The sequence below is a fragment of the Panthera leo genome, chromosome B1 (genome assembly GCF_018350215.1).
Source record: "Panthera leo isolate Ple1 chromosome B1, P.leo_Ple1_pat1.1, whole genome shotgun sequence".
Lineage (NCBI taxonomy): Eukaryota > Metazoa > Chordata > Mammalia > Carnivora > Felidae > Panthera > Panthera leo.
The window spans coordinates 164,263,993-164,552,350 of NC_056682.1; the positions used below are offsets into that span (position 1 = coordinate 164,263,993).

General features: G+C 40.4%; 4 protein-coding genes, 1 long non-coding RNA gene and 3 pseudogenes across 9 annotated transcripts; 5 read left to right on the forward strand and 3 right to left on the reverse strand.

Annotated features, from left to right (window-relative positions):
• Positions 1-21,051: 21,051 nt before the first annotated feature.
• On the reverse strand, positions 21,052-36,900 carry LOC122217166. Its single transcript, XR_006201329.1, has 4 exons — positions 36,795-36,900; positions 32,649-32,708; positions 32,026-32,167; positions 21,052-21,339 (listed from the first exon to the last, which is right to left on the reverse strand). It is a non-coding gene; the product is annotated as an uncharacterized LOC122217166 (long non-coding RNA).
• Positions 36,901-36,960: 60 nt separating this feature from the next.
• On the forward strand, positions 36,961-162,792 carry TEC (tec protein tyrosine kinase). Of its 4 annotated transcripts, XM_042936438.1 has the most exons (19): positions 66,446-66,616; positions 66,993-67,182; positions 72,531-72,716; positions 126,505-126,609; positions 128,223-128,304; positions 128,919-129,047; positions 131,709-131,749; positions 132,777-132,952; positions 137,137-137,202; positions 142,329-142,383; positions 145,286-145,365; positions 146,560-146,693; positions 149,672-149,746; positions 150,522-150,693; positions 150,802-151,018; positions 157,058-157,122; positions 160,665-160,783; positions 160,870-161,027; positions 162,182-162,792. In XM_042936438.1, the coding sequence occupies exons 3-19, from the start codon at positions 72,579-72,581 to the stop codon at positions 162,263-162,265; spliced, it is 1,896 nt and encodes a 631-aa protein (XP_042792372.1). In that variant the 5' UTR covers positions 66,446-66,616; positions 66,993-67,182; positions 72,531-72,578; the 3' UTR covers positions 162,266-162,792. The 4 variants fall into 4 exon arrangements, with proteins under 4 accessions (XP_042792374.1, XP_042792372.1, XP_042792373.1 ...); XM_042936440.1 differs by lacking the exons at positions 66,446-66,616; positions 66,993-67,182 and adding an exon at positions 36,961-37,029; XM_042936439.1 differs by lacking the exon at positions 66,446-66,616 and having other exon boundaries at positions 66,925-67,182.
• On the forward strand, positions 90,818-91,378 carry LOC122218254 (eukaryotic translation initiation factor 1-like). Its single transcript, XM_042936444.1, has one exon. It carries the CDS (start codon positions 90,961-90,963, stop codon positions 91,324-91,326), a length of 366 nt encoding a protein of 121 aa, XP_042792378.1. The 5' UTR covers positions 90,818-90,960; the 3' UTR covers positions 91,327-91,378.
• LOC122218875 lies at positions 126,349-126,479 on the forward strand (annotated as a pseudogene).
• Positions 162,793-174,440: 11,648 nt separating the features above from the next.
• LOC122218515 lies at positions 174,441-175,645 on the reverse strand (annotated as a pseudogene).
• Positions 175,646-183,607: 7,962 nt separating this feature from the next.
• On the forward strand, positions 183,608-227,344 carry TXK (TXK tyrosine kinase). 2 transcript variants are annotated; one of them, XM_042936445.1, is made up of 14 exons: positions 183,608-184,114; positions 185,129-185,231; positions 186,029-186,234; positions 188,607-188,672; positions 194,749-194,803; positions 204,087-204,166; positions 205,336-205,463; positions 210,436-210,510; positions 213,401-213,572; positions 216,358-216,574; positions 219,394-219,458; positions 221,963-222,081; positions 223,598-223,755; positions 226,511-227,344. In XM_042936445.1, exons 1-14 carry the CDS (start codon positions 184,044-184,046, stop codon positions 226,577-226,579), a joined length of 1,584 nt encoding a protein of 527 aa, XP_042792379.1. In that variant the 5' UTR covers positions 183,608-184,043; the 3' UTR covers positions 226,580-227,344. The 2 variants fall into 2 exon arrangements, with proteins under 2 accessions (XP_042792379.1, XP_042792380.1); XM_042936446.1 differs by having other exon boundaries at positions 184,057-184,114; positions 185,129-185,220.
• Positions 227,345-245,607: 18,263 nt separating this feature from the next.
• Positions 245,608-271,765, reverse strand: NIPAL1 (NIPA like domain containing 1). The gene is made up of 6 exons (XM_042936447.1): positions 271,704-271,765; positions 259,908-260,195; positions 256,771-256,827; positions 248,562-248,652; positions 246,896-247,056; positions 245,608-246,374 (listed from the first exon to the last, which is right to left on the reverse strand). Exons 1-6 carry the CDS (start codon positions 271,747-271,749, stop codon positions 245,755-245,757), a joined length of 1,263 nt encoding a protein of 420 aa, XP_042792381.1. The 5' UTR covers positions 271,750-271,765; the 3' UTR covers positions 245,608-245,754.
• Positions 271,766-279,618: 7,853 nt separating this feature from the next.
• Positions 279,619-280,961, forward strand: LOC122217167 (annotated as a pseudogene).
• The last annotated feature ends 7,397 nt before the right edge of the window (positions 280,962-288,358 follow it).

Below are 288,358 nucleotides of genomic sequence, written 5' to 3' on the forward strand. Positions count from 1 at the left end.
ATGAATAAGTAAAGTTATTATTACTTCCAGAACTTTCCAGTTGGCAGAACAAGGAAATAACCATTTTTTTAGAAAGAGAAAAGTAAATAATGAGTTCATACTGATATTTTCTATTTAAAGATAGAAATTTCACCTAATTTTTAATTTTATATTTTATCTCTGTTCTCTTAAGCTAACAATTCTGGTTTCATAACATTAGCATAAATATTTGTTTTCCTGGAGGATCGAAATACGTGATTAAAACATACACGGTAGGAAAATGCAAATACACGGTTAATTAATATTTGCAATAGGATATATGTATATATGTTCTTTTTTTAATGTTTTATCTATTTTTGAGACAGAGAGAGAGAGAGAGAGAGAGAGAGAGAAAGCAGGGGAGGGGCAGAAAGAGAGGGAGACACAGAATCCGAAGCAGGAACCAGGCTCTGAGCTGTCAGCATAAAGCCCGACGCAGAGCTCGAACTCATGAACCACAATCATGACCTGAACCGAAGTTGGACGCTTAACCGACTGAGCCACCCAGGCACCCCTGTGCATATGTATTTTAAAATAACAGTTTCAAAGAGCAATCATAGTATTTTAATTAACAATAAAATGACTAAATACAGGTTAAGATTTCTTTGTCATTCTTTTAGTCCTTAGAATACATCCCACAAAAAAATGTAGTCGAAATATCGCTTTCACAGTCACCTAAAATAGCTCTTCTCTGGTAGTGCCATCAACTTGATGTAGAACTGAGTTCAATTGTTTCAATCTGATTTGGAGTTTTAGGGATTGCTTTGTTCCTTTATTTTTTTTAAGTTAATTTTATGTTTTTAAGTCATTTTATAACCACATCTGCATGGTTCCAGATCAAAACCATCCTGACAAATTTCATTCCGAAAGGTTTATTTCCATCTCTTATTTAATAGATTTTATCTTTTGAAGGCAATTTTAGGTTTACAGAAAAATGGACAGAAAGAACAGAGTTCCCATATACTCCCCCAACCACCCCCCCACGCTTTCCCCTTTATTAATGTCTTTTAAAAAAAAAAAAAAAACAAATGTGTTTAAGTTTATTTATTTATTTTGAGAGAGACAGAGACAGCATGAACAGGGCAGGGGCAGAGAGAAGGGAGAGAGAGAATCCCGAGCAGGCTCCACACTGTCAGCACAGAGCCAGACATGGGGCTCAAACACATGAAATCATGAGATCATGATCTGAGCCAAAAACAAAGAGTCAGACATTTATCTAACTGAACCACCCAGGTTCCCCTCTGCTTTATTAACATCTTGCATTAGTGTGGCATGTTTGTTACAATTGATGAGCCAATATTGATACATTATTATTAACTAAAGACTGTGTTTTATGTTAAGGTTCATTCTTTGTGTTGTACATTCTATAGGGTTTGATACATATGATAACATGTATCCCCCATTACAATAGGATACAGAATAGTTTCACAACCCTAAAAATCCCCTATGCTCCATTTATTCATCCCTCCCTTCTTTCATCCCTCCTCCCTCAGAACTCCTGGAGATCACTGGTCTCTTTACTGTCTCCATAGTGTTTTTCCCCCCTTTTCCAGAATGCCATATAGTTGGAATCATACAGTATATAGCCTTTCCATATTTGCTTCTTTCACTTAGCCATATGCATTTAAGATTCCTCTGTGTCTTTTTGCCCTCTGATAGCTCACTTCTTTTTATGGAACTGAATAATACTCCACTGTCTGGATGGACCACAGCTGTTTATTCGTTCACCTACTGAAGGACATCTTGTTGCTTCAAAGTTTTAACAATTATGAATAAAGCTGCTATAGATGTCCATGTGCAGGTGTTTGGGCAGATACGTTTTAAACTCATCTGGGTAAGTACCAAGGGGTGTGATTCCTGGATCATATGGTAAAAAAATACATTTAGTTTTGTAAGAAACTGCCAAACCGTTTTCCAAAGTGGCTTGCACCATTTTGTATTTCTATGAGAAATGAAGGAGAGTTCCTGTTATACCACATCCTTGCCAATATTGGGTACTATCAGCGTTTTGGATGTTAGCCATTCTAATGTGTATGTAGTGGCAATTGATTGTTTTTAATTTGCAATTCTCTTATGACATATAATGTTGAGCACCTTTTCATAAGTTTATTTGACATCTCCTGCTTCCTATTTTTTTCCTTCTACTATCGGTAACCATTTTATATTGGCTTTTGGTTTATCTTTCTATTGTTACTTTAAAAAATAACACACACACATTCATAGTCCCTCTTTCTTACACAGAGGCTAGCATACTGTACATATTCCATAGCATTTTATAGAGTTTTTTTTTTTTTTTTAACCTGGGTATAGGATCTCATTATATGGATGTACCATTATTTTTTTTTTAATTTTTAATGTTTATTTCTGAAAGAGAGAGAAACAGAGAGCAAGCAGGGGAGGTGCAGAGAGAGAGGGAGACACAGAATCCGAAGCAGGCTCCAGGCTGTGAGCTGTCAGCACAGAGCCCGACACGGGGCTCAAACCCACAGACCGTGAGATCATGACCCGAACTGAAATCAGACGCTTAACCAACTGAGCCACCAGGTGCCTCTGGATGTACCATTATTTCTTAAACCAATCCCTTATTAATGGACATTAGATGGTTTAGAAACTTTGGCTATGATAAAAATACTACTATAATGAATAACCTTATGCATACATCATTTCATATTTCTGCCTATATATCTTTGAGATACAGTTATAGTTATATGCTGTTTAATGTTAAATGCATATGTAATTTTGCTAGATATTGTTAAATTCTCATACCATTTCTGCACTCCCACCAGCAATGTATGAAAATGCCTATTTCCCTGCAGACTTGCCAATAAGATTTTGTCGAACTTAAGGATTTTGCCAACAGGATAGATGAAAAACTGTAATGTTCTAAATTTCAGTTGGATGATGGGTACATGGAATTTTGTTCTATTCTTAATTATACGTTTCACACATCTAACATATTTCATAAAATAAGCTACCACATAAATTTCTTTTAAAGAAAATATGTTTTTGGGGCACCTGGGTGGTTCAGTTGGTTAAGCATCCAACTTCGGCTCAGGTCATGATCTCATGGTTTGTGGATCTGAGCCGCCCCCCACCCCATCAGGCTCACAGTCCAGGAGTTCCAGCCCCGTGTTGGGCTCTGTGCTGACAGTTCAGAGCCTGGACCCTGCTTCTGATTCTCTGTCTTCCTCTCTCTTTGCCCATCCCCTGATCGCACTCTGTTTCTCTCTCTCAAAAGTAAATAAACATTAAAAAAAATAAAGAAAATAGGTTTTCTATTTTGATCTTAGAAGAAATACACCGCTTAAAAATTTTTTAATGTTTGTTTGTCTTTGAGAGAGAGAGAGAGAGACAAAGTGTGAGTGGGCAAGGGGTAAAGGGAAAGGGAGATACAGAATCTGAAGCAGACTCCAGGCTCTGAGCTGTCAGCACAGAGCCCAACATGGGTCTCGAACTCATGAACTGTGGGATCATGACCTGAGCCGGAGTTGGACACTTAACCAACTGAGCCACCCAGGCACCCCAGAAATATACCACTTTAACTAAAGAATTGGAATAATCCACAACCATAACTGGAAAGAATCTCAGAGGCAAGAAATTTCTGATGGGATCATTTAGCAAATGAAAGCTCTTAAATCAAGTAATTAACTTCAAGTCACATGATGGATGAAAAATCAGCTCACTTTTTCGTTGTTATTTATTTTTGAGAGACAGAGCCCAAGTGGGGGAGGGGCTGAGAGAGAGAGGGAGAGACAGAATCTGAAGCAGGCTCCAGGCTCTGAGCTGTCAGCACAGAGCCCGACGTGGGGCTCCAACTCATGAACTGTGGGATCAAGACCTGAACGGAGGTCGGATGCTTAATTCACTGAGCCACCCAGGTGCCCCTGCTTGATTTCTTTTTTTTTTTTTTTTTAACTTAAATAGGCTCCATGCCCAATGTGGGGCTTGAACTCAGAAGGGTTTGAACTCATGACCCTGAGATCAAGAGTTGGCTCTCCCAACTGAGCCAGCCAGACACCCCTAAGCTCACTTTTAACTAAAGCTAAAAATCCACTTCATACATTACAATCAATATATAAAAACTATGAAGAACACTATCCAAGAAACTGGGATGCATAGCACACGTCTTCATAACAATTCCACCATGTTTAAACGATACAGGAAGTGGAAATCACTGCATCAAAGCCAAGGCACTGGACTGACTGCTGCTGTGTTTCTATGTGCAGCTGAAAGCAGCTGTGAAATCCAATGTCATTTGGTTCTGACAGCCTCATTCATTATCTTTCTCTGTTTTCAGCTTCACAGAATGGATCAACTAGTGGGCTTCCTGCCAGTAGCCCCCAAATTTATGATTTGGAAACTGTAGATAAGCCCTATAAATATTAGAAATTTTCTGTCAATCTTACTTTGACGGATTTGTTTGTAATTCTTTTTTTTATATGTTTATTTATTTTGAGAGAGAGGGAGAGCACATGTGCACATGTGCACATATATATATATACATATATATGTGTGTATATATATATATATATATATATATATATATATATATATATATATATATATGAGTGAGCGGGGGAGGGGCAGTGCGTGAGAAGAGAGAATCCCAAGCAGGATCCTCCTTGTCATCAAGGAGCCCAATATGGGTCTCGATCTCATGAACCTTGAGATCATGACCTGAGCCGAATTCAAGAGTCGGATGCTTAACTGACTGAGCCACCCAGGCGTAAGAACTACTTTAAAACAAAAATTTTTAATGTTTATTTATTTTTGAGAGACAAAGCATGAGTGGGGGAGGGGCAGAGGAAGAGGGAGACACAGAGTCAGAAGGGAGCTCCAGGCTCTGAGCTGTCAGCACAGAGCCTGACGGGGGGCTCGAACTCACAAACCGTGAGATCATGACCTGAGCCAAAGTTGGATGCTCAACTGACTGAGCCACCCAGGAGCCCCTGGAGAACTATCTTTTTGAGTTGGATCATTCTTATGGAGTGGCAAGATGTGACTGCAATGGTTTTACAGTTCTATTCTTATTATATGGTGCGGATAATTAAAGTATTTTATATTAAATTTGCATCCTGAGGCTTCTTAACAAAAGCAACAAGATGGAACAAATTATTCAAAATCACCAACTCTCCAACAATATCATTCAGAGCAAAAGAAAAATAATTTTTTGGTCCAGGATCCTGTGCAATCTGGGATTTCATACTGCATTGAGTTGCCACATTACTTGGTTCTTCTTTCATCTGAATAATTCCTCAGGCTTGTGTGTGTGTGTGTGTGTGTGTGTGTGTGTGTGTGTGTGTGTGTGTGTGTGTATGTGTATGTGTGAGACTTTGACATTTTTGGAGCACCAGGCTGGTTGCTTTACAGAATGTCCCTCAATTTGTATTTGTCTGATGGTCCCTCATGCTTAGACTCAGGTCATGTGTTTGGAGCAGGAAAAAAACAGAAGTGATGTGTTCTCAATGCATCCTGTCACATATGTTGATGTGTCCCAGTAGTCATTATGTTAACTGCAGCTCTTGTGTTGAGGAAATGTCTGTATGGTTTCTCCACTGTAAAGTTACTGTATTTTTTCTTTGTAATTAAAAAGTAATTTGTGGGGAGATATTTTGAGATTGTATCTTGTTTCTCATCAAACTTTCATTTACCCAGTCATCCATTGATGATTATTTTTTTTTATAATTTTTTTGTTTTATTTACTTTTGAGAGAGAGACAGAATGCGAGTGTGGGAGGAGCAAAGAGAGAGGGAGACACAGAATCTGAAGCAGGCTCCAGGCTCTGAGCTGTCAGCACAGAGCCCGACGCGGGGCTTGAACTCATGAGCTGTGAGATCATGACCTGAGCCAAAGTCGGACGCTCAACCAACTGAGCCACCCAGGCACCCCATCCATTCATGATTCTTGACTGAACCAATATTACTGTGATGGTTACAAACGGTGGCATAAAGATATTTTTTAGTTTGAATTTCTTTAAAATATATTTGTTTACGTGCTTATAAAATGTATACAATGCCAGAGAAAATCACACAGCTCAAATCAGCAATCCAAAGAGGCTGTGAAGTGGCAAAGACAAATAAAAATTTGTACAAATAACAAACACTGATGAGAGGTAAGAATAAGCAAGTCTCGCATTGCCTAAACCTGTCTTTTGATCAGTAACCGTAAGGTGAAAGAACTTGAGAAACCCTTTAAATTTTGTCAGACATGTCTTGGGACATAATGATAAGGGTCTCCCCACCCAATGTAAACTTGAAAAAGGATGTTTGTGGGCTTAACTGGAACTTACTGTCGCATCAAGAACTTATCACAGGGATGAAATTAACTCTACTTATGAATTCAAGCCTTGTAAGACTGCTTCCATATGGCTTGCTTTTGTATTTGTCCAAATAAATTTGAGTGTTTTCCTTATTGATAACTTAAGCAAAATTATTTAATTACTGAATATTTAAAACATACAGGAAATAATATTACAAACAACCATTTAGTCATCACTCTCAATTTAAATATTTATATTTTACCATCTTTGCTTAAGAATGCTTTTTCTTTAAATAAAAAAAGTCAAATTATAATAAATATACACACCTAATATTGTTTTCTGCATGTTACATTATATGCAAGTTGTATCATATTAAATATATCCTATCACTATTTACTTTCATTTTTACTTAAAATAATATTTTTGAAATTTATCTACCTTAATACATGTAGATATGATTTACTTATTTTAACTACTTATGGAAATCTACTGTGTGAATAATAACATTTTTTATTAATTTCCCAGCTGATAACTAGACTGTTTTTATTTTTTTACTTCTTGCTGTTTCAAAAGGTGTAATAAATATCCTGATATGTTCTTTGTGTATATGTTGGGCAAGTTTCTCTGTAGTAAACAAACAAACAAAAAAATAGCCCTGAGTCATGGTGCAACCACATCTTGAGTTTTACTAGATATTGCCAAATGGGTTTCCAAATGGCTGTACCAATTTAAACTCTTATCAGCAACTCACATCCTTTCCTACACTTGTGTTGTCAGATTTTATACTTTGTTTCCAACTGGAAGGATAAGAATGATCACTTTATAACTTAAATTTGCATTCCCTTTTTTAATTGAAGTATAGTTGACATATAATGTTTTATTAGTTCCAGGTCTACAACATAGTGATTTGACAATTCTATACATTATTCTAGCTCACTGTAAGTACAGTTACCACCTGTCACCATACAATGTTATGACAATATTGATAACATTCTGTATGTTGTACTTTTCATCCCAGTGACTTATTTATTGTACCTCTTAATCTCTGCCACCTATTCCAGCCATCCTCCTAACCCCTTCCCCTCTGACAACCACCAATTTGCTCTCTGCATTTATGATTCTATGTTTTTTAATTGTTTGTTTTTTAGATTTCACATATAAGAGAAAGCATATGATATCCATCTTTCTTTGTCTGACTTATTTCACTTAGCATAATATCCTCTAGATCCATCCATTTTGTTGCAAATGTCAAGATCTTATTCTTTTCTATGGCTGAGTAACATTCCATCTTCTTTATCCATTCACCAGCCAGTGGACACTTGGGTTACTTCCATACGTTGGCTATTGTAAATAATGCTACAAAACACAGAGGTGCATATATCTTTTCAAATTAATGTTTTCATTTTCCTTGGGTAAAAACGTAGTATTGGAATTACTGGATCGTGTAGTATTGGAATTACTGGATCGTATAGTATTTCTATTTCCAATTTTTGGAAGGGACTCCATACTGTTTTCCACAGTGGTTGCACCATTTGCATCTCTTAATTTGTGGTGGAAGAGCTTCTTTTCATGTTTTTTGCTATTGGGTCTTCTTTCTCTGTAATATACCTGTTTATATCTTTGCTCATTTTCGTTTGGGTTGTCATATTCTTTGTAAGAGTTCTTTATTTATTATGGAGTTTAATCTTTGTTCTATGCCTTGCAAACACTTTCTCCCTCCTTTAAAATTGGTCACTTTGTTCATAAGGTTCTAGATAAATAGAGATTTTAAGTTTAATGTGGCTAAAATTATTAATCATATAATTTCTTTTGTTTTGTGTCTTAAAAACCAGACAATTGCCGGTGCCTGGGTGGCTCAGTCGGTTAAGCGTCCGACTTTGGCTCAGGTCATGATCTCGCAGTCCATGGGTTCGAGCCCTGCATCAGGCTCTGCACTGAGAGCTCAGAGCCTGGAGCCTGCTTCGGACTGTGTCTCCCTCTCTCTCTGCATCTCCCTCGCTCACACTGTCTCTCTCTCTCAAAAATAAACAAACATTAAAAAAACAACAACAGACAATTAGCATAGTACTTACAGAATTTACCTGGATGAGACCTGTTTGTTTTATACATTCCCTGGTTCTATATCCCTTAAATGTCTATGGAAATAGAAGAAACTGAGAAAAATTCTTAGAATTTGAAGATAGTAATCTTTATTTTTTTTAATGTTTATTTATTTTTGAGAAAGCTCAAGTAGGGGAGGGGCAGAGGGGGACAGAGGATCCAAAGTGGGCTCTGCCCTGACAGCAGCTAGCCTAATGTGGGGCTTGAACTCACGAACCACGAGATCATGACCTTAGCTGAAGGTGGATGCTCAACCAACTAAACCACCTAGGTGCCCCAGAGCTAGTTGATAATCTTAAGACTGGCCATGAGAAGCTGCACTTTAGGCAAATGTCTTCCCTGGGCTAAATGAAGTTGGTTCTCACCAACTCACAGTTTTAGTACACATCGTAACTGAACTGATGAGAGTTTTCTCCTTGGTGAGTCACAGATAGAAACTAAACCAGGTGGAGATGTCAAAGGAAATTTATTTGCAGCAAATTAAGGAGATCACGGGGAGTAACTTCCAAAGCTGTGACTCCCAAGCAAGGGTGAATGGGTTATTTTTATTTATGGTTAGGATAAATATTTAGAATGGAGAGTCTTGTCATTGCATGTAGAGGCGGGCATAAGGTTGCACATACGCCTTCAGGAAACATGCCTATACATACATTGTATGTTATGTAAATGAGGCCTGTGCTTCTCCTTGGGTGGAGATTTTAGTATTATAATGAGGTAAAGGTGGGGCACCTGAGTGGCTCAGCCGGTTAAGCATCTGATTTTGGTTCAGGTCATGATCTCGCAGCTTGCTGAGTTTGAGCCCTGCATTGGGCTCTGTGCTGACAGTGTGGAGCCTGGAGTCTGCTTTGAGTTCTGTGTCTCCCTTCCTCTCTGCCTCTCTCTCTATCTCTCTAAAAAATAGACAAACAGTTAAAAAAAAATCTGTAAAAAATTATGACGCAAAGGTACTGTTCGTCATTTCATGGGTAACTCCATGGTCCATCTGTGCAGGTGTGAGTCAGGAGTTAAGCTCAAACTGGTCCGGGTGGTCTGGGCTGCTGGAGCTCTTCATCTGGGCCGTTATTATTGTTTGAGGAGTATTTTTGGTTTCCACCATGGGAAGCCAGTCGGGTCTTTTGCCTGAGTAAGAGATAAAGCTGGAAAAAAGAGCTTAAGGAAAAATGTGGGACAAAGGTCAGTGGGTTTAAGCAAGTGAGTAGTAACGGTCAGGTCTTGGGGTCTCCTTGGTAACAGTACCAGCTTTTGTTTTGTTTTGGGGAGGGCAGGAGCTGAACCAGATAGATGGGCTTTTGTTCTCTAACAATGATTATCATTCACATTATTCCTAAAAAAATATTTTTTGATGCAAATGGGGAGTATTAATAATCTGGAATATGATACTCCTTGTTTTCTTTATTAAAAAACACTTTTTAAGTGTTTATTTATTTTTTGAGAGATAGATAGAGCATGAGCAGGGAAGAGGCAGAGAGAGAGACACAGAATTGAAGGCAGGCTCCAGGCTGTCAGCACAGAGCCTGAGGTGGGGCTCGAACTCACGAACTGCAAGATCATGCCCTGAGTCGAAGTTGGATGCTTAACCCACTGAGCCACCCAGGCACCCTGGAATATGCTACTCCTTAAAAAAGAAAAACTTGGGGTGTCTGGGTGGCTCAGTCGGTTAAGCGGCCGACTTCAGCTCAGGTCATGATCTCGCAGTCCGTGAGTTCGAGCCCTGCGTCGGGCTCTGTGCTGACAGCTCAGAGCCTGGAGCCTGTTTCAGATTCTGTGTCTCCCTCTCTCTGACCCTCCCCTGTTCATGCTCTGTCTCTCCCTGTCTCAAAAATAAATAAAACGTTAAAAAAAAAAAATTAAAAAAAAAAAAAGAAAAATTTACCAAAGAAATATGAGGTCGTTGGTCGCATTACTGCATGGGAGTTGCCAAGATCTCTCTCATAGTGAGGTACTAGTTCTGTGGATGACAGCTGGGATTTTGTAACACCTGATGTCTAATGCTATGCCATTTGTTAAGAATATCTCTTTCCTGGAAGGATTAGATGAGTAGCTACTTTTCCTATCCATAATGAAACTCCACTCATCCCCAACTCTGCCTTGCCGAATGCTTGAATAGTAGGATGTATATACAAAGATGATACACTGCCTATCTTTTTTCTACCAGGGAGAAAAACGTAGCATAGCTTCCTTTTTACTGACTGTGAGAACTAGAAAAGTTACTTTCTCCCCAAGACTAGTTGTGTGAATCAAACCAAGTTTTAAAAGCTTCAGTGAATTTTCCTCATTATATAAACTGTTTTAAAGCAAAATTAAAGAACAACCTATTAATCATCACCAATACTAAAAATTATACCCTTACTTCACTGATTCTCCACAGATATTTAACCCCCAGAAAGGCGGGGCTGAGAGGATCACTGCTTTACAATGCTTTCTTTCACGTTTGTAAGTGATGCTTTCCTCATTTTTTACAATAATCTGTCTAGCCTGTACTAAGGACTGTTTTTATTCTTAAACGATTGAGTTTTTATTTTATTTTTTGTAAAATCATTACTTTAAATTCAGTAAAAGAGTTAACAAGGATAGTTTTTAAAAAAATAACTTTGAAAAGCGGATCATAGAAAGGATACATACTAATCATAGAACATGGAAAAAATACCAAAAAGGAATATAAAAATCTACAAGCATACCAGCCAGAGATAACAACTATTAATATTTTATATCATAATTTCAGTCTTTTTTCTATGCATATATCTGTATATTTTAACCAAAGATGAGATCATCAAGTCCATTTGTTTTATCGATTTATTTTTCCCTATTCTTTTTTGGTTTAACATTTTACTATATTACTAAATATTCTTCTAAAATATTATCATATTTAAGACATTCTTATATTTATATGCATATAAAATATGAATAATATTCTATCATAGGGTTGGGTCATAATATATGTAAATATACCCAATCATTTATTTTTATGTTATGGGTTTTAAGAATGATGATGCAGCTCATTTTTTTTTATAAATTTTTCTAATGTTTATTTATTATTGAGAGACAGAGAGACACAGAGTGTGAGCAGGGGAGGGGGCAGAGAGAGGGGGGGAGACACAGAATCCGAAGCAGGCTCCAGGCTCTGAGCTGTCAGCACAGAGCCCGACGCAGGGTTCGAACTCACAAACGGCAAGATCATGACCTGAGCCGAAGTCAGTCACCTAACCAACTGAGCCACGCAGGTGCCTCTGATGCAGCTCATTTTTAATAACTGTTTTTAAAGTTTATTTACTTTGAGAAAGAGATAGAGCATGTGAGTGGGGGAGGAGCAGAGAGAGAGGGAGAGAGAGAATCCCATGCGGGCTGATGGGGGAGCATAAGGCAAACTAATTAATACCCTGCAAACAGCGCACCCCCTCTCCCACACCCTCTCCTCCTCGCCCCCCGCCGCCCCAGGTGGGATATGTATGATATTCCTCAGGCACTTCTAGCTGCCCAAGAACAAAGGAAAGGAAAGAAAATAAGTGGTTAACTGATAGAGATCACAGTCGTGCAGGACATGAGTCTCCATCAGTTCACATAGATCTTGGTAAATCACAAGAAAAAGGCAATCTTATCAATAGCCAAATCTCCAGAAATGTATAGACTCAGTTTCCTGGAGCCCCAACATCACCTTCCCTGCATAGTGATGTGAGGGACAAAGGCAAGAAGGAAATGGCAGGTAAAATTAAATTTACAACCTGCAGCCCACTGATAAATACTTGAAGCAAATACAGAACACAACATTTCTCCAGGAACCCCATACTGTCATAATGTTAATGCCTTACTTGAGGGAAAATAACCTTAGGGAGGCCTCTGACATCCTTTGAGTCTTCTTTAGCATATCAAAGTCCTTCTGGAGACCTCCCTTCTGCCTTTACCTCCCCCAACTCCATAGTATATAACCAGTCACTCCTCACAACCCCAGTGCAGCTCTTACTGCCCACAGGTCCTTTCCCTGTGCCTTAATAAAATCACCTTTTTTTGCACCAAAGATGGCTCAAGGATTCTTTCTTGGCCATCAGCTCCGAACCTCTATCACTACAAAACCCCATCACAGAGCCTGATGGAAGTCTTGAACCCACGAAACGTGAGATCATGACCTGAACCGAAATGAAGAGTTGGAGGCTTAACTGACTGAACCACCCAGGCGCCCCACATTCTTAATAACTTTCAACGCACGTCCATGAATATTTCTTTAAGTTAGTCCCACAATGGAATTGCTCAAATGGTACACAAATTTTTAGGGCTTTTCATATTCACTCTCAAATTTCCCCTGTTAAAACTTACGTAATTTATGCATTTCAAAGTATTTTAACCCTTATTTTTTACTTTCTTACAGGTAAGTTTTTTTGTTTTTTTTTTTAATGTTTGTTTATTTTTGAGAGAGAGAGAGAGAGAAACAGAGTGCGAGCAGGGGAGGAGCAGAAAGAGGGGGACTCAGAATCCAAAGCAGGTTCCAGGCCCTGAGCTGTCAGCACAGAGCCCCATGTGGGCTCGAACTCACAAACCACGAGATCATGACCTGAGCTGAAGTCAGATGCTTAACTGGCTGAGCCCCCCAGGAGCCCCATAGGTCTGTCTCTTTTTAAATGTTTATTTTGAGCGAGAGAGAGCGAGAGTGAGCGTGAGCTCGAGGGAGCAAGCCTGCCTGTGGGGGAAGGGCAGAGAGAGGGAGAGACAGAAGAATCCCAAGCAGGCCCTATGTTCTCAGTGCAGAGAGGGCCCCAACCCAGAGCCACAAGGTCATGACCTGAGCTAAAATCAAGGGTTGGAGGCTTAACCGACTGGGCCACCCAGGCGCCCCGGGCATGTCTCTTTTTAGAATGCGTCAGGAAGGTTGACCCATCTACCTGCTGACCCTTCTACCTGGAATGCCTGCTTGCACCAGGTGATACCACTGATGCTTCTCAGGGCCTTTTGCCCGGAAATATTTAAGTAAACATTTTCAAGGCCTGTGAAAATCTTGGATCCAACAGGTTTGCCTCATCCCCTCCCTTAAACTCTCAAAATTAAACTCCTTCTCTTAAGTTTCTCATAAATTCCTCCGTGTCTGGGTGGAACTAGCAGAATTCCAGGCAGGATCTTTAAGTCTCCTTGTACGTTACTCTAGGTCTTAAATTTCCCTGGGAGGGAGCTCCATTGCCAATATTTGTTCCCTACATGCAACACACACAGGAGCTGGAATATGAGTGAGGGAGGTTGACCAACTTCTGAGCTCCATGGATTCTTTCTGCACCCTCTCTAGGTTTGATGAGTGTTTCTATGTTGGATTTTGGTGATGGGGAAGGAACTGGCTTCTCTGAATGCATTTGCTTTCTAATTCACTTTTTGGGTGGGGTAGTGGGGAGCTCACATCTGGACATTCCTTTTAAACGTAGAAAGCTATAATTTAGCATCTTTATTCTCCCATCCAGAACTGACCACTGCTTTGACACTTTCCAGAAGGTGGCTCTTGTCTTGCAGCCCTTGGAAGAGAGAGATCGTAGGTAATGGTGTGGGGAATAAAATACATAGACTAACACCTCACAGAATCATCCCACCACAGAGCTCATGAATATTACGTTTTGCAAGATGAAATGGTTATGTTGTAATAAGTGAAAATAATAGGAAAATGTATTTTCCCCATGACTACAGCTATATGAAATTACAATGTCTGTATAGGAAATAAGACAAGATGAGGAATACTAAATTGCTAATCTTGGTTACCTCTAGAACTCTGGGATTACGCATGAGATTTTATCTCTATATTAGCCAAAATGCTTGTAATCACTTTGATAAATAGGAAAAAATAAATTTACCAAAACAAATAGAGAAATGTCTTTCATTTCTTGCTGGTACATTTCCTTGAATGGACCTTGCATGATCAAGAAATTACCTACATTTATACATAAAGATCCCATCCTCCTGTGGTAAGCTACTGTAGTGTTTTAATAATCTTCTTGGTTAGAAGTCTTCCTTCTATCTGTCATTGAATGTCTTCTGGTACATTATTATAATTATTATTATAGTGTCTCTGGCTAAAATAAAGTTGGAGTTTGTTGTTTAGCTAATGTTACCACCATGGTTAACCACAAAAGAAAAGTATCTTTATGTATTATATATAACAATACGTTGGTTAAACTATTCGTTGTTTATTGAAAGCATTACAAACTGTGTAAACTTCTGTCATAATGTATCATAATATAGTGGAATAAATGTGAGCAGGAATGAAATCACTTATCTGTGTGTTCTCAGCATCTACCAGACTTACAGCACATAAGAGGGACTCCCAACAAAGGATTGTTAAATCAACGGATTAAATTTAAAAAAATTTAAATTATGATCATTTCCTCAGAATATAAATGATTGGGGGTGGGGGCACCTGGGTGGTTCAGTCGGTTAGGCATCCGACTTCAGCTCAGGTCATAATCTCACAGTTGGTGGGTTCCAGCCCCGCCTCGGGCTCTGTGCTGACAGCTCAGAGCCTGGAGCCTGCTTCGGATTCTGTGTCTCCTCCTCTCTCTGCCCCTCCCATGTTCATGCTCTGTCTCTCTCTGTCTCTCAATAATAAATAAACATTAAAAAAAAATATATATATAAATGATCAGAAATACCTTGATTTTTGAAAAATCTCTGGAAAAATCCAGATCAAGACTTTCATTAGATTATTTTTGAAGAAAATTATCCTCAACTACAATAGAAGGGGTTTTGCCTGGACGGCCTCTAAGTCTTTCACCGTCTATTAAAGTGTATAATTCTCCAATTTTATGACTCATTGCACTATAAATGCCAAAATATTCAAAACTAGTTATTTTTCATTTTTAAATATTGTTTCCTTTATTTTAAGAAAAACATATTAAAAAATAAAAAAGAATTGGCATAGTTAGGCCAGACCTATATTTTCAATGGAAACAGAGCTGAGCAGATTCAGACAGCAGAGCTCTGTGACCAAACAATCCTCGCTCAACATGACAGAATGGAGTCTATTTTTACATGTAGAAAGGATAATTTTTAAAAAAAAACAGCTCTATGCTTTAAACAGTCTTTTCACACTCCATATTGACTGTGCACATGGCTTAAAATAAAATAGAATTAGAGTATGGTAGAAATACTACAGGGCAGCTCATTGACAATCAACAACTTTGAAATCTTGGATTGTAAAATCACAGAATTTACCTGGAGAAGGAGGAAAAAATAAAATCCATTATCAGGCAAAGTGCTTTTCAGCCTCTAGTCCAGAATTTTGTGTAGTTTCAGCAATGGCCCAAAGAAGAAGCAATTCAGACCAAAGTGAATCCCACCAGGTCTGTTCCAATTTGAAGTCTCCGTTTTAAAGTGGGGGTAATCAACCCCTAGTCTGGAGTTCCTGAAATATCCCTGAGCAGGTTGTGGGTAATTTTAGGGTCAACTACGGAATCTCATTCAGTCTAAGATGACTAAAGTTCCCTTAATATTATGAGCTCAGGTTGTGGAAAATTCAATGGCAGTATTTCCCAAAGTGTAATGGCTAGTGTATTTAAAGTAATGCCATTTTCCCTGCCAACTTCTCTGTGAACGTACTACCGTGGTATGCTCTGGTCCCATGCTGTCCAATATGTGGCCATTAAGTACATATGGCTACTGATTACCTGTAACTGGCTAATCCAAACTGGATGTTCTGTAAGTGTAAAATAAACACCGAATTTTGAAAGCTTAGCACAAAAAATAATGTGTCTGGAAACCAATTTGACAATAAATTTCATATTTAAAAAAACCAAAAAATAATGTAAAATATCTCACTAATACTTTTTTGTATAATTATATGTATAAATGACCATATTTTGGATAAACTCAGTTAAATAAGACACACATACACACAGGAATGTTACTCAGCCATAAAAAAAGAATGAGATATTGTCCTTTGTGACAACATGGGTGGACCTGGTATTATGCTAAGTGAAATAAGTCAGGCACAGAAAGAAGACACCACATGATTTCACTTATATGTAGAATCTAAAAAAAACAGAACCAATGAATAAACAAGCAAGAAACAGACCCTTAGAAACAAATCAAGCTGGTGGTTGTCAAAGAGGAGATGGGGGGATGGGGAAAATAGAAGAAGGGCACTAAGAGGTACACATTTCCAGTTATAAAATAAATAAGTCTCAGAGATGAAAAGTACAGCACAAGAAATATAATCAGGAATACTGTAAAAATGTCACATAGTGACAGATGGTGTCTACACTTATGGTGGGTGAGCACTGAGTAATGTATAGACATGTTGAATCATTATGTTGTACACCTGAAACTTATATAACATTGTATATTAATTATACTTCAGTAAAGAAATGAGATATATTATTAACCTCAACTTTGCCTATTTCTTTTCACCGTCTTTCAAAGAGGCTATTAAAACATTTTCCTTTATGTGTGGTCTACATTTGTGGTGTACATTATATTTCCACCTGACCGTGCTGCTCTGGACAGACAGCACCTGCAAAAGCTCCTGTCCATCCCAACTTTCCACTCCCACAGCATGCTGGGAGTTGTACGTGGGACCACTAGAGAAGGCTCTGGCTCAGGTAGAATGAAGAGAATTTATCTGATGGCCAACAGCAGGGGGAAAGCCCAGTGCTGGGTGCTCCGGTTGAGTCTGGGGCTGAGAGCAGAGGAAATAGAGGGAGAAAATAACACATCTTTGCACCTTGTTTCCTTAAGTAGATTTATCTCAGCGAGTAAATTAAAAAAAAAAAAAACAAAATATGTCAGTACAATTAGGTCTGTGGATGTGTGTATATGGCCACTGAAGTTTGTTTTTTACATCAAGGTGACTGTTTACTTAAGATTCTTTGAATAAAACCGTTGATATATATATATATATATATATATATATATATATATATATATATATATATATAATATTATTTGCTGGTTTTTATTGTGAATTCTTAACTTTTCTATGTCATACAGCATGGGGTTCATTATCTCCATCACATCAGGAGAAGCTAGCTTTGGGCCATTCAAGGAAGGAGAGGAGCTAGTTAACTAGGCTGTCCCACACTGTTTTTCTCTAACATTATCTACACAGCAGTCACATTCTCCAGTTGCATTCCTTAGACTCGTAGTCAAAGTGCCTGCACTTAGGACCTGTGTGAGGAGTTGGTAATATGTATGCCAAGCTATACTTTTCAATGTTTTTATAAGCCCCTGAGGACTCCAGTTGCATTATTATGAAAGGTGTTTAAGAACTTCCCGTAGGGTACAAGAGGGGCACCGGGGTGGCTCAGTCAGTTAAGCGCCCAACTTCGACTCAGGTTATGATCTCACTGGTCGTGCGTTCAAGTCCTGCATCAGGCTCTGTGCTGACAGCTCAGCGCCTGGAACCTGCTTCGGATTCTGTGTCTTCCTCTCTCTGCCCCTCCCCCACTCACACTGTCTCTCTCTCTCTCTCTCTCTCTCAAGAATAACAAAACATTTAAAAAAATTAAAAAGGGTACAAGAATTCTACTAAAGATTTTTTTTTTCTGTTAAAGTTCACAATGCAGGAAATTATAAAGGGCAGAAAAACAGCCTGAGAATGAAGGCAGTTTTGAAAACAGAGCTGAGTTCATTAACCATCTTCTTCCACCAAGAGAAGTTTTTTATTCACTTGCTTGGTCATTTGCACCCAGCTAGGTGCAAATTGAAGGTATACAGTAGGTGCTAATCTTGCAAGCAGTTAAGAAGAAACCTTGATATAATGTTATATGTTCATTATAACAATAAATAAGAAGAGGAAACAGGGGACAGCTTCTAGTATGTATCTGAAAATTTCAAAATGAAGAACCTCAAAATTAGCAAAGAAGGAAAGAAATTTCTCTTAAAGGAGAAAGATGTTTGCTTTTACCTCTTAGAAAAGATCAAGAGGTCTGCTATCAATTCGAGCAGACTCCCTAATAAGTAACAACAATGTGCCTGCCTGGCCAAATTTTCCTATGGGCTTTGTTCCCGCTATTGTTTAGAAGCCAAGAATTAAGTTGAACTGAAAAAGCCTAGCTTGTTTTCGATCATCATATTGTGTTATCAATGTTATGAAATAACACACAATGTTAGAAAAACAAGTACAGCAAAAGGGAGTTCTTTATAACTGCTTTATTTCTGTATTTAAACCAGTTCTTGGGGAAAAGGGAACAGACAAGGCAAAAATGTTTCTTCTATTTTATTAATACGTGTAGTACAAAATCCTTTTAGTGTGGAACTCATTTGGCTGAGCACCTCTGAGAGGAAACCTCTGGGAGATGGTGTAGGACATGCCTTGATCTCAGTTTCTTATATAACCAGTTGCAGCTGTTAGGGACCCCATGACACCAGGGCATAAGACATCATAGTCCTTATTTTTCTAAACCAAATGTCATCAGCTTTGAGCTCTCATCCATGTACCTAGTAGGATATCAAATCTCAGCTACTGTTCAAGCCCTTGTCCTCCCTTCCACAGAATCATACAAGAATCACAGGCTAACACTGCCCCACTTTGAGAGGAGGCCTATACTTAACTCCTTGGATATTGACTTCATTCCCACTGTCCATTCAAAGGATTGGAGGTTGAAAAATTCACATAGACATCAGATATTGTCCCCCATTTGTTGAGAGTTGCTTTATTAGTCACTTGGGCTGACAAAAAATACTACAGACTGGGTGGCTTAAACAACAGAAATATTTATTTTATTTTATTTTTTTTTTTACAATTGCACACAAATTTTTATTTTTTTATTTTTTTTTATTTATTTTTATTTTTTTTTATTTTTTAATATATGAAATTTACTGTCAAATTGGTTTCCATACAACACCCAGTGCTCATCCCAAAAGGTGCCCTCCTCAATACCCATCACCCACCCTGCCCTCCCTCTCACCCTGCCCTCCCTCCCACCCCCCATCAACCCTCAGTTTGTTCTCAGTTTTTAACAGTCTCTTATGCTTTGGCTCTCTCCCACTCTAACCTCTTTTTTTTTTTTTTTTTTTTTTCCTTCCCCTCCCCCATGGGTTTCTGTTATGTTTCTCAGGATCCACATAAGAGTGAAACCATATGGTATTTGTCTTTCTCTGTATGGCTTATTTCACTTAGCATCACACTCTCCAGTTCCATCCATGTTGCTACAAAAGGCCATATTTCATTTTTTCTCATTGCCACATAGTATTCCATTGTGTATATAAACCACAATTTCTTTATCCATTCATCAGTTGATGGACATTTAGGCTCTTTCCATAATTTGGCTATTGTTGAGAGTGCCGCTATAAACATTGGGGTACAGGTGCCCCTATGCATCAGTACTCCTGTATCCCTTGGATAAATTCCTAGCAGTGCTATTGCTGGGTCATAGGGTAGGTCTATTTTTAATTTTCTGAGGAACCTCCACACTGCTTTCCAGAGCGGCTGCACCAATTTGCATTCCCACCAACAGTGCAAGAGGGTTCCTGTTTCTCCACATCCTCTCCAGCATCTATAGTCTCCTGATTTCTTCATTTTGGCCACTCTGACTGGCGTGAGGTGGTATCTGAGTGTGGTTTTGATTTGTATTTCCCTGATAAGGAGCGACGTTGAACATCTTTTCATGTGCCTGTTGGCCATCCGGATGTCTTCTTTAGAGAAGTGTCTATTCATGTTTTCTGCCCATTTCTTCACTGGGTTATTTGTTTTTCGGGAAACAACAGAAATATATCTTCTCACAGTTCTGGAGGCTGGACGTCTAACATCAAGGTGAGAGTTAGCATGGTTTCTCCTGAGGCCTCTCTCCTTGGCTTATCCACAAGCACCTTCTCACTGTGTGTTCATCTGGTCTACTCTGTGCACACATGCTCCTGGTTTCTTCCTCTTCTTACAAGGACACCAGTCCCACTGGATTAAGACTATGTTTATGGGGCGCCTGGGTGGCTCAGTCGGTTGAGCGTCCGACTTCAGCTCAGGTCATAATCTCGCCATCCCTTCATCTCAGGTCATAATCTCGCCATCCGTGAGTTCAATCCCTGCGTCAGGCTCTGGGCTGACAGCTCAGAGCCTGGAGCCTGCTTCGGATTCTGTGTCTCCCACTCTCTCTGCCCCTCCCCCACTCACACTCTGTCTCTCAGTCTCAAAAGTGAATAAATGTTAAAAAAAAAAAAAAAGACATTTATGACCAAAACTTATTACTTTCTTATAGGCCCTAATTCCAAATATAGTCACATTGGGGGTTAGGACTCCAACCTATGAATTTTGGGGAGGAGGAAAAGACACAATTTAGTCCATAACAGTTGCCCTTGAAGGAGTTAACTGGAGCCCCAGGGGTTAGTGTAAAGGGATTGGGAATTCAGACTTGGATGAATTCAGAGGTGAGGAGGAAAGGGTGTGAACTGAGATCTGAGAGGTTTCTGCTTTCACCTTCTTCCTTCTTAACTCAAAGCTGGATCATATCTCTCCATCTAAAGCCAGCCAGGTGAATCCTTTTCAACTGGCCAGAAACACAGCCAATCTTCACTTTTCTCCCGAGTGATTCTGTGTTTTCTGTGTTTTTAAAGACCTTTTCCTTTCCCTTCTTTTCCCTTCTCACCCCCTCCCCTCCCTTCCTCCCTTCCTCCTATCTTCCTTCTTTCCTTCCTCCCTCCCTTCCTCCCTTCCTTCCTTCCTTCCTTCCTTCCTTCCTTCCTGGGATGGGTGTCGTAGGATAGGGTGGATATTCATCAGACTGAAGACAAAGATTTTAGTGCCAATGGTTTATTTGGGAGGGGATTCCAGAAAGCACTCATAAAGAAAGAGGCATGAAAGTTTGCATGACTAAAGAGTTATTAGTGAGCAGATTATCACTGAGGGTAACTGGGCCTCAATCCTGTTGGGATCCATGGTGAACATGACCCAGAGTTGTCCCATCCAAGGGCAGGGGAACTGGGGTATTTTTTCCTCCACTTCTCATTCATCACTGGCTGGTGGCAGCTCCCTGGGGATGGTAACTGACCTGGCATTTCTGGCCTGCTCCCTATAGAAGATCCAAGAAAAAGCTCTTAGGCTGAAGGTGCCTGACAGTGACCTTGTTCTTCTAGAGGAAAGGTCAGGGGATATATGAGGGACACTGACAGCTACTACAGTGGGGTGAGGCAGGGAAAGTAGAGTGACAGCAGGTAGTTTGTAAGAGGGGTGAACTAAGTAATTCAGCGGAACTGGCCCAGAGAAAGATTTTCTTTTTTAAAAAATCAATAAATATGCTGCAATATTAGCAGTACCTATCTCTATTTGCTTTGTTATAGTTACTTTAAAAATATTCTACAATTCAGGGGCACCTGGGTGGCTCAGTGGGTTAAGCATCTAACTTTGGCTCAGGTCACGATTTCACAGTTTTGAGTTTGAGCCCCACATCAGGCTCTCTGCTGTCAGCACAGAGCCTGCTTTGGATCCTTTCTCTGCACCTCCCCTGCTCGTGCGCTCTCTCTTTCAAAAATAAATAAACATTAAAAAAAAAAAAGAAAACAATATTCTACAATTCAAACGTAATGTTAATTCTAATGGTTCTTCTTTGTTAGGTTTAAATCAATGTAATTTTACTATATTTTCCCTCTTTCCATGGCTTTTTCATTTTGCAGGCACAGAATAATGCTGTATGCCAGCCTCTAAAACTTAAATGTCTACAGGACCTGGTGGTAACATCCATGGGTGAAGTGAGCTGAGAGTAATAAAATGGAGTCTATTGAAAAGAGAGTAGGGGGTATTGTGATAAATGCACAACAATGATCTGCCTGAAGGGGGCAGCAGCTACTGATCCTCAGGCAACTGTTGCAGAGTAGGAATGAGGATGTGATTTCAAGGAAAGCTGAGAAGCCGGAATATGCCAAGTTGCCTGATTATTAGCGTGGTGGTTAAGATCATAGACTCTGAAGTTGAATCACAGTCCTACCAGTTATTAACTACGTAACTTTGGGCAAGTTATTCAACTATTCTTGAACCCTCAGTTTTTTCATCTCTTGAATGGGACTAAAGATTGAACTAAAACCAGAAATAGACAAGATTGCTTAACTCACACTCTAATTGAAACCCATTGTTCTAAATTCTCATCACACTTTCTTGAGGCATTGAAGAGGTTTGGCAATGATTGGATCTTTCCAACCTCCAGGCCAAAAAAGTCCTGACACCAACGGAATGTTTTAGAAGACCACGCCCCCTTCCCTGTCCATGATCACTGCTGAACACATACCACCCCCCACCCATGATCACCTGTCTCTGTGTGTTCTTTTGCACGTACCCCTTCAACTTCTCCCTATAAAACTCTAGGTGTCCATCTTGCAGGCCGAGAGGTCAGTTGCTAAGGCTTGAATCTGCGACCTCCCTTGGCTGCTGGCACCCTAAATAAATTTCTCCCTTTCTCTTTTCCAAACCCTCATCTTTTGATTTATCTCTTGTGATGAGTTTATCCAAGTTTGTTCAGCAATAGTGTTGGCAAATCTAGCCAGGAGCTGTTTTCACCTTGTCTGGCTCCCTAGGGATTTCAGCAGGAGGTGGCATCAGTGGTCAGCGTGTCAGGGTTTACCTCTCTCTTGAGATCAGTAATGTTTACAACACAGGGTTGTTGGCAGGATTAAATGGATCGAGTGCTTAGAACCATACTTAGCATTAAATGCTCAATAATTGTTGGCTACTGTCATTATCAGCTGTTAATTAAGATTTTAATTCAACTTTTAATTTTGAGTTAATTATAGATTCACATGTAGTTATGGGACAAAACTATAAAGAGATTTCATATTTCCCAGTTTCCTCCATTGGTAACATCTTGCAAAACTATATAGTAAAATATCACAAGCAGGATTCTGATGTTGATACAATCAATACAGTATTTCCATCTCCATGAGGATCCCTAGTATTGTCCCTTTATAGCCATATCTATGGTGTTCTGCCCATCTCCCTTATTAATACCTAGTAACCACTAATCTGCTCTCCATTTCTACAATTTTGTTATTTCTAGAATGTTATATAAATGGAATTATATACTATGTAATCATTTTTATTGGCTCTTTTCACTCTGCATAATTTTCTGGAGATTTATCCAGATTGTTGGGTGTATCAGTTGAGTGTATAATTGGTTTCTTTTTGTTGCTGTTAGTATGATGAACTACAGTTTAACTATTTTTACCCGCTGAAGGACATAGGGTTTTCCCAGGTTTTGACTATTATAAAGAAAGCTACTATAAACTTTGAGTATAGGTTTTTGTGTGAACTTAAGTTCTCATTTCTCTAGGACAAATGCCTAAGAACAATTGTTGGGTCATAGGATAGTTGAAGGTTTGATTTTTAAAGAAGCTGCCAGACCATTTTCCTGAATAGCTCTAACATTTTACATTCCCAATCACAGTGTATGAGTGATCAAATTTCTCTCCATCGTTACTTGCATTTGATGTTGTCTTATGTTTTATTTCAGCCATTCTGATAGTTGTTTAGTGATATCTCATTGTAATTTTTATTTGTATTTACCAAGCATTGAATCATGTTGAAGATCTTTTCATGTGTTTATTTGCTATCTGTATATGCTGTTCAGTGAAATATCTCTTCATGTCTTTTGCTCATTTTTTCTTTTTTAAGGAGAGACAGAGTACGAGCAGGAGAGGGGATCAGAGAAAGGGAGACACAGAATCTGAAGCAGGCTCCAGACTCTGAGCTGTTAGCATAGAGCCTGATGCAGGGCTTAAACTCGTGAGCCATGACATCATGACCTGAGTAGAAGTTGGACGCTGAACCCACTGTGCCACCCAGGCGCCCCTCCATTTTTCTAATTGGATTGTTTATTTTGTTGTGCTGTTGAGTTTTGAGAGCTCTTTATATAGCCTAGATACTAGATACTAGTCTTTATCAGATACATAGTTTGTACATAATTTCTCTCAGTCTGCAGCCTGTCTTTTTATCCTCTTAACAGGGACTTTCACAAAGCAGAAGTTTTATTTAATTGAGACATAATTCACATAACTTAAAATTCACCATTTTAGGGGCGCCTGGGTGGCTCAGTCGGTTGAGCATCCGACTTCGGCTCAGGTCATGATCTCGCGGTCCGTGAGTTTGAGCCCCGCATCGGATTCTGTGCTGACAGCTCGGAGCCTGGAGCCTGTTTCAGATTCTGTGTCTCCCTCTCTCTCTGACCCTTCCCCATTCACGCTGTCTCTCCCTGTCTCAAAAATAAATAAACGTTAAAAAAAATAAAATCACCATTTTAAACTGTAGACTTCAGGGTTCTTTAAAATTGTATACACTATTGTTGTATAACCATTACGACCATCTAATTCCCCAACATTTCCATCACCCCAAAAAGAAACCCCATTCCTATTAGCAGTTAGCCCTAAATTCCCTCCCTCCCTCTACCCCCTGGCAAGCACTAATCTCTTTTCTGTCTCTATGGGTTTCCCTATGCTGGACATTTCATATAAATGAAATGAGTACAGCATGTGGCCTTCTGTGCCTGGCTTCTTTCACTTAGCATCATGTTTTCAAGGTTCATCCATGTTGTAGTGTATATCAGTACTTCATTTCTTTTAATGGTAGAATAATAATCCACTGTGTGTGTGTGTGTGTGTGTGTGTGTGTGTGTATATATGATATTTTGTTTATCTGTTTATCAGCTGATGGACATTTTGGTGGTGTTCATTTTTTGGCTATTTGAATAATACTGCAATGAGCATTTGTAGACATGTATTTGTTTGAGTACTTGTTCTCAATTCTTTGGGGTATACACCTAGGAATGGAACTGCTGGCTCATATCTCAATTATATGTTCAACTTTTTAACTTTAAAATGTTTTGCACAGTACAACATTTTTTCTTTGTTTTTCAAATACTGAAGCAGTCTTACAGTTCTGGAACAAACCCCACTTGGTCATAGTGTATAATTCTTTTTAACTGAGTTCTATTTAATATTATTTTGCTAAAAATTTTAATGTCAGGGGCACCTGGTGGCTCAGTTGGTTGAGCATCCAACTCTTGGTTTTGGCTCAGGTCATGGTCTCATCGTTCATGGGTTCAAGCCCCACGATGGGCTCTGTGCTGCAGTGTAGAGCCTGCTTGGGATTCTCTCTTCCTCTCTCTCTGTCCCTCCACCCCGTGTCTCTCTCATTCTCAAAATAAATTTTAAAAAAAATTAAAAAAAATTTTATGTCTATATTCATGAAGAATATTGGTCTGCAGTTTTCCTTTCTGGTACTGTTGTTCTCTGGTTTTGGCATTAGGGTAATACTAGCTTTATAAAATGAATTGGGAAGGGTCCTTTCTTCTTCTATTTTCTGGTGGACATTGTGAAGAATTAAATGTTAATTCTTTAAACATTTGTTAGAATTTTCCAGCAAAACCATTTGGTCTGAAGATTTCATTTGGGGGAGTTTTATTTTTAATTAATTAACTTATTTTTGAGGGGGGGGGTGCAATAAGTGAGGGTGAAGAGAGAAAGGGAGAGAGAGAGAGAATTCCCTGAGGGAGAGGGAGAGGGAGAGGGAGAGGGAGAGGGAGAGGGAGAGGGAGAGGGAGAGGGAGAGAAAAGTGGGGCTCATCCAAAGTGGGGCTGGTGCTCAGGAACCTGAGATCATGACCTCAGCCAAAGTCAGATGTTTAAATGACTGAGGCACCCAGGTGCCCTGGGGAGTTCTAAAATTACGTCTTCAGTCCTTAACAGTTACAGGTTTTCCCACTTATTTCATACTGGGTGAGTTGTAGTCATTTGTACTTTTTAAGGATTAGTCTATTTCAAATAAATTGTCAAATTTATGTGCATTGAAAAAAAATTTGTAATTATGTAATGGTGATGGATGTTAATTAGACTTTTTGTGGTGATACTTTTACAATATATACAAATACTGAGTCATTCTGTTGTGTACCTGAAACTAATATTCAATTATTTTTCAACTAAAAATTATACGTATAGATTTGTTTGTAATGTTCATTTATCATCATTTTTTAATTTTTAATTTTTTTGAAAATTTTGTGTTGAGAGAGAGAGACAGGGGAGAGAAGGGGAGAGGGGCAGAAGGAGAAGGAGAGGGAGAGAGGCACAGAGAGAGAGAGAGAGAGAGAGAGAGAGAGAGAGAGAATCCCAAGCAGGCTCCACACAGCATGGTGCCTGACGTGGGGTACCATCTTTTTGATGTTGGAATGGTGTGTAATGATTCTGCCCTGTTTCATTCCTGATACTGGTAACTTCCATCTTTTCTATTTATCTTTGAGTTTTCCCAGGTGTTTGTCAATTTTATTAATCTTTCTAAAGAACCAGCTCTTTCATTGATTTTCTCCATTGGTTTTTGGTTTTCAATTGCATTGATTTCTACTTTTATTTTGATTATTTGCTTCCGTTTGCTTTGGATTTATATTGCTCTTCTTTTTCTAGGTTCTTAAAATGGGAGCTTAGATTATTGATTTGAGAATTTTCCTATTTTCTAATGGATGCATTTACTGCTATAAATTTCTCTGTCTGCACTGTTTAGCTGTGTCCCACAAATTTTGAAATGTTGTTCCACAAATTTTGATATGTTGTTTACTTTTATTCCACTTAGATCATTTTTTGTTTTCCCTATGATTTCCTCTTTGATACATGAATTATTCACAAATGCATTGTTTAGTTTCCTGTTTGTTTGGAGATTTGCCTGGTATCTTTCTGATACTGATTTCTGATTTAATTTTATAGTGATCAGAACATATTCTGTATGAATTCAATTATTTTGAATTTGTTGTAGTTTGTTTTATGGCCCAGGATATGATCTACTTTGGTACATGTTCCATGGACACTTGAAAAGGATGTGTATTCCACTATAGGGTGGAGAATCCTGCCAAGTGTCAATTAGATCCTGTAGGTTGATGGTGTTGTTGGGAATTTTTCTATATCCTTGCTGGTTTTCTGTCTGCTTGTTCTATCAATTGTTGAGAAAGAGGTGTCTTTACAATTCCAATTTAAATACAGTAATTTTGAGGGGCACCTAGCTGGCTCAGTTGGAGGAGCGTGTAACTCTTGATCTCAGGGTTCTGAGTTTGAGCCCCATGTTGGGTATAAAGACTACTTAAATAAATAAAACTTGAAAAAAAACACCTATCATAAAAAATTTTTTAAAATGTAGTAATTTTGAGTATAAATTTCTTTGTATAGCTTTTTTTTTAGTGGGTGCTCTAGGTTTTACATTATATATATATATATATATATACACACATATATATACATTATATATACATTATGTGTATATGTGTGTATATATATACACACACACATATATATATATATATATACACACACACATATGTTTATATATATACACATACCAGCTTCTACTGGTATCATTATGTTATCAGTTTGAAGAAAATATAGAAACTTTATCTCCCTGGGATGCTGTTCAATTGGTTAAGCATCTGATTCTTTATTTTGGCTCAGGTCATGATCTCAGTTTGTGAGTTCGAGCCCCATACCAGGCTCCATGCTGACAGCGCAGAGCCTGCTTGGGATTCTCTCTCCCTTTCTCTCTTCCCTACCCCCTCTCTCACACGCATTCTCTCTCAAAATAAATAAACAGAAAAAAAATAAACTTTAGCTCCCTTTACATACATTTACCCTCTTTTATTTAAAATTGTCCTAAATATTTCTTTCATATACTTTTAGAACCATTTGGACAATGTTACAATTTTTGCTTCAACTATCCATTGTAATTTAGAAAAAGGAAGAGGAGAGGGAAAATCTATTGTCTTTACCAATATTTTTACTTACTGTGTTCTCTCTTCCTCACTGATATTACAAGATGTCTTCTTTTTCTGATTCCTTTTTGTTTGGAGAACTTCCATTAGCCATTCTTTTAGGGTAAGTTGGCTGATGACAAGTTATCTTAATTTTCCACTATCTGAGAATGACTTGATTCACTTTTTTTAAAGTTTGTTTATTTATTTTTTAGTAATCTCTACACCCAACATGGGTTTCGATCTCACAACCCTGAGATCAAGAGTTGTATGCTCTCCCAACTGAGCCAGCCAGGCACCCCTCTCCTTCATTTTTGAAGGATATTTTTGGTGGGTATAGGATTGTAGGCTGGCTGGCCATTATTTTACTTTAACACTGAAAACTGTTGTGCTACTTCCTTCTGCACGGTTTCTGTTAAGAAATCAGCTGCCATTCGAATTGTTTTCCTTCCATAGGTAAGATGTTATGACTCACTGGTTTTAAGATTTTTTTTTTTTTGTCTTTAGTTTTAAGAAGTTTGACTATGATGTGTCTTAGCATGGATTTCTTTGCCTTTATCCTGTGTGAAGTTTGCTTAACTTCTTGATCTGTAGGTTTACAGATTTTGTAAAATATGGAAAGTTTTCAGCTATTATTTTTTCAGTGCTTTTTCAGCCCTGCTCTCTTTCTCCTCTACTAATACTCTGAAGACGCAAGTGGAAGATCTTTTGTTATGGTCCCAGAGGATTGTTCATGGATTTGCTTTGTTTTGTTTTTGTTTGTTCAGACTGAGTAACTTCTATTGCTCTCTCCAGTTCACTGAAGTCCTATATTTCATGCATCCTGCTGAAGTCTATCCATGGAGTTTTAAAACTTTAGGTTTTGTATTTTCAGTTCTAAAATTTCCATTTGGTGAATTTTTAGGTCTTCTACTTCTTTGCTGAGATTTTCTATATAAAAAAAATATTTGTTTCAAGTGTGTGTGTAACTGCTCATTGAATCAGTTTTATGATGGTTGCTTTAAAATCTTTTTCACAAAATTCTAACCTCTCTGTAATCTTAGTGTTGGTGTCTATTAATTACCTTTTTTTAAAATTCAGTTTGAGATCTTGTTTCTTGATATAGTAAGTTATTTCAATTGAAACCAGGACATTTGGGGAATTATGTTATGAGATTCTGGATTGTATTTAAGCCTTTGTTTTATCTGGCTTCTTCTGACACTACTTTGGCAGAGGAAGGTGGAGGGGCACTGTCTCTACCAGCTACCAGTTGGAATTAGAAGTTCGGGTTTCCCACTCTTCCTCCATTGACAGTCAAGGGAGGTGCTTCCCATTACTGCTAGGTGGGGTTGGAAATTCCAGTTCTCTCCTGGTTTTCAGTGACACCTCCCTGGCTGAGAGGGATAGGAATTTCCTGTTACTGCTCCCCACGTGACTTCCAGTGACACTACAGTGTGGGGATGTATGTGGTCCCAATAATTGGTTTTGTATTCTTGTTTGAATTTATTGTGTAAACCCATTTTGGTTTTAAATATGTATAAAATACTATATACATGAATAATGTATAACAAGTTTTATATTTACATATAGTTAAGTAAATTAGGATGAAAATGTTTTGTTTATAGTGACAAAGTGGGCAAAGACATGAACAGACACGTTTCTTTTTCTTTTTAAATGTTTTTATTTATTTTTGAGACACAGAGAGACAGAGCATGAATGGGGGAGGGGCAGATAGAGAGGGAGACACAGAATCGGAAGCAGGCTCCAGGCTCTGAGCTGTCAGCACAGAGCCTGACATGGGGCTCAAACCCACGAACTGTGAGATCATGACCTGAGCTTTAACCAACTGAGCCACCCAGGTGCCCCAACAGACACTTTTCCATAGAAGACATCCAGATGGCTAACATTAAAGACTCTCAACATGAACAGATGCTCAACATCACTCATCATCAGGGAAATACAAATCAAAACCAAAATGAGACGTCACCTCATACCAGTCAGAATGGCTAAAATTAACAGCTCAGGAAAAAATAATGTTGGCAAGGATATGGAGAAAGGGGAACACTTTTGAACTGCTGGTGGGAATGCAAACTGGTGCAGTCACTCTGGAAAACAGTATGGAGATTCCTCAAAAAATTAAAAATAGAGGACCCTACAACCCAGCAATTGCACTACTAGGTATTTATCCAAGGATGCAAAAATGCTGATTCGAAGTGGCCCAGGCACCCCAATGTTTATAGCAGCACTATCAACAATAGGCAAATTATGGACAGAGCCCAAATGTCCATCAACTGATGAATAGATAAAGAAGATGTGGTATATATATATATACAATGAAATATTACTCAGAGATGAAAAAGAATGAAATCTTGCCCTTTGCAACAACATAGATGGAACTAGAGTATATTATGCTAAGCTAAATAAGTCAGTCAGAGAAAGATAAATACCACATAATTTCACTCATATGTGGAATTTAAGAAACAAAACAGATGAACATAGGGGAAGGGAAGGAAAAATAAGATAAAAAAAACAGAGAGGGAGGCAACCATAAGAGACTTCTGAATGCAGAGAACAAACTGAGGGTTTTTGGAGGGGCGGTGGGTGGGGGATGGGCAAAACGGGTGATGGGTACTAAGGAGGGCACTTGTGATGAGCACTGGATGTTATATGTAAGTGATGAGTCACTAAATTCTACTCACGAAACCATTATTACCCTATATGTTAACTAACTTAGATTTATTTATTTATTAACGTTTATTCATTTTTGAGAGACAGAGCGCGAATGGTGGAGGGGGCAGAGAGGGAGACACAGAATCCAAAGCAGGCTGCAGGCTCTGAGCTGTCTGCACAGAGTCTGATGTGGGGGCTTGAACTCACGAACTGTGAGATCATGACCCGAGCCCAAGTCAGACGCTTAACTGACTGAGCCACCCAGGTGCCCCAACTAACTTGGACTTAAATAAAGTTAAAAAAAAAATGTTTTGTTTATAAGGGCTTTCTACTCTACTCCAGTTTGAGAAACACTGACGTGGGTGATGACATGGCCTGATGCCCAAATCAGGAGTCTCTGGAGATATTCCTATTTCTGCCCAGGTTGTTTCACCTACATGAAAAGACAGAAGGAGCTGGGGCCCGGACGCTATGGACATCATGCCAGTGTGACACTGACTTTTTATAGACAAGGGAAAAGTAAACTCCTACTAAGGGCTCTATTAGTTTCCTACTGCTGCTGGAACATATCATCACAAACTTACCGCTTTACAACAACACAAATGTGTTCTTGTACAGCTCTAGAGGTCAGCAGTCCGAAAGCAGTTTCACTGGGCTAACATCAAGCTGTCAGCAGGGCCGGTTCCCTGTGGAGGCTCTAGGGCAGAATCTGTTTCCTTGCCTTTGTCAGCTTCTCGAAGCTGCCTGCCATCCTTGGCTTGCAGTCCCTGCATCTTCAAAGCAAGCCGTGTAGCATCTTCCAACCTCTCCCTTGCTCTCTGTCCTCTGTTTCTCTCATCACGTCCCCTTTTCTGACTCTGAAGCTCCTGCTTCCCTCTTGTAGGACTCTTGTGAGTCCTACACTGGGCTCATCTGGATAGTCCACAATAATCTACTTATTTTAAGATCCTTCACTTACTCACATCTACAAAGTTCCTTTTATCATATAGGTTAACAGATTCCTGGGTTCTGGGGATTTAAGATGTGGACATCTTTGGGGGTCGTTATTCACCTACCAAGAGGGGATGCTGTTAATTTGCAGTTAAAATTTTAAAATTAAAAAAAAAATTTTTTTTTAACGTTTATTTATTTTTGGGACAGAGAGAGACAGAGCATGAACGGGGGAGGGGCAGAGAGAGAGGGAGACACAGAATCGGAAGCAGGCTCCAGGCTCTGAGCCGTCAGCCCAGAGCCCGACGCGGGGCTCGAACTCACGAACCGCGAGATCGTGACCTGAGCTGAAGTCGGACGCTCAACCGACTGAGCCACCCAGGCACCCCAAAACTAAAATTTTAAATGACTGACCTTTTCACCAGAATGTAAGCTCCACCATAACAGGGAGTTTGTCAGGACGGTTCACCAATGGTTTCTCGGCTTTCTGCTAACGCAGTGATGGTCACATTTTCCTGACTGTCACTGTTGAGGAGGCAGCTAGGTAGAGAGCATTCTAGGCAGAAGAAACAGCAAGTGCAAGACATCAGGGCATAGTATACTTTTTATTCATACTTATAATAACATAACATTTGATATGACATAGCTCATTTTATCTCAATTCTCATGAACTATCAAGTCGTGGATACACTGTACCCATTTTTTAATTAAAAATTTTTAAAAATGTTTATTTATTTTTAATTATTTTATGTTTATTTTTGAGAGACAGAGAGAGAGAGAGAGACAGAGTGAGCAGGGGAGGGGCAGAGAGAGAGGGAGACACAGAATCTGAAGCAGGCCCCAGGCTCTGAGGTGTCAGCACAGAGCCCCACGCGGGGCTCAAACTCACGAACCGTGAACTGAAGTTGGAGGCTTAACCGACTGAGCCACCCAGGAGCTCCCATACTGTACCCATTTGAAATACTATTTAGATCCTAATCCCAAACACAAACTGGTCAAACCCTGAGGGTTTCACTCTGTATGTTTCTCATCTTTACCTTTGATTCTGTTTCTTCTGAATGTAAACTGGTTTTACATCTGTGCCTTCTTTTCTGACTCTGCAATTTAAAAAGTTTTTGCTTACCATTAAGTCAACATAAAAACATTATACAAGGAATTGTTTTTTGTTTTTAAACCCATGATCCATGATTAAACCTTTATTTTCTCTGGCACACTTGCATGGTTTAAGCGTGCAAAATCCAGACTCCTACGGCTTTATATTCACTTCTTAGCTTTGCCACTCACTAGCTGTGTGACTTTGGGCAAATTACTTAGATCGTCTCTGCTTCAGTCTCCTCATCCGTAAAGCAGAAATAACAACTGTGCCTACCTCACACAGCTGTTGTGAAAATTCGATGAATTAATCTAATGTACTGAAAACGGAGCCTGGCACACAGGAACTCCTCAAAAACTATTAGTCACTTTTCTTATTTTCAACCCAACAATTTTCTATGCACATAATTTTTATTTAATTGCAATAATAAAACATAAAACAATCATAAGATACATAAAGCACTGTATTCTACTTTTTTCATTTAATGTTCATAAGTTTTCCTCTACATTCCTATATTAATTTAGATACTTAAAAAAATTTTTTTTTATCCATTTATTTATTTTGAGAGAGAAAGAGACAGCACAAGTGAGGGAGGGGTGGAGAGAGAGGGAGAGAGAGAATCCCAAGCAGGCTCTGCACTACTAGCACAGAGTCCGATGTGGGGCTTGATCCCACGAAGCCATGAGATCATGATGTGAGCCGAAACCAAGAGTTGGACACTTAACAGAGTGAGCCACCCAGGTGCCCCTAACCTAGATACTATTTTTAGTGACAGCCTGACATTCCATACTGTCGATAGTTTTGGCTTAAACATTTCCTTGTTATTGGGCATTTAGTTATTGTATTATTTTTAGTTACGATCTCAAAATCATGCTTTGTATATGATGCTTTTTCTTTCTTTTGAATGATTCATTTAGCAATTGTTCCTAGGAGTATAATTCTTGATTTTGTGTCCAACATTTAAAACTCCATGGGGCGCCTGAGTGGCTCAGTTGGTTAAGTGTTCAACTCTTGATTTCAGCTCAGGTCATGATCTCATGGTTCGGCAGATGGAGCCCCATGTTGGGCTCTGCACTGACAGCATGGAGCCTGCTTGGGATTCTCTCTCTCTCTCTCTCTCTCTCTCTCTCTCTCTCTGTCTGCTCCTACACCCCTCCCCCCCCAAATTAATAAATAAACTTAAAACTCCTTCTTACAGGAGGTGCCTCAATGGCTCAGTAGCTAGAGCGTGCAACTCTTGATCTCAGGGTTGTGAGTTCAAGCTCCATGTTGGGTGTGGAGCATACTTAAATACAAAATACAAACAAAAACCCCACAAAACTCTTTCTTTCCTTCTACATCATTCCAAAGAAGCAACTACTTTCAGTACATGATGGAAAGAGAAGCAGACATATCATATTACCACAGTGAAGTCATTTTCATGTAGGAACAGACTCCTGATAAAGAACTGATAAGGTCTATAGTATTATCATCATTGTTTTCATCATTCATTCATTCAACAAACATGTGTTATTCATGTAGGGTGGGTCAGGTCCCTTGTGGGTAGGAAGAAAGTTACAAAAGAAAGCCAGAGACTTAAAAAAAAGTGTGATGAGCTCCAAATACGAACATTTTATTTATAAACCTTCCAATTCAGTGTCTTTTAATGCACAATGTGGAATCTTTGTGCAAGTTAAAAAGAGGTATTTTCTTCTCTCAAGGAACTAAAATTATGTCAACCTGATACTGGTCATCCAAACATACAAATTTTATAGAAGTCATGGGGATATCTTGTAAGAAGGAAGTCCTTGTCTGTAAGAAGTCTACGTAAATGCCTTTGTTTTTTCTGTACCTCAGCATTATTTTAAAATAAAGAAGACAGTAATGATGCGGTTGGAATCTTCTGTTTGGAAACAGAAGGAGGAAGTCTGAGTTATATAGGCTTCAACTTTGTTTTCTGTTTTCTATTAAAACTACTGAACTTTTCACATAAGAAATAATAGAGATTAAACTTTTTTTTTTTTAGCCCACCACATCCTGAGTTCAGTTTTACACCTTTTCATCAGTATAGCTAAAGTTCTATAAAAGCCTCTCTTGCTGTCTTTATCTCTGTTTCTTTTTTTTATCAACACTCCACTGAAAACAACTGCCAGTACTCTATACTACATGCTTTGGGTATGATATACCTGTGGCAGTCACCTACCTAAATTGAGAACGTAATGAGTGTCTTCTTTTAGGCAACAGCAAAACATTATGGAAACTACCCCAACTATCACTGATAATGAATTCTGTTACTGGGATATTCTGTTCACAGATCAGTTGTCCCTGGTTTTGAGAATTAAGACAGGTAATATAGACATTTTACTGTCTTTTTTATTTTTAAACTTTATGAAGGGGTAATAAGGGTCTGGGTTTGTTGCCCTTTCAGTCAGACTTCATCAACTTTGAAAATCTCATTTCCATTAAGTCAGAAATAGGAGCCACCAGAGTCACCTGGTGAGCACAGGCAAAGTGATTTGGAAATCAGTTTGTTTGGTTACCACGACATCAGTTAACCCCTTAAGACAGTGGCTCTCCTACCTTTGGGCGTCAGTCCATTTGATGGAAGTGTTAAGTGTGTGTGTGTGTGTGTGTGTGTGTGTGTGTGTGTGTATGAGTTTTTATTGGAGAAAACCAACCTTATTACTATAACAAATAATTATAACTCTCTTTCCACACACACACACACACACACACACACACACAATTTTTTTGTTCTGTTTTGTTTTGCATACAATTTCAGAAGGTTCCTTACGTCTGCTCCCTCAAAGAACACCTGCTCTGGAGGAAATTATGTTGACTAGTCAACAGTAGTTTCTGAATGGGTAAGAGGCAGGAGAGATGGGGGCTGGGACGAAACAGTGGATCACAAAAGAGAAATTTTACTAGATTCATTCTGAGTGCAGGTCATTATGCTCAAGGCCCCCACAAGAGGGAGGGAGGATTGGAACCAGAAGGCCTTGTGCTCTCTTCCCATCCCTCCCCTTTCCTAACTAATGACTTAGCCAAGTTATTAAACTTCCCAACCTTTAGTTTTTTTTGTATTTTTTTTCCCCCTGTAAAATGAAATCTTGTCAGACTTCTTAGGGTTTATTGTATGCTTGCAGGAGAGTCCCAGATAAGCATGAGCTTGTAACTATTAATGTACTTGCCTTCCCTTAGCTTCATCTTCAGGGTTGACTGCCTGTCCCCTTGTTCAGCACCCAGCTCCACTGTCACCTTCCCAGAGGACTCTCCAGGACGACCAGGTGGAAAGTAGCCTCCCTCTCCCCATCACTCTCAATGCCACCACCCTGCTGTATGACTACAGTCAACACATCTCATATGTGCATTGGTTTCATTTTGAACTTGCTTCTTGTCTTTTCTCCCCCAAACTAGAATACAAGCTCCTTTGAGGGCAGAGCCCTCCTCTTGTTTTCCCCGGGCCTGTAACAGTTCCCTGCACACGGTGGACACTCAGATTCTGGTGTCAGGACGGCAGTGGTTTAGAGGGCAGACTCCAGAGGAGGACGATCTGGATTTAGATCCCAGCTTTTCAGCTTACTATGCTGAGCGACATGAGGTTGGTTATGTAACTTCTCTGTGCCTCACTTTCACCACATGTAAAATGGGGGATTCTGATATAGCATATACTTTATAGAAATGTTAATACATGTAAAGTACCAAAACAGAGCCTGGCACACCGTCAGTCTTACACAGGTGCTGTTTTCTACTTTTCAGTGAGTGAGGCAAGTGTTAATACATTAACAGTCAATGCACGTGACCTTGTAAGTGTATCAGATGTGCTCCGATGCCTCAGGTTTGACAGAAAAAGACTTACTCTTTTCATAAAACTCTTGCTTCGCTCCACTGCACCGTGCCATCCACCTGGCCCGCCACCGCTTAGCGGAAGGGGAGGTGCGGTTCCTAGTTCCGACAGAGTCCCCAGTCACCCACAGGTGGCACTGCTCGGGGTTCTCCCGGGGCCGGGGATGTCCCAAACCTCGCGGGGCGTTTCTCCCGGGGTAGGAAGTCTGGGCCTAGGGAAGCCCAGCGCCGCGCTGGGGACACAAGGGACGCTCCTCCGACTTACCTGAAACTCCAGCTGGGTCTCAGGAGCCGGGACGCGCGTCCAACCCACTCCCGCCTCCAGTCTCAAAACCGCCCCAGGGCTCGTGGGAACCGGTTGCTGCGGGCAGAAGCGAGCGGGGGCGGAGCGAGCGGGGCGGGGCGGGGGTGGGGCCTGCGGGCTCCGGGCTCCGAACTCCGCGGCGCCCGCGGGACTTCACACTGTCGGCGGCTCCGCGCACCCCGCGGGCTCCAGCCAGGTAAGGACGCCGCGCGTGCGGGTTGGCCGGGCCGGCCCCGGGACTGCGGGGATCCGGGCAGGAAAGGGTCGGGACCGGCGCGAGGCGAGAGGTGGCTTCCACGAGCCCAAAGACTGGCCTTCCTGGGATGAGGAAGATTTTATCCCTAACGCGGCGTGGTGAGCGCGGGCCCGCCACGCCAGGTGAGGGACCCGGTCCCCTTGGGTCCGGGAAGAAGGGACAGGTGCGCGCTTCCGCGGAGTCGCACCTTCCCGGCGGCCCGCGCCTCCCGGCCTCTCGAGTTCAGGCGCTGGCCTCTCCGGAGGAGCCCCCGCCCCCTTTCTTTTCGGGTCCCAGGGCTCAGGCCGCCCTGCGGCAAGTTCAGCGTTGGGTTCGCTTCCCAGCTGCGCAGCCAGGTTGGTTCGTCCTCTCTGGGTGGCAGCACAGCCTCGATTGAAAGTTGGCACCATCGACGGAGACATTCCACAGTTGTACGTGTCCGAGTGCCTCACCCCACCAAATTCACTTTTTTTTTTTTTTTTTTTTTTAAATCTGGGAAATTGTTTGAATCTTGAAAACAGGGGTTCGGTGACTACAAGTATTGGAAAAAACTAGGATCTTGACCTGGGAGTGTGCGCTTTTCTTGGATCCTAAATTTCCTTTTGATCTGAAATTTTTTTTCAAGGAAGAATAATAATGTGTTTCTGTGTACCAGGTTCAGAAACACTCATCTGTTGCCATTCTTTGGAAACTGGAATATTTGATTAGAAGAGTTGACCTCAGTGTCAACTGGGAACAGGATGGGCTGGTGGCTAAGTGAGTTTGAAGGTTAAAATAGTTGAGCGTTTTGAGCATATACCCTGTATTTTTCCAGTGAGTGCCCATTTTCCTTTTAGGAAATTCTGAGAATTTAATCTCTTTGAGATGAGTCTCCCCTAAAGAGCTGAGGAGGAAAAAACAACCTCAACAAACCAGTGGGTTTCCCAATTAAGTTTAGGATGTAACAGGTTGGTTTGTGACCCTGGTAGTTCCTTAGTCGGCAAGAATCACATGGGGGATGGAATATCATGATTTATAGGGAGAAAAGAAAGTATGTTGTAATTTTCTCATCATGTACGGGAAAGTATTTTTTAGTTCAGTTACATTTTCAGGGTTTAGGAAAGACCTATACTTTCCCCATGCCTCAATTAATCTGATCAATATATCACTATTCTTGGCAATTCATGATGCTTACTGCAGTGTATTTATGTTAGTGAGTTTGATTCTTCCCATAAGGGTGTGTATGTTTGCTTTTTGGAACTGTCTAGGGCAAGTGTTGGAAACACATGCAAATCAGTGCTGTGCTCTAGTTGGCAAAACCTTTGCTCCACATAGGTCTTTGAACTAAAATTTTCACAACTCCCCAAATAGAAACGAATATAGAATACTCATGTATGCTGTAGAACGTTTAACCTGTTTACTTATTCTGTACTAAGCCAGTTATCATGTTATTTCAGCAGATGGTTACTCAAGGGCAGGAGCTATGTTTTATCAAATCATGGTCAAGCTCAGAGAATGGTAACCTTTGCTCTGTAAAGTTGACCCTTGACAGGGTGGTTGGAAGGGTTATGTTTGGGGAAGAATTGTTGGTCTCCCTGCCTTGCTCTGCATATCCAGAGTGCTAGGAACTGAACCTTGGGTCTCTAAGTACACCTCTGCTTACAGGTTCCTCCAGGTTGGCTGGGTTGGTGCCTCCTCTCCCTGCCTGGCTCTTCTGGTTTTATGCTTCCACCCCACTCCACCCCTCCCTGGATTCCTACCCTTAGGGAGAATTACCTTATTGTTCAGGGCAGAGAGACTAGGTCCACATAGTTTGCACAGGGGTGTTGACCCTCAGCCTAGTGCTGGGTCCCCCGAGGATGTTTAGTAAATATCTGTTGAGGACAACGTCACTTGTTTTAGAGTCCTTATTCTCTCTTGTTATTTAGTCTACAGAGGTGAAAAGGAGTGAGGTTGAACGCAGATCAATCATTTTAGGGGCCAGTTGCCTTGGTCAGATTAGTGTAGTAAAGGGGACATCGGAGTCTCTTAGTGAAATTAGCTCATGGTTGTTGGCAATTGTAAGATTATCCTGTACTATGTGATTATGCCATGAGAATAGCTTTGTTGAAAAGAATCCCAGAAGAGGGGGGCTTATTAGTTATCTCCACCTGGACTTGCCTTTTTGTCTCTGCCCTAGATCAACCACTCCTTCCGTGGTTGGATTATAACTATTACCTTTCCCACCGCATTTGGTTGCTCAGAGCTCAGATGACCACAGCTATTGTGGCCTAGATGTAGAAAATTACATTTTCTATTGTTTGGGAAAAACAAGGATGGCATTTTGCCAAATTCCATGTATATATATGGAATATATATGGAATATATATATGTGTATATGTATGTATATATACATACATATACATATATACATATACATATATACATATACATACATATATATACACACACATATATATACGTATATATATGTATATATATATACGTATATATGTATATACATTTAAGCTTTTTAAAAATGTTTATTAGTTTTGAGAAAGAGAGACAGAGAGAGTGAGCCAGCATGAGTGGGGGAGGGGCAGAGAGAATCCCAAGCAGGTGCCATGCTGTCAATGCAGAGCCTGATGCAGGCTCGAACCACGAAGTGAGATCATGAGCTGAGCTGAAATCAAGAGTCGGATGCTTAACCGGACTGAGTCACCCAGGCACCCCAGTTTTAAACTTTTAATCTAAATTAGATTTCTCTCTTTCTAGAAACAACCACATGTAATTCTTTGAGCTGGTTATTTTGGTATTTGTTGCTTATAGTTGCTACTTCTTGAGTTTTGCAGTTTGAGGCTTTATCTGTTGACTTCCCACTATGGAAGAGGATGACGTGGCTCCCTTTTTTCCTCTCACCCCCGCACGCCCACCCAACCACAGCTTCCCTAATTTTCCATCCTTGCAGTGGTTAAACAGTAATTTTGGTTAGATCAATATACATAGCTAAGCAGAGCACAGCTTTTTGTTTTCTTGGGAGTTCATCATTGCTTTGTTTGTTCATTTACTTAGTTTCTTACGTCTTCATCGTTAATTCTCTGGCCAAGAAATCTCTTGGCCAGATTTCTGAAACTTGCCTCAGATGTATCAGGTATTCTGCCAATTTCATTTTCCTGAAGTTGTCCCTGAGCCTCCTGGCTTGCCCTAATATGGACCAGTTCACCTCTACACATGGGACACAGTTGTCACCCTGAGGACTTCCTTTCGTCATCATCCTGGGGACCCCCATCATTTCTCTCCTCTTAACCTGTAGCGCATGTCCTCTCTGTCTTGGTAGAGTCCTTTGTTTTGATAGAGTACATCCTCAAGGAGCTTCTTGGAAAAGATGGATGGATATGTATTTTTTTCTTGATGGCGAATGCCTCTAAATAGCTGTTTTCTACTGACAATTGATAGTTTAGAATTTTAGGATGGAAATTTTGAAAGCATTGTTTCATTGCCTTCTAGGTTGTGGTGTTGCTATTGAGAAATTCGGAACTGTTTTGATTCCTTAATTTTTGCTGTAATTTGCTGTACAGTTTACAAACCTACTGAGTCCTTCATGGAAGTTCATAGAATTTTCTCTTGGCCTCCATAATCCTGAAATTTCATGATGCTCCTTCTTAGTATGGGTCTGCTTTCATCCATTGTGCTGGGCTCTTTGAATCCTGAAACTTATACCCTTCAATTTGGGAAGTTTTCTTGAATTAACGCATTGATAATTTCCTCCTCTCCATTTTCTGTGATGTGTCTTTCAAAAACTCTTATTGTTTATATATTAGATATTTTGGACTAGGCCTCTAATTTTCTTTTCTAATATGTATCTTTTAATTTCTTGGTTCTACTTTTGGGGTGATTTTTTTTTCAATTTTATCATCTCGTCCTTCCACTGAGTTTTTAATAAGTATAATCATATTTTTAATATTTTAAATTAAAAGCTCTTTGTTTTCTGAGGGTGTGTGTGTGTGTGTGTGTGTGTGTGTGGTACATTGAAAGGAAGGAAAAATTCTTCTCTACCCTCAAGATCTTCTAGCTGGACTAAGAATTAAATTTAAATCAGACAGATTAATGAGAGAAAAAAAAACAGTTTTATTCCATATGCACAGAGGCCCAATTATGAAATTGAGACCTAAAGAGATGATGAGGCAGGCAGGCAGGTTTTTTATATTTTTTAGACATAGAGACAATAAATCTGTGAGGAATTAACAGGACAAAGAAAATTTGGGAACTCCAATTAGTAAAGAATTCTAAACAGAATTTGGGCTGTGGTAGTAAATGAGTAAAAAGTTACCAGAGTTGTTTATAGAACCTTCTGGGCTCTACATTTCCCATCTCTGGAATTAAGGTAGTCTTTTTACCTCCTGATGCAGGGAGGGTACCTTTCACTTGGGAGATTTATTTTCCGCTTTCAAGGGACAGAGGAGGGTCTGGTGTTCTTGCTGCATAGGCTGTCTCCTAAGTAACTTTTATTTAAAATAATCAACATGCCAAAGTGGCATATTTGGAGGTGGCCTGCCCTTGGCCCCTTCCATATCTATTTCTTGCTTTTATTTTATGGTTTCAGTGTCTTATCTGTCTTATCTCTCTGCAAAGTTTAATTTTTTTGAAAGTTTTTTCCTTCCTTCACAGACTCAGTTTCCCCATGTTGCCTTTGTCTGTTGATTTAAGTCTCTGTCTTTCCTGTTAGAGACTTTCCTCATATTCCTCATACCCTTTTATTGTCTGCTCACATTTGAGTCGGGGATTAGGGGCTGAAGTTGTGTGTGGGCTTGTTGACCGGGAATTTCACTGTCAGGTGATCTGGCTGGGGTTTTATTTGGAGAAACTGATGTCATTACCTCTTGGGCCACTGAGAGTCCTCAGAAAAGGGTCTTCCACTCTTTTCCTGGACAGTGATGGAGAGCTTGGCTGCCAGTGATCTGGGAACTAGGTGGAGAAGAAGGCTGGAAGTCTCAGCATCCACATATTTATATAACCCCTCCTTGGTGTTTCTAGAACATCTGAGCCATGCCTGATGCACCCCATTCCAGAGACCCTCTCTTTTACCCTCTCTGGGAGAGGAGGTGGGGAAGACACTCCAGGTGTTTTTGCAAGGGTGGGTAGGCAGGCGGAGATCACCTAACTGCTCAGAAAGGCTGAAGGGATATGGGACATCCAACTGCTTTTTAAAGTTCAGTTGTCTTTATTTTAGCCCACCTCTCTCCCCGCAGAGGGTCTAACTGCCTTGCATTATGTAGCATTTTAAAGATTCTGTCGTACATTCGGGTTGTTTCTTGACTTCCCTTCACCACACCAAAATGTTTTATTATTTTCTCTTCTGTTCCCTCCATCTTTGTGGGTTTATGCATTAAAGAAAAAAAAATCATTTTTTTTTGGTCATTTTATTGAGTTTTCAGGAGGGAGAGAAGGTGGAAGGTCTTGTTCAATCTGCCATTGGTGCCTTCACCAATCTCCACTGAGAGACTAGTGTGGTTCAGCCATGACGTTATGCTGCTGTTTTCCTGCCTTTACCAACAGTAGACGTTCCTTGACCAGTCCAGTTATATTCTTTCACTGAACCCCGTTTAGACCTCAGATTTCTTCTTCTGCCACTCTAAGCATCCACCACCAACTAATCACAGTTGTCATGGGAGGCAAAATCTCCCTCTAGACCTAGCTTGGGTGATATATAGTGTACTGGTCATAAAGCCCTTGTTTCCATTTCTCCAATTCACTTTGTTGAGGACTCATTCTATCCCCTTGGCCTCTGATTACCTTTCAGTGAAACTCCTCTTCAGATGTTTTAATCTGAAAGGCAGGCCTGGTGTCATTGGTGGCCATGTGGCCTCGATGGAAGTTATCATCATTTCCTTCTGGAGGCCAATTTATCACACAGTTGCCTTACTAGCAGAAGCATCCTCACTTCCTCTTTCAAAGCTCATGTCTTTCTTGGAATGTACACCCAGTTCCTGTTTCTGGCTGGGCTGATCAGAGATGACTGATCTGTCCAGTGCCTCATGGATGGTCACAACTTCCCTAACCCCCTTTTACCAACTGAGTCATTCCTTAGGCTTTAATTCAGTGTGCAGCCTTCTGTCCCAGTAGCTTGACAGCATCAGCATGACTTTATGCTTAACACAGAGGAACGATGACGAGTCAACTTCCACTAAAGGAGGAAGAGCATCATTCCCAGATCATCTTATCTGTGCAGAAAAAGCAAAGCTCTGTACTCCCAAGATGGCGTCTCTGCACTGGGAATACAGAAAACACCAGTGCTTGGAACTGCTAATTGGAGTGGGTACAGGAGTGATTTTGCTCTCTGGGGGATGACAGTAAAGGATAAGATGGTTAGAAAACACCATTCACCTGGAGCCCACCAGGTACCACTGTGAATGAAAACTTGGCCAGTGGGAATAGCTACAGTGCTCATTCTTCCATCTGTGCTTCCACAGCCATCCTTCCCTTTTCTAAGTAGAACCTTGGAAGCCATTGCAACCTCTCTTCCCGCGCAGTAGAGTTTTTCTCTAATGTGTTAAGTGCTTCTCTGAACTTCTTTTCGTCTTCTTAGCTAGTTTGTAAACTCTCCTAGGGAAGAGTGCAATGCCTAATAAATACTTGATGAATGTACCAAATGAATTTTTTTTTTTCCAGATAATTGTGGACACTTGGCAGTTAGGGGAGAAAAAAAGATGTTTGGTCATAATTATCCAAGTTGGACCCAATAACGTAAATTCATTAACTTAAAAACAATTTTTTTAAAAATATTTATTTATTTTTGAGAGACAGAGCATGAGTAGGGGAGGGGCAGAGAGGGAGACACAGAATCCAAAGCAGAATCCAAGCTCCTAGCTGTCAGCATAGAGCCCAGTGTGGGGCTGGAACCCATGAACTGTGAGATCATGACCTGGGCTGAAGTCAGACACTTAACCGACTGAGCCACTCAGACGCCCCATTAAATTCTTGATTAGACTCTCCCTTCACTCTGTCTGTCTAGACTGAAACAGAGCATTCCATTTAAGTTTCCCCAAGTGTATTGTTTTTTGTATTATTTAGAAATAGTTCTCATTGGAAACATTTTTTAAAAATTTAAATGTTTATTTAATTTTGAGAGACACGTAACTACATGGCATTTGTTTTTGAAAGTTAAAGCTTTTTTTTTTTTTTTAAGTTTATTTATTTGTTTTGAGGGGGAGAGCAAGGGAGGGACAGAGAGAGAGAGAGAGAGAGAGAGAGAGAAAGAGAGAGAATCCCAAGAAGGCTCCACACTTGTCAGTGCAGAACCTGACATGGAGCTCGAACTCACAGACCATGAGACCATGACCTGAGCCGAAATCAAGAGTCAGATGCTTAACTAACCGAACCACCCAGGTGCCCCTTGAAGGTTAAAAGCTTTTGAAATGATTAGCTCTAGATTATCAAAGTGACAGACTTTAAATTGTCTTCTACTGTATGAGATACTTCTAACGAACTGTCAAATATCCTACTCCCTTTATCTTTAATTTTTGTGAAACCCTAGCCTGATTGCATAGGATAAGATTTTAGCTTCTTCTCTTTATCCTGAATAGAGTTCCAACAATGTCTTCCTGTTACTATTTCCTTGGAAACTCTATGTCCTCATGTATCCCCCAATATTATGTTTCAACCACAACATGTGGAATCTTCACATGACTGCCCCCAAAATGAAATTGTGGCTTTTCTTTTCCCTACAAAGGAGTGATTTAAACGTTTATTTTTCTGCAGATATAATTTAAGTGTGCAGTAAAGTTAGTTTTGACCATTGGGGTTATTTTGGGTCCAAAGAAGGCAGTTGGCTTTCTTTTTATTTTCCTGCCTTGACTGATAAAAATGCCTGATCCTTTAACCATGCAGATAAACAGAAATGCAATTTAACTGAGTTATGAATGTAGTTAGGCATATAAATTTAAGTATGAATGCTTTTTAATTTTTTTAAAAGATTGTCAACTTATTTGTCACATATTTAGATCAGTTATAGGAGTCTTGCATTAAAGAATTCTTATTCATAGGGTCTGGGGTTGTAGCTGAAAGAGCTTTTTGAGCTCAGCTGGTGATGCATCCTCCTGCCTCACGTAGACTAAGGATAAATCTCTGGATGCCACAGGGATTCCTCAACTCCCAGTATGCTCTTTGGATTCTCCCTGCCATCATTAAACATTTTTTTTTTTTATAGAGTTTCATATATTCATTGTTTAAAAATATAAACAATGCTGAAGCTTATAAAGAAATTAAAAATGACCCCGAACCATTCCAGACAGAACCTTGGTGAACACCCCTTCGTCATCTCTATCATCATTTGACTTTTTAAAGATCTTCAGCAACTTTCTAGAAAATAATTAACTTAAGGAGCATTGTGTGCAACTGTTTATGTAACTCTAAATTCTATAATTTTTATATATGTGTGTGTATGTATATCCATATATACATATGCATACATACATGTATATACACACATGTATATACATACACACACATACATACAATTATTTATGAGGTTATAATTAGTTCAGGCATAAAGTTCTTTGGGTAACATTATTTCATATAGGTATTTTTGTAGGAATAATTATCATTTTTAATAAGTAGGTGATAGTCTGTCCTATGAATATACAACAGTATTTTGAAGCACTTCCCAATTGTACAATTGGGGTTGTTTTCTTTTTTTTTTTTTTCTAAGTAGTGTTGCTATACTATCCCCTTTTGGGGATTATTTTCTTGGGGAGTATTTCTCGAAATTTCACTCTGGGATTGAGGATTTCTAGCTTCTGTTAATCATTGTCAGAAGGACACAAAATAATAATGTGAAAAAGTTCACTAGCTGTATCAAGTTATCTAAAGTTTCCGTTATCCTCTATTTTGAACTTTTAGATCAACAGTATCTACTTTGTGTGAAGACACAAGGTTTAGCTGGAGTTATTGAGGCCATGTTATGTACTAGGTTGTAGGTCAGATAACAAAGCCAGAGTAACCCAACGGGTCCATTTGCAGAGGCTGTGTTCTGGGTGGTAATGTCTATGGCCTCCTTTGATCTTGTTGGACGTGGTAGGAAAAGTGTCTAGGGATCAGTAACAAAAGGTGGAGAGGTTGTTATGGTATCTGTGAAACAAGATTTGTCCTCAGTACCTGGTCTAGGGTTCATGAACCTTTCTGTAAGCAGGGGAAGGCATTACACACCTATAAGGAGCTCCAACCCTCCCACCCATTTCCCCATTCTTGGACTGCAAGAGGAAGTAGGAGGGGCAGGGCAATGAGCAACATTAGGGAATTTTGCATTAATATCTTTTCTGGGTAAAGAACTCGGGGTAGAGGACAATCCTATTCAGATTTTTCCCTTGACATCTTCCTGTCTAATGTCTAAAGCCTGGGCTAGATTTGTAAGTCAGCTATTAACTGGCATTATGTTCCCAGGCCTCAGGTTTTCCACCTATTGAGCAAAGCATAATGACACATAATTAACAGTCTACTTCAGAAAGATTCATGGCCTAATGCTTATAAAGGACTTTGAGCTTTTCAGAGTGTTTTATACACATTCGTGTATGATGAGGTGGCTTGCTCTGTTTAGCAAAGGGCATCTATATTTATGCCTGTTTTAAAGATGAGAAAAGTGAGCCTCGTAGAGGATAATAGCTTGCTGAGAATCGGAGGGTAAATTTAATGTACCTTCTACAGAATTTTTCTTGGACTTTGTGGAACTAGTGGAGTCTAAAATAAATTCTACATGAGCATGTATGTGTTGGAAAAGTGGGTATTACAATTTTTAAGCAAATACAACCTTTGTGGGGGTAGGCATAGGCTACTCCTTTGTAAGGGGGAATTGTGTTTGACATTCAGTGGAGTTCTTGAAGAGCATGAAATAATTATGGAAGCTAGGAATAAACTGTGATTTTCAAAGTAATGTGGAAAAGACTCCACACACAGTCTGTTAAATAAATTGAGTCAGGGGGAGTTTGGGAGAAAGGTTTTGTCCCCAAAACAGGTGGGGTCGGTAAAGACAGAATAAAGGCTTGGCGTAGATGAACATTTCCTAGAACGCAAATGTGAGTAAACTAGTCTAATTATTATTTTTTTTTAAAAAATAAATGATGTAGAAGAGGGAGGACACAGTGTAAACTCCAAATTTACAGTCAACATGAACATATTGGGACATTAAAAGGCCAAGCTGCTGGTCTCAGGTCTATGCAGTGGTGATGAGTGCATTTAGGTAAAACGAGTCCATGTGTATATGCAGATGGACATTCCAGTTTTTTTACTCAAGAGAGATTCAGAACTCAGGACCCCTGAGATCAGGAGTTGCATGCTGTTCCGACAGAGCCAGCCAGGTGCCCCTGTAAACTCTTAACTCACTAAGTGTACAACTTGGAACAAAAAAGCTCACTAAATCTTAGGTGTTGTTACAGATAATTCAGAAATGTCATTTTACCCATTTTCCTGTTTTCAGCATCTAAGATAGTTTCATCAGCGTACCTTAAAGACATAACACCTAGAGAAAAGCAAATGTATCTATCGGTGGCACGGACTATTGAGTAAAATATCCCCATTGATTTCTTCGGTCGAGAAAGATAAAAGCTGAGGAGATGTATGGACAAGGGTATGCCCTCTTATAGCTCGATGATACAGGGAGGCCATTCATTTGCACCTTCTTTATTCCCAAATAATACCCCACCTGCCCCCAATAGTTAATGTTTTTGATCACAGATGATGTGCCAGGCTCCATGTGGAGGTCTTTACATGTCTTAGCTCATTTAACCCAGCCTACAACCCATTGGGCAAGGTCATTCCCAACATTCTTCAGATGAAGAGCCTGGAGCTCAGAGGTTCGGGGAGATGTGGTTTTAGCGGTGGAACCGGACATGAGAACAATGCAGTCTGACTCCAGAGGGTACTTTTATAGCTCTACTGAGTATACACGCTGAGCTACGCTCCTCTCCTCTTGTTACTTTCTGTCCTGGTAAAGAGAAATGGACAACCTAGAAGAAACCATGAAGGCCTGCTTCAAACGAAATGAAAGCAACCAGTTCTTCTGGGTATCACTCCAAGCCCCTGAATCCTGAATATCCTAAGATGTCTTTATAGCAGCGCCATTGGATGGAAATATTCTGTGAGCCAGATAATTTGAAAGTTCCTGTTGGCTACATTAAACAAGCAAAACACACTAGGTGAAATTTATTTTAATAGTATATTTTATGTGGCCCAATCTATAAGAAACATTATAATTTCACCATGTAATCACATAATGATTGTTAATTATTAATTAGGTACCAGAAATAACTCAGGAGCTTGATTAAGAGCAATAACGTGCAGGATGCTGCAATGCAATACGGTGTCTTTTTTTTTTTTAATTAAAAAAAATATTTATTGGGGCGCCTGGGTGGCGCAGTCGGTTAAGCGTCCGACTTCAGCCAGGTCACGATCTCGCGGTCTGTGAGTTCGAGCCCCGCGTCAGGCTCTGGGCTGATGGCTCGGAGCCTGGAGCCTGTTTCCGATTCTGTGTCTCCCTCTCTCTCTGCCCCTCCCCCGTTCATGCTCTGTCTCTCTCTGTCCCAAAAATAAATAAAAAATGTTGAAAAAAAAAAAATTAAAAAAAAAAATATTTATTTATTTTTGAGAGAGACAGAGACAGAATGCAAGTGGGTTAGGGGCAGAGAGAGAAGATACAGAATCCAAAGCAGGCTCCGGGCTCCGAGCTGTGAGCACAGAGCCCGACACGTGGCTTGAACTCATGGGCCGTGAGATCATGACCTGAGCCAAAGTCGGACCCTCAACCGACTGAGCCACGGGTGCCCCAGTGCAATACCATATCTTATGTAGTGCAATAGATAAAGTAAAATGTTCTACCAAACAATCAAGTTTTGGCTAATGGAGAAACATTTTATACTGCTTCCGTTTTAAATTTTGAATTAAAATTAAATACAATTAAAGAGTTAGTTCCTCACTTGCAGTAGCCACATTTCAAGGGCTCAACGGCTATTTGTGGCAAATGGCTACCATACTGAGTGGTGCAGCAAAAGTTATTCTCTGTCTCCAAAGGCCCAGGGACTCCGGGATCCTCCATCTCCACCCCTAGATCCTGACCCCAGTTCAGCTTCCTTGCCTCTGCCCAGGGCCGTCATGTACAGTTGTGCAGTTATGCACTGTACAATCTGAGATGGCATTCACATTGTAGATATAGTGGGCTTCTTTTATTTACTGTAACAGGGTTTTGGAAGGTGGAAGTAAAGTTAAAAAAAATTTTTTTAATGTTTATTTTTGAGAAAGAGAGAGAGAGAGAGTGCCAGCAGGGGAGTGGCAGAGAGAGAGGGAGACACAGAATCTGAAGCAGGCTCCAGGCTCCGAGCTGTCAGCACAGAACCTGACGTGGGGCTTGAACTCCTGAACCTGCGAGATCATGACCTGAGCCGAAGTCGGATGCTTAGCTGACTGAACCACCCAGGTGCCCCTGGGTGGAAGTAAAGTTTTTAAAGGAAGAGACACTTTGTCTTTTCATGCAAAGGCATTTTCGGGGCGGTGATTATAGTTCTGTTCCTTCCTAGCATTCTAACAGCTGGGCCCAGGCGTCGTTCTCTTGTATGCTCAGCGCCTTCCCAGTGCCCACACCCTGTGGCTGAAAGTAATGAAGCGGCTTCAGTCAACCTCTCCAGCCCCCAAATAATGCCACAAAGCTATCGTCACTCTTCATGGTAGTTTACCTTGGAGCTATATGTGCCTCATTCATGATTGTATCTGCCGTGCCTCGCTGCATGCAGCAGGTGCCCAAGACATGTATTGATTTTAACTGTTTTCTCAGTGTTCACTTAGGCCCCTGTGTTGTGTCCTGAGTTGCCCTTAATGAACCTTGACCCAGGGCTGCTTTATCCAAGTGCTGACATGGCTCTCTCTTTCACCGAGTCCCAGCTCACCATTCATGTGGTCATGTTCTGAATAATAATAATTCTCATCATTGTTATTATTACTAATAAGCTACCATTTATTGATCACTTTGTGTCAAGCTTTGTGTCTAGCCATTTATGTGCCTTGTTTCATTTACCCTTTCCACACATCTCTAGGAGGTGGGTACTATCATTATCTCCATTTTATAAGGAGGAACTGAGGCACTGAGAAGTTAAGTAATTTACCTGAGGTCACACAGCTAGTCAGTGTCCAAGCTGAAATTTAAAACCAGTTCTGTCTGACTTCAAAGCCCTTCTATGCTGTAAGCATAGGGCTTCTCTTTTGGTACCTGGGGCCTGACAAGTGGCTACATTATAGTGGACTTACCACTTATTTGCCCAAATTTCCTTCCTTTGGGGAAGGAAGCTCGTGTGGTTTGGGTGGGATGGACACTAACCCCAGGGACGGTCATGTGACTTAGCTTTGGCCAATCTGAGAAGTGTCTCCACCTGACCAAGTGATTGGTTCAGAGCTTAACGCAGTTTGCCCTGACAGGCTCCTTTTCTGCTCCGGTTAGGAAAGGAGGCATTCTTGTCCCCTGGGACTTGTTTGTTTGTTTGTTTTTCCTCTGCTAGTGTAATGTAACCCGGAACTCCTGATGACCATCTTTTCCTGCTATATGGAGGAAGCTGTTTGAAGTAGGAGAGAATGAACGAGGCCAGCATGCTGAGACATAGCACTGAGCGGTGGTGGGAGCGCAGACAGCACCATTTAACCCCCAGGATTCAGATGTGCCTGAAGCAGCCCAAGACTGTTTGGTTTTATGAGCCAGTCCATTCCTTTCATTGTTGTTGTCAGCTTAAATCAAGTTATTTGCAGTTGAAAGAGCCCTGCCTGATATCCAGACTTTCCAGAAAGGGAATATTTTTGTTTTGGATTCCTCATTACCATTCTGTATCTACCCTTTGGATGAGCCCACTACTTCTTGGGCCTTGGTGCCTACTGTTGCCTGCATCTTGCCTGGAAACCTTTGCTCCCTGGAGACTCTGTACATGTTCAGCTTGCTTGTTCTCTTTTAGGTCTCTGAGCCCTGCCCTTAGGAAGGGAGATGCCACACCCAACCCCTCCTCACCACTCGCCCCATCTCTTCCCCCATGGCAGAGCCCACACACAGGGATAAGTATTATGCTATGAGTACAGAATTGGAGAAATCTGTTCTTCGTAGACATTACAAAGTTACTCATCAACCTACTTTTGAATGCTGATCAAAGATTGTTGAATGCTTAACTCATCTGGCCTCTGACACTATCTGGGATCTCAGCCAGCTTAGGCTTAGGCTTTGCCTGTTATCCCCAGTTTCTTGGCTCCTAGCCTTTCTGATCAGCTCTCTCCTAAATACTCTCAACTCCCCTATGATTCTGAACTTCCATTCTTCTGCTGGCTTCCTTCCCAATCTTTCCGGCGGTCCTCTGAGGGCATTGTTCCATTGTGAATCAACACTCCCACACCCCAGCCTCCTCACATGATGAGAACATTCCCTTCTCTGTAGCTCTCTCGGCTGTAGCCTTCTGGCTTCCCTTTGCTGTTTCCTCCTCTGGAGGTAAAGCCCTCCATGCAAATACCCTGCTGGTCTCTCCTTTTGCCACCAACCTCTTGGTCATTCCCCCTGATGGATTCAGCTGGTTCCCCGTCTTCTCTCCAGACTTGCCACGTCTGCATTCGTATACACAACTAACTTGATACATCTGCGATGAGTTATCCAATTGCCTTGGGCTGGTTAAAGGGAGTAGTTAATTGTGGCAGGAGTAGAAAATAAGGGAGGCTTCATGAAAGACATGACCTGTGATCGGGACCTTAAAAAAGTTAATAGCGTTTCAACAGGTGCTCTTTTAGGCAGAGAGAACAACTCAAGCCAAGGCGTGGAGGTATGAAAAGGTGTATTTACTTTCTTAAGCACTTGGAAATAAGTGGTAGGAAGGGAAGGGGGAACCCAGATTGGATCTCCCAGATTGGATGATTATATTTACTTGAGATTAGGGAATGGCTTTAAAGAGAGTCCAGTGTAGAGAGCATAAGAGAAGGAACAGCCTTGATTATAAAAGGAAGAAGAAGTATTTTGAAAAGTTGCAGGAGTGGTATGATACTGTAAATTACCAGGCTGAGATGTTGGGCTGGTTGGAGAAAGGGAAGAGGAGTAATTAAAGCAGTTGAAGAAAGTTCATGAGAAGACTAGGGATGTAGAGAGAAGAGATAGTAGAAGAAAAACTGGAAGGATGTGCAGAGCAGACTGGTAATGAGGAGACAGGGAGCAGGGCAGAGAAACCACGCAAGACGTGTGCTGCATGACAGGACAGCGGAGGCCCTGCCTGGTGGTGCGAGATTTGAGGGTGGAGGAAACAGCTCAGACCAGATATGAATCAAATTAGTTGGCCTTTCATTACATTAATGTGTAAAGAGTAAGAGAACTTGTCTCTTTTATGATGGTGAAAATGACTGAAATTATCTAAGCTTAACATGTTTCGCAAACTGTTTTATAGACTACTCCAGCTCTGGGAGATGTTAAGCTTTAAGGGGCATAGAGTGAGGTCTATGATCAAATAAGGCTGGGAAGGCCAGCGTTCTGTATGATTCACAGAGCCTGTTCGTGTAGAAAGGGCTCTGAAGAACGCACATAAGAAACCAGTTTGATATTGTGTAATACAGTCTTCCCCAAATATATTTGTTCATTCATTCATTCATTCATTCAACAAGCCTGTGGTAAGCACGTCTTAAGATAGTACGTTCTGTTTTGTTTTTGGTTTAAATACATGTATTTGTATGTTTTGTTTAACTAAAGTGTAGGTGACACACAGTGTTACATTAATTTCAGGGGTACAATGTAGTGATTTGACAACTCTATATGTTATGCTCTGCTCACTACAGGTATAGCTATCATCTGTTACCATATGACACTATTACCATTGACTATGTCCCCTGTGCTGTACCTTTCATCCCCGTAACTTATTCGTTCCATACCTGGAAGCCTGTACCTCCCACTCCCCTTCACCCATTTTGCCCATTTTCCCACCCCTGTCCTACCTGACAACCACTAGTTCTCTGTATTTATGGATCTGTTTCTTTTTTTTTTTAATTTTTTAAATGTTTTATTTATTTTTGAGAGAGAGACCTGACAGAGAAAGAGAGAGACACAGAATCTGAAGCAGACTCAGATGTGGGGTTTGAACCCACAAACTGTGAGATCATGACCTGAGCCAAAGTCAGATGCTTAACCGACTGAGCCACCCAGTGCCCTATCTTCTCCTGTGTAAAAACATGATCTCAGAAAGGATCTGATCATTCATTTTTTTCTGTAAGTCAGATAGCATTCATCACATATTTAATGAGTACCTACTATGTGAAGGAATTGTCTTAGATGCTGAGGGTCCAGTAGTGAATACACAGACTAGGTTCCTGCTTGTATGGAACTTATAATCAGTGGGGAGAGCACACAATTTTAAAAAATCAAGAAAAAAATGTCATGTGGTGATGTTTTATTTATTTTTTCACTCATTCGTTCATTTGAGCACAGTCAACATGGTAAGAATCATTTAAATCATTAAAATAGAGACCTGAGAGTGACTGGTTATCTACTTTAGATTGAGTGGTCAAGGGAAGGCCTTTCTGCAAAAAGTGACATACAGGCTGAAATTGGAGTTATAAGACGTCGTTGATTAGGGAGAGAGTAACAGAGAACAGGTGGAATGATTTTCTAGGTAGAGGGAACATCATGTGCAAAGACCCTACCACACCATGATTTTGCTGTGTTTGAGGAACAGGAACAAGGCTCGTGTGGTTGAATAATAGTGGGTCAGGGGGAAGTGGTACCAGTGCAGTTGGACAAGTAGGTGGTAAGCTAGGTTAAAGAGATGGGTTTTTCGTTTAAGGGTGGGGAAGCCATTGGAGCGTTTTAAGTAGGACTGAGGACATGAACTGATTTATGTCTTTATTTTTTAATTTAATTTTTTATTATTTTTTAAAAGTTCGTGTGGATTGGTAAATGGAGAAAGGATTATAAGAAGATATGGAAGGAAGTAGGAGGATATTGCAGCACCCTTGACAAGGGGTGGTGGTGGCTGTGTCGGTTATTGCCACAGTAATGCCATGTAACAAACATCCCATACATTCAGTGGCATACAGGAATACGGTTTTATTTTTGCTCATGAGGTGATTTGGATAGCTGGGTAGTTCTGATGTGGGTCAGGCTCAGCTGATCTGTGATCAGCTGAGTCAGCTAGGCAACTCTGCAGTGTGACCTTGGTTCTCTGATGTGTTTGGAAGGGCCTGCTGACTGTCGACGGTCTGGGATGGCCTCAGCAGAGATGGCTGGAACAACTCTGCTCTCCCCTGTGTTCATATTACGTCCCTCTAGTTGGCTCGCCTGGGCTTATTCTCAGGCTGGCCCTGTCATAATCTCATAGTGGTTGCAAAGAAACGGAAGGGAGTAGAAACAAGCAAGCAGATTTTTATGCTTTAGCTTGTGCCAAGTTTGCTACTGTCCCACTGGTCAAGGCAACTTCCACGGGTACACCCACAGTTAGTCTGGGAGGACATTGCCAAAGGGCAGGGATACAGAGGGGTGTGAAAAGGTACAGAGAGGGATGAAAAATAGGGGCCATTAGTACAATAGATTGCGCCAATGAGAGAAGGGTAAAGACTTGAATATTCAGATTTAGGGTATTTTGGAGGTACAGTCCAAAGAACATGGTTCTGGATTAATTTTGACGTATGAGACAGAGGAATGAATCAAAGATAACTCTTAGATTTTTGACTGAGCATCTGGGGAGATGGTGAAGCCATTTTCTTAGATAGTAAAGACTATCTTGCTATATTACTATTTTAGGTGGTAAAGACTAGGTAAAGAGTAAGTTTTAGGGGAGTATCTAGAGTTCTGTTTTAGTTATGTTTGAGATACCCGTTAGATATTCAAATAAGGACGTCAGGTTTGCAGTTGGCTAAGTAAGTCTGAGATCCCTGGGGATAGGCTTGAAGATGTAGATTCTGGAGTTAGCAACATGTAGACGATCTTTCAGGTACGCAGCTGGATGAGGCCACCTCTGTTGAGAACATATGGAGGGAGAAGGAAAGCAAGCTCTGGTATATACCAGTGTCTAGAAGTAAAATGGAAAAATAGAAGCCAGTAAAGGATACTGAGAAGGTACAGCCTCTAAGATTGAGAAAAAAGTCCAGGAAACTTTGGTGTTACAGAGAACCAAGGGAAACTAAGCATTTCAAGGAGAGAATGGTCAGCTGTGTTGCACACTGCTGGGAGGTAAGATAAGAAGTGAGATGTGACCACTGGGTGTGGTAACAAGGAGGTCCTTGGTGATCTTGACAAATGCAGTCTTAGTGGAATGATGGAGACAGAAGCCCAACTACAGTGGTTTGAGGTAAGTGCACGATGTGAGAGCAATCCTAATACCACCTTTCAAGAACTTCTGCTGTAAAGGGACTTAGAAGTGATGCGGTGGTTGGAGGTGAATGTGGGTCTTGGGAATGGCTTCTGTTTGGGAACATAAATGATGCCACAGGGCCGAAGGGGGTGATCCACAGAGGGGATCAGGTTCACTGCAGAGACGGGTAACTGCAGCCCAGAAATATTGAAGATGACAAGAGAAGATGCGATTAAGAATTATAATAAACTTTAGTCCATGTGTTAAGCTTCTTCAGGGGTATTTGGGTTCTATATTTTATTTCTGATTTGGAATGGAAAGGTATATCTACTATTGGAAAAGTTTCAGCTCTCAGCCAGGGTAGGGAAGTATGAGTTGTGTTGTTACCCCGGGCGGATCAAATGCTTCTGTATTAGGCTCACTCAGCTACCATTGTAGAGGAGAGACCTCTTTGGAATTATTCTGTCTCTGTAGGTGGTGCTCAGTGTTTCTTATAATGATGGTGAAGCTGATCAATTTACTTCCTTAGATTTTGAGATGGGTAGCAAGTTAAGCAGGTCCTGGGCAGAGCTAAGAAGGGAATGTGACTTAATGTGTCACTTCCTCGTCCAGGTTCTTCTACCAGTATGACTTGATGTTCTGATCAATATAAAGAACCCTTTACACCCAGCAATATAGGTCTTACCATTTTTGCATAAACCAGCAGACTTTAGGGCGATTGGCTAATGCGGTTCAGTTGATCATAGACAAGGCATGCATCCTGGAATCTAGCTGAATGATAGAAATTTTGCTTTTTGTGCTTTTTAAGCCAGTGTAGTTTCAACTTTAAAGTGTAATGTAAAGCAAATGTATTAAGTAAATGGCAATTTGGAATGTATTTTGTGTAAGTTCAAGACTACGTTTGGTGGTGTTTAAGCAACTATTTTCAGCAGCAACAGAGTATGTGCTCTGTGTGTAGAGGGTGAGGATGGTGGTGTGAAAAAGAGCACTGCCCTGTCTTAGAGTGCTTTAACAGCTTTGGAAGATTTTTGTTCAGTTGCTTGAAATCTGCTTTGCTATTTCACTCATTTAAAATATTAGTATCAACTTGTGAAATTCATATCGTGAACTGCAAACCACATCTGTTGCCTCTCTGCCTTTTAGAGCTTTCTGACTTGGCAGAAATACTGAAAAGGACACCTGCCAGGGTCTTAATAATTCTTATATATAGCAATCTGAGGAATGTTAGCGTTCACAGAAATATCCTGGAATCAAGAAGGAGCGCTTAAATCAGATACAGTTGGAATCTCAAAATGTAAATGAGCCCAGTGTGAAGCTATGTCTTTGGGACCGTTGGTATTTTCTGTTATAGTGAGTCATTCGGGACGGTACATCTGAAAATACTTGGCCTATCAGCAAGATATATATTAATCTTAAAAACATTTTACAACAAATATATTGTTTCTATTCTATTCTATTCTTGACATAATACTTGGATTCCTATCAGATAATAGAGAATAGATTTTAAACTGAACTTCATTCAACTTTTGCTAAAAATGAGCTGAAGATAATATTTAACAGATACGGACCAAGGGTCATATTACTTATTTACCTGTTTCTATACTTTATTTTTATTTCTTGAGTTAACAAGGAAGTAACCTTGTTAGCTCACCCCACAAAGAAATGCTTTTACAAGGATTTATTTACTAAGCTATTGTCAAGTGTTAATATTAGAAATGGTCAGGTGAGGAATGTTTTATAATTTCTGTCCAAACTTCTATTGAAGATATGTCATCTTTCATTATCCTTTATGATGTCATAAACTAGTGTCTTTTCGGAATTGAATGACAGGAAAAGTTTTTCTTTTAGTAGATTGGTGTATCTCTTATAAAAAACTACTCTTCCACGAGGCATTATGTTATTCTTTGCATCCTAGATTTTGAAAAGCTCCTAATTTAATGCACAATTGCATAAATGTCTCAGGGTTCTGGTTACCAGTGGTAGAAGTGTAGCATATGTGCATTTGACTTAGGAGAATTCAACTTTCTGTGAGCCAACAAAGGAAAGAGAAAAGAAGCAATTTGAAGAAGGTGGATGATTCTATTCTCTTCAGTGAGCATTGCAAGATGTGTGCACTAATGGTTCTCTCCTCTGTCTTAGTTTGCAAAGGTTTTTCCATGAGTAATTTGTGGTGCTGAAGGTGATTTCAGTAATTAGAGATAAGTACTTTTTCACCCAACCTGTCCCCTTTTTCACACAAACTGTCACACACAAACCAGCTAATTTATCCAATGCTAAACTCCAAGCCCCCAAATCTATTTTTCTTTGTGCTAGATTGTTTGCAAAAAGGCCTCTATAACTCCCCTTCTCGTGTGTACTCCATCTTGTGTAGTCACCTGTAACACTGACTCTGGACTTGGCCATGTGACTTGCTTTGGCTGATGAGACAATAGCAAAGGCAAAGCATTCAGAGACATGAAATGTGTTGTGTACCGGGGCTTGCTTTCTCTTACTGCTCACGGAATCCTGAGAACTGTGCAAATAACCCACGTTGTCTCGTCGAAAAGCCATATGAATGGGAAGTGAGGTGCCCTGGCTGATAGCCTGTAAGTGCCAGAAATGTGCCATCCTAGGGGCCATCCTAGGCACCTGGGTTAGAATTGCCCACCCAGCCTACAGAATCATGAGAAATAATACATTTTTATTGTTTTGGTGCTACTAGTTATGGAGTTGGGTTTTTGGGCTGTTGTTGTTTTTCTATAAAAAAGCAACTGATATAACTTCCAGGGCTGGTAGACATTTCTACTGATGCTGTAGGACATCTCCAGAGACAGTGGGTCAGTCTCCAGTGTGGCTATGTCTTCCGTGGAATAGTCAAGGCCAATTTTGACAATATTCAGTTATTGCCATATGTGCTTATGTGAGAATCAACACCTACATAAGCTTTGCTTCTACTCTGGTTTTTTCCTGCCTTTTGTTTTTTTTTTTGTTTTTAAAGTTTTTAATGTTCATTTATTTTTGAGAGAGAGAGAGAGAGAGAGAGAGCAGGGGAGGGGCAGAGAGAGAGGGAGACACAGAATCCGAAATAGGCTCCAGGCTCTGAGCTGTTAGCACAGAGCCCGATGTAGGGCTTGAACTCTTGAACTGTGAGATTATGACCTGAGCTGAAGTGGGACGCTTAACCCACTGAGCCACCCAGGCACCCCTTTTCCTGCTTTTTTGTTTCTGATTTCTCCTTTTACTTTTAATTCTTATCTGTATATCATTTGCATGTTGTACATGTGTTTCTTCTTAAATTTCTTTTGTTAAGAATAAAATTCACCACATAAACCAGTTTTAAAGAGTACAGCACAGCGGTTTTTAGTATATTTACAATGTTGTGCAACCATCACCGCAAATTCCAGAAGATTTCTGTCACTCTTAAAAGAAACTCCATATACCCAGTTGTCCCCTCATCCCATCCAAACAGTTCTCTACTTTGTGTCTGTATGGATTTGCCTATTCTGCACATTTTAGGTATATGGAATTAACACTACATGTGGCCTTTTGTATCTGGCCTCTTTTACTTAGTATAAAGTTTTCAAAGTTCATCCACAGTGTAGCATGTATCAGTACCTCATTCCCTTTTATGGTGGAATAAGATTCCATTGTATGGATATATGTATCCATTCATCAGTTGGTGGACATCTTGGTTATTTTCACTTTTTGGCTATAATGAGTAATACCACTGTGAGCATTCATGTGTGAGTTTTTGTGTGACTATGTGTTTTCAGGTGTCTTGGATATATACTCAGGAGTGGAAATGCTGGGTCATATGTCAACTTTTGAGTACCTGCCAAACCATTCTTCACAGTGGCTATACCATTTTATTTTATTTTAATTTTTTTTTAACATTTACTCATTTTTGAAAGAGAGAGAGAGACAGAGCGTGAATGGGGGAGGGGCAGAGAGAGAGGGAGACACAGAATCTGAAGCAGGCTCCAGGGTCCAAGCTGTCAGCACAGAGCCGGAGGCGGAGCTTGAACTCACAGACCGCAAGATCATGACCCCAGCTGAAGTCGGCCGCCCAACTGACGGAGCCACCCACGCGCCCCTGGCTATACCATTTTACATTCCCTCCAGCAATATATGAGGGTTATGATTTCTCCACATTCTTGCCAATACTTATTTTCCTTTTAAAAAAAAAATTCTAGCCATTCTAGTATGTGTGAAGTGGTATCTCATGTGGTTTTGATTTACATTTTCCTAATGACTAATGATATTAAGCGTCTTTTCATGTGTTTATCGGCCATTTGTATATCTTCTTTGGAGAAATGTCTATTTAAGTTCTTTCCCATTTTTAAATTGGATCATTTTTTGTTGTTCAGTTGTAAATGTTCTTTATGTATTCTGGATATTAGACCCTTACAAATATATCATTTGCAAATATTTTCTCCCATTCTGTGGGTTATCTGTTCACTTCTTTGATAGTGTCCTTTAACATACAAAGGTTTTTAAGTTGATGGAGTCCAACTTATCTGTTTTCTTTTGTTGTTTATGCTCTTGATGCCATATGTAAGAAACCATTCTCTAATCTAAGGTCACGAAAATTTACAGCTATGTTTCCTTCTAAGGGTTTTATAATTTTAGTTCTTACATTAGGTCTTTGATCCATTTTGAGATCATTTTTGTGTATGGTGTGAGGTAGGGGTCCAAAATCATTCATATCCAATTGTCCCAGCACCATTTGTTGAAAGGCTATTCTTTCCTCATTGAATGGTCTTGGCACCATTATCAAAAATCAACTGAGCATAGACATATGGGTTTATTCCTGGACTCTCAATTCTGTATTCTTGGTCTATACGTCCACCCTTATGCAGCATCATGTTGGACTTACTGTAATATTGTAGTAAGTTTTGAAATTGGGAGTGTGAGTCCTCCAATTTTGTTCTTTTTTTTTTTTTTTCAAGATTGATTTGGCTATTTATCATTACTGTATGAATTTTGGGATCAGCTTGTCCATTTCTACAGAAAAAAGTCAGTTGGGATTTTGATAGAGATTGTGTTGAATCTGTAGATCCATTTGGAAAAGATTGACATTTTAGCAATGCTAAATCTTTCAATCCATGAACATGGATATCTTTCTATCTGTTTAGGTCTTTAATTTCTTTCAACAATGTTTTGTAGTTTTCAATGCACAAATCTTACACTTCCTTGGGTAAATTTTGTTCATGTATTTTTTTATTGTAATATGTTTCAGTTTCTCTTTGGATGTATACAAAGTACAATTATATATTGATAAAAAATAATTAAAACAATTTTTAATGTTTATTTATTTATTTTGAGAGAGAGAGAGAGAGAGAGAGAGAGAGAGCAAGCAGAGGAGGGGCAAAGAGAGGGAGAGAGAGAATCCCAAGCAGGGTCTGCACTGTCAGCATGAAGCCTGAGGCAGGGCTTGAACTTATGAACTGTGAGATCATAACCTGAGCTGAAATCAGGAGTCATATGCTTAACCAACTGAGATACCTAGGCACCCCCCAAAAAATGTTTTTAATGTAATTCTTTAGGTATTTAATGTAGCCTTACTTTTATTCCAGAAGTCTGGGAGTAAGGATATTAGATTTCTAGTCTCAAATGTATTATTATCGTTATTTTGGTTACATTCTCTTTGCTTTATTTATTCATTTCTAAAATGGTACCTACCAAGGGACCATATGCTCCTTCACATTTTAATTCCTTAGTGATTCATAGAGACACTCTGGAAATTAAAGTAATAAGGCTAATAGCAAATACTTACATGCACTTGTGTACCAGGTACTGTTCTGTGTGTTTTATGTTTATTAACTCATTTAGTAAAATTAAATACTGAGTGGGGCATAGTTTTAAAAGTTAAAGGATTGTGCGATTGTGTGTGTATGTGAAATCTTACCTTTTGAGTGACATTTGGGAGAAAAAACATAATTTTCTTTTCTTTTATTATTTTATTCATTTATTAAAGATTTTTTTAATGTTTATTTATTTTTGAGAGAGAGACAGAGTGTGAGCAGGGGAGGGGCAGAGAGAGAGGGAGACACAGAATCCAAAGCAGGTTCCAGGCTGTCATCACAGAGCCCAATGTGGGGCTTGAACCCACAAACCATGAGATCATGACCTGAGCTGAAGTCTGCCACATAACCAACTGAGCCATCCAGGCACCCCCCAAAAAAACATAATTTTAACCTATAGTTCTCAAAAAATAGCTACAGTGAACAGTTAATTTTTTAAAAGTAAGATATTGATAATAGTATTAATGAACAAAGAGAGGGAGGTAATATTTGTCAAGTCAGTTTTTTGGGGCTTTAATTTTTCCATCTCTCAACTGAGAGGTTTGGAGCCAGTGATCTCTAATTGCTAGAGTGCCCAGCCCTCATTTTCTGTAATCACATTACCCGGATTCGATACATTCCCCTGTCCTCTGTGTGGTGGTTGGGAAGAAGCATGTTGCAGGGGAAGGTTCTTCAAGGCATCAGGTCGAAACCCCACTGGAATGTACGCGTCATGAAGGCAGAGCCTGTGTTTTCCGTTGCACTGTTGTATCTCTGTCACAGTGCCTGGTATCGAGTAGATTATAAATAAACGACTGAAAAATGAAAGAATGAGTAAACACAAGGCTGGAACTGAAGAATTTTGGTGTCTTAATTCTTTTTAATAGTGAAAATAGCATTCTCTCTTTTCAGACTATGTGTGTGGATTTGGGTGGGTGTGGGAAAGAGGATGGATTATTGAAGTCACGTACACTTAAATTAATAGAAGCTGTTTTTACTGTTTGTCTTCAAATTCACCTTGCATTTTGTGAATGAGCCATTGGTCTGTGATGTGCCCTTGCCCCACCATCTTCCATGGGTGACAACTACCTCAGCCTTTTAGCCCAACTCAGAGATCATCTTCTGATTACTTTTCCATCTTCTGTCTCCAGGCAGAGTTGAAGCTTTATCCATATACAGTATAGGATTTATCACATGGTAATGAAATTGTTAGCTTCTGTCATATCTGCCCCTTCTCCTAGACTGAGAGCACCTTACTGGCTGCGTCTTATGCTTTATTCAGTGTCCCAGAGCCTGATTGCATATCTAGCACTTAGCAGATTCTCAGTTAACAGTTCTTGAATGCATAAATGTGTGTCAGCTCAGAACAAAGGTAGGGAACAACCAACTGACCAGCTGTTTCCTGAGTGTTTTCTATGTGTAGGAAATTTTATGTGCATTTTCTGATTTATGCCTCATGATACTCCTTTAAGGTTTCTATTATTGTCTTTATTTTACAGATAAAGAAGTAGTCTCAAGGAGTTAAGCACTTTGCATAACGTTAAACAGCTAATAAATGGCAAAGCTACAGTTTAGAGCCAGGCCAGTCAGACTGTAGGTTCAGGTTCCTTCTATTAAATCATGCTGCTTAACCAGGAGTTCCAATGTTAAGTAATTGGTGAAATAAGATCGTGGAGGTTGACATAGGGAAAGAAATCTTTAGGTTAATGTTGAAAGAACCGTTATTTATGTCTTTTGAAGCTCTGTCAGGAGACAAATTACAGTTTTTGTAGTTTAATGTATCAAAAGGTATGGGCCTGCTTTCTAAATGGTTGAATTTTCTGTTTTTCAGACAGTAATATGGGGAACAAGTGGGTTTCTAGAATGTGAAGCTACTAGAATTTTAGGGTTACAGTTTACGTTACAGATATCAGCTTCAGTGAATTAATCTTACAGATGACGTTGCAGGGCCCTCAGTGTGTGAGGTTGATCACAGTTCCGTTTTTGGTTAGGGCAGAGAAACTTCCTCTATGCTATGAGGCTCACTCGTGTATTTTAACGGGATTCAGGATAGGGATGGACAAAGACCTGTCACATTAAAGAGACAAGAGCAGGAGAGCTTTCTGGAAACACTGTTACTTCACACATGACAGATGGATGAGACTCTGGCCCGGGCCTCCGTGATGTGTGAGCTCTAAGCTGTCAGCCCCTGCAGAAAAAAAAAAAGAACCTCTTGCATTGGGACAGAATTAATCCTCACGAGCATCTCAGAGCAAAAAAGGATCCTGTTGGTTGTATGATGATTTGTGATTCTAAGACCCTGCTGATTTAAAATGCAGATGAATGTACTTTTGATACAAGAGGTTTTTCTTTCAAGTCTATCCAGTGACAGTAAGGGCGACTAAAAACAGGGAAGGTCTGAAGTAGATCCTTTCATTGCCTTTGAGGTTTGCCTTCTGAAGTCAATACCATTAAGGCTTAAATTAAGTGAAATCATTAAGTCCTCTAATACATGTTGAATACGATACAATACGTGGTTGCTAGATCTTGCCAAATATTGTATTTTCTTGTGCTTGACTTGTGTAAGAGTATTCAGAGGGGAAAAACCTTGGGAATAGGTTTTTGAGAAATTTCTGTTAAACACAATGATACATATGTATATACACCTTGTGTGTACATACTTGTATGTACATACTTACACCTGCATGTTAGCTAATTGTGTTTTGGGGCTATCTAAATGTCTGTATTGCTTATTGAAGAAAACTGGATTTGCAGAGTTTCATATAGCCCTGGAAAAAAATCAGGCATTGATTTTTTTTATATATAGGTTTGATCTCCCAAGTAATGGAATTTCCAGGCTCACTGAAATATACGATCATCTGTTGACAAAACATGATATTGAGATTAATTGCTAAGTATCGCTCCTAAAGAAGTATCTAGCTTGAAAAACGTTGTGTGGTTAGGGGATGTTTATGAGTGAGAAACATTTCTTTGTTCTGGAGAATGTGATGGACAGTGTAGGATCATAGTGAAGTGAAATTTCTATAAAATACTAAATTTCAGTTTAAACCTCTGACAAATACTACTGGAGGTTCTCTGAAACCATTCCTCAATTCTCTAACACTTAGCATGGCCTGAATTCCAACATCATTTACTCTTTTCTTTCCAAGGGTTTGTACCATGTGTACTGAATAAATATTTTTTTTCCCCATGGAAATGCTCTTTAATTTCGAATACAAATAGAAAAATAATTCTAGTTAAACTTTATTTTAATCTTTAAGCCATATATTTGGAATGCATCTGGTCTGTGAAATGAAGAATATGTGTAATTAAAAGAGTCATTCCTTATTCATCCATTAAAAAGGATGAGATCCTGCCATTTGAATTAACATGGATGGGCCTAGACGGTATTATACTAAGTGAAATAAGTCAGGCTGAGAAAGACAAATACCCTACGATTTCACTCATAAGTGGAGCCTAAAACAAAACAAAACAAAACAAAACAAAACAACCCCCAAAAAACCAATGTGGTAGCCTGGCTGGCTCAGTTGGTGGAACATATGACTTTTGATCTCAGGTTTGTGAGTTCGAGCCCCACACTGGATATTGAAATTAGTTTAAAAAAATAAAGCAAAATCCCTAAAAAATCATGGAAAGAGCCTAAATGTCCATCTGTTGACGAATGGATAAAGAAATTGTGGTTTATATACACAATGGAATACTATGTGGCAATGAGAAAGAATGAAATATGGCCCTTTGTAGCAACGTGGATGGAACTGGAGAGTGTTATGCTAAGTGAAATAAGTCATACAGAGAAAGACAGATACCATATGTTTTCACTCTTATGTGGATCCTGAGAAACTTAACAGAAGACCGTGGGGGAGGGGAAGGAAAAAAAAAAAAGTTGGAGAGAGCCAAAGCATAAGAGACTCTTAAAAGCTGAGAACAAACTGAGGGTTGATGGGGGTTGGGAGGGAGTGGAGGTGGTGATGGGCATTGAGGAGGGCACCTGTTGGGATGAGCACCGGGTGTTGTATGGAAACCAATTTGACAATAAATTTCATATTAAAAAAATAAAAAAATAAAAAGCAGTGATAAATGTAAAAAAAAAAAGCAAAATCCCTAAAAAATTAAAAAATTGAATAAACAAGCAAAAAACAAATCAGACTTGTAAATACAGAGAACAATCTGATGGTTGCCAGAGGGGAGAGAAGTAGGGGGTTGGGCATACTGGGTGAAAGGGGGTGGGAGATACAGGCTTCTACTTATGGAGTGAATTAGTCACAGGAATAAAAGGCTCAGTGTAAGGAATATAATCAGTGATATTGTCATAGTGATGTATGGTGACAGATGGTAGCTATACTTATGGTGAATTTAGCATAATGTAGAAACTTGTCAAATCACTATGTTGTATACCTAAAACTAATGTAACATTGTGTTCCAGTTATACCTAGAAAGAAAGTCATTCTTCCATAACTAAGGCTATTTTCTGGTCTAACTTCTTTTTTACACTAATGAAATACTCAAAATTAAAACTCATGGGGGAGAGCCACTATAAAACTTGAAAATGACATATTGAACACATGCCATTTTTAACTTTTATTTTCTGTTTACAATTCTGATTAAAATCAAACAACTTAAAAAAAATTTTTTTTAAGTAATCTCTACACCCAATATGGGGCTTGAACCTACATTCCCAAGATCGAGTCACCATGCTTTACTGACCGAGCAAGCCAGGTGCCCTTAATGTCAAGCAACTTTTAAGAAAGAATTTTCATATGCTTTACATGTGGAAGTCATTATAAATTTTAAATTTTTTTTTAGTGTTTATTTTTGAGAAAGAGAGAGACAGAGCATGAGTGTGTGTGTGGGGGGGGGGGGGGGGGGGCGGGGCAGGGCAGAGAGAGAGGGAGACACAGAATCCGAAGTAGGCTCCAGGCTCTGAGCCGTCAGCACAGAGCCCGACGCGGGGCTCGAACTCACAGACCGTGAGATCATGATCTGAGCCAAAGTCGGACACTTAACCAACTGAGCCACCCAGGTGCCCCTATGTGGAAGTCATTATAAAGGCCAGAACATTAATACCAACTTTTATAAATATGTTGGTATATCTCTAAGCCATCTGTCAAATTCCATTCATATGTCATTTCTTCACTGAAGTAGTCCACAACACTTTGAAGAGAGGTAATTATTTCCTCTTTAGTGGTCACATATTAGCAGTTTCTAGAGGCTACTAGTGTTCCAAAACACTTTGCCCATACCACTTTTATAGCCTCTTAATAGATTATATTGTGGCTCTTTGTTTTTAAGTTACTTGTTGCCATGCCTCCCTAGAGCAAAGATCATATCCTGTTCATCTTTGTGATACATAGTTCCTCATGCGTTATGGCTATGTAATAAATGTCAGAGCGCATTGTTACGTGAATGTCTGAAGCTGTTCCTGTGGACAAATTAGCTCATGAACTGAAAATGGTGAAAAGATGGATGAGTGCAGAAGAGGAAACATTGAAGGGAAGGAAAAAGGTTGGCACAGATTACAGATGAATGAAAAAAGGGTGGTCAAGAATGATATAGTATATTATATGTTACAGTTACTATTGGTATGTAACAAACCACCTTAAATGTACAGACAGTGGGTCCTCCTTAATCTCTCTGTTTTTGTTCTTGAAGCTTTTTTTGAAGAAACTTTCTCAGTCTGTAAAAAAAAAAGAAATGCAATGATGAATTGGATTCTTTATTCCTATTTTAAAACAATAAAAAAAGAATATGTGGACCTAGATGAAGGCTTCATATTAAAAACAATTTAGAATATTGTAGCCTAGGAACACATATTGGCATTTGATTATTTTATATATAATTTCCAAATTACTTTTTAAAAAATTCTCGTGTTTTCTCCTAGCAAAAGATGAGAAATCATTTACCCACTTGAGAAGCTTGTTATTCACGTCTTGTTTTCGCCAGTTATTATTTCCCTCTGAAGGAGCAAGAAGCAGAAAGGGAAATACTTGCTGGATATCAGCACATCCCTCATGGGAGGAGAATTACTGCCAGAATATTATCGCTTAAAGTGAATCTACTTACATTTCATAGTAAGTAGTGAAAGGAAAAAAAAAAAAACCTGATTCAGACATTTTCCTGAAAAATAAAGTGAAAACATGTTTATTCTATCTCATATATAGCACCATTTAGATTATAATTGCTAACTCTTAAAGTATGAACCAAATATTAGTTGTTTCCTTGAGATAAGTTTTCTGATGAAAATGCATGGCAAAAAAATTGACTGCCTTTACTCTATATTTGAATTTGTAAGCACAGTTCTAAAGAGGGTCTCCCCCCCCCACCAAAAGCATTAGAAAGCTTTTATCAGTTTCTACAAAGGTGTATCTGTTTGGTAGGACAAAGGCTAAACCACTACAACACAGAAACCATTATATGAAGTTTCTAAAATAAAACAGAAGTATATTTCTCTCTCATCAAGTAGGTTAGTGAGTCTAGGTTGGTGGGGTAGCTCTGTTCCATGAAGTCTTTCAGGGGCCATGGTGATACGTTGAATGCATAAGGAAAGTTGAGTCTGTTTTGTGTACTTTCCAGCTGGTAGTAAGGTGGAAAATGCCCCAAATCCAGGGAAAGTAGCTTGTCTTTAAATTGAAGATGGTCCACATATCACTTCTTCACACATCCCTTTGGCTTTAACTTAGATGGCTGTGCCTAACTACAGGGAAGGCTGGGAAATATCTCTAGCTCACATGTCCAGGAAGAAGGATAGCATGATGGGGCAGGTCAGGGGGCCGGGAGGAAGCAAAAAAACAGTCAGCCACAGTGTATCTTACCATCTTAGTTGTAAATCGTGTTTTGATACTTCTGTTGGGTTATTTTATTGTTTTTACAAACTGCAAGGTCCTCATTTACCAGTGGCACTGAGTATGACTGAAGCAATTCTCCAACATTACTCTCATTCCTGACTTCCTGAAGACCCTCATCTCTTGAACGTTTCATATTATTGACTGTTGCATCGCCTCTTTCAGCAATAGGGAATGACCAGCAAAGAAGCAGAACCCAGTAATGTGGAAGGAATATTTGATTGAGGCCTATGTGATCAGTGATTAATGAATATTTTCATGTTCCAACAACTTTTGCTTCTCTCTAGAACCACTGAACTATGAATGTCCTTATGAATCTCCCGGATAGTAATTATATTTGTCAGTGCTTAGAGGTATTGCATATGGTTGGTTGCTTTTCTCAAAACTTTTCTCCATTCATTTCTCTCTCTCTCTCTCTCTCTCTCTCTCTCTCTCTCTCTCTTTAACCAGTGGGGAGACCCCACCCTCAATCACAGCCAAAGACCGCAGGGGGTCCTGCAGTGTGACACCGAAACCTGTCTTAAAGAGTACATGTTAAATCAATGCATATACCTGTGTTCCATGGACAAACAGAAACAAGTGTCCTTAGTGCAGCCCTGCTCAGTCTATTTCTAGGTTCCCTTGCCCCCAGTCCAGTGCCTTAATCATCCACCATATGGCAGTGGGCTCGGACAGGGCGTACATGACCAGGAGAGATGAGGCAAGTCAGCTGGCCTCTGTAACTTTTGCCCTTTGACCCAGGAAGTCTTCTCTTCTTCCCTCCCCTCCCCTCCCCTCCCCTCCCTTCCCCTCCCCTCCCCTCCCCTCCCCTCCTCTCCCCTCCCTTCCCCTTCCCTTCTCTTTCGATATTATTAGTAGTAGGTGATTATGGCTTTACTAGATATCTTGATGGTTGGATTCCTCATTGGTCCAGCTTCAATAGGTCAGCAGGAAAGTACTCAAAACTTAGAGTACCATTAGTCTGGTACTCAGATTTGCAACACTGGACAGAGAATGTAGCTTCTTAGTGGTTTGGGTTTCTCATCTGTGAAACAGTGACAGTTTCCATTACCTACTTCAGAATATTGGTGTTCAAAGACTAATGTGTTAAGTTTTCCAAACTATTTATTTATTTAAGTTTTATTTATTTTGAGATAGAGAACACAAGTGGGAGAGAGGCAGAGAGAGCATCCCAAGCAGGCTCTGCACTGCCAGCGTGGAGCCTGATGTGTGGCTCGAACCCATGAACCGTGAGATCATTGAGTTACATTCTATCCTCAGCTGGAAGTCTACATGAGGAGAATTTTCCTTCGTTTGTATCTCTGTGGAACTTTAGTAGTTTTCTTTGGCCAAGCTTTCCCATTAACCAAGAAGTATTGAAACAACAGAGAACTTTTAATTGTATGGTGTGGAATGGTGGAGGGAGCCCTTCACTTGGAGTCAGGATACTTCTTCTAGTCTTGGCTTGTGTGCCTTCGGGCAAGTCATTAAACTTTTCTGAACCTCAGCTTCTTAATTTGTAAAATGAGTGAGATAGATGATGGCTAGCATTTCTTTCTTTCTCTTTCTTTCTTTCTTTCTTTTCTTTCTTTCTTTCTTTCTTTCTTTCTTTCTTTCTTTTAATATGAAATGTCAGATTGGTTTCCATACAACACCCAGTGCTCATCCCAACAGGTGCCCTCCTCAATGCCCATCACCCACTTTCCCTTCCCTCCCACCCCCCGGCTAGCATTTATTTCAACTCAAATGGTATGTTTCTGTGTAAGGCTATTAATACCTCCCATAAATCATATAAATCTATAAAACATCTCCCTTATAAATCCTATAAAATGCATTTAACATAGTATATTTTCTACTGCCCCCCATGTTGAGACCTTTTGTGTCTAGAACTACAGGTGAGCCACACCCCATTCATCCTTCTGGGCCTTCCAAAAATCTACCTTCCAGTCGGTAACTATGTTATTACTCACTAGCCTGGGAACTATACGTTTGCATATGGCCTGTTTTCCAGGGCATAGCCTGCTTTTCCCTTACAATCCATTGTTTAAGTTGTCATTTTCTTTTCTTTCTTTCACGTTTATTTATTTATTTTGAGAGAGCGCACGCGCATGTACGCTCATGACTGGGGGAAGGGCAGAGAGAGAGAGAATCTCAAGCAGGGTCCATGCTGTCAGTGCAGAACCCAACTTGGGGCTCAGTCTCACAAACTGTGAGGTCATGACCAGAGCTGAAATCAAGAGTTGGACACTTAACTGACTGAACCACCCAGGCACCCCTAAGTTGTCATTTTTACCCTGTATTGAAAATGTGTTGCCCAACGATGAAGAGATGATTTCTGAAGAAGTGCTGTTGACATGTCAACAGTTTCTAAGGGAAAAAAAAACAAGAGTACTAAAATTTTACTTTAGAAGAAGGAGGACCAACTGAGATGCAAAAGGAGCAAGAGCTTTTTCTTTGACTTCTTAACTTAGAATAACTAATGGGTTAGTTGGATCCATCACCCAGCTGTTTATTGAGAGGCTGCCATAAACACCAAGAGTGCTGTAGTTAGTGTAAGAGCCCAATCTCTTCCTTTAGGCTAGTGACTCTCAAATCTACCTGCATGTTAAATCATGATGCCCTGGGCCCTACCTCAGACCAACTGAATAAAAATATTTGGGTGTAGGGCCCGGACATTTAAAAACATCTTCCTAGGCATTAAAAAAAAAATGTTTATTATTTATTTTGAGGAGGGAGGAGGGGCAGAGAGAGAGGGAAAGAGAGAATCCCAGGCAGGTTCCATGCTGTCAGCGCAGAGCCTGACAAACCATGAGATCATGACCTGAGCCGAAATCAAGAGTTGGACGCTTAACCAAATGAACCATCCAGGCACCCCCCTCCCCCCAGGTGATTTTAATGTGTGCTTAAGGTTGAGAACTATTTCCTTAGGAGCTTGAAATCTAGGCGAAAGTTAAAAACTATACATTAATTGCTACAGAACACGGAAGTCTATGATGAGTGATATAGAGATCATGGGTGCATGAATTGGAAGGCATTTAATTAACTGGAGTCATCAGGAAAGCATTGAAGAGCTGAGTTTTGAGCCAGTGGGGTTTTCATACCAACTACTTTGGGTGTGGACTATTTGAAGAGCAGTGGGAAGGACAGATTGGATGTTAGGTTGTAGCCAGGTTGTGATTGTCTGGTGTCCCTATGGGGATTTTGACTTTATCCTGCAGGTGGTAGGAAGGCTTTTGAGGAGTCACTGAGGACTTCTGGTGGATAAAAAGGCATGAGAACTTGGTGTCTTTGAAGATGGATCCGATGGGAGTGAGGGGTATGTCATTTGAACAAAGTGAGGCAAGAGCCCGTGGAAAGAAAGACCAGTTGGAAAGCTGCTATCATGGTCCAGATTATAATGCTCTGAGCTAGGAAAAAGGCAGTGGAATTTAAAAAATAATGATAATAAACGTTTGTATGGAGTTTTCATAATCAGCAAGTTTGTTCTCACGTCTCATTAAAATTCACAATAACCTTAGTGTATTTTGTAAATATTATGTAAATGAAGGAACTGGTACACAGAAGTTAAATTGCGGTAAAGTAACCTTATTGAAATGCGGGTCCTAACTGGATGACGACAGAGAAGTAATAGGGGGTTGCAAGGGCTCTTCTGAGGCATCATGTTGGATGTGGACGTAGTAGAATTCCTAGTGGCTAACTCAGTGTCAAGGCTCTGGCTGTGCTCTCAAGTACCTCCTTATGTTCTTCACATTGACTTCTGTTGCCTCTGTGGTTTGATGTGCAATGACTTTTTATAAATGTGTGGTGAAGGGAAGGGAATAAAAGGCTGTTGTCAATTCAACTTCTATCAAATAAGAATTTTAATGTATTTTCTGAGTATTTTTGGTTTTCAGATAGTTAAATTTTATTGAATTTTAGAAGGCTTAGTCTAGGTGTGGGGGATCCACATACAGGGCTGACCTTATCCAGATGTAGGTTAGCTGTGACCAGGTAGATTTCCTTTTCTCTTGTGGTTGAGACAGGAGCCATAGGGAAGAGAACTATGGGTCCTGGTGTAAACATTGGAGAACATCCTCACGGCTGGGGTAACTAGGATGTTTAATCAGGATTACCTCCTTATCAGAGCTGGAGATTGACTCCTGTCCATCACTGTGGCAATTCATTTTGTTCGCAAATCCACCAGAGCTGTGTACTCATCTGTTTTGTACACCAGGATCCTGAGGCAACTTAAATACCAGCCTAAATCATCCGTGCATGTGATGAAATGTACTTTTTCCTCTGAGATATTTGTTTCTCTGCAATCGGATAGCAGAAGAATGTGCCAGAAACCTATGGGATGCTGGGGAGGTACAAAAGGAATGAATCATCATCATGGCAAATCTTGATTAGATTTTCTTATGAAATGCTGGGAGGAGGCAGGGGAAGAAGAGGAGGTTGAGCTTTTGTGCCCTGGGTAGTTTCAGTCCAGGTGCATAGACTAACGTTCACCGGCTGCAGCCATGGTGAGGGTAAGTGCTATTTTGGTAATTTGGAATGAGAACATCTTTGGAAAATTAAGATGTCCCCTTTTATTTCAACTGTTTATCTTCTCATTTTAGAATCCTGGGATCTTCAATGGCAGGAGACAGAGTGATTAGAAGCCCGAGATGAATTTTAACACTATTCTAGAAGAGATTCTTATTAAAAGGTCACAGCAGAAAAAGAAGACATCGCCCTTAAACTACAAAGAGAGACTTTTTGTGCTAACGAAGTCCATGTTAACCTACTATGAGGGTCGAGCAGAGGTAGGAGACAATAAAAATTCATTCTGCTTTCTGCATTGATAATGTTTTATAATATTATTTCCCCCCACCCCAAAATCGTATGGAATACATTTTAGGTTAGTGAAGTTTAAGTAATAATTTTTTATCATTTGGATCTGAATATAAAGTTTAGAATATGGTGAGAAAGTCTCCTAATTATGGTTTCGTGTATATGGATATACTTTTCATATCAGCCTACTGTATTAATCCTTTCAAGAAAACATTTCTAAATGGTTTTATATATATATTTTTAAGTTTATTTATTTATTTTGAGACAGAGAGAAAATGCATGCAAGCACATGTGCAGGGGAAGGGCAGGGAGAGAGGAAGAGAGAGAATCCCAAGCAGGCTCTGTGCTGTCAGTGTGGAGCCTGATGGGGAGCTTGATCCCACGTACTGTGAGATTGTGACCTGGAAATCAAGAGTCGGACGCTCAACCCACTCAAGCCACTCAGGCGCCCCACCACATTATTCCTTATGAAATCCATTAAATATATTGTATTCATGGATCCATCCTATAACCTACTGTATGTGTATCAAAATCTGCTTTAGCTCGTATACACCGTGTCTTTGCCCCTTGCTTTATATGACTAGTTCTTCGTTATTAAGTGGAAATTATTTAAAACTCGTTAGTGATTTCGTGGATCCAGCATATTGCTGAAGTTGACCTAAAGCAGAACTGCTCAACTTTTTTTTTTTTTTTGTGATAAGCAGCTACTGCAAAGTGCCTTTTATGAGAGGAAGGAGAAGTGGCTTGCTAAAAACCTAGTCAGTGAGCATGTGGCATAGTGAGGTCTTATCAGTTGCTTTAGCCTCTGGGTTTACCACCAGATGAGGCATGTGAATGTATAGTTGCCTCTGGCCGACCATTTTTCTCCTGGCATCTTGGGAATGCGTTATCTAGTACTGCCAGTCCAGCCATGCTCCTCTAGTAGAAGCACTCTTGGATTCCAGGAAATGGATGGAGACCGTATTGCCCTTGTTGACCACATCTGTTATCTAGTTGGTTATAGTAGTTTGCTGGTGATCTTGTTGTTTGGTTTTATTTTATTTTATTCTTCTTTTTCACCTAGAGTGCCTCTCTTAGATTGATTGATTTACTGTTTTTGGTTGTTTGTCTTGTGTGTTTTTGTTTGTTTGTTTGTTTGTTTACTCCCACTGATGTCTCTGTTTTTGTTCCCCTAATTCAGAGAGAATGGCATTGTTTCTTACTGGTTGTCCTTAACTCTGTTAATTTCTGTTGTGGCTTGTCATGGCGACTTGTGGAATTCTGCAGGTTCATGTAATACAGGACTAAAGTCCTTTATCCACCTTCTTAAATCCCTGAAATGCTCAAGACCCAAACTTGAAAAACTCTTTTAGTGGTAAAACGTGGCCTGAGATGAAGTTATTTTTAGTCTTTGTTTGTCCTAGTTAGTCAGTGTGATTTTTTTTTTTTTTTTGCGTGTGTGTGTGCAGAAATATTAATGTTTTTATTTCTGTATGGTATATGTGCTATATTTCATTTATTAAATCTGAAAAATTTACAATTCCAAAGGGTTTCAAGTAAGACCAGAAATAAGAATTTTTATTTTATTTTATTTATTTTATTTTATTTTATTTTTATATTTAAAGCTTATTTATTTATCTTGAGACAAAGAAAGTATGCACACATGCCCAAGCACAAGTGGGAGAGGGGCAGAGAGAGAGGAAGGAAGAATCCCAAGCAGCCTCTGTGCTGTCAGAGCAGAGCCTGATGCAGGCTCAAACTCATGAACAGTGAGATCATGACCTGAGCTGAAATCAAGAATCAGTCACTTTAACTGAGCCACCCAGGTGCCCTGAAAAAAAAAAAAAAAATTAAAATCTACAATAGATTTTTTAAATATACCTTTTTTATTTTATTTTATTTTTTTTATTTAAAAAAATTTTTTAACGTTTATTTATTTTTGAGACAGAGAGAGACAGAGCATGAATGGGGGAGGGGCAGAGAGAGAGGGAGACACAGAATCTGAAACAGGCTCCGGGCTCTGAGCTGTCAGCCCAAATCCCGACGAGAGGCTGAGACTCACGGACCACGAGATCGTGACCTGAGCTGAAGTCGGACGCTTAACCGACTGAGCCACCCAGGCGCCCCTAAATATACCTTTTTTTAAAAGTTTATTTACACTGGGTGTTGTATGGAAACCAATTTGACAATAAACTTCATATATTGAAAAAAAAAGTTTATTTATTTATATTGAGAGAGAGAGTGAGCAGAGGAGGGGCAGAGAGAGAGGGAGAGAGAGAAATCTAAGCAGGCCCTGCACTCTCAGTGCAGAGCCTGACACGGGGCTGGAACCCACGAACTGTGAGATCATGACCTGAGCTGAAATCGAGAGTCCCACCGCTTAACTGACTGAGCCACCCAGGTGCCCCTAAAATAGATTTTAAGGGAAAACAACAAATTTTTGCTGTATAGTAATTACTTGTTATAATTTGAACATAATGTAATAAGTCTACAAAAAGAACAGAAATAGAACTGTGAAAGTGGTAAAACAGGGTAGTTTCTTAAACCAAAAAAAAAAAGCCTCAGAGCCAGTATTATCTGCTTAGAAATATGGACTGATACAATTGAAACATGTTGCAATTATTAAGTCACTTTGAAGATGATAAATATACAAGGTTAAAAGTGCCCTAATTATTTTAGATTAAGTGGAGTAAAGAGAAGAGTGGAACCCTTTTTATTTCAGAACCTGGCCCATGTCTTGTCTGGGAGCAGCCTCAGCCACTGTGAGAACCAGAAAGGACAGAATGAGGAGGTTGTCACAACACTTAAATACTCAGCTTTGGGCATTCAACATCAGGGTCTACCTCCTTTCTGGCTGCTAACTGGTCCAGGGAGCCTAGTCCTGCTTTAACCTCCACTCTGATGAGCTGGGCATGTTAATCCCTCCTGGATTCTTTTTCTCAGGGACAGACGTTCACTAGCATATGTAGGACTTTCAGCTTGAAACATGGTTGCAGATTTGTTTGCCTCTCACAGTTAAAAATAAATCATTGTCCATATTAAAAAGCTGGGAATTTTAAGAGAAGAATCTGAATTTTTGTAAAAATAAAAGTCTGACAATACTGGGCTGAGTTTCTGCATGACAACTCTCTGCCTGGTTTCTAGGTAAGCCCAAGAGTGCCCCACTTTTGTGTTTCTTCCCTGTTTCAGTTAATGTGCTCAGTTCTCTGTTTTCTATGGATAAATATTCCAGTTTCCATCTCCCCAGTCCTAGAAGCTCTGATCCAAAAATGTCTGTGACTTGGGTAACTCATAAGAATCAATAGGTATCAATATTATATATTTAAATATATATATATTTAATACCTATTGATTATATCGATATAATTATAATATACATTATTATATAATAATTATATATTATATATATTATATTGATTATATATATATATATATATATAGTCAAAATCTAAGACTAGAGGTGAATTAGAAAAACCATGGGGACCATTCAGGGGTTAGGATAAATAGCCCTAGAGATATTTATTTTAGTGGTTCATAATTCTGTTTTTAAAAGAAAAACAGTGGGTAGGCTTTTGATTGACCTAGTCACTATGATTCCTAGTGTCTTCATGTCAGTTAAAGGCCATTAATGTTTTATTAAAATCCTCAGTTAATCATAATGTGACTCAGATGTCCATCTTCCCCTGGGTCTGTGAACCCCAGCTCCTCCAACATGAAGGCAACAAGCTTTTCTTCCTATTAAATACAGTTTATTGTGCTTTTTGAAGTATGCTAAGAAATTCTGTTCTAGAATGATGAGAAATTCAGTCCTGCTGTTTCTTCCAAGTCTGATATTGGCAGAGTTGGATTTCAGTTTCTACTGTGGGCTATTCCTTGGTTTGTCCTCCCTTGTTCTCATTGCCCTCAGTTAGCTCGTGTTTCTGTGCATTCTAGTGAACTGAGAAGAGATCTTCTTGGCAATTTATATTCTTTGCTCTTATTCATAATGACATAAAACATAGGTCCTTGGGGTTTTCATAAGTGATCTTGTTCTCTGGTCACGGAACCAAATGACACATGGGTTAGACCCCCTGACATGCCAGGGGAGCCTTCATGTGGAATTGAGATGGGATTCAAGGAAGAGCAGGGCTGGAGCTTAGACAGGAAAAAGGTCTCTGGTGAGAAGAGGGGAGGAGAGATCTCTAGATGTTGAGATTTGGAATAACAAGAAAAATTGAAGTAGTGTCTAAATCTACAGTTATCATTAGCTAAGACATCAGGAACTTGTTACAATTGGACCTTGGTACCAAGGTACTAATTTGGCTGGTTTGTTGTCTGTAATACTGTTCTACTATGGAAACTGGCAAATAGTTTATAAAGTCAAAGAGTAGGGTCACTGGTTGTGTCAGGGATCCCCAAGGCTGTCCCCAGGTTTGGTGATTCACTAAGAGAACACACAGTACTTGGCACATAGTTGTCCTTATGGCTATGATTTAAAAAAAATTTTTTTTTAATGTATGTATTTGAGAGATAGAGAGAGACAGGGTGTGAGTGGGGGAGGGGCAGAGAGAGACCTACACAGAACGTGGCGCAGGCTCCAGGCTCTGAGGTGTCAGCACAGAGCCCGAGGTGGGGCTCGAACTCATGAGCTGTGAGATCATGATCTGAGTCAAAGTTGACACTTAATTCGCTGAGCCACCCAGGCACCGCTTTATGGCTATGATTTTTGACCGTGGAAGGAGACAGAGCTAAATTATCAAAGGGAAAAGACACTTGGGGCAAATCTATAGGAAACCAGGCACAAGTCTGCAAGAGTCTTTTCTCAGTGGAGTCTTCAAAGTGTGTGCATAATTCTTCTAGCACTCACTTGTGGCAATAATGAAATGTTGTCTACCAGGGAAGCGCATTGCAGACTTAGCACCTTTTCATTGGAAGCTGGTTACATAGGCACCCTTTGTCTAGCATGTGCCGAAATTCCAGACTCCGCAAGGAAAGTAGGTGCTCAGCATTAAACCATGTTGTTTGTTCAAACAGTTTAGGCACAATGAGCTATTTTTATCAGTGCTGGGAATGGTAGGACCCTCTCAGAGTCCAGGTTCCCAGATGCCAACCAAGGGCCAACCTGGTAAAGAGGCCTTTCTCTAAGCTGCTAGGTCTCTAGGACTATTGTGTTAACTCTTTTCTGTACATTAGTAGTAATAGTGACACAAATTATTGAGTACCACATACAGACGAGGCATGGTGCTGGGTACTTTACATACATTATTTCCTTTATTCCTCAAAATAGATGTTTTATTAGTTCCCCCTACTTAAAAAATGAGTGAGGCTTAGAAAGCTTAAAAACTTGTACGAGGTCATACACTAATGAGTTGCAGGGCTGTTTCTTTAAAGCCTATTTTTGAAAGAACCTTGATAGTCTGGGGAAAGTTAGAAAAAAAAATCTATTAAATCTCTCTGTAACACAGATGAAATTTTATGTTAAAGCTTTTTTTTTTTAATTTTTTTTTAATGTTTATTTATTTTTGAGACAGAGAGAGACAGAGCATGAATGGGGGAGGTGCAGAGAGAGAGGGAGACACAGAATCTGAAGCAGGCTCCAGGCTCTGAGCCGTCAGCACAGAGCCTGACACGGGGCTCGAACTCACAGACCGTGAGATCATGACCTGAGCCGAAGTCGGACGCTTAACCGACTGAGCCACCCAGGCGCCCCTATGTTAAAGCTTTTTGACACTGTTTTTGTTTACTACTTTCAGTTATGATTTTTTTTAAAAAATCATCTTTTTGGTAGAAGGAAGTCAGCACTAGTCAGGGTTTTTGTCCTGGCTCTGCCACTATCTAATTGGACTTCATGAAACAATATTCTTCAACCCATATATCTCTTTACTCTCTCAACTCCTCTTTTGTCATCTCTATTTCAACCCAACACGCATTTGATCTTTTACCAAATGCTATGAATTCTCCTTGCCTTCATCACAACCTTATTGCAGTTCCTAACTCCATTCTCTTGGTGGATTTACTGCCCTATTTGATTCTATTCTTGGTCCTTAATCTTTTATTTATGTGGCCATCATAGGGATATTTAAAACCTGTAGCTTTGTATCTTCTTTAGGATCAAGTAAAAACTGAGCTTGGAATGCAAGGTCCTTGATGCCATTTTTCCTTGTCTTCCCTCTTTCCTCCTTCCACCTCCTGCTGCGTCTTCTACCTGCTCTTTCACATTATGCCTTTCTTAATTTTTTTCAGTCTACTTGGCGTGATACGTTCCTCTGTCAGCCTGTGAGGATCCATCTGTCCATCCCGCCTTCTATATTATCCATCAAAAATGTGTTGAGTGCCTAGCAAATGCTCATCTTTTCTGACTCACCCCAATGCCTACCTTCTCTGAAGCCTTCCCTGTATCCCTCCCACCAAAGGTAGAATCCCCCCCCACCCACCCCAGCCCTCTGTGCTCTGTGCATGTCTTTGTTGGTGGCACCTTGGTTACCCAGCTTTAACTGCATAAATGTGTCCCCCAGTGGACTTTAAGCTCTTTGAGGGCAGGGCTCATAGCTTTTCCATCTTGTATTTCCAAAAGTCTAGTGCAGAGTTGAAGATTCAGTACATGTTGGATGGCTGCATGGATCAAAGGAGAGATGGGCAGACCTCAAACTTCAGAAGCAGGCAGGACAGGTTTATCTTAAACATACATCGTAAACAACCAGAAAGGTTGAAAGGCTCATATGTAGAAGAGCCAGGATTTGAGTCCCTCCTATAATGCCACAGGTGCTTTCCTTATTTTATTCCAACATTCTTTGTAATGAGATGCTTGATATTATAATCTTTTACCCAGGTTAATTGTCAGGATGGTGAAGCAATCAGTTCTTAAGTATAATGGCGCATGTTTCTTGAATACTCTGGGTAGCCTCCCATATTTCTCTAGGGTCTTCTGGGTCTTATAGGGTTGTTCTCTTGACCACCCCTGGGAACCTGGAGACTCTTAGTGATATAGACATAAGAGCCTATTAAGGTTCTGAGATGATGTGATGTTTGTCTTTTAGTTGTATCTTTAGACTAGGTAGACCTCCCAGTGGGAAGCATAGGTTCACAAGGCCCTGCTAATCACTACCTGAACACGTATAATTTTCAGCACTTGTTAGGATTCTGGGTAATGGATGTGGACTGGAAAAAACTGTTGCTTTTACAAGTCAATTGGAAGCATTTATATCAGACTCTAGAGGTTACCGTGTAGTTCACCAGCTTGTAAAAAGTAAGATAGTGAGACAGCTGTAAATACTCCACAGATAGAACAGTGGTTAGTGTCCTAGGGGTTTTATTTGTTTGTTTTGCTCTGAGAGGTCTCAACTATGTTAACCCATGAAAACTCATTTTCTAGTTGGCAGTTGAGTTTCCTTGTTTTGGAAATTAGATTGTATCAGTTTCATGTCTTGTGTCTCAGTTTCCTTTCTTGTGTCTCTTCTCCCACTTTTCATTCATATCTGTTTTCTTATTCTACTGTCCTGGATCTGACTTTCCTCATCATTAGTCACTTTAAAGGGCCAAGATCCGGGTCTGAAGTCCTACGATCTGATTTATTCCCTTAATTTGCCAAGTTAATCTATTTTCATTTAATGATATTCATTTTTTTTTTCTCTAGGAAGCAGAAACCTATTTAAGACAGAAGAGGGGGAGAATACCATTCCTAAAATTTGGGGGGGTAACTTTTTATTTTGCTGTAGTTTCAACTTACAGAAAAGTTGGAAGAATAGTACAAGGGATTCTCAAGTAACCTTTATTCAGATTCACAAATTGTCTCTAGTTGCCCCATTTGCTCTATAATTCTCTTGGTCGCTGTCTTTCTCTTTATTTTTTAATTTAATTTAATTTTTAATGTTTATTTATTTTTAAGGGGGAGGCAGAGAGAGAGGGAGACATAATATCCAAAACAGGCTCCAGGCTCTGAGCTGTCAGTAGCCCAACGAGAGGCTTGAGCTCATGGACCATGAGATCATGGCCTGAGCCAAAGTTTGACGTTTAACTGACTGAGCCACCCTGGTGTCCCTCTGTCTGTCTCTTTAAATGCATGTCGTTCTCTGAACCATTTGAGAGAAAGTTGTAGACATTGCCCCTTTTACTACTTAAAAGGTCTTTGTGTATTGTCTAGGAACTAGGTCCATTCTGTTTTATAACCACAGCATAATGATCAAAGTCCGGACATTTAACACTGATACAATACTATCATCAAATCCAGAGTCCGTGCTCAAATTCATTCATCATGCCACGGATGACTTCATTGCTACTTCTCCACTTCCTCCTCTTGCCAAGTCCTGGATAGAATCCTGGGTTACATGTTGCATTTTGTTGGTCAAGATGTCAAATTTTTAAATGTCCATGGTGAGAGGGGGAGAAATGTATAGAAGAGATGCTGTTTTTTGTCACAGCCTATAACATGCCAGCTATCCTATGAATGCTCAGCGATTGTGTGTGAATGCCTACAAACGTGAAATCAGATTTAAAAACCTTTGCAGTCTATTCCCTTTCTCTCATTCTCATGGTCATCATTAGGAGTGGGGAGATCTCCCTCCTCCCAAAGAAATTATTGTAGCCTGGTCCACTAGGATGAGTAAAAATCACTTATTCCAGTTTCCATGTCCTCCCACCTTCAGTTTTAACTTTTATTCTCCCATGTTAAACAGTTGCTAAGGATCTGGCTATGATAGCTGTGGTTCATTCCCTTGAGTATTTGTATTACAATGAGACAAGAAGTATAAGGAAAATCAATATTTTTGTTCAGAAATGGTTACCCAGTTTATCTTATTTGTAAGACTTAGCTCTCAGCAATTTTTAGTGATATCAAAAAGTCAAATTTCCCTCAAAGTTTTATTTAACAGTTTTTCCACTGAATATATTCAAAAGACTGTGCCATAGGCACTGAAAGCAATTATGAAAGGAACAATCCCCACAATGTTTGGAAATGGCATTATAGTTGAAATAAATATAGTGTTTCTCCCCACCTCTCTTTTCCCACCTGCTTATCTTGAAAGAAATTTCTCTTAATTGGAAATGTGTGTAACTTGTTGCATTTTTTTTTTTTAAAGAACTATGTTTGACATCATGATTTTTGTAACATGAGTTTTATTTTTCCCTGTTGCATCATGACCTACTGGGTTGGGGATTCTTAGAAATCTTTGAAGCTACTTTTGTAATTAGTAATTTCTAGTAAGTGTTTGTTGATGAAGATAGGTATGATAGCACTTATCCTGAGGGACCGTTAAAGAAGAGATCAAATTACATGAGCAGAGGAAGGTTTGGTGGCAAAAGTATAGCTTCTGTGGATTTTGGGGGGTGGTGGAGGTTGGAGGGGTTGGAGACATCCACTTGGCCAAGGGTTGGAGTAGGAGCAACGTGGGTCAGGGAGTACCCCTTCCGTACAGAGGGGGCAGCACGTGCAGATACCATGGGCATGGAAGGGGGTTTGCTATATTTGTGGAACCGTTCTGTTCTAGACCTATATAGGCTTTAAAAAAAAAAATGTTTTAAATTTTGAGATGGGGGAGGGGCAGAGAGAGAAGAAGAGAGAGAGAAACCCACTCTCAGAGTGAAGCCCAACTCAGGGCTTGATCTCATGACCCTGAGATCGTGACCTGAACCAGAATCAAGAGTTGGATGCTTAACCAACTAGACCTGTATAGATTTATATAACTGATAATTACCGGTACACGTGGATAATTGATTTGTTAGTAAGAAAGAATAATTATACAATTTTAGAGCTGAGAGGCATTTTTAAATTATTTATTTATTTATTTATTTATTTATGTTTATTTATTTATTTGTTTGTTTATTTATTTATGAGAGCATGGGTTTGTGAGGGTGAGGTGGGCAGAGACAGAGAGGGAGAGAGAATCCCACCATGTGCAGAGAGGGAGAGAGAGAGTGCGGAGCCCAGAGTGGGGCTTGAGCTCACCTGAAGCAGGTCTGGAACTCATGAACCATGAGATCATGACCTGAGCCAAAGTTGGATGCTCAGCTGACTGGGCCACCCATGTGCCCCTAGAGGTGTTTTAAAGAATGACCCCCCAATTTTTCACTTGTGGGAACTGAGGGTAAGGAAATGATCTGCTTGAGTTCACCTAGTAAGCTAGTTGCTAAGCCTGGACCAAAACTCAGACCTGAATGTTCCTGTGTTAGCCTCTGATTGTATAATCTTAGTTCTGGGAAGGATGTAGTATTTGGGGTGCTCAGGTAGGTTGCTTGAGAGTACTTACGAGCTTGTACACAGAATGGGCACTATCTAGTGACTCTTAGGATACCTTTGCTTAAAAATACTAATCACTTCTCTGCCTTTCAAGTTTTGCTCTTTTTGCACCTAATAGTTCCTTTCCTTTATCTCTAGTCCTCCCCTGCCCTCAAAGGTTATAAATGCCTTGCCCTTTTAAAATTACTGTTATTATAATAATAATCAGTAGTAGTATTATAGCCTTTTCCCTCACAAACTACATAATAATCTCCTTGAGGGCAAAGAAGAAACCTATCACACAATGCCTTGCACCCATTAGGATCTCAAAAAAGGTTTTGTTGACAAAAATTACGATGGTGATAGTGTTTTGGGGGGAGCAAAAAGGTCTTTAGAGACATTGTGGTAATTATTTCTCTTGCAATTTTGTTTCATTTTATTTTTTTAGGAGATACATTATTTAATTTAGAAACAAAGCTGCATTTCTCCAAACTAAAATGTGGACGTTATTTTCAACTATGGGAGTCTGAACTGTCAGAAGTCATACAGCAGTTTGAGAAAGTGAAACTCCATTTTGAGTTGTTTCTAGGTTGTTTAGGACATGCTGCATCTTAGCATGGTTGAAACTGGTCAGGCACACACAGGGAATTATCTATAAAAGGGAGCTTAGAAACACCTGTCTTGTTCAGCAATTCATTCTGTGACTCTTAGAACTCCTGCCATTAATGGCCTTTGAATTTTGTGAATATACTGTACTTCTGAGATAAAATATTAAAGTTTGACGATTACTACTTCAGATAATTGAAAACGGTGTAGTCTTATTACTAAAGCTCATTTACCTTTTTAAGTTTTGAAAAAAAAAATTTTATGTTTATTTTGGAGAGAGAGAGAGAGAGAACCAGCGTGCGACCAAGGGAGGGACAGAGAAGGGGAGACACAGGATCTGAAGCAGGCTCCAGGCTCTGAGCTGTCAGCACAGAGTCCAACGTGGGGCTCAAACCCACAAACCGCGAGATCATGACCTGAGCCGAAGTCGGACGCTTAACCTACTGAGCCACCCAGGTGCCTTTAAAATTTTTAATCATGGAGAATTATCTATAATACTTGCACCCTTCCACATTACTGAACACCTAAAATGAAAAATTGCACCCAAAATAGTTGTTTGTTGAATAAAACTAAATGAATAAGAGACTTAAATGAAATCTCTCAGTGATTTTTAATAGATTTTGGGAAGGGAATTCCCCCTTCCGCCCAATTATCCTAGTCGTATGAGAAAACTTTCTTCCATTTTATCTTTATTCCACATAATCACATAGGTATAGCTGTTCCTTAATTTTATTTGCCACAGCAAAAAGGAACATGAAAGTTACAATTCCCTGCTCGTGAGATTGTAACGTGAATTTTTTTTCATTTTAGAGGAACACATATATTATATATAATTGTTTATTTATAAATGATATATATAAAATTGTATATTTATAAGTTATAGAATGTATAAATCTTAAAGTATTATATATACTTATTAAATCTATATTAATATGTTAATTAATTTCCTGGCAGAAGAGAGATCATAAGCCCGTACACTTTAAAAAAAATTTTTTTAGTGTTTATTTATTTTTGAGAGAGAGAGAGATAGAACACAAGCAGGGGAGGGGCAGAGAGAGAGGGAAACACAGAATCTGAAGCAGGCTCCAGGCTCCCAGCTGTCAGCACAGAGCCCGACGCAGGGCTAGAACCCACGGACCTCGAGGTCATGACCTGAGCCGAAGTTGGACACTCAGCCGACTGAGCCACCCAGGCGCCCCAGTCCATACACTTTTATTTGTTACACGGGCCTCACGTCATTTGTCTTACTCACTATTTGAAGGATTTCGAGTACATACAGTGTGCTAGGGATGGAGGAATTAAAGGGTGCAGGACTCTGGCTCCGTTAAGCTTACAGGCTGCTTAAGTTGTAGTTCTGCTTTCGCGGGCTCGTAATGACAGACTTTATTCCACTGCATCCACTGGGCTGTGAAGCTGGAGTTCCCATCCTCACACCCCACTGTTTGCCCTCGCCTGTGTATTTCTGGAGTATCTGGGACTCTTACACTTCACTTGCCCTTGGGTTTCCAGGGGTGATAGGGGGTGGTTGCACAGACAGGATTTCAAGGTTTCCTTCTGTTGTTAAATTTTAGTTGGCTTAGATTTCACAAAAGCGCAAGTGTTTTGCATACATATTGCGATACTGTGTACTCGCTAGCATCTCCGTGAAGCGTACCTGCAGATAACCAACAAACTTTTGCACTATTTACTTTGCAAGTGAAGAAACTAGGGGACAAAGCCAGGTCACCTTCTCTGAATTGACATCCCATCTGACTAGATGAACCAAGATGTCTTATCTTTCTGGCTAATGTGCTGTCTGTTAAACCACATTGTGCTAATGACCGCAAAGGGGGACTGACTTCCTTAAACATAACTTCACTGACCACCTGTATACATGGTTTCCTTCCTCCTTCCCTGCTTTGGCTCTGTGTATCAGACCTTCAAAAGGCATTTCTTTCAACCTTGATGGTTTGTGTTTCTTTTTTTCCTCACTGCCCCCCTGTGAGGTGGGAGTCCTATGCATACAAGTAAATTAGAGTTTGTGGAAGAGAGACCTACAGAGAGAAAAGATTTCTGTGAATGGTTGTGTGAAAGAGGTTGAAAAGGGTTATGCTTAGACGGTAACCCTTAAGAACTTTAAGGTGGGTTTGGTTAAACAGTTCATTTCATAAATACTTGATTCTTCACAGAAAAAACTCACAAGTAACTCAATTAAATGTGAATTTAATCACTCATAGTCAATCCCAACAGGAGAGAACAGTGTCACAGCTGGAAAGGACCCCCTATAAATCTACCATAGTATATTAAGTTTGTTTAACATTTTTTATGAGTTAAGCAAATGGAGTTTTAGGTCGATTCAGTCCCGACTAGGATTGACTATAGTACAACATCAAAATAAATGGTACAGATTTGAATTGTCCTGGAAAAAGGTGAGTAGCTTCATGCTAAAGATCAAATATGTAATTCAGAATTTTTCTTTTTTTAAAGAAAATGTTTATTTCTGAGAGAGAGAGGGTCCCAAGCAGGCACCACACTGTCAGCACAGAGCCCAATGCGGGGCTTGATCTCGTGAACCGTGTGATCGTGATCTGAGCTGCAATCAAGAGTCAGACACTTAACCGACTGAGCCACCCAGGCACCCCAGAATTTTATTTTTAAGTTTTATTTATTTAAGTAATCTCTACACCCAACATGGGGCTTGAACTCATGACCCGAGATCGAGAGGCGCATGCTCTTCTGACTGAGCCAGCCAGGTGCCCCGTTTTATTTTTATTTTTTTTTACTGGGTCATTTCTTTATTTTCAGATGTCCCATTTGATCACTTTTTAAGGACGGATGTGATGACAAACATCTGTAGGAAACAAAACCCAAATCCACTGGATGAGATAGTGTATTCCATGAGGTTCTCGAATCAATTTATCAGCAGTTGTCTGCTCTCACTTAATTATAGGGAACTGCAGTTGTGGTCTAAGGCTCATTTCCAAATTAATAGGGTTTCTGTGCATTAGAGAGTGAGAGATTAACACTGTGGACTCTGGAGCCAGATTACCTGGGTTCAAATCCTAAATTTGTTACTTTTTGCCGTGTGACCTTGGACAAGTTACTTAATCTCTACACCTCATTTTTTCATCTTCAAACTGGGGAGAAAGTGGGACTACCCTCCTAGGTTTTGGTAAGGAGTAAATGGGTCGCTGTATGTGAAGTGACCAGGGCAGTTCCTGGCATAGAGCAGGTACCATATAAGCACCGGCAGTTTCTGTTCTGGCTCTACACATGAGATACGTTGCACTCTCACCCACTTTTGTCTTTGTTATATATGTATTTCAAGGTTTTTGCTCTTGAGTCTGGCTTTTCTCAGATCTAGACGTTTTTGCGCTAAGCATAACTGGGTCATTCTCCTAGGATCGCAGGGGATCCACTCTTTGAATTGATCTCTGTTGCTTGAAGTCAGCTGCATTTGGGGATTCTGGTAACCGGTGGAAATGAATGCCTCAGAGTAAGGCTAGTTCACATCCCGGCATCTCTGAGCCTGTGTTGGTAGAGCTCTCACGGGGACTGTCTGCTCTGAAGGTTTTCCTCTGGATGTTTGTGAGTGGAGAGCGTGATGGGATCCTGGCTGTGATAAATGTGCTCCTTCAGTGTGACATTTTCATACACCAGAGGTGGGTCTGCCATGAAGTTAAAGAAAAAGCAAGCATTAGAGACTTTTCATTCCAGAGCCCTTTCTGAGGTTCCGGGAGGCCCCCTAGCAGTTTTGTATTCATAATTTTGCACTTAAAAAAAAAAAAGTCTTCTTCTTAAAGCGTATAAGCTTCAGGCCACTCAAAACCTTGATCTGTTTCTACAGAGCGTAAAGACTTTATTTGTCCTAATACCTGACGCCATCTATCAATTCTGCCAGTGAAATACTCCCAAGCACCTCCATTGTAAACCATCGCCTCTATAATTGGTTTCTGTTCTTAGAAGTCTTCCTTTCAAGAACAAAGTGTTATATATCTACTTTAATCTGTTAAATTTATCTTTAATACTTTCAGAGTTGTTTTTTAAAGTACCATACATTCTTTTTAAGTTTGTTTATTTATCTTGAGAGAGAGAGAGAGAAAATGTGCTAGTGGGGGAGGGGCAGAGGGAGAGAGAGAATCCCAAGTAGGCTCCTAGCTGTCAGTACAGAGCCTGACACGGGGCTCAAACTCACGAACCGTGGGATCATCACCTGAGCCAAAATCAAGAGTCAGATGCTTAACTGACTGAGCCATCCAGGTGCCCCGAAGTACCATACTTTTCTTGTTAAATGAATTCCTGAATGTGTTATGGTTATAGTTACTCTTGTGAATAAGTTATTTTTCATTGTATGTTTGTTGTAATTAGGTGCTGTTAATATATAACCAAGCTCTTGATCATTATGAATCTATTTTGTAACTTACCAGTATACCATGCTGTTTCTAAATATTTCATAGAGGCACAATTTTCCATACCAACTTTGCTATAAAAAGGATTATTTTCTATTAAATTTAATCCAAATAATGGATAAATTTGCTAATTTTTTAAAAGTTAGCAAAAATAAAAGCATTTTCAGTTCTAAGTAGGAATACTCAAAAGGGTAGGATTAAATATTTCTTTGCTGAGCAAATTTTAAACTGTGTGCCTCAGGGAAGTATTGATGGTGGAGGAATGTACATAACTAATAACAGCAAACTTTCTGAATTGACTGAAATATAAAATTTAAAAGCAGAGAAGTCTGAGTTTGTAACTCATAATCACTACCAATTGGTGGAGTAAGAAGATTCAAACGTAGGCCATTTGACTTAGAAGTTCCCCAGACGTCTCTACCTTAATTTTCTAGCCAAATAAGCAAACAAACAAACAAAAACAAACAAACAAACAAAAAACATGCCTCTTTTTACTTGAATCAATTAAAAAATTACTACAGTCAATTATTTTGGTGGATAATGTTCCAAGCTCTGAGGACACAAAAACATATACAAAGCAAATGTCCTGCTGTCATGGAACTTACATTCTAGAGGAGAAAGGCAGCATACAGATAAACCAATAAATATCTCCCACCTTGAAAAAAAGCAAAGCAGGATGGGAGGGGTGGGGACTTGCATGCTTGTGGGTTTTCTTTCTTTTCTTTTCTTTCTTTCTGTTCTTTCTTTCTTTGGTCAGTGGTCAGGGAATAGAGATCTTAAGAAAAGACAGGCAGGGGGGAGGGGAAGTCCTTGGGGAGGGGAACCGGGACTGCAAGGCGTCAGGAAAGGCAGGTGGTGCTTCCGTGCTCAGGGAACAGCAGAGAGGCTAAGGGGCTGAAATGGAATGGAGTGGGGTGTAGTGGTGGAGGAGGCCAGAGATCTTTGGGGGCCATGGAGAAGACTTTGGATTTTTTGTTTTTTAATGTGATGGGAGATTTTGGAGGGTTATGAGTGGGGAGTGACAAAGTTTGGCCCTTCTGTTCATGTACTTCAAGACACTGGGGCACAGTGGAACATGAATTGGCAGAGAGAATTGGCTGTGCCAGCCAGTTTGACCCTGGGGAGGTCATTTACCCAGTCAGTGCCCCAGTTTCTACTCTAAAATGAAGAAATTGGATTATGTGAGTAATTCACTAGAATCGTTTTCATGGCCAATTATGATTCTCAGATCTTAAAATAGTTATTAAACATCCACATGTATTGGCAGCCGTTGTTGACTATGGGGAAGAGGAGACCCTCCCCTTCCCACTTTCTGCTCAGACTTTGGAACTTCCCTGTCTCCGCCCTGAGCCTTTCCCCTGAGCCTCACCCCTGCCTCTGAGTAGGTGTGTGTATAGTGGTGTTTCACTGTCTTTTCAACCTGCATTTCTTGGGTTACTACAGTAGATGAGCAAGTCTGTGTATTTACATTGTCCATTGGCATTTACTCTCTGTTGAAGTGCCTGTTTGGATATTTTTCCTTCTTTCCCCAATTAGAAAAATTTCTTACTTATTTTTAAAAAAAATTTTTTTTTTAAATGTTTATTTATTTTTCAGACAGAGAGAGACACAGCATGAACGGGGGAGGGGCAGAGAGAGAGGGAAACACAGAATCGGAAGCAGGCTCCAGGCTCTGAGCCATCAGCCCAGAGCCCGACGCGGGGCTCGAACCCGCGGACCGCGAGATCGTGACCTGAGCCGAAGTCGGACGCTTAACCGACTGAGCCACCCAGGCGCCCTTTTCTTACTTATTTTTAAAAGATACATATATTCTGAATCAAACTCATTGTCCCTATATGCTTTGCAGATACTTGTTTGTACTTGGTGGCTTGTCTTTTTTTTTTTTTTTTTTTTTTTTTTTAATTGTGGTAAAATGCACATAAAATTTACCATTGTAACCATGGTAAATTGTATGGATCAGTGGCAGTAAGTACATTCGTCATGTTGTGCAACAATTACCACTGTCTGGTTCCAAAGCTTTTCATCACCCCTAACAGGAACCTTGAGAAAGTTCTGTGTGCACTTAAGAAGAATGTGTATTCTGGTGCTTTTGGATGGAATGTTCTGTAAATATCTGTTAAGTTTATTTGGTCTATTTAAGGCTGATGTTCTCTTATTGATTTTCTGTTCGGATGCAAGTAGGGTATTAAAGACCCCTATTATTATTGTATTTCTGTATATTTCTACCTTTAGGTCTGTTAATGTTTGCTTTCTATATTTAGGTGCCGCTATGTTGGGGGCATGAATATTTACAAATGTTATATCCTTTTGTTGGAATGACCCCTTTATCATGATGTAATGCCCTTTTTTGATTCTTATTACAGTCTTTGTTTTAAACTCTGTTTTTTCTGGGGCACCTGGGTGGCTCCATCCATTGAACGACTGACTTTGGCTCAGGTCATGATCTCACAGTTCTCGATTTCAGGCCCCACATCGGGCTCACTGCTATCAACACAGAGCCTGCTTTGGATCCTCTGTCCCCATCTCTCTGCCCTGCCCTGCTTGCACTCTCTCTCTCAAAAATAAATAAACATTTTAAAAAAGTCTATTTTTTCTGATGTGTGTATAGCTACCCCAACATTCTTTTGGTTTCCATTTGCATGGAAGATCTTTTTCTATTCCTTCACTTTTAGTCTGTTTGTGCCTTTTACATCTAAAGGAGTCTCAGGGCACCTGTGTAGTTAAGCATCTGACTCTTGATTTCTGTTCAGGTCATGATCTCATGGTTTGTGGGATCGAGCCTTGCACTGGGCTCTGCACTGACAGCAAGGAGCCTGCTTGGGATTCTCTCTCTCCCTCTCTCTCTGCCCCTCCCCTGTTCTCTCTTTCTCTCAAAATAAATAAATAAACAACAAAAAAATGAATCTTTTGGCCCTAGTCACTGACCCACCCCTGAGGACTCAGTGGCACCACCCTTGAGCCCCCTTGCTTCCCAGTGCTCTGTCCCGCGTGCCAACCTTCTCTCACCACCACCTTCCGTGGGCCGTTTCCACCAAGGAAAAGGGATTGTATCTTATGTCTGTTATCTGGAATCTCCACTCTTTTGGCCCCTTTGCTGATGCAAGTAAGGGTGATAATCTGTTTCCTGCTAAAGATTATATCCATAAGCATTCATCGGAGAATAGCAGCAGAAAAATCCAGGGGATTGCTGATGCTTATGATAAAAAGAAACTAGTGAAGGTCTTTAAGAAGAAATTTGCCTGTAATAGTACTATAATTGAGCATCCAGAACATGGAGAAGTAACTCAGCTACAGGGTGACCAGCACAAGGACGTATGTCAATTCATAGAGATTGGACTGGCTGAGGACGACCAGCTGAAGGTTCATGGCTGTAAGTGCTTTTGGCTCACTGAAGCTTTAGTGAGGATTTCCTCACAATGAGTAGAATTTCCCTTCTGTCCCTTGTCACCAGTTTAAAAATCTCACAGCTTATGTAATGTAACCATTTTGGATCCACTTTTAACTTGGACTAGTGTTACTCCTTCATGCAATGAACTGAAAAGAGCTAAAAAGAAAAAAAAAAAAAAGACTGAATCTCTTATAGGCAGCATATAAATGGGTCTTTTTTTTTTTTTTTTTTTTCCTTATCCATATAGCCACTCTGGGTCTTTTGATTGGAGAGTTTAGTTCATTTATACGTAAAGTAATCATTGATAGATACATACTTATTGCCATTTTGTTAATTGTTTTCTGGCTGTTTTTGTAGTTCCTTTCTGTTCCTTTTTTCTTCTCTTGCTCTTTGTGATTTGATGACTTTAATGGCATATTTACATTCTTTTCTCTTTATCTTTTATGTATTTACTATAGGTTTTTGCATTGTGATTATCATGAAGCTTACATGTTACAGCTTATAACAGCCTGTTTGAAGTTGATAACAACTTAAGTTTGATCACATTCTAAAACTCTACATTTTTCCTCTCCCCCCATGCTTTATGTTTTTGATGTCACATTTTACTCTTAATCTTGTATATCCTTTACTAATAATTGTAATCATAGTCACTTTCACTACTCTTGTCTTTTAATCTATACACCACCTTTGTTAAGTGATAAACCCACTACCTTTACTATATATTTTCCTTTCCAGTGAGATTTATTCTTTCATATGTTTTCTTGTTCCTAATTAGTGTCCTTTCTTTTCAGCTTAAAGAAGATCCTTTAACATTTCTAGGGCCAGTTAGTGGTGGTGAAATCCTTTGGCTTTTGTTTATCTGGAAAACTCTCTCTCTCCTTTAATTGTAAATGATAACTTTGTTGGCTAGAATATTCTTGGTTGGAATTTTTTTTTTTTCTTTCAGCTCTTTGATTTTATTGTGCCACTTCCTTATGGCCTGTAAAGTTTCTGCTGAAACAAAAAAATTTTTTTTGCTGCTTTTAAGATTCTTTCCCTGTCTTTAACTTTTGATATTTTAATTATAATATGTCTTGGTGTTAGTCTCTTTGGATTCATCTTATTAAACTCTGGTCTTCCTGGCTCTGGATTTCTGTTTCACTTCCCATATTAGGGGAGTTTTCAGTCATTATTTCTTTAAATAAGATTTCTGCCCCTTTTTCCCTTTCTTTTCCTTCTGGGATTCCTATAATGTGAATGATAGTCCGTTTGATGTTGTCCCATAAGTCCCTTGAGCTATCTTCACTTTTTTAAGATTCTTTTTTCTTTTAGCTGCTCTGATAGGGTGACTTCCACTTTTTTGTCTTTGAATTCACTGATCTTTTCTTCTGCTTCATCTAGTCTGCTGTTGAACCCCTCCAGTGTATTTCTCAGTTCAGTTATTGTATTCTTCAACTCTGTGACTTCCAGCTTCCTATTTCTTTGTTGAGGTTCTCACTGGGTTCATCCATTCTGTTCCCAGTTCAATGAACATCTTTATGACCATTACTCTGAACTCTTTATCAGGTAAATTACTTATCTCCATTTCATTAAGGCTTTTTTCTTAGGTTTTATCTTGTTCTTCAATTGGGAACAAATTCCTCTGTTTCTTCATTTTTTGGGGGTCTCTGTTTTGGTTTCTATACAGTAGGTGAACCCCTCTGCCCCCAATTCTGAAGGAGTGGCCTCACATAGGACATGAACCTTGTCATTCAACCCTGCCCCAAATCTTGTTTGTGCTTCTCCAAGCAACCTATTATATTTTTCATAGCTCCCAGTAGTTGAGATTATGCCAAGACCTGTCAGTATCTCAAAGGGGGAGAAGATCTTAGCACCTAGATTCAGGCTGGTTGGAAGCCAGACCCATAGACAACAACTTTTAAAAGTATGCAAATATATACAGTTCTTTTGGACCACAAGCATAAACCCCACTGGCCACCAGAGCCAGGCTATCTGGAGGCTTCCTTTGGGCAGAAGTTGCAAAAATTGGGGCTCCAGATGAGTGTATAAGCTATTTTCTTGGAGAAGTTTTCTTCTGGGATGGATCATATGGTAGAAACAAGTCTGAATAAATTTAAGAGAATTAAAATTTTATCAAGCACCTTTTCTGACCACAGTGGTATGAACGTAGTAATCAGTTATGTGAAGAAAATGGGAAAATTCACAAACATAAGGAGATTAAAACAACATGCTACTGAACATCCAATGGGTCAAAAGAGAAATTAAAAAACACCTTCAGACAAGTGAAAATAAAAATACAACAAATTCCAAAATCTGTGGAATGCAGCAAAAACAGTTCTGAGAGGGAATACATAGTGATAAATGCATACTTCAAGAAACAAGAAAGGTCTGAAATAAACAACCTAACTTTATACCTCAAAGAACTAGAAAAAGAAGAACAAATGAAGCCCAAAGTTAGAAGAAGGAAGGAAGTAGCAAAGATTAAACCAGAAGTAAAAGAAATAGAAACTAAAAAAGCAATAGAAAAGATAATGAAGTTAAGAGCTGTTTCTTTGAAACATAAATGAAATCAACAAAGCTTTAACTAAACTCATTAAGAAAAAAGAAGACTCAAATAAAATCAGAAATAAAAGGGCTGTTAAAACTGATATCACAGAAATACAGGGGGTCATAAGAAATTACTACGAACAATTATACACTAACAAATTGAGCAACTTAGAAGAAATTAATAAATTCTTAAAAACATACAACCTACCAGGACTGAATCATGATGAAATAAAAAATCTGAACAGACCAATTACTAGCAAGAAGATTGAATTGGAACCAAAAACCTGCCAACAGGGGTGCCTGGGTGGCTCAGTCGGTCGAGTGTCCAACTTCATTTCAGGTCATGGTCTCACAGTTTGTGAGTTCGAGCCCCACATCGGGCTCTGTGCTAAAAAACAGCTCAGAGCCTGGAGCCTGCTTTGGATTCTGTGTCTCCCTCTCTCTCTCTCTGTCTCTCTCTCCCCTTCCCCTGCTCATGCTCTGTCTCTCTCTGTCTCTCAAAAATAAATAAATGTTAAAAAAAAAATTAAAAACAAAAACAAACCCCTGCCAACAAACAAAAACCCAGGACCAGATGCCTTTAATGGTGAATTCTACCAGATGCTCAAAGAAGAATTAATACCAATCCTTCTCAAACTCTTACAAATATAGAAGAGGAAGGAATTCTTCCAAACTCATTTTGTGAGACCAGCATTACCCTGATACCAAAACCAGACAAGAATGTCACAAGAGAAGAAAATTACAGGGCAATATCCCTATGAAAATAGATGCAAAAATCCTAAACAAAATACCAGTACACTGAATTTAATAATACATTAAATTTTTATACACCATGATCAAGTGGAATGTATTCTAGGGATTCAAAGATGGCTCAACATTTGAGAAGCAGTTGATGTGATATACTACATTAACAAAATGATGGATAAAAATTATATGATCATCTCAATATATACAGAAAAAGCATTTGAAAGAATTCAACATCGATTTATGATAAAATCTTCTCAACAAAGCAAATATATGGGGAATGTACCTAACATAATAAAAGCTATATATGACAAGCCCACAGCTAACATCATACTCAATAGTGAAAAGCTGAAAGCTTTCCATCTAAGATCAGGAACAAGGGAAGGATGTCCACTCTCACCACTATTACATGGTATTGGAATTCCTAGCCCGATCAGTTAAGCAAGAAAAAGAAATAAAAGGCATGCAAATTGGAAAGGAAGAAATAAAACTCACTATTTGCAGATGACATACATTATATGTTAAAAACTCTAAAGAGACCATGAAAAAACTGTTAGAACTAATAAATGAATTCAGTAAAATTGTAGGACACAAAATCACACACACACACACACACACACACACACATACACACACACAATCTGTTCTATTTCTACAGACCAGTAGCAAACTGTCAGAGACATTAAGAAAACAATCTCATTTAAATTACATCAAAAAGAATAAAATTCCTAGGAATCAATGTCACCAAGGAGGTAAAGGATCTGTAAAAGGTAAAGACCTTTGCTAAAAACTACAAGACATTAATAAAAGAAATTGAGGAAGACACAAATGGAAAGATATCCCATGCTCATGAATTGGAGGAATTAATATTGTTAAAATGCCTATTCTACCCAAAATGATCTACAGATTCAGTGCAATTCCTATCAAAATTCTGATGGCATTCTTCACAGAAATGGAACAATCCTAAAATTTGTGTGGAAACCCAAAAGACTCCAAATAGCGAAAGCAATCTTGAGAAAGAACAAAGTTGGAGATGTCACACTCCCTGATTCCAAACTGTATTACAAAGCTATAGTAATCAAAACAGTATGGTATTAGTATAAAAACAGACATATAGATTGATAGAGCAGAATAGGAGCCCCAAAATAAACCTATGCTTCTATGGCCAATTAATTTATGAAAAGGAACCAAGAATGCACAATGGGGAAAGGACAGTCTCTTTAATGGTGTTTGGAAAACTGGACAGCCACATGCAAAAGAATGAAATTGGACCACTATCTTACACCATACACAAAAATTAACTCAAAATGGACGAAAGACTTGAACATAAGACCTGAAACTATAAAAATCCTAGAAGAAAACGTAGGCAGCAATCTCCTTGATATAGGCTTGGTGATGATTTTTTGGATATGACACCACGAGTAAATGCAACAAAACCAAAAATAAAGGAGACTACATCAAACTAAAGAACTTTTGCTCATCAAAGGGAGCCATCAACAAAATGAAAAGGCAACCTACTGAATGGGAGAAAATGTTTGCAAATCATATATTTAATGAGGGGTTAATATCCAAAAATATATAAATAATTCATACAAGTCAATAGCAAAAAAACAATCTGATTAAAAAAAGGGCAGGATACAAATTATGGAAAGAGTCCAAATGTCCACTGACTGGTGAATGGATAAAGAAGATGTCATATATATATATATACACAATTGAATACTACTTGGTGATCAAAAAAGAATGGAATCTTGCCATTTACACCAATGTAGATGTAACTAGAGTGTATTATGCTAAGTGAAATAAGTCAGTTGGAGAAAGACAAATATATGATTTCACTCATATGTGGAATTTAAGAAACACAGCAGATGAACATAGAGGAAGGGAAGGAAAAAGAAGATAAAAACAGAGAGGGAGGCAAACCATAAGAGACTCTTAAATGCAGAGACCAAGCTGAGGGTTGCTGGAAGGGAGTTGGTTAGGGGTTGGGCTAAATCGGTGATGGGCATTAAGATAGGCACTTGTTGGGATGAGCACTGGGTGTTATATGTAAGTGATGAATCACTGGGTTTTACTCCTGAAACCAATGTTACACTGTATGTTAACTAACTTGGATTTAAATAAATAAATTTAAAAAAAAGGACAGAATATCTGAATAGATATTTTTCCAAAGAAGACATACAGATGGCCAACAGGTAAATGAAAAGATGCTCAACATCATTAATATTCAGGGAGATGCAAACCAAAATCACAATGAGATACTGCTTCACACCTGTTAGAATGGTTGTTATCAAAGAGACAAGAAGAACAGGCATTGCTGAGGATGTGGGGTGCTTTGTTGGTGGGAATGCCAATTGGTACAGACACTACGGAAAATAATATGGAGGTTCCTTACAACATTAAAAATAGAACTACCATATGATCCAGCAATTCCAGGGTATTTATCTCAAGGAAACAAAAACACTAACTCAAAGAGGTATATGCGTCCCTATGTTTATTGCAGCATTATTAACAATAGTTAAGATAAGGAAACAACCTAAGTATTCATCAATGGATGAATGAATAAAGAGGATTGTATGTATGTACAGTGGAATATTTTTGAGCCATAAAAAAAGAATGAAATCTTGCCATTTGTGACAGCATGGATGGACCTCAAGGGCATTATGCTAAGTGAAATAAATCAGTCACAGCAAGACAAATACTGCTTGAGCTCTCTTCTATGTGGAATGTAAAGAGCAAACAAAAACAACAGAAACAAAACAACCCCCCGCCCCCCACCAACAACAGTACAAGAACACCAAGCTTATGGATATAGAGAACAGAGTAGTGGTTGCCAGAATTGGGGTGGGAGAAAAGGTGAAGGGAGGCAGAGGCTAAAATATTTAAAATAGTTTAAAACTAAAGTAATCAGCAAAAGAAAAAAAAATCACAACAAAACTTAGACTTCATAGTTTCCCGTATTTTACATAAAAAAACTCTTTAAAGCATCTTGTGAAAGTAAAAATGAGCTGCTTCCTATACATTCTGAGATAATCCATTGGTTCCTAAATTGCAATCACATTTTCTCAGCATTAAGGTTCAAAACATTACATGCAAGTAAATGAGGCTTCCTTAGCATGTCAACATGTAGTTTTCATGGACACCTAAACATCGCTAGAAATATTTTTGTTTTGTTTTTATTTAGAAAGAAGTTCAATTAGATTCTTTGTTAATAGTTTCTAGTCCATAAATTTAAATTACTAAACTCTACACATTAGCATTCTGCACTTCTGTCTTTAGCTTTTGATGGTCTCTATTGATGTGGGAAACAAAGGCAAAAGAAAAAATTAAATTTCCTTACAACTTAACAGCCCATAGATAAGTCCAGAGGGACCTTCCCCTAGGAGCTCGGCTGCCTCTGTGATGACACTTTGCTAAGGGCAAAAGACATTCTTAGCCCAAACCCTCCAGGCTACCAAAAATTCCTTTGGAAACTTCCTTTATCTCTACTCCCCCAAGATATATGTTGGCAATCATACTCCAAGCATATGGCCCACTGATATACATCTGAAGGGTCTCATGACTGAGTCTTTACTAAACAGTAATAAATGACCTTTTCCTGACAGCAGCTAGCCCCCTCAAGGTCTTGGAAACCTTGCTTCCAAAATTCCTTAGAGACTTACATGGCTTTAAGCTATCCCTAACCCCCTCCCAACGTGAAGGTATTTTAATCAGTCACTTGTCACAACCTCAGTGCAGATTTTTCTGCCCTTAGGCCCTGTCCCAAGGTTTTAATACCACCTTTTTGCACCAAAGATGTTACAGGAATTCTTTCTTGGCTATTGGCTGTGAACCCCAACATTTTCTACACCATCTATGACTATCGAATGTAGGAATAAGGAGTTGGCAAACCTAGGGTCTAGTGCTGGTTTGGTCTTTGGGACCAGGGAGTCATGTAATTACTCTGAACCTTACTAATCTTGTTCCTAAAGGGCAGGGGCAGGGGGTGGGTGGGGGTGGGGAGTAGTATCTGCCTTACCTATTTCATACAGTTGTGAAAATCTGATTAAAAAATGGTAGTGAAAACATTCTGCATCTTTTTTTTTTTTTTTAATTTTTTTTAACGTTTATTTATTTTTGAGACAGAGAGAGACAGAGCATGAACGGGGGAGGGTCAGAGAGAGAGGGAGACACAGAATCTGAAACAGGCTCCAGGCTCTGAGAGGTCAGCACAGAGCCCGACGCGGGGCTCGAACTCACGGAGTGTGAGATCGTGACCTGAGCCGAAGTTGGCCGCTCAACCGACTGAGCCACCCAGGCGCCCCGAAAACATTCTGCATCTTAAAAAAAATAGTTATTGTTATTACTTAATGCTCATTTGATTGCCTTTATCTATCGATCATCTGAAAAGTCAGAAAGTATTAGATCATATAAATCCAGATGGCACTGAAGCACCTGGGTGGCTCAGTCGGTTAAGCATCTGGCTCTTGGTTTTGGCTCAGGTCATGATCTCACGGTTCTTGAGTTCAAGCCCCGCATCAGGTTCTGTGCCGACAGCTTGGAGCCTGCTTGGCATTCTATCTCCCTCTCTCTCTGCCCCTCCCCTGCTGGTTGTCTATCTCTCTCTCCAAATAAATAAAAACAAACTTAAAAAAAATAAATCCAGATGGCACAAAACTACATAATTAACACTTGAAAAACTGTATATAGCTTTGATCATTCCTCAAAACAAAAAGAAGGGGGGAAAAAAGCAGCTGGAAGGTATCAAAAGGGTCACTAAAATATTCAAAGGGAAGGGCTGTCAGTGTAAACAACTAGACTAAACATAGAACCCTAAAGACTGATACAAGGAAGGCCATGAGAGGAAAGCAATGGATCTAAAGAAAGAAAGAAAGAAAGAAAGAAAGAAAGAAAGAAAGAAAGAAAGAAGAAAGAAAGAAAAGAGAGAAAAGAGAGAAAGAAAGAAAGAAAGAAAGAAAAGAGAGAAAGAAAGGAAGGAAGGAAGGAAGGAAGGAAGGAAGGAAGGAAGATCATACCCATTAAGCAGTCAATCCCGATTCCTCCCTCCCAGCCCCACCTCCCCACCCCCACCCCTAGCCCCTGGCAACCAGTAACCTGCCTTCTGTCTCTATGGATTTACCTATTCTGGGTATTTCTATTTTTTTTTTTTTAACGTTTATTTATTTTTGAGACAGAGAGAGACAGAGCATGAACGGGGGAGGTTCAGAGAGAGGGAGACACAGAATCTGAAACAGGCTCCAGGCTCTGAGCTGTCAGCACAGAGCCCGACTCGGGGCTCGAACTCACAGACCGCGAGATCATGACCTGAGCCGAAGTCGGACGCCCAACCGACTGAGCCACCCAGGCGCCCCTATTCTGGGTATTTCATATAAATGGAATCATATGTTACTTTTTGTGTCTGGCTTCTTTCACTTAGCATAATGTTTTCTAGGTTCATTCATATTGCAGCATGTATCAGTACCTCATTCGTTTTTATATCTAAATAATATTCTATTATATGGATATACCACATTTTGTTTATTCATTCATCTGTTCATGGATATTTAGGTTGTTTTCACCTTTTGGCTACTGTGAATAGAGCTGCTCTGCATATTCACTTACAAGTTTTTGTGTAGACCTACATTTTCATTTCTCTTGCTGGGTCATTGGGTAACTCTGTTTAACATTTTTAGGAACTGCTAGCCAATTTTCCAAAGGGGCTGCAATTTTTTTTATATCACCACCCCCCCACCCCAGGCATGTATGGGGGTTCTAATTTCTCTACATCCTCACTAAGCCACTTGTTATTATCTGTGTTGTTGATTCTAGCCATCCTACTTAGTGTGAAGAGGTAACTCGTTGTGGTTTTGATTTGCATTTCCTTTATGGCTAATAGTGTTGAACATCTTTTCATGCAGCCTATTTCTTTTTAAAATGCAGATGTGCTTGCTGTTTTTGGTTAGGCAGAAAAACCTGTTTGACAGGAACTCCATCTTTTTTTGTCTTTTTTTTTTTTTTTGTCTTTTTTTTTTTTTTTTAATGAAGTAGACACTGGAGAGAGTGGGCAAAGGGAGCCTCATTTAGGGCTGCCTGGCATTGTGCAACGTGGCTGCTGTACGGCTGGAGGGCTGCCGTTCACCTGTTAGCCTGAAGAGGAAAGAATATCATGTTATTGAGGGTCTAGCACCTATTGAATGTTCACCACAGTCTTCTGAGGCAGGTGTTACTCTCTTATTTTCAGAGAAATCCAAGGTTTAGAGAACACATTAAGGAACTCAGTGATTCACAGCTAATAAATGTCAAAGTGTTGACATTTGAGTACAAAGCATATTATTGTACTCATTACTATCATTTGTCACAGCAAAAGGGTACAAAGCAAAATCAGCAGAAGAAAAAGGCACATGGGGTAAAGTCCAGAGGAGACCAGGCACAAGCTTGCAGGACCCCTTTTCTCAGTGGAGTCCCATAGTACCTGCTTAAAAACTCCCTCAGTGAGTTGTCTACCAGGAAGCTCATTAGAGACCCAGTGCCCAAGCTTTTTTTGTTTTTTTGTTTTTGTTTTTTTTGTTGGGGACTGGTTGGGGATATAGGCACCCTCTGTCTAGCATGCACCACATTGCAGACTCCAGAAGGCAAAGCAGGTGCTCAGCATAAACCATATTGTTTGTACCAATAGTTTAGGCACAAAGAGCTATTCTTACCAGTGCTGGGCATGGTGGGATCTTCCCAAAGTCCAGGTTCCCAGAAGCCAGCCAGTGGCCGGCTGTAGAAAGGCAAGTAGACCTTTCTAAGAATAGCAGTCTCGAGCCTGCTCTGTTAACTCTTTTCTGCACACTAACTAAATGCAAAAATAGGAGAGAAAATTGAGAAAGTCCAGAGACTATGCCTGCTTGTATCTTATTATATCTGCCTTTGCCTCCTAGCGCTTGTATAGAATTGATATATGGTAGGTTTCTAATAATGGCTCACTGAGTTGTGCGCAGCCTCGTTTTGATACGCGGCTTCTGTGTGTGTGTGTGTGTGCGTGTGTGCTGTCTGTAAAGCCTCGGTGCTTAAAAGGTTCTGTGTTGACCTAAATCATGATTAATTATGACTGCTTAGCCCAGACATCTCACTGTAGCTCATCACCCTACTCTGAATTCTCGGTGGCTTTTCTCTCCTGAAAGACCTTCGTTTGAAATACTGAGGTTTGCCATTCGTGTCTCCAGTGGAAATATTGTTTCTTTTGTTCCAGTGGCCCCAGACTTCAGACTCACTTTTACATCAGTGAACTTTGACTAAAAATGGAACAGTTTCCTCCACCTGATCTCCTCTGTGTCTGGGTCCTGTGTTGGGGTCACACCTTGCTTTGTTCTCACGAGCAGGGGCTGACTGAATTTTCTGCGTGCTATCCAGTTGTCTCAAGCACATTCAAAGGGGCTTTGCCGAAGAGGAACAGTTCTGGGAAAGAGCTGGGCAGGGTACCATGAGCTGACTAAAACCCAGGTTCCTTTTTTTCTGGGTTACCAGACAGACCAGTTAAAGAAAAGAAAGCTTACCTTCTCTTTGGCCTGCTCTCTCAGTTTTCAAGTGAAGTAGAAATGATTTTCCTGCCCATGGTTTTGCATAATTATTTTTCCACTAATTATGTTAAAGTCATGACTGGAAATGTTCTTTATTTAGAGTTAAGAAAAGCAAATTTTCTGAATAAAACAAGAAGCATTGGTTATGATGTTAGACGGCTAGTGTCCAAATCCCAGATTCTGTTACCCACCAGTTTATATGATGCTAGATTAAAGTGAACCTAGCCACTTTGCACCTCAGTTTTGTCATCTGTAGAACAGGGACTATAGTAGTTACTACCTCATAGGGTTGTAGTGAGACTCAATTGAGATATGCATCTAAAACTTGCACTAAACGAATTTAAAGCAAAGTCTGCCATATAGTGAGTCTTGAAGAAAAGTTCGTAATATCGCCCTTACTGTTAAACCCTCAGTCTATGTAAAACTCTGTTCTCTCTTTTTGACTGTTTATGCTGCTTTGAGTAAATTAAATTCCTTACCCTCTACCCCGTACTCCTTTAAAACTTTATTTAATTAACAATGGAAATTTTAAGATAACTGTTTGAAGCAAGTTCCAGTATGGAGAATAAAAGCCTGTTCACCATAAGACAAGCCTGGAATATGCTGGAATCAGATAGCCCAGGAATGCGCCTGTAACTCTTACTTTGAGAGCTGACCAACCACTGACTGGGCTCTTGGTTTTTCTGGGGGGAAAGGAGACTACTTCTCTTCTTCCCTTGGAATGTAGCCCTGTCCAAGTCTCGAGTCTCACAGCCTCCTTCTGCCAGGCTGGACTCTGAGAACATTCTGGTTTCCCTGTTCCTTTCTCTTCTTTCCTTTTCCTTCTTGTGGCCTGCTTGTGTCTCTTAGATCCTGCTGACTTGTTCTTACATCACCAGCTAGAAGTGACCTCCCTGCCCATGTGATAGCCTCCAAGCCCTTCTTGTTCATGCAGTGAATAATTGGCATTTATTTCCTCATGCGAACTTCCTTTCTGGCTGCTCGTTCTTGTCCGCTTCAAGAGTTGGTATTCCTTGAGGTTCTATTCTAGGGCCTTTTTTCCCATTCTGTACTTGCCCTAAAAGGCATTGTCCATTCCAGTGGCTTCGGTTAGCATCTGTGTGCTTACTGATGACTTCTCCAATCTATATTTCCCAGCCTGATGTCTATCCTGTGGTCTAAGAGTTTCCTCAGGCATCTCAACTCCAAAATGTATGAAAAGATGTTCAGGATGTCCCCATCATGCTGGCTCAGTAATTGCACCATGCTCTACCCAGTTGCTGGTGCCAGAAACCTGGGAGTTGGTCTGAAGTTACCCCTCTCCCTTACCCTCTCTCATGTCTGGACTCCCAACAGGGTTTGCTGATTCTGCCTTCTAAATACATCTCAGTCTTGCCCTTCTCCCTCTCTCTATACCACCAGGATCCAAGCTGTCACTGCCTCTTCTTGGATAAATACAGTAGCCCTTGTATCAGTTAGAATTAACTTAGGCCATATATCACATAGGACACCTAAGTAATAGTAGCTTAAACAAAACAGAACTTTTTTTTTTCAATGTGGGGGTGGAAAAAGACCGGAAGCAGGCTGTCCTGAATGGGTGTGGTGGATCCAACCCAGGCACCTTGGATCCTGGCTTTCCCTTCCATTGTCTTAGCTTATATCTTTCATTTTGGCCCAAGATGACTGCTGGAGTTCCAGCCATCTTGACTGCATTGCAGGCTGGAAGAAGGAAGAAAGACAGAAAAGCAAGAAAGGACTTTTCCTATCCGAGTTAAGTCCCTTTAACAGTTTTCCCTTATGCTCCACATAGGATTTCCACCTAGATCTCATTGACTAGAATGTAGCCGCATGGCCATACCTGGCTGCAGAGGGTGCTGAGAAATAGTCTTTTAGACTCAGTATCAATGTACCCAAGTAAAAGTCAGGGTTCTGTTACTGATGAGAAATGGATACGGTGGGCAGACAACTAGGGATCTCTGCCATGTTCTACTATACTCCTCTTTTCATGTTGTGCCCTCTCCAGTCTGTTGTACCTGAAGGCCATAGTGATCTTTAAAAACACAAATATAGCCATGTCCCTCTCCTGCTTCAAGCCCTTCAGGAGCTTCTTGTTTCCCCAGTTCAAATCTTAAAAATCCTCAGTATGGCCTATGGTCCAGCAGCCTGCCTGCCTGTCTACATTAATCTGCAATTCCTTCTGTTCCTCACTCTAGCGTTCCAGCTCACCAGTCTTTCTGTTCCCTGAAAGCACCCAGCTCCTTTCCACCTTTACAGCTTATACGTTTGCTGTGTCCTCTGTCTAGAATCCATATTTTCCCTCCCTTAACTGGCTAACATCTCCTTTAGCTTTCAGCTTAAATATCACTTACTCAGTACAAACTCTCTGATCCCCCAGGTTAGATTAATTTTCCCTGTATAATATCATCTTTCACTTTTACCTTTTTTTAAGTTTATTTATTTATTTTGAGTCAGAGAGAGAGAGAGAGAGGAAGAGGAGGGGCAGAGAGAGAGGGAGAGAGAATCCCAAACAGGCCTACACTATTAGCACGAAGCCAGACTTGGGACTCAAACCCATGAACTTCAAGATCGTGACCTGAACCTAAACCAAGAGTCAGATGCTTAACGGACTGAGCCACCCATGTGCCCCTTTCACTTTTACTTTGTATCTCCTATCTCTATGTAATAAATTATTGGTGCAATTATTTTTTCAGTCTTTCCCTAATCTCTAAACTTCACAAGGCAGGTGAGGGCATTGCTTAGCGACCTGTGGCAAATAATAAATGATTAGTAAATGAGTGAATGGGATCCAGGTTCAAGGATGTATATGATGGATTTATTCCAAATCATGTTAAAGAGAGATATAAAAGAAAGACATAAAGACAGGTATCTCGCTATGTAGTCAGATACTCAGGATCAGGTGTGAGTAAGAAGTTGGGATTAGTAAGAAGTAAATCTGAAATCATCAGATCTAGTCCAGTGAAGACTGTTTATCTTCTAGGGAGGCGGCTTCCTAAGGGACCGTGTAGTGGGCTTTGAAGCCAGATAGATCTGCTCTGAATCCTGATCTGTCATTTACCAGCTGTGACATCAGGCAGTTAATAAAACTCTGAGTCACATTTTCTTTCTCTGGAAATGGAGGAAATACCTACCCTGCAAGGCTATTTGTTTATGAGTATCTGGCAAATGGAATATTACAAATTATTGTATCTGATGGGCCAGAAAACACCTTAAGAAGCTAATTTCTACTTTAAAAGCAGAGACAGTGGAGAACATTCTTTCTGTCACTTCCAGGTCATTCTGGGTACACATCTTTTTGCATAATGAAAATAAAGATTGCTTTTTGGTCTCGGGAACAGAAGGGCTTTGGAACCTTTTGTAAGCCTCCCCCCCCCGATTATTTATTTAAAATGTTTATTTTTGAGAGAGACAGAGCATGTGTGGGCGAGGGACAGAGAGGGGGACACAGAATCTGAAGCAGGCTCCAGGCTCCAAGCTGTCAGCACAGAGCTTGACGTGGGGCTTGAACCCACAAACCGCATGATTATGACCTGAGCTGAAGTAGGATGCTTAACTGACTGAACCACTCAGGTGCCCCCCCGCCCTTTTTTAAATTTACTAAACTTCCATAGTGCTTACCTTATATTATGCAAGGTCTTACATGCTTCATAATCATTAACTTTAATCCTCTTAACTTTGTAAGGAAGATACCGTTTTCATTCCCGTTTTACAGCTTGCTCAAGGTTACAGAGCCAGCCACGGCAAAGCCAGGATCCCAGCCCAGACTGTCTGATTCTCAAGCTCTGAACCATTACGCTGCACTGCTTCTGGGTAATTTTGTGAGACTTTCTGGCTGGCTAAATGGTGTGTTAACCTAAGGATCAGACCCGTATTTGATCTTTGTATTAACCAGACCATGAATTAGCCTTTAAGGAAGCCCGACAGACTGGTAAAAGTGTGTTCTTTGTAACATTACTCTTCTGCCCTGAAAGAAGAGAGACTTTGACCAAATTTTGACCAAGTGTGCTCTCTGCTACTGTGTGTGAAGGCTGTGAGTTGCCAGAGATTAACTGTTTCTAACGTAAAAAGGAAGTGCTAATCTAGTTGCTTGCTGATTCAGTATTGGTTTCATACTATAAGACAGAACTAAAATAACAGCCTCAAAGAATAAAAATAGTACAGTCACATGAAGCATCAACCGTCCTTTTTCAAAACAGGATTTAAAAACATGGGTTGTAAAACCCATGAAGTAAAAGGTTAATCTCTTTTTTTCTGGTTGGAGAGAGTAGATATGGGTAGACACTCGTCTGTTCTATTGTGTCCCTCTGTAATTTTAGGGTATTGATGCTGTTAAGACCCAAGGAAGAATCTCATTCATGCCAGTTTATTTTATAAGTCAAATTTGGCATCGTTCTCTGGAGTCTAGAAGGTAGGTAGGAGGGACTTTTCTTAAATAGAACTAGTGGCTTTTGCTTTTATTTTCCCTAAGGGTTAATATGGTTTTGAAAAAGAACATTAATAGCTAAACTTATTGAGCACTTACCACTTGTCAGTTTTATTCCAAGAGCTTCATATGACTTGACTTTTTTTTTTTTTTTAACGTTTATTTATTATTGAGAGACAGAGAGAGACAGAGCATGGGCATTGGAGGGGCAGAGAGAGAGGGAGACGCAGAACCCGAAGCAGGCTCCAGGCTCCAAGCTGCCAGCACAGAGCCCGACGTGGGGCTCAAACTCACGAACTGTGAGCCGAAGTTGGAGGCTTAACCGACCGAGCCACCCAGGCGCCCCAATATGACTTGACTTTTTAAGTTTACAGCAACCGTATGAAGTTGTTTGCTAGTACTCATCCCGTTGTATAGCTAGAGAAACTGAAGCCCAGAGAAGTTAAGTGACTTGTTCAAGGGGATACAGCAAGTAAGTGGCAGAGCCGGGATCCAAACTCAGGCAGTCTGGCTGCAGCGTCTTTGCTCTTGAGCAATAAGAACTTTGTTGTGGAATCCTGCTGGCTCTTAGTCTAAGGGGATAAAGCAAAGGATAGTGGTTCATCCTTTTATTTGTCAAAAAGCTACCCACTTTTTCTTTCCCCGAAGAACAGTCCCACCAAGTGACAGAACCAGGCTCAGCTTTCTGTCTTCAGCAGCGGGAACCCATGCATATTAAAATATAATCCCTTGAGGCCACAGTTCCTCATTGCCTGGAAGATTAATGACGCAACTCCTCAGCACTCCATGCAGAGCCATTCATAACCTGATCGTGACTCACCTTCCCAGTCTCGTCTCCTGCCTCTTCCGTCCGCCCCTCCGTTCGTTGGAAAACACTACACACCACCAGGCTTGCCCTGCCATGTTCTTTTGTAGTGACCGACCTTCGCTTGTGAGGTTTCCTATGTAAAATCATCTCTCCTTTCTTTGCTGGGAAAACTCTCATTTGCGATTCAAGGCTCTGCTCGAAGAGGCAGCTCATCTGTGCAGCCTTCTCAGACTCTTTTTCTGGAAGAATTAACCTCTTCTTCCTTTATGTCCCACTGCGTTTTGCTCAGTGAAGAACTTTCCATATTGCCTTATGAGTAATCATTTCTTGCCACTCAGGTGGAAATTCCTGGGGAGGAGAGCAGACGCTGCAGAAATATTGACTAAAAGAGTGAAGGGCTGAGGTGGCGTGAGAGAGACGATAGAAAGGCGTGAGGAGATTTCAGTTAATTCCTAGCCTTGTCTGTTATCTTGTCTATGGACTATATAAGACTTTTTGATTTGGGGACATAAACTATTCAGTGTGACCTGCTTTCTTTCATAACCAGGAATGAAAAATTTCCAAATTGTGAAGTTCACAAGGAAACCTCTGTCAACAGGAAAACAGCTATCAAGTTAGCGATCAAAATAGTGTATGATTTAAAAGAGCTGCTATTATTCTAGATTAACTGTCTGATTTTTTTTTTTTTTTTTGAGAGAGAGAGAGAGTGCAAGCAGGGGAGGGGCAAAGGGAGATAGAGAGAGAATCCCATGCAGGCTCCATGCTTTGCATGGGGCTCGATCTCGATCTCACAACTATGAGATCATGACCTGAGCTGAAATGAAGAGTCAGACAGTTAACCAACTGAGCCACCCATGCGTCCCAACTGTCAGATTTTTAAAATTTGGTTAAGTTAAATCTAATACAAATTCCAACAGTTTCCTGGGTCGTCAATACCAATCGTTGACTGGGTTCTGACCATGCTGGGTGCTGTTGGTAATCACACCAGAGAATGGGCACCGTTCCCATTCTCACGCAATGTTCAGTCTGTTTCAGGCATTGGCTATGTAACAAGAGCCTCACAAATCATAACTGTGGTTATAATTAAGCAGAAGTTAGGAAAAGTACAAATGGTTTGTATTTCAGAGTATGAAGTGTGTGAGTAGGATGAAAGTGTGCTAAATATACAAAATGTATTAAGTTGATCAGAAATCACCAATATTTGATCATTTTGGACTTACAGTTTCTTATGGTTTGACATGATATTACCTTAGTGAATTGATGAAAAAAGCCACCTCTCTTTCTGAATCCACTTTAAAGCCTGTGCATGGTAATACGGAGGTTTCAGATGTACTCACTGTACTTACTACAATAACTCCTACATGTTCCTCGAAAGCCTTCCAAGGCTGGTTGCTGTCTAGGTGGAGTGAAGCATCACACCCTCCAGAAGGGAGGTGAGGGAATGAGGAAGAGAAAACCAGACAGACCTTGTCCCCATTGCAAGTGCTGGTGGGCTCACAGGGAGTGGCCTTGCTCTCTGGGCCATGGGGATTTTGTATTTGGCATTGGGGGCATCTCTTAGAATGTATTCTGCAACACGGATTAACTTTTGCCAGAGTATTAAAAAGTTAATTGCATTAGTGATCGTAAACTGAGAGGGGATGAATAGTTTCACTATGGCCCTCAGCTGTGATAGCCAATAAAGAGCATAGCAGTACAGCCTGGACTTCTGTATCTTCGTTTGCCCTTGGTCAGTTGTTTGACCTCAGTGCTCCATTTACTCAATTATAAAATGCAGATGCTAAATAACTCATTACTTCAACAGGGTCAGCGGTTCTGTAATTAATTACTGAGCACTTTGAGATTGATGGATGCAAGAAGCTGTGTGAATGTGACCACTAAGAGCAGTTGTGTTAACATCTGGGATCGTTTCTTCTTCTGAATCTGGTGGAGACATTACCACAAGTATAGCCAAAGCTTTCTTAGTGGCAATTAAATAAAGTGATCAAATCTACTTTTTTTCCAATTTGTAATGGACACTTCTTATATTCTCACAAAAATTTTTTTATAGGTAGATCCTATAACTTTGATCAAGATTTTGAAAAATGTGATGGAGAGGGGCACCTGGTTGGCTCATTCAGTTAAGCATCTGACTTCAGCTCAGATCATGATCTCATGGTTTGTGAGTTCGAGCTCCACATTGGGCTCTCTGCTGTCAGTGTGGAGCCTGCTTCAGATCCTCTGTCCCTGTCTCTCTCTCTGCCCCTCCCCCGTAGTTCGTTCTCTCTCTCTCTCTCTCTCTCTCTCCCACACACACACCCCCTCTCAAAAATATATAGACATTAGGGGCACCTGGGTGGCTCAGTTAGTTCAACATTCGACTCTTGGTGTTGGCTCAGGTCATGATCTCAGGGTTTCGTGAGTTCGAGCCCCGTGTGGGGCTCTGCACTGGTAACGTGGAGCCTGCTTAGGACTCTCTCCCTCTGCCCCTTCCCCACTTGGCTGTCTCTGTCTCTCTCAAAATAAATAAACTTAAAAAAAAAATAAACATTAAACAAGTGTGATGGAGAGAAGTATTTTTTAGCCTTTTATTACAGAAAGTTTCAAACATACTCAAGAGTAGACAGGGTAGTCAGGTGGCCTCCATGTACCCAGCACCCAGCTACCTAACCCTGACTCACGCTTCCCTCCACCTCCGTGGTCATGTAGCAAATCCCTCCCACTCTCGTTACCCAGTAGAAGTCCTGTCCTTTCCTCTACAGTTGCTTTAGCGTCCATCTGCAGAAGACAGGGAGTACTCATCTTACGTAGAACCTTAATGCTCTCACCCCTAAACATATCAAGAGAGCTTCCATAATGTCATCAAGCATCCAGTCAATAGAAGAAATTGTTTTGTTTCGTTGTAATATTTATTTATTTATTTTGAGAAAGAAAGAACAAACAGGAGAGAGGCAGAGAGAGAGAGAGAGAGAGAGAGAGAGAGAGAGAGAGAATTCCAAGCAGGTTCCATGCTCTGCACAGAGCCCGATGCGGGGCTTGATCTCACAAACCATGAGGTCATGACCTGAGCTGAAATCAAGAGTCAGAGGCTTAACCGACTGAGCCACCCAGGCACACTTGGAAGAAATTGTTTTGTTTTTTAAAAAAAATTAAAAAAATATATATTTATTTATTTTTGAGAGAGACAGAAAGAGAGGGAGACAAGAATCTGAAGCAGGCTCCAGGCTCTGAGCTATCAGCACAGAGCCCGACGCGGGGCTCGAACCCATGAACCGTGAGATCGTGACCTGAGCCAAAGTCGGACCTTAACCAACTGAGCTGCCCAGGCGCCCCAGAAGAAATTGTTTTTAAAATCATTTTATCTATAGAAGTTTCCCAGTTGACAGGTTTTATTACAAAAGTTTTCTGTTGATTATTTGCAACACAAAGTGGCTATGCCTATAGAAACCATAGTAAAGGAATGATTAGTACCCATCAGACCCACAGAAACCCATGGAACACATATGAGGCCATCTGTGTGTTTTTGTTTGAATATCTTTCTGAGGGGAGAGTTCCTCTTCTGAAGGGTGATTCCTCTTCTCTTACTAGACACCTTGCGTTAAGACTCACATTTTGTCTTTCTTGCCAGTGTTCTCGTGGTGATTCCTTCTCCCTCCCCCTTCCCCATCTTCCTTGATCTCTTCACCCTCTCTCACTCCCCTTCCCACCCCCAGGCTTGAACAGAAGCAAAAGGAAGGCATTGTTCCCAGCACTGCTGGCTGATTGTCTTCACTGGGGAAGAAAAAAAAGGAGGGGATGTTGCTTCCTTAGAGGCAGCATGCTGGTCTGGAGAAGCTGCCATTATTTGCAGCTTAATATTTTGGAGGTATTGAGAAAACAGACTGCAGTGTGATCCTCTTAACACTAGAGAGAACTGGAGAAATATATAGGGGTCCTGCAGACAGTTATGTAAAGACCAAGTGAATGTTCCGCTTTTGCAGTATCCTAGCGAAGCTCCATTCATTTTTAGAAAATACAAATTTACAGTTTATACTTGCACGCATGCATCTTTGCCCTCCAATCACGTCAGATAAGCAGAGAGAGGGGTTTTTCTTAGCGGAGGAACTGGTCAGGTGTGGGCAAGGTGGAGGTAAGGTTCTTGAGGGCCCGTGAGCCCCGCAACTTCTCGCCTGTCCAGAAACTCAGTCCTGCCTCCAGGTCACAGGCTGGCCTCCTGGGGGAGCCTGTGGGGTGGTGGCCACAGGGGCTTCCCTCTCCCAGGGCTGCTGTTTTTCTGCAATACCATTTCATCAGTCCATTTGGCCATGGTGGCGTTCCTGGGGGTGGGGTGGGAATTGTACTGCCAGTGCTGAAGTTGTAGGTCCCTTGCGCATGCAAAAGCCACAGAGCAGGCCACTGTGTGCTCACCGGGTGACCCTACCCCCCACCACCCATCCTGGAAATTGCAATTTCTGTCCTGCTCTGTTAGCTGTCTATAACTCTCACCCACCCCGAAACTCACAAAGTTTATGTCTCCCAAGTTCCTCTTGTTTGTGTGATTCTAAGTATTTCGGCTTTCTTGAAGATAAAGTGGCACTAAAAAACCCCTGCACACATGACGTGTCCACTGGAGAGCCTCGGACATACATGCACGCACACACACGTACACGTGGCTCTCAGAATTCCTGGTACTGTAACAGAGCGCTACTAGTCGGTGTTAACCATAGATATGCAAGAACTGAAACCTTGGTTAGAGGGCCTTCCTTCTCTTTGGCTGCTTAAAAAAACCAGAAGGCAAACAGATTTGCAGGGTCAGACCCAATGATTCCCATCTGTGGTTGAGGAGGGATCCCCTGGCAATAGTTCAGAGTATCTCGGAGGCTCGTAACATGACCATTACTCTGTAAGTTGGGTGTTCACATGTGGCAGGACACTTCAGTTGAACAGGGGACCGAGGAAGCAGGGCCTTTTGGATCCTGAGAGTTCCTCTTGGATCCTGGCAGTTCTTGGCATGCCTGGACCCACCGTTGTGGCAGGTGTCTGAGAGAGCAATGGCAAAAATAAAAGCAGCCAACTTCTTCTCCGAAATAGTCACATGGTGGCTCTGACTGGATAATGTGAAATTAAACCTAAGGAAGGCCTCCTGTCCACTTAGCCGAAGCCCCTCCTATTCACTCATGTCCTCGTCCATTCATTGACTTATTCAACCAAGTCATTGAGCACCTGCCCTGTGCCAGGCTATGACATGCCAGCACTGTTGTAGGTGCTGGAGAGGCAGTACGTCTGTCCTCACTGAGCTTCCAGTAGGTGGCCTTCATCATGCTTGCCTTGAGAAAGGGAGTAATGAGACTGGAAGAAAGAAGAGGGTAGGAGCAGGTACCAACTTTAGGGGAAGGTGTAAAATTAATTTTATTTCTCTACCAGAAATTAATTTAATGCTGGATGAATTGGATGGATGGATGAGTTGTTTCTAAATTGGGACAAATACTAAGGTATAACCTTCACTGAAATGAGAGCTGATTGATTACCTACTTCCGGCCCTTTGTAAAGTGAAGTTGTTTTGCTTAATTTAAATATCTATCTATCTATCTATCTATCTATCTATCAGACAGGGCATAAGAGCGCATGTGTATGCCAGCATGGGAAAGGGGCAGAGAGAGAGGGAGACAGAATCCCAAGGAGGCTCCGTGCTGTCAGCGCAGAGCCAGATGCAGGACTCAGACTCACAAACCGTGAGATCATGACCTGAACCAAAATCAAGAGTCAGATGCTTAACCAACTGAACCACTCAGGTGCCATTTTGCTTAATCTTTACACCTATTTTTCTCTTTTGTTGGATTTGTTGGTTTTTCTTTTTTAAGTCTATGATTTAGAACACAAAATTATTAGCAAAGAATTTCATAGTTTCCAAGTCTAATCAATTTCAAGTTCCATGAGGGCAGGGGCCATATTTTCTTTAGTTTTATTGAGGTATAATCAATACACAATAAACTGCATACATTGAAATTGTATTATTTGATGAGTTTTGATATGTGTACACACCAGTGAAACCATCAGTACGATAAAATGAACACATCCATCACCCCCAAAATCTTCCTCGTGCCCTTTTGTAATTCATACCTCCCTTTTCATTCCCACCATCCCTAGTTATCACTGATCTGATTTTTGGCACTATAGATTAGTTTGCATGTTTACTAGTATTCTAGAATAAACTCATATAGCATGTATTTTTTTTAAACTAGCTTCTTTCACTTAGCATATTATTTTTATTTTTTTTTTTCAACGTTTTTTTTTTTTTTTTATTTATTTTTGGGACAGAGAGAGACAGAGCATGAACGGGGGAGGGGCAGAGAGAGAGGGAGACACAGAATCGGAAACAGGCTCCAGGCTCCGAGCCATCAGCCCAGAGCCTGACGCGGGGCTCGAACTCACGGACCGCGAGATCGTGACCTGGCTGAAGTCGGACGCTTAACCGACTGCGCCACCCAGGCGCCCCTAGCATATTATTTTTAAATACATCTATTTGGTTGTATCAATATTGTATTTTTTTTATTACTGAATAGTATACCACTGTATGGATATATCACTATTTGTGTATCCATTCACCTGTTGATGTACATTTGGGTTGTTTCCAGTTTTCAGCTATTAGAAAGAAGCTGCTATGAATATTCTTATACATGTCTCTGTATGGTCAGATACCTTTCATTTATCTTGGGTAAATACAATGGCGTATTTTTAAATCTCCGTATCTCTTGTGCTTCACACATTATCTAGCATGTAGTAAGTAAATGCTCAGCAAATATTATCCTAAGTAGTTGCTGGACTTTTTCTACATTTTTATAGTAATTGATATGTAAGACTAACTTAATTTTTTTGAATATTTACTTTTTAATTTCGAGAAAATGCAAGTGGAGGAGGGCCAGGGAGGGGGGATAGAGGATCTCAGCAGGCTCTGCACTGACAGGCTGACAGCAGTGAGCCCGATGTGGGGCTCAAACTCATGAACCGTGAGATCATGACCCGAGCTGAGAAGTCAAAACAGTCAACCTACTGAGCCACCCAGGTGCCCCCAAGACTAACTTACTTTTAAAATTACTTAAAATATGATTTTGCTTAAGGCAAAAAAGTATTTCTGCTATTATCCTCTTTTCCTAGTGTGCTTTGTGATATTTTATGCACTGTGGTCAAGCTTAATTGCATACTCCTCTATTTTTTGAGTTCTTGGAATATTTATGGATTCCTCAACGGAGAAAGTGAAGAAATACTGGTATGTTACCTAAAGAAATAATATAAAATATTCAAAAGATTTCTGTTAAGTCTTTTTTCTTATTGAATTCTATAACAAAATTAGAGACTATATGTGGGGGAGAAAAGTTTAAATGTTGAAAAATTGTAGAAATCTTATTCTTAATGGCAAAAAGAATTATGCTAAAATAACATATTGGTGATGGCGATGGGCCAGATATTATGCTGAGTGCTTTATGAGCATATCAAAATTAATCCTCATGATAATCTAGGTTAGGTTATTTTAATATCCCCATTTTACAGATGAGGAAATGGAGACTAAAAAGAGGTCAGTTAACTTGCATAGAACCACGGATCTGGCATTTAAACACAGGCCTGCCTGACACTGAAACTGTCTGTGCTCTCCACTGTTATGATGCATCGACTGTGCTATGTTAAAACATTAAAACAGCACCTTTTGGGATGAGCACTGGGTGTTGTATGGAAACCAATTTGACAGTAAATTTCATATATTAAAAAATAAAAAATAATAATAATAATAATAATAAAAACAAACATTAAAACAGGACTCAAAATATTGTGGCATGTTCAGTAAGTTAATAAAGAGATTCTAGCAATATTGTTAATTGTTGCACGCATAATTCACACAAATTTTTCTGGAAGTTGATCAACTTGCAGGTTTCTTCCCTAAAAATTTCTGACTTTATATTTAAAGTCACTTTAAAAAAGTGTTTATTTTTGAGAGAGAGAGAGAGAGAGAGAGAGAGAGGGAGGGAGAGAGATCGCAAACGGGGGAGGGGCAGAGAGCAGGGGATTCAGAGGATCCGAAGTGGGCTCCTTGCCGACCGCAGACAGCCCAATGGAGGGCTCGAACTCACAAACCACGAGATCATTACCTGACCTGAAGTCAGATGCTTAACCAGTTGAGCCACCCACACACCCCTATATTTAAAGCCAGTTTTTAGCCTCTTCTCATCACTGTCATTGGTCAGTCTATTTCTGATCTCACCTTCTTTTAGGCAGAGTTCTTAGGTAGACAGAAATATTCAGCCCTTTTCTCTAGCAGTGGATCCACCACATTGTCTCTGGACTTGTGACTGCCTGGCACCCTGGAGACCCAGCAGACCCAAGATAATGCTTTCTCTGTGATTACTCTTCTATTTCTTGCCCCAAATTTAAAATAAGTATTGGCTGGGAACCCTCGTTAGTCCTGTTAGGCAACAAAGGGTGTGTGTGTGTGTGTGTGTGTGTGTGTGTGTGTGTGTGTGTGTGTCTTCTTTACTCCCTAGATTATAGGTCTCAGCAGGTAGGAAGTGTAGCCCATATTTCTGAACTCTTGCTAAAGAGGCATCTGACATCACTCTAGGTGGAAATCCTAGAGTTACAGAGAAATTTGTCTCCCAGTAAGATTTCACGTGAACCTGGGAAGCTTGTAGTAAATGTGTGAGGATTAAGATAGCTTTGTTAAACCTGGGATTGGGGTGCCTGAGTGGCTCAGTCAGTTGGGTGTCCAACTTCAGCTCAGGTCATGATCTTGCAGTTTGTGAGTTCAAGCCCCACATGGGGCCCTGTGCTGATAGCTCAGAGCCTGGAGCCTGCTTTGGATTCTATGTCTCCCTCTCTCTCTGTCCCCCCGCCTCCCCATGCTCTGTCTTTCTCTCTCTCTATCAAATAAATAAATATAAAAAAATTATAAAAACCTGGGGTGATAAAGTTACAAAGTTAATCAGAATCTAGTGTAGAAGGTGATCCTGTGGGCTTCTGTCTCTTTCAAAGGAGGTTCCATGAAAGATGAATGTTTAGGTGTAGCAATTAATAGAATTCATTTATGTTTTAAGAACTCTATAATCCATGCTTATAATCTGATAAACACCTGTTGTTTTAGATGATACGAACCAAGCGCCAGGTATCAACATACATACTCAAATTATAATAGTCAAGAGAAATGAAGTATTTCCACGATATTGTGCTTATAAACATAAATATTAAGGTAGGTAGTGATTGTGACCACCCAGAAACCGATGATATCTAACTCAGCATGCTGAGCATGTGGCATTACCTATACTACATCCTGGCCATGGGCTGTCCTCCCTGACAGATCTGCCACGTGAGGGCCCTTTCTGCCACTGAGACCCAGTTGCAGATTTTCCAGTGTTTTTGCTTTTGACATTTTTGGAGAGATGGAGTCATATAATGATTATTAGAAGGCTTAAGTGAGTCAGTTTATGTAAACTCATGGGATAGTACCCGGCACATGGTGCTGTGTAAGTGTTAACCTATTATTGTGTTTATTATTCAAATATGGACTAAATCAGATGCTCTCATTTAGTATATTTAAATTCACCCAGGGAGTCTCATCATTTTGTACCTACGCTGCCAGATTCAGAGCCCAAATCCTAACACCAAGTTTCATATAACTACTTATTTTTCAGTAAAACATTTACCTATACGGCGCCTTCGGCAGGAAATGTGTCCAAGTGAAAGTCTGGACCAGAATTCAAATGTTGCTTTAAAAACCCATTCTCTATTTGTGCATCTTCTGTAGCTTATCAGTAAGGAATATTGAAACGTGGTGAACCAGGAACAAGTAGGCATTTGGGAATAGTGCAGGAATGCATGTCTCTGAGGAGAGAGGTAGCCGAGAATTATGATGTGTCACATTCATGGTGTTTTAGCCGAACGTACACCTATGGATTGAATCTTGTCACACGCATGTCAGTAACCCCAGTGTACTCTTAACTCATGGAATGGGAGGTATACTGGGCAGGCCAGGTATTGGAGGAATACAGTGACAAGTACAAAATAACAAAAATCGAGGAACGTTAACATTGGACGTGAAGAGGTCATTTAACCCAGTGTTGCCCAAACTTCAGCCATTGTGCCTACTACTTACATGATTTTGGCATATAGATGTGCCATCTGTATAGTGCTGTTATTGACTTAATGTTTCCTCTAAATACTTCCGTGTTCTTTTTCCTTAAATACACTTAATTTTGAAAGGCAGCTGTATCACTCAGTAAATGGAAAACCATTAATAAATGGTAACCATGAAACTAAAAACAATAAGAACAAATGTTTGTCCAAGTTCCACCTAAAACCAACTCAGTTACCACCATGCCATACTTTGGGAAACACTGACTTAGTTCACTTGTTTCCTTTATGGATGCGGAATCTGAAGTATTAAGTAGCTGAGATGTGAGATCTTCTTATTCTAGAAAGTACTGTAAAAGGCAGCTAACTGCTATAACACGCAGTCCCCCAAAACCCAATGCCTAGGCACAACAGAAATTTTATTTCTTGCTTACATTATAACAACTACCCTCCACTTGGTGATTCAGGGATCCATGTGTCTTCCATGTAGTGACTCCATTGTGTCTTTTTTGTTCATTTTGGAGAACAGCTTTATTGAGATATAATTCACATACCATATAGTTCACCCACTTAAATTGTCTAATTCAGTGATTTTTAATATGTTCACAGAGTGGTGCAACTGTCACTGCAATCAATTATAGAACATATTCATCACCCCACAAAAGAAACCTTATACCCATTAGACTCCATTGTCTTGTGGTCCTTAGAATCTTCCACTGGATTTTCTCATCTTACGGGGGCACAAAGGAGGAGACGGAACATGGAGGATGGTATGAAAGGTTTTAGAGGACAGGAAGTGGTCTTACATCGCTGCTGCCTACACTGTCTTGGCCAGAGCTCAGTCCTATGCCCTCATCTAAATGCATGAAGATGAGACAATGCAGTTTAGTTGGGCACCCAGGAAGAAGAAGAAAATGTGGCAATCTGAGATCATTGGCATCTTCTCTGCTCCAGGGGATTTTCAACGTTTGGATTGAATTTATTAGGTCTGGAATTGCTTGAATTTGGAAGTCTGTTTACATGAAATTTATGAAGTAAAGGGTCCGTATACATTTATCTCTACCTCACTCATTCTAATTTTTACCAATTTTAAGAATTAAACTAAGTAAATCACTTTTAGACTTACTTGAAAACACATGTTAGTAAGTTTCGCTTTCAACTATAATAAAAATACTTGGTCACAGTTTTTAGAAGTGCTCTTGGACCACAAAGAGGATTTGGGGAGAAAATTGCCAGAAGTATAGAAAAGTCCTAAGAGGGAATGACTACTCAAGAAAAAAACCTTTTTAAATACAGTGAAAAAGTACCTCTAGAAACCTTATAATTGCCTATATCGGCATTATCTTATATGAAGATTATTCTGTGTATTCAGAAATGGAACTTTCTGCCTTCAAATTCCTTTTAATTTATAGCAGTCTTTCACCATCCTGTTTTTATGCTGGATGTTATGTTCAAAACCATAATTAAACCATGCGTATGTATGTAATGACTGGCTGCTTTAGGTAAAAGTGCTGGGGTGTTGGTGTTGGTGTTGTTGATGATGATGGCTCTTTTTGTGTGTAAAATCACTCTATAAAATGTAAAGCACCTACGTCAGTTATTACTATAAGTTGGTTAAAAGGGAGGAAAGAATGTTAAGATGCCAATTTTTTGTTTTTACTTCCTTTCATTTTTCACTAGAATTCAGTCTGTGGTAAAGAGGGGACATTTTATCATAGGATTATAAAATGGGAAATGACTTTAAATTCTATTTGTTCTACTTCTGATGCCAGAATGGTCTACATCAAAATTGCTCTCGGTATCCACACACACACACACACACACACACAAAGTGCCAAATCCATCCTGAGGTTTTTCTTGTTTCTTGTGAATAACGTGGCTTGCTGCACTTAGGCCCATTCTTTGAACTCTGTCCTGAGCGGAAAGGGGGAAGAACTATCCTTGTGAATAGAATAGGCCTTTTGACTCATTGGAGATTTTTAGTAGAATGCGTCATTTTCTTTCTTTCCTTTTCAGGAGTTGACTGCAACTCTTTAGCAATGTCTGGTTGTAAACTGCTTAAGACTAAGAAATTTCGTACTTGCTTATCTCCATCATGGTGTTTCTTTGGTATCTGTGTCTTGCCGGTGGTAGGAGGAAGCTGGAGTCCATCTTTAATGACTGTGGCTGAATGAAGGAATCATCCTGACGGAATGCAGTGAATATGAACAGTAAATTTTGATGTGACCCATCTGCCGAGGACTGTGTGTTCTAGTGATTTTAAATGTGTTCTTAATTCCATGGCAATATTTTATACAGCTCTCCCAGCAATATACCATGTGTGCACATACATATATATGATATTACACGCATACATATATGTATATAAAATATACTTTTTGTCTGTATGTTTTGGGTGGTTCCCTTGTCGATTGAACGTGCCTTGCCAGCAGCCCATCTTTGAGTTTATATCTATGATGATGTTTTAATTGTTGTGGCCTATTGAGAAAGAACAGTGGCTGATCAAACACTAAGCAATTTAGTAGTGCCCAGTGGAGGCCTAATGCTAGGAAGGCAGCGAGTGTACATGCAGAGGTTCCCTCTAGTTGGAATTGAGAGAAAAGCTGGAACTGGTTGTCATAAGGCCCAAAGGAATGCAAGCCTGTGATGCTGAAAGAACTGGTTTTGGGAGAGACATCCAGCTCCAGTGAACACCTATCCATCACATTCAAGTAGTATTAATTTAAATTGTATTTTTGGTATAGTTTTGTTTCTATTTAATTTGTGAACTAGCTTTGGTCTCGGAGGGGTTATGAGCTATAAGCATAAGAAATTTCCACTTATTTCATGTTTGGGCTTAGTCAAACGATATCAAGTTAGTCAGGTATGTGTAGCACTTAAGAAGTCAAGATTGGAATTAGACAAGGGTTCAGATCCTGGTTTATTGTGTGACGTGTGGCAATTAATTATACCCTCTAAGCCTTGATTTCTTCATCTGTTATATGGGATGACAACAGTTCTCATATAATGCTGTGAAGAGTCATTGAGTCATCCATGTGAAGAGGTTAACACGGTTCCTGATTCATAGTGAGTGCTCTACAGTTGTTCGATTTTGATAATTTTATTTTTTATAATAAGACTGTAAAAATATCCAGTTTGAGAGACCTGGAGTCAGGTAAACGCTTTAGTGTTTTTGACAACTCTGGGTTCAATTGTGGCTCAGCCTCTTAGCCAATCTTGTAACCGCTCAGATGCTCAGTTTCATAACAACTTCCCAGCGTTGTTGTGAAAACTAATTGATGGGAAATGCTGTGTTTAGGGAGTGACTTTGTATGCCAGACCCTGTGCCAGGCCCCTATGTGCATTCTCTTTATTCCTGCTAAAAGCTTATTCCTATAGATAAGGGAACTGAGAGGGGGCAGAGCTAACCCTAGGCCATACGACTTCTAAGTGGCAAAGCAGAGGGGTGACTCAGGGTCTCCCAGTCTCCACAGCTCATACCCTCTACCTGAGATCGTATTGCAATGCAAGGGTGATTCATCCAGCAAATTTCTTCTGCGGCATGCTGCTGGGAATAGCCACATTAGGAATAAAAGCCGTGATGGGGGAAAAGGAAGGGATCATTTGTGATATTGGAGGAAAATTCTGCTAGATCTTTCACAGTGCTTAATGGGGACTCAGGATGCCTGTGAAGTAGGGTCAGAAGGAGGAGATAGTCTCCTGAAGATAAATGGCTGACTTTCCAAATTTACCTGTGGCCGGCCTGGATGCTTGTATACGTTAAAAATTTTTTTATTTCATTAATTTAGGATTGATACTGATATTTTTAAAATACTGAGTATTCTGGAAATTAAAGGAAAACAGGATACCTTGTAAGACTTGCTGGGGGACAGGATCTCTTGCGTCTACCTCCCAGTTCTGCCATTCAGTTGATGTGTGGTTTTAAGCAAGTATCATTCACCTCTAGGTCTAGTTTCCCCATTTATGCTGGTTTGAAAATGTATAAAATGGCTTTTGCATAACTCATTTTCAAGTTCAGTAAAATATATAGACGATGTGCAAGAGAAGAGATATATATATCCTGTGTATACATACACACACACACACACACACACACACACACACACACACACCGTGTCATGCATACTTCTTTACAGACTGGCTCAGCACACTGTTTAATAAACATCTGCTAAGTGCCAGGCAGATTTTTCAGCTTGGATGATTCAAAATTCTCTTAGCTTTTTCGTGATTTTCAGTCTGGTGGGCAGGGTGAAGGCCATATAAATAAAAGGGCAACTTCACATGAGAAATGGAATGACCTTGGATATTTCTTCTTGGGCCACAATAGTAACAATAATGGATAACATACTTCAGTAGTCATGAAGTAATTTTTTTTATTGAAGAAATGATAAATAGTCTGAATGGAGAAAAAAACTGTGTATGTGCCTTCTCTGTGTTGACTCTGTTCACCAGAGTGCAAAGACCAGGTGTTAAGAGGGCACATGGCTCTTTCAGTAACTCTTAGGGATCCCTATAGCAAGTCTCTTAATCCTTCCAAACCTTTTCTTCCTCAACCTTGCCTAATCTCCTAGGGTTCCCTGAGGTGTGTTTAGAATAAGGTTCTACTATATATCCCATATACGTGTTGAGAAAAGCAGAATTCTCTTTACTATAAAGAAAGCGATAAGCATTGATGAGTATGAGCCTCATATTTTCTTTTTTGAAATGTTTATTTATTTTTGAGAGAGAGAGAGAGAGAGAGGCAGAATGAGAGCAGGGGAGGGCAGAGAGAGGAAGACGCAAAATCTGAAGCAGGCTCTAGGCTCCCAGCTGATGGCACAGAGCCCAACGCAGGGCTTGAACTCACAAACTGCGAGATCATGACCTGAGCCGAAGTCGGACGCTTAACCGACTGAGCCACCCAGGTGCTGCTGAGCCTCATATTTTCAATTCCCTCTAAACATTTCCAGTGGGTTGTCCAATAGTCAACTCAAGCAACATTTCCCAACATTGCCTTTTCAACCCTGATTCTCCTGTGTTCCTTATGGCAGTTCATGGTATTGGTGTCTGCTCATCACTCAGACTCAAAATTGCTGAGGCTTCCTAACTCCTTCCTCTCTTAATCCCCACATCTAATTGATGCCAGTGTTACGTGGACTTTATCTTCTAATGCTCCAGTGTCCCTGCTTTCCTCACATGACGTACTGCCATTGACTGGTTCATGACCTTGCCATCCCTCACCTGAACTACCGTAACAGGCTCCTGGCTAGCCTCCCTGTTGTCTATCCATTTGTCACCCTGCCGTTAATAATCAGTATTTCAAAAACAAACCTCAACATAGCACTCTTCATTCCAAACTCTTAAGCCTGGCGTGTAGGCATCTTCCTAATTTGGTCCCAAATAACCTTTTTGATGTCATTTCCTGTACTTCCCCTGAACCACTCTGAGCCACAGTGAATTTCTTTCTGTTCCCTAAATGAGTCCTTTGCTGCTTCTGCTGCTTGGAACTTTTTTCTCTACTTTCTCTATAGGAAAACTCCTACTTATCCTTTAGAAACCAAATCAAAGCCGTACTTCCTCCCTGAAACTTCCTCACTCCTCCTGGCCCAATCACTGCCCCATTCCATAACACACCATGCGTTCACTTGACTTCTTCATTATTTGATTATGAATCACCCCCCTCTTCTCCTTTCACCCAAGATAGTATTGTGAACTCCTCTCGGGGAGACCCTTACCCCCCTCCGTAGCTTTGCAGCTGCAGCACACGATGTGTGCTTGGTGTCTGATCCGTGTTTTCTGGTGGGATAGATAAAATCATGCATGAGCAACTTAAATTCGAACCTTTATCTGCAAACCCAAATACTAATATGGTACGTGAGTAGATTGTAGATCGCAAATATATATAATCTGTATAATCTATATATTATTATATATCACAGAGTATGAGTTGAGGGGGCACAAGTCAACCCAGTATACAAGCCATCCTAAATTTTCCTGCATAGATTGACCTGCATTTAACAGCTGTATTTAGTAGCAGGGGCAGGTGGTGGGTGGAGTTGGGTGTCTTGGAAACAGACCATATATAGCCTATCGCTCAAGGGCTGAGAGAGCTGGCAGGTGATAAATGACCCCTGTGAGCAATGTCAGTGATTTTTCTCCAGCGTTGGGAGATTAAGGGTCATTTGACTCTCTCTGTGCTGTTAGCATTTACTACAGTTTCTACATTGAGCATGTGTGACTTATTAAAAGGAGGCTGGTACTGTGGCAATTTCTTCCTCCCATCGACTGGCCCAGGCCCCAGGAGGGTGGCCGTGTCTGACCAGACCTCTTGACACTTGTGCACTGGGTTCTATATACAAGCTGGCCCCCGCTCACCTTTCTGTCCTGTCTCACGCACCCTGTGCTTCTGCCACATTGATCTTTTTTTGTGACTTATTTATTTTATGTAGCAGACACTTCCAGATATCATATCATAGGCCAGACACTATGCTAAGCACTTTGAAATACCTACTTCTTTGATTCTCACAGCTGTTATTATTCCCATTTCACATGTGAAACGACTGAGCCCATTCTGGATTATGTTTTTCTTTGTGGGTGCTGTTTACTCCTTCCCTATCATGTATCAGAATTTCTCTTCCAGAATTGTCATTGAATTTAAGCCTCAGCTCCTCTGTGCCCCTGAGCATCTTTTTTATTACAGAAGATAATCTTTTGTAATAATTATTATAGCATTGTATAATAAATACTGTGTCTGTCTCTCCTACAGGCAAACTTGGGCAAGTCACGTAATTTTAGTTTCCTCCCTCCGTAAAATGAGTCTAGTAAGATTTACCACACAGAGTAGCTGTGAGGATTAAATGGCACAGGGTTTGAGCTCTCTGCTCAGGGAGTGAGCTTCACTGATCTTGACTGTGTACTTCTTGACACAGTTGCTGACACAGGACAGGTGTTGTTTTGGAGGATGCTGAAGGGCAGGGAGAGAAGGAAAAACCCAGGACAGCCCAAAGTCAAGGCTGCTCAGAGAGAAGAGAGTGTTGGCACTTGCAAATGCCTTACAAAGGGCCGAGTGGATGGCAGTTGAGCACGGACTGTTGGGTTTGGTGATGTTTTTGAGACTGGCTGAGCAGGCTGTGGTGAGGTGAGAGGTAGACTGCAAGTGGCTAAGCAGGAGGAGTGGGTGGGAAGGAAATGGGGGCCGAGGGTGTAGTAGTCATCATCTCTTTCAGGAAGGGAAAAGTGAGGTCAGTAGCAGGGGCCAGAAGAAGGGTTCTTGGTGTGGATGGGAGAGGTCCGAATGTGTCTATCGGTAGAAGTAAGACCCTCAGAAAAGCACGACCGGGGAGAATGTCCTCTCTCTACCCTGGCGAAAGCTCAGTCCATGCTCAGAATCCTTGTTGCCCCCCCTGGGGACTTGGCTTCATTAACGCTGTTACTTGTTTGCAACTGTGGGGTATCCCAGGGTCTAGTGGGCTTTGGGGTCTTTGGGTAATTGATATATTTAACTTGTCTGAGCTGTACTTTCCTCATCGTCTCCGAGAGACGGAAGAAAAGAGAAGAAAAAAAGGACAAATCTTAGAGTGCCTTTGATCTACAAAGGGAGGAAGTTGGAAGGTATACTCATGGGATAGCTGCTGTCTTCTCCATAAAGCAGTCTCCCAGGACCAAGGGAGTGGGAAGGGTTTGTAGTTCTGATAAGACCGGTGGTCGTCATGGAGCCCACCAGGTTCTCGCCATTAGAGACACACAGAGGAACGAAGGAGCAGCAGTGAAGGCCTGGGCAGGCATGGAGAGGAAAATTAGGATTATTGTTGACCTTCTGCAGCCAGGTAGAAAGGAATAGGGAGGGTGTGGATAGAACTGGGGGCTGATAAAAATGCCAAAGGATATATGGCATGTGTGCAGGGGTTGGGGGAGAGAGGAAAGAGAGAAAGAGGCTACTATGATGAAATGACCTCCAGAAGAGTCTAGTCATCTATCAGATGGGAGCTGGTGGTCTGGGACAGTGGGTAGGTCTTAAAAGTCTTATGGTGACAGTAAAAATGCAGAGCAGATTCCTTGGAGGAGGATAGAGGGCCCAAAGGTTGTGACCAGAGGGCAATTCCAGAATATTTAATGAAGCAGTTTAGAATGACCAGTGCCAGGGAGTGGTGAGGTCACCCCAAATATTACAGTGTTCTTCATTTCTCTACTTTTTCTTCTATTCCTCATCATATGAATATCTACCCTCCTCTTCCCAAAGGTAACTTTTAGTCTTAATACAGCTTTTTCTGTGGAGTGTATCATTTATTAATATCATTCAGGAAACATTTTTTATTTCTACATTGAGTTTGTAGTGGTTTTTAATGGGTGTATTATATCAACTTATGTTTGCATACATTACTTTGTACTCTTTTTTTTTTCCCCTTTGACAAATTCTCAGGTGTGAGGTTACTAAACATAAGGGTGGAGGGAGGTCTCGAAATGTCCTTACTTAATTGCTGCAGCCAGAATTGCAGTGAGCAGAGAGAGGGCAGTAGAGAAGCCAAGTAGCCCATCCAACAATAGAATGAGAATGGAAGCTTTATGGGAATACCTTAAATCCACCTCCCACCCTCCTGGTTCTGTGTGCTGCAGGGGAAAATGGAACTGGCTGGAGTTTTGCATCTGTGATCAGCTCCCTGGAGTTTTGCTTGATTTGGTCTTTGATGCTATTCTGGCAGGGTGAGGGTGTGGGGGTGGAGTGCTGACCTCAAGATGCTGAAGAAATTGAAAAGATCTAAGTCTGAGAGGGGAGGGTGACAAAAAAAAGAGGCAGGGGGAGTCCATTTATGTGTTCTAGAGTGTTGGGGGCAAGGATAAGAAAACTTCATCTTTAGAAATAAATGGAAATAATTACTTTTATTACAATTCTCACAGTGTTAGTATTTTGAAATGTTTTGACAATAAATGGAACCCTGATTTAGGTAATTATTAAGGAAATAGTATCGCTTCTCGGCCTTTTGGCTAAGATCAAGTGTAGCAAAAATAGTAATATTTTGAATCAGTGATTTCATTAACAGATATTACTATTAACCTATTGTCTTGTATCTTATAATTGTAATGGTTCTCCCTCCCCACCCTCCTTTTTATCTTTCAACAGAAAAAATACAGAAAGGGATTTATTGATGTTTCAAAAATCAAGTGTGTGGAAATAGTGAAGAATGATGATGATGTTGTTCCCTGCCAAAACAAATATCCATTTCAGGTGAGTTGCCATGTGTTTGCCAAAGTGTAATTCTGGGTTTTTAGTCATGCTTACTACTACAGTTTCCTGGCATTGCTGTGGTCGTTGATTAAAAAAAATTTTTTTCAGCTTTTTTAAGGGACAATTGACACATAGGAGTTGTGTATATTTAAGGGGTACGACTTGATGTTTTGGTGTCTGTGTACATTGTGAAATGATCACAGTCAAACTAATTAACATCCATCATTTGACATAGTTACCATTTTCTTCCTTTCCTTTCCTTTCCTTTCCTTTCCTTTCCTTTCCTTTCCTTTCCTTTCCTTTCACTTCCCTCCCCTCCCCTCCACTTCCCTTCTCTCCCCTTTGTTTCCCTCCATTTCCCTTCCTTTCTTTACCTTCCCTTCTCTTCCCTTCCCTCTCTTTTCTCTTTTCTTTTCTTTTCTTTTTTCTTTTCTTTTGTATGTGAGCACTTAAGACCTGCCCCCTTAGCAAACTTCAGGTAAACCATCCAGTAGTATTAACTGTAATTACCATGCTGTACATTAGATTTCCAGAACATTCATCTTGCTTAACTGAAACTTTGTACCCTTTGACCAACATCTCCCCATGTCCCCCTCCTCCCTGTCCCTGACAACTACTCCTCTACTCTGCTTCTATGAATTTGACTATTTTAGATTTTGCATAGAGTGAGATCATGTGGCATTTGTTTTTCTGTGTCGGAAGGGAGATTTCTAGCCTTGTATTTATTTGTAGCCCATCAAGATGTTTTTCCCTTGTGACTGTGATCAAGGGTAAAGTGACAACAGACCAAAGACAAAATTCTTGGGTTAGTTTCCCAGGCTGAATTTTATTACTATATTAAAAATATTAAGAATAAGACTTTTAATTGCTCACCAGGAGTTACCTGTAAAAGAGGCACTGTGGTTCAAGGTTTGGACTCTGAAGTCAGATCCTGATTTTCTGGATGATTAGCCAAATGGCAATGGGTAGGTTAAGGAGCACAACACTGGGGGGACACCATGTGCAACATGTTCTATATGAATATTGCTTCCTGGAGTTACATAGGAGTGGAGGGTCTGGAGATCAGCCCTTTAGTCTCCTCCTCTATAAAATGTAAATACTGATGTCTTGATGGTCGGATTAATTGAGTTAATAATGTCTGTAAAGCACATAGTATAGAGTTGGGGTAGTATTTAATAAAGTTAGCTACTGCTGTTATTCATAGTGGCAAAAAGAAGGTATAGGAGTGAAACTGAGAGAGTAGTCCATTCATGTAAAATATTATTCAGAAAAATACTAGATTAGAATAATCCCCGAGACACCAAATTTACTTCAGGATCTTCAGTTAATTAGATTGTAAGAAATAAGATTAGTGAAGCATCTTGGCCTCCGTATATTTTTTCTTCGTGAAAACATAGTCCTTTGCAAAATATGTGTCCCACTTGATGTCGGCATGAAGAAATAGGTATGCTTTTGTAAGAAAGGAATGTGGGTTCTTTGGATCCGAAGTGATTGACTTTTATTTGATCATTTCAGAATCATTTATTGGCGCCTGTGGTACCAAAGGCTCTGTGCTAGGCAGAAGTGCTGTGCCTAAGTATTTCTCACCTCATCCACATTTTGTTTTATTTTAGGTTGTTCATGATGCTAACACACTTTACGTTTTTGCACCTAGTGCACAAAGCAGGGACCGGTGGGTGAAGAAGTTAAAAGAAGGTAAAACTCATGTCATATTAGCTATAAATAATTTTAGGATGTTATCACTAAAAAAGAAATACAGCTAATGTATCTTGCATTTATAGTCTTTTAATCTACAGTAAGTGTTTCTCCAAGGACATTCTGTTACTGTGATTCATGTTGAAGAGAGCTTCCTTTTTTATAATCTGATTCCATCCACACTTTCATTTAATGCCTAATGCATTTAAAGATGATAAAGCATCTGGGCTTTTAGGATAACAGGATTTGATTTGCTAAGAAATTGCCTATTTAGTCAACATTTGGTATGGATGAATTGACTTGTGAATACAGTGTTTAAATGGGTGATTTACACTGGACAGTCCTCATCCCTTCTTTTGGTTGTGGGCTGACTTTTGTGTTGATCCATCATGGTATAGCAGAGGTCACTTCTGCTAACAAGGGTGCTTCACCAAAAAAAAAGGTGAAGAGAACCAAATGGATTTTCTGAATGCTGGGTTGTATGATGTTGTGAAGGTGTTTTTATAATAAACATAGTATTTGAGAAATAAAGAATGATCAACAGTGTTATTTACAAAACATTCTATCATCTCTTCTTTGTTTCACTGATCATTTAATGTGTCTATGAATTACAGAAATAAAGAGCAACAATAATATTATGATTAAATATCATCCTAAATTTTGGGCAGATGGAAGTTACCAGTGTTGTAGACAAACTGAAAAACTAGCACCCGGATGTGAAAAATACAATCTTTTTGAGAGTAGTAAGTATTTATTTTATTTTATAATTATATTGTATGTAGGATGTACATGCTATTGGGATAGTGAAACAGTGACTTGATTTTGATTTTTGATTTTGATTTTGGAAAGGCCATCTTGAATGGCCTTTACATTTTCTAGCACAGTGTATTTTGTAAGAATAATTATATTTAGTTAGCAGGGAGGCCATGTCATGGAATCAAAAGGTCTATTTTTGAGAACTTTTATCATAATAAGGAAGCCTACTTAAAATGACTATTAAAAGCATAAGCCTAAAAAAAAAAAAAAAAAAAAAGCATAAGCCTAATGTGGCACCATCAGCAGCTTTTCTTTTTTTTTTTTTTTTTTAATGTTTATTTATTTTTGAGAGAGACAGGGACCGAATGCGAGTGGGTTAGGGGCAGAGAGAGAGGGAGACATAGAATCCGAAGCAGGCTCCAGGCTTCGAGCTGTCAGCACAGAGCCCGATGTGGGGCTCAAACTCATGAGCTATGAGATCATGACTTGAGCCAAAGTCGGTCGCTCAACCGACTGAGCCACCCAGGCGCCCCTCTTGTTTCTTTTTCCTTTCCTTTCCTTTCCTTTCCTTTCCTTTCCTTTCCTTTCCTTTCCTTTCCTTTCCTTTCCTTTCCTTTCCTTTCCTTTCCTTTTGAGAGAGAAAGAGAACATGATCAGGGGAGGGGCAGAGGGAGAAGGAGAGAGAGAATCTTAAGCAGGCTCCACACCCAGCATGGAGTTTGTCCAGGGGCTGTGGTCTGAGCTGAAATCAAGGGTCAGAAGCTTAACTGACTGAACCACCCAGGTGCCCCAGGTTTTTTTCCTTCAACTTTATTGAGGTATAATTGGCAAATAAAATTGTAAGATATTTAAAGCATACAGTGTGATGATCTGATGTACTTCTGCATTATGAATAGATCCTTCCCATCGAGTTAATTAAGACATTTATTACCTTACATGTATACCTTTTTATGTGTATGTGTGAGAGTATTTAAGTTGCACATACTCTCTTAGTACATTTCAGTTCTACATTACGGTGTTATCAAGTGTAGTCCCTATGTTATATATTAGACACTCAGACCTTATTTATCTTCTAAGTGAAAATATGTGCCCTCTACCAATATCTTATCTCCTTCCCCCCAACCCTCATCCCCTGGCAACCACTTTTTCTACTCTCTGTTACCATGAGTTTGACTTTTTTTAAAAAAAATTCCGCGGGGCGCCTGGGTGGCTCAATCGGTTAAGCGTCCGACTTCAACTCAGGTCATGATCTCGCGGTCTGTGAGTTCAAGCCCTGCGTCGGGCTCTGGGCTGACGGCTCAGAGCCTGGAGCTTCTTCGGATTCTGTGTCTCCCTCTCTCTGACCCTCCCCCGTTCATGCTCTGTCTCTCTCTGTCTCAAAAATAAATAAGCGTTAAAAACATTTGAAAAAAAAAAATTCCGCATATAAGTGATACCACATGATATTTGTCTTTTTTTCCTGTCTGGACTTACTTCACTTAGTATAACGCCCTCCAGGTTCATCTATGTTGTCGCAAAAGGCAAGATTCCCTTCTTTGTAAAAGCTGAATAAGGTTCCATTGTGTACGTACAAACATACACAGCACATTTTTTTTTTTAAATCCGTTCATCTGTTGCTGGACATTTAGGTTGTTTTCATACCTTGGCTACTGTGAATAACACTGCTATGAATATGGGAATGCAGCTATCTCTTCAAGGTACTGATTTCCTTCCCTTTGTGTATGTACCCAGAAGTGGGATTGCTGGGTCATATGCTAGTTCTGTTTTTAATTTCTTGAGGAACCTCCATGCTGTTTTCCAGAGTGGCTGTGCCAGTTTGCGTTCCCACCGACAGTGCACGAGGGTTTCCTTTTCTCTACACCCTCACCAGCATTTGTTCTCTCTTGTGTTTTTGATAATAGTCATTCTAACAGATGTGAGATGTACCTGTTGGCCTGTATGTCTTCTGTATGTCTTCTTTATTTAAAAATTTTTTTTTAATGTTTATTTATTTTTGAGACAGAGAGAGACAGAGCATGAATGGGGGAGGGGCAGAGAGAGAGGGAGACACAGAATCGGAAGCAGCCTCCAGGCTCTGAGCCATCAGCCCAGAGCCTGACGCGAGGCTCGAACTCACGAACCGTGAGATCGTGACCTGAGCTGAAGTCGGACGCTCAACTGACTGAGCCACCCAGGCACCCCTGTATGTCTTCTTTAGACAAATGTTTATTCAGGTCCTTTGTAGCGTCTTTAATTGAATTTTTTCGCTATGGAGTTCTAGGAGCTCCTTGTATATTGTAGATATTAACCCTTTATCTGATATGTGGTTTGCAAACATTGTCTCCCCTTGTGTAGGCCGCCTTTCATTCTGTTGATGGTCTCCCTTGCTGAGCAGAAGCTTCTTAACTTGTCATATTCTTACTTGTTTACAAAGAATAAGTCATGGCCCCGATCCCTACGGCATGTATGTAGTCTGTTCAGGAAGGCAAAAAAACAAACCAGCTCTGATAACATTTTAAGGTCTTTTTGGAAATAGTGATACAAGCCGCATGCACCAGAGTGAGAGAGTCCAGGTAGATTTCTGGTCTCTGTTCATCTTCACTTTTTGTTAAAACTATCAATCGTTGGTAAATGGCATTTGGACCTATTTTTGTTGTTGTCATTTGCAGGTATAAAAAAAGCACTACCTCCAGCACCAGAAACAAAGAAGGTAGGTGGACTTTGCCTTTTGGAAGCATTTGCAGTTTGTTAAGTAACTTTATATTCATTCACGTGATTCTGCCCCTCTGCCCCCCCTCCCCCGCCACCCAGTATCATATCACAAACAGATATACTATGGATTTTTGAATTTTTTTGGTGTCAAATAACATTAATTTAATTATATCAGATATTATCATCGGGGACCCTTCCTCATGTGGCATTTTGCTTTTATTTTGGCCTCAAGATTTGTATAAGGGCTGTGGGACGTTAAAGGACTATTTCAGTCTTAAGACCACAGTACTATGCCGAGGAAGTGACTTCAGTGATTTAATGATATGCTTTTGAAGAGTGGGTGAGGTGATTTAATGATATGCTTTTGAAGAGTGGGTGAGGTGATTTAATGATATGCTTTTGAAGAGTGGGTGAGGTGGAAAACCCCATACGGGGTACTTTGGACCCAGATGGTACCTGATCCAATGTGAATCTGGTATGAGTGACTTTGGGTGGATTCCTTAAACCAAGTTCCCTCAGTTGTAAAATGGGAATTTTATACTCTTATTTCATGGGATCAGTATTAAGAATAAAGGAGAAAAAGTGTGTTAGGTACTAAGTGCGTGCCTTGCACATAGTAGGGACGAAGAAGTGCAAATTCCTCTGAGAGGATACCTGGTAAAAGACTCGCTCCCTAGTGTGCCTTTTCCCCATTGCAGGCCATTTGAATGGTGGGTCCACCGTTAGTCCTTTGGTTTCTACTCCCATGTTATCCTTAGCTCTCCCTGGAAGGCCAGCCTTGACACCGAGCAGAGGCTGTTTGATGTTTACAGAGGGGTTTTGCTCGTGTCCTATATTCTGAAACTCATGAGAGAGGTCCAGTAGCATCAACATCATTAAACTCACGGGAAGGTTCCCGGGTTGTATTATGTAGACTTGAGGTTTCTGCTTTATCCTCTGGTGCTGTGTGGATCACTTAGTGTTTGATTTCGTACCCAGTTTCAAGCAGAATGACTAAATTTTCAGATGTTGTCTCCTCTTCTTAGCGAAGGCCTCCCCCACCAATTCCACCTGAGGAAGAAGATAATAGTGAAGAAATCGTTGTAGCCATGTATGATTTCCAAGCGACAGAAGCACATGATCTCAGATTAGAGAGAGGCCAAGAGTATATTATATTAGAAAAGAATGATGTTCATTGGTGGAGAGCAAGAGATAAATACGGGTAAGTGCTTCCTCTCTGTGTATGACACACAAAGCGGGGGGTCGGGGTGGGGGTGAAGTGCTGAGCAAGAAGAGAGTTGTCTGTAACAATCACGTAATGAGACTGGTTCAGCCAGCAAGTAATGGAAGTACACATCGTTACTTTGCAGTAACAAAATGTAGTCTCAGTAATGACTCAATAAATGTAAATGGATCAACCACTTCTTTCCAGAAATTAGAATGTATCACATTGGTCTCTTTCTCATTCATTATGTGTTTAATTAGATAACTTTGATCTTGGGGGAATGATATTTTACGCTTTTCTCCCCTGAGGTAAGTAATCTTAATTTATCTAAGAGGGAGAATGTGTGTATGTGCTTGTGCGTGCATGCATGTGTGTATGTATAAAATACATGTATACACATATATGCAAGAAATTTAAAAACAAGCATTATTTATACAAGATAATTTTGGATTTAAAGGAACCGTCCTTTCAACTTTATTATTGGTAAGTAATGAATAGATCTGGATAAATGTAGAGGATGAGCATCCTTTAGGCTTCATTAAGGAAACTCTATCCTTTGCTTGCCTCTGAAATATAATCCTGTTTATATTCTGAGTCCTTGTGGATAAAAAGAGGAGGACTTTTTGCTCTGGACAGAGCATACCCTCCCTCCAAATCTACTTTCTCACCTCCTTGCCCCATTCTCAATTCCAGTTCTCTATTCCTCACTTCACCTGTGGACTGATTTACCAATCTTACCGGTTGTTTTTTTCTAGAGTATTTAAAAGTAAATTCAAATCATTTTGTCAATTTCACCCCTAAGTCTAACTGCTAAAGATGTTTTTGAACAACTACCATGTTGTTATCATACTTAATGATAATTTAAAAAAATACCATCTGTAGGGGCGCCTGGGTGGCTCAGTCAGTTGAGCATCCGACTTCAGCTCAGGTCATGATCTCGCGGTCCGTGAGTTCGAGCCCCGCGTCGGGCTCTGGGCTGATGGCTCAGAGCCTGGAGCCTGCTTCCGGTTCTGTGTCTCCCTCTCTCTCTGCCCCTCCCCCGTTCATGCTCTGTCTCTCTCAGTCTCAAAAATAAATAAACGTTAAAAAAAATTAAATAAATAAATAAATAAATAAATAAAAAATACCATCTGTAGACTTTCCCTTAGCATTTTCAGGACTGAAAGAAGAGTACAAATGAAAGCCCACATATCATGTATCTAAGTATTTTGAAGTTATAAGTCAAGCCGACAGACTGGTCAATAAAATATCATTTATCCTCTAACCTGACAAATGTACCTTCAAAATGACAAGGAGGCAAGGTTTGAATTAAGAGTCCCATGCCAGAAGGTGACAGTGCATGGAGGGCTGACTCCCTGGGGTACCTTCCTTTCCTCTTCCCTTCTACCTCGGTTCTGTCTCACGTGTACCATATGGATCTCCCAGCCATACGTCTAAGCTCTGTCCACATAGTTTATAAGAGCCACTCCCCAACTTGGCCACCCTTGGACCTGGGCTGAAGGAGTTGCACATAACTAGCATAATTTATTTTTCAGAGTCTGCAAGGTGAAAGGTCTGTGTTGGCCTTAGCAATGGACAGAGAGTTTGGGGGTCCTAGTTACCCAGATGATGGTCTAGAAGAGGACTGAGGGAGCATGGACTTTAGCATGCTCTTAGAAGTGTGAGACCACGACAGGGACCTCTTTGATCAAGGTCTAAGGATAGTACCAATTATGTAATTCCATTTTTCCCTGAGTAGCTCTAATATGTATTTATACAGTTTAAGTAAGACTAAAACAAGGTCCACATACTGCATTTGAGCTGATAGGTCTCTCTTTTGTTCTACAACAGCCCCCATCCTTTTTTTTTTTTTTTTTTTGATTTATTGATGAAACCAGGTCATTTACCCTATGAAATGAGCCACAATCTGGATTAAACTAAATGCTTTCACATGGCGTCATCTAATATGTCTCTGTGTCCTGTATTTCCTGCAAATTGTAATCTAGAGGCTTGATCACATTAGAAGTTGATATCTGGTTGTCCCACTTCTAATGATGTGAAGATTACTCAGTGGTTCAGGTGATGAAAAAACTCATCACGATTGCACCTAATGATTTTGGCATTCATTAGTGATTACTGCTTAGATCCATTATTTCATTAGGGATTGTAAAATGATAATTTTCTGACTCTTCATTCCGTCTACATTTATTAATTCTCTAAAGAAGAACTGCCTCATCAGCCAGTTCATTTAGTTTGTGCAGCAAAGGCAAGAGAAATGTTTGATTCTTTCCTTTTACCAATTTTAGTGCGTTGATAACTGAGCTTCCTCTAGTGATAACAATGGTACCCAATTATTTTTTTTAAGTATTATTATGGACGCATATTGCAACCATTGCAGTCATTATTCTTTTTGCTTGAATTGTCCCATCATAGGTGAGTGGTAGCTGTTTTTGGTTGGGAGCACTTAAAACAATTTTTTTAATGTTTTATTTTATATTTGAGAGAGAGAGAGAGAGAGAGAGAGAGAGAGAGAGAGAGAGAGCAGGGGAGGGGCAGAGAGAGAGGGAGACACAGAATCCTAAGCAGGCTCCAGACTCTGAGCTGTCAGCACAGAGCCTGACATGGGGCTCAAACTACTGAACTGTGAGATCATGACCTGAGCCGAAGTCAGACGCTCAACCAACTGAGTCACCCAGGTGCTCCTGGTTGGGATCACTTTAATCTTTCTTAGAGTCCTTGCTTTCTGGGTAAAATAAAACAGCTCAAGTTCATCTTGTATTTTTCCTGGCCAAACCTGCAATTTGCCATTTTCCTGAGGAATGCTGCCTCTTAGTGAGTTAATCTTTGGACAATAATCAGAGTGCTAGGATTCTAATTACTACTTGATTGTCATTGTTTCTAGGCCTTTTCAGTGCAACAGAGCTACGTGTGTGTATTATGAGTTCTTACTAATAGTTCAAATTCAAATTAAAAAAAATTTTTTTTTTTTTTAACGTTTATTTATTTTGAGACAGAGAGAGACAGAGAGAGACAGAGCATGAACAGGGGAGGGGCAGAGAGAGAGGGAGACATAGAATCTGAAACAGGCTCCGGGCTCTGAGCTGTCAGCACAGAGTCCGTTGCAGGACTCGAACTCACGGACCGTGAGATCATGACCTGAGCCGAAGTCAGACGCTTAACCGACCGAGCCACCCAGGCGCCCCCGAATTCAAATTTAAGATTACTAGGGTTTTACTCAATTTTTAAAATTGTATACATGTATGCCTTTTATCTTACACTGATAATCTGGGCTCCTACCAAGAGTGTACCTATTATGAGTGGGTTTTTTTGGCTAAAAATTTTTTTAATTAAATTTTTTAAATTAAAAAAATTTCCCAGTTTTATTGAAGTATGATTGATAAGTGAAAATTACATATATTTAAGGTGTACAACACAATGTTGTAATATATGTATGCATTGTGAAGTGATTTCCACAATCAAATTAGAAGACCCATCATCTCACATAGTTACCTCTTCGTGAGCATTTGAGATTTTCTCTAACAGATTTCAGGTATGAGGTCTTCTTCAGCTGTAATGTGTAAGAATTATGAGGGGTAAAACTGAAATTTCCTCGGCCTCACATAGGCCTTCTCATTCAGTTCCCTTGGGGTATGACCCAAGAATTTGCCTTTGTAACAAGTGGCCCAGGTGATGTTGATATAGAGGTCAGGGACTACTGTGAAACAATGCTCTCCACAGATGTTTGGGACTATTGACAAGATGGGTGTTTTTATCCAACATTTTAACTTTTCTCAAATAGAGATTTCTTTAAAACATCCCAAGAATTCAAGGGAAGCATCGTGAAATGTTAGGAAGGGCTCTGAACCTAGTCACAAGTTCAGATTTTAAGTTCTGACCCTGTTACTGACTAGCTTTGGGACCTGAAGAAAATCCCTTAATCTTTCTAAGCTTCATTTTCCCCACCAGGAAGTGGGTACAGTAGTGCCTGCCTACCTCACAATTTTAGGGAAGGCCAAACGAGGAAGTACTTTGTAAAGCATCAAATGCTATAGGTATATTGAATTATTGGGGGTTAGCTAGTTTTTCTTGAAGCTTTAGGCAATATAATGCTTTCATGATTTCATAAAGGCAATAATCTTTCTTTTAATAACTTCTCAGTAAAATAATTTCAGTTTACTTAAAAGTATTTTCCTTCCTTCCAGGAGTGAAGGATACATCCCAAGTAATTATGTAACGGGAAAGAAATCGAACAACTTAGACCAATATGAGTAAGTAAATGGTTTTTTTGTGAATGTGGAGAACCAGAAAATGTTTTCATTTTCCTAGTTATGTAAGGCATTTTGGAGATGAATAGATATCTTTCCTGAAGTCAGTTGTACAGAGTGGATGTTGTGAGAATTAGTTTCTCTAAATAGGCTTTACCTGAAGGTACTATGTATGAATGCAGTTACACGGGCAAATATAATTGAATTTATTTTAAACAAATCACAGCTTAGCTGACTTTGAAATACAGATCATTGTTCATTCATTCAGGAAATCAGAATACAGTTTCCAAGAGTGGCCTTAAAAAAAAAAAAAACATGTTTGTTTCTTTTCTCTTGCTATGATAGCAATATGATCATAGCAATATGAGAGCAATATGTTTAAAATACGAAAAATGTTAATAAAAATTACTCATAAATCAACTAGAGTTGGCCCGTGTTAACATTAGCATATTTCTGTTCAGTTTTTTTTTTTTTTTTAACTATTATTTAAGGAGCAGAATCATGCTGTGTATGTTTTGTATCCTTTTTGTTCCACTTCACAGTATATTATGAATTGAATTTTCCTCATGCCATTAGGTATTCTTCAAAAACATTTTCATAACTGCATTATGTTTCATTCAGTCACAAATTCATCAGATATTTACTGAGATCCTAGCATGTATGAGGCACTGTGCTAGGCCTTAGCGCATACAACGAGGCACATGCCACATAGATGTGTGATATTTTATATAACCATTGCCTTATTTGTAAGGCACTGTGCTGTGTAGCATCTTTGCTCTGTAACATTAACTGGGATATCCTCTTTTTGCTTATTGTCTTCAGCGAGGTCTCTAAAAATTTACGTACTGGTCTAAAGGGTAGTGATAAACTTGTTAGGACTCCTAATGCATGCTGTCAAATTGCTTTCCAGAGAAGGCAATGGGCACACTATTTATAAGCCCACTAGCAGTGCGTGGCCAGGTTTTAATGAGAAGCTCATATATACCAGATACTCTTCTGTGGTCATTCTGAGGGGGTCATTCTGATGCTTCATTCACTTATTTAAAAACACCACCATCACCACCACCAACAAAAAGCTGTCTCCTCTGTCCGTATCAGTGCCCGTAAGGTGGATGTACCTTAAAATCTAGAAAAAGATTAATAGCCCTCCGTGGTGTGATCCCCCAAAGTTGTTTTAGAAGTAGATAAGGTATAAAAAATATGTAAAATAGTGTTTCTGTTCTTAAATAAATTCTAGGAAAAAATACCAAAATCTTTAGAATTAGGGAAGGTACTAAACAGTGAAAACTTGGGCCTTATTTTCTTTTTCTTTTTTTTAAAGTTTATTTATTTATTTTGATAGAGCATGTGCACAAGTGGGGGAGGGGCAGAGAGAGAGGGAGAATCCTAGAGAATCCCAAGCAGGCTCTGCGCTAACAGTGCAGAGCCCAATGCAGGACCTCATCCCACCAATCGTGAGATCATGACTTGAGCCGAAATCAATAGTTGGCTGCTTAATCGACTGAGCCACCCAGGCACCCTTGGACCCTACTGTAAAGTGATCTGACAGTCAGCGAAAGACAGATATCATATGTTTTCCCTCATATGTGGAACTCGAGAAACTTAACAGAAGACCAAGGGGGAAGGGAAAGGGAAAAAATAGTTACAAGCAGAGAGGGAGGGAGGCAAACCAAAAGAGACTCTTAAATACAGAGAACAAACTGAGGGTTGATGGGGAGGGCAGGGGAGAGGGGAAAGTGGGTGATGGGCATTGAGGAGGGCACTGGGTGTGATATGTAAGCGATGGATCACAGGAATCTACCCCCAAAACCAAGAGCACACTGTATATAGTTGACAATAAATTATACTTAGAAAAATGAATAAAGTGATCTGACTGAGACATAACTGATGATTTGAAGAGGGTTATGCTTGGAAGCCAGATAGTCCTTGTCTAATTGTGAGAACTCCCCTGATTCTTGGGATTACAAATCAGGATTTTATGAAGGTTGTGATTCATTGCCATGAATTTTTTGGATTTATCTTAGTTTGGAAATGCCCTCTCTTCTAAGGGACTCTCCTCCTACTCTGTGTGACTAAATGAATTTGCCATGTACGGTCTCTGGTATGGGAATCCCCTCAGCCCTCTGCCCAGGGTCAAGGATTCCAGATGGCATGTGCCTTGCCTCGCTCAACAAGAACAAAACCTGTTTTCAGTGTAGATAATCAGAGATCCCCCCTCTTCTCCCTCTGTTTTCCCATGCCAAGATTTGTGTTGTTCTCTGCTACAGCCCATGCTGTAACACATCTCAAATGTTCCCAGGGTTTAAAAAAGCCTTTTGCCAGCTCTTGAATCAAGAGTTCTCCTGCTGTTTTTTGGGGCCCAGGAGTCCCAGGCAACAGACAGTCCATGGGGCTGGACTCAGGATTGCCAGGCCCGAGGCTCCCAGGGCCACCAGAACCTAGTTCTGACCTCCACATCCAGGTAACAGTTTGAAGAGGAGAGAGTCAAAGGAGCTGCTGCAGGAAAGAAAGTGGGTTCATGGTGATGGTCATGACAAGTTCTTGGTGGAAGGATGTTAAAGGAAGAAGGTGATAGAAATGAAAGGGCCCTTAGAATAGGGCAAAGTCTAGGATAAAAGGCTTTGAGTGGGTGGCTCAGGGGAAAAGGGTCAAATTACAGAACCAGCAAAGAATCATAGCTGGTTGGTTTGTTTCTGGTTTTCCATCATTTACACTGGTTGTCTTTTTTTTTTTTTTTTTGTTAAGTTTGTTTATTTACTTTTTGAGAGAGAGAGGGAGAGAGAGAGAAACCACAAGTGGGAGAGCAGCAGAGAGAGACGGAGAGAGAGAAGCCCGAGCAGGCTCCATGCTGACACGGGGCTCCATCTCACAAACCGTTGAGATCTTGACCTGAGCTGAAATCGAGAGTTGGATGCTTAACCAGCGGAGCCAACCAGGCGCCTCCCTTTCACAGAGACATTTGTGTGACCGGCTAGGACAGATGTACGTGGGCCAGCACCAGCCCTTTTGCTCCTTCATGTTTACCCATGTGCAGAGTTCCTCTTGCCAGGATGAGTTCAGCAGAGCCATCCGTGGCCTTCCTGTCTCGCCTGGTGATAAGCATCATAGAAGAGAGAGAGAAGCTACAATGGGCCATTGGGAAATACCACTAATTAATTCATCAGTTTGTTCCTCACTCCTTCCTCCTTTCCTTCCTTCAACATATTCTTAAAGGTCTGAGTTTACATCCTAGGGAGGAGAAATGTCCTTTCTGGGGAATCCGCAAATGCCAGAAAAAGCACTGCTTAGGGCAGGATTTCAAAAAGCCTGCCTGCCCTTTGTACCATGGATTCCTTTTCTTTCTTATTTCCTTTTTCCCTTCCCGGGAGTTGAATGTACTAGATGAAGAAAGGACTCTTTCTTTCTCTGTTTCCTCCTGAGAGCCACAAGTTAGCCTTAACTGTTTTCTTGCATCTGAATGTGAGACTAACTCTCCATTGCTTACTCCTGCTGTGAAGATGTGGGTTTGAATCTTTGTTATTTACAAAGAAAATTTTTTCCAATCTTTCAGGTTCTGCTCGTTTATAATATATGCCATGAGAACTCCAGTTGCCTTTCCTTAATTAATTTTTGGCTTTTTTGGCATTCTGATGAATGTTTCTTATATCAGTGGAAAAGCTCAGGGACAGAATCCATTATGTTCTCCTCATTTATTGTATCTCTCTATTGCTTTACGGAAGTTGATTGATTACAACTGCAATTTCGTTAAACTTGGTCTCAGTTCATAAAATGGGGTCCACGGCAATGAGATCTTAATGCCCATAATTCTGGTTAATCACCCCAGGCTCCAAATAAAATAAGAGCCATCAGCTTGTACAGAGATTGTAGTTAGGCTGCTACGAGTGCATAAAAGCATCCAGACCAAAAAAAGGATCTTGTATTATATTTTGGTCTCTGTATTTTTCCCTTTATGTTCACTTGTCTCAGGGTACTTCCTGCGTCAAAAGCAGGTGCTGGTTCTTTTATAATCAAGCTGAACCAGTGGTAGAAATCCAGATGTCCAGAGGGGCCTGTCTGGTTTCATAACATTAGAAGCCTCAGGAAATAAGACTGTGGTGGAGGGTTCTCTGCTCACCGAAGGGCATCTAAAACAAACAGATCAAAACAAACAACAAAAGTTTAAAAACAAACGCCAAAGGAAATGGCCTGAGTTCATGTTCTTTGGCCTCTCTCATGGAGAGATTGGGCTGGGGGGAAGCAGGGAGAGGAGAGAGTATCTCAGAGGATGAGGTGGGAGATGGCAGTTTCCATCTTTCCTTGGGAAAGATTTCCCAGGGGTTAAGAAGGGGCACTGATCTGCAGGGGTTTGGGGTCGTTGCACAGAGTGGTGACAGAACCTGGTGGGAGGGCTGGCGACGCTGCTTGTCAATAGCAGTATTCCTACGGCAGAGACTCAGGTGACCGCCAGGGTGTGGGGCTGTGCTACAACTAGTAAGTCTAGAAAACTCAGGAGGCCTATTCTTCTGTTTTGCTGTCTTTCTTTTGACACTTGGGGCCTTTGTGAAATTCAGTGGGAGAGCCTCCATTATGACTTGCAATGAAATCTACTGCCTATTGGTGGGATAGGGGCTTGGGGTAAGTTTTAATTTGAATTAAATACAGTAGTGAAAGTAGGATGATGTTTCCTGCATGTTTGAATCTGTGGAGTAAAATTCATTCTTGTTATTATTACAGAAAAATTGGAAATGATTTTTATGTTAAATAACCAAGAATGGTTTAAATAAATTACGGCATAGCCATACCACGATGCCTAGAACTATATTGCTTTGCAAAGATGTCTGTCCATACACTATTATATAAAAAGTTCTGGTTATGATATAGCAAGTATAGCTTGATCCCACTTTAATAACAAAATATGAGTGTTGGTATATGTACATATCGTCATAATAACATGAGTAGGGAAAGTCTGAAGGTATATATACCCAAATGTTATTAGTGATTGTCTATATCATTGAGATTATGAGTAATGTCTTGTTGTCACTTATTGTATTTATTATTGATGAGCAGTGTTACCTGGTTAAGCCTAGAGAGAATAATCGTAGAGAATTGTAAAAACCTGAGGCCTTAAATGTACTTTCTTTTCTGTTCAGATGGTATTGCAGAAACACGAATAGAAGCAAAGCAGAGCAACTCCTTAGAAGTGAAGTAAGTTTTTGTACTTGTTTTGTGAGTTCGGTTTCAGTGCAAATTAATTGTAACAAATCTCTGAGAAGTGATTTCACGTATCTGTTTCTAAAGACTAAAAAATACTGTGATATAAGTGGTCCTTTTTAATCATTTAAAATTGAGTATTTGTGTACTGTTAGTTTCTTGGGGCCACCAAAACAAGGTACCACAGACTGAGTGGTTTAAACAACAGAAATGCATTGTTGCATGGTTCTAGAGGTTAGATGGAAGTCTGGAATCCAGAGGCCAGCAGGGTTGGCTCCTTCTGAGGGCTGTGAGGGAGGGATCTGTTTCAGGCCTTCCACCTTTTTTTCCCTCTGTTCCATCCTTCACGCATATCTGTCTCTGTGTCCAAATTTCCCCCCTTTTTTTTTTTTTAATATTTATCTATTTTTGACAGAGAGAGAGAGTGAGTGGGAGAGAGGCAGAGAGAGAGGAAGACACAGAATTCGAAGCAGGCTCCAGGCTCTGAGCTGTCAGCACAGAGCCTGATGTGGGGCTCAAACTCATAAGCCATGAGATCATGACCTGAGCCAAAGTCAGACACATAACCAACTAAGCCACCCAGGTGCCCCCCAAATTTCCCTTTCATATAAGGACTCCATCATATTGGATTAGGGCCCAGTCTATTGATCTCATTTCAATTCAGTTCCCTCTGTAAATCTCTAAATATGGTTAGGACTCCAACGTATCTTTTTTGAGTGGGAGACAATTAAATCCATACCAATAGGTAACAACTAGTACATGGGTAACATTTTCTTTACTTCCTTTCTCACTAATTTATTATTTGCTACCTTGATTTTAGTACTTAAATGTGTTTTTCCTTTTTGCTTGAAGTTATTTGTTTTAAAATAATTTATATCAGTATTACATGATATCTATTATAAATGAAGTTTTTATTTATTTATTTTTATTTTTTTTAATGTTTATTTTTGAGAGAGAGAGAGGTGGGGGGAGGGCAGAGAGAGAGGGAGACACAGAATCTGAAGCAGGCTCCAGGCTCTGAGCTGTCAGCACAGAGCCTGATGCGGGGCTGGAACCCCTGAACCACGAGATCATGACCTGAGCTGAAGTCGGATGCTTAACTGACTGAGCCACCCAGGCACCCCATAAATGAAGTTTGATTAAGTATTTAGTTGCCTTTAGAAATAAATAAGCCAAATAATAGTAAGTAATAAGTGTGCTAAAATTCTTACACTTTAAAAAGCAATAAAACAAAAGGGTAAAATGTAGTATGGAGAGAACTGCAGTAGACCAAGTAAGGAGACCTGAGTCTAGCTGTAACTTCTCTAGTCTGTTTTGCATCTCTGTAAGATAAGAAGGTTGGATTAGAAGGCAATCTGTACAATTCTCCACATTTATGATCCAGTTATTCTATTTTGTAATGGTTCTCCATTTTTTTAAAGTTTTACTTATTTTTGAAAGAAAGAGACAATGTGTGTGCATGCGGGGGTAGGGGCAGAGAGAAAAGAGAGAGAGAATCCCAAGCAGGCTCTGTGCTAATATCACAGAGCCTGCTGCGTGGGTCAAACTCACTAACCGTGAGATCATGACCTGAGTGGAGATGAAGAGTCAGAGACTTAACCAACTGAGCCACCCAGGAGCCGCAATAGTTCTCAATTCTTTTAAACCCATGCTTTCTCGCTTTATCTCCTGTTTATTCCCACCAGTAGGGTTTGTTTTTTTTTTTTTTTTTTTGGACACTTGTTTCTGTAGTTTATATTAAAGAGCAATAGCAAGTGATTCTGCTTAATTCAAACGATATATTACCGCACCTACCCCTCCAAGAGGATTCTTACACGCCTCCCTGGTGACCCCACAATGAGGGGCAGCTGTAGGGGAGTGGGTAGCTAGAAAGCCTACGGCCCAAATTTTGGCTCTGCTACTCACGAGCTGCGTGATCTGGGGCAATTTATCCATCCTGTCTGTGCCCCATTTCCTCGCCTGTGAAGTAAAGCAGGGTTAACAGGAGTACCTACCTCAAAGGACTGTTTTGAGATTTAAGCACATCCATATATTAGAACATATTAAAACAGAGTATGTTTTCTCAATAACTATATGGTAGTTATTATACTTTTTACTGGTCAGTGAACTATTATGATCATTGATTGTCTTTCTTATGAGTAAGAATAAAATGTATTTTGTTTTTTGACTATTAAACACACTCTCATCTTAAAGCTAGAGACTGGGGGGGTTATCGGCGGAGAGGTATTTGACATTCCTAGCTTCTGTTTCTTGCTGTTTTGCTGAAAACTTGAGAACTTATTTTTTAGTCATTCTGTATTGTTTTGCTTTTTGGTTTTCTCTGCCTGATTTACTTGTGCTTGCAGCTCTCCTTTTGTGAACAGTGATATTTAACAGCAATTTCCTGGGGAATTAGGGATCTTAAAGAATGTTCTTATAAAGAGCACTGAGATATTTACAGGAAAAATGCTGTGTGGATAGAAGATGATATTGAGTCAGGATTCAAAGCTTCTAGCAAATATGAGAAGTGTATGCTATGAAACCCAATTATTAAGAAACACGTTTTTCAGTAACTGTTTCCCCATATGTCCAGCACTTCTAGGAATTGCAAAACCTTGTGTATCGGTTCTGAAAGGACACTTTGAGATATCTTGTTGAAATATCTCATGCTGTTGTGTGTGGTGATTTGTGATTGGGGGAATTGTGAGTGTACTTTCTTCAACTAATCTCATAGCCCAGTAATGTGAAGGGGAAAGTCATGTAGTTACACCCTGTTTTTTTAAGTTGTGCTTCTCCAAAGCAGATTTTCTAAGCAAAGGATAATAAACATGAAATTACAAGATTGGTGTATTGAATCTTCTCTATGGCATTGATACTTGCTATTAGAGTGGAAACATTTTCTTAACTTGGATTTTAGGATAAAGAAGGTGGTTTTATGGTAAGAGATTCCAGTCAGCCAGGCATGTACACGGTCTCCCTTTATACAAAGTTTGGAGGGTAAGTAATCAACCAATCAAGCTCTCTCTCTCTCTCTCTTTAAGAGTTTTTATATGAAGTTCCCGTGTAGTTTTTATGGGTTCCTAATGTTCAAACAATATGCTGCGTTTCAGCATGAAACAAGAAAATCTGCACTTGATTTCTAAAATCTATCCTATCTTTTGTGTTCATATTTCTTTATATCCATATTTCCTGTACTTGGTAATTTTCCTTATGGTTTTCCATATTTATCCATTGAGAATGTCTATGGAAACGTTAGCAACGTTCAAGAAGTAAGTACCAGGCACTGCACTAAGCACTAAGGATGACACAGTGAACAAAGTAGACACAGACCCTGCCTTCCTATAGCTTAGTGGGGGATTCAGACAAGCAACCAGGCAGTTGTGGTAGCATGTGAGTAAGTATTATGCTCGGAGAGCAATGTGTGTATGTGTGGGGGTGGGGGGGTAGTACATGGCCCAGACACATCCAAGTTAGTCACCAGTGTTTTCTAGGGACATCTAGACAGACCTGGTGGGTAATGCAGGCAGAAGGTGGGGGGAAGGGAAAGAGTGTTTGTGACTTAGGAAACTGGACCCAGAATTGAGGGAGGATATGATGAGTTCCAGGAACTGACAAAAGAGTATTTTAGCCAGAATGGAAGGGGCGGTGAAGGGAGGAAAGAGAACCCTAAGAGATAAAAGTAGAGGTCAGGTCACGTCAGTGTCAAGGAGCTTTATTTTAAGAGCAGAGGGAATTCTCTTGAAAGAATTTTTAGCAAGACATGACTCGAGAAGATCTGTGTTCTAGAAAGATATCTAAAATAGAATTTATACATTTTTTAGAAGTGGGTTGGTTCACTTTCAGAAGTATAAGTCTTGTAGACATTTGCACATTTACATTAATAGCAGGGACAAAAAACAGTAGCCAGCTAAGAGGTATTCTAAGACTTTTACGTGTTGGTAAATGGAGTTGGTAAATTTTCTCTTTCACAATCTCATGCAAGGGCCAAGTACATTACCAGTGACCACTTTAAAAACTTCCACCTGTTAATGTGACAGGTGAAGCTAAGAAGAACGTGGGGAAAAAATAAAAGTTGTGCAGAGACTAGAAGGGGCCATATGTAGGGACCTGTGGTTTCTTGGTAGAAAACATCTTAAGAGTGATGTTACGTTATTTCAATTTGGTGCTAACACAATTTGATTTTTGTTTCAGAGAAGGCTCGTCGGGTTTCAGGCATTATCATATAAAGGAAACAACAACATCCCCAAAGAAGTATTATCTCGCAGAAAAACATGCATTTGGTTCAATTCCTGAGATTATTGAATATCATAAGCACAATGCAGCAGGTAAATGATCTGTTAAAACATTTTCAAATATAGGGTAGGGATTACGATGGTCAGACATTGTAATGAATTCTTCCTTGAACAGTTTCAGTTTGTAGTTAATTGTAGAGTGTGATTGATTTAAAATTATTGCATATTAAGGATGTGATATATACAAAGAAAAATGGGAAATAATATTAAGTCTCGTAAAAGGCTGTCTTGGGGCGTCTGGGTGGCTCAGTCGGTTAAGTATCTGACTCTTGGTTCCGCTCAGGTCATGATCTCACAGTTCATGGGATCGAGCCCCATGTTGGGCTCTGCACTGAAAGCCTGGAGCCTGCTTGGGATTCTCTCTCTCCTCTCTCTGCCCCTCCCCTGCTCTCCCACTCTCTCTCTCTTAGAATAAATAAACCTTAAATTTTTTTTAAAAACAGCTGATTTGACCTCAGCTCATGAGTTACTCTTATTGTATATGATGAATGTTCACATTTCTGTCGCTTATACCCTTGGTATTAACAAAGACTCCTTGCTTGACTAAGCATTAGTCAGGCTCCTAAACCATCTTTTAGACCCATTTATTTATGCACTTTCTTGTAAGATCCAGTTTTAGCAAGAACCCTGCTAAGTCAGTTTCACCAGAACTCCCACCCTTGATATCCACTCGCACTCAGTATCTGATCAGGTTCCTTATTTCCCACTGGGTGATGTTCGGTCACCCTGGCTTATATTCAGCAAGATCCTGTTAGATTGGCGTATCCCAACCCCCTCGCTGCCTAGAGTTCCTCTTAGTAATTTTCCATCCACTGACTGCCCCCCTGCTCCTTGGCTGTAAATTCCCGCTTGTCCATGCTATATTTGGAGTTGAACCCAGTCTCTGTCGAACTCTAAAATCATGTTGCAGTGGTTCCTATACCAATCACAATGGTCCTGAATAAAGTCTACCTTACCACCTTTAGAAGTGTCATTGGATAGTTTCTTTTTTTTAACAGTATTAAACTAAAACCTAAGATATGTCTACGTCAGGGCTGTCACAGAAGCCGTCAGACAAGCCCAGGGTTTAGGGCTATGCTAGGGGCTTCTAAAGACTAGAGTAGTTGTGTCCTGAATGAGTTTTCCATCTTGCTGAATCTCTGCTATACTTACCACCGGAGTGGGAACAAACCAAACACCAGAACCAGAAACTACATTGATGCCCGTTTTCTCAGATAATGATAGGAACAGTTATTGAGAGATAATTTAAATATCATAAAATTAGCCCATTTAAGTATACAGTTGAGTGGTCATTAGTGTGTTTAGAGCAGTGCCAACTATCACCATAATCTAACAACATTTCATCATCCTCAGAAGAGATATTGTGCCCATCACCTGTCTCTCCCCCCAATTCCCCTGCCCCCCTTTTACCAGTCCAGCCCTTGGCAACCACTAATCTACTTTCTGTCTCCACAGATTTGCCTATTCTGGATATTTCATATAAATGAAATCATACAATAGGTGGTCTGTTATGACTGGCTTCTTTGACTTAGCATAATGTGTTTGACATTTGTCCATGTTGTAGCCTGTATAAGTGTCCCATTCCTTTTTATTGACAAATAATAATCCACTGTGTTAATTTGGTTTATCCATTTTGTTGTCATTCATCAGGGGTGGACATCTGGCTTGTTTCCACATTTTGGCTTTTACGAATAATGCTGCTATGAACATTTGTATACAAGTTTTTGCACGGAAATAGGTTTCATTTCTCTCGGTTACTTACCTAGGAGTGAATTTGCTGGGTTATATGTTAAGTCTGTGTCTAACACGTGAGGAGCTATTTTCATTATCGATTTATCCCCCAAGAACTTTTTCTTATCTCTTATTCTGTTACTTTCTTTTTCAGGGATCACATTCCCTATTTCTTTCATCTCCTTGTATAACAACTGTTACCTCAATTCAGTCATTTAGCAAACATGTATTAAGTGTCTGTTACGTGCCAGGCATTGTGCCTGGTTCTAGGGAGTCTGTGGTGGACTAGAGATAGTCATTGACCCTGTGTCTCTCCGAACTTACTGTCTGGTGGGGGAGACAGAGAAGTATGTAACACTTTAAAGTTACTATGAGATATGCTGTAACTGAAGAAATACAGAGGAAAATGGGTGTTTATAGGAGAGATACCTGTGCCATTTCTTCTTATTTAGTGCTGGAAGCAACTTACGTTAAAGGGTTTACCCCACCTCACTGACTTCCAGTAGTTTCTATTCCAGTTGTTGATATTTTAGAGCTTCTATTTATGCTAAGATTACTTGTATTGAGTTAGCAAGGTGAATCACTTTAATTTTTAATAGACTACCTTAAATCCCTTTCATAGTTCAGATCTCATTGGAAAGCAACATGAAATAATAATCGATAGTAACTGTTAGAAACCTTTTAACATTTTCAAAAATGTTTGAGAAGCGAATATGCTAGCAGAGAACTTGACAAACCCTGTAATATTTATTTATTTATTTATTTATTTATTTATTTATTTATTTATTTATTTAATTCTGAGAGAAAGTAAGGCAGGGAGGGGCAGAGAGAGAGGAAGAGAGATAGAATCCCAAGCAGGCTCCATACTGTCAGCACAGAGCCCAACCCGGTACTCGAACTCATGAACCGCGAGATCATGACCTGAGCCCAAATCAAGAGTTGGACACTTAACCAACTGAGCCACCCAGGTGCCCCAGAACACGGTAATATTTAAAAGGCAGTGTTTGTTGAGTGAATAAAAGCATTTCTATCTTTAAAAGTTTTTTATGTTCTGTAAAAATATGAAATGGTCAACTCAAAGTATAGGATTATCTTCTTCCTTCCTGCCTTCCTCTGGTTTTATTTTTCTCTAGCATATAGCAGAGTGCTGTATGTACCCACAGAGGATGAGCACTTAGTGGAAAATGAATAGACTTTGTACAGGAGTTTCTAAGGTTTGTGCTTTACCATGATGAGTGATTAAGAATGAATTCAACTGCACTGCTCTCTCTGACCTCCAGGACTCGTCACAAGGCTGCGGTACCCAGTTAGCGTGAGGGAGAAGAATGCACCAACCACTGCAGGATTCAGCTATGGTAACTCATTTCATAGTTGCACTGGCTAACTTTCCTTGAAAAAATTCCGTCACCGCAAGACCAGTTTAGATGTTTAGGATTCCACATAGTAGAACTGTTTTTATAGTTTTATAGTATGGGTTTTTAGATGATTGTACTCATAGCTATGGTAACCCTCGATTTTCTGTTTTCATCATTATTCATAATTCAGAAAACTTCCTGTTGGTGAAAAATAAGCACTGCCATGTTATTTCTAAAATAAACCAAATCCTTTCCTGGTTCTCACTAGCCTTGTTGGTTACTCACAGGAAGTTAAGGATGGGGGTAATAAAGAAGGCATCCACTTGAGGTCTTTGTTGCTTCCAACAAAAGCCTTTTAAACAGAAGATTAAATTCTTTCCCACCTGATGTAATTGGGGGAAAAAAACCAAAAAACGAAACTGAGGGGGAAGAATGCTAAAGGAGGAAGGATTTGATTTTGTTTTTTGTTTTGTTTTTTTTTTCCTAAGCACCTTTAAGCTCTATTATTATTAGCATATTGTTCATCATCTTCTTGCTTTCTGCAGTTCACGTTGCTTGTATTGTGACGGGCTCGGAAGGCAGTCCATCATCCCCAGAGGGTGGAAAGCCACCTTTTGTAGTTTAGATGCACATTGCAAGTCTGCTGTATGTTTTACTGGCAGTTGTACGAGCCTGTAACTTTGACATTGACCTTGGTTGTAGCTTCTTTGTTTCCCGCGGATTCATGCTGTGTTCTCCTTATTAAATGTTATCACTTTCTCCCTCTGTCTCACAGAAAAATGGGAGATCAACCCTTCAGAGCTGACCTTTATGAGGGAACTGGGGAGCGGACTGTTTGGAGTCGTGAGGCTTGGCAAGTGGAGAGCTCAATACAAAGTTGCAATCAAAGCTATTAGGGAAGGTGCCATGTGTGAGGAAGACTTTATAGAAGAAGCTAAAGTGATGATGTAAGTTACTCTGTTCTTTCCCGTTGCTCTTTTAGCCTGGCTCCAGCTAATAGCCCTGCTGGTTTCTTTTCCTATAGTAACCATATGTATGCATGACTTCCCTCCCAGGAAGCTCACACACCCGAAACTGGTACAGCTTTATGGCGTATGCACCCAGCAGAAACCAATTTACATTGTTACGGAGTTCATGGAAAGGGGCTGTCTTCTGAATTTCCTCCGGCAGAGACAAGGTCATTTTAGTAGAGACATGCTGCTGAGCATGTGTCAAGATGTGTGTGAAGGGATGGAGTACCTGGAGAGAAACAGCTTCATCCACAGAGATCTGGTAATCAGAAACCACCTGTGTTCCCATTCGGTGGCCCAGTTCCTTTATGACACTGGGGCAGCACATGAGCAATGATGTATTAATACCCACTTTCTGTTCTCAACAGTGTCCCATCATTATCTTTAAACTTAGTCAGTTTGACTTGCCTCATAATTTTAACAGAAAGATCTTTACTAAATCTAATACATCTAATACATAATTACGTAGACAATTGTATAAATAATATGTAATTACATAGGTAATTATTTCTAAGCAACTTACCATGTATTAAGTACTTGAGCCCTGTAAGAATCTCAGGTGACAGCTAGTCTTTCTGATCATCATTGATACATAAGAAAATTAGTTTGAGAGACAGGAAATGACTTGCATAAGGTGATAACGTGGGGAAGTTAAGGGCTGACTGTCACTAAATCCCCAGCTCTTTCCCACCGCATACACTGTAAGCTAGAACAGAAGCTACAACAGAAATCCTTGGCTTATTTTCCTTATTTCTCAAATCACTGGGAAAAGATGGAGGCCCATGTTAACTCCTCAAAATACTAGAAAAAGGAATCTATTAGTGGTTCTAAATTATTGTGATGGAGATACTTCTTAATTTCTCCTCTCTCTCTCTCCTTACCTCCTCCATTTCTTCTTTCGTTTTTTCTTGTCTGCCTATTCTTCTCAAATGTATCTATTTTCAGCTTGTTGATGGACCTATCAGTTCCTGTTAAACCTTAAAGGTGATTCTTTCACCAAAAAGAATGTGATTTTTCCACCTGGGACTTTTTTCCATATTTTAGTTGTTGTTTTTAAGTAGTGCTGGCTTCATGCCCAGCACAGAGCCCAATGTGGGGTTTGAACTCAATACCCTGAGATCAAGACTTGAACTGAGATCAGGAGTTGGAAACTTAACCAACTGAGCCAGTAAAGGGCCCCTTCACATTTTAGTTTTAACTTTTTTGTCATAAAGCATGGATGCATTTCTTCCAGAGTAACAGTAAAGCGTTTACAAAAATTTAACAATCACCTTAAACAGGCATTGCTTTAATAGGTATTTAACACATGTTGACTCATTTAATCATTATAACAACTCTAAGAAGTAGGTACTATTATTATTCTCACTTTACAGGTGAGGAAACTGAGGTGCAAATAGGATAAAATAACTTACCAATGATCAAGGAAACTGTGGAGTTGGGATTTGAACCCGGGGAGTTTGGCTCTAGAGTCCACACTGTGGCCACTGTGCAATGGCATCTGTAGTCTTATAAGGGTTATAATAAAGAGCTGAAGATTTGTATATGGAAGACTTAGATTCTGTTTCTACATCTGTAAATTGTGGGTGGGTTAGCATGCTGGTTTGCTCACAAGACTGCTTCCATCCCCACCCCCAGCTTTACTGAAGTATAATTGACAAAATTGTATAAATTTAAAGTATAGAGCATAATGACTTGATATGTGTACACCTTGTGAAATGATTATCACAGTCAAGTTAATTATATCCATATCTCACATGTGGTTAAGAATGCTTAATATTTATTCTTTTTGTAAATTGCAATTAAATAATACAGTGTTATTAATTATAGTTATCGTGCTATACATGAGATCCTCAGAACATAATGAGTTTCACATTTTTTCTTAAGATTCCTTATATAAATAATGTCATACAGTATTTGTCTTTCTGTCTGGCTCATTTCACTTCAGATAATGCCCTCTATGTTCATCTCTGTTGCCACAATAACAAGATCTTTTTTTATGGCATATTCCTCTGTGTGTGTGTGTGTGTGTGTGTGTGTGTGTGTGTGTGTATGTGTGTGCATACACCCCACATCAACTTTATTCACTCATCCATTGATGAACAGTTAGATTGTTTCATATCTTAGCTATTGTAATGCTCCTGTGCATATGGGGGTACAGACATCTCTTTGAAGTACTGATTCCATTTCCTTTTGTATATATTTAGAAATGGAATTCCTGGATCATATGGTAGTTCTACTTATAATTTTTTGAGTAGACTCCAATACTGTTTTCCATAATGGCCGTACCAATTTACATTCCCACGAATCATATACAAGGGTTCCACTTTCTCCTCTGTTTCCTCCTTGCCAACTTTTGTTATCTCTCATGTTTTTGATACTAGCCATCCTGATAGATGTGGAATGATATCTTACTATGCTTTTGATTTGCATTTCCCTGATGAATGATGATGTTGAGCCCCCTTTCATATACCTGTTGGCCATTTGTATGGGTTTTTTTTTTTTTTTAAATGTGTATTCAGGTTCTTTGCCCCTTTAAAAAATTGTATTATTTCCTTTTATTTGGTACTGAGTTGTATGATTTCTTTATATATTTTATATAAACATCTATTGGTTATCTGGTTTTGCAAATACTTTCTCCCAGTCTGTAGTTTTCCTTTTTATTTTGTTGACTATTTCCCTTGCTATGCAAAGGTTTTTAGTTTGATGTAGCCTAGTTATTTATTTCTGCTTTTGTTGCTTGTGCTTTTGGTGCCATATCCAAAAATTCATTGCCAAGATCATGTCAAGGGGCTTTCCCCTGTTTTCTTCTAGACCTGGATTCAGGACTTACATTTAAGTCTTTAATCCATTTCAGGTCAGTTTTTGTGTATGGTGTAAGATAGAGGTCCAATTTCATTATTTTGCATATAGATACCCAATTTTGCCAGCACCATTTATTAAAGAGACTGTGTTTTCCCCACAGTGTGTTCTTGGCCCCTTTGCCAAAGATTAGTTGACCATATATGTATGGATTTATTTCTGGACTCTATATCCTTTTCCGCTGGTCTGTATATTTGTTTTTGTGCTAGTATCATACTGTTTTGATTACTATAGCTTTGTAATATAGCTTTAAATCAGAACATGTGGTGTCTCTAGTTTTGTTCTTCTTTCTCAAGGTTGTTTTGGCTACTTTAAGTCTTTTGTAGTTACGTATGAATTTTAGGATTGTTTTTCTATTTCTGTGAATTGTACCAACGGAATTTTGAAAGGGATTACATCAAATGTAGATTGCTTTGGGTGGTATGGACTTTTAAACAATATTAATTCTTGCAACCCATGGACGGGGAGAGCATTCCATTTGTTTGTATTGTTTTTTTTTTTTTTTTTCATCAAAAGTTTATGAGTTTTTGGATTTTTGCCTTTTTGGTTAAATTTATTTATTTATTCCTAACATGTTATTGTATTTGGTGTTATTATAAATGCATTTGTTTTCTTAATTTCTTTCAGATGTTTCATTGTCAGTGTATAGAAATGCAACTGATTTTTGTGTATTGATTTTGTATGATACAACTTTATTGAAATTATTTAGTAGTGCTAATATGTTTTTGTTTTTTAGAATTTTCTACATATAAGATCATGTCAACCGCAAACAAAGACAATTTTAATTTTGCTTTCCAATTTGAATGCCTTTTCTTTTTCTTGCTTAATTGCCCTGGCTAGGTTTTTTAGTATTATGTTCAATAGATGTGGTGAGTGGACATCATTGTCTGTTCCTGATCTTAGAGGAGAAGCTTTTAGCTTTTCATTGTTGAGTATGATATTAGCTGTGGGTTGGTCATATATGACCTTTATTATGTTGAGGTATATTCCTTTTATACTAGTTGAGAGTTTTTATCATAAAACTCTTTATGATAAATGGATATTAACTTTTGACAAATGCTTTTTCTGCATCTGTTGAGATAGTCATATGATTTTTATCCTTCATTCTGATGTGATATATACATATACATATACCACATTTATTGATTTGCATATGTTGAACCATCCTTGCATCCTGGGGATGAATCCCTTTTGATCATGGTTATGATCCTTTTAATGTACTGTTGAGTTCTGTTTGCTAATATTTTGTTGATGATCTTTTAAATATCTGTGTTCATCAGGGATATTGACCTATTATTTTCTCTTCTTATAGTGTCCTTGTCTGGCTTTGGTGTCAGGGAAATGCTTACGTCATAAAATGAGTTTGGAAGTATTCTCTCCTCTTCAATATTTTGGAAGAGTTTGAGAAGGATATGTGTTAGTTTTTCTTCACATGTTTTGTAAAATTCGGGGTGCCTGGGTGCCTCAGTCGGCTGAGCGTCCGACTTCAGCTCAGGTCATGATCTCGCGGTCTGTGAGTTCGAGCCCTGTGTCGGGCTCTGTGCTGACAGCTCAGAGACTGGAGCCTGCTTTGGATTCTGTGTCTCCCTCTCTCTCTCTGCCCCTCTCCCGCTCATGCTCTGTCTCCCTCTCCCTCTCAAAAAGAAATAAACATTAAAAAAAAAATGTTTTGTAAAATTCACCAGTGAAGCCTTCTGGTCCTGGGCTTTTCTTTTACAAGACTGTTTTCAAGATTACAACATATGATTGGGGCAAAGGACTCCGTAAAATAGAAGATGTGATATGTAGATATAGATATAGATATAGATATCATATATATCTATATATATAAAACATTCCTTGTTCTTATTATGCTTAGCAATGATAAAGAACTTCTCTTTGTCATATTGAAAGTTGTGAATTAAGCACCTTCCTCTTTTTTTGTACTTTCAAAACTGATGAAAATTGAATGCCTACAGGAGTATGGCAGACTACATCTGTCCACACAGACCATATCTTGGTGAAAGCAATTTTGATAATTTTGTGCTTATGATATTGACATCACTGTGGTCATTTTGTGTCACCCCTGAAGGGAAGATTCTGATGCTCCTGTCTTTGAGCAAAGAATGCTGTTGACCATGAAGTGAAGGCATTAGAAGGTATCTCCATAGGAAGATTGGGCAAATCTGGGGAACTTTAGAAGAGACTCTTAAAATGCATTCAGCAGGAATAATTTCATATAAGTGGCTGCCACATACAGAGAATAAAATGCTAGAAGTATCAGGAATAAAAATGCACCTGGGCGCACCTGGGTGGCTCAATCAGTTAAGCATTGGACTTTGGCTCAGGTCATGATTTCATGGTTTGCTCACCATCAGGTGAGCTCAAGCCCCACATAGGTGACCTTGAGCCCCGTGTCTCTCTCTCTCCCTCTCTCTGTCTCTGCTCTCATGGGATTCTGTCTCTCTCCCTCTCTCTCTGCCCCTCGCTCACTTGTGCCCTTTCTCTCAAAAAAGAAAATGCATCTTAGCCCACAGGTTATGGCATTAAAAATATTGTTACCATGTTTTCCTTCGGAGAAGTACTATCTTTTTACAAAACCGTTTTCTTAAAATTTAAAGAATGGGCAAGAGAATACAAATTAAATAATCCAGAATTGTTTTTGACCAATTTCATGTATCATACTACAATATACTGGAAACATTATGAATGACAAGGCAAACTATGTTGCACATGGCTGGTTTTTTTTTTTTTTTTTTTTTTGACTGAGAACAGGACAACCAGTCATTGAGTAAAACTATTGGGTAAAAGATTAATTACCTATCAGTTACCTTTGTTGTTTGTCATTAAACTCACCTAGTGAGAACCTAGATTAAGGACTTCGAGAGATGTCATTATCAGGGCACCTGGGTGGCTCAGTCGGTTAGGTGTCTGACTCTTAGTTTCGGCTCAGGTCATGATCTCACAGTTCATGAGATGGAGCCCCACCTCGGGTGCTGACAGTGCAGAGCCTGCTTGGGTTTCTCACTCTCTGTCCCTCCCCCATTCATGTGCCTCCCCCGCATGCATGCTTGCGCTCTCTCAATGTCTCTCTCTCTCTCTCAAAATAAATAAACTTAAAAAAAGAGAGATGTTATCAGTAAGAAAATCTCACAGTTTAATAAAAATAGGAATGGGAGGGGGGAAGTAGGTTGATCTGGTTAGTCCTCATTTGGGTCTGACAATTGGTGACGTCATGTAATAATGCCCTATTGCACATACGACCTGCTGACCTGTCTTTCTACCCATTTTTTCAAATATATGTTGGAGACAATTCCATGGGGATAAAAACAATTTATAAAGAGACATTTCCACCTTCTGTAAATGTTGACTGGGCTATATTAAGTTTAATATAAACAAAATTTATATTTTTTTACTTTGTAGAACTTTGTAACTATTATACCATTGAAATGTTATTTTCCAGGCTGCCAGAAATTGTCTAGTAAATGAGGCGGGAGTTGTGAAAGTATCGGATTTTGGAATGGCCAGGTAAGGCTGAGTCTATGTGAACGTTTTCTATCAGTTTTGGATTAAATTAATATGAGACGGTGACCTTTGAAGGTACAGAAAGCCTGGCTTTTTCTTTGCAGTTTGACTGTGTCAGCTTCTTTCTCTGAGGCCTATTTAAGAGCTGTTTTTAAACCACATCTTTTGTTCTATTAGCAAAATCTCTGTAGTACTCATCATTTTCATAGGCAGACTAATTGTTTTTTCTGCTTTTTAGTGTGTTTTGATATAAGGAAATAAAATAAATTAGATTATCTGTATTTTGAAAAATTTATTTGCTGAATGTATCCATTTTACTGCTACCTTGGGCTTTTTCTCAGGTCAACAAATTGTTGAGAAATTATGACTTCTTCTTGCTTTATTATGTGGCTTCAGGTGATAGTCACATTAGCTTGTAGAATTAATAAGCATGGGAATAATCTGCACTGACAAAGGAGAAAGGAAATCTTGTTCACTGTTCTGTGATAAATGAATTCATTAAAAAAGTGTATATTGCAATGTTAATAATTCTCTCCACTAGGTGGTAGTATAGCATGTTAAATATGTTACTTTCATTTTTTCCTTGGTTTGGGTTAGATTTCTAGAATCTTTTGTTTTCACAGAAAATGTATTTAGGGGTAAAATTCTTAGAATACCCAAATCTGTTGTGTTTTTATTCTCATAATTTTTGTAATTTTAATGGTGTGTTAGAAAAGACCTTGAAAACATACTGTTTGTTCTTTTCCTCCTCTCTGTCCATTCACTCATCCGTACATCCATCCGTAAAGAAATTAGGTGCCTACTGTGTACCAGGGTGTTAGGCTGAACCAGAGCAGAGAATAAGGCATATGTGTCCTTGCCCGCATTCAGCTTATATTCAGGAGGAGAGAGAGACATAGACCTGAGACAATCATGAAGAAGGGAAAACACAGTGGTGTGACAGAGCAGGGATCAGCACACCATGGCCTCTGGCCCAGATGTGACCCAACACCTCTTTATTCAGCTTGTGAGCCAACAGTGGTTTTCCAAATTTTAAATGATTGGCAAAACTTAAAAGAAGTTCGTGACACGTGAAAATTATCTGAAATTCAAATGTCAGTGTACGTAAATACTCATGTGTTGTCTGTGGCTGCTTTCACACTACAAAGGCAGAGTTGGATAGTGGTGGCAGAGGCTGTATCACCTGAAAAATCTGAAATATTTATCACGTGACCCATTACAGAAGAAGTTTGCTCATCCCTAAGATAGAGGTCACTTGGGGCTAGTGGGGGGAGTGATGGGGTGGGGCGGGGTCATAGTAGCTGTGGTGCTTTGGAAGACAACCTCTTTGTGTTTTTTTCTTTTTGTTTTTTGTTTTCTTCTCACATTTGTATTTCCATTCTGGTTAACATACAGCACAATATTGGTTTCAGGAACAGAATTCAGTGATTCATCATTTACATACAATACCCAGTGCTCATCACAAGTATCCTCCTTAATCCCCATCACCTATGTAGCCCATCTCCCACCCACCTCCCTCTATCAACCCTGTTTGTTCTCTGTCATTAAGAGTGTCTTATGGTTTGTTTCCCTGTCTCCACCTCCCCCATATGTTCATCTGTTTTGTTTCTTAAGCCGTATGAGTGAGATCATATGGTGTTTGTCTTTTTCTGACTGACTTACTTTGCTTAGCATAATATACTCCAGCTCCATCCACATCATTGCAAATGGCAAGATTTCATTCTTTTTGATGCCAGAGTAATGTTCCATTGTATATATATATACCACGTCTTCTTTATCCATTTATCAGTCAATGGACGCTTGGGCTGTCTCTTTAGTTGGGCTATTGTTGATAGTTTTGCTATGCTGGGGTGCACGTACCCCTTTGAATCTGTATTTTTGTATCCTTTAGGTAAATACCTAGTAGTGCGACTGCTGGATCATAGGGTAGCTCTATTTTCAGTTTTTTGAGGAACCTCCACCCTGTTTCCCAGAGCAGCTACACCAGTTTGCATTCCCACCAACAGTGCAAGAGGGTTGCCCTTTCTCTGCATCCTCGCCAACACCTGTTGTTTCTTGTGTTGTTGCTTCTTGTGTTGTTAATTTCAGCCATTCTGATGTGAGGTGTGAGGTGGTATCTCAGTGTGGTCTCGATTTGCATTTCCCTGATGAGGAGTGATGTTGAGCATCTTTTCATGTGTCTGTTAGCCATCTGAATGTCTTCTTTGGAAAATGCCTACTCATGTCGCAAGACCTCTTTGAGACCAGGATATTTGAACTGAGACCAAAAAGGCAGAAATAGCCAATTAGGTGGAAATCTGAGGACAAAATATTCCAGGTGGAAGAAACAGCAAATATAAAAGCTTGAAATCTGAGGACAAGCTTGGCCTGCTGAAGGAATCAAAAGAGGGCCAGGGTGGTTAGCCCAGGGCCAGCACAAGGAGCAGGTATGAAGCCACAGAAGGAACAGGTCATACAGGCCATGTTTAGTTCCTAATGAGAACAGGACTGCTGCCTGCCAGGGCAGTACTTACCCCTGCACTTTATATGCTTTCTATGAAGATTTTCTCTGAGGGGCAGTCCTCCAGTTTCACATGTTTGATTTTCACAGGTTTGGCTTTCAGAAAATGTGTGCTTTCGCATCAGCCCCTCTAAAATCCTCATTAAAACTGAATTCAGACTCCCCTGATTGACAACTTGATCCAGCCCATGGGGGCATTGTTACCATCTCTGTCCATGCAGCAAAGGAATTTTGTGCAATTATGTGAATGTTTTCTCATGGAGCTTTTGGAAATTAACTTGATATGTTCATGTGATACATAAATGCATTCCTTTTGTAAATACATACAGAACACACAACAGAAAGGGCTGAAGTCCCCATATTCACCGCCCCGATCACAGGTCCTCCCCCCAGGTAGCCAGAGTTACCAGTTTGTGTGTGTCTATCCAGAAGAACATAAGTAAGCTTGCATAGCAAAAATTACATAGTATTGTTTTCAGTGTGTAATTGTGTGTGTGGGGGGGGACAGATGTCATGGCATATAAATATATACTCCACCATTTACATATGTCATTTTGCAATTTGCTGTTTTCATTTGCTGTAGGTTTAAGTTGCACTCTGTGGAATTGTGGGGGCTAAAAGCACATGCGTCTCCAAATGCTCTGCACCACTTCCTTTAGAGCAGCTCTGCTTTAGATGTTTTACATGTGGGCCCTTCGGGTTAAATTTTGTTTAAAGAACAAAGTTGCTAACCCCCCCAAAAAAGTTTGCTAACTCTTTTATTGTGTTCTGCCTCTATTATAAAAAACAAACACAACACAGAAACACAAAAGGGCAGGTACTAATGTTACAACGTGCCCATCTCAAGCACATAAATGAAGCTCAGAGGAAGATGGAAATCACCAGGCGTGGCCACTGAGGCAAACATTTAGCTTCAACCGGATGCTTGTTGGACTTCAGTCAACTGTGTTTTTGATTCTAAGAGGAAAGAAAAAAAAATTGAAGAGCATGTACAAAATGTAGATCATAGCTCAGAGGCATAAACCTATGGCGTGTCTTACTTTAGGTATGTTTTGGATGATCAGTACACAAGTTCTTCTGGTGCAAAATTTCCAGTGAAGTGGTGTCCACCGGAGGTGTTTAATTACAGCCGCTTTAGCAGCAAATCAGACGTCTGGTCATTTGGTAAGAACATGGTCTGTTTTTCCTTGGCTCTGCTCTGAAGAGGAAGTGGGTGCATCCGTGGGTGATCCTTCTCTTTCTTTTTCCAGGTGTTTTAATGTGGGAAATATTCACCGAAGGCAGAATGCCATTTGAGAAAAACACCAACTATGAAGTGGTAACCATGGTTACTCGTGGCCACCGACTCTACAGGCCGAAGTTGGCATCCAAATACATGTACGAGATGATGCTGAGGTGTTGGCAGGAGGTAATGATTTTTTGTGTGCTTTCTTCCTGAATCCTGAAAACATGTAGGGATCTGGGCTTGGTAGATTAGTAACGTATAGTCTTCACAGCCTAGTGAGTCAGTGCACGTTTTGTATGATTCCAAACTCTAGGTGGAAAGCCAGCCCTCTCAAATCAGGTCTGAGTAATGGGAAGAAGAATGTGAAGACATGGAAGATGAAAATAAGATAATAAATGCAGGCTGCCACCCCACTCCCAAGTAGAAATCCTGTCCCAGTTGCCTGAGTTAGGGACTCAGGGAATAATCCTGGAGAAGTAGCTCTTCTTTCCGCGGACTTCTTGTACTGTTGAACTATTACTCTTTCACGAGAGAGGGTTTCTTTCTCCAAACCTCGACTTCCCCAGATCTCTTTACTCATAGTCTTTGGAAGTGTTCCTTCCCCATGTATTAAAATGTCACCTCATAGAAGAGATTAGGCACTAAAATGACTTTTGAAAGATGATATTAACTCACATATATTGTGTGCTAGGCACGATACCAAGTGTTTTAGATTTAGTTCTCAAAATAACCTTTTGAGGTACAGAGACTTTTACTGTGACCACTTTGTGGATGAGAAGACCAGGGCCCATGAAGTTGACACTTGTCCAAGGCCACTTTGCTACAGAGAGGCGGAGCCTATGCTCGTGGCCACTTACTATGATGCCTCCAAAGAGCACTGATTGGCATGGGAGTGGCCTGGGCAGGAAGGGCTGTTGGGGGTGGGAGAGGACAGCATGAGCAAAGGTAAGGTGGTGGTAATGTGTGGTGTGTGTACCTGAGGATAGAGATTGGTCTGATAGAGTAGAAAGCCCATGTGAGAGTTTTTGTGGGAAATGAAACTGGGTAGCAAGAGGGTGGGAGAGGAGAGGGTATAGAGGGCACTGCGAATTAGCAGGACTTGATTTTGCAGGCAATAAAGAGCTCTCTTAGCTTCTTGAGTGGGAACACAAAAGCAGTGTAGGAGAAAGGTTTGTCTAGCAATAGTATATGTAGAATAGAGAAGTCCCATTTGGAGATGCCTGCATGTTCTAGTACCAGACGATCAGTATCTTGCAGTTATGTGAGTTTGAGCAGTGAGAAATTAGTTTTGGAATGGATTCTGGAACCCACAGCTTCTCTTTGATTTTTCATTGTAGAAACCGGAGGGAAGGCCTTCCTTTGAAGATTTGCTGCGTACAATAGATGAACTAGTCGAATGTGAAGAAACTTTTGGAAGATAAGTGATGGTGTGATCTGTGACTTCCAGATTCCAAAGCATGAGGAAGAAATGGCACTTTGTGGCTAACTTTTAATTTATTTAGCACTCGAATGTGTAGATTGTTTTACTTATAAAGTGGAAACACCTAAAGCATTTGCTTCTAGACCAGCCTGAGCTCTGGCACTGAACCTTTCAGATTATGGAAATGCTGCCTTAGAGATGGCGATGGAAAGCACTCACTTTTATCCATTCCACAGGTATTTGAGTGCCTACCACGTGCTAGGTACCATGCCCAGACCCCAAGGTTTGCCCTTTTTAGGGGTGTACATGGGGCCATGTTAGCTGGTGCCAGTGAAGGTCAGGATATCTGGGAATTAGAGCCTTGTTCCAGCAACCCTTCTCTTTCCTTTGATGTCTATGGAAATCTGGGCCTGAGGCATTGTCTGGAATGTGGGTTCTGGAAGAATCGGGAACCCATCTTGGATAAGTACCCTTCTTTTGTTTTGAAAACCTCTGTTTTCAAGACTGCAATTAGTATTACATTAAAAATATTTGTATGCTGTATATATTGTAAATATATAATATATAAAGATATATATTTATAAGAAACATGAGTTGTCTTTTAATTAGCACGTTCAATTCTGTAACACATGAGCTTTCCTTTTTAGGACTAGGGACTGTGCCTTGCAGCTGTCAATTTCTTTTCCCCCAGGGATCAAATATTCCTTATTGAAGAGAAAAAAGTCTGGACCCTTCTGGCATTAATATTCCCTCTCCATTTAGGCAGACATGTTTGGGGGTACCTGTCTAATTTAAGCCCCTAACCAGGCCCATATTTGGGCTGATTGACCCTGCCCATGGTATCTATCACTAAAAGGGGTTAGGTAAAAGTTGAACTAGGGGTAATCAGTCACTTTTTATGGCTTAAGAATCTGCCCCAGGACATAGATGCTGTAAGTGGAGGTGCTGGGCTCTGGGGGAGAATGATGAGAATGTGATGTTCACAACAAAGCCTGCCCCCACTGCAAGCAAGACCCAGGAGCAAGTTCAGCTTCTGGCCGAGAAACCAGGAAAAATGGAGAGAATGGTGTATTGAGCCATCTCCCAGATGGTTTTCAGGAGACCTGGTTGGACTTGGATCCCCGGATCAGTGAGATTGTCTCAGTGAGACAGTTATCTCAGTGAGATAGCCTCATGGTAGACCCTGTGATCAAGTTTGTTTGAGTGGGTTTTTGACTGTTAACAATCTCTGACTAAGACACCAGCTGAGGTGGAAACTTCATTTTCGCTCACGAGCCCAGGGAAGAGAAACAGTTTCTTATCAGCAGCAGAGGCCATGTATTGCCCCATACATTTTTCTTGGTTTTATGGGGGTAGAAAGCTGAGAAACACCCAACACACAGGGCCCTTCTTTAAGGAGTTCTGATCACTCTGGGGACTGCCATGGCGTCCCCTGTGCCACAGGTGTTGTGTGAACACAGAACTGTTGCTGGCTGTCTTGAGTAGTGCCTCCCTAAGACCCTGGGGGGCCATCTCTTTCCCTTTGGGTCTGTCCATCCACTGAGAGCTGTCCTTCCGTACCCTCCTTATAATGGAAAAAAAAAATGATCTTAAGTGTTGTCACTGTTTGTCACCTTCCTCCTCATCTTCCTGTTTACCTGTACCCCCGTCACAAACACATATGTACCTTTTAACTGAATTGTAGCTCATTCAAGGAGTTGACCATATTCGTTATACTCAGGTTTGAGTATGGTTTTTCTGTCTTTCTCCTTCCTTTCTCCTTCATCTTGACCCCTCCCACCCCTCCCTGTCCCTTCCCACACTTCCCTGTTCACCTGGAGGAGCTATGTTCAAAGTGCTAGATGGTGTTGAAGAAAGTGAGGACAGAGTATAGTCCTTGTGCTCATCGTTACGTATACTGTTGATGTGGAAAACAAGATGGGTAACACCTGACAACATTTGGGAACCTTTTCTTCAACAATCTTCAAAATTTTCACCGGAACTTAAAAGAAGTTTTTGTGGGGCGCCTGGGTGGCTCAGTCGGTTAAGCGTCCGACTTCGGCTCAGGTCATGATCTCGCGGTCTGTGGGTTCGAGCCCTGCGTCGGGCTCTGTGCTGACAGCTCAGAGCCTGGAGCCTGTTTCCGATTCTGTGTCTCCCTCTCTGTCTCTGACCCTCCCCCATTCATGCTCTGTCTCTCTCTGTCTCAAAAATAAATAAACGTTAAAAAAAAAAAAATTAAAAAAAAAAAAGTTTTTGTATAAAAGCGTAAGTAAAGCAAAAAGTGAAGTAAAAATAGAAGAATCCACCCAGAATGCTTAACGAGATCTTAATCTATAAAGCAGGAAATAGGAAAGGCAATGTGAATATGCTGTGTCTTCATTAGAATCGTTCCTTTTAGTTTTAATTCTTGGTTATATTTTCCAAGGGGATGAAGTAGAATTCCTAAGTGCATTTCTTATTGACATCATTTTTATATTTCTCAGCCATGGCTCAGTCACCTTTTAGGTACCTTATTGAATTGGCTTTCCATCCCCACAAAAAAATGAAGTTTCGTAATATGGGCCTTGAGGTGTCAGTACTGAGTGGGAGGACAGAACATTCTAGACTTTATACTTCGATACCGAGAATCTAATTCTCTTTCTACCACTGTGTCCCTTGTCCTATCTGTGCATCCATCTCCTTCTGTGTCCAGAGAAGGCAGCTTGATTTGATGCTTTTTAAGGTCTCTTACAAAAATATTGTTGACTTCTTGAAAATGTTGTTTTCTGGAATCGCCCACACAGTTGGGAATGAGGAATCCGTTGCAGCTACCCTCAGAGATCTGGATGTAGATTATTGAACTTTCGTATATAGGCCATTCGGTTGTCATTCACACACTTTTCTCTGAGGTTTTTAGAACAGGAAAATAGGTGGGGTTAACTTTGCTCGTGAGAAACATCTTGGGTGAGCTATGATTTCAGTTAAAAGATGTGTTTTTGTGACCGAACCACCGCTGAAGAACTGAATGCTGCTTTGTATACTCCCTGCAGAAGTACAACCATGATTCTTTCCACCTGTAAGTACGATGGCTTTGCAGTCATCAGCAGGGCTTGTACTGGGCGTGTTACTTATTCTCGAACTCTGGCAGATGGCATAAAGCTTGTGAAATTTGGAGGATCATGTCCCCAGATGTTGTGATGGGGTTTTGTGCGTTATTTAAATAACCATCGTAGTGATGTAACTTCAGTAAAGGTCACTCATTGAGACTGCAAAGGGAAACCGACTACTGGCCTTAAATCTACATGCATGTATGGAAATTCAGTTTGAAAAGTGGTTTTCTTTTTTCTTTAAGTTTTTTCAATGTTTATTTATTTTTGAGACAGAGCGAGAGACAGAGAGCATGAGCAGGGGAAGGGCAAAGAGTAGAGAGGGAGACGCAGAATCTGAAGCAGGCTCCAGACTCCGAGCTGACAGCACAGCACCCAAAGCAGGGCTCAAACCCACAAACCATGAGGTCGTGACCTGCGCCGAAGCCAGACGCTTAACTGATTGAGCCACCCAGGCGCCCCTGAAAAGTGTTTGCTTTTAGAGTGATGTGTCGTGTCAAGAACTCAGAGCTGAAGACCAGGAGACCAAGTTGTAGCGTCCAGATTTGCTGCAGCTTTGCTGGGTCACCTTTGGCAACTTCTTAGGTTGGGTCCCTGTCTGTAAAATGGTACCCTCCTTCTGCCCACCTCGCCACAAGATTTCATAAACAGCAGCTAAAAATAACAGGGCCTTCGTGATCTTAATTTTGGGGTTGCTTTGGAAGACTGTTGTGCATTTTGAAAATGCTTATGAATTTAGCTCCACAAGGGCCTTCTCATGCAAATAATTAAAAAGTAAGGAAGGCAAATACTATCTTTGATTTTCATTCGGAATGACTATAGAACCTAGTCTTAACAAAGCTCAGTCCTATCAGAGGAAAGCAATCAAAGAGCAGCTAACGAAGTTTTTACATCTCTGATTCTTAAGTGGCACTGGGAAAAATTGATTAATTGCAGTTTTTACATGTCATCTGTTGCAACCAGATCACCTCACAGGACCCAACACCTGTGGGGAGAATTTGTAAAAAGTAAACGAGGCTATTCCAGTTGGGCTGACCCCAATATAACTTACCATCTTGATCCACTCCTAGACAAAATGGGGCTTGCTTGTTATCAGAAATTCACATGAACCGGAGCGAAGCAGAAAGAGCTGAGAGGCAACAATTTATGTCCCCGCCTCCCCCAACGGTAGGACAAAGATGAGCAGTGACTTAACCTTTTTATTAAAAGCTATGTGAGCATCTGTTGTTCATTTTTCCTGAGGTCAGAACTAGCGAAAAGGCTATAAATGATAACAGGAAAGATTTAGTGACATATAAAATAAATAATGCTGAGGGTTGAGACAGGATTGGGTGTTGGTGGTGCTATTTTGTGGATCATCCTGGCTGGCCTGGAAGGGCATGGATTTGACGAACGTTCACCGTCTTCCAGCTTCTGGTGACTTGTTTGATGGTAAAAATCGCCTATTTATTTCTGCCACAAGCCACGTGTAGATATGGCTCTATGTGCTTCTGGGTAAAACAATAAGCGTTTTCTGTTGATAAGAGGAAGCCAAGAGATGCCTCCAGGTGTGTTACTGCTAATCAAAAAATATGTGTATGTGTTTGCGAGGCCAGAGGCATTTGCCAAATATGTTTGTTGTTTTAAGAGCTGTCTTAGAAGTCTGGCCTGATAGGCTGCTGTAGGGCAGGAGGAAATAATTGTAGAAGGTGAGATATTGGTCATACTGAATGGTGGGGAGAGACTGAGTGGGGTATCAGGGCACTGCTGGAGTGCAACTCATTTGGTGAAACGTAACTGAGTATTGCTAAGGTTTCTACCCACAAGCAGTGGCTCCGAGGACAGACCCAGCCTAGTAAAGTCACTTAGAGGACAAAGCCCAGGGAGAAGAGCCAAGGAGGGGTTTGAAAAAGTCAACTCTTCCCTTCCCCTCCACCTCACTTTAACCTAATTTCTCTGCCTTTCTTTTCTTCCCAACTTGGACAGTAGAAGGGAAAAATATAATGACGTATATGAGTGATTCTTAAGTCTTAGTGGGCCTGAAGTATGCACGGGATACGGTTAAAATGTAGATTTCCAGACTTACCTCCATAGTTGGATCTGGGGGTGAGTTAAGGACACTTGATCACATTGCCTTTCTGGGGCTTCTATTTTTTTTTTTTTTTTTTAATTTAAAAACCAGTTTATTTATTTTGAGAGGGAGAGAGAGAGAAAAAGTGTGAGTGGGGGAAGGGCAGAGAGAGGGAGAGAGAGAATCCCAAGCAGGTTCTATGCCGTCAACACAGAGCCCGACGCAGGGCTCCATCCCATGACCATGAGATCATGACGTGAGCCAAAACCAAGAGTAGGATGCTTAACCGACTGAGCCACCCAGGCGTAGGGCCTCTATTTTTAAAGCCCTCTCTCAAACCTTGTTGTATTCGATTTCCACACCAAACCCTATCAAGTTAATATCTTCAATCAGTACTGTTATTATAAATATAAAGATAAAGTGGGTAGCTGCATAGCCACCTCTCAGATGGCCCCCAATGGCCTCCACCTCCTGGCATTCACACCCCTGTGCAATCTCTCTCCTTGAGTCTGAACTGGACCCAGTAACTCACTTCTCATGAGCAGAATATGATAAAAGCAGTAGTGTTATCTCTGAGATTAGGTTGTAAAAAGACTGGGGCTTCTGACTTAGGGAGCTCGGGTTCTTTGTCTCTTGGATTACCGGCTGCGATGCCGTGAGCATTCTCAGGTGGCCAATGGAGAATCCCTATCATGAGGCACTAACGCACCAAGGCCTGCCGACAGCCGTGGAAGTGAACGTGGAAGCAGATCAACGCAACCTGACGACACTTTCATGAGCTTCGCAAACTTGTTGATCTCTAGCTGCAGGCACCCAGCTGAGCTGTGCCTGGACTCCCGCCCCACAGAAGCTGTGAGACTCTGTCACAATAATGATGACTGCAACCGCCATTTGTAGCGCTGCCCGGGAGGCTTGTTGTTCCTCAGCGAAGCCCACCTGGCCGGCACCACCTGTGCACTTCCTGCCCACCGAGGGTCAGTGGACGCGGCTTCCAGCACACCGTCAGCCCTGCCAGCAGGTCTTGTGGCCACACACTTCGCATCACAAGCTGGCTCAATGTCTTGGGTGTGATCTTTGTGAGCTCGTCATGAATTTTGAGGTCACAGACCTCAGTCTTCTCGGAAACACTGCTCTGAGACCTGGCGGCAGAGAGGAATGGTGTGCAAGGTGACTGCCCTGTCCAACTCACCAAAGCTCATTACTGGGAAGAAATCAGCATTCCTGCGTAGAGCAAACGATGGCTTCAGGAATGTCTGGTGCCTGGGGGTGCGCCCTGGCCAGGGCTGTGATGGGCAGTCTTCAGGGAGCCTGTGTTCCCTCACAGCATCCTTTACTCCCCGGATACCATCTCCCCTGGTGCTCAGTACCCCATCCAGCTACTCAGGCTTCCAGAACCTCTTCACCCCTTCCCCACAGCTGGCATCCCTTCAGGCTCCAGCCAGGCCAAGCGCCATTTTTGTCCTCCACCAAATTTATCAGTTTCCTGTCACATGAGCTAGATACCTGTTAGTATCTATTAGTTAGATGTCTGTTAGGGGCCAACGCATCCCCTAAAGTTGTTATTTCACTTAGTTTAAGGTAAGACCAAGATGATGTCAAAAAACCAGTTTGGGATTTATCACGGTTGTTTACTTCTTTTGTCAATCCATTCAAAAAGACTGACCTCTCTGGTGGCTACCGTTTCTTAGATGCATGGACATTTTACCATCAAGAGGAAACACACACTGGAGTGTTCTCGTAGCATTCCTCTCAGAAGGAGTGTCTTTTTAATATCAAAAGAAGGCATATACACAAAACGATAAGTTAACACCTCAAATATATAAAGAGCATAAACTCAGAATAAAGGATAGCTTTCTAAATTGAATACACATTTCTGTGAAAAATCAGTGCGTTACTTCTTCCCTCCCTCTCTGCCTCCCTTCCTCATTCGGGTCTGTCCCTCCTTCCCTCTTTCCCTCTGTACCCCCTTCCTTCTCCTTCTCTTACCCTCATTGGTGAGAGCTTTTTCTGATGCCTGATCAGAGGTCGAATTTCATGCTAAAGAAAAGCTAGCTATGTGTCGCACCTCCCAGATAACATCTGTTAAATCAGTTACAACGTGCCTGTCTTCAAAATGCCCTTAAGAAATAGATCTAGTGGCAGGAATTTATGATAGTCATTTGGCCTTTCTGGGAATTTCTGGAAAAAAGTTAGGCATATCTTGTAGTGAGTGCAGAGACTCACTAATCAATCCATCACCCAAGTTTTCAGGGTTTGCCTCCACACCCTTCAGCTGCACATACAGCTGGCACCAGAATTCCTTGCCTTAAAACCACAACCTGGAATGGGTGAGTTGGGAGATCAGCCTGGTCTTTGGTTCAAGGCAGCTCTTGAAACGAAGCCAGTTACTCATGTTTTCAAGTACACGTCAGCAGCCCTCTGCCAGTTATTATGACCAAATTCAGGAGGAATGAATTTCACCTGAGGCTCTGATTCAAAATGAAACACTGATATCAGAAATGCCAGGGGATGATTGCGAGGTTATGCTGATGTAAACCTCAAAACAGGAGAAAAGGAGGGAAGGGCACGAGCTTTGCTTCCCAGACAGCTGGGGCCACCGCTTTTCACCTGACAAGTGTTTGTGTGCAGGAAGGTGGCCTCAGAGGTGCTCTGAGAAGTGGTGCTTCTTACATTCACTCCCTTCCAGTGCCCCCTGGGGAAACCTGTTCCCCCGCAGCCCTGCTATGGCCACCCACATGCGTCTGGGGGCTCCAGGCACCTTGCGCGGGTGACAGAAAGGGGAGAAGGCGTTCCCAGGGAAGAACATGAACACCAAATAAAAATGAGAGGTTCAACCTTCCCCCTGAGAGACGTGCCATGGCTAAAGGTCATGGAGATTACGCTGGGATACGGTGCCTTTTTCCTGATTTGCTGGTGCCTGATATATAATTAAAGATACTTGCTGGGGAATAAGAAGCAGGTGAAAAGATCAGCCTGGGAGAGGAAGCTCCTTCCTGAGATAATCCTCAACCCTGCCAGCAGGCAAATAGTCATGGCCCATCTCTGGGGCATTTTAAGTCTCTCTGGCAAAGGCCTTTGACATGCACGAGCTTCTGCCTAAGCTGGGAATTTTCCAAAGGCACGGGAGAACTTTCTCTCTGCAGGTTAATCAGAGAATATATAGTTTCTATAATCACAGAATGCAAGTGGGAGCGACTCACCATCTGTTCACCCGCTGGAAGACCTGTAATGCTGTAAACTGAAAATGACCACAAATCTCATCATCATTGATATCTGCTTTGGAGGGAATCAGTATTTCAATCCATAAATAAAGATGCCTGGTGTCTGGGGAAGTCACGCCAAACAAGGGAACACCAGCGGACTGCTGCTCGGCGATCACAATTTGTTTTTCATTTGCGCAACAATTATTTCTCAGGCAGTGGCGCCAGGCAGAAGGGATGGAACCCTAAACAAGACGGAAACGGGCCTGCCTGCCTGTGGCTTCTCTTCAGGGGAGAAGAAAAACTTTATTACACTTGAGGCAGTGGTGGCATAGGTCGTAACTTTTTTTGAAGGTAATTGTCTTTGCTATTGACTCAGGGAAAATAAGTATCTTTGAAAATACTTCCTCCTAAATCCCAGTCTGCGGGAGACATCAAAGGTAACCCAGGGGGTATTGTCGGGTTTATAATCCACTCTGCTGGCATGTAGTCCTTCAAGTGAGTAGCAGAAGGCCTTTTCCTAGTGTCCAGATATCTTTCCCGCCTGCTAACTGATACCGGAATTCCTCTGGAAAAGGTATTTGAATTTAAGGTATTATGATAGGTACTTTTATGGGTCAACTTGGCTGGGTCATGTTGCCCAGATGTTTGGTTAAATATTATTCTGGATATTTCTGTGAAGGTGTTTGGGGGATGAGGATTTAAATCAAGATTTAAATCGGTGGCCTTTGGGGTACCTGGATGGCTCAGTCGGTTAAGCCACCAACTGTGTCCTACTAAGTCTGACTTTGGCTCAGGTCATGATCTCACAGTTCGTGAGTTCAAGTCCCATGTCAGGCTCTGTGTTGATAGCCCAGAGCATGGAACCTGCTTTGGAGATTCTGTGTCTCCCTCTCCCTCTGCCCCTCCCCTGCTCATGCTCTCTCTCTCTCTCTTAAAAGGAAATAAATGTTTTTTAAAAAAAATTTAAACACAATAAATCAGTGATCTTTGAGTAAAACAGATTACTGTCCACAATGCAGGTGAGCTTTATCTAATCAGTTGAAGTCCATTCTGCCAGCAGACTGCCTTTGGACTTGAACACAGCTCTTCTCTGAGTTTCCAGCCTGCCAGCCCACCCCATTAGATTTTGGACATGCCAGTCCCCACAGTCATGTGAACCAATTCCTTAAAAATTAATCTGTCTGTTCACCTTAATATAGGCGGAATGCTTACAAATAAGGAAATGCCTTTGAAAGAAGCATTGCAAAAAAAAAAGGGGGGGGCGTGCCTGGGTGGCTCAGTTGGTTAAGTGTCTGACTTCAGCTCAGGTCATGATCCCATGAACCTCACGTCGGGCTCTGTGCTGACAGCTCGGAGCCTGGAGACTGCTTTGGATTCTGTATCTCCCTCTCCCTCTGCCCCTCCCTCGCTCACACTCTGTCTCTCTCAAAAATAAATAAACATTAAAAAAAAAGCACTGCAGTACTACATGTTTACTATTATATCCGTTTATTACATCATTTATACCAAAAATAAGTTTCAGAGCCTCTCCTGAGAGCTGTCTTGATAATAGGGAGAGAACCCCTTAGAGCCCGGAATGGAGGGAACATTTGCCTTTGAGTCAGGAGTAGAGAATGGGCTCAGGACAAGGGACTTGGGGGACTGAAGATCAGGTTTGCTTGCTTGGCTTTATTCCCCTGTTTTGTCTTCAGAGGGAGAATCACATCTGCTTACGTCTGTTTACCTTAGACATAGTCTGTGAGTACCTAGAAAATACTTGCTGAGTTAGTTCTAGGGAACTGGGTGAGGGAGAAAGTTGGGAATAGAAATGAGTAACTGTTTTATGTTCTCGGTGCTTCACCTCTGCTATCGTATTTAATCTCATCCATAACGATAGTCTTGTTTTGCTCCTGGACTCTGAGCCAAACTCTCTAGGCTCAAATGCTGACTCAGTGGCTTTTTAATTCTGTGGCTTTGGACAAATGACTGAACCTCTCTGTTAGTGTTTTTACTCTGTAAAATGGGGTACTAACAGGACCTATTTCAATGTTTAGGGAGTAAGTTAGTATAGTAAGATGTTAGTAGAGTGTCTGTTACCAGTAAGGGCTGTGTCAGTAGGAGGGGGGAACTGCCTTTCCTAGAAGATAGGTTTCATTTCTGTATTTTCCAGATAAGGCTGCTGAATGTCCAGAATCTCACTGTTGCCACAAGAAAATGGAGCCGTGGTTTGACTGCAGGCTGGTCTGACACTAAAACCTTCCCAACCCCCATATGCCGTCCTAATATGGGTAAAGCATTTGAACACCAGAGAGATTTTAACTATTTCATTTAGCATCTCATGCATTTACGCTTGATTTTGGACACGTGACTTCTTTTTTTTTAATGCATCTGGAACAGAAGGTTAGATTTACGACCTACAAATACTAGCCGAAGGTCCGGAAGCTATTTTCTTCAACTTTGCTGTTCTACTTATTCAAAAGGTTGTGGTCAACCTAGCTTTCTGTGCAGCCAACATTGAGGTGTGAGATATCACGCAGTAGAACAAATTACAGAAAAGTAGAGCCCAGGTGTATTGTGAGGGTGTAGGTATGGGTGAGGCCCATTTATTGAGTTCTCGCTGTGTGCCAGGCACCGACACTGGGTGCTCTGAAGAAGACAACAAGGTGCAAAACACAGTCCCTGAAATTGAAGAGTTTACAACGTAGCTCAGTGGTTCTCAAAATCAAGTGATTTTGTGTCTCCCGGTGGCGGGCGGGTGGGTGGGGAGGGATATCTGACAACGCCTGGAAGGTTTTTGGTTTTCCTGACCCAGAAGGGGAGATGTATGTGAAGGGGTGAGGGGTTTCTGCTGACCCCTAGTGCACAGACGTGCGGCTAAAAATGTCCTACAATGCACAGGACAGTGCCCCCATCCCCCCAAGAATCACCCAATCTAAAATGTCAGTTGTGGTATGACAGAGAAACCCTTTGAGAGATGGAGCCTACACAAAGGTTGTCGTGCACACGGCCATCTAACATGGTGCCCAGTTACGAGCCATGGGGCGGGACAGATCCCTTGTGCTCTGGGAGCCCGGAGGACCACCGGATGGGGGTGGATTGCAGTGGAAGTCCTTCTCAGGCTGGAGGCAGAAATGTTCAGGATGTTTGTGACATCAGAGCAAGTGGAGGAAGCCGGTGTAATACGAGTGGTGAACCTGGAGAGTTGGCATGGAGTTGGCCAAGTTATGGAAGGCAATGAACAGAGGGAGGGTATAATCTTGATGCCATCTGTGGCTGAGAGCCTTTTTAGGAGCTGAGGATGGAGAGCAGTTGGCTGAGATAGACTTTTAGGGAAATGAACTTTGAGGATGGACTGAAGGAGAGAACAGAGGCAGGGACGTGGGCCAGTTCATTCGATCACTGAGCGAACACGGTCCCCAGAGGTTGAGAGCAGAGACTCTGGAGTCGCTCTGCCCGCGTTCCAATCCTGGCTCTCAACTTAAAGGCCCTCTGACTCCCAGCAGGGAGGACCCCCTCTGTGGTTCAGATTCTTCAGCTGTGAAGTGGCACCTACTTCATAGGGTGGTTGTGAGGAATACGGGAGTTATTGTAGGCATATAGGTGTGGGCTGATGAGGGCTTGGACTATATTGGTAGCAAGGGAAATAAGCAGTAAAAAGCTAAACGATTTGAACAGATTAATGGCAGATTGGATACAAAGGATAGGGCTCAGGAAGAATCCAAGATGTCTGTGGTGGAATCATACACAGACAAGGAAAAATTAGAGAGGGGAACCGATAGGATAGTTTTCTTTCTTTCTCTCTTTCTTTCTTTCTTTCTTTCTTTCTTTCTTTCTTTCTTTCTTATTAATACAGTGTTTATTTGTCTTCCTTCTGTCAAACCCTGAGCCAACCACTTTCCTCAGGCTGCCTGGGGAGGTATGGGAAAAAGAACATACAGGACAGGCGAGACATGGGAGAAAGACCCGTGGGACGTCGAGATGGTTCTGTCACCTGGTGAAGAGGATGAGAAAGGCCGCCATCAGGCAAAAGAGCCCCATGGCCTCCAAGAGGGCAAAGGCCAGAATGGCACAGGAGGAGAGCTGTTGCCTCGTTGGCCTAGCCAATGTTGAGGCTCCCAGACACAGTCCCAATTCCAGCCCCAGGGCCAGGCACCCCTACCATGGCAGTCCCAGCCCCACAGTGACCTTGGCTGCTGCGTCGGTGTCCCTTGAAATGGCACCGGTTTGGAAGCTGCAGCTAAAAATAAGCGAGGTCAGGGGACATGGGGCTGCCCAGCTGCTGAGGCTCTCATCTGTCCGTGTCTCCGGTGGTTTTAGTGCCACTGCAGACCGTGATCTGCTCAACAGCTGAGCGGTGCTCCTGACTAGGAAGGGGGTGGAGATGAGCTTTGCACAGGCATAAATTTTCAGGGGGTGAGGGCCTGTGGCAGAAGATCTGCACCCAGTGCCGAGAAGACAGATTGGGGCTCGTGAGGAAGACGAAAATTCTGGTTAGGCAAAAGGGAAGTCAGCGGCTGAATCAGAGAAATAAAAAGCCTTTTGCAACTCTCACTAAAAAATCAGGTACATGTAAAAAGTTGTCAGTCCGAGAATAGGCACTTAACTAGCTAACCACAGGCCTACCTGATTTTCTGGGGGTTTCCTTTTTTTAATCTATAAATTCTAGTTTTGATGTGTTTCCAGCATTTGGAAAAATATAGAGAATAATATAACATGCTAGTGATCATTCAAGGAGTAAAGAGACCATTATAGACACTTCTTGGCCTCAACAATATTAAACGGTTTTAGTTTATATTAAAACATGAGGCCAGGGGCGCCTGGGTGGCTCAGTAGGTTAAGCGTCCGACTTCGGTTCAGGTCATGATCTCGCGGTCCGTGAGTTCGAGCCCTGCGTTGGGCTCTGTGCTGACAGCTCAGAGCCTGGAGCCCGTTTCAGATTCTGTGTCTCCCTCTCTCTCTGACCCTCCCCCGTTCATGCTCTGTCTCTCTCTGTCTCAAAAATAAATAAACGTTAAAATAAAAATTAAAAAAACAAACAAACATGAGGCCATAGATGGTCATTGCTCACCTTGCTGGACCATCTTACAAAGGTTTGTAGACTAAGTACAGAGTGTGCTCTGGCCTGTGACCAAATTGTTCTCATCTTCGGTATCTAATAAGACCTCCTACTACATAGACACTCAAGGTCTTATCTTCCTTTATTTCAAGGACTTTCATAATCTATTCCTACATCACCACTCTCATTGTTCACTGCTTCCTATTGTACCTGCTTATTCTGTTCTCAAATACAGCTTTTGTTTTCCCATTAGGACTGAATAAAGACAGGTGGGTGTTCTGGAAAGGTTATAATTTGATGCTCCTTCAAACTAATTTATTCATGTACCAGCCACTCAACAAATATTTACTGAGTGGATATTATATGTCAACAACGGTTCTAGCCTCTTGAGATATAACTGAACAGAAAAGACAAAGATCCCTGTTTACATTCGAGTAGAGGAGACAGACATTAAAAAATAATAATAAAATCAGTCAATCACATAGTATGTTAGAAGGTGAGACATGCCATAAAAAAAAAAAGAAAGAAAGAAAAGAAAAGAAAAGAAAAAAAAATAAAGTGAGAAATACCCAAGTCAGGGAGTGCAGTTGGCAGCAATAATTAGTCAAGCTACTCTTCATTGGGAGGGTTAAGATTTTGAACAAAGACTTTAAGGATTGGGGACAGTTAAGAAGGTTGGATGTTAATTTCATTTTTTAAATTTTTTGAGAAGCCTCCATACTGTTTTCCACAACAGCTGCACGAATTCACATTCCCACCAACAGGGCACAAGCGGTCCCTTTTCTCAACATCCTCACCAACACTTGTTATTTCTTGTCTTTTTTGATATTGGCCATTCTGACAGGTGTGATATGATATGTCATTGTAGTTTTGATTTGCATTTCCATGGTGATTAGTGATGCTGAGCAACTTTCCATGTGTCTTTGGAAAAAAGCCTATCCATGTCCTCTGCCAATTTTTAAATTGGATTATGTGGGGTTTTTTTTTGATATTGAGTATATGAATTCTTAATATATTTTGGATATTAACCCCTTATCCAATATATTATTAACAAATAATCTTCTCTCAAAAGGTAGATCACCTTTTCATTTTGTTAATGGTTTCCTTTGCTGTGAAAAAACTTTTTAGTTTGATACAGTTCCAGTGATCTACTTTTTTTTCTTTTTTTGGTCATTTCCTTAGACCATATGACCCAGTAATTCCACTTCTGGGTACTTACCTGATAGAAAACAAAACCACTGATTTGAAAGGATATATGCACCCCTATGTTTACTGCAGCATTATTTACAATAGCCAATATATGGACGCAACCTAAGTGTCCATTGATAGGTGACTGGATAAAGAAGATGTGGTGTGTGTGTGTGTGTGTGTGTGTGTGTATTATATATATATATTATATATATATATATATATATATATATTATATATATATATATATATATATTATATATATATACAAAATGGAATATTGCTCAGCCATGAGAAAGAATGAAATCTTTGTGTTCACAATAACATGGGTGACCTAGAAGGTGGACCTAAGTGATATAAGTCAGACAGAAAAGACAAATACCATATGATTTCACTTACAGGTAGAATCTAAAAAACAAATGAACAAACAAAAACAGAAACAGACTCATAAATACAGAGAACAAACTACTAGTTGCCAGAAGGGAGGGAGATGGGGGGGGGGATGGGCAAAGCAGGTGAAGGGGATTAAGAGGTATAAACTTTCAGTTATAAAAGTAGTAAGTCACAGGGATGAAAAGTACACCATAGGGAATATAGTCAATAATATTGTACTACCTTTGTATGGTGACGGATGGTAACTACACTTATTGTGGTGAACATTACATAATGTGTGTCATTGTTGAATCACTATGTTGTATACCCGAAACTAATATAATATTTTATGTCAACTATACTTCAATTTTAAAATTATTTGAAAAAAGAATGTTGACACCTGGAGGGGAGAGTGGAACACAAGCATAGAAGCTACGGAGAGAGCAGGCCTGGTGCGCTTCAGAAACAGTGAGGAGGGCAATGTGGCTGGGTGACATGTGTAAAAGCATATTGGACAGAAGTGAGAGGCAATAAGGAGGCCAGATCTTGGAGGGTTTTATAGGCTAGTGTGAGAAATTTGGCTATCACTGTTGGTGAAATGGGGAGCCATTGTGGGGTTTGGAGACAAGGAGCAAAATGATCCAACTCAGGTTTTATTTTATTTATTAAAAATGTTTTTGGGGCGCCTGGGTGGCTCAGTCGGACAAGCGTCCAACTTCAGCTCAGGTCATGATCTCACGGTTTGTGAGTTCGAGCCCCGCGTCATGCTCTGTGCTGACAGCTCAGAGCCTGGAGCCTGCTTCGGATTCTGTGTCTCCCTCTCTCTCTGCCCCTCCCCTGCTCATGCTCTGTCTATCTCTGTCTCTCAAAAATGAATAAACATTAAAAAATTTTTTTTTAATTTTTTAATGTTTACTTATTTTTGAGAGAGAAGGAGAGACAGCATGCAAGTGGGGAAGGGGCAAAGAAAGAGGGAGACACAGAATCCGAAGCAGGCTCCAGGCTCTGGGCTGTCAACACAGAGCCTGATGCGGGGCTCGAACTCACAAACCGTGAGATCATGACTTGAGTTGAAGTTGGATGCTTAACTGACTGAGCCACCCAAGTGCCCCCAACTCAGGTTTTAAATTAATTACTCTGGCTGCTATGCTGAGAAGAAACTATAGGGAGTTTAGGGTAGAGGCAGGAAGAAGTCAGAAGGCTGTTGATATAATCCAGATGAATGCTGGTGGCTTAGTCCATGGTGGGAACAGAAGGGTGGGGGAAAGCAATAAGATTCTGTGTGTGTGTGTGTGTGTGTGTGTGTGTGTGTGTGTGTGTGTCTGAGTGAGTTTTTAAACATCATGAAATATACATAAGATAAAATTTACGAGTTTAACTGTAAGTGTACAGTCCAGTGGCATTAAGTGCATTTGAATTATCGTACAACCATCCCTCCCCACTGTCCATCTCCAGCACATTTTCATCATCCCAAACTGAAACTCTTGGATACATGTTTAAGGCGGAGTCAGAATGCTTTCTGACAAATTGGACTGGGATGTGAGAGAAAGAGAAGAATCAAAGACAACTCCAAGATCATTGACCTGAGCAACTGGAAAAATGAAATTGCTATTGACGAGATGGAGAGAATGAGTGTAGCAAGTCTGGGGAGGAAGGAAGAGAAGGAGGTCAGATTTCCTCATGTGAATTGGAAGTGTCCACTAGGCATCCAAATGGAGAATTTGAGAATGCATTTGGGTATGCAAGTCTGGAATTCTTACTGGAACTGGGTGGAGGTATACATTTGGATGTCATCAGCAGATAGATGGTTTTTAAGACACAGAAAGGAATGAGACAATCAATCAAATGATTGGATGAGACCGAGAAAAGAAGAGATCAAATGCTTTGAGGTAGGCTATCCTTGGCCCCAGTCTAAGAGGTTGGAGAGGGAGAGAAGAAAACCGTGAAATAGAGAAGAAAGAAAAGCCAGAGAAGAGTATTGAATGCTGTGGAGAGGCCAAGTAAGAGGATATAGAATTAACCATGGGATACAGGGGTGTGCACCTGTATCCCATGACCCTAACAAGAGAAGGTTTGGGGAGGTGGTGGGGACAAACGCTTGGTTGGAATGGTTAAGAGAAAATGAGAGGAGAAGAATTGAAAGCAATAAGTGAAGACTACTCATGTCTAGATTATACTGTAAATGGGGAGCAAAGCTGGTCAAGGAAAGAAGATCAAGGGTAATTTCTTTTGTTTTTAATGGGGAAAATAATGGTATATTTGTATGCTAATGGCAGTGATCCAGTGGGGAGGGGAAACAGGTGATGCAGGTGAGGGAAGGAGCATTTTAAAAATTTTGAAAACGAATACCTCTACGTGGGACCACAGTTTTTGCCACTTTCTAAACCATACTCTGACCTATTCACTCATTTTTATAAGCTACATTTGACTTTTCATCTCTTGGCCTGGATAGATATAGACCTACATGGGGCTCTAAAACAACACTGGAATCAATTGGCAAGGATGTAAATTAGACCTAGTCCTGCCAGCAGACAGACAGATAGCCCCCACGTGCTAAAGTACCTTCTTTCTCAGGAGTGTTTTTGGCCATTTGTTCATGCAGACACTGCCAGGAAATTGACAGTCAGAAGCAGTTGAAATGCAAAATCCTATTAATACACAATATAATGCAGATTTGGGGGACTCACTAATTTATTTTATTGTAGTGTCTAGAAGTGAACGTTGGAATGGTCCTTGGAAAATGGATGGTTTCTGCGTGCAGGCAAAGGAAGAGAGAAAGTTATTAAGTTGGGAGTGAGTGATAAAATAGCAGTGGGAGCAAAGATGAGTTTTTGCCTGGGCTTGGACTGGAACTATGTCACCATGGTGAAATGAAATGGTTACCACTGGACCACAAAGTGTCAGGAGCCCAAAGACCGAGTAATGGTAATGTCCAAATCAGAGAAAGGCAAACAACTAATGCATGAATCTAGGTTTGGAAGGTCAAATTCTGTGAAAGGAAAGGGGGCTAATATATACCTATTACTGTACTGAATATCCTTATTCTTATCTACCTTATTACCCTGGAAGGATGATCTCTAGGGATTAAATATGGTGGCCAGCCTTTATGATGGCTCAGGGAGCCCAACTTCTTGGTATTCATTCTTCACCTTGCACTTTATCCTGGAAACATATTCTGTAGAGGTTGGATCAATATGCTTCCAAGCCCCAGTTTCTGGTTGGATTACACTAATGGAAGGAAGTTGTGGTGAGGTTGCTTTGAGCTGGATATGTCCCTCAACAGCAGATCATTGCCCCAATCAAAGAGGTCTCTGTTGTACTTAAATCTCTCTCACTTTTCCTGGTCCTTTTGCACCTAGGGTTGGTGACAGTTCCAGTGCTGTTGGACCCAGTTTCCTGTACATCCTTTATAGTTCCCTTACTCCCATCCACACCTTTGTAATTAGTGACTTTGTGAATGAACACTTCTAAAATTATTCTAATTTAAATATCTTATGTTTCATATTGGAACCCTGACTAATACAGTAATAGATATGAGAAGTGGCTCCAGGAAAGAGTCAAAATTGGATCTGAGATTTATTTGGTCATATATTTAGAGGTCCAAGGATAGCCTTATAGCTGGGGGAAATAAGTCAATTATCAGTTACTTGAATTATCATTGGCAGTAGCCTGGAATGCAGTGCAAAATGCTAGCTATATGGAGCTTCTGTAAAGTCTCAGGATGAAAATCAGCAATCCCCCAGGGGTTTGGAGCAATGCCTTGACACTGTGCTGATTTTTAATTTGAAAATAGCTGCTGACTAGGGACGCCTGGGTGGCTCAGTCGATTAAGCTTCTGACTTCAGCTCTGGTCATGATCTCGTGGTCTGTGGGTTCAAGCCCCATGCCGGGCTCTGTACTGACAGCTCAAAGCCTGGAGCCTGCTTCAGATTTTGTGTCTCCCTCTTTCTCTGCACCTTCCCCCTTGCACTCTGTCTCTCTTTCTCTCAAAAATAAATAAACATAATTTTTTTTTTAAAAAAAGAAAGAAAATAGCTGCTGGCTTGCTCCTGGTGAAGACTGAACAGTCAACCATGGATCATGAGATATTTAGGTGATTCAAACTGCCTATCATGAGCTTAGTGTCATCTGATTCATTGAACCATAAAGTTAGGCATGAATAGCCTAACATTCCATCATAATATGGAAGTGATATATTTGTAGGTCGGCCCCAGTAGATCCAGAAGGCTCCAGATAGCTTCATGAGCAGATGACTTATATTTACATAGTACCTGTTCTTTCTGCTTCTCCTTCAATCACATGAGAGGCCCCTAGAGGAGGTAGTCATCAAGACTTACTTCTAGATAGATCTGCATCCTAAGCATATATGAAAGGGGAAATAAACAGCCGTTGTGCTATAGCCACGTTCAGAGGACTCCTGAAAGATAGTGCTGAAATACAATCCTCCCAGCACTTCAAAAAGTACATCCATTTGTTTACTTCATTAGGAAGAGATAGTATGAGACACTGATCTGCAATAACTAATGGGCAATGGCAGAAAACTAGTCAGGAACATGGAAAGAACAAGGTCAGGAGATTTGTGACAAGATCTGGGGGAGAGGATTATGGCTGAAACTCTTGGAATGAGGACAGAATGGAAAGATAAAATCAGAGGTCCAGAAAATGATCCATGTCTAACATACTCTGCTGCCTTTTGTCAGTTTTGTTTGCGTTTGCTCAGTGGTGCTCTGCATACTCTTAAGCGTCATGTCCCATGATTCAGAAGCAGCTGGCTTATGGGACAGAGGAATGGCCTACTAAAGGGCCAGTTACTCTGACATCTGGAAGATAACATCTTACAATGTTGGAGTGGTATCCTATAGGGTGCAATAAATGTCTTAAATCACAACAAATGTGTAGCCAGGATGCATGAGTCAGGGAAGTAAGGAGGGGGGTATGAGTGGCCCTTTTCGCCATTTCACCTAATAACCCACTGGAATATTGTTCTCTTTATCTGTGATCTTGAGTTGGTGGGTTTGGAGATTTCAGTGCCCAAGAGAAGCATCTCTTTCTTAGGGAACCCTGAAAGTTGAGACTGCCCTCTGGCACTTTTGGATTCCTCGTGTCACGGAATTGATAGGCACAGAAAAGGGTCAATGTAGCTGAGATGAATATCCTGATTACCAGGAAGAAATTGGGTTGGTGCTTCACAGAGAAGACAAAGAGGACTTCAAAACTCAAGGAATTTACTAGTGTCATTTCCCAATATTCATAGTATTCCTGGTCATTGGAGAATTATAACAGCCCATAAAGACAAGACCAACTAAGGACCCAAGTCCCACAGGAATGAACATTTGGGTTATTCCATCAGATAAAGTACCTATTTCAGCCAAAGTGTTGACTGAGGCAAAGGGAAACATGGAATGGATGGTGATAGGGGGTATCTACGATCAACTTAGGACAGCACAACCATAGATGTGGGAATTGTAGCAGCTGTGTTTTATGTCACTCTTCTTCTCTCCTTATTTTGTTCCCTACCTCACTTAAAGAGTCCTGATGTTTGAGGCACCTGGGTAGCTCAGTTAGTTAAGTGTCCAACTTTAGCTCAGGTCATGATCTCATGGTTTATGGGTTTGAGCCCCCTGTCGGGCTCTGTGCTGACAGCTCGGAGCTTGGAGCCTTCTTCAGACACTGTGTCTCCCTCTCTCTGCCCCTCCCCCACCCATGTTCTCTGTCTCTCTCTCAAAAATAAACATTAAAAAAAATTGGAAAAAAAAAAAAAAAGAATCCTAATGGTTAGCGTGCTAAGTTTCGGGTGGAAATATGACCGCGCTGACATCACCTGGAGATAACATGATGACTTATGGGACCCCATTGCATCCCCTGTTCTGGGGGCACAGAGCAGATGCTGGGGGGTAGACTATACTGGGTGTCTTCTGTTTGTACCCCTTGTCTATTTTCCCAGGATGATGGCTACTTTAATCTTCTCAACAACCCTATAGTAATAATAGATCTTCTCGATTACCCTCTTCCTATATACCTGGCATTGTTCCAGGTGCTTTCCATGAATTGATTCAATTCAATCAATTCAATTAATGGATTCAATTAATCCTCACAGTAGGTTTTTCATGCGGAGTATCCTGTTACTCCCATCTTGCAGATGAGGAAACTTAAGCAAAGAACGGTTCAGTAACTTCCCCAAACCCACAGTTAGAGATTAACCTCTGCCTTGTAAGCTTTCTCAAAGGGGTTAGGTATGATTATCTTGGTTTTGCAGGCAGGAAAGCAAAGACTTAGAAGAGTAAACAAAGGGACTCATCCCAGATATAATCAGCCCCACAGTGAGGGTTCAAACCCAGGTCTGTCTAACCTCAAAACTCATGTCTAACATATTCTGCTCTTTAATACTTCATTTTAAGGTGTCAATGTGAGAAGGAGATGCCTGGGAAATTTAGGTTCCATGGACATAAGATATTAAATAATAAACTATTAAAAACTATTTTTAAAAGAAATGTGATGGATCTGATTGAAAAATCCCTGCTAATATTTTCTAGGAGAACACTGCTTTTTGAATCATTCTTTTTTTACACTTATTAGCTGTCATTAGCCTGATCAAATAGAATACAGTGGTCACTTATCATTCACAGACTGAGGAAATGCATAAACCAGAACGGGGAGAAGAGCCTGAGAAGGGAAACCACACTGGCCAGGGTGCCAGTAACTTCTTTTTTGCTTTAGTGACAGTTTCTCACCCTTCCACTAGTAAAGGAGGGCATAGTCAAGACTTAGCACATGCTTTATAATAATTCATATCCTTCCTGCCCTTGGGAATTTCCTCCACCTGACTCATCTATTCAATATCATGGACTAAGGGCTGTCTCACAATGATCTGCTTTTCAGATAATACCATCCAGTCGATTTTCTGTTGCTGTTGCTGCTGTTCCGTGCAGAAGCGGTAAGTCTACTTCTGGGAGCAACTTCTTGGAAATTAACTCATTCTGTTTCTTTATTGTCTATTAAGTCTCCTTGTCTCTTTGTATCTGCTGTTCCCTTTGCCTGGGAAACCCCTCTCCCATTTCCTCCCCATTGAGTGCCCGCTGATGTAAAGGAACAACTCCAATTTTGGGTCTTCCATGATCCGTCCTGGATCCCTTTGACTTTAGTGGCTCCTTCCCTTGTGTTCCCACAGCATGCCTTGGTTCCATACTGAATATTTATTTCGTGTATGCTGTTTACATACCTGTGTTCCACTCTGTAATTTTTACACATTAAGGACAAGAATCTTGTCTTATTTATTTGACTATCTCCCCAAAATGATCAGGGTGTCTTATGCTTTGATGCTTTTATTCTATTGTATAGAATAAACCTAAGGTAGGTTAATAATAGTAATAGCTAGCATTTAATGGGAGGTCCTCTATGTCAGACTGTGTTAAGAGGTTTGCATTTATTAGCTCAAGTAACTCTCCAAAACACCTATAGTTTTTACAATCTCCGTTTTACAGATGAGGGAATTGAGGCTTAGAGAGATTCTGTTGGTTCCCCAAGGCCACACTATGAAATGGTAAAGCTGGGATCCAAACTCCTGTTCTTAATCATAGCACCGTGTCTGTTTAGAACAATGCATACCATCAAATGAGGTAATGCGTGTAAAATGATAAACACTGTGCCTGATGCGGAGTAAGTTTTTCATTATCACGATTGTCTTCTTATGTCCTTAATATGCACCAGACTCTGCTTTCTTCAGTTTTATTCTATAGCAACTCTTTTTGCTTTTAGCGTCTCTAGCTCAATAAGGAAAATGAGGTTCTGAGAGGTAGTCACTCGCCCATGGAAATGGAGCTGGGAAGTCTTCTAAATAAGAAAAAAGTTGCAAAAAGACCTGGAGTTTCCTACTAATTTTGAGAAAAATCTAGTGAATATCACCTGAATGCAAACAATCATTTGTAACTTGGTTGTTTTTCAATCTCAGACAAGTAAGAACACAAATAAGCCTAAGCAAAGATGAAGAATTTTCAGAAAGATACACTCCGCGTCGCAGGCTGTGGTTCAGCGAATTGCCAAGTAAGAAGCGAGTGAGTATCATCTTGCTGAGGGAGAAGGAAGAGAGGAAGCTTGCGTTTCAGGGTCCATGGTCCTCAAGACACTGTTTGCTGCCATGCCCAGAATCTAGTATGGTGCTCAGCACGTAACAAGTGCTTCATGAGTGAATGTCTTAGAAGAAAGCCAAAGGAAAAAAGACCGGTTAAAATAGCCTACGCAGCTATGTTTCTGCAGAGCTTGAAACTGGACGGTGAATGGGGAAAAACGTGTTCTGGCTACTGCCGTTTGTGAACCCAGGATTAATTTTTCGTTCGGTGTTGGGGGAAATAGCGTTCTTAAGCAGTGTGATAAATCCAAACACAAGGTTATAGCATGTGAAACGGAAGGGCTGTTTTTCTTTTTTTCAAGAGAGAAAAACCCATAAACAAAGTGGAACTATTGGGGTGGAATTCAAATTTTAAGAATTGTGGCTTAAAAAATGTCCAGGGGTGCCTGGCTGGTTCGGTCCACAGGGCACACGACTCTTGATTTCAGGGTCGTGAATTCGAGCCCCATGTTGAGCATAGAGCTAATTTTTTAAAAAAGAAAAATATCCAATGCAATCCTGGCAAGAGAACTTATGATCTTGAAAATTTACAAAAGGGTGAGTGTGTTGCCGGATTTAAAGGTTGTCTTATAATCATTTCCTATGTTTACCCCACCCTGGTTTTTGCTTTGATGCAACCGGATGGGAGAATTGGGGCAGCACACAAAAGTATTATAGCCCTATTCTTTTTTAGTACACATGACTAAAACAAGAGTACAACAAATCACTCCTTGGTTTTTGCAGGCCAACAGAGGCCACATGCAACCATCAAAACGCAAGCCACTGCCTCCCCTCCCACCCTCTGAGGTTACTGAAGAGAAGATCCAAGTAAAAGCCCTGTATGATTTTGTGCCCAGAGAGCCGTGTGATTTAGCCTTAAAGAGAGCAGAGGAGTACGTGATATTGGAGAAGTATAATCCTCACTGGTGGAAGGCAAGAGACCGTTTGGGGTAAGACTGATGCCATGGTCCTTACCAAATTCTTCTTTTATCCTCTGAAGACTCCTGAAACATAAAAACTGTTTTGTGGCTCATTTTCTTTAGGTTTATTTCCTTCTGCATGAAGTAGAACATGTCCCCACACCTCTTATCTGTATGAGAGAGCATTACAGCACTGGGATTTCAGGCAGAGTCACAGCACTTCATACGCCTGGCTTCACATCCCGACGCTGTCACTTACTATTGTGTGTCCTTTGGCAATCACTTACCCTCTCTGAGTTTTCCTTCCTTCCTTCCTTCCTTCCTTCCTTCCTTCCTTCCTTCCTTCCTTTTTTTTTAAATTAAGGTATCACTGACATATAACATTATATTGGTCTCAGGTGTACAGCATAATAATTCAACATTTATTTGTGGAATGATCACAATATGTGTAGTTAACATCTGTCACCATGCATAGTTACAAATTTTTTTTTCTGGTGATGAGAACTTTTAAGATTTACTCTCTTAGCGACTTTCAAATATGCAATATAGTATTATTAACTATAGTCACTATGTGGTTTAATACATCCCTATGGCTTATTTATCTTATAACTGAAACTTTGTATCTTTTGACCCCCTTCACCTACTTCACCCACCTGCCTCTGGCAACCACCAATCTGTTCTCTGTATCTATGAGGTTTTTTTTTTAACTAAATTTTTTTTTAGATTCCACATATAAGTGAGACTATACAGTATTTGCCTTTTTCCATCTGATTTATTCTACTTAGCATAATGCTCTTGAGGTCCATAATGTTGTTGCAAATAGCAAGATTTTCTCCTATTTTATGACTGAATAATATTTTCTTTTATCCATTCATCCGTCATTGGACACTTAGGTTGTTTCCATATCTTGACTATGATATATAATGCTGCAGTGAACATGGGGGGCTCATAGATTGTTCATGCCTGACTGGAGTCTGAGGTACACAATTCTGAGGGGTATCTGGGCTGCCTGGGAGAGAGTGCTGGCTTTGAATTCTATTCTTTGTCATGATTTGGAGACCATAAATATATAAGTATTAGAAATATCTATATTATATACCTCTGCTCTGATTGTGTTTTCCTGATGATTTGGCTCTTACCAGTTTTTAGTTTAGACTCAACATGGGATGGAGACTTTTCAGTGGGAAAAAAGGTATGAGTAGGTTCAGGACAGTGTAATTAGCCCTCCAGCAGGTGGACATTGGCATGACTCACTCATATGTGGATCTTGAGAAACTTAACAGAAGACCATGGGGGAGGGGAGGGGGGAAAAAGTTACAGAGAGGGAGGGAGGCAAACCATAAGAGACTCTTAAGGACTGAAAGCAAACTAAGGGTAGATGGGGGTGGGGGAGAGGAGAAAGTGGGTAATGGGCAGGGAGGAGGGCACTTGTTGGGATGAGCACTGGGTGTTGTATGGAAACCAATGTGACAATGAATTATATTAAAAAAAATAAATAAAAATAAAAATGAACTAATTAATTTCAAACTTAATAAGTGAATATTGTTTTTTATAATACGCATCCATGATAAATAATGGCAAATTCCTGCTTTGCCACACCTCCAAACCCAAGCACCATTATTAACTCAGTGAGTGCCCTTCCAGATGATTTCAATGCACTTTCATGCACATATTGAAACATATGTTATTGTTTGCAGACTTAGTTTACCTAATTCCTTACCCTGCTTTATGCGTTGTTCTACGCATTGCTTGTGTTTCCCAATAATGTCACGGAGATCTTTTTGTAATTTTATAATTTCAGATTTTTTTGGTGAAGGTATAGAAAAAGAGAAACCCGTGCCCTCCTGATGGGTGTGTAAATGGGTATATTTTCTTGCAACAGCAGTTTGCTGTATCTACTGGGAGATGCACGTACTTGGTGACTCAGCAGTTTCCCTGCTTGGTATCTGTCTTAGACAAATACTTTTACGGGTGCACAAGAAGTCATGTGTATGTGTTTCTGTACAGCATTGTTGTGATACAGACGTGGCTAAACTGGAATATCCATTCTATCTATTCTGCAGCAATTAAAAAGAATTAAGTTGATATCTTTGTAATTGCTGTGTTTTAAATCGAGTCATATGACATCCCAGTGGTTGCGTGAGTGCCGCTTTTCCTCTTTGAAGAATTTTTGTGTCATAAAACACCTGACTACTTACATTGTAAGTCAGAATTCTAGTATTTATCATACAGAGACTTTGGTTGAATGTGGAAATGAAAACCCCTTTTTTTTTCTGTTAGCAATTTAATCAGTAAAACAAGTTTGATTTCCCCCTGTGTCCTTGAGGTTTTGAAAGGATTGTCGTCACATAATGCCACACACGTGCCAAGCATTTTGATGGTTGCCTTGTCTTTTGTTGTAGGAATGAAGGCTTAATCCCAAGCAACTATGTGACTGAAAACAAACCAACCAATTTAGAAATATATGAGTAAGTCTCCTCCAAAATGTGCGCTATGGTTAATCTACGAAAATCAGGTACATTTGGGCAGTTTACGAGTATTTATGCTGATTTTGGTCTACAAAAGTTAAAGAACACATCTGGCTGCTTTTAGCTTGAGAGATCTTTGATGCTTTTTTTTTTTTTTTTTTTTTAGCTTTTTTTCATGTTTATTCATTTTTTGAGAGAGACAGAGTGTGAGTGGGGGGAGGGGCAGAGAGACTGAGACACAGAATCCAAAGCAGGCTCCAAGCTCTGAGCTGTCAGCACAGAGCCGGATGCAACTGCGAGATCATGACCTGAGCTGAAGTCGGTCACTTAACGGATTGAGCCACCCAATTGCCCGATGTTCGATCCTTTTAATGGTTGATTCAGAAACTTATTTTGCCTAAATTTCTTTTTCAGTTTTGTTTTGTATGACCACTTTTTTTGGTTTGTTTTAACAGTGACAGCATGGAAAGCAAGCACTCATCTTGTTCTTATTATATGTCCTAAATGGAAAAATAATGATCTCAAAAATGACGTTAATTGTTTAATGAGTGGTGAATTGAACCTAACTTGGAGACACATAACTACATTTTGGCTCATGTTGGGAAACATTTTAGAAATAGCTGAAGACGAGAAGTAGGCTAATGCTGTAGTTTGGGGGGAAGCTTGTGGCGTGTTCGCTAGGGTTCTGCTTAGAAATCTATTTTTGTTGCAATGATAGATTTGGAAGATGGAGATCTTAGGAATCACTTTTCTAGCCCCTCATTCTGCAGATCAGAAACTGAGGTTGCAAAAGGAATTTACAGGTAGAGAGTGGTGGGCTTAGGAGTAGTGTGGGTCTTTTATAAATTCAGGTTTGCATTTTACCCTTGACTGCCCTCCCCACAACCGAGATACTCGCTTTATAATTAGCACATGCTTCCAGCAGGTGGCGGTAGGGGTTGTGAGTTGAGACATTGAGGCTGGTGCTTCTCCAAGAATGGGGCAGCAAATATAAATTGAACGACAGCCCCCGCCCCAGCTCCTAGGGTGTCTGCCTTGCTACTAACGTAAACCCACCTGGAGGCCAGACCCAGCATCTCTGTCGCCCCTAAAGCAAATTCAACTCTAAAAACATTGGTGAACAACGTAGACTTCATTAGAGGGAGAAAGGGATGACTACAGGACACATGACTCATCCACGTGACTTGACTAGGCCTCTCTATTAGCTACTTCTATTCTCTCTTGCAAGTCAGCCACCTTACTGCCATCACAGATCTCTCTTCTCCGTCCTTCACTCAGCTTGTCACGCCCCCTCTCTTGACCTGAGTCATGTAGCTCTGCGCGGAAATTCTAGTCTCCACTCAGTAGGACAGAGCCCTCAGGTGGCGGAACACCTGTCCTAGGAAAACAGTTCCACAGCTGTCTACTGTCAGTCCAGCCTACCCCTCAGGGGGCAGCGTCCCAACACATTAGGTCTCTTGAAAGGCCAGGTCAGGGGAAGTTCTGTTTGTAAATCTCCTGTCAAGAAAAATTAGAAAAAATAAGATTTTCTTTCCATATTGTAAACTCAGTTCAGACCTTCCAGGAGATTAAAGGAGTTATGTGTGGAGGTACTTAACACAGTGACGGATAGTTAGTGAATGGACACTCGGTAACCAACAATGTGACTTTCCTTCCTTTTATGATTAACAAATGTGCTTGCTGCTTCCTTAGTTTACACAAGGCTTGGAGTCTGCAGCTTGTTTATACTATAGATATTGGGTAATTTGAATTAAACCACTCTGAACTTAGAATAGTCATCTCATTTTCTTGGCTTTGATTCATGTGTCTTTAAAAGTCTTGTTCTTTAATTACTCCAATTGTGAGAAAATTAATTTTATTTGTGTCTTTTTAAAGGAGTTTATTAAAATGTAGATATAATAATTATCAATATAAGTCATTAAAATATATCAACTACTTACTAAGGGCCAAGCACTGTTCTAATAACTGTGTAGAAATTACTGCTTTTGTTTGAAATAATGTAGTGTGGGTTGAGAAATTGGAGAAATCTATGGGGCACCTGGGTGGCTCAGTCTGTTGAGTGTCCAACTTCAGCTCAGGTCATGATCTCACGGTTCGTGGGTTTGAGCCTGGTGTTGGGCTGGGCTCTGTGCAGACAGCTCAGAGCCTGGAGCCTGCTTCCGAGTCTGTGTCTCCCTCTCTCTCTGCCCCTCCCCTGCTTGCTCGCAAAAATGAATAAATGTTAAAAGATATTAAATTGGGGAAATTCCGGCTCAAATACTGACATCACCACTGATTAGTGCTTGGCCTCTGGGCAAAGTTACTGAACATCTATAAACCTCTACATGATATGAAAACTGGGGACCATGATGCCTATCTCATACAGGAGTAGTAAATATTTGAAACATTCTAGAACTGTGAAGCCGACAGGAAGTGAATTTTCAGGTTGCCGGCTATCACAGATGTACTACATTTCGTAGTCACTTTAGGCCCTGAATCACTTCACCCTATTCAATCTTTCCTGATTGTACACTTCTCATGTACCAGACGTTAGCTGTTCTAGGCCCATGGAAGACGGAGAAGCAGTCCGTGTGTTCACAGAACTTACAGCTTTGTGGGGGAGATAGACATTAACCAATCTTAGATTCACAAATAAGTATAAAATTTTAAATTGTGGTCTTAGTAAGGAACAGTATGCACACTGGGAGAAATCAGTGGTAAAGGGGATATAATTTAGATGAGAGTGTGGGATTGGGAAAACCTTATAAGGAAGTGGCTTGAGGTCCAAAGGTAGTAGGAGGTACTTAGGGGTGGAGGGGAGAAGGAATGCTCATGTTAGTGTGGGTTTTTGACATCTCAGGAATCTTTATACTTTGAAATATTTATGGCTGCTTTGGTTTTAACTTAATATCCAAATTATCAACCTTACAATGTGAAAACCTGGTTTTCAGTAAGCCCTCAAATTTAACTTGCAGGTCTTGATATACTGTTTACAGATCTAAAACAATAAGAACAATCACTTTAATTCAAACTCAACACACAGTGTCCTTAAACAATCAGCCCTTTTATAAGTTCAGTTAATGAAATTTCCCAAAAGATTTCACTTGCATTAATAGACTAAATAAATTCAATTTTCCGATTAAATATTTTACATGCCAGACAGGGCAAATTTGCAATTTTTAATAGCCCTTTGTAAGTCCATATACGACCCTGGAAATCTAATAAATTAAACTTAAATGTGGTAAGCCAAGTTCTCTTAACCATACAAACATCATTTAAAAAGTCAAATTCCCATAAATTTCAAATTGTAAGTTTAAAATTAATTATGCTTTTAAAACTAGAGGCAAAAACCTAATAATGTCAGATTCTCTTAAAATTATAGATACTTTAAATTTTTTTAATGTTTATTTATTTACTTTGAGAGAGAGGCAGAGTCGTGTGTGTGTATGTGCGAGTGGGGGAGGTGCAGACAGACAGAGGGAGAGAGAGAATTCCAAGCAGGCTTCGGGCTATCAGTGTGGAGCCTGACAAAGTGGGGCTTGAACTCATGAACTGTGAGATCATGACCTGGGCTGAAATCAAGTGTTGGATGCTTAACCAATTGAGCCACCCCAGGTACCCCTTAAAATTATAGGTACTTTAAATATCAAACATATTGCTTATCCTGAATTTTACAGAAGTATGAGTCTGATTTATCTCATTATCTCTAACCTGAATGCTTACTCTCCTCAGGGTTAAAAAGTCACTAAAGAGAAGCAGGTTTCCCTTCTTAGGTCTAATAGGGTTTCTAGGTTGAAAACTCAAGACTACAACACTGTTACTTGAATCAGAGATTGGAATGGGGTACACGAGGCTTACATGTATACAAGATGTTTGTAATCAGCAACAGTTGGACATGCTGGATGGCTTTTATTTTTTTATTTTTGGATGGGTTTTGTATGTTGGTAGAAGCCCCACCCCAAGCTCTCTGTCCACATCATTCAGTATGAGTTTTATAATCAGTGTCGTCTTGGTATATGAGTTGCAAACTTACCTATTAAAAACACTCCACAAAACTCTTGTTTCACTGTCTGATTTAACCAGATGAAATTCTGAAATACCATGCCCCTGCTTCTCCTATGTCACATCCATCTAATCTCTTTTCTGACAGATAAAATTCTGCATTATTTTAAAGGATCTTAAATTCATCATATACTTCTATCTGGCTCTTCTATTACTACTTCGAAGTCATTCTTTTTTTTTTTTTTTAATTAAAATTTAATGTTTTATTTTATTATTGAGAGAGAGACAGAGCATGAGTAGGGGAGGGACAGAGAGAGAGGGAGACACAGAATCTGAAGCAGGCTCCAGGCTCTGAGCTGTCAGCACAGAGCCTGATGCAGGGCTGGAACTCACAAACCACAAGATCATGACCTGAGCTGAAGTCAGATGCTTAACCAACTGAGCCACCCATGTGCCCCTCTTTGAAGTCATTCTTTTTTTTTTTTTTTAATTTTTATTGGGTTTATTTATTTTTGATAGAGCACAAGTGGGGGAGGGGTAGAGATAGAAGGAACATAGAATCTGAAGCAGGTTCCAGGCTCTGTCAGCACAGAGACCGACGCAGGGCTGGAACTCACAAACCACAAGATCATGACCTGAGCTGAAGTTGTACCCTCAATCGACTGAGCCACCCAGGCGCCCTGAAGTCATTCTAATGACATCCACACATGGATGGATTTTTAATTTATATTTAAGCAAAATTAATATATTTGCTTATATTTCTCACTATAATAAATAAGTATGAAATAACAAAATTAACACCAATGTGATAGCAGGTGAGAAACATTTAGAAAAAAATAATTTCTATAAAATTTTCCCTTTTGGAGTGTCATTACACAGTCTTGGCTTTTCATAGCCTCAATGTATTTTAGTGAGCGATAATCATTATTTTCCGTTTAGCACCCAAATTTCATGAATTAGCAAGTGGGAGCACCTTTAAACCAGTCCCCTGTGTCTTTAACTCTGTCTCATTTATTTTGAGAGAATTTCATCTTTCTACAAAAAGAGGGCTCAGACTCATCCTGAAATTCCCTCCCCTAATATGAATATTCATTGAAAAGTACTGAATGATATTCACAGTTTAACATCACAATTAACTTTTGTTCCCACTGGTGATGAGTAGCCCGATTACTTTCTCTAGAATCACCTGTAATCATCCTCTATTCTCTATGCTTCATCTTTTTTAAAGTTCATTTTCAACTTAAGGCTGTTAGTATTCTTAATGCCTGACCATTCTAATTTAGTGGCAGCTTTTTATTACTGCAGGTTAGGGGAAGTCCCACGATATGGTAGGTTCCATCCTCAAGGTCAGATATAGGAGTTTCATGTGGCCACCATTTGGCCTACCCACTGTGACTCAATGTATACTCTTACTTAATTATGTTCCTGTGAATGGTTCTTATATATTTAGTGGTAGTGTTTCATACAGAGGAAACAGCAAGACAGGAGGCAGAAAGGGGCTTGGTGAGGAAGGCAAGAGTCCCAGTGTGGCCGAATCTTTGTATGAGAGGGGAACAAGAGGGTGTGTGAAATAGGGCAACATACTAGTTTGTTCTGTTTACGTTATTAAACCACTAACTTCACTACGAGTTAACATACAGTTAACATAACAACTGGGTCAGAGTTAGTTTTAATTCGGGAAAGGGAACACAGCACATATAAAAGCGTGCAAATAGGAAGTTCCTGAGAACAAAGAAAGAAATGGGTATTTTTTAGTTTGTCTATCAAAGCTCAGTAAATGTTTATTGAAGATGATGCCTTCTTAATCACATACCTTTCATGGAAATTTTCAGGAGATTAAATCACTCAAAACCATATACCCCTCAGAAAGTGGAATTAATATGTGATAGAAGAAATTAGATTTTGGCTCACAATTAGTAGAACTATATTACCTTAAATCAATGACACATAACAGTACATTGTTGTTTATTGGAATTAACTCTCTAAAATCAGTTCTGGAGTAAAGCTCTTAGTAATGAAGGAAATGAAGGGATTTTTTTTCGGTAAAAAAAAAATGGAATATAAAAATTTTAAAGTATTTTTATTGCTTTTACAGGTGGTACCATAGAAACATCACCAGAAATCAGGCAGAACGTATTTTGAGACAAGAGGTAACTCAATTTATTAACAAATAACTTGTGAATATTTTCAGAATTTCTGAGAGATGGGCATTATGAAGACGTGACTCAACTAGAAAGTTTTTTCTTCCTGTTCTTTATAGCTCTAAAATATTATTACAACTTTATGTCTACTGCACATTTTCTGATAAGGTGTAAAGCAGATGTATTTGTATCAGATCATGTTTTTCATGGACTTTCACTGTCATTTGAGAAATGTTTTTTTCCTGAAATGATTTCAATTCCACCATACTGAAACTGCTCATTCACTCCAAAGTGCATTCTGCCAGAAGAGTCTATATTTGAATTGCCTATATGCCTCTGCATATCAGGCAGTAAAATATACACTGTCTTTATGAGCTTAGCTAAGGCTTCTTAAAAACACAAATACAGAAAAATACACAGTGCTGCACTTTCTTTGTTCTTTGGGAACAAAAGGAAGAGTGGGGGAACCAAAATATCAAACTCAGATCAAAACTGCTCTTTTAGGTCAAAACAAAACAAAACTGCATGCAGTTTCCAACGGACGGTAAGTGTGAACTGTGGGTAAAAGTAGTCAAACCTAGAAACTAGGGAAGGTGTGTGTGTCATTTTCTACTGCTGTCGGATGTTGAGGAAATCTAGAAATGTGAGCGAGAAAGAATCAGTTCTGTAACTAAAAAGTCAATGCCAGGAATGGCTCAGGACACAGAGAAGGTCCAATTACTAGCAGGGGGATAGAGTTTGAGGGACACAGACCCAGTCTCAGCTGGTGATGGGGACAGAGGTTGGAGGTCACGTCTGGCTTCTCTAGCTAGGAGGAAGTGGGGTGTGGCAGCGAATGTAGCATTCATCCGGCATGGTGACAGCAGGTGGACTTCTGTAAAGAGATGTTAGTAGGTCTAGAATAGACAAGTAGGCAGAACTGGAACAGGCAAGGTCTCAAACAGGCCCATAGCCAGCAAGTTAGTCACAGGCGATATGGCCACAAGATCACATGGGCTGTGCAGGGTCAGCCTGAGAGGTTCTGCAGCTGAGAGGAAGTCACAACAGAGCCAGGGGCTCACCGCCCTACAAAGACTAGAAGAGCAAATTGCACAACCCCCCATGTACCTAAAACCCAGATATCACAAATAGCAACATTTGGCAGGAACATTCTTTAACAAGATAAAACACAGCAGATACAATTGAAACCTATCCCTTCTCTCATCTGTTTCATGCCCCCCATTCTCCAGAGGCAATCACAATAGAAGGGTGTGTTCCCATTGTGTCCATGTGCTTATATTTTTATCATATATATGTGCATATATATGTGCACATTATATTTTATCATATATATGTGCATTTTATGTGTTTTAACATTTCACATAAGGAGATCATATGTATGTTGACTAAAAAAATTTTTTTAACGTTTATTTATTTGTTTTTTTGAGAGACAGAGACAGAGCATGAGTGGGGGAGGGGCAGAGAGAGAGGAGACAGAATCTGAAGCAGGCTCCAGGCTCTGAGCTGTCAGCACAGTGCCTGATGTGGGGCTTGAACTCACAAACTGAGGTCATGACCTGAGCTGAAGTCAGATGCTTAACCCACTGAGCCACCCAGGAGCCTCAATTTTTAATGAAACATTGTATTTCAGTTTTATTCACATGGGTACATAAAGATCAAGCACATTCCTTTAACTGCTGTATACTGTTTCATTATGAGTATACCAAAATGTATTGATAAACATTCAAATTGTTTCTAACTTCTTAGTATTACCAACAGCCTGCCAAGAACTTTCTTGTACAGGTCATCTTGTACCCAAGGGCAAGGATTTTTCTTGTTAAACCCAGAAATGACCTGATCAGAGTCTACGTGTGGATTTAACATTAAAGATATTTTGGAATCATGATTCAAAGTGCTTGTCCTAAGTTATGGTCTCACAACGAATGAGAAAACTGGCCCCTTACATTCTTGCCAACAGTTGGTAACTTCATACTTTTTTTCAATTCACTGAGAAATTGTATATGTTTTATTTTCCTAATACAATTTTTTAAAATGTCTGTTTATTTTTGAGAGAGAGAGAGAGAGAGAGAGAGAGAGAGACAGAGAGACAGAGTGCGAATGGGAGAGGGGCAGAGAGAGAGGGGGAGACACAGAATCTGAAGCAGGCTCCAGTTGTGCTGACAGCTCAGAGCCAGACGTGGGGCTCGAACTCACTAGCTGTGTGCGATCATGACCCGAGCTGAAGTTGGACGCTTAACCGACTGAGCCACCCAGGGGCCCCCTGTGCATGTATTTTAAAATGTGCATTTCCTTGATCAACAGTTCAGTGGAATGACTTTTTATGTGTGTGTTGGCGAGTTGGGCTTCCTCTGCTGTTACATGACTGCTAATATCCTTTGCTCATTTTTCTATATTGCAGTGCTGTTTGCCTTTTTAACTGATTAATATGTATTTTAAAAGTATATTCTGAAAACCTGTCTTTTAGGTTACCACCATATTCTTCTAATTTCTGGCTTAAAATTTTTTCATGCTCTTATTTTACACTTTAAAATATGTTAATGTCAAATTTTTCAGTTTTTATGATCTCCTTTTTTCCTTTTTTAGTATAATAAATCCTTCTCTCTTCTGAAGTAATAAAGGAAGTTTATATTTTCTTTTAAATGCTTTAAAGATTTGCTTTTCATTCTTAGGTCTTAATCTAAAATGTGTGTGTATGTGTGTTATGTGTGTGGATATTTTAAAATATATACATGTTTTTCCATGTATTTAAAATATTTTTGTAATTTACATATTTTCTATGAAAAAATTTTTTTTAACGTTTATTTATTTTTGAGAGACAGAGACAGACAGAGAACGAGCAGGGGAGGGACAGAGAGAGAGGGGGATACAGAATCTGAAGCAGGCTCCAGGCTCTAAGCTGTCAGCACAGAGCCCCGTGAGATCATGACCTCAGCAAAAGTCAGTTGCCTAACCAACTGAGCCACCCAGGCGCCCCTTTATTTTCTATTTTTTTTAAAGTACCTGGATTAAAACCTAACGGTCATGAGGCATTTAAATTTTTTTATGTTTATTTATTTATTTTGAGAGAGACAGAGCCAGGGTGAGAAGGGGACGGGCAGAGATAGAGGCAGAGAGAGAGAGAGAGATAGAGAGGGAGGGAGAGAGAGAATCCCAAGTAGGCTTTGCACCATCAGCAGCGGCCTAACATGGAGCTCAAAGTCACGAAGCCGAGAGACAGATGCTTAACTGAGCCACCCAGGTGCTCCGGTCACGAGGCGTTTAAAAAATATATATGTGGCAGGATTCTCACACAGAGTCGTGACACTGAAGCTTTTCTTTCCTGGAAACAACTTTATTCCTGCCGGCACCACTCCGTTGGGTTCGTACCAGAAGAACTGAGCCCCGAGCACCACGTGGCGTAGTTTTTTAATGCATTTTTAAAAATTCTTTGTCTCCTATATACGGCAACATACAAACATGGAGTCTGATCAAGTGGCCTCATGTTACAAGGTCGTGAGGGATGTTGACATGTATGCATATAGCCAGGTTGAGGTTTTTTTTCCTTTCCTTAGGAAGGGGACCCTACCACATTTATATTTCTGGTTTGGGTTTCCTAATACTTTATTTAGCATTTGTCCTGTTATGTTCACAAGGGAGCCTGGCTTCCAATTTCCCACGCTCTGCCTAGTTTCAGTATAAAAGCTATGCTAGCATCATAAAATGAAGTAGGACATGAGGTTTTGTCTCTTTTTCCAGTCTTGAAAATAGTGTATATTGAATGCAGGTTATTTGTTCTTGAAGTTGCATATATCTCTCATGAAATAGTTTGGACATGCTGCTTTTTCAGATATTCGACTACTGATTTAATTTCCTTTTCTTTTTTGAGATGTTTGATAATTTATAGTTATGTGGAGAATTGCCTATTTTAGATTTATTTTCAAATTTATTGCATACATTTTTATAGAGGTATCTTATAATTTTATTTATGTCATATTTCAATAGTCGGTATGTTCATATGGTTTAAAAATCAAAAGATTCTAAAGTTTTCTTTCATCCTTGTCTCCAGGCCACCAACTCCCTTCTCCATAGACAAACTTCGATTATTAGTTTATTCTGTGCTTTTTCAGAAATATTTAATACATACACAAACAGAAACATGTTTTCTTATAGTGTTATTTTTACATAAATAGTAATATATATACTCTTGTGTACATTACTTGTTTCATTTAACAATATATATTGGGAAGGAATCTTTTCACATCAGCACACAAAAAGTGTCCTCATTCATTCTACACATGCATAGTATTTCTTACTTTGGATGTATCACAATTTATTTAAAATTTTTAACGGAAATCTAAGTACTATACTACTTTTATGAGTATATATGTAGGATAAATCACCCAAGATAGAAATTCTGGGTCAAAGGGAATGTACATTTCTAATTTTGGTAGACATTAAAGTACCCTCTATAGGAGTTGTACAATTAATATTTCTACTAGAAATGTAAGAGAGTGCTTATTTTCCCCACAACCTTCCCAGCAAGTGTTTAATGAAGCATATGGATCTTTGCTCTCTGACATCTCATATCAGTGTAGGCTTCAGCTACATTTCTCTTTTTAAAAACTTATTTTTATTAAAAAACTTTTTTTAACATGTATTTATTTTTGAGAGAGAGACAGAGCATGAGCAGGGGAAGGGCAGAGAGAGAGAGGGAGACACAGAATTGGAAGCGGGCTCTAGGCCCTGAGCTGTCAGCACAGAGCCGGACGACATGGGGCTCAAACCCGTCAACCATGGGATCATGACCTGAGTGAAAGTCAGACGCTTGAGTGACTGAGCCACTCAGGCACCCCTCAGCTACATTTCTCTTATCCTGGGAATGTTAAGCATCTCTGTATATATGAAATTTTATATATTTGTCTCTCCTTTTCTGGAAGCTGTCTGTTCATATCCTTTGCAAAATTTTCAGTTGGTTTTTTAAAAAATGCTTTCCTCACAATTTGTAGGACCTCTGCAGCTATATTAAGGAAATTAGCTCTTGTGATATGTGGCAATACTCTTCCCAATTTTTCAGTTCTAATACTACCTTTTTCCATGAATGGTACTTGAATTTTTTGTGTTTGAATTTATCAGACAATTTTTTGCGAAGCTTTAGTGTCAAGTTAGAAAATATTATAAAAATTATAAAAAATATAAAAAATACTATAAAAATATTGTAAAAAATTTTCCCATGTTTCTTGATTGCCTTAGTGGTCTTATTTTTAATGTATGCATGTTTGAATAATTTGTAGTTATTCCTGACACAGAGTGAGGTATGGATCCGATTTTATTGTTTTTCTAGATGGCTACCAAGTGTCTATCTTTTCTCCATTGATTTGAGATGCCACTTTCCTTAGAAACACAACTCCTATGTTGCACTACATCTGGACTTACTACTTGCTTTCGTTGATCCTCTTGTCTATTTATGTGATGCCTTTATCTGTTTTAAATACTGAGGCTTTCTTTAGTGTGGCTCACCTCCCTCATTATTCTTTTTCAGAAATATTCTGAAGATACATTTTATACGTATGAACTTCACAATTACTTTGCCCAGTTTATAAAAGCTTCCTACTGGTGCACTAGATTTACAGAGTAATTTAGGGAAAATTGTTTGGGCATTACAAATCAGTGCAGTCTGGGGACCAATTTGTTCTGGGACCCACATATTAATTATTCATATAGAAAAAATTAAAACTAGGTCCCTACTTCAAGCAAAAATAAATCTTGGATGGATTGAAAACCTAATGAGAGGAGGAAACATCTTTGTATTCTTTAGGAGCATTTAAAATTTTTCTTCATTGGGGTGCCTGGGTGGCTCAGTCGGTTGGGCGTCTGACTTCAGCGCAGGTCATGATCTCACAGTCTGTGGGTTCGAGCCCCGCGTCAGACCCCGTGCTGATAGCTCAGAGCCTGGAGCCTGCTTCGGATTCTGCGTCTCCCTCTCTCTCTGCCCCTCCCCTGCTCATGCTCTGTCTCTCTCTGTCTCAAAAATAAATAAAAATATTTAAAAAATTAAATAAAATAAAAATTTTCTTCATTTAGCTCTTGCAAATTTTTAAGTTTATTTTAAGGTATTTTTTGTTGTTGCTACTGTAAATGGGTGTATCTTTTTTTTTTTTTTAACCTGTGAAAAAACTTGAGTTTTGTGTTAATTTTGTAACTGATGACTTTGGTGAATTCAAAAAAAATGTTTGTAGTAGTTTTTTAGTTGATTCTCCTGGGTTTCAGGTAGAGAATCTTATCAACAGCAAACAGTGATAATTTCAAACCCTCTTGTACAATTTACTTTAATTAAAACAATTTTTTTTTTTTTTTTTTTTTTTTTTTTTTTTTTTTTTTTTTTTTTTTGAGAGGGAGAAAGCGTGTGTGAGTGAGCAGGGGAGGGGAAGAAGGAGAGAGAGAGGGTCTTAAGCAGGCTACACGCTCGGGTCTGAGCCTGACACAAGGCTTGCTCCCATGATTCTGGGATTACGACCTGAGCTGAAATCAAGAGGTGGACGCTCAACCAAATGAGCCACCTATGTGCCCTTCCTCTTTTACAATTTAATCCAGTATATCTTGTCTGTTTTTTTCTTTTTTTGTCTCTCATTTCATCGCATTAGCTGATATCTCAGAGCAACATGAAACACCAGTGCTGACAGTGGGGTGTTTCTTTTTCCTGATTTTAGTTGGAATGATTTTGCACAGAAAGCTTAATGCTGGACTTGGGACTAATGTAAATAAGGGCTATGGTAAGGAAGTACATATATATTACTATTTTACTGAGAATTTAAAGACAGCTGATACTAGAAATGGAAATTTTTCAAATGCCCTTTCAACATCTACGGTGATGTTTATGGGATTTTTATCCTCAGATCTATTAATAGGCTGAATTATATGAATAAAATCCCTGATATTCAAGTACTCTTGTATTCCTGTATGCAATCCCTCTTGGTCATGGTATGTTATTCTTTCCCCCTGTGATTGGACTCAGTTTCTTAGTATTCGGCTAGGATTTTTGTGTGGACACGAGTGAGACTTGTTAGCAATTTTCCCTTTTTGTGCACAGTCTTTGCTGTGTTGTTGGTGTTGATAGTAAACCCACTTTATATAAAAATTTAGAGGTCTTTCTTTCCACGTGCTCTGGGATCGTGTAATACTACAATGTGTCACTGTGATGTTTTTAATATTGCAGCTCTTTTAAAACCTCATCTGTTTTCCCGTTCAGTAGGTCTATTAACATTTCTAGATAGTCTGAAATCAATTTTGATAAATTCTATGTTTTGCTACTTAATTAGTCATTTCATTCAGGTTCAAATGTGTGGAGTCAAGATGATTCTTTTATTTTTATTTTTTTTCTGGATCCTTGTGGCTTATTTTTTGATAGATTTTCCCCATTATTTATTGGTTGGGTTGGTTAACAATTTATGTATTTCATTGTTTTTCCCTATATAACCAGATTTCGTATTTAATTACTATCTTAATTACACTGTTGCCTTTATAATTTATTCCTTTCTGCTCCTGTCTTTATTCACTTTCTTCTTTTACTTTACTTGGTTCTTATCCTAAATTCTTAAGGTGGATAAATTTATTTTTGTATTTCCTTCATTTATTGATATAAATAATTAGACTGAGTACTGTTTGAATAGCAGAGGTTCCGATATGTGGCGTTCCCTTATTATTTTCTAGATGTTTTCATTTTTATTTGGATTTCGTTGAGTTATATCAAAGAGAACTTTACCTAGTAGTAGCTTTCTCCTTTGGAACTTGTTATGAATTCCTACTTTTATTGCTTTGTTGCCATGGTTGCTGTTTGTTCTCTTTCCACTTTGAAGAAGAGGTCACTACATATACAACTTTATTATATGCGTGTTATATATGCATATATATATATATACTGTACATACAACTTTGCTTTTTACCTCTTAGTCTTTTCCATTTGTGTCCCCTATGGTATGGAACACAATCCTTGGACATGATAGGAATTCAATAAAAGCTAGATTTTTATTATTTAAAAAGTTTTTAAATGTTGATTTATTTTTGAGACAGAGACAGAGACAGAGACAGAGACAGAGACAGAGCATGAGTGCCCAGAGAGAGAAGGAGACACAGAATCTGAAGCAGGCTCCAGGCTCTGAGCTGTCAGCCCAGAGCCCGACACAGGCCTCAAACTCACAAACCATAAGATCATGACTTGAGCTGAAGTCGGACACTTAACTGACTGAGCCACCCAGGCGCCCCTAGATTTTGATTATTTTAAATGGTTATGAGAGTTTTGGTTTGAAACTTTTGGCCAGAAAATGAGACTTGTTCCTTGGTAAGCATCTGGAAGGAAGAGAAGACTCTGTTTGATGTATTGTGTTCACCTTGGGGGTCACACCATAGTGTTTGGTTTGGGCAGGTCTCAAGCAACTTACTGACACTTCATAAGTGTAAACTTTCACAGGTTTGGCAAGCTTCTGAGATATTTCCCCCTCCGCCAGGGTAACACTCGGTAAAGGTGAAAACTCTTTATGATATCAAACAAACAGCCCGATATCAAACAAACAGCCCAAAGCAAACAGTGCAACATTCAAAGTCATTGAAAACCAATTTACAGCTGTATTGGAATTTCCCCGAGGATGTCTGTCAGGTGGAATCCAATTCATAACCTAACATCAACCTTACGATACTCTTCTCTCCTGCTGATTCTCTTCTCATCTCTCCCATGAGAGTTGCTTCTCTCTGGCAGCAGCTAAAATGGCTCCCCTGCCCTTCTTTCCAGACTCCCTCAAAGTTTGTTCTCTTTCCATCCCTATCATGAATTCTGCTCGCTTTGCCCATTCCCCGCCTTTCCAGATGTATTTCTCCCTGCTTCCCTCACCCCATCAGCCATGTTGTTCTTTTTCTTCCAAAATACCACCTGTCAATCTGTCTTTGAGTGCTTCCTATTCATCAGCTATTTTTATCTATTATCTTGACCAATATAACAAAAAAATAACTAAATGGTGGGGTACAAGGTTGTCAAATGCAGAATTTTTCTCAGAGAAATCAGGAGCAAACTTGTAAAAATACTCATACGTTACAAATTCTTGTCCCAATTATATAGGGGTGATGTATGTATTTGTATACAATATAAATTATTTTATAGGTGTGACTTCTTCACAGATAAGGGAGATAAGATTGCATATATTTGTGAAAACAATCTCATCCACTTATAGTAAGTCGGTACAGTTTGGATTTTGTTCCTGAGATGTACGTTTGTCTTTCTTCTTAGTGAGGAATAAATTTGTACACACAGTGTCTTGTTTTGCAGTCTAAAGAAGGTGCATTTATTGTCAGAGATTCGAGACATTTGGGATCCTACACGATTTCTGTGTTTATAAGAGACAGAAGGTAAGCAATTGTTGTTTGATGTTGAATTATTTATTTTGAGAGAGAGGGGGAGAGTGCATACACATGCATGTGTGCGGGGGATGGGACAGAGAGAGAGGGAGAGAGAGAATGCCAAGAAGGTTCCGTGCTATCAATACAGAGCCTGATGTGGGGCTCAAACTTACAAACTCTGATATCATGATCTGAGCCAAAATCAAGAGTCAGACGCTTAACCGAGTCACCCAGGCGCCCTAGAGCTGGAAGGGAAGCAAGTGTGATTTTGTTCACTTTAGAGATAACAGTCCTTGGGACACTCTGTCTTACATAGGCACTGTCACATGGAGAAAGTGAAATCTTGGTATAGAAGCTTGCTGGCTTGGAAGTTAGTACAACCAATCTATTCAAGTTACGTCCCTAACCAGCTCTGTGTATGACATTGGATAAGTTATGTGACTTCTCCCATCTCTTTTTCTCAACCGTGAGGGAGTTGGCTTAGTTGTAGCAGGCACTGGTGATGCTTTCCTCATATCCACTGGTTTACCTTGCGTTTACCTGTAGAGAGTTCTGTACTCAGCACGCCTCCCATGCCTTTCTGCCTGAAGATGTTCTCTGGCTGCAGGAACTCGTGGTCCCCATGGGTAGACGGGAAGTGCCTGAGAGTTAGCATCCTAGCAGTGCCCCTCTATCAATGAGGAACGGAAGATAAGCTCCTCAGCTGCTTTGCACTTCAGTGGGGCAACTCTCAGATGTGTTCCATGGTCTCTCATAGCTTTCCAGAGCCCTAGATGCTCATCGTAAACCTGCTCATCAATACACCCTCTATCGGCTTTCCCCCTTTCTTTGTTTCCTATATCCTTGCATCCCTCACAGTGCGTTCATTCATTCATTGAACTGATACTTGATATTCAGCAAATGCATATAAGTGTCCCTAGTGGGCTCTACTTTTTTGGACATTGGAGTTGTCAATCAGACAACTTTGGCTGAAGTTATGTTCGAATCTAAGACCCCAATTAGATAGCTAAGGCATTTACCCAGGGGTAGTGAGGCATCTGTTGAATCCAACCCACTCTGCAGTGTATAGTGTTCGTAGGATAAAAGCTTTACAGGCGGAGTCCCTGTTGCTTAATGAACTGACTTCGTTCCAAACGGATCTTTTGCTTATTTACTAATTCACATTTTATTGATTGTAGAAATATGGAGGCTACCATCAAACATTATCAGATTAAAAAGAACGACTCAGGACAGTGGTACGTGGCTGAAAGACACCTCTTTCAGTCAATCCCCGAGTTGATCTGGTATCACCAACACAATGCAGCAGGTAAGTCAGGGGCAACAGGCTGGGAGAGTCAGCAAGCCAGGCCCCAGACAGGCAATGCATCTGTGGTCTCAGACACTTAACAGGAGCAAATGCCCCTGAGAAATATGTGTGAGCCTGAAATACAACAGGTATTCTGAACAATTCTCCTTATTGATGCTTCTTTGTTTTTATAGTCAGGCGACAAGAGGTAAGTTGATTCTTTACATTTCCGCCAGGTTAGAAAAATGATAGATGGCAGAGAAGCAAAAGGCAATTTAATTATCAGTGCATTTGTTTCTGAAATTTACATACGGCTAAATGTAATAGAATTTCAAATATCCTAAATAATCATGCTTCCTTCTTTTTGCCCCCATAAGTTTGCTCTCTACTTCAGTTGTATAGACAAGTACCCTTAAATAGCTCATTCTCTGTTCTTTCTTATTTGGAGAACAGAAAAAATTATATAGGATGCAGCCTTTAAGTTACAACGTGGCTTAAATAGGCAGAAGCATCATGGAACCCCCGTCCCCAGGTGTAGTTTGCCGTAGTTGTTATTTTTGCAAACGTATCATCAATGGAAAGATACAGGATTCCAGTAAGTTCCACCACAATTTCAGTCACAGCTCTGGCCTTCAGCCCTCACCCAACCTGTATTGGACCACTTTGAACTCATGGGGGAATCTTCTTACCTCAACGTTATGGAATTTGGAAACCACTGTAACTTGTCATGTTGTTTTGACTTCTGGTCATACAATACTTTTTAAGATTTCTCTCATGAAAAGTTGTGTTGACAAATAAAAAAAAAAAATCCCTTTTGGAAAGTGGCCACTTTTCCTTGACACTAGTTCTAAATATCAAGAATAAGTCCAAGGAAATTTTTATCCACTTATGGGATGAGTCTGCATGGATATTCCAGATGGTCATTGGGGGTTTGGTTAGAGAGGAAGTAGCAGTGAGTCTGAGTGGGGCGAGGGAGGACATATTTGTGTCTAGAGACGAAAACCCTTAGAATAAGGAGATCAGTTCTGAGTTTTTTTCTTCATACTCCTCTTTCCCTTCCCTTCAAAGACAAAATTTGAGAAACAGAGTGGTTATGGTGGTGAGGTTAAAAGAAAGATACTAAGGTAGCTCAGGATGTGCTGACATGAGAAGATGTTAGTGATAAGTTGTTTAGTAAAGAGAAAAAAAGTGCAAAGCAGTATATGAGAATATAGTGCCGCTTTTGTAACAAAAGATTTAAAAATATGTAGGCATAGAAAAAGTCTGTTAAATTTTATGTAATAATTTTTAAACTAACAAGATTATAACAGACTACGAACTTAATGCTTACCTCTGGGGAATGACACTGGGGGTAAGGGAAGCTTTGATTTTCTGCCGTATAGATTGCTTTAAGGTTTGGTATTTTTGTTTGCATGGACATAAATTATTCTTATAATGTATAAAATACCACACAGATCATCTTTAAAAGATCAAGCGAAACATCAAGAAAAGCAAAACTTACAACTATGGCTGCTGCTTATTAGAGAGAAAAGAAAGTAAAAAAAGATATAAGAAAACAAGAAAAGAAGGATGATAAGAGGAAAGCCCTGGGAACGCAGAAATAGCTGGCATTTACTGAAGACTTAATTTGGACCCGACCCTGTTCTGAGTGCTTTCATGTATATTTATTTATTTAATCTTCAGAACAACCCTATGAAGTAGGTTCTGTTAGTATCTCGATCTTACAGATGAGGAAACGGAGGGATGAGTTGTACTCAAGATTGCATAGTTAATAATTGTGCTGAGATTTGAACTCAAAAAAATCTTTGAAACAGTTGGAACCATCGAACCCCCTGGCTCCACAGTCTGCACTAAATGACTGCTGTATCCTCCAGAAAGAGACGAACCATACCATTGGAGGGTACTTTGGAGGGCCAGTTTCAGAAAAGGCTGTGAATCAGAGCCCATGACTATCCTGTCTACTTGTTGACTTCTGGTCAGTTTGGTTCGTGACAATCCGTCTCTTTGCCAGAAGCAGGGACAATGCCACGAGAGTGACAGACTTCTTTCTGTCAAAGAGAGAGACTATCATTAAACCACTGGTAGTAAATCACAGAATAAAAATGTTTAGCAAATAAGCATCTTTTTTTTAAAATTTTTTTTTTTTTTTTAACGTTTATTTATTTTTGAGACAGAGAGAGACAGAGCACGAACGGGGGAGGGTCAGAGAGAGAGGGAGACACAGAATCTGAAACAGGCTCCAGGCTCTGAGCACTCAGCACAGAGCCTGACGCGGGGCTCGAACTCACGGACTGCGAGATCGTGACCTGAGCCGAAGTCGGACGCTCAACCGACTGAGCCACCCAGGCGCCCCAAGCATCTTGAAATTAGAGGGAAGTGTTAGGATCGCAAAGAAATTCCTCATTATGTTCCTTATTTGGACAATGTGTTCTAGGGTCCCAGCTTGATGAGGCTCTAAACTCAATTAGGTCTTCAAAGTCACTGGTTAATATCCTTTCCAGCTTTCTCTTCAAACTTCTACCATTCTCCTCTAGACTCCTTCTCCAATATTATCCACTGCCCTGTCAGCAAATCCCTAGCTGTCCACTTCACTAAGAAAACTGAAGCCAGCAGACAGGAGCTCCCTCAGGCTTACCCTCCTCCCCTCACTCCCTCCAGGAGTGGTCAGGACAAGCCTGTGCCCCTGTTCCCTCCATTCCTCTCCTGCTGGGACCAACCACCATCTCCCCTTCCTTTCTCTCCTGTATCTCTTACATTTCCTCTGAACTTCTCCCTTTAGACTGGAAACGTGCTTAAGGCTTTATTATTCAAAAAGCAAAAAACCCAAAGCCCTCCCTTGGTCCTTTCTTCTTCTTTTAGACATTACTCTTCTAAGTCATGCTTTTTGGAAAAATATGTCCACATCTACCGTCTCCACTTGCTCATTTCCATTTGCTTTTTTTTTTTTTTTTTTTTTTTGAGAGAGAGAGATTGAGAAAGAGAGAGAGTGTAAGAGTGTGAGCAGGGGAGGGGCCAAAGGCAGAGGGAGAGAGAGAATGTGAAGCGGGCTCCACACCCAGGGTGGAGTCCCACGTGGGGCTCAATCTCATGACCAGAGATCATGACCTGAGCCGAAATCAAGAGTTGGACGCTCAACAGACTGAGCCACCCAGGTGCCCCTCCATTTGCTTTTTAAACACGTGCAATGTAGCTTCTGCTTCCATTGCCCTATGTTTTACCAGTGATCCCCATATTGACCTATAGGGTGATGCTTTTTAGTTCTTGTATTTTCAAGCCCTCTCTGCTATATTTGGCAGTGTCACCCCTTGAAACTCCCTACTTCCCAGATACTTTGACCCTGCGCTTTCTTGTTCTTGAACTCAGATATTCCTTATAGGTCTTCCCAATGAGTCTTAATTCTACTCTTCTTTAAACATTGGTGTCTGCAGGGATCTGTCCCCAATCACTTCTCTTCTCACCCTAGACATTTACCTTCGCAGAATTCTTCTGCCTGGTAGTCCCAGGTACTTGCAATCCCACAGGCCCTGAACTTCAGTGATGAGATGGAACTCTTCATCTTAATCACTGCTTTCCCTCCAAACCTGCTCCCCTTCCTGTTGTCTGTCTCAGATGATGCTGTCATCATTCTGTCCGTTACAGGGGCTGGAAACATAGGAGTCTCAAGAGATGCTTGCATTCTCCTTGATAGATAGCTCTTTCTCCTCCTCCTCCTCCTCCCCTTCCTTCTCCTTCTCCTCCTTCTCTTTCTTCTCAGTCATTAGAAAACTTGTTTTATTGAAGTGTGGTTGCCATACAATAGTATATTCGATTATGTAATGTAGTGATTGAACATTTGTATAAATAACAAAGTGATCACCACAATAAATCTAGCTACCGTCTGTCTTTGAGATCGACCTAGAAGAGTGTCTTGCACATGGTAGGGACTGAGTGATGCTTCTTTCTGTTCTTATACTGGCCAAGTTTGTTTCTTTTAGCCTTTGCACGTGCTGTTCCATCTGCCTGGAATGTTTTTCCTCCTAATCTTTGTAAGATGGTTCCTTGTCAATGAATGTCAGCATAGCTGCCATCTTGTCGGAAGGGCCTTCCGTGAGCACCCATTCGATAGAAGCTCTATTGCAGGTACTCTGCGTGTACTCATCTTCTGCTTTCTCTTGTGTGTGCATGCATTTGTTTATTTTCTCTTCCCCCGCTACAGTGTAGGCTCTGTGGGAGCAAAGAACATCACTGTCTTAGTCACTGCTGTCTCCTACCAGTTAGTTAATGGTTGGTGCAAAGCAGGCCCCAAAGAAATATTAGTGAAAGAAATAAATAATTAATGCTTGTTGAACTAAATGAAATTGATGGTACAGAATACTACACACGGACCCAATCAGAAGAAGTCTCATTTACTCTACCATTTTTTTTTAGAAAAAAAAAATTCTTGAAAAGTAGGGTTGGGAAATGGGTCCACTTCAATACTACTGGTGGTTGAATGAATTAGTGCATTTTTTTTTTTATACATGCTTTGATCAAGAAGTCACATTTTCAGGAATTTATTCTAAGACGATAATTTGAGAGGTACATAAAAATTTATGTTCAAAACATACAGCGTCTTTTACAATAGTGAAATTTTAGAAATAACTTTAAGCTCTGTTTATGGTTATTAATATATATCAATGATATATTGAGTGCAAAAAGCTTATAGCAAAACTTTCACTTTTCTGTGAAACATTGGGTGCGTATATGCTTTCAAATACAAATTTGGAGGTTTTTGCAAAGGTGCTCACCAGAATGATAATGATGTATCTCTGGTATATCATGTATAATGTGTGTCCAAATATTGTTTTATGAAAATGGGGAAAATAAACAAATAGATCGATGTAAAATACTGTTTTTTTTTTTTATTTTGGCCTAATTTATTTGAAGAATGGCACTGTCTTCTACTATATTTGCTTTCTTTTTTTCTTTTATATTAGTAACTAGACTTGAAATACTGATTCCTCTTCCTCCCCAGGTCTCATGACCCGTCTCCGCTACCCGGTTGGACTGATGGGCAGCTGTTTGCCAGCCACAGCGGGTTTCAGCTATGGTAATGTATGCACGTGGACTCAAGTGCAGCCTCAAATCTGGGAAAGAATCTCCCCCAAGTTCCCTCGGCGTTCTTTAAATTCTTAGCTTTTCTGAGATACCTAGATAGGTTTCTTCTCAAAGTTGGAATCCTCCTTCTGAGATAGTGAAGTATATGCATCTCCTAAGAGCAACTTGAACTTTGGCAAGAACCATTTTGATTTTACTTCAAATTTCACTGTACATTAGCCGGCGCTCTTTTGGTGCATTAGAATTCTTTTTATTTGGGTGTTTGAGTTATTGCTCTCTGGGTACAAGCGTGGCTGGGAAATGACTGCTCCCCAAGAGAACCTGCTAAAAAGACCTGCTAAATGTCTCCTCTTCCCCTTTTAAAAATAGAACTTGTAGAAAGTTTGATTCGAGCCATTTTCCAGCAAATGAGTATTTGCAAATCTGTTGAGAATAAATAAGAGCCAACAAATTCTGTTTTGTAATTTGGTGACCCTTTGTTCCCTTACATTCCTCTCATTAGTGTGAATCAGAATGTACTGAGAAACCGGCAAGATAATTATATCACATAACGGGTAACCAGGACCCAGGGTCTCTATTTTAATTGGGATGGGAGAGTGATTTCAGGGTATTAGGGATGCCTAGGTTATTCTCTGTCCCTAAATGCAATGTACATAATAAAAGTTCTGTGCCGTTAGCAATTAATTTAAGCATTAAGTTAAGTTTTAATTTTTAAAAAATAAACTTCTCAATTTTTTTTTAACATATAGAACAGTGCACAAACTCATAACTCTATAGCTCACTTAGCTTTGCCTGGTTTTGATTACTTTATCTAAATGGAATAAGACACCATACACAATAATACACAATACCGTGTATTGTGTCTGGCTTCTTCCTCTTCACCCATGGTGTTGGGTGTGGTTGGCTCATCTTCGTGGTGGTGTGGTATGACATTGCGTGACTATACCACAGTGGATTTACCCATCCTTCTTTAGAGGACCATTTGGCTTGTAACCAATTTTTACCACATAAATAATATCATTATGAACATTCTTGCATGTCTTTTGATGAGGTTCAGTACTCATGTAAGCTCCACCAATGTTGGATATATACTTAAGAGTGGAATTACTGGGTCATAGAGCGTGTACCCATTCAGATTTAGTTAGTTTTCCAAACAGCTTATACCAAACTACACTTCAATCAATAGCGTATGGGAGTTCCAGGTGCTCCACACCTTTGCCCTTGCTAATGTTTAGTCATTCCTGTGGATTCTTTTCTTTGGTTTTCACGTTAGCCAATCTGGCATGTGTAGTAATCGTATTTCATTGTGGTTTAAATTTGCATTTCCCTGATGACTAATTATTTTGATCAATTTAGGGGCCATTTGGGTATACCCTTTTGTGAGAGAATACTCTATTCAAGTTTTTTAACTCTTAGAAATATAATTATCTGCCTTTTTCTGATTTTTTTTTTCATATTCTGAATACGAATTCCTTACTGGTTACGCATTTTAGAAATATCTTCTCCCAATATGTGGCTTTCATTTTCACTCTCTTTTAAAAAAATTTTTGAATACTTATTTATTTTTAAGAGAGAGAGGGGCAGGGGCAGAGGCAGAGAGAGAGAGGGAGACACAGAATCCGAAGTTGGCTCCAGGCTCTGAGCTGTCAGCACAGAGCCGATGAGGGGCTTGAGCTCAGGAACTGAGAGATCATGACCTGAGCTGAAGTTGGATGCTCAACTGACTGAGACACCCAGGTGCCCCATTCCTTTTCACTCTCTTAATGGGGTGTATTTGATAGAATTTTTACAAAGTGTAATTTGTCAATATTTTCCTTTATGGTTATATTATGTTGAATAAATTCTTGCCAATATCAAGGTCATAAGTATATTCTCCCATGTTGCTTTTATTTATTTATTAAAAAAATTTTTTTTTCTCATGTTACTTTTAAAACACCTGCTATCAGGAGGGAGAGCACTTTGCAAAGTTGGCCTTTACAACTCTTTAAACTGCATTATTCTAGAGCTCCAGCAGATGGCGGTGTTGCAATATAAAAGGAGATACTAAAATGGATTGTCAAGAGGGTTATTTTATTTTTATTTTTCGTTAATTGATAACGAAATTTGTGTGTGTGTTTTCTTCACTTTATTTTTTTAAATTTTTTTGAGATTATTTTTATTTATTTTTTTAAATATAATTTATTGTCAAATTGGCTTACATACAACACCCAGTGCTCATCCCAAGTGCCCTCCTCAATGCCCACCACCCATAAGAGGGTTAATTTAAAAACAGTTCTTTTTTCTTCATTTAGTTCTATGGAAGTCAAATATACCATACCACAAATTTCACTTCAAACATAGATACATGTGAGTTAGAATCCTAAACATTGGACTTATTAGATGAATGTTAGACTTTTTCCTAAGGAGAAAACACCAAGGCAGAAAAGCCCTTTGGGGGTGGGAGTGGGCAGAGGAACAACAGAAGGAAGTGAAATGGGGGGTATCGGGGGGGGGGGACCAAATGTTGTGCCTCACAAGTTTACTCAGCAGGACAAAACCAGATGGGGACATACATATTTTAGGGCCCAGGTGTAGTTTTGGTAGGTTTGTTTTAGAAAGGCAAAGTGTTGCATTTCATCCTGCGTCCCTCTGGAAAGAGAACGTATGTTTTGATATCCATAATTCCTCTCTAAGTAAGTCAAGTTTATATCTTTAAGCTTGAATTCTGGAATTACACATGAAAACCACAGTGAGGGTATTAAAAATGTTTACTGTTCTGTTCCACTCATTTATAACATTTTTAGCCTCTTTGTAAAAGAATAGAATAGGTCTAGATAATTCCTAAATCGTTTCCAGCTCTAAAAATTTACCCTACTTGTAACATGGATGTTTTACTTTTCTAGAAAAGTGGGAGATAGATCCCGCTGAGTTGGCGTTTGTGAAGGAGATTGGAAGCGGTCAGTTTGGGGTAGTCCATTTAGGGCAATGGCGAGCACACATCCAGGTAGCTATCAAGGCCATCAGCGAAGGCTCCATGTCTGAAGAGGACTTCATCGAAGAGGCTAAAGTGATGACGTAAGTATAAGCAACACCCAGATCAATTTCATGCAACATTCTGGTGTTATGGAAAGAACACGGAGTTTGGAGCAGTTACACCTGGATTTGTGTCACAACTCTGACCAAGCTAGTTGTGTGACCTGAGAAAATTATTTGATCTCTGTGTGACCTGAGTGAGTTATTTCACCTTTCCGAGCCTCAGTTTCTTCACCTGTAAAACGGGGATAACAATACCTTCGTTACTGCATCAACATGTGAATTAAGTGAGATAATCCATGAAAGTGACAAGTCTTTACAGGACTTTCTTTTTTGCTTTTCCTGGAAGCAAAAATGTTGATTTTGTCTAAATGGTAATATAAGGGTAAAGTATTTGCTTTCAGAGAATTTAAGAATCCTGAGCTCTAACAGAAGTGACTCTTTGTGGCCCACTGGACACTGTTCCTGACTTCTGTGATTTCTCAGATCAGCATTTTGACTTAGTTGAATATGTGTCTTACGTCTGTAATCTGAGTTGGATCAGGACAAGCCGATAATTTGGTATAAAGAAAGTATTTGTTCAACAATGGGGAGTAGCATTGTGGTGAAAAATGAAAACCCCAGATGGTGTCACCTCGATTCTGTTCTCCAAAGCAATTATGTTCTGTTCTAAACTTGCAGACCTCAATGGAAAACAAACAAACAAAGAAACCAGAATCGATAACTGGACCCATTCTCCTTTAAAGACAGAGCAATGCTGTCTCTTGGGGCTCTCAACCCATACCCCAAGTGTCCTATCGAAATATTCTTCCCATCCACTTATAGTAAAATTAATTTCAGGAGAAGTTATATTAAACACATTTTCCAGTTATAGCAGCTTCCCAAAGATGATTTCGTGCCCCTAGATTATCCCAGGCAGCTATCTGTCTGGAATGTGTTCCCTGATACCATTGGCATCAGACCCAATTTTTCCTGTATCTAAAGGAGAGACAAAACATTATATTCCTCTGTGTTGATTAGATAGGTGTGATAAGAAAGAAAGACTGGGAGACATGTGGTTCAGGGGAAGTCGAAGCCTATACTGGAATTCCTAGGAAATGAAAGAATTAGAGATGTCCAATGTCACGTTGAGAGGATTCTTGAAAGGTTCAAGCCCTACTGGGCATTTGGGCTTCAGGTTGCTGGGGAAGATGTTTTGAAGACAGTGGAAGATCCATGGAGTGGGGGAAGTAACGATAGCTCCAGGAAGTTTACAGAGGCAGGAATGAAGCTAAGGGCTTATTTTTAAGTCAGTTCAGGTGAACACAATGTACTGTTGGGTTTGAACAGTCTGTTTTTTCCTGATGTTTTGAAAGTGAGGCAGAAAAATTTCCTTCTAACATCCTGTTGCAAATACAGTCATCTTTTAAAAAGTACATACTGACATGCATTGAGCTCTATCTGTGAAGCATACACATCTTGTAATATAGTAGTACCTCCTTTTTGTAAGTGTGTAGTTTAAATGTCACCTCCTCCAGGATGTCTCCCCTGCCATGTTTGATTGGCTTTCTACTGTATCACCTGTGTTAGTTCATCAATGTATTTGTCACTGCTCCAGTGATCTTGCTAAACAAACATAGCGTAATGTTTCAATTCTCAGATGTTTGTCTGTGGGTATCAGTGTGGTGGTTTTCTCATGGCAAGTCAATATTCCATTTTAAGAACGACTTTCCCGCCATTATTCTGCATACATGTAAATTGCATCCCTTAACTGAAAGTATGCTTTATGAATTAGAAAGATAAATCAGACAAAATATACGTATTTAAGATACATATCTACAGATGAAAATCATGTATAGATTCTCTGAATGCCTTTTTTCTACTGACTGGAAGTGTTTTTGCATGCTACTTATATGGTAAGATGTCAATCACTCACATACATTATTTTAAGGTAAATAATCCTCCCGAGTCATTGATTTTATTTTACCTCTATAAATGAAAAGAGGTAACATTTCAAGTTATTTCTGAGTGACAGAGAAATTGGCTTGTTACACATCTTCTAAAATTATAAACATTAACTTGAATATTATTTTCCATGATTGAATGTTACATACTCCAGAAGAAACAGTAAACTTTTGAAGTTTAGATAACTAAAGAATTCTGTATTTTATTTTATTTTATTTTTTCTGTATGTATTTTAATAGGTAACTTTCAAGGGTGTGTGTGTGTGTGTGTGTGTGATGACTGGATTGCTGAACAGAGAAGGGTTTCATGTTGGTAGGTATTTTTCAGTTTCCAACTTTGTCTGAAATTTTCTTTTTTTTTAAATGCCTTTATTCTTTATCATTTAATTTTCTTTTTTCTTTCTTTCTTTCTTTCTTTCTTTCTTTCTTTCTTTCTTTCCCTTTCTTTCTTTCTTTCTTTTCTTTCTTTTCTTTCTTAAATGCATCAATCACTGTTTCCTCCCTTCTGTCTGTATGGAAATTTTGCCTGAGCAGCCGCAGTTAGAAAAGTTGAAACCTCAGGAACAGGAACTCTTGGGAAGACCTGAGCAAGGAAAAGTAGCAACGAGGAGGCAAGGGGCTTACAGGATGGAAAGCAGAAAAAAAAACGATATGGGAGCACGTAATATTCTGTAGGGACTTGGGCAGTACCGCTTGAACTCCTGACCCCACTTATCCAGCGCGCAAGGTGGAAAGGAAACTTCCACGTTCTCTGGGGCTGGGTTTTTCGCGTATCTCGTTGTTGACAATAATGCAGAGTTGGTACATTTCACCAACGGAGTCTAAGCGCTTCGAATCGCCGAAACGAATCTGCTCACGGGCGCGTGTGTGCTCTTCCTCATCAGGAAATTATCGCACTCAAGGCTGGTCCAGCTGTACGGAGTGTGCGTTCAGCAGAAGCCCCTCTACATCGTGACGGAGTTCATGGAGAACGGCTGCCTGCTGAGCTATCTCCGAGAGAGGAGGGGAGCGCTGCGGAAGGAAATGCTGCTGAGCATGTGCCAGGATGTCTGTGAGGGAATGGAGTATCTGGAGAGGAGCTGCTTTATTCATCGGGATTTAGTAAGCACCCCGCAAACTCGCTGATGTTTTACGTGTTGCCTTTCGGAAGATCAGGACACTTGAGGACTTTCAATATTTAATTTTACTTATTTATCTTTAAATGTGTATTTATTTATTTTGAGAGAGAGAGAGAGAGAGAGAACATTAGTGGGGGAGGGGGGGCAGAGAGAGAGAGGGAGAGAGAGAATCCCAAGTAGCCCCTGCACTGTCAGCACAAAGAGCCCTGCAGGGCTTGAACCCATGAACCCTGAGATCATGACCTGAGCCTGAAATCAAAAGTTGGATGTTTAACCAACTGAGCCACCCAGGTGCCCCAAGTACTTTGAATATTTTCAGTAAAATACCTTTGGCTTCATTTCTAAATGCTTTCCTATTGATGTAATTCTCTGGGACATGTGGCTTTCTTTTTAATTACTCATTAATGCTGCAGCCAAGTAAGGTGTTACTCTAAATATGCCTGGAACTAATGAACTACCACACTGATCAACCAACCAAAGCGAATTTACTTTTCTTTCCTGTCGCCTTCCCTGTCTTCTTCCATTGCTTCCACTTTTCTTCCTTTCAACCAATGATCAAATACGGATTGAATGGCAGTATATGCCAGGCCCGCGGCCGGGCACTGGAGAACAGCCAGGGATGAAACTGCCCCCATGTGGAGGTGCTTTGGTTGTCACAGTATCGCAGTGGCATTGCCGGCACGACTGAGGAGGACGAGAAATGCCAAATCATTCTGTTCTGTGATACTCGGAACATTATGTCCTAAAAAAACAAGCAAACAAAAAATTAAAGCTTGTCTTGCCCCAAATGCTAATAGCTCTGCTTTCCTGCCTTGCTACCTTGCCTCGAAAAACATTTTGTATCCCCTCCATATTTATTCATGATGTTCACACTATTCCTTCTCTGCCTTTCCATGTCTCATTTCTAAGTCCAAAAATTAACCCCAATGAGAACTTGAGAATCTGTGAGATGTCACTGGTATCATCACCGAGGGGGTCATCCTGTACTTCCTCCCATGACCAGGGGGACTTTATTGTCTATCATTCAGGCTAGAGCATTCTGGGGAGAGAAAGGAGGCATAATTTCATTGGCCTTAGCACACTTATTGCTGGATTTATAGGTGATGAAGAATTCTCATGGCATTTAATATTTACCACTTCCTATAATAGTTAATTGTTCACATTGTTTACACAACGATTAGACTCTAAATTCCCTGATATCAATGCCTAGACTTCCAAGCTGTGTGATAAGAACACAGATTACAGAGCAGTTTTCTCAGATTTAGCTGTGCCTTAGAATCACCTGGGAACTTCTAAAACATCATGATACCCAGGCCATGCCCCAGACCAATTAAGTCAGACTCTCTGGGGGTAGAATCTAGCCATAAATATTTTTTGAAAATTTCCCTGGTGAGCTCAGTGCGTAGCCAAGATTCACAACCAGTGCTCTAGAGCTAGACTGCCTGGGTTAATATCTCACCTTTGTTTCTTACTAGCTGTGTGAGGTTGGGCAAACTCGTTAACTAGTACAGTGGTATTAATTATAGCAGCTTCCTCCTATGGGCTTGTTGGGGGAATTACATGCATTAATATGTGTAGGCCCTTACACCTGCTCCTGGCGTAGAGCGAGCTCAGCAATGCTAACTATTGCTATTCCAGAGCTACATTATCATTCTGTATCCCTCATGGCGCATTTCCCCAGCTTCAGTACGTAGTAGCTATCGAGCAAATTTTGGAATGGATGGATATGGCATGAATTCCACCTAGCTTACTTTCCTAGTCTCTGCAGGTTGGTCTTTTCTGACAGGGATTAGAATTCAAAACTCAATCACTCTGTTTGTTCCAAAGTGGCTTCTCTCAGGTCCTCCTATCCTTGGTTTCTTCCTTGATTGCTTTCTTTTGTGTTCTATTCCACTTACCTTCATGCCAGTTAAAATGTATCCGTTAGGGGCGCCTGGGTGGCTCAGTCGGTTAAGCGTCCGACTTCGGCTCAGGTCACGATCTTGCGGTCCGGGAGTTCGAGCCCCGCGTCGGGCTCTGTGCTGACTGCTCAGAGCCTGGAGCCTGTTTCAGATTCTGTGTCTCCCTCTCTCTCTGACCCTCCCCCGTTCATGCTCTGTCTCTCTCTGTCTCAAAAATAAATAAACGTTAAAAAAAAAAATTTAAAAAAAAAGTATCAGTTAACCAGGAGTCTTTTCCCTGTCAAGGGCTTGCCTTGTGGTTTGGCTTTGAGATCCTTGCTAGTATTTGTGAAACTCTTCCAAATTGACTCCTCCTAGCTTGCCATTTTTAGTTCCTTGCCTTTGTTTTTGGACTAGCTGACCCACATAGGAGCTTAGAAGAGAGAAAAAAAAAAGATCAAACAGTTATTGATTTACATGAGGCTAAATACCAAATCAGTGATTTTCTTTGACTAAGCTCTCTGAAAATGGATTATTTTGGCATCAAATACATTGTCTCTGCATTATTTAAAAATACACATTAATTTTAATGCCAGGATTCATAGTTTAACATCTCTTTGATTTAGTCTTCCCATTTATCAAAGATACTTCTTGCGAATAATTAAAAACTTTTAGAAGAAAAAGTATTAAAATTTTTTTTTTCTTTTTGTTATTTCTTTGAAGCATCATTAAAATCCATCACGTAAGGGCAGATATATTGAGTCATATGTGGCATTGACAGGTGTCACCATAAAAATAAAATGGCTGCTCATACAGGAAAGTAGTGTGGGGGGGGGGTCCAAATAAACTAAGAAAAAGGAGAGTAGAAACTCTTGAAAGAAAAAACTATCTTCAAACTCGGATTCCTTTCTTCTTTTTATAGGCAGCAAGGAATTGTTTGGTCAGTGCTGCAAGTATAGTAAAAATATCAGACTTTGGAATGACGAGGTACGTGATATATATATATTTTTTGTTTGTTTGTTTACTCATAAGAGGGAATCTTATATCTGTCTACTGACAAACTGAAAATGTTAATAGCATTTTTTTTTTTCCTGTGAGGAAAGTATTGATGTGGTTGTTAGGCCTGTTGCCCTGCTTTGAATTTTAGGACATAAACCAATTTTAGCTGTGAGTTAAATGGATATTTTGGACTATTTTGATATTTTTTCAGGTTATTTTCAGGCATATCTTAAAATGTATAATATTTCTCAATCTACTCATCATCATAAAAAGGTTAAAAAAAAGCTTTTCTGATATATGTATATTTCTGAAAGAAAAAAAGAATAAATTTGTTTAGCTCTGATTTTTCTGTGTCATCATCATGCATTTCTTTTTGTTGTTGTTGTTAGTTTATTTATTTTTCCAGAGAGACAGCAGGGGAGGGACAGAGAGAGAGAGGAAGAGAGAGAGAACAGAGGGAGAGAGAGAATCCCAAGCAGGCTCTGCACTGTCAGCACAGAGCCTGATGTGGGGCTTGAACTCATTAACTCTGAGATCATGACCTGCACCGAAATCAAGAGCCAGGTGCTTAACCCATTGAGCCACCCAGGCACCCCCATCATGTATTTCTATTATCCAATGTAGTAGTTGACTTTAAGACTGCGAGTCAAATGTAGAAAATCTAACCTTATTTTCTACAACTCAATGCAATTTATATTTTGAGCCCCCTTTCCTTCAGGTTGCTAAAAACTTAATTCCTGTGAATTCAGGATTTCTCTCTGATTCCAAGGTCAAATTCAAATTCTGTATGTTTCATGGGGCCATATATTGGAGAGGACATGTCTGCTCCTTGTTATCCATTGGCACTGGTGTCCTTGCAGCCACTGTCCTCCTGCTTTGTCCTTGGCTGAACATCTGCACAGGTGGCTGTCGATTCATCCCAAATTTCTGTCTGCAAGATACTGTCATACTGGAATTCGCCATGATTAGAAAACCCCCTGGAGCTATCTATCCAAGGCCCTATTTACCTAAGCACATCCACAGCTCTTTATTTTCTGGAATCTTTTTGCTTTTCCTGGGGCTTGACCTGGGGAAGAGGCCCAGGCTCTGTTTTGCTGTTGAATCCCACCAACCTATTGTGGGAAGTGGGGCCTTTTTCTCATGCAATGTGATCGAGGCAGCCCTTGTAGGGTGAGGGTACAGGACCCTGTCTCTGCTGCCCCCAATGTCTAATACGCCTTCCCTTTCCCTTTATTCTCTCCCACCTCCCAGCTGCAGGGGTCTTTTTCTGGAGGGATGGGTGGTGGTGGTGAGATATCACTCTTATTTATGGGCCATTCTCCCAAATATTTTGTTAACAACTCAGTCCTTCTCCTTCTCCAGAATGCTTAGAACTTTGAAACTCCAAAGCTATGAAAAATGGCTCTTTCCCTTTTGTTTTCTATTACCCACTCTTTCCCTTAGTGGAATGACCTCTGGCTCAAGAAAGCACTTAAAGGTGGGCTGAAGTAGGGTATGTGGGGAAAAAAAGAGAGTGCGAGGAAGCAGTAATAAATAATTCAAAAATACTATGCTGCCCACTCTGGGGGCTACACAGCACGACCTAGTTATCATCTCTTCTCTCCACGTTCCCATAGTTGGATGCTCCTGCCTACAATTCTCAAAAAAAAGAGAAGTTTAATATTTTTGTAGTTTTTAAAAGGAGGTGATAGTTATTATTGATTTCATATAGGGCCATTTTAATGCACTGGCAATTTTTTATAAAAAATGTATTATATTCAATATTTTTATTTTCCCCCTCTTCTGCCTCACAAAACATCTATGCATGAGGAAAGAAAATAAGGCACCTAACCTTGAATTTGTTCTTTGCTATATATATATATATATATATATATATATATATATATATATATATATATATATTTATTTATTATTTTTTAATGTTTATTTACTTTTTGAGAGAGAGAGAGAGAGAGAGAGAGCATGAGCAGAGGAGGGGCAGAGAGAGAGAGGGAGACACAGAATCTGAAGCAGGCTTCAGGCTCTGAGCTGTCAGCACAGAGCCGGATGCGGGGCTCGAACCCAGAAACCATGAGATCATGACCTGAGCTGAAGTCGGACACTTAGCCAACTGAGTCACCCAGGCGCCCCTATTTGTTACTTTTCATTTTATAACTTTGGTTATTAGAGCATCAGCATGCTCCTTTGCAGAATTAAGAGTTTGTCGTAACTAAGGTAGTCAGTGGGTTACCAATTCCAATCGATTTTGAAGAATTGCTCTGGTTTTCTGAAACCCAAATAAACAGAATTGAGGCTTGGTTTGGGGAGGAATCACTGTATAGGATACTTTCCCACTTTGGTAAACAAGAGAAGGTATGCGGAACATTTCTGGGGTAAAATGCTTTCTCTTTTAGAACTCGAAGTAGACTAAGGGGGGTTAAACTAAACTGAACTTGGAGGTATTTAGCACAAGGTGTTTTGGACCTAATAACCTTTGGATCTAATAACCTTAGGTACGTTTTGGATGATGAGTATATCAGTTCTTCTGGGGCCAAGTTCCCCGTCAAGTGGTCCCCTCCTGAAGTTTTCCACTTCAACAAGTACAGCAGCAAATCTGACGTCTGGTCGTTTGGTGAGTAAATTTGATATTCATTTGATGGTGGCTGATTTAATACAAGGCCAGTCTTTTTTAAGGTTTGATTTTTTAATATGATGTGGCATTTGAAAAAGGTCTTTTTGCAACTGTGCTTCTATCTTAGGTGTTCTAAACACATCCAGGCTGTCTTTGGCAACTTGTGTCATGCACCTTCTTACAGAAGTCTACTTTTGGATCTTTTCCTTTCCCATTGAGCACTTGCTGTAAAACTATAACAAAGAGTCTACTGATCTAGAAAACAAACTCAGCCAACTTTCCTACACCACAGAGACTTGCAAGGAAAAGGAATCTTAAGGTGTCCCTGAATTTTGAGTGTAACTGATACACTTCATTGTCTGACTACGAAGCAACTCCACCTCATTTATTCCATTACCTTCAAACTTGGTGGAATTTAGATGTTGGCCTCCTTGGGAACTGTCAACTGGAGTTTATATTGTGTAACGTTCTTCACTGAGGAGGAGACACTGTAGACCGTGTCCAGTAGAGTTTGTTCTTCAAGTTGGTTTTCAAGAAGTGGCAATAAATGTGCAATAAGCTATTCTCTTTAGCCCAGACCTCTCCCGATAGCTTCTTGGGTTTGGAAAGACATCTGAACCCTCAGAAGGGTGTGAATTTTATTGTCCACGTAAGGTTAAGCTTGTATCATTGATCTCTTTAGCTGTCCACTGCCTTGTGGTTGTCTTGGCAGGTGACATTTTAAGCTCTACGGGAGAGCAGTTAAGTTGTGAGATTCATGGATAGAAACACAAGGACCTCATCAAGTGGCTGCAGAACAGTTAGAATTTCTGAGCTTTACCTGACCACTTGTCTCTACTTCCCACTGGACAGTGAGCTTCTTGAGCACACGGACTGGTCTCGTTCTTAGAATCTTCTGGCTCTAGCAGACTCCTGGCCCCTAATCAATGCACAATACATATTCTTAGAATACGTGAATAATTAAATGAAGTCCAGATGAGAGCACTGAAGGAGTTTCACTGATCAATCAATCAATCAATCAATCAGTGATTATAGAATATCTGCTTAGGTACCAAGCCCCCTGCTAGATATTCCGCCCTACCCAGCAGCCTCATCTTTCAGTGGGAAGAGGGGAACGTGCGCCATCTACTGGTCGGGAAACTCTTGGCCTTAGCAGGCAGCAGAGGCTCCCACAATTCTGTCATTTTCCATGGAATGGCAGAGGGAATGGCAGAATGTTGATTTCAGGGTGTGAAGACATGAGTATACTTAGAAACAAAAGTGCTGGCAGCACTTGCTTTCACTAGGGAGGCAAGTCAAGACCAACGGGAAAGAAAGGCATTGTTTTTACTTGGAATGTTTTCAGATGATAGGCCTGTTCGAAAACTCCAGTACACATAGTCTGATTCCTAGACAGAACCGTTCTCATTCTGGATGATTATAATTCAGAGGCTGGAAGAGGAAAAGGAGGCCTTGTGGTTGGAAACAGTTCTTGCCGTTTCAAGTAACCTCTTGTTTACGTGCATTTTATGTGTAGGAGTTTTGATGTGGGAAGTTTTTACAGAAGGAAAAATGCCTTTTGAAAATAAGTCAAATTTGCAAGTTGTGGAAGCCATTTCTAAAGGCTTCAGGCTGTACCGTCCTCAACTGGCACCAATGTCCATATATGAAGTCATGTACAGCTGCTGGCATGAGGTGAGTGTCCCCTGCTTTCCTACGAAGTTGGCATTCCCAGCATCTGAGAACAGACCTGAGTGTCACAAGCGTTACCTGAGGACTCCAGCATGGCAGGAAGAGGGGCTGTTTCCTGATAATGATCCCTAAGAGCCAGAAGTACTATTTCTTTTTTTTTTAATTAAAAAAATTTTTAACATTTCTGTACTTTTTGAGAGAGAGAGCAATAGAGAGCACACGAGCAGGAGAGGGGCAGAGAGACAGAGGGAGACACAGAATCCGAACTGTCAGCACAGAGCCCGATGCGGGGCCACGAGATCATGACCTGAGCTGAAGTCGGACGCTTAACCGACTGAGCCACCCACGTGCCCCCAGGAGTACTATTTCTATGTGAAACTGCCACCATAAGGTCGTTAGTCCATTTTGTTTTTATTTATTATTATTATTATTATTTTTTTAATGTTTATTTATTTTTGAGAGAGAGAGACAGAGCATGAGTGAGGGAAGGGCAGAAAGAGGGAGAAACAGAACTTGAAGCAGGCTCCAGGCTCTGAGCTGTCAGTACAGAGCCCGACACAGGGCTCGAACCCACGAACTGCAAGATCATGACCTGAGCTGAAGTCAGACGCTTAACCAACTAAGCCACCCAGGGGCCCCAAGTCCATTTTGTTTTTAGCAACAGCCTTTCATCTGGAGAATTCAGTGCATTTTTCAAGTCTTATTTTTCTCAGATTGGCTCCTGCAGAAGCTCTCGATGCTACTAGAACTTAAGCGATGAGGTGTTTTACTCCTTTAAGAACTGGTGGGTGGACACGGAGAGTAGAATCAGGTTTGGTAAATTTCCACATTGAAAGAGAAGGAGGGTGTTTTTATTTACTTCAGTCTCCTGTAATTTGTCTTGTTTTCCCCAGGCTAATGTGTTTCAGCTCTTTTTTGGGCACTCAAGACTCCTGATAGATTAAGCCAGAATAGGAATCAAGACAGAAAGTGTGTCAGAAACTTCCAGTCAGGAAATTCTCTCTGGGGGCGCAGGGGTCCAGGTTTTCTTTTTCTTGAAATGCTGAGCTTAAAAATAAAGCCAGGCATATTCTATCTTTTCTGGGCACAGACTCAACACACCTCTCTCCTTCATATCAGACTCCTCTGTGATTTTTGATAGCTTTCTGTCTCCAGCTGACGGTGTTAGTCAAGAAAAACCGCAGCTAAATGAGGAGTTTTTCTCCTGGCTGAGAAACCATGATGACTGAAAAACTCAGTATTTCAAGAGTGATGTTGTTCACATTCCAGAGATGTATTAGTTTTATAAAGATCCTTGGTGTATGAAAATATTATGCATATGATGAGCTGCTCTGGAAGGAATCTTGAAAAACATCGGAAAATGTTAAATGAGCTATTAGTAGCCAATGGCTGCCTTAAGAGCTTCTCTGCAATAACAATGTAAATAGCTCAGAAACCTATATCGTATGTGGAACAATATACAGGTACATGGCATAAAATATAACTCTTATTGAGATTTTATTTATCGGTGGAGAGGAAAAAGGAGAGTAAATCCGAGGCTGGCAGGAGGACCCCGTAAGTGATGTCAGTTTCAAATTGTAGTCAGAACATTGATTAAAACAACGTTTTTAGTTATGCTGATTTACTTGTTTGCAAAAGGTGATTTACACACAACTCTTTAAGGTGGTCTAAATACCACCTTAGGTCCCTTTAAATTCAAATTTAAGTGCTTAGGTCCTAAGTGCTTAGGTCCCTTTAAATTCAAATATGATTATGTTTGTACTGATACACACACACTGATACACACATAACTGTTTCATAGGCTCTTCTACCTGCAGAACGTCAGCCTCCTCAAAAAACTCCACAAATTATTCCTGGAATCTCCAGGAGGACTTGAACGTGTGCTTATGTATCCTTCTGCTTGACCCTTTTTATCGATGCCATGTGTTTATAAACCAGTAAGAGTGGGGGCTCCCCATGAACCCAGTTGGCAGCGATCTTGGTGAGAATGTAGCTACCGTGAGTAGTTCTATTTCCCATGGATTTCAAAGATGCCAACAGGGTCATCTTTTCTACCCTCGTGGAGCCAAAGCCAAACCACATCCCCTGGTGAAATAGGAAAAATGTTCCAGACCTTGTCTCCATGACCGTGGATTTTGTTGACTGAGCCTTAAGACTGCACAGTCTAGGCCCCAGGACCTGCAAAGTCCTTTATGAAAACATGGCTTGTGCTTTCTGACTGAAATCTTTCCTTCTACAGGGGACCAAATGTAGTAAATAACTGGGGCAGAGTGTAACAGCCTGGTACTCTGGATGCCCATTCTCTCCCAGCCCTTGTTTTTACCCCGTGCACATCATGTCACCCGAAAAGATCTCTAGGGCAGTGCTGTCCAGTGGGACTTTCTGTGATGGTGGAAATGTGTTATGTCTGCCCTCTCCAATATGGTACCCACACCTGGCTCTTGAAAAATTGGAAAGTGGCTAGTGTGACTGAGAATTGAATTCCAAAATATATTTAATTTTAATTAATTTAAATTTAAATAGCCACCTGTGGCTGGTGTCTGCAGCTCAGGCTATTTTATTTTTGCAGCCCTCTACTCTTATATTTTCACACTCATGCTTCATTCAACTACCAGTCTTGTCCTTTGCATCAGCCAAGGTGTCATTCTCTTCCATTCGTGGAGAACCAGCCTAGATCCAGGTCCCTGCCAGCCCGTTCCAGAGCCGGTATCTGAGTGAATTCTACGCTGAGCTGACCATCTTTATTTCCCTTTTCCAGAAACCCAAAGGCCGCCCGACGTTCACTGAGTTGCTGCAGGTTCTCACAGAGATTGCGGAGACCTGGTGACACGAATGGGAGGCCAACCCAGGGGATCATCTTGCAAAATTATCACAAAAGGAAATCCTGTTCGGGGTCACTGATGATGAACACCTTCCTTTAGAGTTGCTGACTCTTGGAAACAGTGCAAAGATCACAGGCTTTTCAAACTTGAAAATTTAAAAATACTCTGACAGTCATATTTTCTACAGGGATGTCTTTGAAAGGGACTTTCCGACTCTCATTTTTCTGTGTTGTTCTCCGTGTCCCATACGTGAAGAGGGGGAAAATGCTCCATAGCGGTCTTCATAGTGGCTGCTCTTCCTGAGAAGAGCCCTGGGAGCCCCTGAGAGTGAAAAACTCTGCCAACTCATGGAATAAAGGAGCCTCCCCTGCAGAATTCAACCCTTTTGAGCTGGACGGACCTTTGTGGAAGATGCACCTTTACAAGACACATGAATGTGAACATTCTTAAACTGTCTTTTATAATCTCCCCTATGTTATTTAAGGACTTGGTTTTGCACATACCTGATTATTTTGGAGACAGTTTCTTGTATTCCAGTTTTAAACACTGTGAAGGCAAAGTTCTTTGAACAGGTCCCGGTGACATTTCTGTTTCCAGTAATATCCATTGTCAGGGTCAGTTGAGAACTTGAATTTGAATTCTGCAGTTTCACACTTTGTCCATGTGAAACTGGACGACTTAAGAAGCCTCCTTTTAAAACGGGTAATGCTGGGTGATGGGTATTGAGGAGGGCACCTTTTGGGATGAGCACTGGGTGTTGTATGGAAACCAATCTGACAATAAATTTCATATATTGAAAAAAAAAATAAAATAAAACGGGTAATAGATCTATTTTCTTTTCCCTACAGTGTCAAAGAATGCTTATTGCACAGTTGGGTAAAGAAAAGTGACACATTTTGAAGATTTCATGTCTTTTCTGAGTTAAATTCTCAATTTTTTTTGTGTATAGTTGACATTATATTCGTTTCAGGTAGACAGCATAGTGATTCAATGTCTCTGTATGTTATGCTGTGCTCAGCACAAGTGCGGCTGCCATCTGTCACCATACATTGTTATTACCATATCACTGACAATATTTCATATGCTCCGCCTTTTATTCCTGTGACTTATTTATTCTACAACTGGAAGCCTGTATCTCCCACCCCCACCCCCGCTCTCCAGCAACCATCCATTTGTTCTCTGTATTTATAGGGCTTCTGTAAGAAACCTCATTTTGTCATAGGAAATTCCTCCAGTACCTCTCTAGAAGACGGCTTGCTTTTCTCCTAAGAACAAGAGGAGGCAAACACTAGAGAGCCAAGCGTCACCTCCAACTCCCATTATTTCTGAAGCCCGGGGTTTTAGATTCAAGATAAAAATAACCACGGTCATAATTAAATCTTAATTCCTCGGGCGCTGTTCGTAGGAATGATTGGAAATGTGTCTTGATCATTGCGAGCGTTTCAGAATTAGCGTAGGAAGAAGGGTGTGGCAGAAGGCACACGTGTTGTCATCGTGAGATTTCGCGCTGGGAGTCTGATACCGCCCTACCCTGCGTCGTGGTTCTGCGTTAGGATTCCCAGTAGATTGTAAGTTACCGTGTGGCAGCAGTTGTGACTTTTAAGTCCTAGTTCCCTGTTCCAAGAATGATGTATTTGAGTGTCAGTGGTACTTGGTCAGTGCACTGAAATGCTGAGCATCCGACGCGAGAATGGCCAACTTTAATTCAAGTGGTGGTCTCGGAAATACTTGTGTGAGATCCCGTGGTGTTTCTGAGACTATCAGACCCTTTTTCCTCATGATCTGGGAGGCGAGACAGGGCTCCCACTACTGAGATCTTAGGTCAAATAAGATAACACAGACGTTACGTGCAAGAGGGCGCGAGACTATCAAACCAGCAAAAGCCAAGGCCGGGGGCAAGGTTAATATTATGGCAACAGAACAGGACATCCAAATGCTGAAGAGTTAGGATTGACCACAGGGCATCCCGCCATCACGATCACTGCGATGCAGGGAGATGGAGTTCAGAGGGGGAGTGAGTCCAGAGAGGAGTCCTTCCTGGAGGTGTGATGGCAGCCGCCAGCTCTCCTATGAGCAATCATTGGTGGTGGTAGGCAAGCTCTATTCCTTTTAACACTTCATCAGAGCGTGAGATACTCAGAAACAGAAGTAACTGGAGATAACATGTATGTAACTGAGGTGCCAGATAATGGGTGAATTTGGAATGTCTTTTTGTTTTTAATGTTTATTCACTTTTGAGAAAGGGAGAGACAGTGGGTGAGCAGGGGAGGGGCAGGCAGAGAGGGAGACACAGAATCCGAAGCAGGCTCCAGGCTCCGAGCTGGCAGCACAGAGCCCGATGTGGGCCTGGAACTCGCCAACCATGAGATCGTGACCTGAGCCAAAGTGGGAGGCTTAACCAACTGAGCCACCCAGCTGCCCTGAATTTGGAATGTTTTTAGACAGAGATTCATCGTTCTTTGTCTAGCAAAAGAAAAAATTTCTTAAAAAAAAAAAAAAGAAAGAAAAAATTTCTTTAAAGAAGTCACAGAACTTCTCTTAGAAGGGAACCCTGTTTTGTAAACAATGGTAGTATTTGTTCTTGTGAGGAGTTCTCTGTGGATAGCTTAAATAGTTTGGGGTGAGACAGCACAATAAACAACTCTGCATAACAAATGAACAGGCAGGTTAGGGCTTGGTCGCAGAGGAGAGCCCTAAACAAGAAAAGACAGGAGCTCAAAGGAGCGAGGGAAGCTCTGAAACAGACGGAATCTGCAGGCCAAGCGCAAAATATGTTCAGTGTAAATACTCATCGGGCAAGAGTAGCCAAAGGGCTTTTTTTGTTTTCTTTAGTAAACTTTTTACTGAAGTACAATACATGGTTGTCCTATTGTGTGGGTAACATGCTCCACCCACAATCAAACTCACACGAGCATTTCATTCAGCACTATGTCTGCTCAGTTTTTAAGATGGATTAAGGGCAGGGAAGAGCATGCGCAGCCCTTCTGTTTCTTTTGTTCTTTTTTTAAGCTTATTTATTTTTGAGAGAGAGAGAGACATATGGAGCATGAGCAGGGGAGGGGCAGAGAGAGAGGGAGACACAGAATCCAAAGCAGGCTCCAGGCTCTGAGCTGTCAGCACAGAACCCGACGTGGGGCTTGAACTCCTGAAGAGTGAGATCATGACGCTTAACTGACTGAGCCACCCAGGTGCCCCACAGCCCTTCTGTTTCAAGGGGGGGGCCTATCAACTGCTTGTGTGCATAGATGCTTGGGTCCCTCCTCACCCACCTAGAGAGTGTGTATGATTGCTGGTGATAAGCCCATGGTGTGTGGAGTTTGTCCTTAGGCAAAGAAGGTTCTATCTCGGTTTCCCATCTGTCATGTAGGCCTACAATTCTCAGGTTTCCCAGCCCATGTGCTTTTTCACAGAGCAGAGATTTTTGCAGCATACAAAACACATGTCTGGCCCTGGGACCCAACATTCCAAATGTATCTTGGGACATATTGAAGGCACTGTGCCATTCATTTGCCATCCAAGTGCTGGGAGAACGCAAACCTAAAATCCAGACAGATCTAGGTCTGGGATAAAAAGAGTACAGGTCTGCTGTTAACACCTTGTTCACATACATAAGGTACACAAGTCATGTGTACATAGCTTAGTTTTCATAAAGTGAATATATCCGTGTAACTAGCACTCAGATGAAGAAATGGTACATTCCAGAATTTCAGAATCCATTCTCATTCCCTATTCGAGTCATTCATCCAACAGTAATCAATATCCTGATTTCCAACACCGTGGATTGGTAGGGGCTTTTCGGAATTTTATGTAAATGGAATCCTATGATATGTACTCTCTTGTGCCTGGCTTCTTCCACTCGATATGTTCATTTGGCCCATCCATGTTGTGTGTAGTTGTGTTTCATCAATTCGTATTTCTGTATAGTCTCCCACTGTATAATTATACTGCTGATTATTTGTTCTACTCTTGATGGACTTTTGGGTTGTTTCCAGTTTGGCTCTTAGGGTCGGTGCTGCTATGAACATTATCCTACATGTCTTACGGTAAAAATATGTATGTGTATCTGTTCTGTGGATGCCTAAGGGTGGAGTTGCAGGACCAACAAGTATGTGTATGTTCAGCTTTTGGAAATAGTGCCAAGCAGCGTTCTAAATGCACATTACCAAGGACACAACCAGCCGCTGTGTATGAACGTTCTAGTCGCTTCACACCCTCAACGGTATTTGGAGTTGTCTTTCTCATTACAACGGCCAAAGGATTTGTATGGGCAAGGACGTCTCCTCTTAACTTTTGTTTGTTGAGCTGCAGTAATCTCAGCCCCCTACTCTTTGTGGTCAGCATAGCAGGATGCCCTGTGCACAGCCAAAAGTAAATAGTATTTGAGAGGCTGGAAGTGATTTGGGGCGATACAAAAGGATAATATTAGAGATGAAATGCAGAGAAGGGGAATTTGATAGAAGCAAGAACTTGTATCTGGAGATATTTTGAAATATCTGGGTGTCTCACCATGTGTGGGATGAATACGTACACACACACACACACAATTTCTTTCCAGGGAGTGGGGGGTCTTATTAAATGGAAGTCCATGATTTGATGAGAAATTTCATAGGTTTGTCTAAATAAGTTTGGGTGTAGGCATCAGAGCCAGATGCATTGCTTGACCTGGAGAGAAACTGGAAAAAAGAAGGGGAGGAGAGAAGCAGATCAAAGAGCTAGAGGGAGGAGGACATTGCCTGATGGCAGTAAGAGACTTGGGGGAGCAGGAACATTTGTTTTCTTATGTTTGTCCCACCCCTATCCCTATAACCCCAGCTATTCCTTAAAGTCAGTTGGCCTCATGAAGGCTGTTTGGATTTTAGTGTGTGTGTGTGTGTGTGTATTTCGCATGGTGCAGGGCAGGGACCATATGGAACATGCCTGGGAAGAAGAAACTGGGAGGCAGAAGAAACTCTAAGCATATAAGCCTGCAGAGAATTTGTCTAAATCTTGGGAAAGACTTTGTGTACAGTTGTACAACAGCTACACTGAGGATTTAACTTGATTTTGAAGATAAAAAGAACCGCCCCTAACATCTGGGCTACAGACATGTGACTTCATAGCAATCTGGATAACTGGCAGAATCAAGGAGTTCTTCTCTGGTTGATAGCTGCGTTAGTGGAAAAATCCAATATAAATGGTATGGGAAACAGAAGGGAATGTGTAACAGAAGAGTATCAGCCAGTGACACAATGGAAGAAGGAAAGTACGGACCAGGGCGGAGCCATGTCCCTGAGCCACGCCCAGAGAAGAACTGGATGTTAAACAGAGGACCTCATAACACACACACATGTTCACACATAGCCACTGTAAATACACTGCCCAACACTCAGTGTAAGAAGCATAACATTATTTTTCTGAATCAAATTAAGCCTGATTTGGGGTCTCTCCCTTGCTGTGGTTGGTGAGAAATGTCTTATGTGAGAAGACACTGTGCCTGACTCCCCAAGGCAGTATGGGAACCGTGGAAGCTTATGTACTACATGGAAAATAGAGATGAGGGGTAGGCATGGAGGGAGGGCTGTCCTGAGCCCTATGTGTTCAGTGGTTCCTCTTTCAGGTTGTAGCTGTCCCTGGTCCTCTGCTTCTGTCAGGCATACAGATTCCCCTTGTAGGAGTCCTCCCTGCTCACATGGGCTCGGCCACAGAGAACCTAAGCCCCGCTCTCTACGGGGGCCATTTTCATTAGTGCTCAGCTCCCTCCATATCGTGTGGCCACTCCCCCATTCTCAGCACTGCAGAGCTTGGGCCTTGACTATTAGAGAAAAGATATTTTAACATGTGTTAAAACAGTAAGGAAGACTTTATTCAAGACTATTGCGATAGGGAAGAGAGACAGAATTCAACTCCAAATACAGCAAAGACAGTTGGGACGTACAGCCAGAGTGAGGGGCTCAGTAGATGGACAGTTACCAAATGGAGATATCAGGGGTAGATATCAGGGGTAGATATCAGGGGGATTCTTGCTAAACTGGCTTGACAGGATTCTTACTAAGGGTAGACCATGGATGGGCCCGATGATGAGGCCTAGACAAGAAGAGGGCTCAGAGGAGCTGGACTGAAGTTTGGTCAAGGAGGAACTCTGTTGCCACCTAACACATTAGCCCCAGTGTTGGGAATTCAGCCTCTCAGTCCCAGAACAGCCCATTTCCATACCTCATCTCTAGGGGCCAGCTTCTTCTTCCTCTCCTTTTGTTCCATCTGGCGTAATGGCCCTCATTGGATCTAAGCCTCAAATGCTATTTACTTTCATCCCAGGAAGTCTGGGTGTCCTATGGAGCACATGCCTTTAGAATCACAATCCTGTCTCTTTCTCCTGGGATGAGAGTCGGGGAGCAAGAACTTTCCTATAGGAAACCAACCAAAACAAAACCAGAACATGAATGCCTTACACCAGTCGGTTGCCTTTCCCACCTTGCTCCCTTGCCCATATTGTCCTGCTCTTTCTTTGTGTCTGCCCTGAATTGTGTTTCCTGGGAAGCTTCTTCTAAACATGACAGAACTTAGGATAAAGTTGGGGGATGATATACTTTCCAGGCTCCCTAAGGACTATGTGGTTTGGGCAAGGGGCAGACTTCCCAGCTGTCTCTACAAAGTCTTCTTCATCCTGACCATAGTTTTTCTAGGCCCAGTATTCTTCCTCTAATTTAGCGTTTCTCAGTCTCAGTGCTACTGACATTTTGGGCTGGATAATTCTTTTTTTTTTTTTAAGTTTATTTATTGAGGGGCAGGAAGGGCAGAGAGAGAAGGGGACAGAGAACCCCAAGCAGGGCTCAAACCCACGAATTATGAGATCATGACCCGAGCCGAAATCAAGAGTCAGACACTTAACTGCCTGAGCCACTCAGGTGCCCCAGGACTGGATAATTCTTTATTGTAGAAAGATATGTTGTGTCTTGGTAGGGTATTCAGTGGCATCCTTGCCCTCTACTCACTAAGCCAGCAGCACACCCCAGCCCCAATTGTATGACAACAAAAAAATGTCTCAGGAACTTTGCCAAATGACCCCTGGGGGGCAGAATAGCCCTTGGTTGAGAACCACTGATCTAGTTACAAAATCTTCTTGACCTGGGATTAAAGAGATCGAGCAACAACAACAACAAATCACACATTTATTTTTATGGATCTTTAACTAAAAGTCAGTATATTCTGTAATTCCAAATACAGGTAAAACAAAACAACAATAGAATCCAGTATTTTATATTAGCAGTTTCTGTGACTTTGTTGCATTGTGAAAAACTGTTATTTTCATATCATGTGACAGTTGTTTCAGCTTTTTGGGGGAGAAAAATCTACGTTTATCACTACTTCAAAGACATGAAACTTTTAGAACTGCCACTAGATCTTTTCATTTTACTAAATAAAAAAAAGACATATTACTTAAGGCACACGTGTCTTTAAAATATTTTGATACCTTTTTTCAAGATGATTACTTACCTTATTCTCTATATTTTTGTTTTATGCATTTAAGGGCCTTATTCTGAGAAGGGGTATATAAAGGCTTCACCAGATTTCCAAAGTGATCTGTAACATGAAAAAAATTAAGAACCTCCATGTTGAACAGAACTTCTGAATCTGGAAAGGTCTTTGTTGGACTACACCAATGAACAGCTGCTTATTGTGGTATTAACAGAAACCCCTTGAGGATTTAGTGTGGCCAATGCTGATTCTCCAATGGAAGATCCATCCAGGCCCTTTCCATCCTCAGAGCCATCTCTGTGGCTGGTCCCCATTGCCGGGGATGGTCCTCAGTTCTGGTTTGCACGGCCTCTCTTTCACCCACCTTCTGCCCCCATGGTGAGTGTGATGCGGGTGCAATGAGTCTGACCCCACGTTTGGCAGCAGAGAGGGAGGCTGGATGATAATCAGACCCTCCAACCTGCATGGAGTCCAACCCCAGATGGGTATTCCTGGCTCTCTTCTCCTCCGGAGCTCCCACACCTAGCTAGCTGGAGGGAGAGAAGGGGATGAGTCAAGTCTCGCGGGATGCCAGGGTGGCTCCATTCCACTTCCAAAACAAGAAGGCAGAAAAAAAAAAAAAGCCAAATTCAGATAAACATTTTTGACCATCACCCCTGGTAGGGAGGTGCTACTGGCATCTAGTGACTAGGGACCAATGATGTTGGGAAACATCCTATAATACACAGCACATTCCCTCACAAGGGAAGAATTATCCAGGCCCAGGTCAATAGTGCTGAGGTTGAATCAGGTATTATTGGACCATATGACTGTTAAGTCGAGGGGTGCAGAAATTCACCCTGTGATTATAGTTCCAGCTCCTTTTCTTGGTCCTTAGGCTGCCTCCTCTTCCTTCCCACTCCATCCTCAGATGAAAAGTGGCTGCTGTAGCCACATTCCTCACCTTGACACTTCATATCATCCAAAGGGAGAAGACATCTTTGTCCCAGCATTCGTACCAGAGTCCTGATATTCTCTCTTACTGGATCAGAGCCACATACTTCCTTGAACAAATCTCGGCAGGCTCGGGTATGGAATGCTTTGATTGGCTTAGCCTTGGTCACATGTTCTCACAGGAGCCAAGGATGGAACCCATTTACCCACAACCACTTGGAAATAGAAATGGTGAGCTCTAGAGAGGCAGGGAAGGGAGGGTAGTAACAGATGCTGGAATGATAATCAACAAATATTCACTGCTCTACTCTTCCTAATTCCTCTTGCTTTCTGGCCCTTTAGCATGTGATCTGCTCTCTTTTCTAGTAACCAGTTGGAGGCATTCAGCTATGATCCATGCTTCTTTAATGCAGATTAGCTCAAACATAATTAGTAAATTGGGGAATTTTTCTGTGTTAAGGTCCAGTTTTCTCCAGCACCTGAACGTTTTGGAAGTGATCTGGAGTAAGCTTTCTCACAATTAAAGAGAGAGCTTTAGCAATATATGAGGCTCTTAAGTAGAAGCTGAGGGGAACCTGGGTGGCTCAGTCAGTTAAGCATCAGACTCTTAATTTTGGCTCAGGTCATGATCTCACGGTTCACGAGATTGAGCCCCATTTGGGGCTCTGAGCTGGGCTGGAGCCTGCTTAAGATTCTCATTTTCTCAGGGGCGCCTGGGTGGCGCAGTCGGTTAGGCGTCCGACTTCAGCCAGGTCACGATCTCGCGGTCCGTGAGTTCGAGCCCCGCGTCAGGTTCTGGGATGATGGCTCGGAGCCTGGAGCCTGTTTCCGATTCTGTGTCTCCCTCTCTCTCTGCCCCTCCCCCGTTCATGCTCTGTCTCTCTCTGTCCCAAAAATAAAAAAAAAAAAAAAACAAAAAAAAAAAAACGTTGGAAAAAAAAAAAAAGATTCTCATTTTCTCTCTCTCAAAAGAAGAAGAAGGAGAAGGAGAAGGAGGAAGAGGGGGAAGGGAGGCAAGGGGGAAGAGGAGGGGGAAAGGGGGAGAGGGGAAGTAGAAAGGGGAAGGGGGGGAGGGAGAGTGTGCACATAATCAAGAAATGTCATGGACCACTGTACTCCCTTAACTGATTAAACCCCTTTAAAAATTTCTGGGCCAGGCAGAAACCTTGGAGTTGGCTTTTGGACAAGACTCCACCTCTTCCCCAGGTGGCCAGCCTCCTGAATAAAGCTCATATTCCTTTCTAATCAAAAACCTGTCTCTTGAGTATTGCCCTTTCCAGCTGTGGGCCTCTGAACCTGGGTTTCAGTAACATTTCCACACAATGGTGGATTGTTTTTCTTCTGGTTGTATTGTCTAACCTCAGGTAGTTATCAGTTCTTTTTGGTAGAGATCTCACCTTTTCCAGAAAAATTTGACGTACACATGATTTTCTATATCTCCCTTTCCCTACTTACGTAGAGAAAAATACATCACGTTAAAGACTGACACCATATTAATAGAAAAAAAGATGCCTGAATAAGTCCGTAGAAAAATATAAATTCACATAGATAGATAAATATTTAATAGAGGCAGTAGAGTATCCTTGCGTCTATAGCAAGGATGGAAATTTCGCCACTCTACTGCCAGATGCAGGCAACCTGTAGCTAATTTACTTCCTCTGTAACTATCCTATTTTCCTCATGTTTTCCCACTTGCCAATGCTGGGAAAATCCAATTTAGCTTAATCTCGTAATTTCTGCCCAGGACAAAAAAATGAAAACATTCTTCATAAGTAAATAGGGTAGTCATTCAGATTTTGCCTTTCCATCCCTCTGTTTCTGCCAAGGTAGTATCTGGGTATAGAAGGGAGAGGGGTGACTTTATCCAGGGGCGATATTCAAAATATTTAACAACTGATTTGGCACAGGCACAGACCAATCAGAAGCTGACTGGCAGTAATCAGTCCAACCCTTCCAATGCAGACTGTGACCATCAGCCCCTGCAAGTTGACCTTGAAGTGGTGACGTGACTGGGAGGGCTGCTTGGATTGGAACAGGGTCCCTGGCACCTCTGGTCTCAACAATATTTCTTATCAACCTACTTGGCTGGCTCACCCTGCTGGCATTTGCAGACCAAGTTGGTGGCTGTGTGGGTTGGTCTCTCCCGACTTGATCAGGGCACAGAAGCCCTTCCTGGCTGACTCGACCTCACCTCAGGGCTTGCTGGCACTGTAGGCTCCACCATAGCTTCCACTTGCCCTTGGGCTGGGCTGCTGGTACAGCGGGTCATCCAGCTTCTCATATGGCGGGCGCCATGACAGCATTTCCGGTGCTTGATTCAGCTTCTTCCCGCTCCCAACTCGAGCACATATGGAAACTTCTGAGTCCCAGACATATCATAAGGGGACTGAGCATAGCTCAGAAAATGTTCTTCACTTCTTCAGTGTTCTTCTATCTCCGTTCTTCTCAAACTTTAATGTACATACAGTCGCCTGCAGACTTTGTTAAAATGCAGATTCTGATTCAGTAGGTCCTAAGTGGGACCTTACATTCTGCATTTTTAAAGCTCCCAGCTGATGTCAAAGGTGCAGGTCCTTGGAGATATCCTTCCTCCCAGGTGACTTTTGCATCCCCATACCCAGCAGGCTAACAGGATTCAGAGAGAAGGAAATTGACTTGTGGGTAAGTACAGGTATTTTGAAAATATCCCCATGACATGCGGCAACAGACAACTTCATAGTTGATGCTGTGGGTTAATCTTCCAAAAGGCAGCTACAATCCTTTGTTCTTCTTTTTATGCAAAGTTGAAATACTCAGCTTTCAAGGCTCGCTTGCAGCAAGCGTGCGTACGCAGAAAATTTCACATAATGAAATGCAGCCAGAAGCACCTGAGGGGAGCTTCCCTTCCCAAATAAAAAGCTGAGACTCACCAGAAAGAGAACTCTTTTTCCTCTTCCCTGTTGGAGCGTGGCTTTGAGACCTGAGGGAAACAGACACGAAGAGGAGGGCCCATAGATAGGGTTGCTGGATAAAATATAGGCTGTCCAGTTAAGTTTAAATTTCCGGTAAGCAACAAATAAGTTTTTAGAGTTAAGTGCTGTGGTCACCGCTCCTGTGGTGGTCAGCCCCAGAAGTGGATGGAGACCCATCCCAAATTTGGCTCAGAGGTTGAGACTGTTGACACCAAATACATAGCAAGAAGGTACGAAAGGTTTATGACTCACAAAATGAGGGTTTCTGCAGACATCTGCTGGGCATATCCCCAGGGGATCCAGATGGGGTAACTGCCTTGGAGTTTCGTGGTGATGAGGGGTAGGGCTGAGATGAGGGGGCTGCGGGTGCGGAGTTTGAACTCCCAGCTGGTACCAGGGAGGGAGCAGACAGCCTTTCTTATCAGCTTGCTCAGGTGTGGGGCAGAAAGGACCTTGAAAGCTGTTGGCAAGCATCAAACTTGGAGTTAGATTGTTGCAGTGAGTATTTCCAAATATTGCATGCGACGTACTTATACTAAATGTATTTGTCAGAAATTCAAATTTAACTGCTTGTCTTGTATTTTTGTTGTTGCTGTTAACTCTGGCGGGCCTCTCCGAGGAGCAGAACGAATGGCCTGGGTCCCTCCTAGGATTGTGGGGCTACTGCTCCAACTTGGAATGGCCCACTTCCAGACTGCTTGTTATATGACATGAATGAGCCCCCATTTATTTAAGCCACTATTAGCTGTTCAATGACTTGAAGCCAAGCCCAGTCCTAAATGATGCTGACTCTTCTGTTGGCAGCTATTGAACTATGTACTTCTCCTTAGGTACGGATTATGTAACTTATTGCAAAGATTGTTGAAACCTGTCTAAGGAATTGAAAACAACCATAGAATATGCAGATGTTATATTTCAGCACTCAAAAAAAAAAAAAAACCAAACAAACAACAAAACAACTGTGAAATTGGGATGTGACTTCTAATAGGTGGGGCCTTAGATTTAGATCTAGGTGGTGCTCAGCCCTGGCTGCATATTAAAGTCATCTGGGGAGCTTTTAACAAACACTGCTGCCTCTATCCACCCTCAGAAGTTTTATTTAATTGGTCTGGGGCTGTGCCCAGGCATGATAATTTTAAAAAGCTCCCTCAGTGAATGTAATGTGCAACCAGGGCCAAAAATCATTGCACCGGATAAAATACTCCATGTATGTGTAGACACGTTCAGTCTGCATCAAGGCTTCTTATGAAGTTTTTTAAAAGTTGGAACAAAGATGTCCCCTCAATGCCTGATGACTAAGCTGTCCCCTTGCTAACTTGACAAATGCTTTAGCTAACCTGCCCGCCAGCCATCAGAATAGCTATGCTATTCATAGCTAAGGAGAGTGGAGGAAATACAGTGCCTTTTTACAAGGAGCCAGAAACCCAAGGCAGGGAGCTCGGTAGCATCTCCTCGCTTGATTTCAACCCTAGCGGGTCGCTGGAGAAGAATTTAAAAGGTGCCAGAAACGGGTGGGATTCTCCTCTGTACATCTCCCTGAAGGGGGCCACCCTACATGCTGAATTCCATGAAACCCCAGGAAAGAGCCAGAGGTTCGAATGTTTAAAAAAAAATTTTTTTTTAACCTTTATTCATTTTTGAGACAGAGAGAGACAGAGCATGAACGGGGGAGGGTCAGAGAGAGGGAGACATAGAATCGGAAACAGGCTCCAGGCTCTGAGCCGTCAGCACAGAGCCCGACGCGGGGCTCGAACTCACGGAACTGTGAGATCACGACCTGAGCCGAAGTCGGCCGCTTAACCGACTGAGCCACCCAGGTGCCCCTCGAATATTTTAAAAAGGAGTTTGTTGTTTGTTGTGGAGCCTGCTCCTTAAATGGCGGAGATGAGAGTCAGCTGAGCTTACCTCTGACTTTGAAGCAAGCCTCGCTTTCTTGTCTGCTTGGTAACAAAATTGAACGTGTTTCTGCGTGGCTACAGATATTAGATCTCATCCTTGATGTCTCATTCACCATTCTGGAGTTATGGCCTTTCAGAGACATTGGACTCTAGTTAATCTCATTCTGCTGGACTGTAAATCGTCCTGATGTTATGAAAATAGATCATGTGCTCATATTGTGGGTACCTGCTTCAGCCAGCCCCAGCTACTCCGCACTGTGCGGGCAAAACAAGCGTAACACTTGATCCTGTTTGACCAGTTCCTCCAAGCTTTTTATTTTTCCTTTTGCTTCGGGCTAATCTTCAATCAGCAGGCACCTCCCCATAAGGGGACCTGCGCTGTGTGACTTAAATTGCATTGAATTCCTTAAGTCTGTCTGATTCTAAACCAGTTTGGTTCTCACAGTAAGACAACATCATGGTGCCGTTGATGTTGACTCTCCTTTCTGCCTGTGTAAACTTAACCCGGCAGCTTCCCTTTGCTGAGTCTGTCTCAGCTTTCTGGAAAGATTGAATCGCCGCATTACAAAGTCTCCACACTATGATCCTGAAAGCAGTCTCTCCAAACTGGTGGACAGACTTGCCCTTTTTTTCTGTGCATGCAAGACTACTCAGAAGGAATTAAGTTCAAGTAAGGTGACAGGGGTAAATAAAACCCAATTCTACCAATAGGAATTTTTCTGTCTCCTCTAAGGCTTGCCCATTATAACCCAGCTTTATAGTTTCATGAGTTAAGGAGAAGAGTAATCTCTTTTATTCCAATGTCTTTTATTTAAAACTCTTGCAGTGATACGATGAGATGTTAGTGGTAAAAACAAAGGCAAAAGTTAATTGATAGAGGGAGAGACTTTCTGAGTCAGAGGGCTATTTTGCCCATTCCTGGTCTAGGAAACAATCTGTTTTATTGAACTTAGACTGTGGATGTCTTTGAGTGTACTATCCGGACGTTTGTTAAGTACACTTAACTCTAGGAGGAGCCGCATGTCATTGCCCCGAATCTCTTCTAGGGGAGATCCAGAGGCTTTCTCCATTGGGACGAATTTGCTTTCTATGGTCCGTGAGTCCCTGGAGAAGGCATTTGCAAAGCAGTCCACGAGCTTTTGGGCGGGGATGAGTTGATGGCTGTTTAGTGGCAGCCAGGAATTATGGACTGGATCACGGAAGGCAGAAAATGGAAGGGGATTCTGGGAACAGGGTATTCAGACCATGGCTCCTTTATCTATACTACCAACTCTATCTGCTTCCTTGCCCCCTCCCCCAAGTAGTTCCTGGGGCTTATTCAGGACTGAGTGGGAGGGAGGTCCACATGGTCTTATGAGTGTCCCAGTACAGGAAACTGGTGTAAGGACTCGTTTTCTGAGGGCCAGAAAAGCTCTTGAGGCTGGTAGAGCTTGGCCTGCAAAAATTCTACTCTCTTCTCAGCCACAGGGGAAGTTCTACATAAAAAGAAACTAAAATGCCTTCCAACTCAAAGATTTTCTCCTGTACCGATGGCATTTATAGAGATTCAGTTTTCCCTCCAGAAGAAGGGTTTGTCATGATTTGTAACTGAAGGGGTGAAAGGGTGGCTCAGGCAGTCAGCTCCCTCAAAAGGCTTTTTTGGTGTTTTTTTTTTTTTTGGTTTTTTTTTTGTTTTTTTGGCAACCAATCAAAGCTTTCAGTTGGGAAAAATATGTTGCTCATTGTTATAAATGAAATTTAATCCTCTTTGTAACCTATGCTTACCTCTTAGAGGCTTCCTGCATACGGCAGCCAGGAGGCTGAAATGTTTAAGCACAGACACAGCTTGCTGTGAAAAATGGGTTCTAACTGCTTCTATACATGGCATACTCCACCAAACCCTCCTTAGGATCTCTTACAGTCAGTGGATTGAGTACTTTGAGGTGTTGGTAACCATGTGATTTAAGGAATTGCGTATTGTTTCTTTGTTTATACAATGGCGGGGAAGGGGGGGGGGCAGGGGATACTGTAAAAAGAGGCCCTTTATATCCTAGACAATTCATTTCCATAGAAACAACTGAGAGAGTTGTCCTCAAACATGAGTTCAAATCCAAACAGGGCAAATTGATAAAGTCATAGTGATGTGGTCAATGCATGTAAAAATATTTTTGTAAGTAAACTCTATCCCAAACCTGGGGCTCAAACTCATGATGCAGGGATCAAGAGTTACTTGCTCTTTGGACTGAGTCAGCCAGACACCCCCGTGAAGCGAAGATTTAGTCCTACAGGGGCCAGAAGGAAATTTGCTCAGGGTTTGTAAATGCAACTTGTAGTGTAACGCAATGGTACCAAATATTTTTATAATGCTTTCTCCCTCTTCCTCTGTTTCTTTAATTTGCTGAGTTTGCAAATGTGAACTTAATATAATGCAATGCTACTAAGTATTTTTAAAATGCTTTCTCCTTTTAAATTGCTGACCTGAGCAATTTCATTATACTGACTGCTTTGTACTCCTATCTTGTTCAATACAGTTATTGAAAGATAAGACAGTTTCTCCTACCTTTGGTTCAGGTGTCAAATCAATTATACAGGAAATGGTTTTATGGAGAGCCTTCTAAAAACAGACTTCAATTTCAAGGAAAATGAGAAAGCAAAGTTAACCTAAGTGCAGATTTTTCTTTTAACCTCAAAACTTGAAAAAAAAAAAAGTCTCAAATCTAAATGGGGGTATTTTTGCCATTAACATACACTTAACTTCAATTAACTACAAATTGAAGTCTAACAAACATAATTAAAATGCATTTTATTTCAAATGAAAAATATACAGAAACATTAACATTTGTAAACTTTCTGAAATGAACAGTACGTATAAACATTTGAAAAATAGAAAATTTCAGGGCTATAGAGTTTATTCAAAATATTTGAGAACATTTCATATATATTCAGACAAATTACTTTTCCACAAAATTTTGTTAGAATGTGAGCAGTGCACTTAGTTCAGTTTTAGTGGCTCTAAGAAAAAATATTTTTGTTGGAATAATTTTGTATTGGTGTTGAGATAGTATAAAGATGGAATTCATTTTCATTTGGATTATGTAGAACAAGATAATGTGACACAAATTAAGAAAAGTTGAAGAATGTATGAGAATTGGCAATGAATGGTACTTAACTATCTGGTAATACGACTCCAACAATCAAAATGTTGATTCAGAGAGAACTAAATTCTATGAAATGCCTCATACATCAGGCACAATGCAGAGTGTTTTCCAAGTATTTCATTTAATACTCTTAAAAGACAAAGGCATTAATTTAATTTTATGCTGCTAAATCTAAAGGGTCTTATGAACATTCTGCAATCTGAACTAAAAATAAAGTCATTAACCATTGCCTAAGAATAAAATTAGGAGTCAAAAAATAAAATGAAACTATTACATTTTCAGAATTATGGAAAGCTTTCAATGTGGCTGCATGAAGACAGCTCTGTAATCCTTAATGACCCATGTGCCGATAGTTATATAATTAATCTTAAAATATCTATGTGAGATAAAGTATAAATATGAAGATATATACATACATGAAACTACCAGTCAAGACTAACATAGTCTGAATATAGGCTTCCAGCATTTTATTCCTTCTTAGACAATATCTTCCTATTTGGGAAAAATTATTCTTAGTTTTAGATTGGCAATAACATTTTAGTTTTTTGATGCAAGTGCCCACCAGGGATTATTTAAGAGTTTTTAAAATATTTCAATGGTTCTCAACACACTTCAACTTATTAAATCTTTCTCAGCCTTTCTCCTGGGTGTATGTGCAATACCAGTTCATTTTCCAATCCAAGATCCACGTGAGTTCTTGCGTTCCAAAAATCTTTAGCCTGGGCACAATACACCAAGGGCAAAGCTTTGTAACAGGTGGCATTAAGAAATACCTGACACTGAATTTCACTAGAGCAGAGAACCACCATAGCCTCGGGGTGGATGTCTTTCATTTCCTCACTAAGAAAGCGTCCTAGAGAAACCAATACAGTTTTTCAACAGGGGGGAAAAAAACTTTAAAAGAATTTTTACAATTTTTAAACACGACCTTTTCAGAAAATACTTTTCCTGCGAACTTCTGTTCATAGCTTATACATCTGATCTACATTTAAAGTGAAACAGCAATCAACAGAGTAAACACGTACTTGACCTGAGGTATCAACCCATGTGTCTTCCATGGATTATCAGTTTTCAAAAATCAGAACGCACTGAGTTGCACTCAACACTGAGAAGTGCTGAAGAGAAGGTGATGGCCCTTTACAACTTCGCAGTCCTCTCTGGACATCCCTGGGAACATTAGTCATAGCTAACAGAACTGGGAAATGCTGAAGTCCATCTAATAGAATTCTAAATAATAGAACTTATCATTATGACCCAGAGTAGACTTGAGCTAGATTACGAACAAATGAAACATTCTGTTGGAACAGAAAAATCCAATCAACCTGAAGGGTTTTTGTTCTTTTTTTTCCCCCTCTAATATCGTAACTTTTTAGTTAGGATTTTTGTTTTGTTTTGGATGGAAATAAGTTTAGTCTAGAAATAGGTAATTTCTTTCCCATGAAATCAATGAGTGATAAGATACCTGTCCATATACATTAAAGGCTACCAAAAATATTATTCCTGCTGTGTGCTTAGAGACAGGAAAATTGGGTGTAAGTTTTAATAAGCAAAAGGTATTTTCCTGTAGTAGTCCCTGAGGTCTTAATATTTTGTTTTCTAGGAAGTTAACTTCCTTTCCTAGTCTCCCAAAACACTTGTCAACAAGATGTATGGAAAACATGGTCAGGATGAAATTCAACAGAAAAAGACAGTCTGCCACTTATTGTGGTAGGATATGTATATTTTTGCAAAGGTTAGTAACTATAATTTTCTTGGTAAGGAGGAAAGTGCCAGATTTCAAGGGAATAATTACGATAACTCATTCAGGTTTTTACAAAGATTTTTCTAGTTGTTTCCAAACAGCCTACCCTTTGGGAATCAGACAGTTGAGAAAAACCTAAGTGTACAATATAATATTAAAATAACGTGCCAATTTACATTTACAGACTTTACAAAAGTCTCTATGTCAACAGGGAAAGTGACCTTTGGGATAATAGTAAGAGAAAGGGACAACATGAATATAAGGAACTCCAAAGCTTAAATCATTTGGTCTCCAGAAACTCAATTTTGTCTCACGTTGTTCAGGTTTGAGTTAAAAGAACCCTTGAAACAAATCGTTTGCATTTGTTTTTGTGAAAAGAGAAAACACTGTTTCACTTAAGTATTTCTCTCCTTCCTCTATTCTCCCCTTTTGAATTGGTAGTAAGTTTTTATGATCTGCTAATAAATTACAATTCATAAGCTCTTCATGGACTGTGTCTTATGCATTCTAACCCACCAAGGAGCGGATTTCCAAAGCAGGCCTATTTTTTCTTCCGCATTCCCCTCTTCATCTAGTTTAGAAAGAAAGAAGGTATGGAAGGGGCGGGGGGAGCATCAGTGATCTCGCATCTCAGTTTTAATAATTTGAAACGATGACTCATCAGAGAATGATGGCTGATGTTCTGCTTATCAGCACATAGCTAAGTTTATCTATGAATTACTATGAACAGCAGCCAAAGAAATGAAGAGCCACCTGGCACAGCCAAATATATTGCGACCAGAAGAGTAACTCAGAGACCCATGTAACTCTTGAACTTCTTTTGTGCTCAGGGAATGTTTCAAGTTTGTAGAAATGAAAAACACTGGAAGTCCTCTGGAGGAGGATCCAAACCTTGGTTTTCAAATTTGATGGCCAAAATCGAGGCTTTTTGGGGGGGTGGGGGGAGGCTCACATCTAAACTATTAGTTAGAACTTTAAAAACGTCAGCTTTCCTAATAGTTCTTCTAAGAATTAGGTATTTCTTGTCCTCTCCAAGTGTCTTACATTGGCTAAAGTTTGGGGTTTCTAGAGACTTTGATCGTCAATCCTGCTAAACAAAGTAATGTCATCATTGTATCCTGGGGTTGAATATTCTGTGTGCTCCAGTAAGACGTATTTGTCTTCACTGCCATTCAGCGAGAGGACTTCTTTCTGTGTGGTGGATGTCAGGTCATTCCAGGTAATGTCAGTGTTTTTAAAAGCATGTAGAAGAAAGATGCCATTGATGATGGTGAAGAACCCACTCAGGGTCCCGATGATATCTCCAGCTTTCATGCCATACCATTCTTGGAATAAGATGGCGGAGCAAGTTACTACCATGGACGTGAAGAACACATAATAAATGGGAGTCACAAGAGATGTGTTAAAGGTGTCCAGTGCCTTGTTGAGATAGTTAATCTGTGTCGTCACCGAAAGCACGAGTACACCTAACAAAACAAAGACCAGTGGGTGCTTATAAACCGGCTTCCATTCCAATAGTTCCTTAATGGCAATTCCCAGGCCCTTGACAGAAGAAACTGAAAATGCTCCAATCAATGAACAGATTGAAATGTAGACCAATATATTGGTCTGTCCCTTCCTGGGAGCCACGATCAAAATCAGCACCAACGAGATCACAGTTATGATCACAGCAAAGGAAATAAATCCTGTTTGGAAGAAAAAAAGAATTAGAATTCAGAAAATGCTGATAGGATCATATCTTTATGAAAGCTTGTTAGGAGTGTAGGAGCATAGGTGTTTCAGAAAGGGAAGTGAGATTAAAATAACAAAACCAAAACAACATTTTACTGCATGGCTCTCAATATTTTACAATGGACTATGACAAACATATCTTTTGAATTTCATAGCTAACACTATGGGGCATGGCAGCTATTGTCTGACTGACTTTTTATTTTCAGAGGGGGAAAGTAGCCAAAATTGGGGTTGGAATATATGCCTTTTGCCTCTCCTATCCCCATCTCCTCCTTTCAGGTATAGAGAGGAAGCATGGACAGAACAATAAGTTGTGTCACCTTTACAGAAGACTTGTAATACAGTCAAACCTTACAGTATCTCACAACCCACCATGAGGCTTGCAGCCTTTTACAGTATTATCCCAAATTCACTTGATGAGGAGAGAAAATGGAACCGAATCTGAGTAAGAGTTTCTTTTGGTTGAATCACAGACCTGGGTCTCTCAATTTCATTTCCATTTCATGCAAAGAAGTGACTTCCTCTTCTTGTGGGGCATGGATAACCATCACAGTTGACCCCAATATACTTAATATGCAGCCTATTTTGCCATGAATGTTCAGTTGCTCATTTAAAAAATAGGAAGACAATATTGCACTGTTAGGAGAAGAAAAACAAAATCACTCGTTCAATTAGCTTTTGATCCCATAGCAGCTCAGAAGTCACACTGTGGTATGTTGCACCCTGTATCCCAGTCACCAATCAACTGATCTGAATATGCTACATGACGCTGAAAACCTGTTTAATTTTAAAACTCAGAAATGATGGTCAGTCAAATCTGCTTAATTGCTTTTGTACCTAAAGAGTTGTCAGGGGCATTCTATATCCGTGTAATCTTACTATGAGAAGTCATTTTCAATTTCCCCATCTTCTCCTATAATGCCAAACAACATAGAAGATCTTTTACATCATACTGGCTTGATACATTTAGGAGATCTGTGCTCACGAAAGCTTCAAAGACAGATACATGCCTAAAGAAGAATCACTCTGCTCAGGGCTGATGTTTGGCTAGTATGCACAAGTACAACCATATGGGTTGTCAAAATATTGAAATATTTCCCTACCGGCTGCTACCGCCCTGATACTTCCACTTATCCAATAGTCCCACTGCTTTGGTTGTCATGGCCTCCGGAAGTCCTGTCGGCCTCACCACAGACACCAGACAGTGGATCCTGATGCTCCACCAGCAGGTCTGTTGTGATTCCTGCACACCAGCCTTCCCTTGATGCCCTGGCACTCCCATCAGGGTTGTACCTGTACCAATTTGCACGCAAGACCGTGGCACCGTTACTCGGTGCCGCCTTAGAGTCGTGGTCATGTGGCCACTTGTGAGGACTGCAGCCTCAGCCAAAACACTGCTGCTACTACTGATTACCGCTCCTTGCACAGACAGTGTTCTAGTGCTCTCTGTGTACTGACTCATTTACTTCTCACAACAGTCCTACAAAGAAGGTGAAAAGAAATGGGTAGGCCTAGCCGTAAGCTTTCTACTAGAGGTGGATAGATAAGAGGAACAGACAAGCGCAACAAAACTGTGGCTTAACTGTAAGAGTTCACGTGCCCGTTGAGCACATTCATCTGGGATCATGATAAAGACCAACTCAGAAAAATGAGATGGACATTCTAGGAACATGAAAATTACCCGTTTCCATTACTAAAAGAAACTCAGAGGTCTCCAAACATAACTATCCTGCAAATAATGTAACACTTTAAGTGAGAGTTGAAGTTTAACCCAAACACTCTGCTTTGAAACCCTCTGATAATTGTGGTCATTAACCACTATGACAACAGAAAGGACTAAAAGGGCTGTCCGTGGCAATGTGTTCAGGTAAGAGAGAGAAAAAAATCCCCTAGGCTTCACTGAATAAACACAAACATAACACGTGATTATTTTATGTTAGCAAGAAATTGGGCCCCCTCTCATATTTTTCTAAATAACAACAATAACAATTTATTTCTCATTTCTATTGCGCTGGATTGTGTCTTCTCAAATTAGTTGCGTGATATTTTGTTTTGAGATATGCCTAGCAATATATTTCTTGTGGTTTAAGTTCATCATGCTATTGACATCTCTACAGAAGCCAAGCTCATTTCTCACATACCTTACGAGCACACTCAGAGCACCCAGCGGGGTGACCAAGGTGGCTGGTGCAAAAGCATAAGCTGCAAAATTCGCCGCTTCTCCGGCTCCCACTGGAAAGCAAGCCGTAGTATTCATATGAGAGATGGACTTGTCAGAAAAGACAAACCAAGGACACAAACAAAATGGTAGACTTCTATGCCAAAGGTACTGACAGATCTAGCTAAAAGGAACAATTTAACTTTTTTAATGGAGGTTGGGGGGAGGATTGGTATCAAGGGATGCAGATAAACTGTAAATACCTGGTGATATGAACTCAATGCAAAAAGTGGTAACAGATGAATACACATTTTAAGTGACTTCCAATAGGGATTTTAGTTACGTCACTACCAAGAACATATTCGGTCACTCTGATAAAATCTAATTAGAGGTAGCTTTAACCTAAGCAAAGAATTTTTCTGTTTAACAATACCTACTGTTATGCAAATGAACAAAAAGCAATGTGGCAAATTAGAGTGCTTTGCAGAGATCTACTGACCGGGCAGGGGATAGCCAGAAATGCCTACCACAGGCCCAGGTAGCCAGCGGTGTCTGAGTTGCACAAGATCCAAAAACACTTTAACAGGATCTTAGAAGCTTGAGGAGATCCAGAGGGCTGTTTTAAAGTCATAAGGATGTGCTCCTGCAATCTTTCTCTCATCTGAGGAACTCTAGATCTCTGTGAAATGATTTCTATAGTGAGGGGAAATCCCTCTAAGAACTACACTCTTGTCTGGGAGCCAAATTATTCTTATGCGTCACATGTGAACATTTGCCAACAGAAGCCAGTATTTCACAAGGGCAAACTAAGCCAAGAAAACACTTATATTGTAGACATAACTTCTGGAACGGATAAAAGACACCAGAATACTTTTTATTTTTCCATCTGGCTGCTATGTCCCCGGCCTTCCCCCTCTCCACCCCAGCCAAAACTTCAGGAGTACTCAGCTTTACGGAAACTATCATAAAACACATAGAAAATTCCAGAACAGATAAATTAGGAGACTGCTCTTCTAGGAAAAGGCATGGCAGTTTTCTTCAAAAATTAAGCTTTCTTGAATACTTGATATTATTTATATTTGTATCTCTTATAGACAGCTTTCCAGGAAAATATTAATTTCATAATTGAAATGCTGTATGGTTGTCAATAGATAAAATCTCTAATGTTGTAGACATCTGCTTTTCTCTCTTCAAAACTAGCATGAACTTTGTACATGATGAGAATAAAATTGTAAATGTAGCCACATAACATTCTCCTTATATTTTCATCCTACTGTGTGGGTAGAGGGGTGGGGAGACACAAGTAGGAGAGAGAGAGAAGGAGAAAAAAAGAATCCAAATCTCTGAAGTCTCCCCAGTACGTCCTGGTCAACTTTTGTTCAAATGAAGTAAGAAAACAGAACTGAAAGGGCTATAGACACATTTAAATGGTTTTTATTTATCATCTTTTTAGATTCTAACACTAAAGGAAAGTTATCCAATTCCTTTGCATAGGAGGCCCACACAAGTACTGAAATGTGTTGGTTGGTATTGGAAAATAAATGGAAGTTTTTTTGTTTTTTTGTTTTTAATATGAAATGTATTGTCAAATTGGATTCCATACAACACCCAGTGCTCATCCCAACAGGTACCCTCCTCAATACCCATCAGTTTATTCTCAGTTTTTAAGAGTCTCTTATTTTTTGGCTCCCTCCCTCTCTAACCTCTTTTTTTTTTCTTCCCCTCCCCCACGGTCTTCTGTTAAGTTTCTCAGGATCCACATAAGAGTGAAAACATATGGTATCTGTCTCTTTCTGTATGACTTATTTCACTTAGCATAACACTCTCCAGTTCCATCCACATTGCTACAAAAGGCCACATATCATTCATTCTCATTGCCACGTAGTACTCCATTGTGCATATAAACCACAATTTCTTTATCCATTCATCAGTTGATGGACACTTAGGCTCTTTCCATAATTTGGCTATTGTTGAAAGTGATGCTATAAACATTGGGGTACAAGTGCCCCTATGCATCAGCACTCCTGTATCCCTTGGGTAAATTCCTAGCAGTGCTATTGCTGGGTCATAGGGTAGATCTATTTTTAATTTTTTGAGGAACCTCCACACTGTTTTCCAGAGTGGCTGCACCAGTTTGCATTCCCACCAACAGTGCAAGAGGGTTCCCGTTTCTCCACATCCTCGCCAGCATCTATAATCTCCTGATTTGTTCATTTTAGCCACTCTGACTGGCGTGAGGTGGTATCTGAGTGTGGTTTTGATTTGTATTTCCCTGATGAGGAGCAACGTTGAGCATCTTTTCATGTGCCTGTTGGCCATCTGGATGTTTTCTTTAGAGAAGTATCTATTCATGATTTCTGCCCATTTCTTCCCTGGATTATTTGTTTTTGGGGTGTGGAGTTTGGTGAGCTCTTTATAGATCTTGGATACTAGCCCTTTGTCCAATATGTCATTTGCAAATATCTTTTGCCATTCCGTTGGTTGCCTTCTAGTTTTGTTGATTGTTTCCTTTGCAGTGCAGAAGATTTTTATCTTGATGAGGTCCCAGTAGTTCATTTTTGCTTTTAATTCCCTTGCCTTTGTGTATGTGTCAAGTAAGAAATTGCTGCTGCTGAGGTCAGAGAGGGTTTTGATGGTTTTCCTGCTTTCTCCTCTAGGGTTTTGATGGTTTCCTGTCTGACGTTCAGGTCCTTTATCCATTTTGAGTTTATTTTTGTAAATGGTGTAAGAAAGTGGTCTAGTTTCATTCTTCTGCATGCTGCTGTCCAGCTCTCCCAGCACCATTTGTTAGAGACTGTCTTTTTTCCATTGGATATTCTTTCCTGCTTTGTCAAAGATTACTTGGCCATACTTTTGTGGGTCTAATTCTGGGGTTCCTATTCTATTCCATTGGTCTATGTGTCTGTTTTTGTGCCAATACCATGCTGTCTTGATGATTATAGCTATGTAGTAGAGGCTAAAGACTGGGATTGTGATGCCTCCCACTTTGGTCATCTTCAAAATTACTTTCGCTATTTGGGGCCTTTTGTGGTTCCATACAAATTTTAGGATTGCTTGTTCTAGCTTTGAGAAGAATACTGCAATTTTGATTGGGATTTCATTGAATGTGTAGATTTCTTTGGGTAGTATTGACATTTTAACAATATTTATTCTTGAATCCATGAGCATGGAATGCTTTTCCATTTCGTTGTGTCGTCTTCAATTTCCTTCATAAGCTTTCTATAGTTTTCAGCATACAGATCTTTTACATCTTTGGTTAGGTTTATTCCTAGGTATTTTATGCTTCTTGGTATAATTGTGAATGGGATCAGTTTCTTTATTTGTCTTTCTGTTGCTTCATCGTTAGTGTATAAGAATGCAACTGATTTCTGTACATTGATTTTGTATCCTGCGGCTTTGATGAATTCATGTATCAGTTCTAGCAGACTTTTGTTGGAGTCTATCGGATTTTCCATGTATAATATCATGTCACCTGCATAAAGTGAAAGCGTGATTTCATCGCTGCCAATTTTGATGCCTTGATTTCCTTTTGTTGTCTGACTGCTGATGCTAGAACTTCCAACACTATGTTAAACAACAGTGGTGAGAGTGGACATCCCTGTCATGTTCCTGATCTCAGGGAGAAACCTCTCAGTTTTTCCCCATTGAGGATGATATTAGCTGTGGGCTTTTCATAAATGGCTTTTATGATGTTTAAGTATGTTCCTTCTATTCTGACTTTCTCGAGGGTTTTTTATTAAGAAAGGATGCTGAATTTTGTCAAATGCTTTTTCTGCATCGATTGACAGGATCATATGGTTCTTATCTTCTCTTTTATTAATGTGATGTATCACACTGATTGATTTGCAAATGTTGAAACAGCCCTGCAGCCCAGGAATGAGTCCCATTTGATCATGGTGAATAATTATTTTTATATGCTGTTGAATTCGATTTGCTAGTATCTTACTGAGAAGTTTTGCATCTATATTCATCAGGGATATGGGCCTGTAGTTCTCTTTTTTTGTGCTGGGTCCCTGTCTGGTTCAGGAATCAAAGTAATGCTGGCTTCATAGAATGAGTCTGGAAGTTTTCCTTCCCATTCTATTTTTTTGGAACAGCTTGAGAAGGATAGGTATTATCTCTGCTTTAAATGTCTGGTAGAATTCCCCTGGGAAGCTATCTGATCCTGGACTCTTATTTGTTGGGAGATTTTTGATGACTGATTCAATTTCTTCGCTGGTTATGGGTCTGTTCAAGTTTTCTATTTCTTCCTGTTTGAGTTTTGGAAGCATGTGGGTGTTTAGGAATTTGTCCATTTCTTCCAGGTTGTCCAGTTTGTTGGCATATAATTTTTCATAGTATTCCCTGATAATTGCTTGTATTTCTGAGGGATTGGTTTTAATAATTCCATTTTGATTCATGATTTTATCTATGTGGGTCATCTCCCTTTTCTTTTTGAGAAGTCTGGCTAGAGGTTTATCAATTTTATTTATTTTTTCAAAACACCAACTCTTGGTTTCGTTGATCTGCTCTACAGTTTTTTTTAGATTCTATATTCTTTATTTCTGCTCTGATCTTTATTATTTCTCTTCTTCTGCTGGGTTTAGGCTGTCTTTGCTGTTCTGCTTCTATTTCCTTTAGGTGTGCTGCTAGATTTTGTATTTGGGGTTTTTCTTGTTTCTTGAGATAGGCCTGGATTGCAATGTATTTTCCTCTCAGGACTGCCTTCGCTGCATCCCAAAGCATTTGGATTGTTGTATTTTCATTTTCATTTGTTTCCATATATTTTTTAATTTCTTCTCCAATTGCCTGGTTGACCCACTCATTCTTTAGTAGGGTGTTCTTTAACCTCCATGCTTTTGGAGGTTTTCCAGACTTTTTCCTGTGGTTGATTTCAAGCTTCATAGCATTGTGGTCTGAAAGTGTGCATGGTATGATCTCAGTTCTTTTATACTTATGAAGGGCTGTTTTGTGACCCAGTATGTGATCTATATTGGAGAATGTTTCATGTGCATTCGAGAAGAAAGTATATTCTGTTGCTTTGGGATGCAGAGTTCTAAATATATCTGTCAAGTCCATCTGATCCAATGTATCATTCAGGGCCCTTGTTTCTTTATTGATCCTGTGTCTAGATGATCTATCCATTGTTGTCACTGGAGTATTAAAGCCCCTGCAATTACCACATTCTTATCAATAAGGTTGCTTATGTTTGTGAGTAATTGTTTTATATATTTGGGGGCTCCCATATTCAGCACATAGACATTTATAATTGTTAGCTCTTCCTGATGGATAGACCCTGTGATTATTATATAATGCCCTTCTTCATCTCTTGTTACAGCCTTTAATTTAAAGTCTAGCTTGTCTGATATAAGTATGGCTACTCCAGCTTTCTTTTGACTTCCAGTAGCATGATAGGTAGTTCTCCTTCTCCTCACTTTCAATCTGAAGGTGTCCTCAGGTCTAAAATGAGTCTCTTGTAGACAGCAAATAGATGGGTCTTGTTTTTTTTATCCATTCTGATACTCTATGTCTTTTGGTTGGAGCATTTAGTCCATTTACATTCAGTGTTATTACAGAAAGATATGGGTTTGGAGTCATTGTGATGTCTGTGAGTTTCATGCTTGTAGTGGTGTCTCTGGTACTTTGTGGTCCTTGGAACATTTCACTCACAGAGTCCCCCTTAGTATCTCTTGTAGGGCTGGTTTAGTGGTGATGAATTCCTTCAGTTTTTGTTTGTTTGGGAAGACCTTTATCTCTCCTATGCTGAATGACAGACTTGCTGGGTAAAGGATTCTCGGCTGCATATTTTTTTTCTGTTCATCACATTGAAGATTTCCTGCCATTCCTTTCTGGCCTGCCAAGTTTCAGTAGATAGGTCCGTCACTAGTCTTATCGGTCTCCCTTTATATGTTAGAGCATGTTTATCCCTAGCTGCTTTCAGAATTCTCTCTTTATCCTTGTATTTTGCCAGTTTCACTATGATATGTCGTGCAGAAGATTGATTCAAGGTACGTCTGAATTGAGTTCTCTGTGCCTCTTGGATTTCAATGCCTTTCTCCTTCCCCATATCAGGGAAGTTCTCAGCTATGATTTGTTCAAGTGCACCTTCAGCCCCTTTTTCTCTCTCTTCAGCTCTTCTGGAATTTCTATCATATGGATGTTGTTCCGTTTGATTACATCACTTAGTTCTCTAATTCTCCCCTCATACTCCTGGATTTTTTTATCTCTCTTTTTCTCAGCTTCCTTTTTTTTCCATAACTTTATCTTCTAATTCACCTATTCTCTCCTCTGCCTCTTCAATCTGAGCTGTGGTCGCCTCCATTTTATTTTGCACCTCATTTATAGCATTTTTTAGCTCCTCCTGACTATTTCTTAGTTCCTTGATCTCTGTAGCAATAGATTCTCTGCTGTCCTCTATACTTTTTTTCAAGCCCAGCAATTAATTTTATGACTATTATTCTAAATTCTTGTTCCGTTATATTGCTTAAATCGTTTTTGATTGATTCATTAGCTGTTGCTACTTCCTGGAGTTTCTTTTGAGAATTCTTTTGTTTCGTCATTTTGGATAGTCCCTTGGGTGGCGCAGAACTGCAGGGCACTTTCCCTGTGCTGTCTGGAGTAACTTGTGTTGGTGGGCGGGGCTGCAGTCAGACCTGATGTCTGTCCCCCGCCCACTGCTGGGGCCACAGTCAGACTGGTGTGTACCTTATTTTCCCCTCTCCCAGGGGCAGGACTCACTGTGGATGGTGTGGCCCCCGTCTGGGCTACTTGCACACTGCCAGGCTTGTGGTGATGCTTTGATGGGATCTGGCGTATTAGCTGGGATGGATCTGCAAGGTGCACAGGGGCGGGAGGGGCAGGCTTAGCTCGCTTTGCTGTTGGTGGTCCCCTGCAGGAGGGGCCCTGCAGCACCAGGAGGGAGGCAGACCTGTCAGAGGGATGGATCCACAGAAGCACAGCGTTGGGTGTTTGCGCAGTGCAAGCAAGTTCAGTGACAGAAACTGGTTCCCTTTGGGATTTCGGCTGGGGGATGGGAGAGAGAGAGATGGCGCTTGCCAGTGCCTTTGTTCTCCACTGAGCTGAGCTCTGTCTTCTGGGGCTCAATAACTCTCTTTCCCGATGTCCTCTCGCCCTTGCTGCTCTCTGAGGGCAGAGCTGTTCACTTTTAACATTCCACATGTTAAGTCCTGCTGGCTGTCAGAACTCATGGAGTCCGGCCCTTCCGCCTTTGCAAGCCAAACTTTGGGGGCTCTGCCTTGCTGGGCGGGCCGCCCCTCCCGCCAGTCTGTGTGGCGTGCCTCTCCACCCTTCCTACCCTCTCCCGTGGGCCTCTTGTCTACGCTTGGCTCCGGAGAGTCTGTTCTGCTAGTCTGGTGGTTTTCTGGGTTATTTAGGCAGATGTGGGTGGAATCTAAATGATCAGCAGGACACAGTGAGCCCACCGTCCTCCTACACTGCTATCTTCTCGGTCCAGGTCTAATAAATGGAAGTTTAAGGCTTCTTTCTGCAAAGGGAGATGACGAGCAGGAGGTATGAAACTACAGTTTATGAGCTCCTATCTTTGGAAGTTTTAGGGTTGGGATTTCAGAGGGGTTAGGGGAGGAGATAGAAATCTGCAAGTGTGCCTGTGAGCATCAACACTGCCTTCTATTTGCACAGCATATGAGCATCTACAAGGTGCTCTCCCATCCAACAGTCTCATGTAGTCCTCAGAGCAAGTCTGGTGGGAGGGGAGTGCTGACAGCCTTCATCTTCTTTCCATTCCTTCCATGCTTAGCACCCAGAGGGGACTTTAATTTGCCCATGTTTTGGGCCTGACCAGGAAAATGCAGCCATTTGTTAGTCAACATGCAGCTAGAACAGTCACAGATTTGAATTAGGAGCAGGGAAATGTGGGAAGAAGGCATTTTCCTCAATTATTCTGGGGAATAAAATATAACAGAAGGGGAAGCTTGTGATAAAATATAGTAGTTCAGACGTTAACTTTTTTCTATGACAGTATTGAGAACATGGGGGTGCAGGGAGAGAAGAGGAAAAATTAATTCTAAATATATATGACTTACTTTGTATGTAAGACAACATATACCCACACGAAAATTTCTAGACTTTTATGCCATCCTTACCAAGAAGATAAACTAATCATTTTTGAGCAATCCCATGTAATTTATTTATCATTTTACAAGCATGCACTATTCTCAGCAGTAAGGACTTACTTGAGAGTAATCCTGCCCACCAGAGCCATTCCTTGAGGTAAGAATGTCCACCTTGTCCTAAGAAAATAAGAACAATTAAAATTTAGTTCGGAACTGGAGAAAGAAGTTCGAAAGAACTGACTGCTGGGAAAAGTAATGGAAAACGGTTGGAAGAGGCAAGATGTAAGGCCAACTCAGCATAGCTAGTCTTTAGCTTATTTACTTGGTCACTTCTAAAGATCTTCTATTGCTTTTGATTATGTCATTTTTGATTTTTATAGAAAGTAAATTTTTACATTTGCAAGAAAATCTTATTTAATCATTATGTTTAGTGTATTTATACCTGCCAGAGATGTGGACATAGACTCTAAATACTTTGCTTCACCCACAGTTAAAATTAAAGACAGAAACTGTATATTGTAAATTACATCAGTACCTAATGAGGACCTAGAAGGGAAGAAGATGGTTAACATACAAGCTTTTGAGATTTTGGATAGTCAATCAGAGAACAACAAGTATTAGCCAGTAGGACTCTCCTTATTCTTTACCTTGGCATCATGAAACTGAGTTTCTCTCTAGTTTACTGAAAAGGATAAAAAGCTTTCCTGAGATATTCAAAGAGTTATCTTTTCTTTACTGTAATCTGTGACCTAAAGTCATTGCTATGTTTGCTATAGAAAATGGAATTTTCTCACCAATTCAACATACTTAATCCTGTGTCTTTGACCTGATTTTGTTGCAATTAAATGAAACAGAGTATATTAGCTGTGAAGATTATCTTGCAAGGTAGTTTATTTATTTAGGATTTTCTTCTTATAAAATGTGCAAGTGATTAAACTGGAATATTACAATATGATTTCATAATCTATCTTTAAAAAACTTAATAATATATTGCAAATATTTTTCTCATGTCCTTATGTAATGGCTTAATATTACTTCAAAATCTGGCATATCATTATTTACTTAACCTGTGTGCAACTACACACACACACACACACACACACACACACACACTGAGTTTCTGGTTTTGTTCTCATTACATAAAACCTTTAAATAAATATCCTGTTATGTAACTATAGGTGTCATTCTTGTTCACTTCTTAGGATACATTTCCAGAAGTGAAATTATTAGGTTTTAAGACATTAACATTTTTAAGCTTTACCAAATTTCTCTCAGGAAAGTTTGTACCCATATATGCTGCCTCCAGCAATGTTTGGGAGGGCTATTTATTTTCCAAATTCCCTTACCAGCCTTTTAACGAAAAAACGAAATCTTGTTAAAATGGTAGACAACAACCCAGGAGCTCATTGTTATAGAGTTGGTGTCTCTTTGGGTACTAGTGAAATAATATTTACTTCTATCTGTTTATTGACCATTTGCATTTCTTGTTTTGTGAGTTTCTTATTTATGTACTTTGCCTATTTTACCTTAGGGTACTAATCTTTTTCTTATCACCTATAGTCACTCTTTATATATTATGGATCTTAATATCCTTTGTCTGTCATATATTTTGGAAACATGCCCCCCCCCCCCCATGTCATTTGGTTTTTAGTTTCAGTTAAGGTGTTTCCATGTAGGATTTTTTAAAAAATCAATTTAGGTAATCTCTTCTTTCATATAGAATAGCTTCTTCCTTTATCTGTATGGTTAGAAAGACCTTCTTTTAGGTTTTTTGACAAAAATCATTTCATTTTAAATTGCTGAATAGTATGAAGTAAAACTCTTACATTTTTCTCCTCTAATTTTTGCCGATTGTCTCAACACTTTTAAAAAAATGTTTATTTATTTTGAGAGAGAGGGAGAGAGTGCATGCACCCACTCTCATGCAAGCTGGGGTAGGGCAAAAAGAGAGGGAGAGAGAGAATCCCAAGCAGGCTCTGCATGCTGTCAGTGCAGCGCCTGATGCGGGGCTCAGTCTCACTAACCGTGAGATCATGACGTCGTCATGAGTCGTGAGTTGTATGCTTAATCTACTGAGCCTCCCAGGTGCCCCATTAACACTTTTGATTGAATAAGCCATCCTTTCTCCAGTGAATTGAAATGCCACTTTAAAAAATCATGTATTAAATTGTTATACGTATTTGGGTCCCTTTATAAGTTTTCAATTATCTTTCATTTTTTTGTCTATCTTTTTTAGTGCCAGTACCAAACTGTTTTAATTACTATAGCATTATAGTATGTTTTATTTCTGATAGTGCAAATCTCCAATAGTATTTTTATGAACTTATTTGTGCAATTTGTAGTCATTTTTCCATATGAACCTTAGAATATTATTTACTCTTCTATGATATTCTTGATAAGAAAGAATAGAAATTCATGGTTAATGGACGGTAGTCAAGCTAAGTTACTTAGCATGTGAAATATCACTATAGTAACAGCAACCTAATTCTGCTATCCATTTACTGATTTAACAAATACTTATTGGGTGTCAAACACTATGCTAGGGAAGGTTCCTGCTCTTGTGAATCTACTATCAATAAACAAGTAAATAAACATTAAATGTACAGTGACAGATTTTTTTAGGTACAATGAAAGAAACCCTTAGGGCAATGATAGAGAGTAACAGGGCGGGATGAAGGTGGTAAGGGACATGTCCCAGAGAGGAAGACCAGGGAAGGTGATGATATTTAAGCTGAAGTCCGAAGGATGAGTCAGCCAAATGAAAAGCAGGGAGAAGAGCATTCCATGCAAAAGGAAAAGACCTTGAGGTGGCAAAGAACTTGGTCTATTCCAGGAACCAGAGAAAAGTAAGGGATAGGGACAGTAGCAGAAGATAAAGCTGCAGAGTCTGCAAGGGCCAGTTTACGCAGGAGGTCAAAGACTGTGGAAAGGTGTCTGGATTTTATTCTGAGTGCAAAGAAAAGCCACTGACATGTGTTAAGCAGGAAAGCAGCATCTGACCTTGAACACTGAAATCACACACAACAGCTATGAAAGAAGAATTCATTCCACACTCTCAACCTCTGGAAACAAGAATTTTAGTTTTACCCTGAAGGAGACACAGCAGGCTCAATCCTGGACACCACAGAGGAGATTTGCTAAGCATAGAGACAGGGAATAAGATAGAGACAGTAAAATATTACTGCTGTAGCACTAAGGTCTTACAATAGGATTATTTCTGCAGAAACTTGAATTCTCTAGTTGCATCCGTTTCTTACCAGCTCTGGTAATGCCCTTCTTTGCCAGTTGCAAGAGGCCCTTCTTTTTCAGTATGAAGCTGGAGCCAATAAAAATACTGGAACTTACTGCCAGCATTAGGCCTACATACAGACTGTATCTGTTTTCTACATTTGCAGAAATGATCAAGTTGCTTATGCTGGAATTCAGGTCCCTGTAGCTGGAATTCAGGTCCCTGTAGAGGACAGGAGAAGCCAGCAGTCGTGACACATTTGTGATCTCACACCAGGCCTGGGAGGAGTTTGCACAGACGAGAGATAGCATGTAGCCTGGAAAAAAGGAAAGAAGGAAATGTCAACAAACACAAAAGGGAGATACATTAATGTTTACCCCTTTTCTGTAAAAAGAGAGAGAAACCCAAGTGGATGGTACTGAAACCCTGTTTCTTACTGCATGAAGGGAAGTCTCCGGGAGGTGGTTCCTAGTCCTGTGGACACGTTCCATTTGACTCACACAGGTTCTTAAAAATGTTTTGAAATTGCTTAGTTGTCATCATTTAAAAATGAGAGATTTCACCTGAAAGTGTGACTTCATCTTATAAATTGGAGAATCTGGACAACACTTGCTTGGTTCTTCGTTCTAGCAAAACAGCAACATGACTTGCGCTCATTAATCCATCACTGTCCCCCACACGCACCTCACTCCTCATGATCAGCATGGCTCCTGGAGAGCAGTGTTTATGATGCCTGGGCATAGGGACGGGCAGGGGAATCCATCGGTCAGAATGTTATAGGAAATGCAGCTAACCCATTCTGTGGGGTGTGAACTGTGCCTTTCAGAAAACGTATTTAAAAGTGGGTTTAGGGTTCTGTACTACTTTCCCTGAAGAGAATGATTTTTCAGGTCTACTCCTCTCCCTTCTCCTAAATTAAATAGAATCTAATAAAAAAATGAATTAAACCTCAGTAAGCTTTTCTTAGAATGGGATTCAAATAAACATGTAAATCTACTGAGCCAGACCCAGTATTAGAAGTGCCTTGGAATTTGAAAGCTAAACGCAAAAACACAAATGAACCCACGATAGACAATGTAAGAAACTTTTATTTATTTTTTATTTATTTTTAAATGATTGTTTTTGAGAGAGAGAGAGACAGAAAGCACCTGCACATGAGTGAGGGTGGGGTGGAGAGACAGGGGACAGAGGATCCCAAGCAGGCTCCAGGCTGACAGCAGAGGGCCCAATGTAGGGATCCAACTCATGAGCCAAAGTAGGACAGCCAACCGTCTGAGCCACCCAGCTGCCCCTGTAAAAAACTTTTAATCTGTTCTCCACTTGAAAAGCTAGCTGCGAACAAAGTGACATTGTGACTATATTTTCTGACTCTCTTCTAACTTTTTTCCTTTTATTTTTATTTTATTTTAAGTATCGTTAACATACAGTATTATGTTAGTTTCATTTTTGTCTTTAAAAAGCATATTTTTTCCATTATAACAAAGAAGGCAAAGCTAAATGAATCAACTACAATGAAAAAAATTAGTTTTACATCTCAATTTTTTTTTTTTTTTTTTTTTTACATCTCAGAAATCTTAAGAAGGCAAAACAGTTTGACCAAATGATGTCTTAGGGATAAAACTTTGGTAACTGTATTAATGCCTCTTTGACATTATGCAGTTATCTGAATTTACCACTTACAAAGTTAAGAAACAACTATAAAACTCAGGCCTTAAAAAGGTAAAATAATTGAATTCAAGCCTTTCATGATTATTATTTCACTTATTTCTTATCATTTGAAAATGAATAAACTGTTTCAAAGATACAGCATAAATTCTAAGTCAAAATTGCTAAATATTCTAAGAAGAATTCTATGGCTATAGGTATAGTCTATAACATTGAGGAATTTTCAGGCAGGTTGTTTTAATAAGAATTGCTACAAATTTTCAAACAAGCTAGCCCTTAGCAATCTTGTTCCAGTCACTGTTCATCTCATCTAAACCTCAAGAATAGAAAATGATTTTCATAGTAAGAGTTTCCATTCCATTAATTCCTGAGAGAGGAAACATCTGACTTGACTTTCCAGTGAATTCCATGGCTGCAGTGGTGTTACTTACTATGTAATTAACATAACCATTCCAAAACTTCATCTGGGAAAACAGTGTGGGCAGGTCTCATTCCAGTGAAACAATATTCTTTCTAAGCTGTTGACACAGCAAAATGTTTCCGACATTTTAGGGGGGTGTGGGGGCAGAAGGCAATAAGGGAAAGCAAATAATCTTTGTTGTATTTTGTAAGTTCTTATTGTGAACAGTAGATATTAATGTGCAAGTTTTATGGCAGGAACAATAATAAAAATCTTGTCTAGTTTCTGACCTTCGAGAAATGGCTTTATGTTTTGGGTGCATGTTGATGAGAGGAGCCTGCAGCAGATGTGACTGAAGGAGGAAGTGGGGGGGTGAAGGGTGGGTTGGTGGGTGTGGAGTGGTGTAGGGCAGAAGGAGACAGATGGGTGAAGTACAATGTGTGGGCAGAGAGTCTGTGGAGTATTTCAGAGGGATCAGATATCTGAGTTGGCTTCTGAAGATTCTAGTAAACAAAGTAAGTTTAATCTAAACTTTATTCAACACAGAGAAAATCTATTACGTTCATTATATTTTATTTTTTAAATGTTTATTTTTGAGAGTGAGAGGGAGTGAGAGAGAGAGAGAGAGAGAGAGAGAGAGCACACGTGTGCAAGCGGGGGAGGGACAGAAAGAGAGGGAGACACAGAATCTGAAGCAGACTCCAGGCTCTGAGCTGTCAGCACAGAGCAGCAACATCGGGCTGGAACCCACAAACCGAACTGAGGAATCATGACCTGAGCCAAAGTCAGATGTTTAATCAACTGAGCCACCCAGGCACCCATCGTTATATTTTATTTTAATAGACACTATAATACCCTCTAAAATGATGGAACCAATTCATACTCCTACAAGCAGGGAGCATGCACTAATTCTTTGGTACTGTTATTATTAATTTGTGTAAATATTGAGTAATTAATATTTAGAAAATATGTGTCAGTTATAAAGAAAAATAATTCAATATGCATCAATGTGTCAACCACCCAATTTAAGAAATAAAACATTATCTCTATCATTATCTCTGACTTCCTGCAAAAGATCCCTATTCTTTACCAAAAAAAAAAAAAAAAGATTTCCCTTATATGACTATATCTTTAAAAAATAAATTATTTAGTTTTACCTCTTGCACCTTATAAAATATAGTCATACAGTAGGTTCTTTGGGGACTTGCTTGTTTTTGAGATTTATCAGTGTTGGTGCACCTGGCTTTAGGGTTTGTTTTTGCCTAGTTGTACTGAATTTCATTGTATGATTATCTCACAATTTTTCTATTTTACAGTTGGTGGACATTTGGGTAATGTACAACATTTTTGCTCTCCAAAGAGTACTGCTAACGTTCTTAGTTATGTTGAAACATATAATTAATGATATCTGACAATTTTTGACCCCATGAAAATAGCAGTTTCATATTGTTGAACTTGATATGTATGTTCTATGTACAAGTGTGAAAGTTCACTTATACACATACAACTTAAAAATTTAAAAACAAAGTTAAATTGTCTGTAGGATTGTATACCTTTCCTCACCTTGAGCTCTGTTGCTATCTATAAACATGGACAAGTTAAGTATTCACTCTTGACTTCAATTTCCTCATCTCTAAAATGAGGGAGTTTCACTCAATGATTCTGAAGATGCCTTCTATGATTTGTGATTTGATCATAAGCTATCTTTGTTCCCAGAGTAATTTACTTACAATCCCAGTGGCTCATAAATGTTGCTGATAGACCAGCTTTAAATTCACAGGCACTTGGAGTTGAAAGACATTTTAAAGAAACCGATGCCAAGATTATTAAGTGACTTGCCAAAGCCATGTAATTGCCTAAATCACAGCCAAGTATTTGGCTGGCCAATTTCCAGGCCAGTATTCTTATTTCAGAAAAGTAAAAACATAAAGTAAAAATAAAGCCAGTTGAAAGTTATTAATGTTTATACAAAGATGAAATACTTTGAATAATTTTTTTCAGGTACAATTTGCCTACAGAGAGTAATAATTAAAATTGTCCAGTTTATTACATACAGTAGGAAGTTGGTTCCTAAGAAGTCAGTGATTGCGTAAAACTGCATTTTTTTTTTTTAATTTTTTTTTTTTAATTTTTTTTTCAACGTTTTTTATTTATTTTTGGGACAGAGAGAGACAGAGCATGAACGGGGGAGGGGCAGAGAGAGAGGGAGACACAGAATCGGAAACAGGCTCCAGACTCTGAGCCATCAGCCCAGAGCCTGACGCGGGGCTCGAACTCACGGACCGCGAGATCGTGACCTGGCTGAAGTCGGACGCTCAACCGACTGCGCCATCCAGGCGCCCCAAAACTGCATTTTTAATCACTACAAGATATTTCCAGTTTGAGGAAATCATTGTCTCACCATCTATATTATGTGTTAGTTTGGCTTATTATTCAGCAAATATTTACTCCCTCATACCTCCTGATGTGGGCAGAGCATTCTTCCCCTGAGGTCAGGCTGAAAGTGAGTTGGTGGTCAATGGGACAACAGCAGAGGTGATATGAAGACAGGATTCAAATGCACTTATGTGCTTAGGTTTACTCTCTTTTACCTCTGTATTGGTCAGGAATAGAGCTTCCCTAAGGAGCGGCTGCCCCTTCAGCCTGAGCCCCAGAATGAAAATACATGGAGCAGATCTAAGTTCATCCCACAGGAAGGAGCCAAGCCTGCACGGACATGTAGCCTGATGCAGAGACACCCAAGTGAACACAGGTTAGTTCAATCAACCATCAGCTGATCTACAGACACATTGGCAAGAGTATATGATTGTTGTTTTCAGCCGTTGAGTTTGGGGCTATATATTACATAGCAATAGCTGACTGATACACTTGTCTATTCCTATTAGCATACAAAAATAAATAAATAAATGAATCTCTTTATATTCCCTACAATTTATTCTCCAAATATCAGCCAGTGTGAATCAGATTATGTCATTCCTCTGCTTAATTTCCCTCCCCCACCCCATGACTTTTCATTGTTATTATAACAAAATCTAAACTTCTCATCCTGGACTCTTTAAAAGCTTTACATGCTCTGACATTATATTGCATCTCTCTCTCTCATTCATTCTCTGAAATAACACTAGCTGTCTTTTCAATCATTAATTCAACAGTTATTGAGTATCTACTGTCCGTGAGGCATTTTCTAGAAGCTGGGGATACAATGATGAATAACATAGAATTCCTGCTCTCACGTTTATTCTAATGAGGGGAAACAAACAAGTAAACTAATAACTACATATGTTGAGTTCCATGGAAAGCAGTAAAATTAGCATAAAGGAATTTTTTTTTAATGAAGTGGACAAACCTCTCTGCTATGTATAAATGCAACAGCAATCTTGAGGCAGTGATGTGCTTGAGGCTGACTGGGATGACGGAAGGGAGATGGCAAGAGATGAGGTGAAAGTGTGGTAGGGGGCAACATCAGGTGAAATGAGTCTTTAGATTAGTAGGTCCAAACTTATCATTCTCCCTGTAAAATTCTACAATGGCTTCCTTTCTCCAAAATCCCCACCATAGTCTACCAGGGCGTACAGGATGCTGCCTCCTGTTATCTCTCTAACCACATTCCCTGCAATTTTTTTTTTGGTCCTGTTTCTTTCATAAACTAAATTCCTTCTCACCTTAAAGCTTTGTGACGTGTGCCTTAGCCTGGGTAGTGGCTGGCAAGCTAACTACTCCTCATTGAGCTCTTACTTGAAAGTGGGACTTCTTTAGAAAGGCCTTCCTGCCTACCCACTCTAAAGAAACTTCTCACTTTCCATCATATCACCTTACTGCCCATGAAACAAACTTCTTCTCACAGTTTCATTATGGCTTTATAACAGCCTTGTAAATTCATGTATCTATTTCTTTTTTAAAAATTATTTCTTTTTTTGTTTAATGTTATTTATTTTTGAGAGAGCGAGTGAGCAAGTAGGGGAGGGGCAGAGAGAGAGGGAGACAGAGAATCACAAGCAGACTCCACACTGTTGGTGTGGAGATTGACGCAGGGCTCAAACTCATGAACCATGAAATCATGACCTGAATAAAAAATCAAGAGTGGGATGCTCAACCGACTGAGCCATCCAGGCACCGCTTTCTATTTACTCAACAAAATAATTGTTGAACACCTACCATGCAAGGCATTATGTTAGGTATTCATTTATTCAACACTTTGCAAATTCTTATTAAGCAATTCCTGTGTTCCAGGCCCTGCTCTAAGAACAGGGGAGATAGTGATCAACAAAACAGGTGAACAGGTCTCTGTTCCCCTGAAGCTGACTGACAACTTTAGTGAGAGAGAACTATCAGACAGGAACAAGGGGAGCAGAATAGGAATGAGAAATAATTTAGAGAAAATTTGGCACAGAATAAGAATGAGAAATTATTTTGTGCAGATATGGAAAGCAAGTCATAGTAATATATCTACATATAAACTCCGTTAAGGCTGGGTACGAAGACCATGATTTCAATTAACCAAAGTAAAATTGAGAAGACACTCTTGATGAAAGAAAAAAAATTAACCGAGATCTTACCACCATCGGTGTGTTTGGAAGCCAAGTACTGTAGGAGGACTGTTGTCCACCAAATCTCCTACATAACCCGCTGCTCTTTTCACACCTTACAATCTGTATATTACTAAAGTTACTAAAGCACTAAAGATAAAATCCTCCAGAAATTAAAAAAAGGCTTAAAGAATGAAGACGTAGGAAAGGAACTTAAAGGACAATATTGCAATAAGGTACATTTATATCAGACAGCAAAAGGAAACAAAAGGCATCCAAATTGGTAAGGAAGAAGTAAAACTTTCACTATTTGCAGATGACATGATACTGTATATAGAAAGCTCCAAAGACTCTACCAAAGAAACTACTAGAACTGATAATCAAATTCATTCAGTGAGGTCGTAGGATACAAAATCAACATACAGAAATCTGTTGTATTTCTACACACCAATAATGAAGCAGCAAAAAGAGAAATCAAGAAAAGAATCCCATTTACAATTGTACCAAAATAGTAAGATGCCAGGAATAAACCTAAGCAAAGAGGGGAAAGATCTGTACTCTGAAAACTGTAAAACACTGATGAAAGAAATTTAAAAGGACACAAAGAAATGGAAAGACATTGCATGCTCGTGGATTAGAAGAACAAAGATTGTTAAAATGTCAATCCTACCCAAAGCACCCTACACATTTAATGCAATCTCTATCAAAATACCAACACCATTTTTTAAGAACTAGAACAATCCTAAAATTTGTATGGAACCACAAAAGACCCCAAATAGCCAAAGTAACCTTGAAAAAGCAAAGCAAAGCAAAGCAAAGCTAGAGGTATCACAGTTCTGGACTTCAAGTTATACTGCAAAGTTATAGTGATCAAAACAGTATGGTGCTGGCACAAAAATAGACACATAGTCAATAGAACAGAATAGAAACCCAGAAATAAATGCACAATTATATAGTTAATTAGTTTTTGACAAACCCGGAAAAATATGCGATGGGAAAAAGACTGTCTCTTCAACAAATGGTGTTGGGAAAACTGGATCACTTTCTTACCCATACACAAAAATAAATTCAAAATGGATTAAAACCCCAAATGTGAGCTGTGAAACCATAAAAATCTTAGAAAAGAACACAAGTAGTAACTTCTTTGACATTGGTCATAGAAAGTTCTTTCTAGATATGTCTTCTGAGGCAAGGGAAAGAAAAGCAAAAATAAACTATTGGGACTTCATTAAAATAAAAATCTGCACAGCAAAATAAACAGTCAAAAAAACTAAAAGATAACCTACAGAAGGGCACCTGGGTGGCTCAGTCATTGAAGCAACCGACTCTTGATTTAGGCTCAGGTCATGATCTCATGCTCCTGAGATGGAGCCCCACATTGAGTTCCACACTGAGCATGGAGCCTGCTTGGGATTCTCTCTCTCTCTTTCCCTCTCTCCCTCCCTCTCACTATCCCTCCCTCACTCAGCATGAGCATGCACGCTCTCTCTTTCAAAATAAATAAATAAACATTAAAAAAGAACAACCTACAGAATGAGGGATGATATTTGCAATGACATATCTGATTAAGGGCTAGTATCCAAAATATATAAAGACCTTATAAAACTCAACACTCCCCAAACAAATAATCCAATTAAAAAACAGGCAGAAGACATGAACAGATACTTCTCCAAAGAAGATACACAGATCATCAACAGATACATGAAAAGATGTTCATTATCACTTACCATCAGGGAAATGCAAATTAAAACTACAATGAGATATCAGAACTGTCAGAATGGCTAAAATCAACAACATAAGCAACAACAGGTGTTGGTGAGGATGTGGAGAAAAAGAAACCCTTATGTACTGTTGGTGGGAATGCAAACAGGTGCAGCCACTGTGAAAAATTGTTTAAATGTTTATTTTTGAGAGAGAGAGAGAGAGAGAGAGACAGCGTGTGAGTGGGGGAGGGGCAGAGAGAGGGAGACACAGAATCTGAAGCAGGCTCCAGGCTCCCAGCTGTCAGCACAAAGCCCGACGTGGGGCTTGAATTCATGGACCATGAGATCATGACCTGAGCCAAAGTTGGATGCTTAACCAACTGACACACCCAGGCGCCCCCACTTGGTGAAATTTTGAGAAATGTTTATAACATAGAGTTTTTTTAGAGTAAGATTTCAGAATCATTAAAATGAATACCACTGCATCCAACAGAGCCAGAAAATGGGGTCGGGCACCTGCAGAAAAACAAAGGCCCAAATAATTTTGTGCCTGGTTTGATCGCTAATTATGAAACATTATTCAATTGGCTGGGCCTTGGTTTCTGTATCTGTAAAAAGGAGAAAATGACTACGTAATAAAATTCATAGAATTTAATTATGCGTGAAGATAAACTGATACATCTTTATGCAAACCTGTTTTGAAAATTTGAGATTATATACATGAATACGGGACATATCCTAATCAGTACAAGAGAGATACAGCCAGTCCTCAAAGAATACAGTTCCTTAATTTCTTCTTCTCAGAACCATGACAAACTGAATTAGCCCTAAAAACCATCTATGTCATTTTTTTATTCTGCTAGCCGGCTGCACCCTGGAAAAGTGGTCCACTTGGTAAAAACTTTGAAAACCATTGGGTCCTCTCTATCTCCCGCTTATTGTCCCTACTGCCAAACCAGCTCAGAATTCTCAAGCAGAGGCCCTGGAATATATGGTTTGTCCTCCTTACAGCCCAGTCTTTCTGTCCTTTGTTTCCTTTATCACCTTCTACAGTCCCATGGTACACAATCTTCATGCAGTTGGTGCTTCATAGGTGACAGGTATATTTCTTACATTCTATTTTCATGGTGTCATATTTTCATAGTAATAAGCCCCTATTGGCTGTTGGACTGAAATTGAGATCTGTGGAATATGTGACATAATATCAAAAACCTAAATAAAAAAAAAAAACCTTCATATGTATTATTTATTTACTTATGTACTTACTTACTTACTTATTATTTATAGAAAATTTTGGCTTAGAAGGTTTTTTGAAGCGTCTATGGTTTTAAGAGTCAAAACCAAGACATGGGGTCAACTTTTTCTTCATGGAAGTCCAAATGGAATATTCTAACCTCAGATCTCATGATGGACTCTTTGTCATTCAGGCCTCAGCTCAAATACAACTTTTTCTAAGGGGTCTTCCCTGAGTCCCCAATCTAAACACCCCCTACTCTCTCAAGACATTATCCATGACACTTACCACTCTTGTAATGTCCTTTTTTATTCATTTGTTTCTTGCATAGTATCAGCCTTGTACACAGTAAGCTGCATGCAAGGCTTTAACTAGAGTCTAGGCTTAAAAACTGAGAACAAACTGAAGGTTGATGGGGGGTGGGAGGGAGGATAGGGTAGGTGATGGGTACTGAAGAGGGCATCTTTGGGGATGAGCACTGGATGTTGTATGGAAACTAATTTGACAATAAATTTCATATAATAACAATAAATAAATAAACACATAAAAAAAATAACTAGAGTCTAGCACTAGACTGTCTTGTGAATCCCTTCATACCAGCACCTAGGTCAGTGCCTGGCACATGGGACTCTTGTTATTTGGATGACTGACTGACTAAATGAATGAATGAAAAATTGAGACTCTACTCCATTTCAGGCCCTGAACTGTGTGTTTCCTATGTAATCTCACAACTGTAAACTGTATGAATTATTCCCAATTTATTGATGAAGACTCAAGGAGGTTAAGTCATAGCACAGAAGACTCATGCCAGAGCCTAATCTTTTCCCACCATTGACAAGGATTCTGATTTCTCTTGTCTTTCCCATACAAATATAATTCATCACAGGTATTAAGCATTGAGCTTGAGTATTTCTTGTTGGAACTAAAGGCATGAGCAAAGCAGGAAAAACACCTGTTCCTAGAGCAAGTGTAATTCACATACCCTTCTTACTTACAGATCCTTGGGTAAACAAGGGTGGATGTGTTATTAACAGTCTGACTTACTGGTTTAGGAATTATTCAGACAAAGGTCACACAACCTGACTATCTAGGAAATAATTCCAGATCCAGCTGCTTTAGTAACCACTTCCAAAATCTCACCTTTTGAGTAATTCCTGAATTGTTCAGGCGTTTTCTCTTTGTGTCCCTTCTCTCTCTTGCCGGGCATAGTTTTGATTAGCTCAGTGTCTCCCCCTCCAATTCCCCCCACCCAACGTCTTTTTAGTTCAAACTTCCCACATCAAAGATACTCACTCCGGAGGAGCCCAGAGGAGAGAAAAACCGGGAAATGCTCAGCAACTTTGGGAAGGTATTCTTCCCACGCCCTTCAATCCTCCCCCTTCCTGTCCATACCAGGTAATTTAGAAATCCGCGTTCCCCTAGACACCTTGAAAGCTGTCACGTCGGTTGAGGCACACCCTTCCTGTCCTGTGGCATGCCCTCAGGTATTCCGGTCCCTACTTCTGTCCCAGCTCACACGCGCCTTCTGTACTGAGACTTCAGAAAGCCTGCCAGTGTTGTAAACAGCTGGCAAAAGGCAAGTGGCATCCTCGCCCAGCGATTTTTCAGGATTCGAGTGGGGGCCGAAACCCCAGCAGTAACAAGCCTACAAATCACTGCGCCCGGTTCCCGGTCTCCTCTTCTGTTGGGCTCTCGCCTTATGCAGCCAAGAGGTGGCTGCACAGCGAGCCAGACGCGAGGCTAGCAGGGTTGCAGAAGTGTTCATCTCGAAGACAGAGGAGAGAGGTGGACGGCCCAGGCGGGTCCGGCGCCCTCCCCCGAGGTCCAGGGCGCCTGACCTTCCACCGTGTGTGACCCTCTCGGAGCCAGCGCAGGGCGCCACACCAGACTCCCGTCCCGTCCCCGGGCACGCCCTCTGCCCACCGGGTGACTTCGACCGCGGACTCTGGAAGAGTCTTTCTCAGACGAGACTCGAGAATCTTCCCACAGCACCCTGAATTTCCCCGTCCCGACACTCGGCACGCTGTAATTTACGTGGGTCTGCCTCCTGGACCAGAGGGAGAGCCAAGTTTATGTCTTTTTCGACTCAGGCTTTCCCAGAGCCTGGCTTATTATAAGCACCAATAAATATTTATTGACTGGCTGACTGGCTCAAAAGACCGAATGCCTAAACTCAAGAATGAATGCGTTACGAGCGGGTGTATTCGTGTCTCTTCCCCACAAGTACCCGGGACCGCCCACCCGGTCTCATCACTACCCAGATGCCAGATCCCTCGGCTCGGGGACAGACACTCACCTTCCCGGCAGGGCTCTCCAGGCGGCAGCCTCACCTGTGCCCCCATGGCCCCCAGACGGGGCTTCCCGGAGCAGGCGTCGCTCCTCCTCCACCTGGGCCTCTCCTCCTCCCCCTGGACCCGCGATGGGGCGGAGCTGCAGGGTCTGGAACTGGCGCTCACTGACTCCGCCCCCGGGCAGCCTCAGCCAATGTGACTGGAGCCTCCTCGCGAGCCACGCCCCCGAGGTATGAGGCTGGGAGCCGGCTCCTAGCTTGCAGATCCTGGTCCCTGTGGCTGGCGGGAACGCCACCTGCCGCTGTGGTCGGAGGGTGGAGCCGCGCAGCCGGGAAGCACAGACACACCTCACAGGGTAAAGACGTCTCTGGGAGCGTGGAGGCCGCCGAGCCAACTCTCCCGGAATTTAGTGGAGAAAAGGCTGTGCGGAGGGCCCCTTCTGGCCGCCTAGGCGATACAAATGTCTTCTTGAGGGCCCTGCTTCGGACGTTAGAGGCTTTGTAAGGAAGTTGCTGGCCACTGGGATTCTGCTCTAATCACCATGCTAAAGTTGATTCTAGTAGATTTTGCCCTGTGGTGCTATCAGATTCTCCCTGCGGTCCCTCGGCTACAAACTCCTGGTCCCCCCAACACCGTTTTCTAAGTCGTGTAGTTATTTGCAATAAACGCTAAGGAAGAAGCAATGTTCGAACTGAAAAGACTTATTCTCACAAAATAGTAATAGCTAACATTTATGATATTCTTGTTTTACCATGCATGTGTATACATTAACTCATTATATCTCACAACCTAGTCTATTAATGCCTAGTTTTTACTGATGAGGGATCAGATGCAAAGAGCGAAGTTAAGTAACTTAACCAACTAGTTACTGGAAGGCTTGGTAGCAGGTCATTATGCAACACCAAATGGATATAATTCCTGCTAGATCCCTCACCACAGAAATGGGGTGCCTCTGTGCTCGGGGACTTCAGCAATGAAGAAAAGTCCTTTTTGTCTGCTCACCTTGCCTTTGCCCTAGGTAGTGTAAACAGCACTATTATTTTTATTGACTCAGACTTTTATAGCAGCGGCCTCAATCTTGCTTTTCTTGTTCTTAGGCTGATGAACGAAGAGTTAAGAACAATCAGTTTATCAATACAGGGCCCACACTTTCACATGTGGATGGCTTAGTGGAGAAGGAATAGCATAGGGAGGGGAATAGGGGAAAGTTGGAAGGGAAGGACATTTATGCCAAATTTGGAGAACAAGCCTTAAAGCTTAGATTTCTATTTAAACGTATTGTTTTATATGTATTGGGGGTGCCTGGGTGGCTCAGTCAGTTAAGCTTTTGACTTCAGCTCAAGTCATGATCTCCAGTCTGTGAGTTTGAGCCCCACCTTGGGCTCTGTACTACCTAACAGCTCAGAGCCTGATGCCTGCTTCGAATTCTGTCTCCATCGCTCTCTGCCCTTCCCCCACTCATGCTCTGGCCCTCAAAAATGAATAAATGTTAAAAAAAATTTTTTTTTAATTTAAACATTTTGTTTGAACATAAGATTGAAAAATTTGCCTTTATTGATGATAATAGTAACTGTTATCTGGAGTATTACTTATTATTTATTTAACTAGCACCAATATAGCATTTATGTGAACAAGCACTATTCTAAGCATTTATAAATATTTGCTTTTTAAATGATCACAATGCATAGATACTATTATGAATCCCTACATTATAGATAAGGAAAGGGAGGCACATAGAAATTAAATAACTTGCTTATGGATATGTAACTGATAAGTGGTAGAGATGAGATGCTAACTAATGAAGTCTGGCTTTAGAACCTATGCTCTTAACCCATTTGCTCATTGGATATTTTTTGAAAAAAACAAACACTGAAAAATGTACCATTGAGATTTCTTTTTTTTTTTCTTTTAGAGAGAGAGAGAGAGAGAGAGAGAGAGAAATCATGTGAGGGAGGGAGAGGGGCAGAGGGGGAGACAGAGAGAGAGAGAGACACAGAGAGAGAGAGAGAGAGAGAGAGAGAGAGAGAGAGAGAGAGAATCCTAAGTAGGCTCCATGCTCAGCGTGAAGCTGGACATGGGTATCGATCCCATGACCCTGGGATCATGACCTGAGGTGAAATCAAGTTGGTCCCTCAGCTGACTGAGCCACCCAAGTGTGCCCAAGATGATTTCTTATGAAAATCAAATCCAGTTTCTTATTTAAAAAAAAAAAATGTTTATTTATTTATTTATTTTAAGAAAGAGAGTGAACAGGAAGGGGGCAGAGAGATAGGGAAAGAGAGAATCCCAAGCAGGCTCTGTGCGGTCAGTGCAGAGCCCCACCCCGGGCTCAATCTCCGGAACTGTGAGATTATGACCTGAGTCGAAATCAAGAGTTGGATGCCTAGCCAACTCAACCACCCAGGCGCCCCTCTCGTTTCTTATTAAGGTCTATTTTAGATAGGAGGCACTTTGCTGTACTTCTTGCTTTTCAGTTCTGAAAATGAGGAGAAAAACACTCAGAAAAAAAAAATTTAACCTTATTAAAGATCCTTGTTTTCTCAGCTTAATTGTTGCCTAGCAGAACTTTATATTTTACTTCACTGCCTGTTTCCAGATGATTTTGGATTTATGCAGTTACAGCACCATGGGCTGTCCTGAGTGACATTAACTTTGGGGATTTTTATTCTCAACAAAAAACATGGTGTTTATGTAACCAAAAGAAGAACATCAAAAAAATCTCCAACTGGCTCACTGTACAACTCTGGGAAAATTCCTTTTCTGACTCAAAACTTAAGATAAGAAAATGAGATCCTCTAAAATGTCAGCTCCTGTGTTATTGGTTTTTGTTTTAAATTGAAAAAAAAAAACCCACTATTTTTAAATGTTTATTTATTTTTGAGAGAGACAGAGAAAGACAGAGACAGAGACAGAGGGTGAGCAGGGGAGGGGCAGAGAGGGAGGCACAGAATCTGAAGCAGGCTCCAGGCCCCCAGCTGTCAGCGTGGGCTGATGCGGGGATCGATATGAGGCTCAAACCCACAAACCAGGAGATCATGACCTGAGTAGAATTTGGACGCTCAACTGACTGAGCCACCCAGGCGCCCCTGTGTTACTGACCTTTGTGCTAAGTTGCTTAGACTCAGTAGTGGTGGTCAAAATAATGAGTCATCAGTAGAGCCTCAAGGCTTCCAGGGACAAGGACACAGGTTCTGTGAGCAGCAGGGGCTGAGAGGGTTCCTATCCTGTGAAGCTTTAACCTCTCAGCTGCTAAACTGTGGAGAGATCTGAGGTTTCTGGAGCAGGGAAGGCATGACAGGCCGGAAGAATGGTGTCCCTGCAGGGGGCTTGCAACTATCTGCAGTAATGTTGTGTCTTGCCTAGCACTGTGCCAAGCCTACAGCTGAGAATTCGTGGTCCCTTATTTTTTTTCTCAATTAGTCTATCTAGGAAGTTTTCAATTTTATTAATCATTCTAAGAACCAACTGCTACTTTTATTGGTTTTCTTTACTGATTTTTAAAATTTCATTGGCGGGTGCCTGGGTGGCTCAGTTGGTTAAGCGGCCGACTTCGGCTCAGGTCATGATCTCACGGTCCGTGAGTTCGAGCCCCGCGTCGGGCTCTGTGCTGACAGCTCAGAGCCTGGAGCCTGTTTCAGATTCTGCGTCTCCCTCTCTCTGACCCTCCCCTGTTCGTGCTCTGTCTCTCCCTGTCTCAAAAATAAATAAAACGTTAAAAAAAAATTAAAAAAAAATAAAAATTCATTGGCTTCTGCTTTTATTATTATTATGTATTCATATTGTGTTTATTATATATATTTATTATTTTTACTTCTTTCCTTCTACACTGACTTTAATCTGCTGTTCCTCCCCTAGTTTCTAGGGTGGAAACATAGATCGTTTATTTTAAACCTTTATTCCTTCTAATTTAAGCATTTAAAACTAATTTGCCTCCAAATACTGGTTTAGCTGCATGCAGCAAATTTTGGTATGTTGTGTTTTTATCATTTAGTTCAAAGTATTATGTATGTATGTATTTATTTAATGTTTATTTTATTTTTGAGAGAGAGAGAGAGAGCAGGGAAGAGGCAGAGAGAGACGGAAACAGAGAATCTCAAGCAGGCTCTGAGCCGTCAGCTCAAAGCCTAATGTGCGGCTCAAACCCATAAACCTTGAGATCATGACCTGAGCTGAAATCAGGAGTCAGAGGCTCAACCAACTGAACCACCCAGGTGCCCCTTTAGTTCAAAGTATTTTAAAACTTTCCTAGTGATTTCTTCTTTGACCATGGGGTATTTAAGAGTGTGTTGCTTGATTTCCAAATATTTGGAGATTTTCCAGACATCCTTCTATTATTGATTTCTGATTTAATTCTGTTTTGGACACAGAATATATTCAGTATACTTACAGTCCTCTGAAATTTATTAAGATTTGGTTTATGGCTCAGCATACAGCCTATGTTGGTAAATGTTCCAAGTAAGATTAAAAAAGATTTTGTATTCTGCAGTTGTTGGGTATAGTGTTACATAAATGTCAATTAGGTTAAGTTGGTTGCTCAAAATCTAGTTTATTATGGCTTTTTACATTTGTTCTATCAATTACTGAGAAAGAAGTGTTAAAACCACCTGTAATTGTGAACTTGGCTATAAATTTAGTGATGTCACTTTTTGTTTTATGAATTTTTGAAGTATTGTCATTAGGTGCACATATAAGTAGGATTATTATGCTTTCTTAATAAGTTGACACTTTTATCATTATTAAATGTTCTTATTTCTAGTAATACTTTTTTTAAATTTTATTTTTAATTTTTTAAAATTTACATCCAAATTAGTTAGCATATAGTGCAACAATGATTTCAGGAGTAGATTCCTTAATGCCCCTTACCCATTTAGCCCATCCCCCCTCCCACAACCCCTCCAGCAACCCTCAGTTTGTTTTCCATATTTATGAGTCTCTTCTGTTTTGTCGCCCTCCCTGTTTTTATATTATTTTTGTTTCCCTTCCCTTATGTTCATCGGTTTTGTCTCTTAAAGTCCTCATATGAGTGAAGTCATATGATTTTTGTCTTTCTCTGACTGACTAATTTCACTTAGCATAATACCCTCCAGTCCCATCCACGTAGTTGCAAATGGCAAGATTTCATTCTTTTTGATTGCCGAGTAATACTCCATTGTGTGTGTGTGTGTGTGTGTGTGTGTGTGTGTGTGTGTATAGTGCAATTGCTGGGTCATAGGGTAGTTCTATTTTTAGTTTTTTGAGGAACCTCCATACTCTTTCCAGAGTGGCTGCACCAGCTTGCATTCCCACCAACAATGCAGAAGAGATCCTCTTTCTCTGCATCCTTTTTTTGCCTGTTTTTGCCTGAGTTGTTAATGTGAGCCATTCTGACAGGTGTAAGGTGGTATCTCATTGTGGTTTTGATTTGTATTTCCCTGATGATGAGTGATGTTGAGCATTTTTTTATGTGTCGGTTGGCCATCTGGATGTCTTCTGGGGAGAAGTGTCTATTCATATCTTTTGTCCATTTCTTCACTGGATTATTTGTTTTTCGGGTGTGGAATTTGGTGAGCTCTTTATAGATTTTGGATACTAACCCTTCATCTGATATGTCATTTGCAAATATCTTCTCCAATTCTTTCAGTTGCCTTTTAGTTTTGCTGATTGTTTCCTTTGCTGTGCAGAAGCTTTTTATTTTGATGAGGTCCCAGTAGTTCATTTTTGCTTTTGTTTCCCTTGCCTCCAGAGATGTGTTGAGTAAGAAGTTGCTGTGGCCAAGATCAAAGAGGTTTTTGCCTGCTTTCTGATTGAGGATTTTGATGGCTTCCTGTCTTGCATTGAGGTCTTTCATCCATTTTGAGTTTATTTTTGTGTATGGTGTAATAAAGTGGTCCAGGTTAATTTTTCTGCATGTCCCTGTCCAGTTTTCCCAGCACCACTTGTTGAAGAGACTGTCTTTATTCTATTGGATATTCTTAACTGCTTTGTGTCAAAGATTATTTGGCCATATGTTTGTGGGTCCATTTCTGGGTTCTCTATTCTGTTCCATTGATCTGAGTGTGTGTTCTTGTGCCAGTACCATACTGTCTTGATGATTACAGCTTTCTAGTATAGCTTGAAGTCTGGGATTGTGATGCCTCCTGCTTTGGTTTTCTTTTTCAAGATTGCTTTGGCTCTTCGGGGTCTTTTCTGGTTCCATACAAATTTTAGGATTGCTTGTTCTTGCTCTGTGAAGAATGCTGGTGTTATTTTGATAGGGATTGCGTTGAATATGTAATTGCTTTGGGTAGTATCGACATTCTAACAATATTTGTTCTTCCTATCCAGGAGCATGGAATATTTTTCCATTTTTTTGTGTCTTCTTCAATTTCTTTCATAAGCTTTTGATAGTTTTCAGTGTATAGATTTTTTACCTCTTTGGTTAGATTTATTCCTAGTTATTTTATGGTTTTTTGTGCAACTGTAAATGGGATTGATCCCTTGATTTCTCTTTTTGTCGCTTCACTGTTCGTGTATAAGAATGCAACCGATTTCTGTGCATTAATTTTATGTCCTGCAACTTTGCTGAATTCATGAATCAATTCTAGCAGTTTTTTCTAGTAATATTTTTAATTTGAATTTACTTTGTCTGATATTAATATAGCTAAACTATCTGTTTTATTACTAGAATTTACATGTTATATATTTTTCTGCCTCTTTATCTCTAACTTATTGTTAAATTTTTTTTTTAACTTTTAAGAGAGAGAGAGAGAGAGCGCACATGTACGAGTGGGAGAGAGGAACGGGGGGTGGAGAGAGAGAGAGAGAGAGAGAGAGAGAGAGAAGCTCAAGCAGGTTCCACACTAAGCTCAGAGAAGGTATGTATGTATGTATGTATGTATGTATGTATTTAGAGAAAGAGAGAGAGCATGCAGGTGGGGTGAGGGGGCAGAGGGAGAAAGAGAATCTCAAGCAGGCTCCACATTGTCAGCGTGGAACCCCTCTCGGGGCTCAATCTCATGACCCTGGGATCATGGCCCCAGCCAAAATCAAGACTTCGGCACTTAACCCACTGAGCCACCCAGGTGCCCGAAGAAATGTTTTAAATATAAAGATAAGTTAGAGGGTGCCTGGGTGGCTCAGTGGGTTAAGTGATATTGAGCCCCACTGACAACGTGACTGCTTGAGATTCTGCTTGAGAGCCTGCTTGAGATTCTCTCTCTCCCCCTGTCCCTTCACCAGCTTGCATGTGCTCTTTCTCAAAGTAAATAAACAAACTTAAAAAAAACAACATTGTTTATAAATGACATAAAGATGCATCTTATTTTATTCTACCAAAGACTTGAGAAGACCCCTTTGCAAATTCCTGGAGCTTTTTCTCTGCACAACTTCCTTCTCACTGGTACTCTGTTTTGCATATTCTAGACACTTTGGTCTCCAAGATCGTAATTCTGACTCCTCAATTAAACAAGAGCATTGGGCTGTGCCTGATTTCCTTTTTCTCGTGTCACAATTCTGAAATTGCCTCTGGGCAGGGTTCAACTCATTTCCCCCCCCACCCCCCAACTTCTCTCAAGTATCACACTCCTGTGCTGCCTGTCGCCCAGTATTTTGAAGATAGTTGTTTCATATCTTTTGTCCAGTTTGGAGTCAAGCTACTTTTTCATGAGCAAAAACTAAGATCTATAGTATAGGTGATTTGTAGGAGCCAAATGCAATGTTTGAACATGATATTTAAATTTATTATTTCTTTCTGAATCTAAGTATCATATTATGAGTTGTGTTGACAAACAGTACAAAGATTGCTCACATAAGAAATTAACAAAATGATCTAAACTCTACCATGACTCAAAAAGTATTATCTAACTTGAGTGCATTACTTACCTCGACTCTTAGCTTGTTGGGGGCTGTAACTGGGACCTGGTATCTGCTCTTGTTGCCTGAACCTGCTAACCCATAGCCACTATGCATGACTAGATTTCCATCGACATTGGTCAGGCTGGTGTCCAGATTGGTAATGCTTGCTGGTAGCTCTATTGCCTGGAACACAGCATCCAACTCAATGGCCAGATGCTAAGTGACAAGACCATTGTGGGGAGGAGGAGATGACTCCTTTAACATTTGTTCAATGAGACAGGTGCTGGAAAGCACGTGCCCAGGGCAGTGTTTGTAGACCTGGAACCCACAGTCATTGATGAAGTTTGCACTGGCACCTCCCACCAGGTTTTCCACCCAAAGTAGCTCATCACAGGTAAGGATAATGCTGCCTATAGCTACGCCCAAGGGAACTACACCACTGACAAGGAGAACATTGACCTTGTCTTGGACCGAATTGGGAAATTAGCTGGCCAGTGCCCACGTCTTCAAGGCTTCTTGGTTTTCCACAGCTTTGGAGGGGGAACTGGCTCTGGGTTCATCTCCCTGATAATGGAATATCTGTTTGTCAATTATGGAAAGAAATTCAAGTTGGATTTCTCCATTTACCCAGCTCCTGAATTTTCCATAGCTGTAGTTGAGCCCTATAACTCCATTCTCACTACTCATACCACCCTGGAGCACTCTGATTGTGCCTTCATGGTAGACAATGAGGCCATATATGACATCTGCCATAGAAAGTGCAATATTGAACACCCAACCTACACTAACTTCATTGCCTTATTAGCCAGAGTGTGTTTCCATCACTGCTTCCCTGAGATTAGATGGAGCCCTGAATGTTGATCTGACAACATTCCAGACCAACCTGGTGCCCTATCCTCGCATCCACTTCCCCTACCCACAAATACTCCTGTCATCTCTGCTGAGAAAGCCTACAATGAACAGTTTTCTGTAGCAGAGATCAACAATGCATGCTTCGAACCAGCCAACCAGGTGAAATGTGCCCTTTGGCATGGTAACTACATGGCTTTCTGCCTGTTGTACCATGGCAATGTGTTCCCAAAGGTGTCAATGCTGCCATTGCCACCATCAAGACCAAGCATTCCATCCAGTTTGTGGGCTGGTGCAGCACTGGCTTCCAAGTTGGCATTAATTACCAGCCTGTGGTACGTGGTGGAGACCTGGCCAAAGTACAGAGAGTTGTGTGCATGCTGAGCAACATCACAGCCATTGCTGAGGTCTGATCTTGTCCGGACCACAAGTTTGGCCTGATGTATGCCAAGCGTGCTTTTGTTCAGTGGTATACGGGTGAGAGTATGAAGGAAGGAGAGTTTTCTGAGACCTGTGAGGACACGGCTGCCCCTGAGAAGGATTATGAAGTGGGTGTGGATTTTGTTGAAGGAGAGAGTGAAGAAGAAGGGGAGGAATATTAATTACCATTCCTTTCAGCCCTGAAGCATGTCCCACTCAGAACTTCAGCTTCCACATTAGCTGAAAGCTTTCTGGTTAGATTGTCTTCACTTTTCACTGCAATCATGTCTTACTTTTCCTTGTGTACCTGTAAGATTTGTCCATCATACCTCAAAGTAAGAAAGAAAGAAAAAAAAAGTGTTATTTCATTTGGCCATACTGTCAATAGAACACAAATAATGTAAAATCTTGATTGTTATAAGCCACTTAGTAATTTTTCTGAAAAGGCAGGAAAATAAATTATGTGTAATATATAATAACTTATCATTTAGGTGTATCTTTATTTTATTACTGATATGAATATCCCTGGCCCATCAATAGACCAACCCAGACACGTGCAATAATTAAATCTAGTTGGGGGCGCCTGGGTGGCTCAGTCGGTTGGGTGTCCGACTTCGGCTCAGGTCATGATCTCGCGGTCCATGAGTTCGAGCCCTGCATCGGGCTCTGTGCTGACAGCTCAGAGCCTGGAGCCTGTTTCAGATTCTGTGTCTCCCTCTCTCTGACCCTCCCCCGTTCATGCTCTGTCTCTCTCTGTCTCAAAAAAATAAATAAACGTTAAAAAAAATTAAAAAAAAATCTAGTTGTCTTTGAAATTTTGCCAAGTTTCAGTAACATTATAACAATCATTTTATAGATTTGATTTTTTTTCAAATTAAAAAAAATTTTTTTACATTTATTTATTTTTTTGAGGGAGTGAGACAGAGTGCGAGCTGGGGAGGGGCAGAGAGAGAAGGACACACAGAATCTGAAGCAGGCTCCAGGCTCTGAGCAAGCGTTCAGCACAGAACCCGATGCAGGGCTCGAACCCATGAACCATGAGACCATGCATGACCTGAGCTGAAGTCAGATGCTCAACCGACTGAGCTATCCAGGCGCCCCTATGGATTTGATTTTTGTTACAAAGGTATATTTTTCAAGGTGAAGACAAAACACATTTTATTTAATACTTCATTAACTTGATATTTAGGCATGTGGGCCTCTATTCTCTTTCCTCAGTCCTGCTGATGGTAGTGGTGGGCCTGTGGGAGAAGCAACCAAATTAAAAAAGTTAGGTACCAGGGGCGCCTGGGTGGCTTAAGCCAGATGGTTAAGCATCTGACTGGGCTCAGGTTGGCTCAGGTTGGCTCGGGTCACCTCAGGTCGGCTCTGGTCACCTCAGGTCAGCTCAGGTCACCTCAGGTCATGGTCTCATGGTTTGTGGGCTCGAGCCCCACATCGGGCTCTTTGCTGTCAGTGCAGAGCCAGCTTCGGATCCTCTGTTTCCTTTTCTCTCTGCCCCTCCCCTGCTCACACTCTCCCTCTCTCTCTCAAAAATAAAATAAGGAAAAAAACTTTAAAAAGAAAGTTAGGTGTCATATAGACGATTTGGTTTATCTGAGAAAGCTGAATCCAAAGCCAGTTGTGGGAAGGGCAATAAGCAACCATATTTCCACTGTAGAGTCTGCAAAAATCCTGACGTATTTAAAGCACAAAGTTAGAAAATATGAAATGTTTTCATATTTACCTAAAAGACTTAAAATCCTCTGGTACAACCATTCACTTTTCCAGGATAGATTCATTCCTACTCTGAATTCTTTGAGCCTTTCTATATCTAATTATGTCATTTACCTAGAAACTTGACACTGACAGTACTAATTAATAGTGAGCATCAGGAGCTATTTCTCAGTAAAATAATAACAATCTTAATAATTATATAATTGAGGACCTTATTTATGCCAGACATTGTGGGAAGTCTTAATGCGATTACCTCAAATTAGCATAACCTGATAAAAAGAATCCCTCCCATTCCGCTGATAAAACACAACATAAAGAAAATAAACATTTTCTTTATTTTAAATCGCATAATTATTTATGTGGGGATCTTGTAATTTCAGTTACTATAGAAGGAGGGTAGACAGGAGACACACAGTAATGAAAAGCACAGACAGTGCCTGCCACCATGGAATTCGTAGTTCTTGGAAGACACACATTAAACAATGAATTACATGACATTTAATGTATAGGGTTATAAACGTTGAAGAGACATCACTGACCACTCTGGCTAAAAGTCTTGGTGTGCTGGAAGACAGACTATGAAATATTTAATAATTTGGGGTCAAGAGCCAGGATCCCTCAAATCACATGATTTTTGAGATGAAAATACCAGAGTCAATGTCATGCAAATGAGCAGCTGTGGTTAGAGGCAGTTTAAATAGGATTATAAAGATTAGAGGGAGCTGACAAAGCAAGACTGGGAACCAAACTAAAAGTAGCCTACTAAAACAGATAATCCAATGTGGCTATGTTCTTTCCACCAGTCAAGGTTACTGCGGGTCCCAGGAAGAGAAATCCATTGATAGACTAGGTCAGGCTAATCACATTGGAGGGGGAAACAAAACAAAATAAAATCAAACACACTCTTACCCTTTTTAGCCAGAGTAAATTGGAAAAATATCCTAGTACGTATGTTTTATATATGAAAACAACATTCCTACTTACCTTCAATTTCAGCAGAGATAATTTTCCCCTGGCAGCCTTCCAGTCTAGCTCCTTTTCTTCCCAAATCTTAGGGCTCCTTGTAAGTGCTTCCTCAGCTCCTGAGCACCTTGTATTATAAGCATCTCTTCTTTTGCCTGTCTCTCTCCTGTGTACTGTCTCCAGGAAAAAGGCTTGTTTATTATGCCCCCAAACCTTAGAACAGTGCCCAGCACAGTGTGGTGCTTAGAAATTGCATGTTCAATGAACGAATAAACACTTGGACAAATTCTATGCCTTTATGAAGGATTATTATTTCACATTGTTAAGTGCTCTACACATAAAATACAGTTTTTTTATTTAAAAAAAAAAAACGAATGGGGCGCCTGGGTGGCTCAGTCAGTTAAGCGTTCGACTTTTGGTTTTGGCTCAGATCATGATCTCACAGTTTGTGAGTTCAAGTCCTGCATCCGTGTTGAGCCTGCTTGGGATTCTCTGTCTCCCTCTCTCTCTCTGCCCCTCCCCTGCTCACCCTCTATCTCTCTTTCAAAATAAGTAAATAAATAAACTAAAAAAAATGAATTACTTATTTGGTCACACTTACTAGAATTATATAATAAATTATTTAGAAAGAAGGTATAAATAATAGCTCTACAGCTTTACATAAGGCAGTTATTTAATGGCTGCGTGTACCTTGCTATCGAAGTCCCATTACAACATATGGAGGACAGGTGAGGCTTAAGCAAAATGCTTCAAAGCTCCCGCTTAGGTGCAGTCCGAGGGCTTAGAGGAAAGGGAAAGAGAGCGGGAGCACACATATATTGCGTATACCAAACGGGTGTATGCGCTATAACCATGCTCCATTTATCTTCACAGAAACCTAATGGAGTAGGCATTACACTTTCATTTTACAGATAAGGGAATTGAAGCTCAGAAAGATGAAGTCATTTTCTTTACACAGCAACTACGCATTATCCCAAGAATCAGTAACATTCATTTCATCCTTAATTATAGTTTTGGAGTGGAAAGGTACAAGAAGGAAGTGTAAGAGTTGGTAAAAAGAAAGGTGCATTGAAGATAAAACAAATGAATCATTCCAAAGAGTAAAGAATTTTGTGTGGGGGGAAGGGGAGGGAGAGAGGAGAAAGAAGGAGAGGGAGAGGGACAGGGAGAGAGAGAGACATTTGATGAGGACAGAAGCAGGAAAATGTTTACCCTTTGCCCAGAAGGCTGACCTAAAGCCTGCATAGTTCGGATGAGGATCAAATATGTTCTGTTTGCTACATTCTTTAAGGGTCTCACCACTGCCTCACCAATAGTTAATATTGAACTGAGTGATAAGCGCCAGAGGAATCTTACAAAAGTAGTTTTAGGAGTAGAAATGCAAAGAAATTTGAAGACATTTTTGTAATCTGATACTCTCTGCATGCCTCCTTCCCTTTGGTTACTAAGTAAGTATATAACCACCAACCTCACACAGCGAAAAGTCTTGTCCCTGTACTACTTAAATAAACTTACTAAGTTGAGCCATAAATGTCTCAAGAATTGTTTGTGATTGTTGCCCTCAATGACCTCATGTTAAGATTCATTGGGGCAAGAGCTATTTTATAATTATAACAAATTCTATGAAGTTTCATGATGTCAACCAGGAGTTAAGCTGGCAGGAGGAAGAAAGGTTTGTTAGAATGATTGTTCCAACTATTTAGTTCATTAAGTCATTTGATAAAGTTTCAAGTAAGAAACAATCCATAAGAAAATGAATATTCTGTGGAGATATATGGGAACAAATTCCCAATCTGGTCATCTTGTTTTATTTTTAGGTATATTTATTTTAGTTATGTCTTTCACATGTGAGATAGGATTAGAAAAAGATTGCTCTAATTAAACCTAGTATATTTCTTAACCAAAACATGCATTTTTAACTTTTAAAAGAAACCAGGCAGGGGCACCTGGGTGGCTCAGTTGGTTGAGTGTCTGACTTTTGATTTTGGCTCGAGTCATGATCACAGGGCCTTGGGATCAAGCCCCCTGTCAGGCTCAGTGCTGAGTGTGGATCTTGCTTAAGTTTCTCTCTCTCCCTCCTCCTGCTCCTCTCCCCCACTTGCTCTCTCTCTCAAAAAAAATTTTTTTAATTAAACGATAACGAAACCAGGCAAATTTATTTCATTATAAATGAAGCTTAATTCTGCTATTTGTCTTTTAAAAATTAGAATACTAGCCACTGTCAAGTGTTTACTATGCTTTTGGGACTGTAAAACAAATTCTTCATATTAATATAGTTCCTTTTAATCCTTATAACAAATCTATCAGATATTATCATGTCCATTCCATGAATACCGAAACTGGGGCCCAGAAGGTTCACTTACCATGCTCCAAGTCCCAGAACTAGTGAACCATGGAGCTGAGATGCAAACTCAGGCCTGGGACTCTAATCCTCTGCACTTAAATCTAGCACAGTGTCATAGAAACCACCTTCCCCCAAAACGGGGGAACAATAATTGGCATAAGACAGGCAGAGGCAAAGTCAACACTAGCGTTAAGACTGAAAGAGTCTTGGGGCGCCTGGGTGGCTCAGTCAGTTAAGCGTCCGACTTCCGCTCAGGTCATGATCTCGCCATCCATGAGTTCGGGCCCCTGGGCAGGCTCCGTGCTGACAGCTCAGAGCCTGGAGCCTGTTTCAGATTCTGTGTCTCCCTCTCTCTCTGCCCCTCCCCCACTCACACTCTGTCTCTGAAAAATGAATAAACCTTAAAAAAATTTTTAAAAAAAGGCTGAAAGAGTCTTCTGTATTAGACAACGAGTAGCAATTTTCTGAAAACCCTTAGTCCCAAGAAGTAAGATCTAGCTGAGAATATGAAGAAAGTCCACAAAGGGTCTGACTCCTTTCCTGAATGATAGATCCAAACCGGCTGATTAAGACATTTAAAATATTTCAAGGAGAAAATTTCTTAGATGTGAAGAGCAGACCGATAATACAAAAACTGATAGTTAAAAACTATAATTTTTGAGCACTTACCTGCAGATAAAATGCTAAGGGGTTTACAGTGCATGCAAATAATAGTGTTTTCTCATATGCAATGCTTTTCGCTGTTGCTGTTAGAGACACATTGGTGATATGGGTGACCTGATTTGATTTTAGTGCTCATACCTTCCAGATATTAGGGCAGTGTGGTGCTCTGGAGTCAGATAGGACTTGCTGCAGGCTTGACAGATAAAAAACAGAACACCCAGTTAAATTCTAATTTCTGAGAAACATCAAATAATTTTTTAGTATAAGTCTATCTTAAGTAATATGTGGGATATACTTATATTGTATTTTTATTTGCTGAATCTGGGAACCCTATCAGGGTGTAAATTCCAGCTAACTCTGACACAATACTAGCTATTTTGTCCCTGAGGAAATTACTTCACCTCCCAGCCTTCCTTTCTTCCGCTGTAAAATGAAGTTGATACAGTACCTACCCCACAGGATTGTTAAGTTTTAAAACATTTATTTACCACTGAGAAAAGTTAAATTCCTTTCTGTCTTGAGAATTTCCCTTTGTGGGTCTCTTCATTACTTACTATCCTTTATATGGGTGATTTTAACATTTATTACCATTTCATGCTTTTTGAAATGTTTACAATTAATTTCACTGAGATGGGTTTGAGATACTGCCTTATTATTCAAAGAAGGGGCTTATTTTCCTAAGGAGATTATATAACTCTACTTAAAGAGACTGACCCAATAACATTTTAGCATAAAACGAAATTGTGACCAAAGTGGCTACATTGATTAGTTTGGAGGAAGTTTATAACAGAGTGGATTTATCAAACACACCCATTCTAGCAGTTTAAAGGGTTTGTTTTTAACTACAAGATGGCAAACACGTAAGTTAAAATAGTATATTTGGTAACACATTGATTGAAAAATTGAAGGAAGTCAACGAATTACAAATGATAATCTTTTACTTAATGTTGTAAGGTCAAACAGGTAAACAGATTTCTGAAAATTATACTGGCAATACAAATTGGAAGTAATAAGAATGGTAATACACTTTAATCTAGTAATCTCATTTCTAAGAAAATAGTAATCACAAGTATATATAATGATTTAAAAATAAAAACATTCACTCAAAATGGATGAAAGACCTAACTGTGAGACAGGAAACTATAAAAATACTAGAGGAGACAGGGTGTCTGGGTAGCTCAGTAGGTTGAACATCCGACTTCGGCTCAGGTCATGGTCTCGTGGTTTGTGAGTTCGAGCCCCGTGTTTGGCTCTGTGCTGACAGCTCATAGCCTGGAGCCTGCTTTGGATTCTGTGTCTCCTCTGCTCTCTGCCCCTCCCCTGCTCATGCTCTGTCTCTCTGTCTCTCAATTATAAAGAAATGTTAAAAAAATTTTTTTAAAAATGCTAGAGGAGAAAGCAGGCAAAAACCTCTTTGACCTGGCCCGCAGCAACTTCTTACTCAACACCTCTCCAGAGGCAAGGGAAACAAAAGCAAAAATGAACTATTGGGATCTAATCAAGATAAAAAGCTTCTGCACAGCAAAGGAAACAATCAGCAAAACTAAAAACAACCAACGGAATGGGAGAAGATATTTGCAAATGACATATCAGATAAAAGGCTAGTATCCAAAATCTATAAAGAACTTATCAAATTCAACACCAAGAAATATAAACAATCCAGTGAAGAAATGGGCAAAAGACACAAATGGACACTTTTCCAAAGAAGACATCCAGATGGCTAACAGACACATGAAGAAATGCTCAACATCACTCATCATCAGATAAATACAAATCAAAACCACAATGAGATACCACCTCACACCAGTAAGAATGGCTAACGTTAACAACTCAGGCAACGACAGATGCTGGTGAGGATGCGGAGAAAGAGGGATTCTTTTTCATTGCTGGTAG

Coding starts and splice junctions, on each gene's coding strand:
- LOC122218254 (XM_042936444.1), top strand. CDS start 90,961: ATGTCTGTTATCTGGAATCTCCACTCTTTTGGCCCCTTTGCTGATGCA.
- TXK (XM_042936445.1), top strand. CDS start 184,044: ATGATCTGCTTTTCAGATAATACCATCCAGTCGATTTTCTGTTGCTGT. Junction 205,464..210,435: donor TCACCAACACAATGCAGCAG/GTAAGTCAGGGG, acceptor CTTCCTCCCCAG/GTCTCATGACCCGTCTCCGC. Junction 223,756..226,510: donor TGTACAGCTGCTGGCATGAG/GTGAGTGTCCCC, acceptor TCCCTTTTCCAG/AAACCCAAAGGCCGCCCGAC.
- NIPAL1 (XM_042936447.1), bottom strand. CDS start 271,749: ATGGGGGCACAGGTGAGGCTGCCGCCTGGAGAGCCCTGCCGGGAAG. Junction 260,196..271,703: donor TGGAGAGCCCTGCCGGGAAG/GTGAGTGTCTGT, acceptor CCTTTTTTCCAG/GCTACATGCTATCTCTCGTC. Junction 247,057..248,561: donor GCTCTGAGTGTGCTCGTAAG/GTATGTGAGAAA, acceptor TTCTCCTAACAG/TGCAATATTGTCTTCCTATT.
- TEC (XM_042936440.1), top strand. CDS start 72,579: ATGAATTTTAACACTATTCTAGAAGAGATTCTTATTAAAAGGTCACAG. Junction 129,048..131,708: donor ATACAATCTTTTTGAGAGTA/GTAAGTATTTAT, acceptor TGTCATTTGCAG/GTATAAAAAAAGCACTACCT. Junction 131,750..132,776: donor CAGCACCAGAAACAAAGAAG/GTAGGTGGACTT, acceptor TCCTCTTCTTAG/CGAAGGCCTCCCCCACCAAT.